Here is a 274,734-nt window from a genome sequence, read left to right on the forward strand (position 1 = left end):
GCGGAGCCAAGGCTCCCAGGACGCCCCCCCCCTCGCCCCCGCCCGCGCGGTGAACCTCAGACCGCCGCCTGGGTTCGGGAGGGGGAGCTCATGCCCGGAAACACCCCCGGTGCCCTCAGGCGATTTTCCCAGGGAGGTGGGGGGAGTCTCGGTGGGGTCACAGGGCCCACGGTGGCGCTGTCTTCCTGCCCCGTCTGCCCGACCCCTCCCGCCACGCTGTGCCCCTGGCCCTGCGTCAGGTAACGGCGCCTGCGCCCCCACTCAGGCCCCTCCACGGACCTCGCCAGTCCCACACCCCGCGTGGGCCTCCTCCCCGATCCCGTCGTCCCTCCTGCTCGCGCGTCCGTTACAGGACCCGGCAGGTCCTTCCCCACCACCCTGCCGCCCCCACGCCGTGCCCCGGCCCCTCCACGTTTCCCTGTCCCGTGTGCTCCCCAACACTCTGCGCCCCTGTCCCCCCGCGTGCTCCCCTGGCGTGAATCCCCTGCGTGTCTCCCGTCCCCCCCACGGCGCGTGTCCCGTGTCGCGCACCCCCCCCCCCCCCCCCCCCCCGCCGCGTGTCCCCCGCCCCGCGCGCCGGCGGAACTGTGGGATCGGCGCGCACAGGAAGTGTCGGGGCGGCGCGGCCGAGGGCGGAGGGCGGCGGGCCGGCGGGGGGATGGGGGCCGGGGGCGGCGGGCGCCGCACTCGCTGAGGCCCGACGCAGGGCCGGGCGCCCAGGGCCGGAGCGCAGGCCGGAGCGGCCCGGAGGCACCGCTGGGGCCACGCGCGCGACGAGCAGGTGAGCCGCGCGGCAGCTGCGGCAGTCGGGTCCCCTTTCGGCCGCCCGAGGTCGGCCCTCAGCCCTGCCGCCTGAGGTCGCCCCCTCCCGCCCCGCGCCCCGCAGCAGTGGGGCCTGCGGGACGACGGGGGCCGAGGGGTCCGCAGCCCTGGTCCCTTGGCCGCCCCAGCACCCGCGTCCTCCCCGGGGCCTTGCCCAGCGGAGGCCCAGGCCACTTTCCCACCTGCCTGCCGGCCGCTGCACCGAGTGCGCGGGGGGCCCCGGGGACGGGGCACCCCAGGAGGGCCTGGCGGCTGGCCAGAAGGCGCGCCACCCCCTCCCCTCTCCCCGGACTTTGAGGGGTGGAGGCTATGCCCCACCGCGGATGCCACGCGTCCCCCGCCCCTTCTCGTGTGGACGAAGCTGGCGACCCGGGACCCGCTGGGTGAACCCCCCCCTCCCCGACCCGGCGCGCGGTGCCCGGGGTTGGTTTCACTCTTAGCGGGAGCGGGCCGGCCGCCGGGAGGGCCGCAGGTGTACTGCCCGGGAGCGGCGCGCTGAGTTTCCGTTTGGACCAAAGGCTGACTGTGAATTTCCAGGGTTGCAGTCAGGTGATGGGTCCATAATCCCAGAGCCCTGGGGAGGAAGCCACCCCCACCCCTTGGGACCCTTTGAGCCCCAGACCCCCAGGACAGGAGGATTATTAGCAGTTGATGCTACCTTGAAAAATTGTGCAGTTTTTTTTAAACTTTGAGAGAAGTTCAGTGACATAGGAAAAATGCTTTTTTAATAAATGGCTTCCCAGTCCTTTTTTTAAAGGCATAATGTTAAGTCTTGTCTAAGAGAATACTTGAGCAGTTAGGTGTCTCGTCATAGGAAATATGACCTATGAGAAGGAAAAATGAGGGCTGTTGGCCTTGAGACAGGTTGGAATGAGAAGCAGCCACCTACATTAAAAGTGAAAATCATCCCAGAGAGGGCCCATATCCATGAGGGGGGGCTGGTGCTGATGGGCAGAGTGGTTCGCTCTAACCCAGAAGGCCAACTGCATGCTCAGCTACAGCCCTGCAGGCTGGCCATGCTCATTTGGGGCTTGCTCATCAATGGTCTTCCTTTAAAAGCTTCCTAAGAGGTCTTGGTCACATCCTGGACATTCTCTAATCTGATCACTTGCTTTCTGTTCCCTGCCCCCTACTTTGTCCCTCCCTTTCTCCCCACACCCCACCCCAAAGTTTCACAGTTAGCCTGTTACAGTTCACTTCTGTATCCATTTCTTGATGACTCTCACAAATTGTCTTGATTACATTGTTTAACAAAGAAGCTACATGCGATTGACATTCAGCATGCACAGGGCCTCTCCTTGGCCTTGGAAGGTATAGGTGCCTTGATGTTTTGAACCAAACTTTATGTACTTGGCTGGAGCCCCTGTTCACCCCACCTGCGGGGGCCCTACCTGGGCATCTCTGCCAAGAAGTCTGCATCTCAGCAGTAGCCTGCAGTGTTTGCGAGAACAGGGCCCAAGTCAGCACTGTGGATGGTGCAGGCAGACTCAGGAGGGGCCCTTGAATTGCAGAGTCCTGGTTCTAGAAGCTGCCTGGGGCAGTGGCGGGGAGGGGTGCTGCTGCTGCCTGGGCTGGCCCACTCACTCACAGGGACCCTCCCTGTGTCCCTGTGTCTGTGCTCCCACTGCCATGCCAGGGCTGCGGAAGTAAACTGGAAGTTGTTTTATTTTGGGAGTTAGAAAAAGAACATCCACCAAAGTGACCATTTTCACTCCTTCCCCATTAACTAGCGGGGGTCCTGATGAGCTGGGTTAGCCCCTGGCGTGGGTTACCTCTGATCAGACTTTGATCTTGTACAGAGTGGTCTGTGAAAACAGTGAGGGTCAGTTACCTGCTGAAGGTCACAGATCAGCGCGGCCAGAATTTAAACTAAGCTGCACGGACGCTCGTGTTCTCCGAGCTATCAGTCTGCTGGAAGTCGGTAACCTTTGTCTCTGCTTATATCAGGGTGGGAGCGAAATGTGGAAATCCTTACAAACAAGGGAAATGAAAAACATGTGTTTGAGAAGAGCCAGATTTACTGGGGTTTTGGCAGGGAGGGTCTCAGTAATTTGTCCAGTCACATTTGACCCCAAAACACACATCTTCCATTGACCTTCAGCCTGACTTAACGGAAGACCCGAGAGGGGGCCGACCCCTGCCGGTAGCAGTTCACCCCTTGTCACTGTCAGAGCGTACGTGTGGCAAAAGCAATGGCTTCTGCTCCCATCCTTGTCTTCGCTCTCTGGCCTCGTCAAAAACTCTTAATATTTTACCTGTTGCAAGTTGTGGCTGATTGATGTTGAGAGAGCAAAGCATTGGGCAGATTGGTTACATTTGTTTTCTTTTTGAACGGTTTCTGTAACTGAGATCTTTACTGCTTAGTCTTCTCATTAAGAAAATTTACAGTGCAGTAAACTTTGTAAGATGGTTGCTAAGAAATTTATGGGTTTACTTTGGTAAATTATTCTTTGGTCAACCAAAGAATGCTTGAAGTTTTAAATGGATTGTTTCCAATTGTAAAGCAGAATGATTGTGACTGACCTGTCGTTCCTAAACCACTTAATGATCATTTTAAAATTAACGCTAAATAACTAATTTTAAAATGCTGCATTTTAGGCAAATGCATTAGTGGTTCATCCTCTGACGGTCTTCTGTCTAGTTACTTAGAAGAATTCGTGGTGTTTGACTGTCTTTATTGAGCAAGGTGCAGGGGACTGAAACACAGATAACCTTGGGGGCCATCGTTTGTCTGTCTGTAGGTGGGAGCGGAGCCGAGGGGAAAGTTGGCTAAATGCTCACCGTGGGGCCGAAGTCTCTGAGTGGCCCTGGGTCCTGCGGTGGCCCTGGCCAGGTGTTTTCCCCAGGAGCCAGAAGGGTTGCAGAGACATGTTAGAGGCTAGTGTCACCAAACTGAAAGAAACACGCGTCCTTGGACATGTGACAGGCAGAGTTCTTCCTGGCCAAGTGCTTTGCATCATAGAAGATTAACAGCTGAAGCTGGGTGCCCCTGCCCGGGCGTCATGGCCGCAGCGGCAGGCCTGTCCCCAGGCGACTCGGTGGCCATGCATCATTCATGTGCGGCGTCTGGATTCCTCCCTGAGAGTGGGGGATGGAACCAGTCACCAAGAACGGCAGTGACGGCTTCCAGCACGAGCGGTAGTGAAAGCTGCTGCCAGGGAGGCCCGTGCCCAGACCTGTGGCTCACAGGGACCTGCTCCCCCGTGGTCGCCAACCAGGCAAGGGGCTGGGCTCCAGAGCGCCAGAGGTGGTGGCTTTCTCTCTACATCACGTGGTTTGCTGACCTGAAAGCTTCCCAGCTATATGCTGCCACGAGGTGTGTCCCCTCCTGCGTAATTTAGGCTTTTGTGTGTCGTGTTCATACAACAGCTACAGTTCTTGCAGCAGTCAGGTGTTTCATGTGCTTGTTTTGTTGTTTAAGTTCAAAACCACCCCCTAAGGACAGTGGTGTCGCCCCATTACACAGATGAGAAGCTGAGGTGGGTGAGCTGGGCCAGGGCTGCTTAGTGAGTAAGCGGTGAACCTAGATTGCAGACGGAGGTCTGATTGGATCCAAATCTCCCCGATGCTCAGAAGACTCCATGTCTTTTAGACTCAGCATTTTAGAAACCGAGACTGAGCAAGTGGCTTCACAGAAGTACTCACGTACGCACTTCTCACTTGCAGAGGGCTGTACGTGGCAGGTGGGGGTCAGGAATGCCCGTCTGAGGTGATAGAAACGGACACGCGCCAGACGTTGCATCGGGAAGAATAGAAGTTCACTTTATGCAGCTTCACTGTGCTCAGCTTTTCATTTAGATAGCAGGGAGGGCGAACATGAAGAACTGTCCACTGACAAAAGAGATCGCTGATGATGAGAGGCGTGAGCCTCTCCATAGACTGACTGATTTCTAACCAGACCATTGTCCTGGTCTCATCGGGGTGCTTTGTGAATGAATGAAGGAGTGCACTTCTCCCATCCAAGTACTAACCAGGCCCGACCCTGCTTAGCTTCCGAGATCAGACAAGATCGGGTGCGTTCAGGGTGGTACGGCCGTAGACAGGAGTGCACTTCTGATGAGGAAGATGCGCGTGATCCTTACTGTCAGAGAGAAATCACTCAGTTGCTAGACCTTGCAAATTACGGTCCAATAGCAGGAATTTGGCTCTTGTGTGAAGGCTGCCTCAGTGTGGGTTCTTCAGGAGGCAGGTGTTGAGGTGAGAAGGGCCGGGAGGTTTGTGGGGAATCCGCTGTGGAGGCTAAAGGGAGAGGGCAGGAGGAGGCAGGGGAGCCCTTGGACCGCCATGCTGCTGTGACCCCTTGAGGGGACCAGGAAGGGTGGGGTCCTGGGGAGGAGCCTCTGCCTGGGGTCTTTAGGCCAGGACCAGGAGCCCCGCATCCCTCAGGCCTGGCCCTGCATGAGTGCCCCCTGTCTGAGCTCCCTGTGGGGGATCCTAGAGGCTGGAGGCTCCCCTCCCACCATATGGCTGGTCCTCTCAGTGGGGTCTGGGTGACAGAGCTCTGTGGCTTCCTCAGAGACAAGGTTTAGTGACTCGGTAATCCACAAAAGCGATGGGCACAGTGGAAATAATCTCAGCTGTTAACAATCGCACGGCATTGGTGATGTGCGGTTTGGTTTTCGAGAACGCCCATGGTTAGGGCAGGTCTCCCTAGGCTGACACTCAGGCCCCTTCCTGCACTGTTTGAGTGTCCTGGCGAAAGAAGCAGGTGCTTCCAGACAGGTGACAGAGGTCGACACGCACATGTCACTATGTAAGTGTCCTTTGCAGTTTTCTAAACCGAGGCCCATGCTACCATAACTGAAGTTCTAGAACGTTTGGGAACAGACGCACCTGTAGCCCGCAGGTCAGTTCTAGCTCTAGACTAGCACGGCGTTGTCCTGGAGCTGCGCCTGCTTCATCCCTTTCCCTTCTTCCCTTCGCATGTTAGAGAGTTACTGGGCATAACGGTTTCTGTTTTTGGTGAATGGCGCTGTATGGGAACGTTGTAAATGCAGATCCCGACGGGCTGGGCAGGAAGGTAAGCCAGTGACATGGCAGACGGCCGTTGGGACGTGCGAGGTGACCGAGCGCCTGTCCTCGGGCCCACTGCCTGACCCCAGCACTAACCCCCAGCCCACAGGACCAGGTGGGTGCAGGACCAGAGCTAACGGACCTTTGGCCTGCTGTGACAAGCCAGAAATCTGGATTTTTATATGCAATTATTTTTAACAGACCATGCAGGCAAATCAAAAATGTTCCTGCTTGAATCCAGCCTGCAGGCCTCTATTGTTACAACCTCTGGTCTAAAATATTTGCTTCATTTTTTGAAACAAAGTAACCATGTTAATTGATGATAAAACTGGCCGTCCCAAATACATGCAAGAGACACTGGAAACAAATGACAGAGACCTACGCCTTTACCTGCAGATGAAAACCACAGAGCTGTCCGCCCGCATCACACTCAGCAGCTGGAAACGGGATGCGGTTCTGTGGTAACAGGTGGAGGAGGGAGAGGCCGGTGCCAAGAGCCTGTTGGTTGGGAAACGGGGACGCCAGGTTTCTAGGAGCTCGCAGGAGGCACTCCTGAGATCCATGTGCAGGTGTTTGCAAAAAGCGTCCACTCATTCAGCGGCAGGCACTCCTGGTCTGGGTCGGTTTCGGCTCCGTCTGTCGGTGCACGAGGAATGTCCTGTGTGGTGGGTCCTCTCCTCTGCTCTGAGCGGAGCACCGGGCAGTAGGGCGGACACACTAGAATTCTCACGGTGGTGCTGGGCTGTTTCCCGGACACCTGTCCCAAGCCGCACAGCCCCCCACGGTGTGTAAGGTGGGCCCTCAGGTTCTTCAGCACCTGCTGTTGTCATTGATTTTCACCAACAGAATGAATGCAAACATTGTGTCTTTGCTTCCTCCTCGATGACGCTGAGCATCTGCTTTTAGTGGCGGGTCACACGTGTTTCCTCCTCTGTGATTCCGTCACCCGCTCTCCCACTGGCTCGTGTCTTTTCCGTATGCGTTCTTTACATGGAGTTCCATTCGACACGCTTCCTCACACAGTTGTGATACTAGTCCTGTGTCGTAATGTGTGCATCACATGCCTTTTCCCACTTGTGTCTAATTTTTTTTTTACTTTATTTTGATGAATAGAAATTCTTAATTTAATGTAGAGTTAAATCTTTCCTTTATGGGTAATGCCTTGTGAGTGTTGCGAAGAAGTTCTTCCCAACCCTGGGGTCTCCTGTATTTTCTTATAGAAGTTTTAAAGTTTACTTTCCACACTGAAGTCCTTACACCCTGGAGTTGACCGTGTGTGGTAGAAGTGGGGAGCTTGGCTCTCTCTTGACCCCACACCAGTCCTCAGCTAGTGGGCCCCTTTCTCCTGCTGGCCCATGGTGTCCAGGCCCCCTCCGCCTGAACGTCTGTCCCACTGGTTGGTGAGTCTGTGTGGGCAGCACCCTGCCGCTCAGCTCTCCACCTGCCCCACTGTCTGGATGCCCTTCCCTGGGTCTCCAGAGCCTGGCTGTTCTTGCTCTTTGCTTTTCTGCATAAGTGTTAAAAGTCGGCTTGTCAAGTGTCATGAAAAATTGTGTCAGCATTTTGATCGAAATGGCATCGACTGGGGGCATTTTCATCCTTGTGCTCTTGAGCCGTCCTGCAGTGAACAGGATGGCATGTGTCTCCATTAATGACGATCTTCTTACGTGACTTGCAGTTAGGCTCTGTAACAGTCCACGTGCCGTCTTAGACTCTGTTGGTATTTTTCCCCCCAGGTACCCTTATCGTTTTTGTTGCTTTTGTAAGTGGTGTTTTCAAGTTTATTTTTATTTATTTATTTATTTTCAGAGAGAAGGAAAGTGAGGAAGAAAGGGAGGGAAACATCAATGTGTGGTTGCCTCTTGTGCGCCCCCCAGTGGGGACCTGGCCTGCAACCCAGGCATGTGCCCTGACTAGGAATTGAACCAGTGACCCTTTGGTTCGCAGGCCGGCACTCAGTGCTCTGAGCCACACCAGCCATAGCTAAAGTTTATTCAATTTATAAAACTTTTCCAACTCCTTGGTGATGTACAGAAAGGCACTCGATTTGGGGTATCGATTTTACAGCCAGTCACCTTACCAGTCTCAGTTTCTTATCATCGATTTGTACATTTCTGGGACTTTCTGCACAGACATCTGTGTTGTCTGGGAATGGTGGTGGCTCTGTCTCGTCCTTGTGCTTCCTTCCCATTTCACTGCCTGGGCCTTTACCACCACGCTGAATGGAAGCGTGATAGGGCGTTCTAGACTTGTTCCCCTTGTTGTGCTGGTGTAAACACAGGTGTTTGGTTCTGAATTGTCCATTGCTCCTCCCTGGATTAGAGGTCTATGGATGGAAAGAAGCATGAAGAGATTAAAGACTTACCTCCATTGGTCACCAGGGACATGCCAAAATACAGCCACAGGGAGGTGCTGACTTGCCCACCAGGGCGGCCAGGAGGTCAGCCTGCCTTGGCCCAGTGCTTCAGAGACCTCACGGGTGGGTCTGCAGAGGAGGCTGTCTTGTGAGCAGGCCTGACCTTGGGTGCACGTCAGGACCCAGGGTGGGACGGCCACCCTGACTCTTTACAGTGGGCGTGTCTTAGAGAAGAACAACGTGGTCCACTAGGTCTGTCCGGAAAAGGTCCGGCCATTGTTAACATAATGAGAATGGTCTGTGAAACATCCATGAAACCTGCAGCCACGGAGAGTGGACTGGAATGCGCATGTGTGAGCAGTGACGACTTCACTGTACTAGTCAGTGGGGGTGGTAGAGGCCGTTGAGAGAGCCTGTGTACTGTGTGGCCGTCACATTAAAAATGACTGAGCGAGTAGAGCAATAAATCTGCTTCAGATTTTGCATTAAGCTTGAATACTCCTCCATGGAAGCTATTTGGATGATTCAGGAGGCCATGGTTATGGGCAACTGGTGATTGGCAGCTACATCACGACAATGCACCCATTCATGCATCACGTCTCATGCAGAGTTTTTGGTGAAACATCAAATCTCCCAGGTGACTCAGCCCCCCACAGCCCAGATTTGGTGCCCTGTGACTTCTGGCATTTCCCAAAACTAAACTGACCTTTGAAAGGGAAGAGATTTTAAACCATTGATGAGATTCAGGAAAATATGACGGGGCAGCTGATGGTGATTGGGAGAACTGTGTGAGGTCCCAAGGTGCCTGCTTTGAAGGGGACTGAGGCGTCACTGTCCTGTGTACAATGTTTCTGGTATCTTCTTCAATAAATGTCTATTTTTCGTAGTACCTGGCTGGACACCTTCTGGACAGACCTCGTATACACACCATGGAGTGTCATTTCAAATAAAACCCATACGATGGGAAGGAGGCCAAGTAGCTGCAACCGCAGGCAGCAGATGTTTGGGATCTTACGGGTGTGCCGAGCGAAGGGCGTGCGGCAGAGGCGTGCGTACGCCCTGATCTGTGGACACGAAGCACAGAAGAAGCATGCGAGACCAGGGTGTGCCGCCCAGGGTCGGGGGGCCCAGGGGGGCACTGGGGACGGGAAGGGAGCACGCCAGGCCTTCTAGGGGCACTGGGAGCGCTGTCCGTCCTGACCCAGGAACTGGTTGCTTGGGTGTGTTTGGTCTGTAGAAGTTTGAGCTGCGTACTTAGGGTGCGTGTACTGTTCTATGTGTGTGTTATACAGAGGCAACGACAGACACAGCAGTCAGGCCCGAGTCCAACGTCTGTGTCAACAACCTTGCGGACCACACGCACGCAATCAGGAAGCCCGAAGAGTGTGGCCGACAGCGACTGAGGCCGCTGCCCCGGGAAGCTGCGCTCAGGCAGGACAGCTGCCTGGCTGCAGACGGCCCCGTGCCACCTGGGACGGTGACCCAGACAGAGAGACCCCTCCTAGCAAGCGTGGGCGGCCGAGAGGTGGTCACCCCTCAGGGAAAGAAAAGCAGGTGGCTGGCGACTCTCCCACAGCATGTCGAATGCCTGTCACACCGGGAAGGGCCTCAGGAAAGAAAGTGGGGGCTGCGGGCTTTGTGTCCGGCCAGCTGGTTCCCCAGTGCCCATCAGAGTTCAGGGAATGGGCTGGTAAGGGTCCTTCTGGGGACCGTCTAAGGGGTGACTGCCAGTCCACCGCGAGACGACAGTGAGTCCGGCCACATGCCGGTGGTGGTGGTGGGCAGCAGGTGCCAGGGAGGTGGCAAAGGGCTGTGAAGGTGGCACGTGCTGTCCAGTGGCATCAGTCTATGTGAGAGGGGAGGGGACAGGAGCGTGGGCGGTTGAAGGGGCCTGGCTGTGTGTCTGGGAACCTGGCCGACAGAGCACGTGGTGGCAGCCGGCACCTTTTGGGGCTTCCTGAAAGAGAAAGTGAAAGTTGCAGTCTTTTAAACCCTCATCTCAGAGGTGAGCTTCGTTCCCCGAGCTCTGCTCTCATGAGAGAGGCCAGTTGGGGACTGCCTGAGGGTGTGGCCCAGGGGCGTCACCTCAGAGCTGCCTCCCACGTTTAAACCGGCCCGCTCCTGCCCAGAACAGTGAGTTCCCCTTTTCATTCCTCACGTGGCTTTTGCCTCCTTGTCCCGGACTCGGCCCAGCAGAGGTTCGTCTGCGTGTTGCCCAGGCAGAGCCCACTGTTAGCGCTCTCGTCTCCGGCCTCTGCAGCGTCAATTGTTGCCTCCGTTGCCTCATTGCTGCCCACGCCCCTGGAGTTCATCCTGTTCTCTTTCTGGGGCATTGAATTGAAAGCTTAGCTTCTTTTTTGTCTTCCCCAAGCATAGTTCCCTAGTTGTCAGACTGTATTTCTACCATAAGCCTTTAAGGCTGTGCCTGTCCCTCTTGGTCCTGCTGAACAGGGGAGCCTGTGCCTGTGGGCGCGGAGCGAAGCGAGTTCGCTGTTGATTCTCGGCGTCTAGAATTTCCTGATGTTATCCTTCTGTGGCCCATGAAGGTGGTAGAAGACATTTTTGTTTTCTAAGTGAGTGGGGGATTTTAGGTTAATTTTTAACTTCAGCTGCCTTGTGGGCGCAGGCCATGGTCTGCGAGGCACGGGCTGTGTTTTCGAGACTGGAATTATGCCACATCACTGTGTCCTGGCTTCGTGCTGCTGCTGTCAGGGAGTCGGCTGTCAGTCCTTCCTGGGCTGGCAGTTTGCTTCCTCTCTGGCTGCTCCGATAGTCTCCTAACCCCCCGTGCTCTTCAGTCTTACTGTGTGTGGCATCTCAGAGTGGATTTCTCTTAATTGTTTTTGTTTGATTTTTTATCCTTAGCTGAGCACAATTAAAATTGCTTTTAGAGAGAGAGGAAGGGAGAGGGAGAAACATCAGTGCGAGAAAGAAGCATTGATTAGTTGTCCCCCCCCACCCCATACATGCACAGCACAGACCGGGAATCGGTGCTCAGGTCGGGGGTCACAGGCACCTGTGCCCGGAACCGTGTGTGCAGCCTGGGCGTGTGTCCTGACTGGGAATTGAACCCTCAACCTTTCAGTTACAGGATAGCGCTCCAACCAACTGAGCCCCACTGGTGCCAGACGGGGTTACTTTTGTTTATTTTGCTTTGGATTCATTATGCTTCCTGAGGACAAACTTTGTGTCTTTTAGCAGTTCTGGAAAACTTTCAGCCACTATTTTGCTACCTTTTGCTCCTACCTTACACTCGACTTATACCACCCTCTAAGCCTCTCAAACTTTTATTCGTGTGGTTTAGTCATTTTCTCGATAATTTCTTTGGCTTTCTTTTCCAGCCCTATTTTCATCTCTGTCTAATCTGGTATTTAACCTGCTCATTCACCTTTTCATGTCAATGATTATATTTTCCATTCTTAAAAGTTCTCTTTGGTTCTTTCCAAATCTACCTTTTCTTTTGCTTCATGTTCTTTGCTTTGCATATATTTCAATTTCTTCTTTTTATCTCTAAATATACTTATTTCATACACTGCAACTGATGATACCAAAATAATAATACCAAATGTAATACCAAACTCTGAATTTCTTGAGGGCTGCATTCCATTGCTTGTTCTGCTGCCCGTCACTCCCTGGGGCTAGTCTCCCACGTGCTCTGTGACTTCGGGTTGCAGACTGTACATCTGGAGGAGCTTTGCATGTGCAGGTTCCCGTGGGGCTCGTGGAGCAAAGTCCCCCCGGACAGGCTGGGCTTCTGTGAGGAGCCCAGGAGTGGGACTGAGCTGGGACCACGTTAGGCTAATTTTCTGGAGTCACAAAGGGGACTTCTAAAGATGCAGCTGACAGAGCAGGAAAGTGACCCCAAAATAAAACTCGAGACTGAAGAAATTGCTAGCGGTTGGGCGAACCTATAGAAATCGTGGCGAATAAAGCAACAGTGAGAGTTGAGGGGTGTCGTAGATCTGGGCCTCAATGGCTAAAGTGACTGACTAACTTGGAGGAAATATCCTGGCCTAAAGCTGCCGGTGTGGAAGACAAACGTGATGCCCAGGCGTTCGAAGCTCGGGAGACCCTCGCGCGCCCGGGACATCAGTACCAACCGCTTTAACCGGTTTGGGACACCTTTGCAAAATGTGTCTCAGATCTCGTCCTCAATGAACTTAACTTTCTGTTGGCTTCTCTCCCATCCACACCGCAGATGATTTCTGCCATCTTAGAACAGGCAGGCTGCGTCACTATTTAAAGAGTTTTCTTCAAATAACTTCTTCTGTAGCTGAAGAACGACTGTATGTATGCAATATGTGGCTTATAGCAGTAATGAAGAGCACAATTCTTTTAAAAGGTGGTTAATAGTAATGAGTTAAAGACTATGATTTTTGGGGGGGAGAGATGATTATGACATCTTAGTATGTCAAATTTCAAAACTGGAAAATAAATGTGAAGGAAATATTGGTTAGGCACCTAAAAGGTGTTATTCTTGGGGCTCCATCTGTCCAAGATTGTCATCTTGCTGGGGGCCTCCCCACCCCCTTGTTATTTGATTTCCTGCAGGGTGGTGGTCCCAACTCTGCCTCCCCACTCGGTTCTGACTCCTCAATCCCAGGCCCGCAGAGTCCACGGCACCTGTTCTCACACCAGGCTCCTAGTTGCAGCAGGCGCTCTCCTGCCCTTCCCACTGGTGTCCCTGAGCCTTCCTGTCTCCTGCAGCGAAGTCACTGTCCACTGGAATCTAAGTCAGACCCCTGGGACCCGCCTGTGACCCCCTTTCCTCTGTCCCCAACTCCCGCCCCCATCCACTCATGGGCTGAACCTCACTGATTCCACGGCCCAAGTCATGTACTTCAACCCCGCCCTCTGGTCCCCACACAGGATGCACTTGGTGACTCCAGTCCCCGCCTAAGGCCTCTGTGCCTCAGTTCCTCTCCCATCAAATGTATCTGCTGCAGTGAATCCGAAGTTGTATTTCAATAGCCCAGGTTTGGTCCCTGCCACCCCGGCTCCATGGGTGACGCCCCCTGGATGCCCTCTTCTTCCTTACGTGCCACGCTCCTGCCACTGCCGGGCTTCAGGCTCCGCCCCTGGGCCATGTCTGCCCTGGACCTTGGCACGCCTTTCTCCGAACACTGTTTCCCCCTTTGCTGGGTGAATTCCTGCTCATCCACCAACTTGGCTGTCGCCTTGCTGGGAGGCGTTTTCCGATCCTGAGTGTGAGTGAGGACGTGCACACACGTACACACGCACACACGCACATGCTGTTTAACACAGAGGTGGACTCACTTTTTGCATGCTCTCCTTGCGGCTCGCTTTCTTCAGTTCACGGTACACAGCTGAGCTTTGACCCTTGCCCTTGCCCCTGGGCGAAGGCCCTGCGGGTTGCACTGGACTCCGTGTCTGGTGGTTGGTGTGTGCAGCCAGCCCTGCCGATGGGTGCTGAAGCTCTCTCCCTCCCTGTTACCAATAGGATGGCCATCCTTGTCGGGTGCGGCCCTGGTCAGCCTCCCGAGGGCGGTTCTGCAGGTGGAGTGCTGAGCAGAGGGTCTGCACGTTTAGAAGACTCTAGGCCCATGTTGCCAACTTACCCTCTGAAAGGCTCACACTGTTACCACTCACCCCAGTAGCACTGGAAAGAATGACACTCTTGTAGGTGCTTAACGCTTTTTTTCATCTCTGTTTACTTTCTCGTTTTTCAATCCAACTTGCTAAGATGTCGTGTTGCTACATCTCACTATGAAACGCGACAGTGGCATAATCGATTCTGTTAAGACCAGCTGTGCAAATAGATGGCAGGTGGCTGATCTCTCCCCTGGGGAGGTGCTGGGGTGTACCATAGGCTTGAGGCAAAGGTCGCGGGTGACAGTGGCTCCAGCAGGTGACTTTCCTCCTCCAGGTCATGGCCTCTGCTCCTCTTCTGGTTTTCCTCCAGAGCCTGTGAGGCTGGGAAAGGTCACGTGGGAAAGTGCTCTGTAAAGAGGTGTGCACACACCATGGCACCTCATGTGTGTCAGAGACGGGATGGAGAAGGGACGTCACACGTGGTGGTGTGTGGTGAGTCCCAGCCAGCCTGCCCCCGGGACAACAGCACTTAGGAAAAACGTGACTGAGATTGGTGAGCGTCGCGGTGAGAAGGGCGCAAGCACAGGAACAAGGACTGAGCTCCGTCCTCACGGGTGGCCGGGAGCCCTTGGGCACCTGACAAGGGTCCCACTTGCCCCTCATACTGGTCTCGGCCCTCCAATTCTCCCCTCGGGTGCAGACGAAGAGGACCATGGTTTTGTCTGGCCCTAACACTGTTTGTTCTGGACGAAGCATGGGGCCTTACCACCGAGCGTCTGGCTGTGCCTGGTGCAGCTCTGGAGCACAGCAGCGGCCAGTGCGTGGCAGTCACCGTGCTACCCACCTGCAGCCTCACTGGGTGTCGGCCCGTCTTCACCGCACGGTGCTGCGTCTCGGTGCCAACTTTGGATTGCCTTGTTGCTGAATCATTTCATGGCTCAGCATATCTGAGAGCAGCGTCTCTTCTTCCCATGAAAGCCAGCAGTCTGAGAGTGGCAGCAGCTACTAGGTATTGGGTCCACTTTGTGGCAGCTGGGTGACTGACTGGTGGGGGCAGGTAAGGCTCCTTGTCCCTCTGGTCTCATGTCCTTTCCTCTGGGTGGAGGGCTGTGTCCAGAAGACACAGGGCTGTTCAGGGCTGTGTCCCTGGAAGAAAGCTACACTCGGGACCGTACAGGGTATGACTTCATGTTCAGGCTCCTGGTGCGGCGAGCCTGTCTTGCTTTCCTGTCCAGGAGGCCGATGGGCTCAGAGTGGGTAATTGTTCCTTCTCAGCCATTTTGTTTATTGCCACCTGCCTGTGGGGGAGGGGGCCGCATACATGTCATGGGCTTTTGAAGATTAGTTTTAAAATTTGCCATCACATTGAGGGTAGGACAGATTTCTTTAACAGCAATGATTTTGCCAGTCATTCTTTTTATTCCCACTCATGCACATCTGCCGAATTGTGACACAGCCCACAGGTGCAGAGGGGCCCCCGGCCACCCCCGAGCGCGGCATGGGGTCAGCAGCGGCCCCCGAGCGTTCCAGATAAGCTTTGTTTCAAGCGTGGTTTAACTCGACACTGTGACAAGTAGTATGTTAACTGTGCACGGCATGGTACCAGGCCAGGGTTTGATGACAGAGATGACGCTTCCTAATGAGGGGAGGGGGCACTCGGGCGTGGGAGAGAGAGAGAGAGAGACAGGCTAGACTGATAGAGAGACAGAGAGAATATAAATGAGAGGCTTCATATAAATAAGAACTTTTTTTAGGAAAAAAAGAAAAATGAAAAGGAAGTGAGAATTACTATTGTTTGTACTCAGCCTTTCATCGGTCATTTATACTTACTTGTAGAAAGGGTTCAATTTCTTCTTCCAAAGTGTAAAGAAGAAATGGAAAACTGGAAATATTTAATAATGTCATCGTTTATTTTGTAACTTGTTATTATGTTGTATTTCCAGGAATGGGTTAGCTTCTCTCTTTTTTAAAAAAATTAGGAAATATGAAAACGTAAATTATTGAATTCCCTACCATCCAGTGGAAGAATTACCACTGTAGCATCACTTGAGGCCAAAGAGGTGGTGAAACTAAAAACTTCTAAAATTCTGAACTTGTAAATGGAGAAGGGAGGGGGAGGAAAATAACGGTCAGAGGGGGTGTCATGCCTGAGCTGCGCTGCCCCACAGTGGGGTGGGGGGGGTCTGGGTTAGAGGCGCTGTCACTGGGACACACACACAAAGTCGGGGAGCATGGAGGGGTGCAAGACATCTCCTGAACGTGCCTTTGTCCTGGTGGTGTTGGAATGACGGTGTTCTGGGTGTGTTGGGTTAATTACACGTGTGATTAAACCATGTTTGCCTATTTCTTTTCACTCATTCACATGGCTGCTGGAAAACTTAAAGGCGCAGCTGCGCCTGCATTTGTGACCCGAGTCATCCTCCCCCCACACTGGGCTGTGGCGATTCCAAGTGGCCTCGCCAGGGAGGCGCTCTGTGACCTTGGGCATGTCCCCCACCTTCTCACCACTTTTATCCAGCACTGTGCTAGAAAAGTAAGACAAGGAAAGGAAGTAAGAGACATACGCAACAGAAAAGAGAAGTGAAGTTGTCTTTATTCACAGGTGTAGAAAACCCTAAGAAATCTGCAACAAGCTACGAGAACTCATAGGCGAGTTTAGCGCCTTTACGGGATACAGGTCAAGATAACAAAATCAGTCTGATTTCTACATACTAGCACCGGACAATTAAAACCTGTAATAAAGCACCCTTTGTGACGGCATAGAAAATAATGAAATTCCTAGGGATAAATACAACCAAAAAGTTGTGCCAAGAGAAATTAAAGGAGACCTATGTAAAGGGGGAGCTTTACTGTGTTACCGAGCCAGAAGACTCGATGTTGCCAGTATGTCAATTCCACCCAAACTGACAGGCAGATTCAGTGCAATCACATCATAATCCTGACACGTTTTTTAAAAAGGAAATTTACATGCTTATTCTAAAATTTGGATGGAAATCTAAAGACCTAGAATAGCCGCAATAATTTTGAAGAGACAGACAAGAGAGGGCCTGGTTTTAAGACCATCTCTATTGCTTCCGTAACCTAGACGTGGTGGAAAAGGTAAGCCTGGATGGGATGATCCCAGACACGAGCCCACAGGTTTACAGTCACTCAGTTTCCAACAGAGGCGCCCGAGTAATTCAGTGAGGAGGGGACACGGCCAGTGCCAGGGTCATTGGACACTGACGTGCAAAACAAGGACTTTGGCCTACTTCCTCCCACTTTGTAAAGGTGATCTCGGAACCGGTCACAGACCTAAACGTGACAGCTAAAACTGTAAGACGTAGAGAAGAACAATGTGGCGTACACATGCAGTGGAGTATGATTCAGCCTTAAAAACAAATGTGCTCCCGACACCCGTGAACCTGGAGGACACCAGGCGGAGGGAAATAAGCAAGTCGCGAAAGGTCAGACTCTGTGTGACCCTCCTTACGGGAGGTGCACGGAGGAGTCAGACTCACAGAGGCGGAAGCAGGGGGTGGGTGCCGGGGGCTGCGTGGGGGGCGGGGAGTGAATGTTTAACGTGGACAGGGTTTCAGTTTGGGAGCGTGGAAAATTCTGGAGACGGACGGTGGTGTTGGCTGCTCAACAGTGTGAATGTGCTTACTGCCACTGAGCTGTGCACTTAGACGTGGTTAAAATGGTGAATTTTATGTATTTTTTACCACAACTTAAAAAAAAACAAAAGCAAAAGCAAGGGCTAAAAGTGGCCAGTGGACTCCGGGTTTTGCTTTGTGGATTGAGAGCTAAGGCCCGGCTGGAGGGAGGGCTGGCTGTCCCAGGAATGCAAATGAGGTCGTGGCGCGCTGTTCTGGGAAGGGCAGAGCCGGGCTTCCAGAGGGTCAGAGGCCTGGGGGCTGTTCTGTTCCTCGCAGTGCATGGCATGGCCAGAGGAGCCCACCTTTAGCTGCTCCCAGAGCCTGCAGGGAGGTTGAAGTTTCTCTGCTGCCCTTCCTGGAGTGTATTCATTTGTGAACCATCTGTGGGGCCTCCTTATCAGGCAGTGGCAAGTAACAGCTCGGCAAGGCCCAGGCTAGGCCACGTCCCTGGTGTTTGCTGAAGGTAGTGGAATGTTCAGTTTATGGGGAGATAGAGGTCATTTGTGATGGTCAGTCTCCCCGCTGTGCAGGGGTGTGGCCACCGTGTGTCTTCCTGCGTAAGTACACGTGTCTGTGCCTTTCCCTTCCAGGCCTCCAAGGTGGGACCCTCTGAGGACGATCGCTTCCGCTGGCTCTGCTGACCCCGGGCCTCGGTGAGTCGGGAGAAGGAGGCGTCTGACCTCGGGAGGCACGTGTGCTTCTGTTTCCCGGAGCAGCCCTGGGGTGGGTCCTGCCCCATGACATGGGCCTGGCTCTTGCTGGCAGGCACAGAAGTCCATCTGCCTTGGGAGCCAGGCTTGCTGAGCTAGCTTTAGTGACACTGAGGAGACCTTGTGGGGCACAGCTGGGCCTTCGTGCATGCTGACTGATTTTCTTAAAGGGGTATATATTTGGAATTTTTCTTACAACCAAAAGATATTTATCGATCAGTTCCCATTAGTCCAAAATCCAAATGAAAAAGTTTAGGTATATGGTCTCCCCTTCTGTTCTTTCCTGGAGGGATATGCTGAGGGGCCAGGCGAAAGATGCTGCTGGGTCCCAGGGTGTCCACAGGGTGTCGCCCCAGCAGAGCTGGATGTGGCTTTTGTTAGCAGACCCTGAAGTCCGAGAGTCTCCTAGAGAAGGACGTAGCTGTCCAGTTTAGATGCTCAGGGTTGACGTGTGACCCGAGGTCTGTGCAAGTCTGCCTGAAGCTGGGCCCAGCCAGCCACGGGGTGGTCAGCTCCTGTAGGGCACTCCCCTGGGAGCCTGGTGATAACCAGAAGCTCTGGTGAAAGCACTGAATCAGGGGTAGGAACGGGGGCACCTAGTTCATCAGACGTGAGGGCTCTGTCCGCAGGCCTGTCTCAGAGTGGCCTCCAGTCACCCCGGCCCACTCTTCTGCCCTCCGTGTCCCGGCTCTGGGCAGTCCGGTCCCTCCTTTTAGGCTCTGTGCTGACCACCTCCCTTCTGTGCCCACACTCATTCTCGGGATCTATTACTATTGGGTGAGTGAGCCTCAGGTCCCTTTATATTAATCACGCCTTGGCCAGATGGCCTCTTGCCACTTGTTCTTTGGGCCTGGCGTCATCTCTCTTTTAAAGTGCCCTCTGTGAAGAGTGGGTCCCAGCCGCCGTGTCTGGAAGTCTGCAACTTTAACTCATAGTGGCCAGTCCTCAGGCGACGTGAGCTCCTGGGTGGTAGGACACACGGTGTGCTCATAGCTACTATTTGGTAAAAACAACAACTTTTGGGGTACGAGTAGGGCTGCTGCACCCTGGGGCCGATGTCACACTTTTTCTATTTATGGTCATGCCTTGTTTATAGCAGCGCTGCTGAAATGCATGGACTGAGCGCTGCAGCACTGCCTTAGTCTTCAAATTAAACTTGCTTCGTTGAGCATTGCTTCAGAATTAAGTATTTTCTCACACATGCCTGAGTGGTAACTGTTAACATAAATGTGATGTACGCGGCAGGTCCCAGTAATCTGGGCTCTCATCGCCAACGTTCTCAATCAGAAGTGTGTTTGCTTTGTTTGCTCATTATTGATTTAATAGACGGCTTATGGTTTGGACTGCTAAATTGTCGCAAGCCGCTACTGTGTGCAAAAGAAAGTCACAGTTACATTGTGTCCTAGGGCTGAGCTCTCAGTGCATTCCTTTCTTTCCCTGTCTTATCACCTGGCAATGGCTGGAGGATGCCTGGGGCTGAGAGGGCGCTCTCTCTCACAGCTGCCAGGGCTGCTGGAGCCCAAGGCACAGCCTACCGTGCCGTAGGGACTGTGGGTGCCGCCTGCACGTAGTCTGTGAGGCACATTGTGTCGTGCTTGTTTCTGTGGGAGAGTGGCCTAGGGTCACTGGTCATTGGCCGGACATCTCCCAGAAAGGTGGAATTGGGGGAGGTTGGAGATGGAAATCAGTCTGGCTTCCCTAGTTTTAGGGGATGGAGCCCTCACTGTTCTGTAACAGTTGAGGGCTGGGAAGAAGGAGGGAAAAAAGCAATGGCAAGTTGGAGACGTTGTGCTTTTTAGGGACAGTAGCAGTCATGGGACGATCTCCAGATCAAATTTATAACCAAGCATCCGGTGAAGTGAGCTCACATTCACACAACGGACCGCCTTCAGTTATACGTATACAGCTTCTTTGCAGAATCAGGAAAGAGACAGCAAAACTGACCAGCAGCCCCCCGCCCCACTCAAGCTAGTAATCATCAATACTGAAATAGAGCCAAACACTCATTTATGGCTTGAACTGGGCCGCTCGAAAGATGTCCAAACGTCTAGTGAGATCTGAACAGGTGTGCAACTTAGTCATCGGATAAACAACAATTAAAAGCCACCAGAGTGGCCACAGTGAAGAGAGCAGACAGTGGGGAACTCACACTGATTGTGGTGGCTGTAACTTGGTCCAATCGCTTTGGAAAACCGTTGTTATTATCAGGATGACGAGGGGGAGGATGCATGTGGCCTCTGGGCGGAGCACTTCCAGTATCCCTCATCGTTCAGTCCTCTTCCCATCTTTGTGGAACAGACCTGATTGTCCGTGTTTTTCAGGTGAGGACGTAGGCTCAGGATAAGCATTTCCCCTGTGCTTACACCACAAGGGGCCACTCTGGGCTTCAGGGCCCCTCCGCTCTGCCCTGTCCCTGCCAGATCCTGGTGCCCTCGTGGACACTGCGCCTGCTGCTGTGTGGTGTGCCAGCCCGCCCACCAGCAGGGAGCAGCTGCTGCCCGGGGGCGGGAGGACCTCAGCCGGGCAGAGCTCGTCTGTGGCCTTGCGGAGGCCCTGGGACCTGTGTGCTCCTGGGACTCCGCTCAGCGTGGCCCCTCGGGCAGCCAGCAAACGTAGTCCCTGTGCTTGTGGCCCCTGCACTGGCAAATGACGGGATGTATCTTGGCTCCTGTGTCACTATTACTGTGATTTCAGCTCACACTTGTTTCCCATTAATTTTTCTTACAAGGTTTAAGATGACTATAAGGTTTTCCTTAGTCTTAGGCACTAACATTGCAAAGGGGCCTGCCCTGCGTGCTTATTTCCCCGGCTCCTCTCCCTTCTCTCTGCCCGGTGTCCGGGAGCCTGGCTTCCCACCTTCCTGGCTGGCTGTGGTCTTTGTTTCCAGAGCTTTCCGGCTGGCCGTGGATCTTGCTCGGTGCAGCTGGAAGGGGCCATGGGGTGGGGAGCAGGGAACCCCTTTCCTCCAGGGAGTGTGAGGGTGGAAAGAGAGTCCCAGGCAGCCCTGGACGCCCGCTGAGGAAGGCGAAGCAAGTGCACGATGCTCTGGTCTCATGATTGAGACAGGCAGCGCCCCCTGTCGCCGGGATCCCACTGTTCAGTGGATTCTAGAGCGAGGGGAAGCCCAGGGACGCAAGGGAGGCAGGGTCTGAGCTCCCAGCCTCTTAAAAGTCTCCGGGGTTTGGGCCAGACGGAGGCCGGGTGGTCTCGCCCCCGCCCCTGTGTGTGCTGTGAGCCCAGGGAGAGTGCAGCCACCACACACGGCTCACACCCAATGTGGCCTCAGCCCCAGAGCCCTCACTGCCAGGGCCTGGGTGGGTGGGGGGGAGGCCGGGGTGTGCCTCCCCTGCATACTCGGCACCCCACGTGGCTGTGTTGGAGCTTCTACTTGCTCTCTAAACCTGGGACAAAGGACTTGGACTTCGGCAGGGCAGCTTGTGTCTAGAGGATGCATATCTGTCAATGTGCGCTTTTTTCCTTAAAAAAAATAAAAACAAACAAAAAAACAATCAATCTGCCCTGGCTGGTGTGGCTCAGTGGTTAAGTGCTGGCCTGTGAACCAAAGGGTCACTGGTTTGGTTCCCAGTCAGGGCACACACCTGGGTTGCAGGCCAGGTCCCCAGTAGTGGGTGTGTGAGAGGCAACCACACATTGATGTTTCTCTCCCTCTTTCTCCCTCCCTTCCCTTCTCTCTAAAAATAAGTAAATACAAATCTTAAAAAAAATGCAACCTTTTCAGTGTTCAGTATAACCGGTTAAGCTGTCATAACCTCTGTCCAGACAGAAGGGGTGGGCTCAGTCAGCAAGCAAGGTGATTTCTTTCTTAACCCTTACATTTTAATTGTGAGTGATAGGTGCTTGCAAGAGTTAAATGCAGAGCCAAATTTAATGAATAATTGAAATTTCGTTCTCGGGTTCATCCCAGATCCCACTCCTTTTCCCGGAGGGAACGCCTGTAAGTGGTTTGTGGTTTATCCCTCCGGAGCCTGTAAAAACACACGCAGGGACAGACACACATACGCAGAGCTTCTGAAAATGCATTCGCGTCATATTGCCCATCTGGGCAACTTGATGCAACGTGTCTGGGAGACGTTTTGCGATTGAACCACCTCATTTTTTGTGCGTGTCCTGAAGAGCATGCATGGCTATACCTGTACGCACACACATGTGCCATGAGACACATCCGGGCCATAGTCTCGGAGCACGGCTCTCTGACGGCCACTTTACGAGGACCGGGTGTGTCTTCAAGCCGGGATGTGTGTGGCTTGGCGAGGTGGTGAGACTGGCACACTCGTCCCCGTACTGAGGGGCTGGCTGACACCTGGCTGACAGTGTCCGTGAAGAGGGTGATGACGGCCCTGGTGGTGCTTCGGGGTCAGTAAGTGCCCCCTGGCCCAGGCACTAGGCCCCCGGATGGCAGACTTTGCCCCCTGCTGCTGTGGAACCCAGTGTCCCTTTCTGTCCCTGGCCAGTGCTGTGGGTTAGTTGGCAGGGGTGCTGGGAGTCTTTTCGGGGACAGTGACCTTGACCAGGTTCCTTTCCCAGGGAGGGGCGTCTGTTTTCTGGAACATTCCACACTGTGTTCTCCTGGAACCCACATAAAGCACTGTGTGCACGCAGGTTCACACGCCTTCTGTTGTCTGGGTCACGAGTGCTCATGGGCAGAGCTGCCCTCGTTGCACATCTAACACGCAGGCGCAGCAGAGGTCCCCATGTCGGGGCGCCGTCCTGTCTCTCAGACACCGCATGCCTGGCAGCTCCTCGTCTCTCGGGGCCTGGAACTGAAAACTGAAGGGCACCTCTGGAGTGGCCGTGCCTGGGAGCACTGGAACCTCATGTGCTGTCGGTTTGGCTCTGCGCCAAGGGGTTCTAGTTGGAACAGGATGGTGGAGAAGGGCACGGGGGCCACGTCACAGGCAGCCCAAGTTGTCTTAGCCGCCCTCTTGACTCGGCTCTTGACATTGTCTGAGCTTTTCTGCCATTTGCTTCCACGTGAATTGAAATGAGGAGATGAGTCCCTGGGCCACCAGGGCCGAGCCAGGAGGGGTGGTCCAGCCCCAGCCATAGAAGGAGGGAGCCAAGCAGCCTGGCACGTGAGTAAATGTCACGCACGTGTGGCCCCTTCTCATTTTTAGTGCCACTTTGCTGTCTCCCCTGTCCCTCCAAAGTGAACATCCGTCTAGGGAGCGTGCTGGCTGCCGGCAGACACGGAGGAGGGCAGGCGGCTGCCGCGGGTGGAGTGATGTCCATGTTCCACCCGCAGCCTCATGTGACTCTCCGCTTTCTGAAACGTGCCTCGAGAACTTGGGTTCCCTGTGTCGACAGTCCTGGCATCTGTCAGTGACCAAAGCCCAGTGATCCTCATTTCTGTCCTGCTTCACTTGGTCCTACCACGGAGGCCACGGTGGCTCTCGGTGGGGGGACAGGAGCCTCGAGGGCGACGTCCTCAGTGACGGACGGGGCTGGACTCTCTCGTCGGCCTTTCCTGAATCTAGTGAAATAGGCTTGTTTTCTTCTTTTTCCTCCCGTTGTCACTAATTAGATTAATTGATTTTGTACAGTAAACTGTTTCTGTGTCCTGGTGTAAACCTACTTTTTGTAACTGCGCGGCTAGGCGGCTGCCCACAGACACATGCTGTGAGGTCCCGCCGGTGTTCATGCCCGCCCTGGCTCCATCTTGGGCGCTTCGTGTAGCTCCCCGCTTCCTGGACTGAATGCCTCCAGCGTCCCTCCTTCAGGAAGTGCTGACTAGGGGCTGGACGTTGTCGCCTCCCGGGGAGTCCACAGTTGGTGTGTCACCTTCAGGGGACGCATATTATGAGCGCATCTAATCTTTTAAATTGCCTCTACTTTACGGAGTGTTTTTTTTTTAAATCAGGAAGGGAGGTTGGATTTTGTTAAATTACCTCACCAGCATTCTTTTTAAAGAAATACAATGAATTTTATTAATGGGTTCCCCCCCCCCCATAAAACCATCCTCGTATTCCTGGAACAGTGTGTTTGTTGTCTTTCGAATGTGCTGTTAGGTTCTGTTTGCTAATCTTTGAGGACCCCAGAGGGCTTTTGGTTTTGTGTTATATCTGTTGTGGTTCTCAGCGGGGAGACATTCAGCAGTGGCAGGAGATGTTTTGGCTGATACAGCTGGTGAGGGGGGGGAGGGGGTTGCTACTGGCCTCCACCGGGGGAAGCCGGGGAGCTGCCGCCCATTCTACAGGGTGCAGGACGCCCCCGCCACAGTGTCCAGTCCAGAGTGTCAGCGGTGCCGTGGTGGAGAGTCCCTGCTGTCGATATGTATACTACTTTAGAAAGTAACCCTGAGAACGTTTAGAAGTATTTAATAACTCACTTAAAATAGCAGCAGCAGCTCTTTCCCATCTTTTCTGGGGTGAGGAGCTGTGAGCAGCAAAGCCCAAGGGCGGCGGCGCCCTGTGCCAGGTGGTGCAGGAAGTCCTGCACAGGAAGCAGTGCGGGCGCAGGATGCGTTGGGAGACGGGGGAGCTACGGATCAGCTTGAAGAACTGAGGCAGGACAGATGCTTTTTAGGCATCATCAGGCTTAAGTCCACTTCCCACCCCGAGTCCTCCGGTGTGTTCTGCAGGACCAGCTGCACTGTCACGAGGCCAAGGCCGTGGACGTCCCCCACATGGACATCGAGGTGCTGAAGAAACTCGGCAAGAATGAGAAGCTGGCCAGGAAGTAGGATGCCTTTCTGGCTTCAGAGCCTCTGATGAAGCAGATGCTCCAAGTGCCGGGCCCAGGCCTGAATGGGGCTGGCAAGGTCCCTTCCATGCTGCCCCACAGTGGGGACTTGGGCGGAAGTTGAAATGAAATCCACACTCCAGTTCCGGATGAAGAAGGTGCTGTGTCTGGCAGTGGCTGCTGGCCCCGTGAGGACGACAGATGATGGGCTTGTGCACAACATTCTCTCAGCTGTCAGCTTCCTGGCGTCACTGCTCCAGAGGGACTGGCAGAGCGTCCAGGCTTTACACGTGAAGAGCCCCAGCACCTGCACAGCGAGTGGCACAGCTGAGCAAGCCATACTGCTACCACTAAAGAAAAAACCCGAAAAATATAAAAAACCGGCAATAAATCCATCACATCTTAACAGAAGTACCATTTTTTTGTAAAGAACACTGCATTTTTTAGAACTGGAAAAAATGCAGTCGGCATTGTTGAATGTTTTTACGTTGATATCAGTCTGTTTAATATCTGACCTAATGGGAGGCAGCCGGGTGATCTGCTTCTGCGTTGGTTGAGGTGGCTGAGAAACTTCTGCTTCACCCAGCACGCGCTTGGGAAGCAGAGGACTCTCAGGTCCCCTGACCGGGTCCTCCCATCATGCCCGAGAACCAGGCATTGGACGAAGCTCCTCTGCATCCACCCTCACATGAATTTAATGTCACACTTGCTTTGTGAAAGGCGTTTGGAAGTTTTCCTTCTTTGCCTATGTTCTGGAAAAGGTTAGTGTGGAGATCATCTGTTCTTGTAGAATTGGTAGAATTCTCTTGTGAAGTCGATTGGGTTTGGTCTCTTTAATTAAATATGACAGAAACTTCTTTAAATTCTATAAAAATAGGTCTTTTCAGACTTTTTATCTTTCCTGTGTTCATTTTTTTTTGTGTGAATTTTTTTCTCCTAGTAAAGTATCCACTTCATCTAGGTTTGCAAGTTTATCCGTGTAGCAATGTGCAATCATTTACATGATTTAAAAGACTGTTTTCTTTTGATGGTTATTCCCTCCTAGGCCTTTTAGTCTCCTTTGTCTTGATTAGTTTATTTATTAATGTAGGTGACTTATCTGTTTTGTTGATTTTTTTAAAGAAACCTTCTTTTACAAATGTATTTATTAATTAGAATGCCTTTTTCTAATTCATTATATTTTGCTTTTCCCCGTATTCCTTCTGTTACTTTTTAATTTTCTTCTAACTTTTTGTATTGGAGGCTTAACTCTCTTATTTTCATGCTTTCGTTCCTAAAGATTTGAAGTACTGAGTGTGGTGAATTTTCCTCTGAGCTCTGCTACAGTTTTCTGGAACTTCTGCAGGTTTGGTTTCTACTTCCCCTGGGGAGGGGCGGGGCATATGTACATTTCGGGGAGGGAACGCTCTTTCTGTTTTCCGATTGGGTTATGGATTTCTAGATTATATTGTTTGTGTTATAATCACTGTTTGGAATTTGTTGGAAATTTCCTTGTTGCTCAATATATAGATGCTGTCTGTGAATGTTTCCATGAGCAACTGGGAGCCCTTATGGTCCTTCCAGTCACGTGCAGGTCGGCTGTGTGTCTTTCGGGCCCACTGCACTGATCTTGCTGCTGCGTCTTCTGCGGGGCCCTTCTCATTCCTGACCCCGTCCTTTCTCAGGTGGAGACGTAGCAACACCTTTTTTGGTCAGCATGCTGTGATTCATTTCTGTGGTGTCCTTGTTGTTTCTGCTTCATGAAATGTGCTGCTGGGTTGTTTAACCTAGATACTGAATCATTATACTTCTTTAAGAATTTTAGTTCTAGCCTTACAAAGGTTCCTGCTTCGTCTCATTTAATGGCACTTGGCCTGATATTTTATTCTCCAATATCAAGAATTTGAACCCTCTCGTTATTTGCATTTCCCCAATATACATCTATTCATTATTTTCAACCCTGCCTACTTGCTGTGGTCAAGGTATTTCTCTGATGTCTAGCTGGCTGGGCTTTGTTCCGTAAAGTAGTTCCCATCTTTAGTGGGCGATCTCCACCAGTGTGAGTCGTTCAGTACCGCCCATGAGTCTGGTTAGTGCTGTTGGCACTTGTGTGTTTGGGGGTCGCAGATAAGATGTGTGTGCGTTCACGAGCGCACTGACGGCGCACGTGGCCTCCGCTCCTTGCCTTTCCGGAGGCTGTGCCCTGTGCTGTGCCGTGTTCTGGTGCGGCTGGCCTGTTGGCTGGGGAAGCGTGTGTTTTTTGGTAGTGGTCACCTGATCCGACCTGACCCGGACGTCTTCCTTTCAGATCCTTCGTCCCCCCCTTTTGGAAAATGTCTGTTGTTCTGTGCTAAGAGTGACAGTAAAGTATCCTGTCCCTTCTGCTCTTGAGGCCTTGCCTTTCTGAGCACCTGCCCCTGCACCTCCCGTGCACCGGAGCTTTCCTTGTCCACCTTGTCAGCTTCTCTGCTGTCAGGTTCCCGCCGGTGCCTGGGAAGTGGCAGTAGCTGCTTGTGTCCCACCTCCGTCCCTGCCCACCCCCTGTGCTGGTTGGTTGTCCGAGCATGGGGCACCCGGGGCACTCTGCTCAGGCTTCTTCCTCCAGGTAAACACACCATAGCCCATCCCCGGCCTCGGCGCCTCAGGTGTCTTGGAGCCTCAGCTCCGTAGCAGGCGGAAGTGTGGACTGCTAACAAGTGGAGCCACTTGCTGCTGTGGCCCAGCCCTGTGCCTCTCCCCAACACCTCTCGCCTGCAAGTCGATTTTACCATTTCATTTTGTTGTCCAGCATTTTTGGTAGGCGTTTGTATGTATTTGCCTTTGTTTAGTTTCCATCTTTCTGTGCCATGCTGTGTTGGTTTTGTTTGTCTCCTGCAAGTCCAGCAGATGGCAGGATTTTCAACTGCTGCTTGTACTTCCTGTGGTTACTGATGCAGTTGCACTTCCAGTTGATCACCATCGTCAGTACCCGGCGTCCTTTTCCTTTGTGCTCCTGTCCTCTCTTGAGTTTCACCTGTTGAATCTGCTCACCTGTTTCCAGCGTTGGGTGTGCCCTTGTACCACGGGGAGGTGTGGTGGACCCAGCTGAAGCGCCGCTGTCTCTGCTTTCCTCCCAAGTGGTGTGAAGGCCTGAGAGCCCAGGCTCTGGTTCCACAGTGTTTCAAACCCACATTTCCTGGGCACATGCAGCACCGCGCCGGCATTTGTGCCTCTGGCCACTCACCCCTTTCTGCCTCTGCCCCGGAGCACACGGCCTGGCGTCCTTAGGAAATTGCTTTTCCATTCCAAGTGCCACACAGCTTTGGTGCAGCACACCTGGTGGGCGCGGGTCCAGTCCACACTGATAATCGCTGTCACGCACATCCCTGAGCACAGGGACCCTTTTCCCGAGGTGGCTTCCTGGACTGGCCGGCTGTGGACGCTCTGGTGTGTGTGTGTGTGTGTGTGTGCGTGCGCGCGCATGCGTGTGTGTGCGCATGTGTGTCCCTGTGTGAGGGTGGGACTCAGGGTGAGCGGGCAGTGAGCTGCTGCTCTTGTCCCAGCTCAGGTGACCCTAAGAACTTGATGAGACACTAGGTTTTGTCAAAGTGATGAACACCTTTGGAACAGTTCAGTTACCAGTTGCCTTTGATAAGTTTCCGGTGAATAATAAAATGAGGGGTCGATGGCTGTCCTTTGTTAATTAGTAATTAGCTCCACACTGCTGACTCTCTGAGCTGACGTGTCCAGGCGAGTGTTCATCATTTTCTTGACGAGACTCTGACCTCTGCGGTCTGGGAGCCAGGTCCGGGCCGGGGCGGGCCAGCGGCAGGTGCGGTGCCAGGCGTCTTTCTGCTGGATCCCTGTGTCTTGGTGCTGTTTCTGTGAAGGGCTAACAAATACTGGATAGATTGTTGGGAGACTCTAGACTTCTTTATTGGGATAAATGCTGTCTGGTGAAGAAGATTTCCTCTTGGAAGTTAAAATTCTTAACCCCGCGTGAAGAGCAGAAACGTGTGGTGAGTGGGGAGGTGGAGAGCGTCGGCACCAGGAGGATGTGCAGGGAGGTGAGACACTCACGTGTGGGTTTGGGTGTGTTTTCGGTGGTGTAGGTACCTAAGGTGCTGAAAAAAACACCGTAACAAGCAACACGTGTCTTTTACAAGTCACATTGCTTATAAAGAAGCGTGCATTTAAGGCTTTGGAGAGTTGGATAGCTGTTAAGTAGAGACAGACAGAGGTAAAGACATTTCCGCGGTTGCTAGAAAGTTCCACTCGTCTTCGGTTTGGCACCTCGGGGTCCATGTGGTTTGTTGGCGAGGATGCGCACTTGCCGAAGCTCCTGCAGGGAGGCCCCCGGGGGGGGCGGAGCCCCAGGCGGTGGGGTGTGCGCTGCCACCTGCATGGCGCTGGGCAGCATAGATCTCACTAGATAATCACTCACTCCAGTCGGAGGCCCACCGTGTCCGGTGCCCCACTTAGCGTTGGGGGCAGAGGTGACTGACCAGTAGACCTCAGTGCCTGTGGAGGGAGGTGACATGAACTAATGTGAAGCGTGTGTGAGGTCCCGCATGAAGTCCTACTTTCGGTCCATTGGTTCTTTGTGGATTTCTAGAGCCCTGGGGGCTACATTTTTGTGGGCAGCAGGGGAAGCAGGGTGATAATAATAAATAAACATATGAGAAGTGCCAGATGACCCTGCTGGGAGGGGTCTAAGACAGTGTGGCAGAGTGATGGGCAGTGTGGGTGCTGATGGAGAGCAGACGACCCCTCCCAGGGGCTGGCAGGGAGCAAGCACTCCCAGAAGGAGCCAGGTTGGCAGGCAGGCAGCCGGCAGGCAGGCGCCGTGAGGCTGGTGGAGGGCCGGGAGTGCAGACAGCAGGCCCAGCAGGCCAAGGCACCCCATTTAGCAGACATGTGGGGATGGCTCTTGTTCCTGGTTCAGTCGGGGCCACCAGGGCAGAGGCCTGGCCATGGTGTGATCCTCGGTGGGCGGAGAGAGCCCTGGCTTTACCATGGATCGCAGGGGACAAGGGTGGAAGTCAGGAGAGGTGGTGGGGCTGGTGGCACAGTGGGCAGAGAGCAGCCAGGCTTGCTGGTAGGTTGAGTGTGCGAGCAGGGGTGGGATGTGTGTGTATATGCCTGTGTTTGCTTGTGTGCACCCGTATGTGTATCTGTGTGTGTGTGCATGCGTGCACTCGTGTGTGCCTGCTGACCTAGCTCAGGCTGACAGAGGCACAACTGCGAGGAACACACTCGTCCCCCGACTGAGCCTGAGTGAACTTCCCCACCCAGGGTCGTCCTTTCAGATTTGGGTCTGTCTTAGACTTTACGCTGCTGCTTGGCGACACCACAGTCACCTTCAGGGACAAAAGGTTAGAGCCCGGGCACTGGCCAGCTGTAGGCTTTTAGCTTCAGTGTGTAGTTGGACATTTAGGGTGTCTCTTTGCCTGGCCTTTAGCCGCGGCCTCAGGCTGGCAGCACTGCTCAGGGTTTGCTGACCTGCCCCCCATGCCTGCAGGGGCAGGAGAGGCCGAGCCAGGTATGACTAGGAAGAGGGGCAGGGTGTGTGCCGTGTGCCTTGGCCCTGATGGCCGGGCAGCCTCACACAGGTGAAAGGTATGTGGCAAGGGCCTCAGAGCCCTCATGGCACTGGCCAGGCTGACGGGACACTGTGTGACCTGTGACCAAAGGCAGGAGGTTGGGCAGGAGGCTCCTGCTGTACAGACAGACTGGTGCATGGGGTGGTCCCAGCTTCTGGGCAACGTGGGGCCAAGGGAATGTCCCAGCTCTGCGACAGGTCCAGGAGGACCTGGACCTCCTGGAGCAGGGTCCCCACACCCAGTTCGTGTATCTGAGATGCTGTTTGTACCCATAGCTCATTCACACGTACACCTGTATACACAGCCCGCACAGGGTTTGGTTCTTCAAAGACACAGCTCCGAACTGAAGCAGTTGGGCAGATGGTTGATCTCGGTGGTAGGTACTGGGCACCCGAGATCCTGCTTTTTGTGTTGGACTTTTTAGTTAAAAATACAGGGTCTGGCACAAATAACACCCGTTTTTATTACAGAATCAGAGGCATGTAATTCTGTAACATAACGATATCACACCCAAGCACACCCTGTGACATTTTAGGTGAGATGTTCAAATTAAAACTATAAATGGTCACAGCCACATTGTTACTCTACCAACTGCACTCAGGCGGGCGTTACTTCTGCGGGATGCTGCACGTGTGAGTGAACCAGAGGGACATTGCAAAGTGCTCCCGCCCCGGGGCGGAGCTCTCCTGAGGAGGCCGTTGGAGTTAGGTGAGAGGACCGGCGGTGTCAGCCAGGCAGCAGGTGAGGACGGGTGCCAGCTGAGCCCCGGTGTTGGCAGACCTTGGTGCGGGGGTTCTCATGTGCCCTGCGGGCAGGCTGTTGCGGCAGAGCCCAGCCCTTGGGTTGGAGCATGGAGGAGGCTGTCCCATGTCACCTTCAGGGGCAAAAGGCTGGAGCCCAGGTCAGTGTGGCGTGGGCCCCGGGGTGCTCTGCACACGGCCGGGCTGGGCCCTGGTTGGTGAGTGCGTCTGTCCCGGGACCTTATCCTTTTGGCTGAGCCTGCATCTGCCTGACAGAACACCCATCCCGTTGGTACAGAAGCAAGGGACAGTGAATTTTGGACTGACAGTGGGGCAGAGGAAGAAACTTTTCTTTGCCTTCAAGATTCTTCCGGGGGGAGTGATAATCAAGTAGACATGAGACAGGTTAGCAACAGACAGTGACCACATTTAATACCCATGTCCACGTGAAACCCCATGCAGGTGAGAGGTGAGAAAGGGACAATGAGGGACCGTCAGAGCTCAGGGGGAGGGAGGTTCTGGAGGGCGCCAGCGGGTCATTGCTGAGTGACAAGAAGGGTAGGAGTTTGTAGTTAGCCCTGCCTGATAGAGAGGTCAGAAAAGGTCACAGGTCACCTCTGATCATCTCTTACTATGGGCCAGGCCCTAACCCAGCCCTTCCAGGTTGGGGGTGGTCGTAGGGGTGGACAGAAGTGTCCCCTGAGCCCACAGGGTCTCGGTTGCCTTTAGTTAAAAAGACCCCACACACCATAGGGACATAACTCTGGGTGTTTGTTCTGAACCCCTCTAGCGGCCGGCCAGTTCCTACTGCTTCCCAGGGTAGTCAGTGTTCCAGAAACCGAGTGCACCCTTGACCTTTGACCTGGATGGGATAGAAGACATTTTACCCGTTTCTTCGGGCTTCCCTCTTCGATCCACTTGGCACACACCGGCTGTTTTAACCTGCATTTCTGTTTTTCATGTGGTGGCTGGGCAGGTCCCAGCTTTCAGCCTCTGTGAAAATAAGAAAAAGGACAGGTCCAAAGCAGACAGTCACTGCTTCAAGCAGGACTCCTGCCTAGTTGCTCCCCTGCCTTGAGTGGTGCCCATCCCTCCGGACGTGGGCTGCCGGCACTCTCCCCTGCACCATGCAGCAGTTGCCCCAGGCCACTCGCGCTCCCGGCTCACTCTCGCTCCTGGCTGCTCCCACCTTCCTGGCAAGCAGAGGCTTTAGGTCAGAGGCTTTTAGAAAAGGAGAGCTCCTGAGGGCTTGTGAGCCCCAGCCTCCCTCCAGATCCCGCCTCCCTGACTGGGAGGGGCTGAGGGCAGGATAAGAGCAGGGCCACCTCCAGTGAGCTAGCCGCCCTGCAGGTCTGGCCCAGGAGGCTCACAGGTAAGACAGGTAAGAGCAGGGCTGTCCTCCAGCAGAACCGCCACCTGCCCGGGACAGACGGAACAAGGCACAGGGTGGTGGTGGGAGAGACAATGGGAGTTTAGGACCCTGCATCTCAGACCCTCATCTCTGGCCACAGAAGAGCGGTGGGGTGAGTTATTTATCCTGGACCCCCCCCCCCCCCCCCCCCGCCTTTGCCTTCCTGGAACGGCATCTGTCCCCCTTTAACGTGCGGAGGTCCCCGGGGCTGTTATCTGTCCTTCCTTGCCCTGAGCTAAACTGTCAATGAAAGAAATGTCTGAACCTGCAGAGAAATCTTTGTAGTGCGAGTTTACTGGAGCCGCCCTGAAGACGTGCGCTCGGGAGCAAGGTCCCAGTGCTCTGAAGGGTGGCAGCTTGTGTGCATTTGAAATCAAGAGCGGTTGCGTGACGGTGGGGGAGAGCAGCGCAGGGGGTGGGTGGCAGGGCTCCCACTGGTGGACCTGCTGGTGACTGAGAGAAGATTACGTGCTCCCTGGAGGGTTAACGCCCCCTTCCAGGGGCATTGCTGTAGGCGTCTCAAAGGCATGTGGACCTAGATGCAGAACAATGGACAGGGCTGGCTCGGAACCCTTCACCAGAGAAGCTGGAGGCCTGGGCCGGACTGCCCACCTTGAGCTGCCCCGCTAGGAAGCTGTGATCAGATCAGGCTGTGCCATTAGTTCTCATGGAACCCCCTTTCTCGCCTGCAAAGCAAAGGCAGGCACTGGGTGACTCAGACGTCTGGTTTGCGTCTGTCACCTCCGGGGCCTGCGCCTCAACACTGCAGTCTGTCAGGCGGTCTCAGCAGAACGATTTCCGAGACTGTGCTGTCTCCCCGGCCAGGGTGGTCAAGAGCTTTCGCCTGCCACAAAAGTCACATAACCACCCAAAACGAGAGAGTCCACGGTCCCGGGTTAATGTCCCTGCCCAGAGTGGCTGTGGAGGCCTTGAACACAGAGAGGCCGAACTGAGAGATGTGGGGGGTTCAGCACAGGGGAACTGACGGGCTCAAAAGGCCAGAGGGCGAGGCGACGCGGAGCATCATGTTAGCTCGTTTTCCACGTTGCTCGTGTGTTGACACGATGCTGTTCTGGCTCTCTCGGGTGAAACACAGCACGGTACGGAAACTCAGTTTGGCTCTTCCACATCTTCAGCGCAGCCCCCAGAGCGTCGAGCTCACATACGTGCTCTTCATTGCTGGTGCCCAGCCTGCTGTGGTGTCACGTGCAAACTTGTGCCTGGGACAGACGCCTGCTTGTGACATGCACTGGCTCTTCTCTCCAGGGGTTGTGAAATCTGGAGGACTCTTAAGTGGCATGTTCATCTAGAAGGAAGGTGGCTGTCACTCCTGCCTGTGGTGGCCGGGCAGGCTGTTTCTCTTGGGATGACCGTCAGGTTAACAGGCCGGCGGCGGAGGAAGTACTTCTAAAGGAGAGCGTATATTCAGGTCTGTGTGGCGGGATCAGAGGTGCGATTTTATTTGGGTGCTCGAGGGTGGGCTCTGGTGTTGGGCTCTGAGAACAGGCCCATGCACAGGGACCACAGGTGCATGACGATGAACTTGAACCAGCAAGTTCCTAAGTGTGGTGGGTTTTAAGCTACAAAATAAGCACCCAGACACTTAAACAGAGGAGTTCCCTGCGGTCCTGCTGGTGGTTTTGTTTCTGTCGATTGGGTGTGGGGGTGTGTTGTGCAGGGTGAGACCCAGGGCCCTGCCCAGCAGTCCTGTGTGACACCAGAGTGGACGGGTGGGTGGCCAGGCCGGGGTCCACATCGCCCGGCACAGGCTCCACCTCGGGCACAGGTGGGAGGAGGTGGGAAGATTTCCTCAGGAGTTCAGTGGCATGCCTGGCTCCCGCCGGTGGGCCTGCTGGCGCCTGAGAGAACGCAGGGCTGCTGCAGAGTGGGGGCTGTTGCTGCCTTGCCCCGTGTCAGGACGGCGAGAGCTGGGATTGGGGCCAAGGCTTGCCCTGGTAATGACTCAGTCTTTGACTCGACAGCCATCCATTTGCTCACTTCAGGGTTAGCTATCTGGTCGCTGTCGCTGCCAGGGCCTGTGGTGGGAAGGGGGTGCAGAGAACCATAGACGGTGGGTCTGCCCTCGTCTGTCAAGGAGCAGGTGTGGCGACGCCTGGCACAGGTCAGCGGCCGCGCCCGAGCTCCTGCGAAAGTGCACCGATGGACACTATCCCGTCAGGGCATTGGGAAAGCTGGGCAGGGGGCGATCTTAGAACCTGTGTCCAATGGCCACGGGCAGCAGAGCTGGCCACCGGGGTGGGGGCGCTGGAGCCAGCTCTGCTGTGGTCAGCACACACCTGTACAGGGACCCCCTTGATGGAGGCAAGAGAGGGGAGTCAGGACAGTCTGGCCCCTGGCCCCCGGGGCTATTGTCACCATCAGTGTCCACCTGCACTGACCACTCTGTTCCGGCTTATTGGAGAGCAGAGAACACTTACAGCTGCCCGGAGCCCGGGAAAGAGTCCTTCCCAGCACCCACTTGTTCTTCTGTTCTGGCAGTTGTCCTTTTCCTCACGTGACTTGACAGCCAGCTCCTCGTATTTACAAACATTTTCAGAGAACTGAACCTGTGTAAACAGGGTGACCACTTCCGCTTCCTCTCTCCGTACTATTGCCAGCCTCTGTATTGTTTCCTTCGGTCATGAAGCTGCAGGAACGGTGGCTGTGTGGTGGGTCTGGGGCCAGGCACTGTGCTTCTGAACTTGGAGCTGTGGGAGCCAGGGTGTGGGCTGCTGGAGGCAGTGGGGGTGTGTTGGCAGCCACAGGGTAACGAGCACACAGCCTCTTGATGTTCAAAATGAGCCAGGTCATCAGCTGGCCTCAGTCTGTGTCGCAATATCCCCCACATGGCAACACGGCAAGAGCCCAGGCGCCGTCTTGTCCCTGGCCTGGACCGAAGGCCTCAGACGGCCGCGGGGAGGGAGGCAGCTGCACACGGCGGGAGAGAAGTTTCAGCAGAACTGCACCACTCTCAAAGTCGTGGTTACTCAAGTCTGACCTGAAGACAACGCGCACTGTCTGTGCCTGAATAGGGTTTTCTCCAGGCAGAACTTGTTCTGTGATGCCTTTGGAAAGACGCTAAAAAACACACCTTGTTTAGCGTGCTCAGAGGGCTGCTTAAATGACCCACATCTCCCGTTTCCCCGCGTCATTCTGTCTGCTGAGGGCCATGTGGGTAAAAGCGGTGGGATTTTACACACAGAGCTGGTCTGCATTCTGCTCCCATCTCCACCAGGAGTGGGCTTGGGCTGTGCTTTCTCCCTTTCCCAGAAAAATGGGAGGTGCAATGGCCACGCCCCCTGGGAAATGAGGGGGCGATGGGCAGCTGCTCCTGTGTGGCACTTCACCTGCACCTGAGTCCCAGGCCTGGGCTGCCAGAGCAGGAGGTTGCTCCAGAGGCACCTGCTGCTCACAGGGAGACAGATGCCCAGCCGGGCCTCAGCTGTCACAGCAGTTGTCTCCTCTGCCTCCATGGGGGAGGGGCCGGAAACCAGCAAAGCTGGTCAGACTGGAAAATTCCCAGATGTGGCATCTGCCACTGGAGGCTTAGGGGCTTTTCTGGTCTCACTCTTTTTTGAAGATTATGGAAATAATGCATCCCCATTTTCCAAGATAAAACCCATCAGGCCTTCTTAACTGGGGGCTTCTGAGCACAGAACCTCAGCTCTCTGAGCTACAGGGTTAGCACAGGGGACACACTCGCTCATGGATGGTCCGGCAACCCTGGGGACACCCCTGGGTTGTTGGGGCTTCCGGTGTACCCACAAGGGACTCAGCGTCACCTTGGTGGCAGAGGCACCGTGGAAACCACAACTGGCTGGCACGAAGTCACCTTCCAGGGTCTGTGGGCATAAATTAGGGGTTGTACTAAGTCTGTAATCATGTCTGTGATTCAAGGGAAGACTTTGCTTCTCTTTCTTTTGTATTTTTTCTTGATCTCTCTTATTGCTTAGGCAGAAATTTTTAAGTTAAAAAAAATTAACTCATGTTACTTTTTAAAACTTTTTATTTTGAAATTTAAAGAATGTTTTTTTCTACCCCACCCTGAAATCTAAAGAAATTTTTATCAGAAAAACCAGATGCAGACTAACTCCCAGGTGTTAAGGCTGACATGGCAGAGAGCCAAGTTGGAAACCAGGCATCTGAGAAGCTTCTCCTGCGTGGAGTCCTTTCAATGGATTGCTGTTTTCTCAATTTGCATTGTAGAAACCATCTCTATTAGAGATTTTTCTACACACTGACTGAGGGAAGGTGGGGAGACCATGTTCTTCAGGTCTCACTTTAAAGTCCCTGGTTTCACACTGCTGTCCCTCAAGGCAGGTAGGTGTAGCGCATGCTGGTATGCCCAGCTGGGAGCCCGTGGGGGAGGGTGGAAGGATCTGGGCCGTGCCCCAGCCCAGCCGGTTTGACGATTTGACTACACTGGCTCAGCTTTCAGCTCCTGAAGGCTGGAGCAGAGCGGGCTGAGCAGCGAGGGGAGCCTGCCCCTAGGCGGAGGTGGCAGTGCAGAGAGAAGGCAGCGGTAGAGGCGGCTGTGAGGAGGAGCCGGGTAGGACCTGCAGAGAGCAGAGCTCTGGGCCTGTGGCCCTCCAGGGAACGCCACTGTGGAGCCTGCAAAGGTGTGGTTTTTGTTGTTGGCTATAGTTTATGTTTCTCTTTACTTTTCACTCTCAGCCTTTTTCTGTAAGGTAAAAAAAAAGTAGATTGCCTCCTCTCAGGAAAAGGTCAGTGTCAGTTGACAAGGTACAGGTCAGTAACATAATACTGGCCACAAAGTGCCCCTCCCACCGCCCCATGCCTCAGGGACAGAGGCCGAATGCTGGCGGCCCAGGCCTCCCAGGCTGATCCCTCGGGACCTCAGGGTGCTCACCTTGGAAACCAGTCAGAAGCTTCTCCTCTTCCCAGAGGGAGCTGCACGGCCTGGGTAGTCCCTCCTGTGGTGTCAGGCACACGCTCACGTCCCCAGGTGCAGGGTGGTGACCCCAGTGTTACAGAGCTGGGGAGAGGCCAGCAGGTAGGCGGGACCTGGGGCTGGGTAGTGGGGCAGCATGGTGGGGCTGGGAACCCCGAGGCCTCTCCTCTGCCAGGCAGTCCCTTGGCAGGCCTGGAGACAAGGGGAGCAGACCCTACCTGAGCGAGAAGGCTACTGAGGTGAGAGCAGAAGTGTATTTAGCTGGTGGGGCCACCGCAGGCCACTCATTCCCCTCCGGGGAGCCTGAGGGGATGGCCCTGAGTCACAGTGTCACACCACAGGCTGGGCACTCAATGATCTGAATGTCCTCGACAGGAGAACAATGACATGCTTTTTAATACACCCCTGCAATGACATACTCTGCAGCCAGTCTGACATGAAGGGAAGCAGTGATGCTGACGGTGACTGCACTGAGCCCTGGGCCAGCCCCTGGCCTGGCGCTCCCTGTAGTGCGCTCATTCAACCCTCTGGACTGGGTGATATGGGAGCCGTGCCCCACTCTCCAGATGGGCCCTGGGGACTCGGAGAGGTTCAGCACCTTTCTCCGGGCAGCACAGCTCAGTGGTGCAGAGGCCAGGATTTGGACCGACGTGGTGTGCTCCTGTTCTCTACTGCCCCTTGCAGACAGGATAGGCCCGTGCTGACCCAGAGTCTTCTTCCTGTCCGGGTGTTAGTCTGTTATAACAGGATGCCATAGGCGGGTGACTTTAAGAAAACAGACATTGATTTCTCACAGTTCCTGCGGCTGGAAATCCGAGATCAGGCCACAGGCACCTGGAGAGGCCTGCTTCCTGGTTCTCAGATGGGGCCTGCTTGCTGAGTCCCCAGCAGAGTGGCGGAGACAGAGGAGCTCTCTGGGGGTCTCTCTTAGAAGGACCCTAATCCATTCATGGGGGCTCCACCCTTGTGGTCTAGTCACCTCCCAGGGGCCCCATTTCTAGTACCACCACGTGGGGCATTTGGTTCCAACATAGGAATTTGGGGGGTGGGACCCAACCATTCAGTCCACAGCACTGAGTGTTGTGTGAAGGAAATCAAGTCAGAGTCGCAGAACATCACCACGCCTCTGAAACCCCCTGCCTCAGGAACAGACACCAGGTCTGTGGCAGCCCTGGGGCTCGGGAGGGTGGTGGTGAAGGCTCCTCTTTTGACTGTGTCCCTCTGCATGGTTTCAGATTTTTACAGCAAGAATGTACTACTTTCTACTAACTCAGAAAACCTCATTATTTCATCTTTTTAAAAACACAGTTGAAAAGTTGGGGAGTGTTTTTGCTAGAAATGTTTCATTCGGGTACAGAACAGGCAGCTGGGCCACCCCAGGCAGTGTCTCAGTCTCCCAGGGGGAACAGCGGGTCTTTGGGGCCCTCCCTCTGCCCCCTCCGTCCATGCAGCCCTGATGTTAGAAGGTAGAGAAAGAAAGCTGCTGCTCCCATCTCCCCCGAACCCCGGTCCCGCACGCCCTTTTCCTCCCTCGCTCACCGCAGCAGGCTCTTCTCTGGCCGCAGGGCTCAAACCTCTGTCTTTCAGCGGAGATGAGAGAATGGTGGCTTCCAGGGCATCTGGGTTGGGTTTGGCTCCCAGGCTGTGTAGGACCCAGTCCTGTTTATGGAAGAAGCTAGAACCCCGGTTCTGCCGCTCACTCGCTCTGTAACTCTGGCCTAGTTGCTTAACTTCTGTGTGCCTCAGTTTCCTCACCTGTACAAAGAAGCTCATAAGTGTGCCCCCTCCTAAAGGTGTGGTGAAGAGTGGATGAGGTGACACACACAGAGCCTTCTGGATGCTCGGTGATGGTGACCAGCGAGCATCACCCTGTACAGCACTGTCAACTCCAGCTACTGTTAGACTGTCCTGCCTGAAATTCTAGAACCTGGTCTCCCTTTCCAGGGAGCTGGGGTAGACAGGCCCATGTCAGGCCTGGTGCGTCCTGCCAGGGGCTGGTTCATCTGCTCTCTGGGTGCTGGGCAGCCAAGTTGGTGGGGCACTGCCTGCTCTGGCAGCGGCAGGAGCCCAGAGCAGCCACTCAGCTGACTGGGGAGAACAGCGCCCTCTGCAGGTGGAGAAGAAGGGTGGTTTGGGTGGCTCGGGCACAGGTGGTGTAAACCCTGGCCCAGGGCCCTCCTGACGATCGATGGTAGCTCCTCACTGGCTTCTGGGTGCATCCCCAGAGCAGGGCCTGCTCTGTGGAAAGAAATGCGGCCTCACCGAGCACACTTGTTCTGAAAACGCAAACGGGAGCTGGTGCACACAATATCAGGCCGCACAAGCGGCGAGCCCAGGACCCCGCGCCCGCCTGGCCGAGCAGCCACTGCCTCGCCCCCTCGTCCTGACAGAGAAACGGCCAATGTTTCTCCCCCTTTTTCCTTCCCTGCCCCTCTCTCTAAAATAAATAAAACCTTAAAAAAGTTTTTTTGAAAAGGAGATTTCAAAGAGCAGAGCGACAGCGCTGGAGGATAGGGCACGCTCCCGCCTGAGAAGAGGGGCCCCAGGCTGCAGTGTCCCGCGCCGATCACTCAGCCTCATGGTGGAGGGACACTTTGACAGTGAAGTCAGTGGAAGCGACGAGGAGCAGAGCAAGCTGGCTCACACAAATTTAAGGGCCATGGCAACGGTTCAAACAGGTCTCTCGCCTGAAACTGGGCTTTGTTTAAAAGCTGCTTTCCAGGCTGGAGGCTTTTTTCTGGGGTGGGTTTCAAGCTTGTGGTGCTGGCTACAGGAGCCGTCGGAGTGTGAGGAGCCCGCAGGGTCCGAGCCACCTACTGATAGTTCATGACGAGCTAAAACCCGTCTTCTGCCGTGCCCCTTTTTCTGTACTGGGATTTTGCAGCTTGAAGGACCACCAGGTAGCTCTCGCAGGTGCTTCAGAGCTTGTGCACCTGTCTTCCTCACTGTCGTCTACCGCTGACCGTGACCGCCATCAGAAGGCTGCCCACCAGTCCTCACATGCAGCCGTGACAAAGAACCAGTGGGTTCACATTGTCTGAACTTGCTGGGGGCCAGAGAGCCTGGTCACATGACCCTGGGGAGCTTTCTAGGCTGACCCCTGAGTTCTAGAGTGAAGCCGTCACCTCTTCATCCACCTGTAACTGGGGGACCCCCAGCCTCCACGCAGCATCATCATCCCAGGACACCTGCTGCCAGTCACACCTGTGCGTGTTCCTCCCAGCTGCCACCGAGTAACTGCCAGCCAAGCAGACAGCATCTGGCATAGAGCCCCTGACTGCACTTCAGAGCTCTTGAGCCTTGGCCTCTGGCCTTCCTGGGCTCACACCTCCACTGTTTACTTGTGTTTGGTTTGCATAGTAACCTGTTCCCCTCGCATGTCCCAGTGTGAATTGGAAGGACATTGTATCAGCTGGTCCCCGTGAGCACCCGCCTCGCTCCTGGAGTTTGCCACTGCGTCTCATTTACCCAGAGTGAGTCAAAGCGAAGATCCTTTCCACGCCGGGAGCTTTATTTTTGTTAGTTACTTAATTATTTGGGTATTTAAGGCTGTGGGAGGGCCGACTGGGTGAGAAGCGGAATATAAAACCTCCTGCCTCCAGGCGTGGGAAGTCACTTCTGCAGGTGCCCCCCTGGAGAGGGGTTGCAGCTGAATGGGACTCAGCCCTTGGTTGTCCCCCTTGGAACAGAGTGGACGTGAGCAGGGCCGGAGAATGCTTTTCTAGGACACACTCGGGCTGTGGACTCAGTCTCTCCTGCTTCTCCCTGGGACCAGAAGAGACAGCTCGAAGGACTCATAACCTCTCCAAAGGCTGCGGGGGGAGCACCAGGAGCTCTGGTCCAAGCGGTCAGTGGGAAGGGCACCCTGGGCATCAGAATGAGGTGTGAGGGGGGAACTGACTGTCAATAGTGAGGGGCCCAGCGAGGCCTCAGGGATGGGGGGGGCAGTTGTTAAGTGAGTGCATTTGGCAACTTTTCGTCTTCTTGAAGGTCCAAAAGCAGTGTGTTGCTGGCATCTGAGGGTTCTCTCCGTTCCTAATGCTGAGCTCAGTTGGGTAAACAGGCTGGTGAGATGGTGTGTTCCCAGTGGGCGGGCAGCATCTCATTAACCTAATAAAAGCAGTAGGGCTGTGTGAGGGGGGGCCTGGGACAGACGTGTTTAGCAAGTGCAGAAAGCCAGGGGCGTAAAGCAGAGCACTAACTTCTGCTTGTCGCTGCCATTTTGTGGGTTAGGCAGGACACATTTTCTTGAGGCCCAGAGGATGGAAATTGACACAGTGCCTTTGGGGAAACTGTGGGAAAGAAGGTGACTGATTGTGAGTTAACAAGAGTCCGAGGGGTAGAGAAGTGGGGACAAGCCCCAGGAAGCCCTGGCTCCTGGGGACTTCCTGGAGTTTGTCCCTACTCGGGAAGAAGCCACGAATCACTCCAAGGGGAGCTAGGTCGAACTGGCTGCACCGAGGGCAGTGAAATACTCTGAGGCCAGCATTGGCCAAACTTGGTTTCTAACCCCAGGCTGGCCAGTTGTTTGCTGACCCTGTGCAGAGTTTATTTGGAGCTGGTAGTGGTGCTGGGAGATCAGGGCTATTGTGATCATTAAATGAATAATTTATGTCTAGTACCTGTCACTTAGCGCGACCTTGGCATGACCTACCTGACATCTCACCTGTGTGTCTGGCGTGGTCTCCCCGATCTGTCACCAGTGCATCTTGTTGGGGCTTTTGTGGCCTTTCTTAGTTTCTATGTTACCTGCCCTTTCAGACCTCAGTGTTAACGTATAGGCCGTCAGTACCCGGTTCTGGGGTGTCCCCAGATGGGGTCCTCCCTGAAGGGCCAGGACATGGAGGTGAGGCTGGCAGAAAGGGGATCACACTTTCTGGGGGGCACCTGCTTACCCCTGGACTGAAGGTGAGCAGAGGGAACCAGCCAGGGAAAGGAGGTAGCCAACAGAAGGGACAGGAGGGGCCCAGGTCAGGGCTGTCCTGTGTCCATACCTGCCCTCTCCCTGGAGGCAGGGAGAAGGGACTGTATGTTTGTCTGGAAGCTGGAGAGACACGCAGCTCGCTGTGGTGGCTTCTGCAGGCACCACCATGGAACCTGTGATCCCTGGTGGCCCCTGCAGGCCCAGTGGGTGGCCCTCAGGGCAGAGCTTTTTCTCTGCCCTGCTCAGGCACCTCCACCTTCCTGCTCTCTCCTGGTCTCGAGCTTCATGGCCCTCTGGTGCTGGCCGGTTCCTGGTTTCGGGGCCGGGCTCGTGGCACTAGACAGATGGTGTAGAAGCAGCACCTGGCCGCCTCCAGACCTGACGGCTGACAAAGGGGTCCTTCTGGGGACAAGGCGTTGTCAGTGTGGTAGGAAAGTGAGTTTCTTTTCAGAGCTGGCACAATAATGCAACTGCATATTTATCATTCACGCGTCCTCATGTCTGATGGCTGCAGTAATTATACTAGTTACACAGGAATATTTAATCACACCTTGAGTTCTCGCAGTTGTGCAAGAAAGAGAATGTGGAAATTTCATGAGAAATGTAATGAGCCTAAAGAAAAGTTTTAAGTTTTTAGAACGTGCCTTTAATGTTGCTGCTTTGAGGAAACCACCAGGAGACTCTGTCTACGTACTCCTGCTGTCCCCGTCTCACAGTCAGTGTGAATCGGCCATCTTTAGGCCCAGGGAAGTCATCTAGGGATAGAATGTTCCTGTGACATTGTCTTGTGTAACACATTCAAAGTAGCTCTGTTCTCTCTAACTTCAATAAGAGACCAGAGAGTGAAACCGAATAGGAATTGAGAGGCAGGCATGACGTCACACATGGGGCTCTCGGGACGAGGGGACCCTCACGGCGACTGGTCCGTGCCCGGACCAGCCAGATGGGCGCACCCAGGCCCCCCAGGGAGCTTCTGCTCAGCAGAAACACAACTGGAGGAGGGTTTGGGCAAAACTTTTATGCTAACCTTTATTTCAAAATAAATAAAACCAAAACTCTAAACCTCTTAGGTTTGCTGAGTTTTATACAAATAATGTAAAGAATATAGTGAAAAGAGAACTATCTCACCATTCTTTATTGGTAATAGAACCAAAAACAGGCCTGTGGTGTAGTTTTGGTTCCGATCCCTTCAATACTTCTTCCGCCTCTGCCAGTCGGTCCCCCGACGGCATAGCTCATGAACCATGATGACGTCATTGTGAGAGCTAACCATTTTTGGCATTTCCCACACCAGGCATCTTTGCAGGTGCTTTGCCTGTGCCAATCCCCTACCTGTCACCACCCCCCAGTGACATGGGTAGAGCGATTATTCCCACTTTAAACTGAGGCTCAGCTCAGAAGTGGGGGCAGGTGCTAGACTGGGGTCCAGTCTGGGCCCAAGGCTGTGCCATGCGCCCTCTCTCCAGGGCAAGCACAGCAGCCTGCTGCAGTGTCACCCGGAGAGAAAGGACTCCTCCTGTGACACATGGAGGCAGGGAGCGACTCAGGCATGACCTGACTGTCCCTCTGTCCTCCAGCACCCCGCCCCCCACCAGGGAGCTCTGTGCATGGACCCCTGTCAGTGCTTCCCAGGGTCCTAGGGTCCTAGGGTCCCAGGGTCCCAGGGTTGGGGGGAGAGCAGAGAAGAGAAACCAGCACGGCAGCAGGTGCCTTGGGCTGGGTGCCGATAACAGGCCTAGAGTAGCCCCTGTGGGTGCCGTCAGGAAGCCAAGGGCTTGGATGGGTCTGTGTGGCCATCTGGGGGGTACAGCAACCCCGCAGGCCACCCACCCACTCGCCCGCTGAGGGGCTGGCCTGGCTTCCACCCTGCAAACTGGCAGGAGGCTGGGGATGGAGGCAGGATGTAGCAAGTATCTCAGAAGCCTATGGTTGGGAAGGTGGCAGCTGGGGGGTGGGCCATGACCCCATTGCCTTTCCAGATGAGTCTGGCTGCCTCGTGGAGGAGAGGGGCTGGCACCCTGACATGCAGGGTGGGGCCTGCAAACAGACAGCCTACCCAGAGGAAGGCAGGGCCACCCGGGTTCCAGAAGGTCCTCACCAACAAGGACCTTCAAAATGAGAACTGGCCTCAGAGCAAAGGTTGAGCCCAGGTGCTGCCATTCAAACAAAGGGCACCTGGCACCCTTCATGGGGACCTGAGAGAGAGAGAGACCCCTGTGTTAAGCGATGGGTTTCACAACCTGGGGGGCCAGCATCCCCAAGGCTCAGATGCATGGAGGGCCACCCTGCCCCCACCCAGGGTTCTTTAGGCTGCGCCTGTTGACTTGGGAGGGGGGTTGTGCAGGCTTGGATCACCAGTCAGCTTTCTGAGGGAGGAGCGCTTCTTTCCACTGTTTGTTAGGAAGGCGGGTGCGGATGCCCCGCAGGGAGACAGCCTAAGACAGCCTGGTTCTCAGGCCCTCAGAGGGGGAGGACTGGCCTCAGGCCCCAGGGGAGCACGCACAGCCATTTAGGAGCTGCTCCTCCCAGGTCAGCAGCTCCTCCAGGCTGCTTTGGGGATTAAGGAGGTGGAAATCCATAGCCAGCAAGATGCTGCTCAGGGCAAATCCCCTTCCCAGTGGACAAAGCGGGGGAGTGATGACCCGCCTTCCATCCTGATGGCTTCTCAGGCCACAGGCCAGAATGTCAGTCACACCTGGATGCCTCTAAAGGGACCTGACTGTCACTGCCCAGAGACCCCGGGCCCCAGGTCACACTGCAGACCGGGGGGGTGGGGGCAGCACAGCAGCAGGACCGGCTTTTCCAGCCCGGGGCCCTGCCGCCCGCAAGACACAGGAGCAGGGGGCTGGAGTGTGCTCGGCCGGCAGGGCGGGAGCTGCGGGCCGTCGCCTATTTGGGAGTGGGTCTTTCGTGTCTTGTGCCAGGGAATATGCACAAAGCACCGACTTCCCTGTCACCCTAGTACAGCACGAGGACCCTGAAGGAAGGTGTGCTGGCCAGAGAAGCCTCGAGGTGCTCTCCCAGTAAATCTCTCTCTTCCTGTTCCTCGTGTGTCTGTTGGGGGCCTTCTGCACAGAGAGCGGGTTTTGAGGGGCGACACTTCTGTCCCTGCATCACTTTATCACGTCTCCGGTCTCTGGTGCAGATTCAGAGTCTCAGGCTGGGGAGACGAGAGAGGCAGCAGACCTCCGCCCGTCCGCTGTTCACTTGTCCAGTCGATTTAGCTCCGCTTTCCAGGGAATAGGAGGCGTGACTCCTCCTAGGGATCACCACAGGGCAGTGACTAGAGCGGTCATCCACGGGGTCTGGTCTTGGAACTGGGTGTTGCCTGTGGCCTCTTGCGGGGTGGTGGGGGGTGCTTGGCAGCTCTGCTCTGGGGGCGGGGAGGGGAACCCGCTGACCTGGGGCATTGCCCCAGAGAGAGAGTGCCCATCACTTGGAGGTCTGTCAGGGGTTTTCCAGTCCGAGGCCAAGCCTGGGGTCCCCCTCACTGGCTCACCCCTCGGGTGCAGTAGGGTTGTTGTGCCCTTGAGGTTTCTGGTGGCTTCTAGGTCCAAGGTCCAGGGTCAGGTGCTGGGGCAGGGCCCTCTGACCTGTGTCCTGTCTGAGCCCCGTGATGCCACCTGTTTACAGTGGCTCCCAGTGAAAGCTGCTTATTGGATTAGTGGGTACCGGGCACCCCGCAGGGGCCGAGGAGAGGCCCTGCTTTATGTGCTACTTTGGTCGGGGCCCTGCTTTCATTTGCGTTGGACTCTGAGACTTGCAGGGTGCTGCTGGGTGGGGGCAGCACCCCAGAAGTGCGTGTTGCCCTCTTTCTGCGGAGCAGATGCTCTCAGCAGCTGAGGCCCATCCTGTGTGGGTGGCGTGGGCCCGGTCGTAATCGCTCTCCTTATCCACCGGCTGAGGTGACACCCACTCACACTGCCCGTCTCCTCCTCACCGACGCGCGGTAGCGCACGGGACCAGGGCTGTGAAGATGCTGGTCAGCTACTCCACCTGCCTCTTCTCGGGGGTCTGCGCCACCCTGGTGGCTGTGGCTTTGGCTTATTACTTGTACTGGTGAGCATGGCTGGCGCCCGGGTCTGGGCCATCCTGGGGGAGGGGTGCCCAGTGCTGTGGTACGTCCCCCTCTGTCCCTGCAGGTCCGCAAACCCTCTCCCCACCGTGAAGCCAGGTACTTCCAGAGCATAGATCACGTGGTTCCCACGTCATGAGGGTCCCTGGGGGCTTATCCTGGCCTTCCGTGAATGTGTTTTGGTTAAGAACGCTCCTGAAGAAGGTCGTTGGGTGCTGGGTGAGTGTCGGAGGGGAGCCCCTGCCCCCAGCACTCCCCGTTGCTGTCACCTCCCAGCCCACGGCTGCCCGGGGTGGGTACAGCTGGGGCTGCTGACCCACCTGGGGTCTGTCAATTGAATGGAAAACGGGTCGCTTCCATCAAAGGGACGTTACCCCGCTGTATCCATAGGAGATAAGATGGTTTATGGGGAGTCACTGGTGACACTTTGCAGCAGTTGTGACCAGACTACATACCCCTCTCATGGTGAACGTGTGGGGGCATTGGCGGGGTGCCATGGGCAACGCTGGCCTGGGGGCTGGAGGCTCAGCTCGGCCAGCCCCTCGCGAGGCTGCGATGGTAAGTGGGGCGTGTGTGCTCTGGGCCCCCAGTTTCTGTCTGTGAAATGGGGTGTCAGCCCTGTCTGTGCATGTGGCAGCTTTTGTTCACCAGCAGATACCGACGGCCCCACAGGGCTGGCACCCACCTGATGGTGGCCATGGGTGGCAGTGGGGAGACCCCAAACCCCAAGGCTTGGGCATCCTTGTTGGCTGGAGCTGGAGAGCAGGAAGTTCCTGTAAAGAGGCAACCACTCTCAGGAGGTCCATCCTGGCTTATTTTTGTTTCCTCCCCCGCACTTGGGTGGGGTGGGAATTCCAGCCTCCGATCTGGAGGCTTTCTCTTCTCTAGATCCGATTAGCATGTCTTCCGTTTGGGGTGACATGGAGGGGTGCTGCAGGCGGCAAGGACACCAGGCAGGCAGGGCTCGCCAGCTAGCTCCAGGCCCCTGCAGCCCCCATGAGTCCCCCGGGCCTCGGCGGCCTTTTCTTGCTGGGGAGCCCCCTTCCTCCTGTACTCTGCAGTCATTTACTTCTTAGGATGGAGTTACTCCCCCAAGGTATTTGCATCTGAGGTCTTACGTTGAAATGATAGACTACACAAAGAATTACACAGATCCAAAAGATAAGTAGGTAAATGTGGGAGTTAGGGGAGGAATCAGTCCAGGTGCTGGGAGAAAGACTTGACCTCTTGGTATTGACCCCTGTGAATGGGGGCAGGGTCATTATTGGGAAGGAAGTCTCCAGGTTCCCATAGGAGGAGAGGACCTTTGTCATAAACTGCAGGGCACTTTTGAGAGTGAAGGATCATCGGCCCAAGTGTGCAGCACCAGGGCCCACAGGGAGCCGCCCTCGCGGGGCTGTCCTTAGGCAGGAGGCAGGCGTGTCTGCAGTGAGGGCTCACTCCCGGACAACCCCTGTCATCCGTGGCCCTCGAGGCATGGAGAGGTGGAACACCTGAAGTGCTGGTATGGCCTGAGGGAGGGTGGTCCCTCCCCCACCCGTGACCAGTGCTGACCTGCAGCTCGTGCACAGCCCACAGGCTCGGCTCCATTCTACGGTCAAGGTCCCAGGAGGACCTCCATTCTGTTGAAGGTGCTGCTGCCACTTTGTGAACTTGTCCGCACTCCCTGGAAAGGTTCGTGGGCCCCACTGGGTGCTCCCATGGGGACAATGTAGAGTCCTCGGGAAGGGCAGCTTCCCTGGTGGGTTCCCAATGACCACAGCTATGGCACTGCCACCTGTGGCCATGTCCTGTTCGTGTCTCCGCAGCAAGGACTCTCCTCCTCCTGCCTCACATTAGCCTATCACCAGTGAGGGGCTGGGGTGCAGAGCAGCTCTCGGAGGGGAAGTCTGACCGAGCTGTGAGGTCACGGGAGGCGCCACACGGAGCCTCTGACCAGTCAGGGAGGCGTGGGGGTTTCAGCCCCGTCTCCGGAGGTCCCTGCAGCTGCCACCTCTGGGCACAGTGGCCAGGGGCAGAGCCATGCTTTCTCAGTGAGCCTTGCATCAGATTCGGTGTAAGATTCCAGGACCACCTATGACATGTAAGGAAATGGGGCTGCAAAGCCCCAGCCATGCAGACAGCATCCCTTGCAGGTCACTTTTCTTTTCAGCGACCTCACCAGCCACCGCTTTCAGATGTGGCACTGGGACAAGACTCATTACGAAATGCACACTAGGCTGTAGTATCACAGCGTGCATCTTTGAATTGTTGAGCAACAGCAAGGTTAGCGTAACCTGTCCACCCACGTGCTGCCTGGCACGACCCCAGAGCCCGGTCCTACCCACTGTAGCTGCCCCGTCCTGCCGCCCAGGGGTGGGGTGGTGCGGTGCAGGGGACGCCATGAATGAGTGTGCATTCTCATCACCTTGGCTCAGTCAGGAGGCCTGTTATTGGAATATATGTTACCATTTGGAAAAATTAGTCTAATGGGAGTGAGGCAGGTATGTGGGAGGGAGGAAAGCCGGGCCTAAAGAGAACCGTGATTTCGGGTGCATTTCCCCCACGGGGGCTGGACGGAGGGCAGGGCGCCTCAGGCAGCGTTACGACTCTCCAACAGCAGTGCCAACGTGAGAGGGAGAGCTTGGGGTTTCCACGCCAATTAGAAGGAATTAAAAATTGAAAGCAATTAACAATTTTTAGTGTTGCAAAAGTATTCCTAAGCCGGTGGCATTTTTCAGATCAGAGCTGCCTTGTGTTTTGGAAAGGTTGGTCTGACAGCTGGACCTGTGTGCTGGCCTCCCAGGCACTGCGGAGCCCGGCTCCGGGAGTGCTTGTATGGGCTAGTTCACTGAACCCATGTCTGGGGCCAGCGAGTCCTCGGTTTCTGGTTTCATTTCATGTAGTAATCCCTAAAACTGGTGCAATAGATAACCCACCTCGTAGTGGAGAGCCAGTGCGCTCACCTTGGTGGCATTCTGGTGCCTTCCAACATCCCCTCTTCTGCCTCCTTCCTCCCCCACTCCCCTGCAAGCAGGCCTTGAGAGCTTTCCCCAGGGGATGGCACTTCTCCAGCCTCATCACATTGCTTGGTGGCAGAATGCTTGCCTAATAGAAAGAGCCATTTTATCAGAAGACACACCTGTAGAGTGAGGAGAGCAGTGGGTGTCAGCGGCCACCCTGTGTCACAAGCCACGCCAGAGCCGCTGGCAGAGGACAAGCCTTGGTGCCACTGCGGCCTGTGGGGGGGCCTGCTGACCTGGGCTCAGAAACAACTCACAGGTGTTGGTGCTGGGGTGGTCTCATCCGTAGCTGCTCTTAGTAAGCCATTTTTAATGTCAAGGGTGTCTTTTTTTAAAAAAAAGAATTTTTCTAATTATGTAAGCAATAATTGTTTCATGCCAAAAACCTTTAATGAAAAGCAGAGAAGTATCCCAAGAAGTCCATATTATTTCATTACCAGCGACTCCCCCCATGGTATTTTGGTCAGTCTGTCCCCGGCGTGTGAGAGTTATCGCGACACGTGTCCCCCTGTCAGCCAGCAGTGCAGCCTGTGCGCTGTCACTGTCGCCAAGTTCTCCGCACGGCTCGGTTCTGAGGGCCAGACCCACCAAGAGGCGGGCTCGCTGCCTTGACCACCTGCCCCTGGTGCCCCTGGTTTTCGGTACCGCCCAAAACTAAGCAAGTGGCCTCAAACTTTCACCTTCCCGCTCGTCCCCCAGTTTCTGTGGGGTTCCTTCACGTTGCACCTCGGGGCCGAAGGACGGGCACCTTTACGGGTTGGTGGGGCACGCTGGGCCAGTTGCCAGGCAGAAGGGCCTCTCCTGGGGGCTGTCACTTTGCTCTGTTTCTCTCGGCTGATGGCAACAGTGAATTCGCCTTTTTGTGCATCTAGATCTTAGGGAGGAAGCGTCACTCAGGGCATTGCAGGGCTCCTGGGACGTCTTCCGAGTCACAAAGGGATTTGAGCTCATAGCACCACCTGGAAACTTCCAGAACCCATTGGCTCGTGCAGTCTCTGCTAATCCAGTTTGACCTGGATTATGTGGGCCATGTGGGTGGGTGGGCAGGTTTTTGGGGACGGAGACGCTGAGGCTCCGGTTGGTTGGTTGGCCCTTGGTTGGCAGATTCTGCGATGGGCAGCCCCAGGGCTGTCAGGGAGGGATGTGAATGTCCGTATCTGCAAGGTGACCTCGGCCGGTTCCTTCACAGAAATGGAAAGGAGTGCTGCGTGAGGTGGTACAGGTGCCACGTGCCCCCGGTAATGCCCACGCTACCGTGTGCAGTCGCTGCGGAGTCCGTGGGGGTCTCACGTTGTGAGTTTGTTGGTATTGAATGGGTATTGGTGGACTGTTCATTCACCGCAGTTTCTCGAAGTGCCAGGCGCCATCCCAGGTAACGGGGACAGGGAGGCCATGAAAATTGTCTCTGAAAGGCTGGCTCACCCTTTACAGTTCCTCCTGGACACGCCCCCTCCCTGGGGTGTCTGTTGGTGCCGGTGCACCACTCTCTATGTATTGGGCTCACGACCAAAGTGCCCTGTGCTCACTTCCCAGTGAAGAGAGAGGATATGTAACTAGTAGCTTCTCGTAGTAATCCTGCTGAGCTGCTCTCGATGGCCCGGAAGGAGGAGAAAAATCCAGGCCAGGAGAGTGGATGCCCAGCTGGTGGTCAGGGACCTTCCTGCCCCACCGGTGGGGCCATGCCTGCAGTGGTCAGCCCTCAGTGTGGCTCCTGTAGTTTCAAGTCCTCTGGGGTGGCCTCCTGTCCCTGAGCCGGCCCAGCCCCCCACAGCCTAGCCTTTTTACCTTCATCTGGGGTGGGCAGCACGGCCTGCAGAAGAGCTGTTTGGAGGGGAAGACAAGGGCAGAGCCATGGCCCCGCCGGCCGGGAGGTTTCGGTGTTTGTGGGGCAGCAGAGCAGCTCATTCGCTGTTCGGTAAAGGCAAGGTCGGAACACAGAGTTCTCTTTGAGACCAAGCACGAGAGCTCAGCAAGGGCGAAGGTTTCTGTGCTGTGGTGTGTGACAGCTGCCACCACCCCCCCCTCCCCCCGCCCCCGAGATCGGCACCCGTGGAGATGGAGCACCTTGTGAGTGGGCCGCGTTAACCGGCTAATCCCAGGGACCCCTGGGGGGCTGGCCAGGCTGCTCAGAGAAGGAGGCCTGCATGGAGTTTGAACCTTGACCTTTCCTGTCTTCCACACACCTCATTCTTCTGTTGACCTCAGTGCCAAGTCTGAAAGTACGCTTGCAGCACAGTCCCTAACATTTCACCCACTTGGCAGACTGCTGTCCCCAGTTCGCTCCTGTGACCAGATGCCCCAGAGCTGTGCTTAGAAACGCAGGCACAGGGAGGCCCCTTGCAGCTCTCCCGCCCACGGGCATTTTTATGGGATATTTTTATGTTCCGGAGGCTCATGAGGAGTGGGCCTGGGCTGTCCCCGCGTCCTGCTGGCTAAGTCCCCTGAGGGAAGGAGGTATGGTGCTGTGGTCTGGCCATCCCCTCTGCTCTCCCTGCAGCGTCGCTAGGGTGAGGGAGAGGCAGGACAGCAGCCAGCGGGGCTGCTGTGGGTTTTCTCTGACTTCCAAGGGAGGCAGTCGTGGGCACAGCTCCTGCGGGAGGGCAGGGTTCTTCCCTGCGCTGGTTCCCTGAAAGGGGCACAGAAAGGTGTGTTCTTTTTGGGGGGCTAGAGCACCTCTCTGATTCCTTCTCTTCTAATGTCTCTGGGCCTCCATGGGGAGATAGCTGGGGCGTGGGACCTGGCACCACGGACCACAGTAGCCTCGTTGGGGATAAAATGGAGAACCAGAGGGGTTTGGTGTAAATGTCTGGGGACTTGGGAAGAACAGGAGGAGAGAGAGCCTGAGAAGGGGATGGATCCAGTCTGTTTATAAATCACGTCTTACCTTCAAGCAGGGCGTGAGGGTGCCGCTCAGGACCCACAGGGGTGGGCTGCTCCCATCTCACCCGATGCCGTGAGTTTCCTAGTTTTCCTGGAGAAACTGACCTCAGAGAGAGGAGCTGTCACCATGGGACCTGGCAACAAGGGGAGCAGAGGTCACTTCTGACCTCAGGCACCTGCTCCCAGACCCAGGCTAGCACAGGCTCGGGCAGGACCAGCCCTCGGGTTGGGGTCAGGGTGTGGTGGTACGCTGTGACCTTGAGCGGCCCCTCAGACATTTCCCATTTTCTAGTCTGGGGAGGTTATTGACAGGAAGTGAGGAAGGGGGCAGGGTCTTGCTCCCAGGTCCCGGGGTCATGCCACTTGACCAACCACTGGGCAGATGGCAGTGTACACGCCTGTTTGCTGCCACTACCCAAATAAAGTAAAGATAGTATTTATTTATTTATAGAGAGAGGGGACAGGAAGGAGAAAGAGAGGGAAGGAAACATCAATGTGTGGTTGCCTCTCACACGCCCCCTACTGGGGACGGGGCCTGCAACCCAGGCATGTGCCCTGACTGGGAATCCGGCCGGCGACCCTTTGGTTTGCAGGCTGGCACTCAGTCCACTGAGCCACGCCAGCCAGGGCACTGATGATGATCTTTATTTCACTTTCTGCTTAACGCTGTGTTTCCTGAATTGGATTAGTATTTTTGGATACTATCCTTTACTTCAAAACATTTGTTTACCTGAGATGTTCTGAGTTGATATTCTGACAACAAGTTCAAATAAGAGACAAACTACTGAGTGACAGGTGACCCCCCCCTTCCGTGACTTGGGGTAAGATGGACCTTTTCCAAACCGCAGCTGGGCCAGGGGCTGTGGTGGGACCATGACGGGACATATGGGGGCTATTCCACAGCCATGAGTGGAGGCCAAGGGCGGGCATTCAAAACCTAGTAAGTTTATTCCATTTTGAATAGCTAACTTTTCAAAAATCTACTTAAAATTTTAAAACATATTGTATTGTATTTATTGATTTGGAGAGGGAGATGATGGGTGGGGAGACAGAGAGAGAGAGAGAGAGAGAGAGAGAGAGAGGGAGAGAGAGATGTCAATGTGTTATTCCACTTATGGACACATTCACTGGTTGCTTCTTGTGTGTGCCCTGACCGGGGTCAGACCCCAGCCTTGGTGTGTCTGGATGATGCTGTAACCGAATGGGCTACCTGGCCAGGGCAAACTCTGTTAAGTGTGCTAATCACAATGCCTCTTTAATGTCAAATGTGACAATTTTAGTTTTGTAAGTGGCTCTGTTCAGTCTTTAAGGCTTGTGTTCTCATTGTAGAAAACACCCTGACACGTTCTCCAGTTTGTGCAGGAGAATCCTCCTAGGACCCTCCCTGGGTGGGGGTGGGGTGGGGGTCACGGAGGAAAAGCCTGCAGGAGGGCAAGACCCCATCTGCAGCTCTGGGACCCCCACTCTCCCAGCCACGCAACCCCCACCTGACCGCAGCTGTTGCAGCAGAACCCCTTTTAGCAGCATCCTGAACCCGTGCCTGGACCCGAGGGCTCGGCCGCTCTCTGCAGGTGCCCGTCCGGCCCCACCTTCCTGTTAGCTGGTTGTCCTGTGACCGCAGGTCCCTGGTGGGACCAAGGAAAGTCATGAACTTGCACCTTGTCTGGTTTTACCCTTGTGGTAAGGTGGGTGTGATGGGCTCTTTATATTGCCAAGAGGAAGCCAGGACTCCCACACAACCTGCTAAATTTAAAATACATTGTACACGCCAAAAAGTGCATCAGCCAGCAATTGACTGATGGTTGTACAGCAGACTCCCATCTGCTTCTCCGAGAGTAAAAGAGTGGGCGATTCATTGTCCCCAAGTTAGGTCTCGGCCAAATTAGCTGTGCCTGTTGTGTGTGTGTGTCTGTGTGTGTGCATAGTGTGCGCACGTGTGAGTGGGTGAACCAGTGTGTGTAGGTGCATGTGTGCCTGTGTTCTGGAACGGGGCCCCCACAATCTGCCCCCTCAGCGAGCTCCCTCTGCTGTGTCCTGAGGCCCAGCGACTCCTCACAGCTCTATTGTGCAGTCATCAGGCCCCAGGAGCTTTGCACACCCCTCCCTCCTCCCCTCCCCCCGCAAACACCACCCCTACTCAAGCCAGTAAAATCATAGGAACAACCTTGAAAAGACAAGATTCTGGGGCTTGGAAAGTTGGGTCAGGTATGGTATGAGGGGTCCCTGGAGGGCACCGTGGCTTCTGTGTCCCCAGGGTTCTGCCCAGGCCCCCACTGTCCAGAGATAGGAGCAGGCCTTGCACCCTCCTACCAAGGGCCCTCCGCAGTTTTCACAGTGGAAACAGAGCCAGTCCTGTCATTGGCCCAAGGAGGCTCCTACATCCCCCTCAGACAGCAGCTAGGGAGTGCCTCGCTTCCTTCCTTAGGTGGCCTGGGGGCCCCGGGAACACTTTGACTCACGCGGCTCCTCCAGCAGGCTGTGGTCAGGATGTCGCTGGCTGTGTGGGCTCCCAGGCACCCAGAGCTGTGTGTCTGCCCTCTGTCACCTGGAGTGCACCCCACATATCTCCAGGGAGAAGGATCGGCAGTTTCCTGCTTACTGGGGCCAATGTCACTTCCTCCTCCTAGCCTTGTTGGGCTCCTGCCCCGCAGACCGCCCTGTGGTGCGTTTGATGGGACTTTGAGGTTCTCGGATGAGTTGGTTGGGTAAAGTGCTCCACGGGCTATCCTGTGACATTGTTCTTTCAGGGAACTTTCACTGAGATGGCTCCTGATGACATGCAAGTGGTACAAGATTAAAGAGTCCTGCTGCCGTTTGTCACAAATGTACGTATAGTAAATATGAGTCTATTCAGCAAACTCTGTTATATGCCAGAGCTGCGGGGACCACAGTAACAGCACTGACCACGTGCCACGGGGGATTTGGGCTACGAGTAACAGAAATGGTGTTGAAAGACCTTGACTCTTGTCCTCTCTGCCTCTTGAAGTGGCAGCTGCTGGCATGGTCTCTGCTCTTAGGAAAGCCGACGCCTTGCTGGAAGCCCCCACAGACTCCTGCGTGACTTCCCACTGCCCGGAACTGGGCCACGTGTTTCTCCCTGGGTAGTCTCTAGAAGAGGCGTTGCCATTCTCATTGTGACTGAGATCAGGAGCTGGGACTCCCCTCTTGGGGTCCATGGATATGCACCCCTACACTTGAAGGATTCTCAAATAGGAGTGGGAGGTGGGGGGAACGCACCGTGACTGCCTGCTGCAGAAGCAGACTTCTCTTATCAACGCCCGGAGGGGCGGCTTTGGTGTGTCATTAAATTGTACCATCATTATTCACTGGCAGGGGAAATGCGATGCTAAAAGATTCCCATAGTCCAGTACTGGTTTTAAGTTCACTTTGTATTCTATTTATTGTAACAGTGCCCAAATACAATAGAAATACAAATTTGCCCAAGTTGAAATGTGTTGTGGGGGGGGATGTGTCATTTCTTAGTTTGTAGCAATGTGTAGCCCATGTGGATTCCAAGCCTCCAACCAAACTGCAGGGCCACGCCTGCTCCCCTGTGGGACTCCCCACAGCCTCACATTTCACTGGTGTGTATGTCTGTTCATAGGCTAGGACCACACTCTTAATTATTGAGGCTCCGTGCTATGCTGGGGGACTGTTCTTTTAATTAGCGTTTAATTACATTTATAAACGTAGAAAGTATGGTTTGTGTATCATTTATGTATTACTGTCTAACAAACTACCTCAAAATGTAGCAATTCAAAGCAACCACTGTTTTAGTGGTTCACAGTCCTGGGCTCAGCAGGGTGGTTCTTCTGCTGGTCTTCTTGCAGTTCCTTGTGTGTCTGAGCCAGCTGGCAGCCAGCCTGGGGCTGTGGGTCCCTTTCTTCTCCATGTGGGCCCATCGTTGGGCAGGCTAGCCCAAGCTCCCTCATTCGGTGGCCCTGGGGTGTTGTGGAAGCTCTGAGGCCTCTGAAGGGCCATGCTCTGGAGTCTAGGATGTCACTGCCACCACATTCCATTCCTGGGGGGAGCCCTGAAGCCAGCCCCGGGCCCAGGGGCTGGAGTGAATCCATGCTGTGCCAGGGCTTTCGTGAGAACAGAGACGGCAGTTGTTGCCACCTGTTGCACAGTATTTTCCTTTTTTTTTTTAGTTCTGCTTTTGTATCTTTCAGGATGTTCTAAAATTTCTCCACATAGGCTTTGCTTAGTTCTTCTGAAGTTTTGGATTAGGTATTTTATAGATTTTATTGCGGATGTACACACTGTCTCCTCCACTATGCCTCCTGTTTTTGTGTGTTCACGTGGCGGTGTGCCCACTGGGTCGCACTCCCGTGGCTGCCTGGTCATGACCGGGCCATGTGTCCTCATATTCCAGGTCACTAAGCGCTTGAACTCCGAGCTTGCATCCGCATGCATTAGAGGAAACCCCTGTCCTGACTTCCGGTTGCCCCCTTTCTGCCTGCTGGAGAGGGACAACGAAGCCACCTGGGAAGCCATGCACTGTAGACAGGGGAGCCTCGGCAGCCTGGAACCCAAGTGACCACGTGTGACAGAGCTCCCAGGCTGCCAGGAGCTCCCTGTCCTCCGTGCACGGTTTTCTGGGTGGCTCCGTTACCCTGGACGACCAGGTAGGCGGCAATGAACTGCCAAGTCAGAAAGAAGCAAGCTCTACTGTCTTCGCTTCTTCTCATTACCTGCCTCAGTTAGAGCTGGTTAGTGAGCGTCATTGGAGTGTTGGTTTCTGCATAGTGTATTTTATCCCTCAATATTACTGTCCTTGCTTCTTGTTTATAGTAGCGTTTTGGCTGCAGTGGGTTCTCTTGGGTCTAAGGATGCAAAACTGCTGTCTGCACATAGTGACGTTTTTATTTCTCCTTTCCGAGTTTTAGACTTCATGGTGATTCCAAACGCTGATGAGGTTGGACTCTTAGCAAAGAAACGTGCAGTATTTTTCAGCCTTGTTGTAAGATAAGGTGGTACCTGTGAGTTTACTCAAGAACTGAAGCTAGCCCCTTTAAACCTCAAAAATTAGGATTCTATTTATCTCATCTAAAATCTTATTATGGTTGAACTCATAAAAATACCTTCCCTGATTTCTAGCCTTCCTAAAAAAACAAACAAACAAACATGGTGAATGTGACACACCCTGTCTCTCAGCACCGGGGTGTGGTCCGGGTGGACCACAGTCGCTGTATTATGTTCTCATCCGTGATGTCACTGAGGGGCCGCCAGGTCTGCAAACCTGCCCCCAGCGCTGGACACCCTTGGAGGTGGAGCTGCCCGAAGCCGCTGTCTCATCTCTGTGCCTCTGCTGTCAGTGGGATGTCTGCCTCCAGCATCCGCCTTCCCCCCCTCTGCGGTCAGGTGCCTCCCATCGGCTGTGGGCCCGGAGACCACCCCGTCTCCCTTGTCCAGGCTGTGTTTACATCAGGAGTAAGGAGGAGCTGGGCAAGGAGCGAGGGTCCCGTGAGTAAAGTGTTTACTTCCCTAGCACCGAGGCTGGCTGTTCTGAAAGCATTGGGGGTTACTCCCGGTTCTTGGCTTGTTCTGAAGAGTAAATATTGACACCTAAATTATTTTAAGGTACTTGTAGAATATCTGAGGCAACGTTATGTCTCTACTGTCCTTTGTTTCCATTAGCCAGTTGTGTCTGTAGACTTTCTCCTCTGGTACCCCGACTTGGAAACAACAGAGCTGTCCACACCCAAATGAAAAACCTAGGGCTCACTTCAGTCTGTGTTCTGCCGGCCGGCACAGCCTTCGGTCCTGCTGCCTTGTAGTGGACCCGGCTTCTCTGCACACTGCAGTTGTGGGCACTCACGTATGGGGTGGGTGGGAGGGTGGCTAGACAGGTGAGTAAGTAGATAGTTAGGTGGGGTGGATGGATGGGTGGTGACTAGTTGGGTGGGTGGATGGGTGCGTGGGTGGTGGATGAGTGGGTAGATGAGTTGGGATGGCAGGTGGGTAGGAAGATGGGTGGATGGGTGGTCCAGAGGAAAGGAGGCAGGAAGGAGGGAAGGTATCAATCATTTTTGGTTCTCCTTCATTATGGACTTTGAATTTGGATGATTGAAATCCACATGCGACCAAAAGTTATTTTCACCCGTAATTCAGACCTTCTTTCTGGAGTATCACAAACCATGAACTTTGCTACATTTCAATGTCTTCCCACCTCACCCACCACGGTCTGCTCAAGGGTGGACTTGCTCTTGGCGAGACCGCTCAGATGGGACAAGGCGAGCCTGCGGGGCTTTGAGCGTGGTTCGGAGTGGGTAACGGGTCCCTCGGGGGTCGCCTCCCCAGTGTTCAGGAACTGGGGCAGCAGGTCACCTAACGTGGCACTGGCCAGCTCCTGCTCCAACACAGAGCAAGACGCGTGGCTCGGGGCCACCCTGATGCTGTTGGTCATAGGTCCCCTCTGCACCCCGGCTGTGTGGTTGGGACACCGTCGGTAGGGCGTGAATGACACCCAGATGGAAGGACTGACATTGGCCTTGTGTGTAAATGAAAGAGCCACCCTTCACATGCAGAGAAAGTCATCAACTTCTCCTCAGAGAGCGAAGATATGGCGATGCCTGGCCACCACTCTGGATAGAGGGGAGGGGGGTGGCATTGTGGCTTCGATTTCCGTTTCTGTGGAAAGGCTTTGTTGAGAAGCTGTGTTTTCCACAAAGATCCTCAGAGGGTATCTGAAGGTCAGACCATCTGCCTGGCTAATTCTTGAGGAGGAGGGACAAAGGGACCAGTGCTGGGCAGAGAGGGCCCTGTGGGCATCTGGTGATGGACTCTGAGGCAGGGGATGGGGTCCGCCCTTGAGCACAGCGAGGCCTGGCCAGGGTTCACTGGCAGCTTCCGGACCACCTGGGCAGCAGGGCCAAGTCCCCCGCGGGATGTGGGAAGGGCGCATGGAGAAGGCCTGCGTATTCATTAGAATTGCATTCATTTCATTTGCTGGGTTGCGTGACAGGGCCACGTGTGGGGGACTCAAGCAGCAGAAATGTGTCCCCTCAGCCTGGAGGCTGGAGTCTTAGATCAGGGTGTCCCGAGGCTTGTTCCTCCGGAGGACTCTGTCCTTGGCTTGTAGATGCCGCCTTCTCCCTGTGTCCTCCTCACATGACCGTCTCTCTGCGTGTCTGTGTCCTAATCTCTTCTTATAAGGACAACTGTCATGTGGGATTAGAGCCCACCCCAGTGACCTCATTTAACTTGATGACCTTTGTAAAGACCATATTTCTGCCTACAGCCACAAGCTGAGGTGCTGGGGTTACGACCGGAGTACATCTTTCCGGAGGGTGCAATTCACCCCCCATGAGGTGCTGGACTCAGGCCTGAGGGTGGCGCGGGCAGAGCCGTGCCAGCAGGTCAGGCCCCCGGCTGACAGTGGTGAGCTGGTCCATGGTGTTCTGGGCTCCCGCTCTCCCAGTTGCTGTTTGGCCTGAGCAGGAGCAGCTGGGTGGCAGGGGCCACAGGCACAGATCTGGCAGAGGCTCCTGCAGGGACAGAGCCTCAGGACTTCCGGGGGCCCCGCTTCTCAGGGGTGCGCGAGCTGGGAGGAGGGACTGGTCAGGGCCATGTTGCTGCTCTGGTAGGCTTACCTGCTGTGGAGCTATTTTTAGCACAGCCTCACTGAGCCACCTGGCTCACTCCCCCTCTCTGAGTAGCCAGCAGCCTGTCCCTGAGGTGTCACCCTGTACCCCTCTTTGGGGAGGGAGAACATGCAGCTTGTCCCCTGCCCTGAGAAGGTGGGTCCTAGCGGCTTGTACAGGGGCCACAAAACCTGGGAAGCAGCCAGCTCTGCCTCGGGACCAGGCTGTGCAGATGCCAGGACCCTGGAACCCTCTAAGCCTATTACCTGCTGCAGAGACTTAGAGACAGGCTCCGGTTTCCTCGCCACCTCAGCAACAGGCCTGAGCGTTGATGAGACAGCACCTTCCAGGTCCTGACCTGGCTCTTCTCCCCAGGTACAAGAAGCCGCAGTGTCTTCCGAGGCCTCGGGTGTGGGGGCTCGCCCAGGTTGTCCTGTGTGCTCACGGTGATGGGGGAGGCGACAAGCTGGGCTCTGGCCCATTTCTCGAGGGAACGCTTGTCTTCACGCATCAGATGCACAAGTCAGGTGCAGCTTGAGGCTGCGGGCCTGTCGCAGCCTCACCTGTCTTGAGCAGCAGGCTTTGACGCCTCACGGGCCTGGTGGGGCCTCAGTTTCCCCATCTGTAGCGCAGGGAGGCTAGCTCATGTTCCTGCAGGGTAGGATGTATGACATCATAGTCATCAGGGAAATCCAAGTTAGCACGCCATATGATGCCACTTTACATGCGGGCGGACTTGAGTCCGGTCTCCAGAGTGTCGCATGCTGCTGGTGGAAGTGGGTGTTGGTGGAGTCTGCATGGGAACAGTTTAGCATCACCTAGAAAAGCCCCCACAGGCACAGACTGTCGCTTGTGACTGTGGTTGAGGTCTGTCCCCACAGCGCACACAGAGTTCCCCAACCGCATGTCCCACACAGCAGGGACCAGAAACAGCCCGCCGTCCCTGTGAGACCCGGGCTCCCCTCGGGCATCCCTACCCTGGGCTCCTCTCCCGCAATGCACAGGAGCCACAGGGCCCATGGCCACGTGGAGGGATTTTAGAAACAAGATTGAACAAACAGCCAATCAGGGAAGAGCAAAGTTCCAAAATTAAGGCATGACACCATCTTGCCTGGGGAATAATGAGCCTTTAAGGAATAATGGCGGCCACCCTTGGGGTGGTGAGGGGAGGGGCGAGGGAAGGACCATGGACGACTGTTTCATTAGGCTTCGTAGCTTGTGTTGGAGGCATTCGGTCTAGGCTAGAACAGGTTGTGTTCTCCAGAAGCTTGCACTGGCCGTCAGGTGAATGGCCACGTGTGTGTTGCTGCAGTTTTGAAGCATCGTGTTTGCGGTGTTGTGTGAAAAATCATTTTAATACAGTAAAAAAAATTTTTAAATAAAGTAAAAGATAAAACAAGTTAAGGACTGAGACATAGTATTAGATGTATCTCTTGTTACACTGGTTACATCTAGTGCAGCCCTCGTTGCTTATACTAAATACATATTTTGGGCCTTTATTGTTTATAATACTAAATAAATATTTTTGGTTGATCCAGCCATTAAAAAAATCATTATAAGGGGTACACAAGCCAGCACTCTTGGGGGCTGCTGAGTCGAGCCGTTCCCAATGCTGTCCTGCACTGCCAGCCTGCGGGCCTTGCAGGGAGGGGGTGCGGGCGTGGGCTGAGTGAACAGGCAGCAGGGCGTCTTTGTACCACCGACCTTCTACAGGGGAAGGAAGGTGGTCCTGCTCTGGTCGCAGGTCCGAGAAATTGGCACATGTGGCACGTTGTCAAGGTGATCTGGCACAGCGGAGCCAGGTGGTGGCCCCAAGAAGGTGACATCCAAGCACATGGCTGGCACTGGGTGATCTTGTGGGGTGGGCAGGTGGGGGAGGGCCTCCTGAACTGAAGCCGGCTGACATGTCTTAGGACGGGGTGGCTCACCGTGAGTGATGCAGTCAAAGACCCCACATCGGGGCATTGACAGCCCAGACAGGTGGTCAGCAGCAGGAAGACGTGTGGAAAGAGGGCTGGCCAGAGCGAGAGCCTGCGGCCAGGCTCACCCCCAGGTGCCAGGGAGCCCAGCGGGCAGCAGGCAGTGGGTAGCGGGCAGGCCTGTCTCATCTTTCTTCTCAACTTGCCTGTTGCCATGTGGAGTATATTTGGTTCATCACAGTGCTGAGTGGTGACATGGGAGCATATGATCCAACAGAAATACACAGCCAAGGGCGCTGAGGTCACGTGTGGATGAAGCTGGGGTCCAGCCCGGTTGCCACTTGCACCTGGTCGGGCAGGTGGTGATTGTGGGTTGCCCGGAAGGCTGACAGTCATTACGGCGCTCCACGCTGGCCCCACACCATACCGTGGGCCCTTAATGAGACTTGAGCTGTGGAGGCCACCGGACCCGAGACTCCCGCATTCGAGGCAGGAGTGGGAAACTACTGCTGCTCACTGTGTGACCCTGAACACGTCACTTAACCTCTCTGTGCTTCTGTTGGCTCACCTGTCAACTAGGCAGGTCGTGTGCAAGACCAGGAGCACAGGAAGTGTTTGCCATGGTCACACACCCAAGAAGTGCCTTTGCTGTCCCTGGTGTGTTTTTTTCCTTTGTGCTCAGATTAGTGTATTGGTCTCACCAATGGTCGGAGTGGGGAATTGGTTTTCTGACGCTGTGTAGCCGATGACCCTATGCATGGTGCTGTAAGACACACTGCACCTTCATCCCCACCGTGTCTTGGCTGGGTGGGTGGGGGTGCTCCCAGGCTGCAGGCCTCTGAAGGCTTGGCTGGGCCTGGAGGGCCAGCTTCCGCTGTGGCTCCCTCTCCTGGCACAGGTCTCAGCTCCCTCCCACATGGGGGTCCTCCCTCGGCAGCTGCTTCCCCCTGAGCCAGTCACACAGGGGACCCCAGTATGACTCAGCCTTGAAAATCCCATGGCCATTCCTGCGCCGTTTGTTCTCCAGGCACAGGAATACCAAGTGGTGGGATGGCCGGTCCCTGGTGTGCTCAGCTCCCAAAGTGCCGCTGCGCCTACCCTGGCGAGCGGGGAGTGGAGGGGCCTGTGCAGCTGTCTCCAGGGCCAGCTCTGCACTCACCCCCGCCCGCAAGGACCAGGGCTGCAGGGCTCAGGGCAGGGTGGCCACTGCACTGCCCCCGCCAGCTCTGAATGCTCCAGGGTTCAATCACAGCTTCCTGAGTTTCTCTCCTGGGGTGGGGGTGGCGGGCAGCTCCCTCCCAAAACAGGTCCAACCATGAAATGTTAGTGCTGCCTGGAACTAAGAAATGCATGTTGAAGGGAAGGGGAGAAAAATCGGTTTAAGTTCTTGGGGGAGTGGCTGCTTTTATGTTAAAAACCAAAACAAAAACCTTTTAGCTTAAAGAAGTGCACAACCACCTGGGAATTAAAAGGCAGTTACAAGTTTTTATAGAGATTACATGTGCAGTTTTAATCTTTTAAATTAGATGCTAAAAAAATAAAAATTATCCATAATGCCTTTACCTAGAGATAATCACTATTAATATTTGGGTGCATTTCTTCTAGTCTTTCTTTCCTTCCTTCCTTACACACATGGGGGGGTGTGTTTGGTTCATGTGTGTGTACGTGATATGGTGTGTGGTGTGTGGTGCATGTGTGTGGTGTGAGCATGTGCGATGCATCTATTAAGTGACGTGTGTCAGGTCCCCTGTGTGCTCTGTATGTCACCTGCAGAAGGAAAGCTCCTGAGTCCACTCATTCTTGGGCGCTGCAGATCCGGGGCTCTTGTGTGGGGACCGTGGGTTTCTGTTCTGCCTGCAGCTCTGGCCCCCGGGTCCTGGCACCTCCTGACCGCTGTCCCTGTCCTTCCAGGACAGCTGTTCTCAGTGAAGGACCTTGCACTCGCTACTGAGTAGCGACCATGGGCCTGCTCGCCTACCTGAAGACCCAGTTCGTGGTGCACCTCCTCATCGGGTTCGTCTTTGTGGTGAGCGGGCTGGTCATCAACTTCGCCCAGCTATGCACCCTCGTCCTCTGGCCTGTGAACAAGCAGCTTTACCGCCGGCTGAACTGCCGCCTCGCCTACTCGCTCTGGAGCCGTGAGTACCGCCCGTGCACAAGGCAGGGGGGGGGGGCTGCTTGCAGGATGGACGGTGCTCAGGAGGGCCAGGGGGTCACTCCCCACAGGGGACGTGCAGAAAGGTGCCCAACCCAAAACTCGCTATTAGGGTGGACCTTGTGATGTTTCGACACCTGAGCACTGGGACCCACGGCGGGGGCCGTTTCATGTGGTTCGGCGCTGGGCTTTGGGATCTGGAAACCACCGTAAACTCAGCCTGCTGTTAGCAGCCTTCGAAGCGGCCAGTACCTGGCCAGGCCTGTTCTGCGGTCCCCTGGTACCCCTCCCCAGAGGGTTGTGACTCCTCCCTCGGGTGGCCTGCCATTTCGCTTGCCTGTCTCTGGAAGGAAAGGACCCTAGCTCTCTTGATCAAATATCTGTGTGTAGATGTGTGTGTCTGTTACCTTATGTACTTGAGCCTGTGTGTTTGTCCATACGAAATCAATCTTCATCTGTTGGGTGGGCAGACTGAAAGCTGTTAAATGACATTAATGTCATGTGCTGTCTCTGAGCACAGGGTGTCCTGCCCCGTTACATTCCCTGGCCCCATCCCCAAGGGCTGGTGCCCCTGGGAAATAGATGGGCTGGGGTCTAGCGCAGAGAGGACGGGGCTGCACTGCGGTGACCCTGAGCCTCAGCACTGTGCTTCCTGGAATGTCAGGTCACCTTTCTTAGGACACTTAGCCATGGTGGGTGTGACAGGGCTGGCAGTGGCTCCTGCACAGCTGCGGCTGCTGCCCACAGGGGCTCCAGGGCTGGCTGTGTGCCCACACCCCCCCATCCTGTGGATGGAATGTGTGATGGTCCCTAAAACCACAGCTCCCGTGGGAATCATAACTGGATTTGAGATAACCATCCAAAATGCTGGTTTTCCTGTTTCTTCTGTCACTTTCCCAGAGTTTCATTTGCCTGCTTCCCTACTTTAGCTTAGAGAAGTTCATTATAACTTAGGAAAGCTTATTTCATTAAATGTAAACCACCAAAGCGCGTTTCTAGCAGAAAAGCCCAGTCTGGATGAAATACTAGAGAAGCCCCGCCCGCGCCCCCTGCCCGGCCCTGGCCTGCGCGCTCACGCCCCTGCCTGTGTGTCCGCAGAGCTGGTCATGCTGCTGGAGTGGTGGTCCTGCACGGAGTGCACTCTGTTCACCGACCGGGCCACAGTGGACCGCTTAGGGAAGGAGCACGTGGTCATCATCCTCAACCACAACTTCGAGATCGACTTCCTCTGCGGGTGGACCATGTGTGAGCGGTTTGGTGTGCTGGGGGTGAGTGATGTGGGGGTCCCGAGGAGCTGTTGCCATGGCTCACCGGGGCCTGGGTTTTCTCCCCTCTGGTTTTAGTCCCCGGCACCCTGAGCTAGGAGTCTGGGCGCATGGCTCACCCAGGGTGCCTCGGATGGTAGGTGGCCCTCAGCTGCCCCAGGGCTCTCCTGGGATTGGCTGTTCCTGCCTTTCCTCTTGTAAGCCTTACATATTGTCCTGTGAGTCCCCAGAGCTTCCTGGGTGAGCCAGGCACCCTGAAGCAGTGTTAACACCCTGAGCCTGGCTGAGGAGCCACACTGCAGACAGCACCTCCGGATGGCATCCTCACCCTCCCTCTGCCAGGCTTGTGCTTCGGACCCTCATCTGTAGGAAGGTGCACCTGCACTCTTGGGTCAAGCAGTGCCACCTCAGTGTCCGGGTGCCCCTGTGGTCACTGAAGTCACCACCCACCAGGCCAGTCCTGGGATGGCCTGGGGGACCTCGTGTCCTACAGCGCACTACCTGTTTCCCTCCTCCCTCCAGAGCTCTAAAGTCCTGGCCAAAAGGGAGCTGCTGTTCGTGCCCCTCATCGGCTGGACGTGGTACTTCCTGGAGATTGTGTTCTGCAAGAGGAAGTGGGAGGAGGACCGGGACACTGTCATCGAAGGGCTGAGGCGCCTGGCCGACTATCCTGAGTACATGTGGGTGAGTCTGTGCGTGCACGTGCGCCCTGGCAGGGGAGGCCACACTGGCCGGGTTCCCCTCAGACACATGAAAGCGAGCTGAGTCACGAGTGGGAAGGCCAGGCCAGCAGGAGGCTCTGAGTCCCGATTCACGGCAGGGCCTGGGGGCTGACTTCCACTGTGTGAGCTGAGAGCCAGAGCCGGGAGTGGGGTGGGGAGGTGGGGCTGTGGCCCTGCTCAGCGAGTGGGGTCCCCTCGGGCAGTGTGTGCCCATCCAGCGCAGTGGCTGAGGAGCTGCCTCCGCAGGGAGAGTTTTCCCTAGAGGTGGTTCCATCAGGAACCCTCCTCCTGACCTGAAGCTCAGGGCAACTTCCTCCTTCCGGATATAGAAGAGTCACAGGGCACTTGACACCTACTTGTCACAGCAGCCCGGGCCTGGGGGGCTTGGGCGGCTTTTCAAGCCCCTCAGGTGAGTTTGATGGACCCCTGCCTGCAATCAGTGGCGTCAGTTGGTTCAAATCTTCTGTCTCTCTTTCTTCTCCTTCTGTCTGGTCTCTGAGAGTCCTTTGAGAGCTGGCTCCTTCCTTAGCGTTTCTACCTCATGTACGTATTTTCCACTCCAACCAGAAGGCTGCTGCCCAGGGACCTTCATGTGTCCTCCTTTCTGGAAAGTTCTCTATTGCATTCTCTGAGAGTAAGCGCAGTGCTGTTAGCTGTGTGGTGAGGGGGTTTGTGTGACCGGTGTGCAGACTGTGGCCCTAAAACTCGCCACGTGCTTGTCAGTGGAGTGGTGCTATCCTTTCTGCGCTCGGGCGGCAAGCATTTCTCGGCCGGCAGGCTAGCCCGTGCACGGGAGGCTAGCCCGTGCACGGGAGGCGTCTGAGCCCGCGTCCCTGTGTCTGTGCCCTAGTTTCTCCTGTACTGTGAGGGCACACGCTTCACAGAGAAGAAGCACCGCGTCAGCATGGAGGTGGCCGCCTCCAAGGGGCTGCCAGCCCTCAAGTACCACCTGCTGCCTCGCACCAAGGGCTTCACCACCGCGGTCCAGTGCCTGCGCGGGACAGGTAAGGGCCTGGGCCACCGAGAGCTGGGGGCGCCGCCAGTCCTCTGGCTCCACGTGAAGCCAGAAACGAAAATAGTCAAAAACTACACGAGTGAATTACATGTAAAATACAGGCCAGAAAAGGGAGAACCAAGTAAGTGGAGTTAGCATGTTAAGATTCTTGTATCATTTTCGAGGTGATAAAATGTTAGTTAATGGAAAATAAGAAAATAATAAAAGGTATATAACTGAAAAACTTAATAAAGGAAAAATATATATTTAAGTAACCCAAAAGGAGGCAAGGTAAAAGAAAGGGGCAGAGTACAGATAGGATGCATAGAGAGCAGCCAGAGAGTGGATTTAAAGCATGTGCATCAGGAAGTAGTTTAGATGCAAATCAGCTGAATGCCCCACTAAAAGGCGAGATCGCCAGAGAGAAAATAACCCCTGCGAGAAGGCTGCCAGGTCCTACGTGGGGAGAGGGACGGATGAGGGGTGAGGGGTGGCGGCCTGGCTCACTCCTGCACCCTGGCCCCCCCACAGTTGCAGCCGTCTACGATGTCACTCTGAACTTCCGGGGGAACAAGAACCCGTCTTTGCTGGGGATCCTCTATGGAAAGAAGTATGAGGCGGACATGTGTGTGAGGTGAGCTTGGTGCCCAGCGGGCACCCCATCCTGCCTGGTGCCCCCTCCCCATGCCATCCCCACCCCAACACGTGACCCTCCACCTCCCAAGCTGCCCCTGGTGGAGGTGGCCAAAGCCCCGCCCTCGAGGGTGGGCAGACATGGGACAGACGGGCACCACTGGCTGTCGTACAAAGTGAGCAAGTGGCTATGGGGTGAAGGCAGAATGTTCCAGATGGTCCAGGGAGGAGTGACCCCCTTCTGCTGGAGGAGCACAGGAGCTGTTTCGGCTGAGCTGAAATTTGCACAGGGACTAGGATTTCCACAGGCAAGACCAGGACAGCGTTCCCAGCCTGAGGGGGACTCCATGGTCCCCTTTTCATGGTTAGGGCTGAGGCTAAGAGGCAGCCCCGGAGAGAAGGGTCAGTGCCACGGCTGACCTCAGTCCCACTGGGACTCCCACTGCGGGCCACCGTGGGGCCGAGCCCCTCAGGTTCCACTGCGCTGGCTGCAAGCCCGTGTTCAGGGTTGTCCTGCCGGAGGAATACGGGAGCTGGTCCTTGCAGAGCTGCTCTGTGGCCTTAGGAAGCCCTAGAATCCAAGAAGAGAAAGTCAGTCTGAGGCAGGGCCCTGTGGAGCCCTTAAAAATCCTCAGATTGTTAGAAACAATTCCTATTAATTGTTCAATGAATACATATTGAGTGCTTACTGTATGCAAAACAAGAGGCTAGAGGCAGGGGTAGGGTGGGCAGGTAGAGGGACCGGAGAACCAAGTGTCTGACAGGCATGCGCTGGTGGAGACACAGGAAATGTGCTCAGTGTGGCAGAGGGCGGGGGTGGCCCCTTTCAGCACACGCTGAAATCCTGCCCCAGGGAGCTGAAAGAGGTGGGGATCTTCTCTGGGCCTCCCTTTAGGCAAGGTGTACCCGAGGGGTCCTCTGGCAGAGCTGAGAAAGGGAAAGTACGAAGGGAGACCCTCATTTTGTTTCAATGTCTGTTTCATTCCTTTTGGGGAGGTTGTCAGGCCAGAATGAGTGGGGCCATCTGCCACCCTCCCTCTCACCTCCTTGGGAACCTGTGTGGTGTGTCCACATCTTTCAGGGTCAGTAGTCCCCTGGGGCCTGCAGCCACGTGGCCTGGTGCACGCAGGGGGCTGACCTGTCCCCCAGGGGTAGGACCAGTTCTGCTCAGAGGGCGGCTGTGCGGGCTCTCCCACAGAACCTTCCAGCTTGAAGCTGCATTTTTGTGACTTTTGTTGGCACTGGCGATTTCAGCCCCGGATTAAAGGGATCTGTGTCTGTAAGAAAAGGAGTCTGGGAGGGGGGTCCGTTTTAGGTTTCATCCTGAGTGGTTTCCGGTGCCAGCGAGACGAGACGGGAGTGAGGTAGCCAGGTGCCCACTGCAGAGCCCCGGGCTGTGTTCTGAGATGCAGGTGTGACCTTCATTTCTGAGGCACAAGATGAAGGTCAGTGACCAGGAGGGTCACATCTAAATGGCTTGTCTCACTGCCACGCTCTTCTCTGCCTCGGGATAATCCACCCAGAAAAATCATTTTAATGTAAAACAGTCTGGGGACTACTCTATTAATAAAATGGTGTTGTGACTTTGACTCCAGCTCAAGACAGAACCCCAGAAGGGTTGTCCTGGTTGAGCTTGCCGGTGTCACTCAGGTGTGCCCAGGGAGGCAGGCCCCTCCCTGGTTGTGTGTAAATCACACGGAACCCTCTGTGGTAGCACCCTAGTCTGCCCCCCGACCACCAGCGACTCGGTGACCATCCCGGTCAGTGTGACTGGTGAGGGCTTGGACAGGCTTCTCCATTGCATTCGGGAGAGCTTGAGCCAGTAAACACTGTTTGTTTGTTTGTTTGTTTGCTTGTTTTTGTTTTTAAATACCACCCAGTTCTGGCCACACTGTAGGAAATTTCCAGGAATAATTTTGTGAACATAAATAATAAGCTGGATGGGTTTTTCCTTCTGAAGTTTGCAGTGGACTGGCTCAAAATAGGTACAGAGTCTCTTATTTCATCCTGGAATGGGGGAGCCCAGGGTCCCCACCCTTAGATCTCTAGAACCCCTGGCAGGGGGCTGACTTAACGTGGACACAAGGGACTGGGTGATCTCTCAGGGCCCTGGATGGTCCTGACCCAGGAAAGCCAGGTCAGCTCTCTGCTGGCTGCAGCCCCGGTCAGGACTGGGATGCGGTCCGGTTAGGACGGGGGCAGCAGTGGTGGGCTTTGTGTCAAGCGTTCGATGGTCTTGGAGGCGGGTCTTGCTCTTGTCCTGGGTAGTAAGGGGTGGACCGTGGTCAGAAAGTCTCAGGTGGCTGGGGATGGAGCTGGCAGGTGGCGGAGCCGGGGGAGGCTACTGGGCCTAGCTCGAGGCTGGTGCCCGTGGCCACCCCCAGGCTGCACCACGCCTCCGAGTGGCCACCGACGCAACTGGAGAGGACTTGGACTTCCATCTGTTCATTTTCCCCTTTGCTGCAGAAACCATGGGTCTGTAATTTACATTAAGAGATACATGTTTAGAACTTCTAAAAGCCTCAACTTAACTGCTTTTGTCACTTACCCTTTGGGTTTTGAGTAGAAGCAGTGTTCTAGGGAGTCTAAAACGCACTTGTCATGCAGTAAGCCCAGGCTCTGGCAGCCCAGGGCGTTTGCCTCATTCTCTGTGCCTGCTGGTAAAGTTCCGGGACTCCTGTAACTGGTCAGGGCCGGGCTTTGGCCATGGTGGCCAGCGGCTGTCCTGCGCTCCTGCTGGCCAGTGTCCTTAAAGTGGCTGAGTCAAGTCCAGGAGATAGATACTCATCTTGTATGTATTTTTGTCTCATCTTAAGTTCTTATTGTATGTATTTCATAGTGCATCTAACAGTCGTACACAGAACCTGTTTGTGGCATGTGTACTGTGGATATAAATCGGGGAGAACAGTAGGCTGAGTTTGAAACCTTTAGGGAGTCACCTTTCTGTAGGTAAACCCCTTCTGAACTTTGCTTCTTACTGGACTGATCGGTACCTGGGGCAAATCCTTTAAGCGCCAGTTCTCAAGGGTGTGGTTTGGGGCCCCTGGAGACCTCCACGACCTTTCATGGTCTACAGGGTTACACTGGATTTGTTTACTACGAGGTTTTATGCAGCCCCTTCCCTTGGGTGTGTGCTGGAGTCTCCCAGAGGCTGCGGTATCTGACGGTGTGTGGGCCTATAAAGTCAAAATTATACCTGGCAAAGATGCAGGTATAAGCCACATAAATCAAAGTTCTCCATTTTTAGAGCACAAAGTTTGAGATATCTTAAAAAAAGGAGACTTATGTCTGGCCATGGACATTTCACCTGGCTCTTCTCTCACTGCGGCCCATCTGAGGTGGGCAGCGGGGCTCCTGTGGGGGCCCACGCCCTGCTGGTCAGTTACACTAGCTCACGTGTGCGCTGGCCGTCTTGAGGTGGGACAGTTGGCGTGGAAGGCGGTTCTTGTCCTGCCAGTCTTACCAGGTAGACGTCTCCACTCGTGGGGATGGTAATCCAGCGGGTGACTGGGTTTATAAGTAAGTTAGTGTCTGCACCGAAGTCAGCTGTTTGTTGAGATTAAATTTCTAAATCTCCACAGCTTTTCATATTTGAAAAGCAGATTTTATTTGTGGTGTACACAATCTCCTTTGCCTAATGAGAGACTGAGTCATGATTATTTCCAAAGAGTGAACCATTAAGAGAGACCGAAACTCCTGCTGAAGTTAATGAATGACCGCCCTTCACAGAGGTGCTGGGGGCGCGATCTGCCCGTTGGCCTGCTCACCGGGTCCCTGTGAACCGCCTCCACTACCCTGCCAGTGCAGACGCCTCCGGGTCCTGTAGAGCCCCAGGCCGCCTCTGGGGGAAAGCCCAAGGAGAAGTTACTTTGATGTTCATGTTTTTGGAAATTCACAGTGAGACTGATGAGTGGAAGCAGGCCAGCAGGGAGCCTGAGGCGCCAGTTTTCCCCACTTTCAGTTCGCTGTCACCTTGTTACTCACTTTGCCTCCGATCTTCTTCATAAAACAGGAGGTTTCCTCTGGAAGAGATCCCGCTGGATGAAAAGGAAGCAGCTCAGTGGCTCCACAAACTGTACCAGGAGAAGGTAAAGGCCTGCAGCTTCCGCGCGCACCCCTCCCCCCCAGCCCCGGGTCTCAGGAAGTGTTCGAAGGGGCGGCTGAGGGGCAGGCTGCTGGCATGCTGACTTCCTGCGGCATCAGGAGTGCTGTGCGGCCCTCAAAGCCTTCTTTCCGATCCTTTCTCTCTCACTTTTCTTGACTTTTGAGAGATGAACACACTAGAGAGAAGTATAAGGGTGATAAAGTGCGTAGGTAACCATGGAGAATAACACTTGATTACATTTGTTTTATTTTTTCATGTAAAAGAAATTATAGATACATAACAGACATATACGTGTGTGTGTGTTTGGTTTACAAGAAGAAACAGAATGTAGATGACACGAGAAGGTTCTCACGGCCACACCCAGCTCCTCGCACCCCCCCACAGCATGCCTTCCCAAGACACTGGGTCCTGGTTTGTTTTATATACACACAACTGTATGTACAGGACAGTAGATTTTTGTTTTCAGCATTGAGGAAGGCTTAGATAATCAGAAAATCCTTTCAGTAGGTCACAAATATTCTTTCAAATGCATTGACCAGCTTGTAAGCCCAAAGTATATGGAGGAGGGGAAGGTTAGGAGATAGACCAGTCTGAGAGGTGCGGCGGGTCAGTGGGTGGCTATTAGAAGGTCCCGAGGGAGAAAGTGGAAGGAATGGTGCAGAGCGGTTGTCCCAGCGGATAACTACAAAACCCCTAGAATTGATGAACATGCATTTCCTCTGGTTCAAGAAATACAAGTCTGAGATAAGATAAATAAAAAGAAATTCACCGTCCTGGGCAGTGAAATTGCAAAACACTGAAGACAAAGATCTGAGAATCACCAGAAAAAAAGACACACTGCCCACAAAGGACTGACCGCGAGGATAATAGTGGACACATCTCTTCCTGTGTATCGGAATCTCTTTGAAAGTCTTACATGTTTTATCCTTTAGTAACTATACACGTGCACATACGTTATACATGCATACACGTGCAGACAGAACAGAGTGAGCCCCCAGTGTAGAACACAGAAAAGAATAAAAATAGCATGAGTTATTTTAACAGAAAGCAAAGTTACGCAAGAGTGAGTCAACTACACCGAAGCTTGTCCTTTGGCACGCTCATAAAATAGGAAGCCTTGGGCAAGGCTGACCGATTGAGAGTGAGTGCTGGCATTAGTAGGGATGAAAAGGTGACCCACCCAAAGAGCAGGGAGTGCAAATTACATGAGAGAAGTACGACCAGCTTTGTGCTCACACCTTTGGAAACTTGGATAAAACATGCAATTTCAAAGAACACTATAACCCTCTGCAGAGGAAGAAGCGTGAATGAAAGGAAACAGCGCGTCAGCCCCAGGCGGGTGGGCAGATAGACCTCAGCAAGCCGGGGCGCAGGGGCGCGCGTCCCAAAATCTCTGCTGGGTTTGCAAGTTTGAAACTCTGTGTGAGCAAAGGGCCAGTATTTGTTCAGCAGGAAATGAGAAATAACCTACAGGTGTATCAGGAAGTAGACACACTCACTTGCTGTGATTCAGTTAAAATAAATGAACTATATATTAGCAACACAACTGGATCTGGAGAAAATTGTGTGAGAAAAGCAGATTGCAGTGTGTATGTGGTGTGACTGTTACAGAAAATTACAAAGCGTGCAGCATTCTGGGCGTTACTGTTGTGGACACGCACCTGTGGGATGTGAGGGTAAAACCGTGTGTGGGGACGGAAATCCCAGGTCAGGAGCGGGGTGACTGCTGCAGGTGAAGGGACTCAGGGCCTCCTCTCTTAGAAGGTTCACTTCCTGAAATAATCTCATGCAAGTGCAGCAAAGGACAAGCTTTGACCTAACCGATGGATCTGAGTATTTTTGTACCATTTGCTATGTTCTATAATATTGAATTATAGAACATGAAATTTTCAGGTTTTTTGCGTGTCACTTACATTTTAATTTACTCCAGGGACACCATGCTGTGGTGTTCTTCTGCGTTGTTCTTTTTGTCGGCCACCGTTGTTTTTTGTATCCGTCAACAATGACATGGATAGGTTGAATTCACCCCTTTTAGATGCTGCATGGTGTCCCACTGAGTGCTGACGCCCCGTTCCTCTCTGTGAAATTAGCGCGTGTCCCCCTTTGCTGGGACCGGTGGGAGCGTGTCTGTCAGAGACGTGAAGACTTAGCGCCCTCACTGGTGGTGGAGGCTCTGTTCCTTGCAAACTTTGTCCAAGTTGTGCTTCCAAGAGCCTGCCCGGGTTGTGTCTCCCAGCTGAGCCCGAGATGCCCCTCTCCCCATCTTGTGAATAGAGGGTCTGGATTACTGGAGGTCCCACTGTCCCCAGCCAGGAAAGATGCAAAGACCCTGCAGTGACCACACTGGGAGCTTCTGAGAGCCATGATGCCTTATGTCTTTGGCGATTACTAATTAGCTACAATCTCCCCATTTCTCAGATGTAGAAACTAAGGTCCTGAGAAGAAAGGGACTGTCCTCTGGGGGCCAGGCTGGAAGTCCCCAGGTCCCTGGGCCTCTGGCCCGAACACTGTCCACCACACCTGCTGCCAAGTTGAGGAGGGACTGGCTCTCTCACAGGTGGCCGGTGTGTGGGGGAAATGGGACCAAGTCCTGGCATCCAGGGTTCTTGCTTCCTGGACACTCACCATCACAGAACTGGGTGGGGCAAGAGTAAGTTTACAGTTGTTCATATACAACAATTAATAATGATACAAGAATAAGCTGTTTTGAGTACTCGCTACTGGAAACCTACTTCTCCCCCACCCTGTGTAGTGTGCACTCTGGCCCTGTGGTGTCACGGCCCGGAGCACCCTCTGCGTGGGGCTGGCTTTGGGGGCGGGGAGAGACGGGCACCGGCAATGGGGAGGGGGGTGGTCTGGAGAAGCCGATGGTTGAATAGTCCCCGTTTCTCTAATGTTCCGGAATAAGCATATTTAACAGAGGTTTGAAAGAGGAAAGAGGAGCTTGTTCAAGTGAGGAGTCGGGATGAGGAGAAAAGACATCATACTTGAGAAGCAGCTCCACAAAATCATTTCTGCAGGTCGGGCGGGCCTGGTACTAGATCGGAAACATGTACAAACGCCCCCTGTTGGTCCTCCTGGAACGCATTGCGTGCGTGGACACTAGATCTCGCCATAAAACACGGTTCCTAGTTCAGAAAGGGCAGGGTGAGGCAGGGAAAGGCCCTGCCTTCTGGTTTGCGGTGTCATCTCAGGCCCTGGTTCACCCGAGCAGCCCCCTACCGTGAACACTCTGAGAGGCAAGAGAGCTGGAGGCAGGACACATCTGCTTAGGGTCGGGCCGTCAGAGTGGAGGTGGCCCAATGGGCCTGAAAATGGCAGGAACATGCTGGGGGCCACGCCGGGCAGGGGCTTGCAGTCTCCCCGAGGTGCATGCATGCGTCTGAAAGTCAAGGGTGCTCCCGACCACCCGAGGCCTCCTGTGGTGGGGGCGGCTGTCTACAAGTTGCACGAGGCTGTGAGACTGGGTGTTTGTCAGGCCCCCGCCCTCGTTTTTATATAACACAAAACAACTGTAGAAAACTGCCAAAAATAAAATGAAAATGAAAACACACGACACTGCACTCTCCGTGGTCCATATAGATATGCAGTCGTGCATATGTTTTTGCTTAAGTGGCATCCCATGGCACCTCAAATATCACGGTGTACCTCCTTTCAACACGTGCTGTTGGTGGCTGCGGAGAAGGCTGTCCCGCTGGGTGTCCCCTTTCTCAGCCAGCCCGTGCTCGGTGTTCACAGCAGGTCCCCGTGCCCCTGCTGACAAAGCCCTGTTGGCGTTGTCTCCTTGTGTCTTCACCAGCTCCCCTTCCTGTCATTAGCCTACAGGAAGGAGAGGTGGAGTGTCTGTGGTGACAGAGCCGGCACGGGGTGATGCCGGGACTGTGCCCCGGCAGGCCGCTGGACACCCATGGCTGGCATCCCTGTCCTGGAGACACAGTGGGAGATGCTGAGGGGCCTGACTCGCACTCCCAGTCATGGGGTCACAGTGCCCATCCTGTGTCAGGCACAGTCTCATTATTTTCCTGGGAAACGTGCCAGGTCGAAGGGTTTGTATTTTTACAAGTTTTGATTCAGGCAGCCGAGATTCCCTACGCAGGCTACACCGACTTCCTCTCCCACCCGCAGCACACGGTTCGCCCCCTCTCTGTGGCCCTTTACAGGTTGGGCCATGTTTCCCTGTCAACACTACTGTCTCTGTTGAGAGGACAGCATGCAAAGACCCCGCTTTTCTTGTGGACTCCCGCAGGACGCCTTGCAGGAGATGTACAACCAGAAGGGCGTGTTTCCAGGGGAGCAGTTCAAACCTGCCCGACGGCCGTGGACGCTCCTGAATTTCCTCTTCTGGGCCACAGTGCTCCTGTCGCCGCTGTTCAGCTTTGTCCTGGGCGTCTTTGCCAGTGGCTCTCCCCTCCTGATCCTGGCGTTCCTGGGCTTTGTTGGGGCAGGTAAGGAATGCGAGTGATCGCACAGCTCGGGCCGGGCCTGCCGTGTGCCTGCTGAGGCGCCCGGGCCTGCAGACAATCATAGCACCCCGGGAGGCGGCAAGGAGCCGGGGTCCACGAGAGGCCTCGTGGGCCTCAGAGAGCGGGCTCTGGCCACTCTGCCGCAGAAGCCGCCTGCTCCACGGGGCCAGGCCAGCTGGGCAAGTGCGGGGCAGAGGGAGAAGTGGGCGTGGGTCTGCCTGCCTGCCACCCATGTGGGTCCCCCAGTAACAATGTTCCCAGTTGGTCTGTCTAACCTGACCTTTCTCCTGTTTTAAAGCTTCCTTTGGAGTCCGCCGACTAATAGGAGTAACTGAAATAGAAAAAGGCTCCAGCTACGGAAACCAAGAATTTAAGAAAAAGGAGTAATTAATGGCTGTGATTGAACACACGTAACCTGATGGTGGTATCCGATTAACTCAATTAAAAACAGAACAACACATACGGAGAGGAAAAAAGACACTTAGAAACTATTTTTCTTATTAACTGGTGACTAATATTAACCAATAAACTTGAGCCAAGAGTAAAGAAATCGGAAGGCCTGCCGGATGGAGATGGCCGCAGCCCACAGCAGGGCCCACCTGTCGCCATGGGAGATGGGGCATGGGGCGGGCAGGGGGTGGCATCCGCTCTGGGGAGGTGGCTCCTGGGGCACCGGGTCTCACCCAGCGCCATCTCTCAAGAACTCTGCCGGCCAGAGAGAGCTTCTAAAGCTTTCTCTTCTTCAAGTTAGGTCCTGTTTTTTGCTTTTATCCGTGATTTTGGGAACTTGCCCTGGCCCCTCAGCTCTTCCCTGGCACCCCCAGCAAATGCTCTTCAGGACCCCCCCAGTGCTCCTGGGAACGCATGTCACAGGGTCTCTGGCCCCCCAAGGCGGCCAACAGCTTCACTTCCAGATGGTGGGGTTGGGGAGCTAGTGTGGATGAGGACGCTGCTGAGAGTTCTCTGGGCAATGAACGCACATGGGGCGGCAGAGGGACTGGGTGCCGGTGCCAGGCAGGCAACAGGCATAGGCTGTGCAGGTTACTACCTAACCCCGCGCGCAGGTGCCCCAGGACTTGCCGAGATGTAGCATTCTTCCTGCGTCCAGAGCTCCTCAGTCCCTTTCTCCCTGCGGCCATCAGACTGAGTACCTCTGCTGGGTGCTGGGGAGGAGGCCACGCTGGGCTGGTGTTCTCTCCCTGCCGTGACCAGGAGCCCAGAGGTGCTGAGTGTGCTGGAGGGAGATCTTTGCCCCATAGCCCCCAGGACCTGTGAGTACTTCTTTAAAAGCAAGGTCGCCATCCAATCTGTCTTCTAAAGGCAGTTGGAGGCTGTTAACACAGAACTCGTTGGCTTTCAGGGATTTTAACAGTTGATCTGTTGGTGGCTCTCAAGGCCCTGATGATAACTGGAGGTAGTGAGCCTGTCTCCCTCCTGTGCCTCCCTCCCTGCCCTGAGTGGGCACAAGTGTCCCTGCAGAGGGTCTGCCTCTGGCCAGGCAGGGCCCACACCCACAGGTGCCCAGCTGAGTGTCTCCCCAGTGTCCCAGCAGCCTGTGCCTGTCCTCTCAGCATCCTTTCTAGGCGTGGCCCTAGAGGGAGGCGGTTGATCCGAAAATGAAGGTTTGATGCACGGTGGCCAGGCTGGGAGCTGCTGGGCAGAGGGAGGAGGGGGGCCGAGGGCCTCCCCGCCTCCCGGAGGGGTTCAGCTCAGTTGTTCCACTCCAACCCGCCTGCACTGGACTTTCTTCTTGCACTTTCAAGCTGGTTTTGTAAAGTGACATTCCCCTCATCTTTTTTAGCAAGGGAAAGAAAATAACGGGTGTTCTCTCTGATACACTGTAACCAGCATTCTGAGGAGAGGCGGGTTGAATTTTCTAGAAAAACAAATGGAGGAAAGAGACATGAAAAACATTAGAAACTATATTGGAAAAATAATGTGTCGGCCCTCAGTAGGTATTTTGGGAAGATTTGTCAGGATGGCATCAATTCTCTATAACAATGACACGCTCCTGAATTTTAGGTTTGGTGGCAGAGGCGTTCTTGCCTCTGTCTTAAAGCACATCCCTCTGCTCCCTCTCGGCCGAGTGGCTACTTTAGAGTTGATTTGTCTTCACACAGCGTGCTGCTCATCTGTCTTTACAGGTGTTCATCGGTGTCATGTGCTGCGTCACTAGTACCTAAAACATTTTAAAGAAGACAGAGAAGGGGGAGGGTACCCCGGGGCAGAGCCATTACAAAAAAAAAAAAAAAAAGCAATTTTAGATCTTTTATCACTTAGCTAGTTACTAGTCCTGGTTTCCCAGATCAGTTCCTCCCCTCGAAATTAATACACAACGTGAGTTCCACAGCGAGTTGATGAGCAGGGCAGACTCCCCTGTACAAGGAGACCAAGACCAGGGTGTAGGTTTCAGATCTCAGTGACCCCTTCTGATTTAACACAGAGCAGCTCGCGCATCGCACACCAAGCCCTTCGGGAGCAATAAAAACTACAGCATGAATGTTCAGGCTTTTTTTTTTTTTTTTGAGAGGGTACAGCTTGCCTTTCATTCACTTCAGAAGAAAAGGGGGAGGAGAGCTCTTAATTTTGTACAAATTAATAAATTGCAGAATAGTGCTTTTCTTTATTCTTTGCCTTTACATCTACTCCTGAGCTCCATCTGTTGCTGATGCTGTCATGTGCAATTCAGCTGAGTGTTGGAACAGGCCGTGCTGCTGGTTGCTGCTGCCCGCAGGTGCTGGGGGCCTCGAGGATGCCCTCTACACTCGCTCTTGGTCAGTCAAGGGCTGGGTGGTGTTTGCTGGCCCTCCCTGCTGGGGCGGGCTCTGGAGCCAGCCACCTGATCCTGCGGGGCTGGGGGGGGGGGGTCACTGGCTGCATTTTTCTCAGCTCAGGGCAAGGCCCCACTCAGGTGCCAGGTTCCGAGTCCTTTGTCATCTTCCACCTACTTATCTTGGACCTGCCCAGTGCGTGGAGTTTGGCTCGTGGGCCTAGCCCATGTGTCTAGCTGGGGAGAAAGCTGCTGTTCTCTGGGCCCGCCTCTGGGGAGTTCCAGGGGCTTCTAAGGTGACTGATATTTCCACGGTGACTTTGTGGCAGCTACCAGCACCTGGGGACTTTCTGGCTCCCCTCTATGGGGTCTTTTTGATGGCATTGTGCGCAGTCTGTGCCCACTGCTTGCAAGCGAGCAGATGCTGGGGAAAGGCTTAGCCGACCAGAGGGCAAGCAGGTCATAGATTTTTCTCTTTATGTACGCCCTCTTTTTCTCCAAACAGTGGAATGTTTGAAATAGCACCCCACTGGTGAGTTCTAACCAGAGAGAGAAGTAGCGCTGGTTGCCCAGTACTCGGTGGCAGCATACTAGACACACGGCCCTATCTGAGGTGCTTTGTCGTCCCTGTCCTCAAGAAGCACAGCATCTGGTTGAAGTGATGAGCTCTGAACATAGAACCACTAAATAATAACAAAGCAACAGTGTACACAGCACATTCCTGTAAAAAAAACCCCCCAAAACATTAATGCAGGTGTGGTCACTGATTAATTCTGAATCTACCTTGTCTGTCCCCATCACCGCCTGTGCACTGAGGCAGGAGAACCTTCCTCACGGTAACTCACTCTCTGCGCATCATGTCGGTGAAGAAAAGCGGCAGGTGCGGTCATGTGCAATTCGAGAGCTGTCTCTAGGCCGTCCACACCCACGTGACTAATGATTATGTCAGCTTTGGGGTGAAGAATGAGTAACTCTCTGCATGTTGCTTTGTCTCTGCCCGAGACACCTATAGGATAAGCCAAATAGGATCTTTTCAGCCCGGCTGACTTTCAGCTGAATTGTTCAACCCCGAGCGTGAACTCATGCTGCTAATTTCTCACCAGTAGTGCATGCTTCCCCCAGCATGCAGCGCTTAGCGTCCAAGGGTGTGAGTTGGCTTCCAACTCTACTGCCCTGTAACCAGGCTCAGAGCTGAAACAGTTGGGCCTGCTGTGCCCGCCTGCCTTCTCTCAAGACAGCACGTTGCTGGCCCATGTGCCTGCCCCTTTGTCTAGTGAGTTAGCTCACAAAGCAAAGGCCAGCCTCTCCGAATGCCTGGGCCTAGGTCCTCCAACCCCACTCCCGGCCATACCACCCACTGGGACTGGGCCAGGCTTTGTCCCACCCAAACCCTGCTTGGGGCTTCCAGGGTGCATGCGGACATCTGGGTTTCACATTCTTGCATATCAGGGCCAGGATGCAAAAATACAGGGACAGCGTTTGGGTAGAAGGTGTCACATCGTGTTCACCTTGATGGAGAGGTGGACACGTGTGAATTAGGTTTTAGCACAAGCGGTTGCCACTAGCTGATTCAGTGAAAATGGCGGCCTTCTCACAAACCACTCGGGAAATTCAAGGACAAGATCATTTCAGGGAACCTGGGAAGTACCAGAGAAGCTGACACCAGTCAGCCCCAGCGGCAGCCACGTGTTCTTTTCCAGGACAATTGGATTGCTTTAAATTTTTAAGCTTTGTAAATGACAAATTCACCTGGAGTTTTCTTTTCTTGTAAACTTTTTCATTTCTTTACTTTTCGTTGCATAAGTATTTGGACAGAAGTCAAACTGTGAATGAGATACTGAAATGCACTAAATTGTATTAAACTGGAGTTACTTGATACAATGAAGAAATGCATCTGATCTGCTTGTATTTATTGTCTCAGAACTGTTACGTCGTGACAATCAAATGTTACTTGCTTAAATGCCAGGAAATTCAACTGGCTTCTTAATCATAAAGACCATCAGCAAGTTGCATACCACCAACTAATCATTAAACACGAAGACTGTCAGCAAGTTCTGTGATGGAAATGGAAACCTCTCCCTGGAAGACCACGCAAACCGTCAATCCCAGTGTGTGCGACAGACGTTGGGGTCTTTTTCTATCGTTGACAATCTGCCATAGCTGACCATTGGCCAGTTTCACAGGGTGACATGTCTACAGGGTGCAAATATGTTTATGAACGTTCCTTTTGTACACTTCATTTTTACAAGTTTGCTACTCACAACCTTTATGTAGTTGAAGACAGAGGTATTTTTGGTCTATAAGAGCCGGGGGCCGGGGGGAGCTAACTTAGATTTTAAAAGCCTGTGTCCCCCAAACCCGACTGTTTGCCATGCTCTGCGAAGAGCACTGTGTACGCGGGTGTGCGCGAGCCTGCCGGAGCGGCGCTGTTTTCCAGATAAAATGCTGCAGGCGTCATACTTATTTATTAAAGTTGCTGCTGTGAAAGAGAGGGATAAAATATCCACAATATAAGAGAATGTGACTGTCTGTCTCCTGTTCCTTTGCTTCTAGTCTGCATAGATTTTTTCCCCAGGGAAGTACATGACCCTGGGAGTTCACTGGCCTACGGGGCTGGCAGCTGCACGGCAGCCCCGCTCTGCGTCCTCCCCAGCTGCCTGCTGGGTGCACTTGCTGAGCCTCCCCTTTTCACATCCGTTGCCTTCGGAGGGGAGTTGGAGAAGGGGCACCACCGTCTGGAGGAAGGCAGTTGGTGCATAAAGTCTATGACGTGTCTGTCTCTGCCTGAAAACAGGTCTTAAAAGCCATCAGGGACAAAAGGGTTTCCAAAGTAGGCATGTACACCTCAAAAGCTATTTTTTGTAAAAATTTATTCTGTGGAGAAAACCAAGGACTCCTTTTTCTTTCTTTTTCTTTTTTTATAAAGAAAAGAACACTTGTTAGAACCAAGAGCTATTGCAGGATTGCATTGGTCTGTCAGGAAAAATAAATTGAGCTAAAAGATTCATGGCTTCACTTCTGCTCTGAGAACCGCCGTGGTGCTGAGCTTCTGCTCCGTGTGGGGCCCACACTCTGCCCCTGAGAACTGGAAGGGCCAGGTGCAGACAGGCCGTCACGTCTAGCTGCGACTCATTTTTAAAATACACCTGAACCCAGAGCCTACATGTACCAGCACACACGTGTTCATGCATGCATGCACACATGCATGTGCACATGAACACATATAGGTGTGAAATTTGGGGTGATGTGATGCAGCCAAAGGGCCCTGGTGCCACGTGGTATGTTGGCATGGGCGGGTGGGGTCACACCCTTGTCCCCTGCGTGCACCATTTTGCTTCACTTGTGCTCTTGTCCTGTTTGAACATTGAGCATCTCTGGGCAGAAACAGGTGGCCGTGGAAGTCACCCTCAGACCCACCGACACCCAGGACGCCCAGGCGATGGGCCACACCCCGCTGCTGCTTTGACCCTGCCGGGGTGGCGTGGCGTGTAGGAGTCCGCCCCTGGCCACCTGCTGTGATGAGACATACGAGGGAGCACGGACACATGTGCCTGTGAACGCGTACACACGCTGGTGTACATGCATGTACCAACACACACGTGCCCGTGAGTGCACACACAAACCCATGTGGGCCGCAGCACACATGTGCACACGCACAGGCACCTGTGCGCCTGAATACACACCCCACCCACACACCCACACATACCAGCACGTGCATGCACCCCAAGAGTAGGGGAAAGCGGGGGCTCACTTAAGAACAACCCCATTAGGAAATGGGGTGAAACCACAAGCCTAAACTCCTGAATCGTCCTCACTTCCACATTTTGTCCCGGCACCATGCCTGAGGACACGGGCGTCTGGGTGATCCACGCGGCAGGGCGGTTTGGGGAGGGGGAGAAGCACTCCCCAAGGCCTAAAGAAATCGGACTGCCCTGTGACTTGTCGGAGGGGTTAGGGGTGCCTCTTGACCCAGCCTCCGGCTCCACCAGGAGCGGGGAGAGCATGCACCCACAGGGATATTATCCCAGGGGGCACGTTTTATGGAAAGTGGGCAGAGCGTATGGAACGCATGGGACCTCTGACATATGGGGGCACTGGCTGTGGTGTCTTCAGCCCGCCCCCTCCCACGGAGAATCCTGCATGTAGCTTGCGGGGGTTCCCCAGCTGTGCGGAGCCGAGCCTGACCCCCTAAGGTCACACCAGTGAGGCCTTCAAATGGCCTTCTATAAGGATGTGTCCTGCAGAACAGCTGTGTAAGCCTGTGGCCAGAGATGACCACTCCATCCAGGAGAAGTAAGAACCCAGTACTGTCTCAGGTCCTCATCTTCTCCTCAGTCCCAGAGTGTGAGGTAAGACCTTAGGAGTCAGAGGAGGGGGTTCCAGGGGCCCCAGAGCACTCCAAACCAGGAGGTGTCTGCAGGAGCCTGGGGGTGTCCTTGAAGACTTTAAACGGGCTGGGATGGATGGGAGGAGGTGACAGCAGCTCCAGCCAGGGGTGTCCAGACTGTGCAAAACGACTGTACAATCTGAGCCCCCCACCAGGACAGCAGCTCGAAGGGGGGCTCTCCCTCTGTCGGCGTCCTGCCATGGAGGGACAGGGCTCAGACCTTATACCAGGGGTTCAGACTTAAAAGGACTTGGGGTGCTTTCCGTCCTGCCAGCCACAGGGCTGGGGTGTAGCTCCACCCCGCTGTCTGTGAAGCTGCTGCACCCCTGCCCGGGCGTTCACCCAGCTTGCCCCAGGTCCTCAGTCTTGGTTCAGGACCAGAAAGCCTCCAGGACCCAGATCCCACCACAGACTACTTCACATTGTCTCACTTCCTGGTAAGAGTTCTGCTGGTATCTCTAATTAGGTGGTCAGTCCCCTGCCCAGGACTGTGTAAGAAATCTGACCCACGGGGCCAGCCCAAGGCCATCGGATGGACCCTCCACCCTTACACAAAATGAGGAGGTGGTGCTGCGTCCGGTGACCCTGCCACGCAGACATGCCGGAGAAACAGTGCATCTCAGGATGTGACCTTCAGTACCCCAAGTACTGTCCTCTGCTCCTGCTCAAACCCTCCCCTGCTGCTTCCAACCAGAAAAGAGCGCCCCCTTGACCAGCGACGGCGTTGGTGTGGAAGGAGAGTGCCCACCTCTCGGGCCACACGTGACTCTCACGTGACTCTCCGGGGTTTGGAGGGTGCCCTGCCCTCAGGGTGTGAGGTTCTGTAGTCCAGAAAGTATGTCTTTGGCTCTCTCGGGCCCACCACCCCTGGACGGATGCAAAGCTCCTGAAACCCTTGTCAATTCCTCAGTGATAAGGATACTAGGAGTTGCTTTTGTTCTAATGAGGTGATGCAGGGTGGGCTCCTGATGGGAGTTGGTCCCCAGAAAGACTAAGCCATGATGGGCAACTTGGAACTTTTAGCCCCCTCCCCCATTCTCCAGAGAGGGGAGAGGAGCTGGAAATGGAGGTAATTAAGCATCAGGCCAGGGCAAGGAAGCCTCCGCGGAATCCCAAAAGCATGGGGTTCAGGAAGCTTCCAGGTTGGTGCACATATCCGCGTCCCAGGACTGTGAGGCAGCCCAGGGCTGAGGCATCCCTTTAGTTCCCACTGGAACCATGCCAGCCCTGCTCTGCCGCTCCTTTGTCACAGTGGTCTGGGGCTCCCAATCCATGCTGCCAGGACCGCTCAGGCTGGCTGACCCCTTGAGGGAGGCCTTTAGATCCCACTGGAGCTGGGATGAGGCCTGCAGGCGCTTGGCCAGGATGGCCACCTGGCCTGCCTCAGAGCTGCGGTCCTCACACATTGTTCCCACCCTCCCTGAAAGGACCCAGGGAGCAACTGGGTTTTCTATTTATAACCATTAAGTTCTCTTAACGCTCCAAATGAAGCATTTATTACAGGTGGTTCTGAGCCAGGCAAGTTTCGAAGCAGCGTATTAAACATTAAACATTGAAATAATACATGAATCATTGATTTTCAGTGACCAGGCCAAGGATGCACCTGCTTTAGGCTGTTGGGCAACTGTGGGTGGCCCCCTTGGGTGGGGGCTGGGCGGTGTGCATGGGCATCAGGACCACAGTGGTCTCTGACTGAGCAAGGACGCAAGGTCGGGAGTGCAGGGGGTTTATTTGCAGGTGGCCCCAGAAAGGGGAGTGAGGGAGTGGGGAGGGTGAGGAGGGGAGGACAGGGGCCACAACAGCGCCGTCATTGCTGGGTGTCTCTGCAGGCTCAGCCCTGCTGGGCCCGCTCAGAAGCTGTGCACGGAGCACTCTGAGCACAGGGGGCTCAGCAAATTCATCTGCCCACTTGGCGGGGAAGGACCTGGTGGTGCCAACTCCCTGGCACTGCTCGGCCTGCTCTGCGTCCTTGCAGAAGATCCCAGGCCTCGGGCAGGAAGGGGGAACTCCTGGAAGTCCCAGAGCGCCTGGGCTGCCCCAAGACATTCAATGGGAGTGAGCTGAGGGCACGTGGCCCCGGGCACCCCACGTGCCTGCTGGAGTCTGTGTGCACCGCACCCCGCAGGTCACTGTGACCGGGAGACCTTACATTGTGCCACTTAGGTGGGAAGGGATGCGTGGAAATCTGGGTTAGCTGACACCACCTTTCCCATCTGTTCCAATGAAGTTTTGGTGCCCTTGAGGGTGGCATTTTGGGCAGCCAAGCCCTTAACTTGGCCTTCCCTTCACCTCTCCTCTCTCTGCTCCTGCCATCCCAATATTAGATGTGCTGGGGCTGGCACAAGAGGCATGGGCCCTACACCCAAAGGCTAAGCCAGGCCACAGCTGGCTTCTACCACCAGGGCAGGGGGTGGCTCCTGGGGCTTGAGAACAGCCTGAAACGGTGGTTGAGGACAGATGAGGATCTCCAGCAACGTGGTCACTCCTGCTCACTGCCTCCCACCCCCACCGAGCAGGGATACCGGGGAGGGATGGGAGCCCTGGGCATGGGCAGACTTCTTGGAGCAGAACCCCAGCTTGAAAGGGGAGAGCAAGAATCCAGGCTGTCATAAAGCCAAGGAAAAGGCAACTGAGCTAAAAATAGGAGCATTGAACAGAATGTCCAGAAAGGCCCTCTACGGTGCCAGGTTTGATTTCTCCATTGCTAATTATTTACGTCACATAATGCAGAATCAAACCTGGGAAGAGGACATTGTTTCCGTGCAAGTAAATGGGGAGAGCGGGCTCTTTATGACATGAACACACAAAGACCTCAGCAGTAAACCATGCTGAGGAGGACTCGTGGGCCCTGGCCCAGGGTGCATTCTCACTGTACCCTTCCCCTCCTGCTGCTTCAAGTTGTCATGAGCAAGGGGTTCACCGTGTCCCCGTGTGGCCGAGCCCCAGGCTCCGCTCTCCCACAGGGGTCTGTGCCTCCACTTCCCCTCTGTGAAACGGAGATAGGAATCTTGTGGGGCTTGGCTGCATGGGATACACATTTTGGAGGGAACGCTCTGTCACAAGCCCTGCTTTCAGATGGGAAAGTTGAGACTCTGGAGAAGGGAGGAGTACTTCAGAATCCACATACCCTGCTCAGAGTCGGCTGCCTAACCACAGTGCATGCCCTTCTGCAGACAGACGGCTCCTTCAGATCAGTGAAGAGTGCAGAGTGGTGGAATGCGGAGGGACAAAGTCCCCTTGAGCCCAAGACAGTCGCTGCCAGCATTTTGATGCATTCCTTCCCATCTCTTCTGAGCTTTTGCTTTTATGTGGTTGTGATCATATCTGTCACCTTTCACCTTCTTTTCCCATGTTTAGTCCTTTTAAAATGCTCAGGAGACTTTGAAGCAGAGGTCTAGAGAGGTCCCGGATTCAGAGGAGATTACAGGCAGGCGCCGGGCGCTGTTTTCTCCGCTGCTGACGCCTACATTTCAACCTGTCCGGTTCTCTGCTGTCGCGATTCTCCTGGCTGGGCAGTGGTGGGCTCCTCTCTCTCTGGCAAACGTCCGCAGGGGTGACCGCCCCAATAATGACAGAAAAACAATGACAGCAGCAATCGTCGTCACTGCCGGGCAGGACATTTTATGATCCAGGGATCGACTTTTCTTAAGTACCATTATAGGTATTCCTTTCTAAACACCGTTTTGATGGTGACGTAACAGTTCATCAGTGGACACGGCATAATTTATGTAACACGGTTATTGATATTTATTTTAGGTTGTTTCCAATTTTTAGCTGATGCTGCAAAGGATGCTGCAAGATGTGTTTTTATCCATAAAGGCTTGGGAGAGACTCCTTAAAGAGTTCCACAAGTCTAGTCTCTGGATCAAAGGACAAAAGGGGGCACTGTCTTTTAAAAAGGTGGCACCTCAGAGAGTCCCCCGAGGTGCCTGCCAGCCCGCTGCTCTGCCTGGGCTACCACATCCTCCCCTTCTTTATTGTGTCTCTTTTCTTTTTCTCCCAAGTTGTTGATAATTGTAGGAAATCAAGTTTACATGGCATTTCCTTGATTACTCATGAGGCAGATTATTTCTGTACATAATTGTTACTTATTCTGTTTCCTCTGTGGATTACTGGCCCACCTGACAGTATTCATTTGGAAGGCTTGGTTAAATGTACACACTAAATGCACTGGAAGACGACTTCTGGCCCAGAGGCCCAGCACCGTGCTGCCCCTGGGGGGAGCGAGGTGCTTAAACAGGGAGGCGAGTGGCACACAGGTTACCTTGTGGAGTCTTTGGAGACTCACATGTTACTTACTGCTTTACAGTCAGCTGGGTTTTTTATTAAACTTTCATTTCGAGATAACGTGGGTTCACGGGCAGTTGGATGAGGGATCGTGGACCCCCCCAGGGGTGACGTCTTGTTCAGCTCCAATCCAGCATCACACCCGGGATGCAGACACTGATACAGTCCCCACAGAGATTCTCCACACAGCCTTTTATAGGCACACCCCTTCCGCCCTACCCTACACCCCCCTTAACCCTTGGAAACCACTAACTTGTCCTCCACTTTTACCATGGGCCACTTCAGGAATGTTCTATAAAGGGAATCACACACTATGAGGCTGTCTGAGTCAGATGTTTTGCATTTGGCATCATTCTCTCAAGACTCAGCCGGGTTGTACATTACGAGTGTGAATAGCTCAGTCCCTTTGATTGTGGCGTGGTGTTCCGTGGTGTGGGGGACCGCAGTTCGTCTAACTAGTCACCCGTCAAAGGGCGTCTGGGTTGCTTCTAGGCTTGGGCCACTCTGAACAAACCTGCTGGGGACGTTCGCTGGCCTGGTGGGAGGGCCTGAGCAGCGGGACAGAGCAGACCCCGCACAGGCTACATCCCGATACATAATTGAACAGGCTCTTTGCAGCCTGGACACCGTGTACTGGGCTACCAGGAAGGGCCATCGGGGCTCAGCTTCCGGCAACCTTTAAAGAACAACAAATGCTGTCTCAGGACAAAAGAATCTGAAAAAAGAATGGACATCGATTAATAGTAATACCACCATCTTCACCATGATTAAAGGAATTGCTAAGGCAGGATTTGTGCTGAATTCAAGCACTTTCTAAATTCCCATGTGAGAAATGAATATGATAGTTCTGCTCGGAGAGCAGACAGCACAGGAGTCTTCTTACTGCCCAGGAGCCTGGGAATCACCGAAAACCAAGTGGGAGAGCTTCACCCTGTCCTTGGCTCCCTCCAGAAAGAAAACGCTTCCTGCCCACCAGAGCTGGCTCCGGGGGGCCAGGACACGGTGTCTGTGCTGTCACCAAGGAACAGTTTTGTGGCTGTTTTCTCAGGGGCTCTGGACGACGTCTCTGTGAGAACGGACCCATGAGCTGGAGACCTGGCTTGGAGGCTACATTCAATGCTGTCAGGTTTTTAAAAACAAACTATGTTAGCTACGTGGTGAGGAGGTGCAGAGATGTCCTCACTGAAATTTGCATTTCCTTGGTATCTACTGGTTGCAGAGCCTTTTTTCATGCAATGACTGGCCATTCGTGTGGTCCACTCTGCTCTTTGTCCACTGTTCCTTTCCTGCCTTCCTTTGGATTAATCAAATGTTTTATATTTTTTCCATTTTACTTCTACTGGCGTCTTAGCCAAACCCTTAAAAATTTTTTTTTTGTAGTTTTCCTCTAGGGATGGATATCTTTATATCAAATTCTATTTCAAGCCGCTATTGTACTACCCCAGTCTTCTCTCCGCATACGTGAGACTTCCCAGCGCCCAGTTCTCACTCCTCACCCATAAGCTCCCACTTCACGAGTACAACAGACTCCAAATGTGTGAGTCCTCTGGGCACCCCATCCTTGGCACCGTCACTGTTACGTCTTATATATACATTGTTAAACCATCACACAAACTTATTAGGGGTATGTGTCTCCTGAGGAAATTAAGGGAAGAAAAAGCGCAACGACTACATTTACCACCTTGCTGATTGCATGCAAGGCTATCTTTTCCTCCCTGTACGTCCAAGTTCCCACCTGGTGCTACTTCCTTCCACCCTGAAGAACATTCTTCAGCATTTCTTGTAGTACCTGCTGGCCACGGATTCTCCCAACTTTATCTGAAAGTATCTCTATCTGCCCTTAGTTTTTAGAGTATTTTTTCTGGACATAGAGTTGTGGGTAAGTTTTTAACATTCAGCACTTCACTGGTTTATACCATTGTGTTCTGGTTTCATTGTGTCTGATGAGGAGACAATGGAAATTCTTATCATAGTTCCTCAAACGTACTGTGTCTTTCTTGGTGGGCCACTTGCAACAGTCTCTTCATGGTTTTCAAGAGTTTGACTGGGATGTGCCTTTGTTTTTCTTTGTATGAATTCTGTTTTTGCTGGGTTTCTTGACCTATAAATCAATCTTTTTCATGAATTTGTGGCTATTGGCCATTATTTTTTCAAATAAAATATCTGCCCTATTTTAAGTCTCTTCTCCTTCTGAGACTCTTATGACATGATATTAGGGCCCTTTATATTGTCCCAGAGATCTCTAAGGCTCTGTTCATTTTTCTTCAATCCTTTTTCTCTTTTTCAGATTGAATAATTTGTATCGATCTGTCTTTAGGACCACCCATTCCTTCTATTTCCAACAGGCTATTAATCCAATGCAGTCAACTTTTCATTTCAGTTGTACTTTTCAGTTCTGGAATCTCCATTCTTTTTTATACTTGCTCTCAGCTTTGCAGTGAGTCCCTTCTCTTTACTGATTAAAACCATGTTTTCATTTAATTCTTTGGAGATATATATATATATATATATATATATATAATATATATTATAGCTGCTTCATAGTCTTTATCTGTAAATACAATGTCTGGACTGTCTGGAGGTGGTTTCTATTGACTAGTTTTTTTTTAAGATCTCATTTATTTATTTTTAGAGAGGGGGAGGGAGGGAGGGAGAGAAACATCCCTGTGTGGTTGCCTCTAATGCGCCCCCTACTGGAGACCTGGCCTGCAACCCAGTCACGTGCCCTGACTGGGAATCGAACCAGCAACACTTTGGTTTGCAGGCCCGCGCTCAATTCACTGAGCTACACCAGCCACGGCCGACTACTTTTTTCCTTGACTGTGGTTTCTACTTCCTGGTTCTTGAATGTATAGTACATGTTTTGGTATATATTGGACATTGGTAAATTCTAAGTTGTAGAGACTCTGGAGCATCTTCCACAGAAGAGTCCTGATGGTGGTGGTAGTGGCAGCTCAATTACTGTCTATCACCTTGACCTTGTATAGGCTTGGCTCCACTCTTTGTTAGGCTGGATCTGAGAAATGTCCTACGTGTCCCCTCCTTGGCAGGATTCAATGCGCACATCTCTCTTGCCGATCGTGTCCAGGCTTCGCTTTACATTTCCTTACAGTAGGTCTAGTGTAGGCCTTATTTTAGGGCAGGGGCTAGAGATGGTTCACAGGCCACTCTTGGCCATGCCTGTTTTTGTATGGCCTTTGAGCTAAGAGTAGTTTATATAAAAATATATTTAATCCTCACCCAGGGATATGTTTTTATTGATTTTTAGAGAGAGAGTAAGGGGTGGGGGAGAGAGGGAGACATCAGTGTGAGAGAAACATCAATTGATTGCCTCCGTATGTGCCTGGCCTGGGGACCGAACCCATAACCTAGATATGTGCCCTGATGGGGAACTGAACTCGAAAACTTTTGGTGTACGGGACACTTCAACCAACTGAGCCAGCTGGCTAGGGCAGTTTTTATATTTTTAAATAATTGTTTTTTAAAAATTTCAAAAAAAAATGTGATAGAAACTGTATATGGCCTTAAAGCCTAAAGTGCTTATCTGGGCCCTCACAGATAAAGTTGGCTGAGCCCTGGGCATGTGGTCCTCGGTGGAGCGCCCCTGTTGAACTGGGTGTTAGTGAGGTATCAGTGAGGTCTTTTCTGCAGCCCTGTGCCACCTCTAGTCTTCCTGCCGTTCTCAACTCTGTGACAGCCTCTTCCTGGTAAGCCGCATGGAGGCTCATCCTACACATTCTGAGTCCAGCAGAAGCCAAGGACTTACGGGCACCCCTGCACAGACGCTGGCCCTCCACCCCTGCCTAGCCCCTTCTTCCCGGTGCTCTGCCTGCCTCACGGGTTCCAGCCACCTCGGCTCTGATATTCGCCTCCCCACCCAGCTACGGTGCACCAGGCTGTACTACTCCCACACACTTGGCAGCTGTGTTCACACTCAGACTATCTCACGTGTACATTTACTTTATTACATTTGCAAAAGTGACCCTAGGTATTTTCCTTACACAAGAAACTTATATGCAGTTAAAAGTAAGGTTCCATTTTGTGGCATTCCCAAAATGTGTACCACTACCTACTCCGTGAAGGCACTGTGCTGCTGGGTTGGGAAGGGTGCGGGCCGGAGACACAAGTATAAGGCACGTCCCTAAAGTCAAAACGTTTACAGTGTCAGGGACGCAGGAATGGAGGGCTAACAGGAGTGGAGTCAACACGCTCTGAAAATGCAGAGCGAGGCAGTTCATTCCAGCGATCTGGAAGGATCTGGGGCACGTTGGCCTTGCAGGTGAGCCCGGAGGGAGCATTGGGGTGCTCTGGGGTTTGTGCCTGTAGCGAGAAGATAGTGATCTTGTTCTACTTTACGGCAATATTACTTCATAAGGCCAGTGTAACAAGAAAACACAGACAGAGTGTTTTGCAAGGGCTAACTGCCATTCAGCCCAGTGGAGGGAATTAGTCCTCCACGGATTCCGCCCGAGGCCTCCGGCGCAGGGTAAAAGTAACAAGGCTAGGCTACCCGCAGGCCCACGCGATGAGAAAGGGCCTGTGTTCACACGCCATTGCCAGTCACTCCAGGTCATGCCTGTGTCCACATGTCATTGCCAGTGACACCCTCCCCTCACCCCCAGCCAGGGTCATCCCCGAGTCCACGCGTCCTTGTCATTGGCCCCCGGGGTCATGTCTCTGCCCACGTGCAGTCAGTGACCCCCACCTCCTGTAGCTGCCGCCTGGGGAATCTGCGTGGTGGGGCTGGGAAGGCTCGGTGGGGGCCTAATCGCGTCACCAGGGACGGGGCGGTGGAGGGGGCCCTCGCGGCCACATGCACCCACCCTGGGCGTCGTACACTCTGGAAGGGACGGTGTCGTGGGAGCCCCGCGGCGTCCCCTTCGCTCCCCGGAGGCCAGGTGCCCGATGCGCCCAAGGGAAACGGCCGTCCCGGGGCGGCTCCCAGCAGCGCAACCACCGCAGCCCCGCACAGAGGCCAGCAGCCGCCACCGCCCACTTTCTTCCGCCACCCGCCTTTTCGCTCAGTACGCCGCTCGGCCCGGCCGCCTTTCTGTCGGAGGACAGCGCTCTTTAGGGCGGGAAGCCCTCCCCTTTAAGACGCGCGTCCCGGAAGCGGTACCGCAGCAGAGCCGGTACCGGAAGTGAGTGCGGCCGGCAGCTGCGGGCGGCCGGCTGGGGAGCTTCCTCCCGCGGCCGGGCAGGCGTCGCTGTTGCGGCGGGGGGTGCCGCTCAGGCTCGGGCTGGCCGGGTGCGGCCTCGGTGCTGCCCATGGGGCGCGGGGGGCCGGGCCGGTGACGCCGGACGCCCATGGACGCCCCTGAGGAGCCGCTGCCGCCGGTGATCTACACCATGGAGAACAAGCCCATCGTCACCTGTGAGTGCCGGTCGGCGCGGGAGGGGGCGGCGGCCGTTGCGGGCACCCCGGCCCGTGTTCGCCGACCCCTTGACCCCTGTTCGGAGGACCTGGCCGCTTCCTGGATGGAGGTGTGGCCGGGGCGGCGGCTGCGGCGGGGTCCCCGCAAACGACCTCCGACCCTGCGGGAGACGTCGTCCCGGGCCGTTTCCTTGCACTTTGACAGCGCCCGGGGCCGGGCGTGCTCCGAAGGGGGGGCGAGCATGGGGGCCCTGCCGCGCCCCCGTCCAGCCCCCGGGCTCGGCCGCTGGCCGAGCGACCCCAGGGGACCGTCCTCCCGGTTGGGGGTCGTGTTGTCCTCGCGGTCACACCGCTGCCCAACCCCGGGGAGGGCCCCGGTGGCCCGCAGACCGGGGAGCGTGGACGAAGTTTGCGTGCGTTTATCTTGTCAGAAGACGCGAGCTGTACTTCAGTAAAGTGTGGAACGGTGAACGGCGCAGGTGGGCGGCGGGCCCGGACGTGCCGCGCGCACCCTTCCCTCCTGTCCGTCACCTGGGCCGCGGGGCCCGCCGCTGCCCTTCTGCCGTCCCAGGGGTGAAGCCCATTTCACAGATGCGGCCGCAGAGGCTAGACGAGCCGCGCTCCGGAATGCGCGCCCCAGACCACCAGGCCGGCGCCGTTACAGCTGGAACTTTGGAGCCGAATACTGTCGGCAGCACGAGTGGGTTGCAGTGCGGGCCGGCCTTTGGGCGACGCACAGAGAGGCACTTCCGACGGCCTTCCGCGCTCGGAAAGGAAGCACTGTCGCCGCACAATCTGGGCGGCCAGGGCCCAGACCGTGTATCTCTCTCTCGTTTTTCCTTTTCTTAATTTCTACATTTTTTTCTGATTAGTGGACACACTCCCTGTATGCTCCCTCTTGTCAGAGCCCTGAGAAATTATATATTTAAAGTTTGTTGGCTGCTGCTGCTTTAGCTGGTAAACTTTCTTACGGAAATGGACGGTTTCACCTAAACGTGGTTCAGCAGTTTCAGTTTTCTTCTCTGCACTGCTCGCCCCCCCAACTTGTAACTGAAAGTCTTACTCAGGGCTGCATCTCGGGGCCCAGGGGACAGGTGTGTGGCGCCGACCTTCGGGCCCTCCAATTCCCAGGCGCTTTCTGAGTCCCCAGGGCACCGGCGCCAGTGTCCCTGAAACTCTGCAGAGGGCGTGCAGGCGGTGGGTGCTGCAGAAACACCGCGCAGGGGCGCCCCCGCATCCAGTGACACCTCGTGGCCCCGAGCTGGCCTTTGAGCAGCAGTGTGTTTCTGCACGTGCCGGTACGTCCGGAGATGGTCCTGAAGCTCTGTCGAGTTCTCCGGGACCAGGGGTCAGTGTCTGAGAGCCGTGCTAATGTTGGGTGCCACGCACGCGTGCAGGACAGGGAGCCGAGGGACTGTTTCCTTTCCCGTTTCCTCCTCACCTCCGTGGAGGTTTTCCCCTGTGTTTTCCCCTGAGCTCTGTCTGCGCTGACGGCGTCCGTGTTCACAGGCAGCTCGGAAAGGAAAGTGGCTTCAGTGAACTCTCGGGAAGTTAGTGAAAAGTGAGGAAGATCCCTCTAAAAGTTAAAGGGTTTTTTTAACTTTTTGAAAGGCTGCCTGTATAGTTCAGCCTTGAAATGACACTCTAGTGTCTCTGGTGCTGCAGCTCTGGTGGCACTTGTCCTGCTTTCCCTTCGTACTTTACCTTGCTCCATTCGTCCAGCTGCCCGCGCTGGGAGGGAGGAGCTAGTCCGGGCAGTGCGAGGATAGTAAGTGGGAAGGTTGCTTTAAGAACTCCATCCGGAGGCTTCACGTTCTTTGATACTGTGTACATAGTTCTCTTAGTATGCAACATTTTTGTTTTCAGAAGTCCGTTTCCGTCTCCTTGAATACTTACCTAGCGGTTGGCCCCTTTGAGACTGTGCTTGTTCATTTTAAAATGAAAGCAGAGTGTATGCTTGCTTTCAGTTTTTTTCAAAGAATTTAGAACATTTTACTTAAGTGAAAATGAAGTGTGCATAGACCTTTCTGAGAAGAATGTAGATGGTAACTGGTTCAGGCAAATTTAGGAACTGCTTATGTGTGGCCATGAGAAGAACGGGAAGTCCCCTGGGATTAGGGGTATATAGGATTCATTACTGCTTGGAAACCTTGCTGAATTATTTTAATACTCTGAAGCTACCTGAAAGTTTTAATGGCCTCAGTCCATAATTAAAAGCTTCAGACCTGCTGCCTACCTGTCCCTGCTGCGGTGACTCTCTCCGCAGGGGATCTGAGTAGACCCACGAATGGTGAGCTTGTGGGTACCGGAGTCTGCCAGGGGTGCTGAGTGTACGGTAGCGGTACTAATAACCTGGGGACACTGGGCAATGGATTACCCGATCATAGCAATTTGAACACCTATAATATAATTTATTAATCATGAAAGATGCATGGTGAAACTGAAACAAATCCAGCAGATCCATTTGATCCAAATTTAAGTTGTAGCTTAGATTTTTTTTTCAACCACTGGGTCAATTTTCTGCTCGAGAATAAAGACTTAGGTTTCTGATCCAAGGTTATATTAAGAAAGGTATGTTCCTTTTCCGGCCATCTCATTCATGGACAGAGTTACCATCATTCCACTGATTTGCGACTTTCTTTGTTCAGCGCCTGTATCAGGACTAGAATAGCACATACTGTTGATATGGGATTGTATAGTACCTGAAAAATGACAACGCTCTGTCCAAAGGGTCTGTTTTCCCCTGTCACATTTTATATTGCCCATCTCATTTTTCTGAATCTCCGTTTTTGGGGTTCCAGATCTGATATAAATTTTGAGAGGGAGGAAAAAAGCAACAAAAATGAGCAGATCTGTAATGCTTTGGACTTGGGTGGAGTTTATGTTTTTTCCTCCTTGTAGGTTAAAGTTTTCAAATTTGCATATCTCAGTTTTCAACCAATCCTGACGGTGTGGTGCTTGTGATTTAACCGCTGTCTCAGTTTCATTACCAGAAAAGTAACTTACAATATCTTTAAAAAAGATCAATGCGCATAAATGCAAGTCCGGCTCCCTGTTGGATTTGTAAGGCCCTAGCAGGCCAGCAGTGAGAAGTGGGAGACGCAGCTCTCCGTAGGAACCTCAGCTGTCCGTGGAGCGGATTTGGAGAGCAGGGACGGAAGGCACTCCCAGATGTGCTTACCGTGCTTTGTACGTCATGTCTACCTGTGTCTGGTTCCAAACACTTAGGTCTCACATGTGTGACCTAGAGAGTTCCATAATCTCATCCTCATCTGTGAACTTGGGACAGTGGCAGTACCAGTCTGATGGGGGGTGTGGACTGAAAGGTGCGAGTACCGTGAAGCACTCAGAGGAGGGGTCAGCGTGCAAAACCCCTTAGCTGCTAAGGAGAAAGCCTAACCTTTCTCTGTTCATGGTGGCTTTAGCGTCTCAGCGATTTGTTCCTGGCACTTCTCGGCCAAAATGAATACCTGATAATTCCATTTATTAGGACCTAAGTAGTTAGGTCCAAATAATTTTATGAAGTATTATGTACTAACGGTAACTATCTGAAAAAATAATACGCATAAATTGGAAGGAGAATGTTTATTTCATTCTTAGATTACCACAGTAACATACCGATGGGACGTTAGTCCCTCTCGGGCACTGTACAACTTCTGTACCCTGGGAGTCACATCGCACACTGCTACCCTGTTTGATTCTTTTTTGTGTGTGTGTGGTACTTTTATCACAGCAACCACCCTGTTTTGTGATGCCGATAACATCACTGAAAGGACTGTGCCATGATCGAATTCTGAAACTGCATACCTGAAGTAGGATTTGAGGCATCTCTAGCATTGCTGTTTCCTCTAATTTAAACCATCTCCTGTGGCGTCGGGGGTGGGGGCTAGCTGGTACCCTGAGCACGCGGGTACACAGTCTGGCACCCATGTCATTAGTATGTAACCCCAACTCGAGGGTGGATTTGAACTGATAATTTAGAAGTGAAAAGATTCCTTGTCTCTTTGAACTTCAGTTCACATACCCGGTTTGCAAGATGTGCTTCTGAAGGGTTTCTAGTAAGGAAGCATTTGGTTTATGCAGATGAAAGTCAGGGGTCTGATTTTTTTTTCTGAGCGGATGACTCTCTGAAGCAGTCCAGCATGGCAGACCCCTCAGCTGGGCCAGTCCTTCCCTGGAAGGAACTGGTATGGTCGTGTGGTCTGCCAGTGAGATGGGAAAGGCTGAGCTGTCATCTTTTATTGGAAATGCAGGTGACTTGCTGAAGAATTTTTTGTCTCAAAAATGTTTTTGCCAGTTGACGGAGTGCCGTTTCACATGAATTGCACAATTCTGTGTGTGTGGTCTCACAGGGGATCGCTTGCAGGTGTTCAGTTCCCTCTGCTCTCCCTGGTGACTTCACATCTCGATGACAGACCAGAGGTGGCGGGAAAGACTGCATGACTAAGTACCCTTGGGGTAGAAGAACTCCTTCTCCACCCTTCTAGGTTCTTGTGGCTGGTCTGAAAATCAATAGACATGAGACAGAATAACTAGAGAAAATAACCAAATTTAATTACATGCATGTGTATGGGAACCCCACATACAGGAGAGAGTCATGGACCCCCACATACATGAGAGGATCAGGGACAGACCTGGGAAATGAAGGCTGTGTGACATTCTGAGCGAAGGACGAGGCGAGGCACCTGGGGCTGCAGAGGGGAAGAGGGCCACTGCGGGGACTGAGAAGAGCAGATGTCCAGGCCTCAGAAGTTTGCCCCACCCTACAAATGGGTCGAAAAAAGTTATTTCTGGTGATGTTTTATTCTGGGCAAGGCCCCTAATTTAATTTAAGGGAGAGATAAAAGTTTCCCTTGAACTCACAGGGTCTCTGTTGCCTTCATGTCAAAATAATCCACACGCCAAGGTGGCACGTATTGGGGAGGCCTGTTCTGAACCCCTTAAATTACAGACACACCTCTTTCTGAATAGTCTCTTACTGTATTAGCCCCAGAGTCTTCGTGGCTTCCTCTGCTTATCTTACCTTCCCATCTGCCTTTTCTTCTTCCCTAATCAAGTCTTTTTTCTGTAACTACTCCTAACGTAAATTTTCAATGTATTCACGGTATTTTAGGCTTAGAGGATATTTGGTTTTTAAATTAAAAATTGATGAGCTTGGAGTCATTCCTGAGTCCTCTCTTTCTCTCACAGCTGACGTTCAGTCTATCAGCAAATACCGTTTTATCTTTGACATTTACTTAGAATTCACCACTTCTCCCCACCTTTACTGCTGCTCCTGCAAACCCAAGCCACTCTTCATCTCTCCCCGGACTACTCCAGTGGCCAACCAGCCAGCCTCCCTGTTTCCGTTTTAGCCCCATGAAGCCAATTCCCTGCGGGGTTAGGGTGATCCCTCTGAAAGAGAAGCCACAGCATGTCATTCCTCTGCTCAGAGCCCTCCAGTGACTAACCACCTTCCCAGCATAGCAGTCACAGGCCTTTCCCTGGGCTACCAAACCCTCCCTGACGTACAACCCCCGCCCCGGCCCCGCACTGGCTTCCTGGCTGCAGCCTACTCCCTCTGCGGTCTTTGTGGCCCCCTCCCAGCAAGACCAAGACCGGCATGGCTCTGCTGGTCCTCAGGGGGTCCCTTTCTTCCTCTAGTGGCTGCTCAGATGCCACCCCTTCACTCCACGTACTGTTCAGCCTCACTTTGACTGTATTCAGTCTTCTTGGCTCAGCACCTCCTGACATAAATATTTGTTTTTTCTTGGTTTATTGTTTTTCTACCTCTAACCCAGGAGGCCTACAAACTGGAATGTGGGGTTCAGAATTGCAGGAACTTCATCTGTTTTGTGCACTGCTGGGTTTCAGCACCGGGAACAGCGCTGCACATAGTAGCTGCTCAATAAATACACGGTGCTGTGTGTCATTTGATGCTTCTGTGAGTTGGAAGCTTTGGGTGGCATGCAGTTATTTAAATACATGCTTTTATTCAGGATAAGACAGCTTTGTAGAAAATGCTTGGCGAGTTTGAATCCTTATCACTCAGGCTTGTTTTTAGGCAAACTGCTATATGCTTAGTTTTGTTTTGTTTTTGATACTGGAACATTTTCTGATTAGAGTTTTTGACCTAAGAAATATATGTTAGTGCAGTAAAAGAAAGAAAGTGAACTAATGTGCGAGGAGACATGTTCTTTGAGACCTCTGGGTTGTGTTCAGGTACACTTTCTCTACTACAGGTCATTGGAAACTTAACTATGACCAAACCACAACATTCCCGGGTGGCTGACTCAGCTCCTGAGGTGGACATTTAGGTTGGGCACCACGGCATTTGGATGAAGCCTTGATGAAAATAGATCTGTAACTTTACAAAACTGAACTCTGGACTTTAACAAATGCATCAGTAAAACGGGAATACATTTTTTTTATGATAAAGAATGGGATCTAGGAGTGCAATTGCTGGGTCAGAAGGTGAGAGCAGTTTAAATTGGAAAACCGCTTCCGAATCACCCTGTGAGAACGCAGTACTCCAAGTTACATTTACTGCACTGGATCGGAGCCATTGAAAAATTTTTTCCAGTCTGAGGGATGGGAAAAAAACTATCAGTTTTTAAAAACAGGTTTATTGAGCTTTAGTCTTTATACTATAAAATTTATCCATTCTAAGTGTACAGCCCTTTGACTATCAGTTTATTTTTAGAGTTGAACAGCCATCCCCACAAGTGAGTTTTAGAACACTTATGTCATCACCCCGAGAAGTTCCCTTGCACGTGTTAGCAGTTAATCCCTGCTCCCACCTCCAGGCACTGGCAGCCACCAGTCGGCTTTCTGTCTCCATTAACTGTGTTTTCTACACATTTTGTAGAAATAAAATCATGTAATATGCACTCGTGTCTGGCTTCTTTCACACAGCACTGTTTTTGAGGTTCATCCATGTTGCATCATTTAATGTTATTCCTTTTTTATTTCTGAATAGTATTTCTTCGCATGGATGAACCACATCTTATTTATCCATTCACCATTTGGTGGACATTCTAATTGTTTCCAGTTTTTGGCTAATGAGTATTTGCCTGCGTGTCTTTCTGTGGACTTGTGTTTTCATTTTTCATGGAAAGATTACTTCCGAGCAGAATTGCTATGTTGTATGATAAGCTAACTTTTTAAGAAACTGTCAAATTGTTTTCCAGAGCGGGCGCACTGCCTAACACTTCCATCGGCAGTGTGCGAGAGTTCCAGTTTGTCCAGATCCTCGCGGGCCTTGTCCGTTTTTTTTACTGTGGTCATCCTAGTGGGCATGAAGAGCTATCTGATTTTGGTTTCTCCCTAAAACCATATGCATTTCCCTGATGATTAGTGATGTTGAACATCTTTGCTCGTTCTTATTAGCCATTTGTATGTCTTCTTTAGTGAAATGTTTATTCAAATTTTTTGTCCATTTTTAAATTAGATTAGTTTATCATTGAGTTAGTTGTAAAGACTTCATTATATTTTCTGGATACAGTTCCTTTATCCAGATAGATGATTTGCAAGTATTTTCTCTTAATCTTTGGTTTTAAAATTTTCTTAATGGTATCTTTAAAACATTTTTAATTTTGATGAAGTCTAATTATCAATTTTTTTCTGTTATGGATTGTGCTTTTGATGTCATACCTAAGAACTTTTTGCAGCTGAAGGTCATTGTAATTGTTTCAATGTGCACTTACTGATTGGTGAGATTCTTTCTGTATTTCCTGGTGATCGGACCTCTTCAGAATTACCTGTCCATCTGTGTTTACTTTGACACTTAAGAGATACAGCCAAAAAACATGTCTAGAAGACGAATTGGAATAGCACTAGGAAAAAAGTGTGCATTCCATTTTTCTATTCTATACCATATGCATACGTTTTTTTGAGGGCTGCTGTAACAAATGATCAGAAACTGGATGGCTTAAAGCAACAGAAAAATATTTTCTCATAGTTCTGGAGACCAGAAGTTGAAAACCAAGGTGTCATCAGGGCCGCGCTCCCTCCCAAGGCCCTAGGGGGGACCCCTTCCTGCTTCTTCCAGTGCCTGGAAATCCTTGGTGTTCGCAGGCTCTCAGCCCTGCTGCTCTGATCTCGGCCGCGTCTCCTCAAGCCTTCTCTTTCTCCGTTTTCCCGTCTGTCTTTTATTAGACATTTAGAGCCCATCCAGATGATCTGCAGTGATCTCATTTGAGATCCTGAACTTGATTACACCTACCAAGGCTCTTTTCCCAAGTCCCGTTCACAGGTTCTGGGCGTCAGGAAGCACACAAATCTTTTGGGGTCCCCTTTCTCCCTAAAGCACAGTGTCTGCACTGACAGCCAGGTGCATGTCAGCCAGCACCCTGTGAGCATCATGGGTTTTTCTGTTTTCCCTTCTTCTGTCTCTGGAGGCTTGTCCTCACTCTCCTTCTGACCAAGGGAGTTCTTCCTTGCCATCTGGAAGTTGGGCTCCAGAAGCTGACACAAGGTAGGATGATCCCTTAGAAAGAGAGGAGACTTTTCTGCAATCTCTCTGTTTTCTCCCTAGGGAAATAAATGCCTGCCTTTGGGTTCTTGCATATTGTTACATGGGATTCCTTTCTCAATATTGTTTTAGGCCCTTGTTTATTTCATCTTTAGAAAAGTAAGGAGAGAAATTACAGAGAAACTGACAGCAGGATTAGACCTTGGCTTTGCCAGCTATATAAATGTGGACATTTTTCTTATTTTTGACAGATCTGTTTAATATTTAGAAGTCATGGCATCAATACCAGAGCTAAAATTTTAGGTAGAACCTTGGAACTAACAATTATCCCATTTTGGGTAGTAATTTTAACTAAATCTAGCTCACCACTTATGGCACTTTTATTTGGGCTGGATGCATTAGAAAGTTTCTAAGCATCGAGCTGAACAACAGGAAGGGCTACCAGAGGTCATTTTGAAGGTGAAGGCTGTGCCTGACCAGCCCCCCCAGTGCTGGGTGGTATAGTGAGTTGCTGCATCAAGGCGACTGACTCCTCTCTGCCACGGCTTCGCCAAGTACTTGCAACGTCAGACACCCTCTGCTCATGTGGAAAGGGCGTTTTCCCTAAAGTCAGCCCTCGTAGAAGGCATTTCCTGTGGAGTTAAGGAAAATAAAAATATCACTTCCTTTAGTTTAGCAACCTAAGCACTAAGTAGCCACACTAGAAACGTTTAGTATGATCCAAAATTAAGTTTTTATTCTGACACCCAGTGCCATCGTTGCTTCTGCTACAGGACATCCCGTCCTTTGGGGGCCCTGGGTTGTCCGATGTGTAATCGGAAGGAGTCAGGCTAGGTTCACCAGTCAGCGGATATGTACTCAGCATCTGGTACCTGCCAGGCACTGTTGGAGGTGCTTGGGTTACATTTGTGAACAAAGACACCAGCCCTCTTAGAGTTTACATTCTAGCAAGAGGAAATAGACAATCCCATGAATGGTAAATTATATAATATGTGTAAGTGCTGTGGAACAAAGAAGGAAACGGGTAAGAGAAATGGGAGAATTGTATCTTTTAAACTTTTTATTATGGAAACTTGCAACTATGCATAAAAATAGTAGTATAAAGAAACCTTACAAACCTATCACCCAACTTCAGCAATGGGGTGAATTTGCCAGTCTTGCTGTTCTATATTCCCCGTTCCCTCTAATCCTTTATTATTTTGAAGAAAATATCAGGCATCACATAATTTGTCCATAAATGTATGTGTTGGGGACCGAATGTTTGTCTGCACCCCTCATGTGTCAATGCCGTAACCCCGATGTGATGACGTGTGAGGTGGATCCTTTTGCAGGTGATCGGAATTAGGTTAGATCAGGAGGGTGGGGCCCTCATGACAGAATCAGTGGCCTGATGCACCTCGTGCGCACCAAGGAAAGGCCAGATGAGCACACAGAGGAGGCAGAGGCTGTCGACAAGCCAGGAAGGGAGACCTCACCAGGAACCAAAGGGCTGGGAGAGAAGATAAGTATGTGCTGCTCGAGCTACGCCATCTGTCATGCACCCTGAGCTAGGACAGTATGTATCTCCAAAAGAGAGGGACTTTAAGAAAACATAACTACAAAACCTTTGTAACACGTAAAAATTTCCTAATTTCAAATATTTCAGTGTTTACGTTTAAAGTGTGTCTTAAATATTTTTTTAGCTCTTTAATTAATTAGTATTCAAATAAAATTTTTAGGTAAGTGTTTTCAGTTTCTCTTAAACTCTTGGTTTCCCCTCCATTTCCCTTTCGTTCCTTGCAGATTGTTCAAGAGCCCAGGTGGTTAATTCTGTGGCCGTGTCCGCCCCCGCTCCTGGACCTTGCCGACTGTGTCTTGTCCTTGAACACCCTCTGCCCTCTGTGTTTCCTGTAAAGTGGGGTTTGGAGCTAGAGGCAGGGTCAGATTCGGGTTGGACCATTTTTGGCAAGACCCTTTCGTGGGTGGTGGTGTGTTCTTCCGTCAGCTGGTGCGTAATGTCTGGTGGTCTCTCCTTTCTGATGTTAGCAGCCACTTCCATCCATGTCATTCATTCCTGAAGGGTTGCAAAAGGGTGACATTCTAATTTTACCATTCCTTTTTCATTAGCTGAAGTATATCTTCTGTACAGGGGTGTATATGCACCCCTGCACACACACACACACACATATATATATATTTATATTATTGGTTTCCCAGTGGTGGAGTGTGTAAGGAAAGTCAGGCTAAGTGCTTGATTCATTTCCTTCATGTAACTGTTTTCAAAATAGGCTGCCTCATTACTTCCTTCAGTGATGATCAATTTGATTTTTTTAAGTATTATTGAGAACTTAAGGATTTAAAAACACCCTTGATTTGTTTCCGTCCATTTCAGTTGTCATCCTTATTGACGAGTGGGTTGTTCTATCCTTAACAACTGGCTTCTGAGATGTAGGAATCTTTGTTGGTTTCTCTGCTGTCTGGATTGACAAGGTGTCCCAGACTCATTTTGTACAGTTCCTGCCCTAGATGTGGAGTCAGCCATTTCTCCAAGTGGCCCTGATTCCCTGTGGTGGGGACTGGTTGCTGCTGGGCCATTCAGGGGACAGAGCTAGTAATTCAGAGTTAAAGCACATCCTTAGCTCACACTGATCAAATTTAGGACTTCAGAGTCATAATGAAGTGTTCTGTCTTCTGAATTTTCTTCCTGTTTTCATGGATACTGGGGATGACAGACTTAGGTGAGGTTCTTGAAGGAGCTGCATCCCAGTCCTCTGAGGGCTTGTTGGAACCTCAGACTGCGCCCGAGCTTCTGATTCAGCAGGTCTGGGTGGGCCTGGGACTCGCCTTTTTAAGAAGTCCCCATGTGATGCCTGCTGCAGGTCCGCCTTACAGTCTCTGCAAAGCAGCTTTTACTTGGCCTCAACAATAGGGCCAGTGAACATAGATTTCAGACTTTTTCAGTAGTTCTTTGTGGCATTTGGGTATGCGCTGCCAGGAAGAAACAAATGATTGTAGGTTTAAAAATGTAAAGTCCCTTGTCATAGTTCCTCTCTCTGCAGTTATACTACCATCTATGTGTGCATTAACTTCCTTTGTTTTATTTTTTCCTGATATTTTTAGGGAAAGATTTTTAAAAATTTCATTTTGTTTGATAATGATATAAAATGTTTACAGTCTTTCAAAGTCAAATCTGTCAAACAAAGTATAGGTAAAAGCAATCCAGCATATCCCCGTCCTTTCTACCTGTTCCATTCCTTACCTAAGTAGTCTCCTTTCATAAAAAAATTCACAAGTACTTGTATTTCTCTTAGATAAGAGATTGCAGGCTGAGCACACTTTTCCCACCTTGCTTTTCTCCGCAGCATTACCTGGAGCACACTGTACCCTAGCTTCTGGAGATCTTTCCCAGGCCTGCCTGTGGCTGGGTGGCACTCGGTCAGTTAAGGAACTGTTCCGTGGTTCCTTCTACGAGACCCCCACGGTAGAATTTGAGTGGTTTCCTCTTTCCCTATTTCAGATAGTCCTGCCTGGAATAATAGGCTTATTGTGTCTGTCTTCCAGTTTTGCTTGCTGTATCTATTGGGGAATGCCGGGGCTGTGGGAAATTCAGTGTAATTTTGCTACATGTTGCCAAATACCCTCCATAATGGTGCACCTTCTGAAAGCTGCAGTTGGCCCCAGTGAGAAAGTGATTTTGAATTAAGTCTTTAAGGAAGAGGGGATCTGGAGAAAGTCCCTTTTATCCAAACCCGTAGTAGGGTGGGGCTGTCTGGAGCCATACGATCTCTTCTTGAACTTGCAAGTGCTGTGATTCGAACTGCTCCAATCATCTTATTTTTTTAAATTTTAAAATACACAAACTGTTGAAGACTGAGTCTTCAGTATTCTTAGGTTTACATGCATGTATCCAATCTTTCTGTCTCTGTTTGGACTCTGGTTTTAAGCTGGCTGGTCTCAGTGCTAAAGGTAGTTGTTGGCCCCCTGGTTACAGGTGTCACCCAGACTTCGTTAGCATTCAGCACGAGTGCTAATTATCTTTCCTGTTGGAAAAGAAAAAGACTTCGGGGCTTTGTGTTTTGTGACTAGTGTCTCGGTATCCGTTGTAGTCCCTTTCTGCAGATTTCCACAGTATAAAACTTGATGAACACTAGCATACTTTGTACTCTTTTTCCCTCTGATTACACTTCTCAGGGGAAGTAACGGTTACATGGACTTAGCACTGGGAAAGTGGGAGAAGCAGAGTGGAAGGGCATGCGTGCATGTGCATGTGTGCGTGTGTGTGTGTGTGTCTGTGTCACAGGAAGGATCGGGGGGAGGGCTAGATGGAATGGGCACACCATGAAAGCCAGTGATGAAATGGCAGCGTATACTGAGCCGTGATTTCAAATCACCCTCGGTTTGGCAAAACAATGTAACAAGTGACAACCAAAGGAAGGTGATTCCCATCATGCCACAGTAGGGATTGCTTTTCTTTCACTTGGCCTCTGGTGTGGGGCTGTGGGAGGGCTCATTGCTTTTTTCTCAAATATGTGCCTTCCAATATAGGGGGGCAGTTTTTTTTAAGATACTATTTTAGCCCTGGCTGGTGTGGCTTATTGGTTGGAGCGTCATCCCGTGACCGAAAGGTTGCTGGTTTGATTCCTGGTCAGGGCGCAAACCTGGGTTGCAGGCTTGATCCCCTGTCTGGGAGGGTATGATCCCTGGTCCAAGTGTGTACAGGAGGCAACCAAATGATGTTTCTCTCACATCAATGTTCTTCTCCTCAGGTGAAGATGAACAGAAATGAAACATAAAAGATATTATTTTAATGTTTACTTATTGATTTGAGAGAGAGAGACATGGATATGGATTTGTTGTTCCGCTTATGTACACACTCATCGGTTATTCTGGTATGTGCGCTGACCAGGGACTGAACCTGTAACCTGGCGTATCGGGATGACACCCTAACTAACTGAGCTCCCCTGCCAGGGCCAGAAGGGCAATGTTTATGTGTAGAGTGGGGGTCAGTTGCCTCATCACTTTACAGGACGGGACTAGCCTGGCTTTCTACTTGTAGCATCTGGTTAGCATCTGGATCTTGTTTTTACCTTATGAAGCTTCACCCTCTGTTCCCACTCCCAGTGTACGAGCTTTCCGTGTGCAGGCACTCTGGGAGGATGCTGGGGAGGTTTCCAGAGTCCATGAGTGTGCATTGGGTAATAGTTTTCCCCATGAGAGAGCTGCGATTTGAAGCATTAATTAATTTTTATTACTGCATTTACATTATACATAAATTTTAGCAAATTGGCTTTACGCATTATTGAGCAGGCTAAAATGACTTCCCAGTTTGTGACCTTGGACATTTTTATTGTCTGTTTGAAAGTCTCTTCTGCCAAAAGCTGTTGAGAAATTCACATTTGGTCCATGGGCAGGCACATGGGTTCTTAGGGTGAAAGACAGGGGTCTCTCAACATGTTTTCAGATGGGAATGAACTGCTGAATCATGAATTTTTGCCCTCTTTTGTTAGCAGCACGCTGCAGGAACGGGTGTTTCTATAAAATTTTCCATAAAGCAAATATGAGAAAGATTATATATTTCCTTCGACTTCTTTGTTCAGAAGTTGAATTATAGAATCTCTTGTGAGGGCCGTGAAATGGGTCATCTCGGCCCCGTGCAGCTGCTGCGCTGCTGTGCAGTCTCTGGAGTCCCAGTGGGAAGTACTCAGATGTGGGACACTTACCCCTCCACAGGCAATTCCTTTATCTTATGCCAGAGCCTGTTTTTGTGTTGAGCTACAATAAAATGAAGAAACAGAAAGCAGCACAGAGCAGTAGAGAACATTGGGTCCAGGGCCAGGTTGCCTGGCTGAGTGAGCCCCAGCTTTGATGCTCGCTGGCAGCTTGAGCTCAGGCCAGTTAGGGAAGTTCTGCACGTCTCGTTTTCCTTCTCTGGAGTGGCACTCTCACCTGGGGCTGGTGTCAGGGTGCAGGGTGGCAGTGTGCTAAGTGCTTAGGGTATGCCAGCCCGCCATGCTGTCTGTACGCCTGTACGGGCAATAACCAGATGGCCCCTCTTGACTTCTGTTAGCCAGCTCTCACCTGGTGCCAAACCCTCTGTAGCCTAGTAAGCCCTCCTCTATCAGCAGGTCAAAGGTATTACATAGATTTTTTTTTTTTTTTTTGGCAAATTAAATGCTTCCCCCCCCCCCCTTTAAGGCTTTTGTATACTTTTTATAGTTGTATTAGTTTCCTATGGCTGCTGGAACAAATTACATAGATTTAGTACCTTTTAAAAAAGTTGTCTTCTTGGGCTGAAATCTAGGTGTCTGCTGGGCTGGTTTTCCATGGAGGTTCTAGAGGAAAGAATCTGTTTCCGGGCCTTTTCCAGCCTTTAGTGGCCCCCACTGTCCTTGATGCTCCCCCCCTCTTCCATCTTCACAGTCAGCAGTGACCAGTGCAGTCTTGGTTCTGGTTTTTCTGCCTCCTTCTTCCCCTTTCTTGGACCCCTGTGAGTCCAGTGGGCCCATCCAGATAATCCAGAATAATCTATTTAAGGTCAGCTGGTTAGCAGCAACCTTCATCCACCTGCACCTTTATTTCCCTTGTCAGGTAATGTAACCTATTTACAGGTTCCGGGACACAGGAGGAGAGTTGTGAATGCCCTTAGCATGCCCGGAAGAGAAACCACAGGAAGTAATGATTTTACAAGCATGAAAACCCTGTGTCTTCCCCAACTGAGAGGTGACTTTTCATGTTCCTCTGAGGCATAATTTATAGCTCTCTCTCGAGGATTCAAACCACTTTTGGTGATTTATGCTACTTTTCCTTATAGATGGTTTGGTGTCAAATTCATTCTTATGAGTCCTGAAATACTTTTGGATTATCGCATAAGCATAGGAACATTAACAAAATGAATCTGTAGCTTTTGATCATAGATACAAACATTTTCTCCTAGGTTAAAGAGAATATGTGCCTTTATTTTAGACAGCCTGTATTCTTGAAATGCAGAGAGTGAACACTGCAATCTCATCCCGAAAGAGTGCCACTTGTTTTGGGGCGGTTGGGTTTGGACGTAGGTTTCAGGATGAAGCCCTGGCTATGTGTCTTGTTTGAGGCGTTTTCACCAAAGCAGGACGTTGTAGAGTCCTCCGCTCATTCAGTGTCAACTTAATATTGATTCTGTTCTGGTTGCAATGGACTGGTAAGAATTCCAAACTTGAATTTTAAAACACTTTAACGTTAAATACTTTGTGACTTTGCAGTTCTAGGGGACCCAAAGTAAAAGGTTCTGTGCATAAAATGATTGTCAATAAACAGTTCCATTGCCCTTTATGTTGACTAAAGGGAAAACAAATAACATACGGCTATGACGACAGCTCGTACCTGGGCCGACCACGGGGCTGGTTAGCAGCAGCATCACTGCCGGGTCTGTCTGGGCCTGTTCCCAGGCCTGGGTTAGACTCATTTCAGTGATAGCATCTTGAGTCTAAAAAGACTGGCCTACAGGATTCTACTTTTAGTTATAATAGACTTCTTTGAAGAGGAGACTTGCTTTAAAATGGCCATTTTTCTCATTGTCTTATTGTTGGTGATCTAGTATCTAAATGCTACATCTATATCTGTAGTGACTTATGTTGTGTAAATTGGACTTGTGTTAGTGTCTTTTTAACTTTAAGATACTAATTACTTATTCTGTAATTTGGACCCCAAGTTCTTCTGTTTTAAAGATTTTAAGAAAATGTTAAGCAGCATTTGTTGAAATACACTTATGCTTAAATCACTGAAATCATCTTTTTGAATTCTTTTCCTCATGTTTGATTAATTCTTATCTGCTCTTAACATAAATTTTTTTTAATTACATAATTCATACAGAAATATATGCTTGTAAAAATCTCAGCATATGTAGAAATAATTCAGGAAATAGTGAAGGTCCGTATCAGTCATCTGACTACATGTAACAGAATATCCAGTTACAACCGGCATAAATAATAAGACAGGTCCACATAGTCAGAAACCCAGCGCTCTGCCTGCCTTTCTTGGGGAGTGTCAGAACTGGGCTTTCCCCAGCTCGTGGGCTCTTCCCCTGCCAGCTGGGGGCAGGTGCCCAGCGGGTCGGGGCAGCACATAGACTGAGAGCTTACGTCGATCCCTTCAGAGCAAGGTGACTGTCCCCTGACATTTCCCTTCACAGTTGAGTGTCTCCTGCGCCTACTCCTCAGTCACCCCCCTGCCAGAGTACTGCCCTGCACTGATAGGACAAGGGGCAGAGGTCAGCCGTGCTGGTGTGTTCATGCCCCTGGAGCAGCAGGGGCTACAGAGTACTCACATCTCCATGTGTCTGGCCCCTGGTTAGTGATGGGACTGGCAGCGTACGTGTGCACACACACACACACGGATTTATGTTCATGGGACTGTGCTTTGAATTACCTGTTAATTATTTTGATGTCTTCCCCCCTCACCAAAAAAAAGAAGCTTAGTTGTTAAGAAATCTGAATTGACTCTTCTAATAGGCCTCTTGAGTCCAAAAAGTGAACACAGCAAGTTTCTGAACAGGGTTCTCTGAACATGGGCACATCCATCTTAAGGTTCATATTTGCTTTTAGTAGCTGTTTTCTAATAACTGAATCCTTGTTTTTTTCTCTCTTGCCTGTGGGATTAAAACAATAACTCAGGCTGGAAGTTGTTGCTCTTACAGCTTAGACCTCTAAGCTGTAATGATGTTCTACTTAGTGGTTGGGCTGTTTCGGGAAGCTGCAATGTATACACTGTTAATTTAATTACCTGTCACACAAGCTGAGATCTCATTCTTTTGCAGTTTTCCACCTAAGCCCTTCCCTGTCCTCCTGTTTCGTGCTCTGGTTCTCTGTAGCTTGTTTTCAAAGGCATCTCTAATTTTCATGATAATATAGATTTAAGAGTATTGTAATTAATAATAGCCATGTATTCAGATGAAATCATGGAGGCTTTTCTTCATTTTTTGTTCAATGTAGGGCTTTGATGGGTTAGAAGGATTTGACCTTCACATTTAAATCAGGGCACTGTGTCAGTTTGCCAGGGCTGTCATAACAAACGGACACCCACTGGGTGGCTTGAACAACAGAAACTTGTTTCTAACAGTTCTGGTGGCTGGAAGTCCAAGCTCAAGGTGTCAGCAGGGTAGGCTTCTGCAGCCTCTTTCCTTGGCTTGTAGGTGCCACTTACTTGCTGTGTCCTCACGCGGTCATTTCACATCCCCATGTCTCCGTGCGTCCACATTTTCTCTTCTTATAAAGACCCAGTCAGATGGGACCAGGGCCCACCCTGTGGCTCTCACTTTAACTTCATCACCTCTTTCAAGACCTTATCTCCAGATAGTTTCAATGTATGAATTTGGGGTTGGGGGGGCACAGTTCATAACAAGCACTGAGATCAAATGGTCCCGTGTTCAGTCTCCAGTTATTGTCAGAGGACATCTTTGCTCTTGACGGGTGTGCTAATTAACCTATAATATTTAAAAATTAAAATTTGGACACAAATTACATTTGTGTTCCACAACAGAATGTAAGAAAAGTTGTTACTTTAATGTGTCCATTTGTACAAGTTTTACTGTATAACAGGGTTTCCTGTGGGAGAAAGCTTTCCTGGGAGAGCGGGAGGCACGTTGTTTTGTTTACTCTGTGTGTTAATTAGGCATTCGCGTGAGACTTCGTAGCAAACCGAATGAGAGGAGAACGCTTTCGTGTAGTCGCCCACACTTGTACATAAGAAAGAATAGTGATGTTTGAACATTAATCTTGGAACCTTTAAAAGAGGCAACAGAAATTGGCAATCAAAGACAAGAGACCTGACTGAAGGTTTTCTTACTTCAGTGATTTCTAGGATGACTACCAAATAAATGAGCATGATTAAAACAAAAATTGTTTTTGTTTTTACAAAAACTGGAACAATAGTAACCCTTGTGAGTGTTTATTGGGTGTCAGGCCTTGTTCAAGGTTATTTATTGGTGTTGACTCACTTGCGTCCCACCTCAGCCCTGGGGGGGGCGGTGTCTTTCTCCTCCGCTCACTGATGGTCCCGGGAGGGGTGGGGTGGGGTGGGTTGATGGTCTCCGCAGGCTGTTCAGCTGGTAGAGGTGAAGCTGAGATGGGACTCAGGGATTCAGGCTGGCGGCACTGTTGTCACCATGCCCCACCGCCCTCGGGTGCTCATGGCTCAGCTGCCCAGAACGTCATTCTTCTCAGCAGGGACTTGACGTTGTTACGTGGTTTGGGGAGGTTTATTTTTGTTTTTGTTTTTGTAGGTTCACGATAGCAAAACAAGCAAATGTGTTAATGGCCCCCATCAATTCCCCAGGACTCCTTTAAGATCAACAGAAAAGCAGTCCGGAAAGTGGTTTTGCTCATTGTCGGAGGACCCTCTGAGTATAAGAATTAGAGTGACCTATAGTGAAAAGGCCTTTTCTAGCTTAAGTGCAACGGTGTGTCACACTGTCGTTCTATGAGAGCTGGATGGGCTTTTCCATTCTGTAAAGCTGCTGTGCGAGAGCTGAGTGAAAAGCCGAGTGTGTGTGCAGCATGAAGTCAGACACACGGGGTGTGGTGAGGAGGCGGGGCTGACCAGTGTCTGCCAGTGTGGCCCGTGCGCTGGGCGCCTCGGCTCTCAGACCTCACTCACTTCCCTTCTCTGAGGTCGGCTCCAGTTTGTCCTTGCCTGCTAGGGTTAGTGCGGGGACTAAGTGAGAGACTGCGCGGCGAGAGTGTTGCATAGGGTGTGTGCAGGGAACGTGTTCTGTGTGTTTTTGCTCCTGACGTCATTTTGATGAATATAGAGTTTATCTTGATGAAGAAGGTCATGTGCACCTCTCTGGGTCTCCTTTTCCAATTGGAATGTTCTGGCTGCTATCCTGAAGTTGATGAAAGCAGTGGCTGTAGAGCAGGCTTGGGAGTGAAACTGGGTGGAGTTGACGGGGCTCCATCTCTCCTGAGCTCGGTGGCTTTGGGCAAGTTACTCAACTTTTCTGACCCTCCTCCTCCTGGAGGGGAAAATCAGGCCCACCTCACAGAGGTGTCCCGAGGGCTAAGTTAGACCATAAGTGTCAGGTGCTAGGTTTTCTAGAGATCGATTATTTGAAGATATGAGACAGTCTTGTTTTGTGATGTCATTTTACTAAATATGAAATAGTCTAAAATTACCAGTTTAATAAATTTTAGAGCCCGTTTTGCCTACATTTACCTAAAAATGTCCTAACTGGATTTCTCTTTGTTCCTGTCGTAGGTGCTGGAGATCAGAATTTATTTACCTCCATTTACCCAACACTTTCCCAGCAGCTGCCGAGAGAACCGATGGAATGGAGAAGGTACGCATGTTTGTTTTCTGGCTACATCTCCCTCTGTACTTTTTAGACATTTATGTGAGCAAGGGAGGTAGTCAGACTTAAAGCCTGAGTCCTAAAGTGAGCTGTGGAGAAACTGAGGGGCATCACAGCCTGCGGGCCTTCTTCCTTGAGGAATATGTTGATTTTCCTAATGAGACATCGGATGGCAGAAAGAAGACGATTATTTTGAGTGATAGGCCCACTTTTACAGGAACGATTTCTGATCCTTTAAGGGTCATCAGAATGTCTCAAAGACACGGGCCTTTGGGAAAGGAGACACGCACTCAGGCTGCACATTAAGCAGAAGATGGGCCTTTATCTGCGCTCTCCTGAGCAGCGCTGTCCACCCTGAGCCCCCTCCCCGTGCTCTCCTTGCGGGTGAGAAAGTGTGCAGAGAGACGTTTTGTAGAAGTTAGAGAGACCACGTCGGCAGCCCCGGCCGCCCTGCTGTGTTTAGTTGTTCATTGAATGATGTGTTCGAAGGGAATGATTGACTTTGAATTATCTTGTTGGAAAACTGATTTCTGGTAAGCTATCATTTTTAGAAGGTGTTTGGATTTTTATTTGTTAATACAAGTAATCTGATTTGAACAAGGTGGATAAATTTTCTGTTGTTGTTCATGTTCACACGGTTCTGATTCTTGCTACATTGTTCCTTTCTGACTACCAATTTGTATCCAGTGTCATGAAGAATTAGTGAGGCTTTCTGGGGATGACTCACCCAGGGTCTCCATTGAATCTAGTCTAATTTCTGTGCCCGATTGTTGTGTTGCAGGGATGTGTTTAATGACTAACATTCAATATAACTAGTGTGCAGAAGGTGGGAGAATTCTCTTTCGAAAAAATGGCTCAACCTCTGAGGAGACCCAGTGCTGTGAATGAGCTCATTCAGCAAATGGAGGAATTTAATGTCTGCAGAAATGGAGTAATCTGAAAAGGATTTTAAGTAAGAATGTATTATATAAACATTTATAATAGAAAAATAAAGAAAAAAGTGTATCCAAGAAACAATAAAGAGACTTCCAGCCAAGATGGAGGCGTAGGTAGACACACTGTGCCTCCTCGCACAACCAAAAGGACAACAACAATTTAAAAACAAAAACCAACCAGAACTGACAGAAAATCGAACTGTGTGGAAGTCCGACAACCAAGGAGATAAAGAAGAAACATTCATCCAGACTGGTAGGAGAGGCGCAGATGGGCACCTGGGCAGAGAGGACTCGTGGCAAGGTGGCAGCTGGCATACCCAGCAAGGTGGTGATTGTGGAGCGGGGTGGGCAAAGCTGCAGCTGGCCGGCGAGGCAGCAGCTGGTGGACCGGGTGACAGACCACCTGACCCAGAGTTCCAGCGTGGGGAAATAAAGCCTCAAACCACTGATTGAAAACACCTGTGGGGGTTGAGGCAGCAGTGGGAGAAACTCCCAGCCTCACAGGAGAGTTTGTTGGAGAGACCCACAGGGTCCTAGAATGTACACAAGCCCACCCACCCAGGAATCAGCACCAGAAGGGCCCAATTTGCTTGTGGGTAGAGGAGGAAGTAACTGAAATCTGGCAGAGAGCAGAGCAAGTGGTACTGTTCCCTCTCGGACCTCTCCCCCCACAGACAGTGTCACAACACAGCGACTAGCGTTACCCCGCCCTGGTGGACACCTAAGGCTCCGCCCCTTTATATAACACAGCACGCCAAGACAAAAAAAATGGCCCAAATGAAAGAACAGATCAAAGCTCCAGAAAAAATACAACTAAGTGACAAAGAGATAGCCAACCTATCAGATGCATAGTTCAAAACACTGGTAATCAGGAAGCTCACAGAATTGGTTGAATTTGGCCACAAATTAGATGAAAAAGTGAAGGCTATGCTAAGAGAAACAAAGGAAAATGTACAGGAAACCAACAGTGATGGGAAGGAAACTGGAACTCAGATCAACAGTGTGGACCAGAAGGAAGAAAGAAACATTCAACCAGAAAAGAATGAAGAAACAAGAATTTGGAAAAATGAGAGGCTTAGGAACCTCCAGGACATCTTTAAATGTTCCACCATCTGAATCATAGGGGTGCCAGAAGGAGAAGAGGAAGAACAAAAAATTGAAAATTTATTTGAACAAATAATGAAAGAGAACTTCCCCAATCTGGCAAAGGAAATAGACTTCTAGGAAGTCCAGGAAGCTCAGAGTCCCAAAGAAGCTGGATCCAAGGAGAAACACACCAAGGCACATCATAATTACATTCCCCAAGATTAAGCAGAAGGAGAGAATCTTAGAAGCAGCAAGAGAAAAGGACACAGTTACTACAAAGGAGTTCCCATAAGACTGTCAGCTGACTTCTCAAAAGAGACCTTCCAGGCAAGAAGGGGCTGGAAAGAAGTTTTTGAAGTCATGAAAGGCAAGGACCTACATCCAAGATTACTGTATCCAGCAAAGCTATCAATTAGAATGAAGGGCAGATAAAGTGCTTCTCAAAGAAGGTCAAGTTAAAGGAGTTCATCATCACCAAACCCTTATTAAATGAAATGTTGAAGGGATTTATCTAAGAAAAAGAAGATAAAAAGTAGGAACAGTAAAAATGACAGCAAACTCACAGTTACTAACAACAACACCTAAAACAAAAACAAAAGCAAACTAAGCAAACAACTAGAACAGGAACAGAACCACAGAAATGGAGATCACATGGAGGATTATCAACAGGGGAGTGAGAGGGGGAGAGAGGGGAGAAAGGTACAGAGAATAAGTAGCATAAATGGTAGGTAGAAAATAGACGGGGGGAGGGTAAGAATAGTGTAGGAAATGTAGAAGCCAAAGAACTTACATGTATGACCTATGGACATGAACTATAGGGGGGGAATGTGGGAGGGAGGGGTTGTGTAGGATGGAGTGGAGTGAAGGGGGGGAAATGGGACAACTGTAATAGCATAATCAATAAAATATATTTAAAAAAGGGAAAAAAAACAAAGTAGAGAAACTACATAGATTTAATATATGTATTCATCTTCACCTTCCTGAAACTTCACTAAATGAGAAAAAGGACTAAAAAGGCATAAATGCACAAGGACAGAGAAAGGGGGTGGAGATGATAGCAGCAAAGAGGTCTGGACACCTTTTCGGTAGAAGGAAGAGAGGTGGAGGAATTAGGAGAGATAGCTGAGCCCCATGTGTCTGCAGAGGTGGCTCCCTGAAGAGCAGGCAAGTCCCTGACAGGTGACAGGGCCCACCCAGGACTTTGGTAGGCGAGGGCAAGACCAGGCTGGACAGGGAGCTGGCAGAAGGCACAGTTAGATGCAGGGCTCCCGCCGTGTGCCTGCAGGCGTGCGTGGCATGTGCACGCACTGAAACAGCCACAGTGGTCCGCCCGCCAGACCCTGGGGGGCGGGGTTGTCTCTCTGTGGGCAGAGAAGCTCCAGTCCCTTGGGTGTGAGGCACTGCAGAAGGTGGGAGAAGGGCCGTTCTGGAACCAGCGGGTGTAAGTCTGAGCAGGGCACAGCTGAGGCCCAAGAACTCTGCCACATCCCTGCTCCCCAGGCAAGACAGTGAGAACTTGTCTCAGGAGACACTGGCTGGCACCAGGGGCAAGACCTGCCACACTCCCTGCCTTGGAAAACTTTGGGAGAAGGGACTTCACCCAGTTTGGGACCTGGATGTGCTCCTGATCGGAGGTTGGTGTGAGCTCCAGGTGATGTCACCAGGGAAAGGAACTGGTAGGTGACCTGACGTCTGACTGAGTGGGCTGCGCTCAAAGAGCTGTCAGTTCTGTCGTTTTCAAAATGGTGACACTGGGAGCTAAGAATTGAAAAAAGTGCTAAGAAGAAAAGTTAGGTTCTAAAGCTACTGTAAGAATAGGTGCTATTTGGCCTATTAGTGAACAGAGTTTCTGCATTTAATAATATGGGCGACACTTGTGATAGAGCCATTGGGAATGGGGAGGGGGAGGAGGAGGGGGTGCGACAGACTGCTGAATCTGCATCCCCCGTCACCCACGGTGGAAGATCGGGTCTACAAATAAAGTGCCTGGGGAGATGCAGTGGGTGGAATTGTGGTCCCCAGAGGCTGAGTCTGTCTGGGACCAGTGGATGTGGACCTTACTTGGAGTAGGAGTCTTTGCACATACAGTCCAGTTGAGGATCTCACTATGAGCTCATCCTGGACTTGGTTGGGCCTCAAAGCCAATGACAAATGTCCTTAGAAGACACAGAAAAGGAAAAGACACGTGAAGATGGAGGCAGAGGTTGGAGCGATGCATCTACAAGCCAAAGGACGCCAAGGCTGGACAGAAAGCAGGGGAGAGGCAAGGAAGGAATTTTCCCTCTGAGCTCCCAGGGGGCACCAGTCCCACCAACACCTTGATTTCGAATCCTTGGCCTCCTGAAATGTGAGAAAATGAGTGCCGTTTTAGACCCTTAGGTTTGTGGTGCATTTTTAATGGCAGCTCTAGGAGAATAATACGTAGGTTACGTACAGAAGACGAGGTAGGCACCTGCGCTTGTGTGTGTGTGTGTGTGTGTGTGTGTGTGTGTGAGAGAGAGAGAGAGAGAGAGAGAGAGAGAGAGAGAAGCTGACTCATCATATTTGACGTTAGAGTGTGTCTATATTACTTTGATAAAAATTCAAAACTAACTGATTAGATTTTGGAGATAAAAAAGCTTGAAGCACAAACTTTGCTGGATTCACTGAACAGCCGTACAGCTGAAGGGCAAGCTAGTGAGTTGAAAGACCAAGCTTAGAAATGCTAGGTTTAATGCTCGGAGCTGGAGACGGAAAGCATGGAAGAAAAACCGAGACGTGGAGGGTCAATCCGGAGGTTTCAGTGTCCTTCCAGTAGGTGTTTCAGAGGAGAGAGCAGAGGATGGATATTTGAAGAACTAACAGCAGGGTTTTCCCAGAAGTGATCAGAGATTTCAGGAGCCTGCAGAAAGTCAAGCGGAAAGAAAGCAAACAGAAAGCCATGCCAAGAAAACAGAGAAAAGGGAAACCGAATTTGCATCTCTCTCAACATGTAAAATACAGCATAAAATAGAACATTTAAGGACAATTTTCTCCAAGTATTGAGGGAAAATACCTCTGAGCCGAGAACTCGTGCAAGAGGGAAAGCTGCATCAGCGCCTGCCTCCGTGGGCCCTGGAGGAGACAGGGTGCTGAGAGACTTCAGCCTCGGGGGGCTGGCTGGGGCCCAGGGTGGCCCGGGGCCCTGCTCCGCCACACCGTGCTGCACACACAGCCACCTGTGTCACTCCAGAGATGGTCGGGAAGCAGTGCAGTGAATGATGACATTTTTAGACGTGTATGATCAGAAACCCTGACACCCTGTCTGAAATACTGAAAGGATGCATCTCAACCAGAGGAAAAATGAACTCAGAATTCACAAGGTGAAAGAAGTAGCTGCCAACAAACAAGTCATAAAATATTTCGCTGAAGTTAAGGTATCAATCCTTTTAAAAATGAAAAAATCTAAAATTCCAGATGTGTGGAAGAAAGCAGAGAGAAGGTATACTGTCTTTCTTGTTTCATTCAAGGAGGATACATTTTTTTCCTTCAAGATTTTATGTTCAGAGAGAGGGAAAGGGAGGGAGAAAGAGAGGGAGAGAAACAGCAATGTGCGGTTGTCTATCGTGTGCCCCCCACTGGGGATCTGGTCCGAAACCCAGGCATGTGTCCTGACTGGGAATCGAACCAATGACCCTTTGGTTCACAGGCTGGCACTCAATCCACTGAGCCACGCCAGCTAGGGCTACGGCTACATGTTTACTTTAATCTTCAAAAGAAAATGTACATTTATGTATATTGAAATAAAAATGTAACCAACAGCAGAATAGGGATAGATGATTAAGATGGAAAAAGGAAATTTGATTAATCTCACAAAGCACAGAAAAAAAAATAGCCTGCAAATAGGATATTGACAAGTTCATGTGTGATACTGGTCACATTCAACATGGCTGGTGTCAGCTTGTTAAACACAGATGCTCCTGAGCTTGGAGACAGAGCCTCTAGAGGTGGAAAATAAGTCTTGGAAAAAGACACAGGTGACAGAATTTATTTTTAGAAGTATAACTACATAGCACCCATATCTTCTGATAGCCTTAGGTTAGATGTTTGTAGCTGGTGGGTTTCTGTGTTCTTGCCTCTTGGGGTGGGAAAAGGGAGGAGGGTGGTCACCACGGTTTTATTTGTGTTCTGCAGACAAAACCTGTTCTCTTTCACCAGATGATTCTCTCTTCTGGATAATACAGGAGACAAAAGTCCTGGTGCAGTTTAAAGCTTTCATAGTTTCAAATTGCACTTTTGACATTTGGGAAACTTTTCTTCTTTTCCAGTGACTTAAAGATGAAGTTAAACTCCAAGTAAGGTCCATTTTCCCCGGAAGTCTGTGTTGTTGGGAATAGCCTGGTTAGATAGCATGTTCCTCTGCATGCGTGCGTCACTGAGTAAACGAAAGATGCTATGGATAGATAGCTTTGATGTGTAGTAGTCTACATGTGCTTCTGAACTCATGGAAATGATTATGTTCTTGTTGCATTTTTTCTTTCCACTGAACGTTCGTCAGTTGCTTTTCTCATTGGCTGTTAAAATTGTTTGCAGGTCCTACGGCCGGGCTCCCAAGATGATTCACCTAGAATCCAACTTCGTGCAGTTCAAGGAGGAGCTGCTGCCCAAAGAAGGAAACAAGGCCCTGCTCACCTTCCCCTTCCTTCATATCTACTGGACGGAGTGCTGTGTAAGTGTCACTAGGGGCATGTCTTGGAATCGGGTTAAGACTCACGGGTCTAGGTTTTTCTAAGACAACTACAGTTTTTTGTATGTTCTCGCTGGCGCCCCCTTTCCTCTGGTGTTCTCTCATCTCCATCCCTCAGCCGCGTGTGTGGCTTTTTGCGTCTTTCCGCTCCGGTGCAGTGCGTTGCCCTCGTGGCAGTCGGCCAGCGCAGTCTCACTTCCCGTGTTCGGGTTCTGTGAGCCATCTCTGTGCCCCAGCGACCACTAGGTATTTTCACTGTTTACTCTCAGCCTTGTTTTCTCAACCTCCTGTGTTCCCCGTCACGGCAGATAGTCCTTGTGTGTCTGTTGCCGGTTGGTAGACTTTCTGTGGGCCAGGGCACTGTGTCCTTCCCCACGATCCGTGCCTGTCACGGGAGGCCCTCCCTCACTGCCCATCCAAGGAGTGCGTGCTGCTGCTGATGGCCTTTGCTTGTACTTGGCTGTGGTGTGTTCGTGAGTCCAGGAAGAACTTTATGTTCTTGACAGGATTCTTCTGTTTTGAATTAATAGAAAGTTTTGTGGGTCATTTCTTCCTGTCTTTTTTGACTGTACTAAAGCAAACATTTAGCAATATACAAAATACCTAAATCATTGCATGGCATTTTAACCTGAATCTGAGAAGGCAGGGGCAGTTTTTGTAATTTTGATGAGAATGAACTCAAAGCTCATGCCGGTTTCCCTGGACTTTACCCCATACATCTTTTGCTTTTGCTCAGTGACACGTGTGAGAAGTTGTCTATCAGGGGAATGCATCATAGACTCAACCCCCAGGGCTCTTATCGGGGCTGGTCACGTGGCACCCCTGCCCAGCACGTCCCAAAACTCCAGACTCCCAGAGGGAGACCAGGTGTCAGCACGGCCATCGTGTCTGCACAGACGGTTTATGCCCAGTGAGGCACTCGCATCACATGTGCTGATGAGAGCCTCCCGAAGTCCACGTTCCCAGGTGCCGGCCCAGGCCAGCCTTGCGAGCAGGCCTAGAGACAGCCGCCCCAGGCCTGGTACCTCTTCCCTCTCCAGCCCTCGGTGGTAAAGTCAGATTCGATTCGTGGTCAGGGGATGGTCTGGTTTCCCCTTGTTACGAGTAAGCCACCTCTGGGAGCCACTTCAGGACAGTGTTCACACCGAGTGTTCGAACGACAGTGTTCTTCTCCTCATCTAGTGTTTGCACCGAGATTTCGCCCCCGGGTGATTCTTCCTGAGCGGTCTTTACCAAGGGCTGCAAATGCCACTCTCCCGAATTTACCAGCCTGTGCTCTACTCTAGGAAAGAGCCTGCGTGGGTTTTTGTTTAATTTAGTGCTTTACAGTCAATTAGCCTTACTTACTTGATGTTCAAATTTCTCAGATGTGGCCAGTGAAGGTCACTTCAAACTGGCTCCTGTGTCCCCTTGAGCATTTTCTAACTTTCTGGGACAGTAAAGATGTTCTAGGTTCCTATAGTTTGCTATCTTTGTCCTGGAATCAGCCACGTCTTCACAGAGCACTGTGTCCTTTGCCACCGTGGAGCGCCCCTGCTTCCTGCCTTCCTGTTTGTGGACAGAGCTAATGCAGGATATCTCTAGAGATCAGAGTGGATACTGATGCCGCGGAGTCTAGCCTGGCCCCACAGGGCTCTTTCTGGCCTTGTCCACTTGGTGTTTGCACTCACCTCACTCTCGACACCATCCACACATCTGCTGCGGCCTGGTCCTACTGTGAGCATAACAGTTTCACAGTTGCTGCACCTGCGCTACAGCTGGAAGCAGACCTTCTAAGAAGAGTTCAGCAGCAGTTTGCAGTTTGCACTCTCCTAGCCGGACGGGGACGCTCGTTCCTGTCTGCTTGGGCTAGCCCTCCCCGGCCTTTGTCCTTTTAGCTTTCCCTAGCTTCTCTTGCCCGTGTGTTTTCACATGGGGTTGCTCTCCATGATATGTTCTAGTTGGCTATTTTTGGTGTATATGAAGGCTCTTGATTTTTTCATGTTAACCTTGCTGAATTCTTCTATTGTTTGAGTTAGTGTTATCATTGATTCTCCAGGCCCCAGTAGGGTTTTCCAGATACCATGTCATCTGCAAATGGAGATAGTCTGACCTCTTCTTTTTCAGTTCTATGCTTCAAACTGTTTTCTCTGTTCTAAGACATTGTTAAGTGGCAGTGGAGATAGCGGGCACCTTGCCTTGTTCCTGGCCTTGGTGGGAATGCTTGCCATGCTTCCCTGTTCAGTAAGATGTGGGCTGTAGGGACAGAGGTAAGTTTATATGAGCATGTAAAGGAAGTTCCATCCATTCCTGCTTTTTCAGGGTTTTATTAGAAATACATCATTGAATTTTGTTAAAGGCTTTTTTAGACACAGTGGAGATAGTCATATGATTTTTCCCACTTAGATCTATTAAAATGTTGAATTACATTAATGGCTTTCTTATTATTGAGCCATGCTTACATTCCTGGTAGAAATCCCTCTTGGTCAAAGTATTATTTTCTTAATGTGATTTAGGTGTTTGTTCGCTTCATGTAGGATTTTTGCAGCTGTATCCACAAGTGATTGGTCTCCACCTTTTTTGTGCTCTTTTTCTCAGGTTGCAGTACCAATGTTATACTTGATTCATAAAAAGAATTTTGAAGTTTTTTTCCCTTCTGTTTCTGAAAAAACTTATATGACACTGGGACTCTGTGGTCTCTACGGTTTGGTGACATTTTCCTGTGAACCCATCTGGGCCGGCACTCTTTGTGGGGTAGTTCCTAGACCACTTCCTGAATCTCCTCCTTGGAATTTGGTCTGTTTTAGCCATTTGTCAATTTTGATAAGCTGTTTTTTTCTTAGAAATTATATATTTAGTTAAGTTCTAAAGTTTACTTTTATTGAGGTCTGTGGTCTTTTTTGACTTGTAAAATATGCTGCGTCCAAAATATGCTGCATCCATAGCTGGTCCCACCATGGCTCCTTACCCTGTGTGTATGCTTTCTCCTGCTTTTCCCCGATGACGTCAGCGAGCGGCTGGCTCTTCCTCCCGGAGAACCGGGGTTTCTTTATCAATCTGCTATACTCTTCGTCTGCTTTCTACTTTATTAACTTTTTCTTTCATTTTTCTTGTTTTCTTTCTTTTGTTATGTTTTACTTTGTTCTTGTTCTGTTCTGTTTTTTTTTTTTAAGCTGGGATTGCATTTATTTTTACTCTTAAATTTTTATTGCTATGGGTATATAAAGATAAGAACTTAAATATACTCCAGTGTTCTATCATTATTTTTTGGTGTTCTCTATTTTCTGTTTGTGTTGCCTCTTTCAGCCAGTAATTTAACAGAAAGCTTTTAAATTTCCAGTAAGAAAGTTTAAAATTTTTAAAAATTTCTAATTTTATTGCATTATGATCAGAGCATTGGGTTTATATCTGCTTTATGAAACCTGTTTTTTCTCTATGACCTAATAAATGATCAGTCTTTGTGGATGGTCCATGCTCGTTTGAGAATGTGTTTTCTCTATTTTCAGGCATTTGTATTAAATATGTGTTCATAGAAATCTCTTGCTGCTTCTGTTGTTTATATCATTTACATTTTAATGTTTTGTCTGCTTGACCTGTCTTTAGCTGACAGTGGTATGTTAAAGCTTCTCTACCGAAATGTTTCTAATTCTCTTGCATCTTCTGCAGTTGCTCATTTATAAAGGAGGTTGATGTATTATTTAGTGCATAGGTATTTGTAACCAGTATAATTTTTATGGAATGAAATATGTCATTTAAAAAATGGTTTCTGAGTAGTATATCTTGTTTAGAAAGGCCTTGTCTATCTGGAGATTACTGATTTTCTCCTGTATTTTCTTTTAATTTGTGCTATAATTTCATCTGTGTAACTTCAGGTGATTTTTGTGTATGTTAGGAGCTATAAGGATTTGAGGCCTAATATTACAGTGTAAATATGTAGCAAATTGACCTAGCTCATTTTATATTTGTTTGTCTTTTTCCCACTAATTGAAAAATATCTCCGTCATTTTAAACCAAAATCCTACATGCATAATATTCTGGACACTTCAGTTTTATTGATCATTGTCTAATCTGTGCCAGGATTGGACTTCTAATTATTACATTTTTATAATGTGTATTGATATCTGTTATTTTAAAATAAATCCCTTCATTAGTGTACATTTTCTCTTCCATATAAACTTTAAGTCAGATTGTTAGGTGTACAAATTTTATTTTCCAAAAATGCCTGTACCAGTACATCCCATCCACACCTCTTCTGTCCATGGCAGGGACGGCTCTCCATGGAGAGGCCAGGTCTGTGCTTCCTCTTGTGGAGTCCATGGGCCTCTGACTGGCAGAAGGGACACTGTGACTTTTGAGACTAAGTCATAAAAGGTAACTTATCTTCTACCGGGTCCTCTAAGGATGCTTGCTGTCAGTGGTAGAGCCCAGCTGCCATTCTGTGAGGAAGTCAAGTTCAGCCACGGGAAGGCCATCTGGGGGTGCAGCCCCAGCCCCAGTGGGTCCTGGCCCCCCAAGCTAACATCCACCAGCAGACAGGTGATGCCTTCCTGCTCCACCTTCAAACCCCACAGCTGACACCAGGGGGCACTGACGAGCTGTCCCGCAAGTCTAGGTTGTGGGTTGGTGAGCAGAGTAAATGTTCTGGACCATTACAGATTGTATGCTGTTCCAAAGCCGCAGGTAACTGGAACAGCAGTCCAAAAGAAAAAGGGAAAGACTGGAGGGCTTTTGATTGTGACTGCCTTGAATAAGTTGTAGATTAATGTGAGAGGAATTGGTGATCACGCATCTTCTTGTCTGCAGACATGGTTTGTTTCTGCCTTCTTTCTACCTTTTTTATGTCCTTTAATAATGTGTCGCAATGTTTTTCACAGAAGTCTTGTATTTTTATTATTGGAATTTTTGTGGGCATTATGAATGAGGTGGGTTTTTTTCCTTAAATTGCATCTTCTAATAGGGAGCCTGTATTTTTTGTTGTTGTTTTAGGGTTTTTGCTCATTTTGTTTTATTATCTATTAGGAAGAGTTTCCTGGAGCAAATAGATAATATTGAGGATTTTAAATTTAAAAGTAAACTCTTTGTTGTGTCATTTCAGTACAGTAAGCTCTCACTCACGTCATCAGTGGGTTCTGGGAACTGCAGGAGAGCGGTGTGTAAGGAAACCAGGCTGACCATAGGTGACGCACACAGGAGTTACGTTGCTATTGCGCCCTGCCAAACAGCGCTGAAGAAAACGGAGGGTGTTGCGTTCCCGGAGGACTCGCTGTGGTTGCTATAGTGTTCGTGCACATCTGTGACTCAGCCTCCTTCCTTCTAGTCGCACCCGACACGCAGCGTGAGGACCGCCTGGTGGAGCGTCTTCTGTTTCCCCCCTGCCGCCAGGTTGTTGTGTCATGGACCCCGCAGCACGCAGTCCCGTGTTATGCTCTAACAGTCAGTCCTGTCTTTACCCTTGTCGGTGGGCTCCCCTTTCCACTGCTTCCCTTCCTTCGCGTCTGCCCAGTTGGCAGGTGGTGTCCGTTCCCTCTGCTGCAAGGACTCCTGTCGGTCATGGGTCACTTCAGCTTTCATGTCTCCGAGAAAGTAGTTTGCCTTTATTTTCGGAAAATGTTTCACTGGTGATAGATTTCTAATTTGAAAGTTCTTTTTTTTCTTTTAATGCTTAAAAGACCTTGCTCTATTGTCTTTTGTTTTCCAAGTGTCTTTTTTCTTTTGGTGGTTTAAGACTTTTTTCTTTATCCATGGTTTTAGGCAGTTTGAGTGTGGTATGTGTTGGTGTAGTTTCCAGGTTTCTGTGCTTGGGGTTTTTGGGCTTTTGGGATTACAATTTTGGTCAAATTTGGAACATTTTTGCTCATTTTTTCTTCACATATTTTTTCCGTATCTCCTTTTTTCTCCTCCCCTTTGGGGACCCCAGTTGCTTATATGTTAGGCCACTTGAAGTCTCCCAGGTTGTTAATGTGGTGTTGACGCTTTATGAGTGTTTTCCTCTCTGTGTTTCATTGGATAATTTTTGTTTCTGTGTCTTCAGGTTGTCTGATCTGCTCTTAATACTCCCCAGCGTGTTTTCCAGTCAGCGTTGTGGTTTCGTCTTCAGAAGTTCCATGGAGGTGTCTCCCTCCTCCTTTTAAAAATATGTTTCATGGCTCTGCTTCACATCTTGAACGTATGCAGTGTGGTTACCAAAACTATTTTAACGGCTTTGTCTACTAATTTTATTATCTGCATCATTACTGAATTTACTTCTACTGATGGATTTTTCTACATATTATGGACCATATGTTCTTACCTGGCAATTTTTTATTGGATGCCAGACATTATGGATTTATTTTGTTCAGTCCTGGTCTTTTTGTAAGCCTAGAATTTTCCCCGAGCTTTAACTAAGTTAAATTTGATCCTTTTAGGAATGGCTTTTATGTGTTGGTGGGGCTGGAGCAGTGAGCAGTTTAGGACTAATTTTTCCTTACTTTCTGAGTTCTCCACCTGCTGCCCTGTGAATGAGGAGGTGTTTCGCTCGGGCCTGTGAGAATAGGCACTGTTCCCGGCCCCCTGTGGGCATCTTATCCTGTCTGATGGGTCTCTCCACGGCTCTGGGTGCTGCCTACGTGCATGTGCTCACCAGTGCCCTGCTGAGTACCCGAGGGCGCTGTGCAGGCCCCCAGAGTTCCTCACGCTGCTCTGTCCTCTAGTGCTCCGGCTCCTGTGAAGCAGCTGCCTTCATCCCTGAGGGCTCTTCAGCCCCGCGCCCCCCCCCCCCGCCCCCCCCCCCCCCCCCCCCGCCTGTGGTCAGGCCTCCCCAGGCCTCAGCTGTGCTGCTGTCAGGGTGCGCCCCACCATGGCCCTCTCTCGGGAGTGGTCCTTCACTGCCTGACGCCCAGGCTTTCGGAAGGCCTCGATTCATGCTTTCTTGGGGGGAGGGCAGGGAGGTTGTCTCATGTGGTTGTGTCAGTCTGGTCCCTGTCACTTCATCTTGTCTGGAAGTGACGGTCCCATTCATTGATTGGTGTCATACACTCTCGTTGATTTCTAGTGTCTGGAATGTAATTCCTCAGTATCATTTATTTTAATGCTCAGGCTGCCCCAGATTCGGCCTCTGCGACCTTTGGAAATGCCTTCACTGTCCGAGTGCTCCCTCACACAGGGCTCCGGGGTCCTTCCCCTGTTCTTTCCCTGCCTGAGCCCTGGGTCAGCTGTTCTCCAGGGACCCTGGTTTCTAAGTGGAAAATTGTACTTGGAAACCAAGATCTAGAGCCAGATGTGCTGTTTGCCATCGATCCATCTCAGTGACATAGTTGGAGAAGGCATGCATGCCACCTGCATATCCACCTACACCTGTATTTCCGCGTGTAGCTCTGTGCGCGCACAGACACATGCGTGTGCACGCACAATCCACTTCCAGTCCTGCCCCACAGGGTTGCTGCAGTTCCTTCCTTTCCACATGTGTCGCTCCCTTCTCTGAGACCAGAAGCCAGGCACTCGTTGTCCTCCAGATGTCTGCTCATTCGAGTGCTTGCTCTCGTGGGCACCCTCCCTGCCACTGTGTCCAGCTCCCCCACAACATGGTGTCCTCTGCTCTGGAGCAGACGCTCGATGCTGGATCGTGCCCTTCTTGCTTCCCCTGACCCACAGCACCCCCAGGAAGGCCCTCGTCCTGCTCGGCCTCGGACACCTCGTGCCAGCGCCCCAGTCCTTCGTCTTGGGGTCCCGCACCTCGTGCTGTGACGCCCTCATTCTGCTGGGCTCTGAGGCTTGGGCGGCTGCTGCTCACTTAGGCCCCCTTCTTGCCCCCCACCGTGGATACCTTTCCCTTCCTCCCTGCTAAGGGTTCTTCTGCCATTAGCCTTGTTTTCCTGAGGGACCCTTAACCTCACAGGCTCACCTGTGCTCCTCTTCTGGAGAGACGCTTGAGTCTTCTTAGCGCCGCTCCCTGTGTGCTCACTGTCGCGAGTGACAGGCTGGACCGTACACTCCTGATTTCCCCAGGGCTTTGGGGGACTCTGCCCCGCCTGCCGTTTAGTGAGGTCCCTTCCCGAGTCCCTGCACACCACCTGCCCTGCAGAGTGTCTCGGGGTGTGCAGGTATCCACTCTGGGGGCGGCAGTGCCTGCTGGGGTAGAGAGCTGGGGTGAGGGTGGGGCTGGGGGGGTTCAGGGCACCTGGAACCAGGCCCTGTGGTTCTCAGTTCTTTGCTGCTCCTTGGCCCATGGGGCCTTGTGATTTGTGTTCACTCTTTGCTTGGAAGCGCTGGGGTCTGTGGCATTTTGGTTTCACCCTCCAGGTGGGATGGTGCATTTGGGCTCCTAGAGTTCCCATGGAACACCAGCAGTCTAAAATCTGATTTCAAGTCCTAAAAACTGCCATTCTATGGAGAATACATAGTGTATGAGTATGAGGACAGTGATTCACAGAAAATTGATTTAGGCAAGATGGAATTTTGCTTAAATTTTAAGTTAAATGTTTTTACAGATTACATTTGCTTCTAATTTAAACCAAGGACATAGTTTTTAAAATTAGGCTAAAAATTGTAAATACTGCCTTTTGGAACTTCTCACTTATTGATTAAACCAAAAGTAGGACTGGATACAGAATTTGAAATTGAACTCATTCATAAATCAGTCAGTCAATCAGTATAGATCTGCAGGGGTCGTTATTCAAGAAAGACTAGAAGATTAGTGACCGTATGGGCAGGATAATGAGGACTCTTCCATTAAAAGAGGGGAAAGTAGCTACTAAGTATAGTTTTTCAAGGTTTTTAAATGCCTAATTTTGAAATGAATTAGGTATCTTGGTTTTTAGATTTTCATGCTGGATCTTCTAAGTGCATCTATAGAGCTTGCAGGCAATTATAAGTAGAGATACAAATAGCAAGGGCAATTTCTGTGTCCCTGCTTCTGTCTGGAAGAGACTGAGGCTGGACTCGCTGGCTTTGGTGCGGGCTGGACATGCTCTTTGGCAGGCGGATGTGTAGAACTCGGAGTTGGAAGCAGCATTGACTTTCAGGACCAGGACAGCGGTCCTGTCAATTCTTGCGAATCAGAATAGCTTTTAAGAAGCTTCAGATAGTCCTCTTTCATTGGGTTCCCATCTGAGGCTGCCTTGCCCCACGTGTGGCCTGCGAGTGACATGGAGTTTGAAGTGGTTCTAGGGGTTGGCAGAGAGCTGAGGGGCTGTGGAGGGACCTGCTGGGAAGCTGGCCCTGGCCCTGCTGTGGCAGGCAGCCCACCGTGGTGACAGGCAGCCTGCAACGGAGGATCTGCTCGCCTCCCCCATCCAGGCGGAGCCCACGACAGTGCTTGGGCACAGGGCCTGTGGCTGTGCTGACCTGGGTTTTAAAGTCCCAGCTTGCCTAGCTGACTGTGTCACAGTGGGCAACTTCCTGAGCTGTCTGACTCTCAGTCTCTTCCTCTGTGACATGGGAAGGTCTTCCCTCAGTGTCCCAAGTATTTGGGGATAACATAGAGGCCGTGCCCAGAGACCTGCAGGGTGGCTCCGCGCTGGGTGGCTCCACGCTGGGTGTCTCCTGGAGTGTCCCCAGCCTGGAACTATAAAGTGCTGTGGCTGCTGTGTTCTCTATTACTAGACACATTTTGCCATATAAATGAAAGGGATTGATTAACTTGCTTTCACAGTGACTTATTTATTTTTAGGATACTGAAGTGTATAAAGCTACAGTAAAAGACGACCTTACCAAGTGGCAGAATGTTCTGAAAGCCCATAGCTCTGTGGACTGGTTAATAGTGGTAGTTGAAAATGATGCCAAGAAAAAAAACAAAACCAACATCCTTCCCCGAACTTCTATTGTGGACAAAATAAGAAATGATTTTTGTAATAAACAGAGTGACAGGTAAGTGATCTTTAATTTCACCTCATTGGGCTGATTCCTGCATAATACAGATTACTGGCTTGGGGTACTGATACGTGTGTATCCTGAACGACTGTGGTGTGCCTGACTCTGGAGTGTGTGACGGGGGTGCTGAAGGGAGGACGGAGTCCCTCTTGGGCTGGAGTTCCTGGTCTGGTAGCTGAAGCCTGCACACAGACGCCCCCGTGGAGAGGCCACACACACAGTGGGGCCCCTTTCTGAAGCGTGGTAATAACGGGTGTCAGCGTAACGAGGGCTTGGAGGAGTCTTGCCGTTCTTGCATGCAGCAGGACTCCTTAGAAACAGGCATTACACAGTGCTGGCCCCCCTCCTTCGGAATCTGTCAGTGGGCCGCCAAAGCCTTGGTGGAAACTGTTGCGCGGACTGACTCCCCTCTTACTCGCCCCCTCCCGCGCAGATTCTGTTCTCTCTCCTGGGGGTGGTGCACTTCTTTCTTTTCATTGTGGCCATTCCAGGCTGTGCTGGCCAGCATGTGTCTCAACGCTGTAAATTTGGGTCTGTGTTGCGTAGTTTGGTACTTCAGTTCACCCAGGTCCTGCGGGTGAGTGGGAAGCGCGGTCCCTGCTCCTTTACACTGTGGTGTAGTGGCAGAGACGGGCATCGCCTCACACCAAGCTCACCACAGCTGCAGCCACCACTGTCGCAAATGCTAGACCAAGGGTTCTGGGGTGTGGCAAGAGCCCGGGAGAGGCGCCGGCCTGCTCTGGGTCTGGGAGTGGGGGGTGCTGCCCCGGAGATGCAGCGGTGGCGGGGCTCAGGAGTGAAGGACACGAAGGAAGAGTTCCTGAGAGTTGGCTGGGAGTACCAGCCGGACTGCCACGTGGCTAATGTATTCTGTGTCTGCGTCCTGTGTCAGGGTCACCCAGTGAATTGACAGTTCTTTAGGGGAAGGAGCCATATGTGGGCTTCCTTTTCCGTAATGTTCAAACTTGCTTTATTTATAGTTTGGATAAAATGTTAGATCGTTGAGCTTATGGTTTATCTTTGAGAAATTTCATGTAATTTGGACTTGGGGGAGTTTTTCCTTAGGGTTGTCTATTCACAAATTAGTTGTCCCAAAGGAGTCAGTTTAAGAGCTTAGCAAGATGCTCCATAACTGAGTGGCCTGTCCCTCTCTGTGACTCAGGGACACTACTGTTTTTGTTCTCAAAGTAGGAAGAGCAGGGAGCTGGAAGCCTGGAGGGCAGAGGGGAAGCGTAGCCGCTATGGAATAAGGAAAATCCCGTGCAGTGGCCTTGGAGTGGTTTAATAAAGCAAAAGAAATGTTTGTGTGGGATTTTGTTAGGTAAATAAGTTGGTGTTAATAGAGTGTATTAGTCTAAACTTGTGAAACATTCAAATTCGTAGGATAACTTTTTTGAAGTGCCTGTTGATTACTTTTAATACAATTGTTATCTAATTGCCAAAAGTATGTTTCTGCTGAGCCCATTTAAAACTAACTTGCATTTAATGACTATCCTTTATACGTAAAATTTAACTTACCAAAATTTTTAGCATTTTATCTCCAATATTTAAACGTGTCTTCTAACACTTTGATTTTCATTAATTTGCAAAGCTATCTCTGACAAATCTGTATTTTTTCATGTAAAAACTGAGTCAGATTTTCATAAATTTGAATTTAGTAACATCGTTATTGACAATTATTTTATTAGACAGTATAATTTCTGCCTTTGGAAATATTAGAACATCTGGTCCTGAAGTGGCTTACAATTTTTTAAATTTCTAGTTACAGATATTTATAGGTTTGTTGTAGAATTGCTAGAAAAAGGCAGAGAGCAGAAAGAAAATAGATATTAACTCTTAGTACTCGGTATGTGTCTTTCAGATGTTTTCTCTTTATATGTGTGCACGTGTGCATGTGATGTGCTACGGATGCATGGTTTGTACTTGCCTTTTTCACTAAATTCCTACATTGTGATAGTTTTTTCTTTGACAGTAAATGTATTTCTACACCTTTATGGTTAGTGAGTTTATGATATTCTGTACTATTAATGTACTGTAAGTTACCTGCACTGTCCTCTGCTGGGCTTATAAGTTATTGGTTATTTATTATAAACAACAATATTAAATACTGTTCTAGCTCCAATGTTGTGTAGATCCTTATTATTTCCCTAGAATAAATCCCTGAAAGGAGAATTACTTGGAAAGGGTTTATGCTTTTTCGGTCACTCGGTAAGTATTGCTTGTGGACTGTCCGTGCCACCGGCTGTCCCAGGGCCTGGCAGAGGCCCCGGCCTGGAGCTCCTTGTTGCCCTGTGCCTCTGAGCAACTGCCTAAGACAGCTCGGGACTCTGGGGATGTGGCTCTTCTCCAGCTGGCCCCCACCTCCCCTGACTTGAACTGTTTTGGATTCTCCCTTTCTGAGTTAAGCGTCTAGGCTTAATGTGAATTTCTTCAGCGTAGTGCTTTTTTATTATAAAAAGATCTAGTAACACGGAAAGTTGAAAGGCATTATCACCGGTAGAGAAAGTAACGAATGCATTGCCTGGTAAGCACCAGGCCAGAGACATATTGCTTTGGTGGTGGCATCTGTGTCAGTTTTCTTTTCCATCTACCCCTGTAGGTGTAGGGTCTCTCTGTGTCTCATGCTGGGTCCGATCAGGAATAATGCTGATGGTTACAATCCTTGAGAGGCCCTTAAGTGTAAACTGCTGAACTGGTAGATTCTAGCAGCTCATATGGTGAATAAACACATTAGTCTTCTGGGTGGGGAGGGCTTTGGGGTGAGCTGGCTGGACTTCTCTGTCTTTTGGTGAAGAAACCTTGTCCAGGACAGGGCGGGAGGGTGGGTGGAGTGGCTGGAATTAAAGCCAGCTACCCACTTCTCAGTTTCCTTTTTGGTGCTGACTGTTCACCACGGACTCCCTCCCGGCTCTTGTCCAGGGGCTGAGAATTCCATAGAGTTAGCCCTTCCTCCAAAGGGTGTGGAGCGTGCAGAGAAGTGAAACTTAGAATTGGTTCATTTCGCTACTTGTTGGTGATTCAGGTAAAATATTTACTGAGGAGAGATGTTGAAACTCATAACATAGTATTTTAAAATTATTTCTGAATTCAGACTTGTTCATCTTTTTTCTAAATTGTTATCAAGCAAAAATAAAGAAAGTGACCTTTTCTAAGCTGTTGGATGGATATGTAGCCATTTCCAAGTCCACTGGACACTTTTGGGATGCTATGCCTTTGATATTTGTACAAGAATACAAAGTCTTTGCATAGTGAAACTGTATCATACCTACATGTTAAGCCACTGTTCCACTAAGCTTTTGTTTATTATTTGTTTATTCACCTTGCTCTTGAGGAGCTCACGGTCTGGTAGGAGATGGACCTACAAAGGGAGACAGTGTTCACAGCAGGGTACTCAGTGCAGGAGGGGCCAAGAGGGCACAGTGGGCACAGCAGCTGGGGGGTAGTGGGGAGGGAGGTGCAGTGAGGATATGTCAGCTGAGCTGGGTCTTGAAGGGGGAATAGGAGGAGTGTCCTTGATAAAAAGAGGGAAGGTCAGTGGGCTCCAGCTGGAAATGGTAAGAAGTAAAGCTAGACACCTCGCTGATCCAGTTGTGATAGTCCTCTCATGCTGTATTAAGTACTTTAAATTTTAGCTTGTCGATTATAAGGAACCAAAAGAGGTTTTTGAAGGAAGCAGGGAGATGAGGTTTGGGAACTGAGTGTGACACGGTCCCTTTATTCTACAGAGAACCTGGAGGTGGAGTCTAAGACTCAGGGCTCATCTTAAACTCTTGTCCTCCTTTCCTGGCTCTTCTGCAGTGGTCCTCCTTGAAACAGCACTCACTGCTTATGTGGCATTACACCTTTCCCTAGCCTGATCTCTCACCACTTGCCTAATGTTCTCACCAGCTGAAGAAGGAAGAAAGGACGGAGGGAGGAAGGAAATCATCAGGAGGAAAAACGGGGCATGATGCTATGCTTGGAGAGTATTTTCCAGATAGTCTGCTTATGTCTCTGCAGGTGTGTTGTGCTCACCGACCCCCTGAAGGACTCTTCTCGAACTCAGGAATCCTGGAATACCTTCCTGACCAAACTCAGGACATTGCTTCTTATGTCTTTTACCAAAAACCTAGGCAAGTTTGAGGATGACATGAGAACCTTGAGGGAGAAGAGGACTGAGCCAGGCTGGAGCTTTTGTGAATATTTCATGGTTCAGGTACTTGGCCAATGATAGAACTGGGCAGTTTCTTCCCTCCCTCCCTCCCTCCCTCCCTCTTTCTTTCTAAATAAGGCCGCTCTCTTTTAGTAAGTCTTATTAGCATAGTTTTTCAAACCAAGACACTGTATAGTAGCTAACAGACTTTCTGTCTCTTGGCTTATCAAACAGGATACCAGAGATTACCATTCCTGAGTAAGTGTATCATCAGCTCCCTGGAGCTTCAGCACTTGGCATTTAGCCTTTTATGTAATGGCCTTGCCCTCAGACTAACACCAGCGTGCTGGCCCTCTGGGGTGCCTGCCTTGGGCATGCCTGCAGATGCCGTGACAGAGGAGCCCCAGTGGTGGTGAGGGTCGCGGTGGGGAAGATGCCCACCACCCGCCCAGCACTGTGACTGCGCTGTGACTTCGTAGGCACAGTTCTCTCTAGTTTTGTTCTGTAATCAGTCTAGGGCTCCAGTAAAAGATGGCCTTAGGCTAGTTTCTTTACGACAGTTTTTAAAAAGTTTAGATGTTAAAAACTGTAGTCCAGAACAGCTCTTTCTCTGTTTCAGGAGAAAAGTCTCAGTGAACAGAGGGATGGTAATGGCGTAGTGTGGGGGGAGGGGCACCTTCCCCACACTGCAGAGGGGCAGAATGTTGCTCTTAGGGTTCCTTGTTTGTGTTCACCATATTTTGAAAAAGCTTGTTTTTTACATTTAAATATCACTTGTGTATCACCTACTGAAGAACTTACACACTTTGAACAAATACGTGGCAATTCTGATTAGAAATTTTGGTGTTTATCTCTTATTCCGATGGGTGGGTGCACAGAGGGGAATTTGAATGTTCATAATTTCCTGTATGGGGGGCCTGCTGCAGGCCTTTGAGATTGCCCTGTCTCTTCACTCTTCGAGTGTGTTGAACTTAGCTCCTAAGAGTTACAGACAAGGAAAGGGGGCTCTAAATGAGCCCAGTGGTGTTGGGTTGCAATCTGAGGTATCAGTGTGAACCCACAGTGGGTGGGCGGGTAGGTGGGTGGATGGATGGATGAGTTGATTTGGCAATAGAGGGATGTGTGTGTGTGTGTGTGTGTTAGTACACATGCATGCACACTCTGTCTTCTGACAGGGCCTAGGAAGAATGACACCTCAGTAGCAGTGAGCACACTTAGTGCCAGAGCTTGGTTTCTAAACTCCATGTTCCACTAGGAGGTGCTGGACCTCCTTGCAGAAGTGGTTGATTCAGGGTTGAGGCAGGGAAAATACAAGATGGACCTGGAATATCTGTGGACCCAGCAAGTGAGGAAGTGCACAAGGAAGGTAGAGGTCTGCCAGAAGAACATAAGCACCACCAGCAGGAGCCTCCCCATGGCCAAAGCTGAACCATGTATGCACCAAATAAATGATGACGGAGTTGGATTTTAACCCATGAATGAAGTTAATACTCACTAAGCCTGAATGGATATAAACATAGAACTGGTTCAGTGAGTAAAAGGAGGATAACATCCAGCTCTCCTACGTGGAAGAACCCAGTTAAAAACATGTATCTGGGTTGGCAAGGGAAATGCCCAGGACAAGAGGTGACTGTGGTGTCCTGTGCTGCTGCTGAGTCACGGAGGGTCAGAACTCATCTTGGCCCTCCCCTGTTTCAGTCCAGTCCCCTCTCTGTGCCTGCGCGAGCGTTGGCATGTCATCAGACTGGTGTTGTGTGTACTTAGCATAGTACAGATATTGTTTATAATGCTGCCTGCTTCTCTCTGTTAGTCTTTAATAGCTATATAACATTTCAAAATACTGATTTATGTTTCTGCTTTTTTAAAACTTTGTTTGGGTGAACAGGAGGAACTTGCCTTTGTGTTTGAGATGCTGCAGCAGTTCGAAGATGCCCTGGTGCAGTACGACGAGCTGGACGCCCTGTTTTCCCAGTACGTGGTCAACTTCGGCGCTGGCGGTGAGTGGGGACGCTTCAGCCGCACGTCTCTGCACAGCTTCCCCGCTTTCAAATAGTCTGGAAGCTGCCGTTTCTTCACAAAACAGCTAAACCGTCCTGTGTTATTGTTTTCAAATAAATTGTATGGTTCCAGTAGGAATGAAATGAGAATTAAGATTTAGTCACTTTCACTTTTAGAAGAATCCTAAGTATTAAAAAGCATTTAAAAAGTTGTTTTTCCAGTACAGAGTGTCATATTTGCAACTTACAGCTGACTAGCAAAGCTTCCGGTTCTGTGCCTCCCAGCTAGCATGGGGGTGGGAATCTTTACATTGGTTGAGAGGTCGTCTTTGTGATATTTGAGAGCCCCTTGCAGTGAGTTTATAGGACCCCATCGTAATGGGTGTTCATCTTTTAAACTTTCAGAGAATGTCTGAAATTCTTTTAAAAGTATATAGTTAGCACAGTGAAACCGTATGCAAGGTTTATAATTGTCCTCACTGTGTTTTGGTTGATAATTTCTTTTTACAGAAATGACATTAAATATATATATCTATTTGTCTGTAGCTTGTTCTTGTTAACAGCCCATCGCTGGCATCTCTCCAGGTTAACAGCTGAAGTTCTGAGTCATTTTTGCTTGTAGCCGCGTAGTGCTTCTCAGGGCGGGTTCATTGGTTTACTCAGCCATCTCCTGGTGTTGGACCTTTGGGTTGTTTCCACTCCTGCCACCACAAGCAGGGCTGTAATGCACGGCTTTGTTGGGTTTTTTTGTTTTTTTGAGAGAACCCTTGTCACGGTGTTCAGAGAAAAGAGTGATTTTAGGGAACCATCGTGTCTGCTAGAAAACCCTTGGGAAGAGAGTCCCGGGAGAGTCCACTTGGGCCACGGCGCCGCTCTTGCTCTGCAAATGCCGATGAAACGCTACTGGTGGTCCCCACTCTAAGCCAGTTGTTACCAAGTTCAGGTTTGGATCTCTCTTTGCCAAGACACAAATTTAAACATACAACCAAAGCAAAGTATTTACTAATTAAATAAAAGTAATTTAGAAGAGGTAAAATTACATTTCTTATGTTTTACATGTATTCTGCATATATATCTTTTAAATCTCTTACATATATCTTACATTATATTTCATGTGATTTCTTTGTTCTCTGAGTTTTAAAATGAATCTGGGACAATTTGAAATCCAAAACTAAGCCTGGTCCAGGTTTTACAGCTGACTGATAAGATTGTTCCGTTTTGTTCCTTCATGTTATAGATACTTGCTGGGCACCCACGACGCACCAGGCACTGTTCTTAGTGCAGTGGGGGCTGGACCGAAATCAGGCACGGAAAGATACATATATACTTAGAGTCGGGTAGTCATAAGTGCAGGCTGCAGAAAGAACACAGGGAGGGGATAGCGTGGCGGTAAGTGCCGTTCAGTTTTAGATAGGACAGTCGGGGAAGGCTCTCTGAGCAGGTGGCATTAGCACAGAGGCCTGAAGGGGAGGTGGGCGTGAGCCAGGAGAATCCTGGGAGTGGGGGGACTGGCAGAGGGACCTGCTGGTGTCGGGACTCTGAGGGTCTGGCAGGGCACTGCAAATAGTGTGCTCTCTGGCAGCTCTGAGTGCAGGCTAGAGTCAGTAAGTGATGCCGTGGGCTGTGGTTGGCATTTCAGATACTCAGTAATTAGCGTCAGGTGCATCATCCAGCCACTTCCTGACATGAACGTACCATGAAATTGTCATAACACCTCTGTTTTGCAGTAAGCAAAAATAGATTAAGATTTTTTTCCCATAAAGATTGAATGACTTGTTATTGTAGATTCTTATGTTTATTTTAAAATCCTATTTGAGTCTTGGGGTTATAAGTTTAAATTGAGATCATTGTTGGAAATTTATGATAGGCAAGAATTTCCCCCTCTGCTTCCTGCTGTCCAGCCTTCCTTTGCCTACCGTACTTTTCTCTGGGGGCAGGACTGAGGTAGTCGGCATGGTGGAGTTAGAGACAGTTGGGTAAGGAAAAGAGTGGAGACAAAAAGACCCGCCTAACAGGCTGCCCTCCAGCCCCAAAAGACCCCCAGCCCAGGCCTCATGCCTTCCCTCGGAGCTGATGACTACAGAGCCCTGGGCTCCCTGGCTCCTCAGCCCACCAGTCTCTGGCTGCTTCCCCACCTGTTCACCACCTTGTGGCATTACCCTGTGCTCATTACGTTACCCTGTGCTCATTGTCAAGTGACAAGTCCGGAGTGAGGTGCTTGTGGTAATGACCCCATTTCCGCCTCCCAAGACTGGTTCCACGCCAACCCGAAGGGGGCGGGCCGGTGCCTAGGGAGGAGTACCTGGGTGGTGAGCTGCCCGTCGGTACCTGAGTCCCACAGCCCCTCGAGAGTCTCAGTGAGGTGAAGGGATCTGTAGTCAGCCTTTCATGATGTGTGTTTGTTTAGATGGTGCCAACTGGCTGGCTTTTTTCTGCCAGCCGGTGAAGAGCTGGAATGGATTGATCCTCCGAAAGCCCATAGATATGGAGAAGCGTGAATTGATACAGAGGCAAGAAGCTACCCTGTTAGATCTGCGCAGTTACCTGTTCGCTCGCCAGTGCACCCTGCTCCTCTTCCTGCAGAGGCCGTGGGAGGTGGCTCAGCGCGCCCTAGAGCTGCTGCACAGCTGTGTGCAGGAGCTGAAGCTCTTGGAAGTGAGTCGTCTGTTTTCCCCATTTACCCTTTTCTCCACTGTTCCAACAGAAACCCCAGGCATTGAACTGTTTGTGCTTAGGAAAGAGTTCTCTTCTTCTGAATGTCCTTAATTTTTTGTATGTAATTTGTATAGTTATTCTTTACATGATTAATTGCTGGAACATGTAATTTCTGCTCTTAACATGATGGAGTTCCTCTTGGGCCAAAGCAAGCCTCTTAGATCAGTTTCTGCAGGTGCCTTTAGCGTGAGCTCTGGAAGCGGGTCTGCGCTGATACAGGTTACTACCCTGATGGCCGCGGGATGTGCAGAGTCGGGTTTGCAGGTAGATACTTGCTTTATTTCAGAACTGTCTTTGTTTTGCCCACGAACATGCAGATAACATTGCGACATCAGCCAGCTGCGCCATGCTAATTAGTAGCACAGAGATGAATGGAAGGTATGTTCCGAATATGTGTGTGCATACGTGTGTGAAAGAAACCACCTAGGGAGGCTGAATGTTGTTGATCTGCAGTGAAATATTGCCTTCAAAAATGAATTTACAGGGCCCTGAACTCTTCTTCTGCCTGTAGACTTAGACCATTGTAGTGAGGAAACCCAGTTAGGGGGGTCCTGCCATTTAATTCAGCGGCCTCTTTACCCAGAAAGATGCACATGTGCACTTACAGATGTGATACATCATTTCAGAGGCTTTCTAGACACCCTAACCCCCTTCCTCAGTGAAGAACTGAGTGAGTGGGTCTGGCGGCGGTTAGATGACTTACCCAGGAACATCGCTGGCCAACACTCAGATCGTCCAAGCCAGCCAGGTTGGCCCTTCCGTTGTAGTCCGCACCGGCACTGTGAACGGACACAGTTACAGAAGGCCTTGGCGTGTGATGTTCCGTGTTAGCTGGGCTGTGAGGGGTAGTCTCTCCTAATACAGAGACTTTCTTTGTGTGCGCCCTGGAATGCTAAATACAGGCTCAACACTTAGAAACAGTCTCAGAAGATCTAAACTTGTTTGTATCTCAATGAAGATAAATTATTTTAGTTAATTTCTAAAGAGAAATGCCTAGCCCAGTTGCCATAAACTCAAGAATTGAAGAATTTTATCAAAATGTTTTTTTTCCTGGACATGTAATCAAGCAAATGAGGAAAAATAACATTTTCCACCTTGAAATGATGTTCTTTGGCTTCCTCTAACCAAGTCGACTTAGATTGCCTGCTCTGCCTGTTCCGATCTTGCTGTTCAGACCTGGGGGTGCCATGAGGTACCCCCCATTAACAAGACAGGCCGTCTGTCCTCATGTGGGCCCAGAGAGTTTAACTGGCTTAGTGACTTTGTCCTGTTAGTTTTGGGGGTGGGGGTGGTGAGGGGAGGAGGCGTGTATTGGAGTCTAGGTGGGTCGCACTTGGCACTTCAAATTGGGACAGCCCGGGGGGGTCGATGAGGCAGTGCCGTGCGGCATGGGGCAGGCCTGGGAAAGCACAGCAGTGGTGCAGAGCTGGCAGCATTAGTGCTGTGCCCAGCCTGTCACACACTCAGGGATTTAAGACTCTTTCTTAAATTCTTTTTCTTGCCTTAGAAAGTTGACAGTCAGAGCTGCAGTATGGCTGCCAGCCTGTAGTGAGGAGAGGAAGCACCGCCAGAGCCTGTAGGGCAGGCGGCCCCGAGGCCTGGGCCCCCTGGTGGGGGCCGCCGCCCGGGGGAAGGAGCCGGCCCTGCAGCCAGTGCCATCTCCTTCTGCCTTCCCATCTCCTTCTGCCTTCCTGTCTCCTTCAGGCATTCTGGAAGCTGGAAGGCAAGGGAGCCCGTGGATGTATTACACGCAACAGTAGCGGGGACAGTGTGGCCGGGGACATCTGGTACAGTGTTGCACGCCAGTGTCTTTGTCCCACCATGGATCCCTTATTGTTGCAGCGTGTCCAGACATGTAGGCAGGCTCTGGGGGGACATGTGGTGTCCCCTCATCCACTGCACCGCAGCACCCTCACCTCTTGTCAGCTTGCCCAGCGCATAGCAGGTCCTGCTCACCTCGCTCACCTGAGTCTGTGGCGCCTCTGGCCATAGTGGAAGTGAATGGCCACAGCCTAGTTGTTACTCTTTGCCTGAAGAAAGAAACGCGCAGGTCGTGGGTGGCGTGGGCTCCCGAGTCCCCAGCAGTGCTGTTGTGGGCAGTACGCCTGCAGACATAACCGGGATCTCCCAGCTCTTCTCTGCTGTGCAGGTGCCCTGGGGCCTTTCCGAATGCCTTGGGTTGTTTCTGCCTGTCACTTTCACATGGTCTTTTATCCCTGGCTGTTTTCTGGGTGAGAAAATGGTCATTGTCATCCTGACCTTTCTCCGAGTGGAGGCTGACCCCACTTTTAATCATCCATATTGCATTCCTTTGCACTCTTCCGGTTCTGCAATGTGCCTCTTACGGAGCGGGCCAAAGCTGAGTGCCGAACGCGAGGTGAGGCCACACCACAGGCTGTCTGCTCTCTCAGTCTCTCTCCTTCCTAATGCGCCAACTCCCTGTTCCCTGCTCTCACGCCACACACAGCCAGATGCCATTGTATGATGGTGCTGTCACTTGGTGTCCCCATTACCTCAGTGTGTGCATGAGGTCCCCAGGCCTGTTAAGTACACTGTGCCTATGAAACTTCTTGGGACTCAGCCCAGCCCAGGGGTGTCCTACACTGTCCTCAGCGGGGGCTTGATCCCCTGTGTGTACACACAGGCACGGATGCCGTCCCCCTGCAGAGCGTCACGGGGAGCTGCTCTTCCACTTCAGAAGTGTCTCCTGTCTTGTACCAGCAGCTGGACTGCAGCGTGGTCAGGTATCCCTTGTGAGGGCTTTAGGGATACAGGAGGGTGGGCTCTGAGCCAGACTGTCTGCATCTGGATCCCACCGCACCCCTTCCCCCTGGACCCTCACTCATTTACTACCCCCTGGAGCTCCGCATTTCCAGCCTTGGGAGGGAGGTGGCTGGTAGCTGCCATTGGGTTGTGAGGACTCACGAGGTGACACGTGTACAGGGAGCGCAGCACGGGGCTGGCCCATCGCCAGCCTTTCATCCAGGTCAGGTCTTGGCATGACCTTCCTTATCAGTGTCTTCTTGAATGTTCTTTGAGACAGTGGAGTGGTCTGTGTACACTTACGTGTTGGCATTCTCACAAGGCTGTAGCGGTTTTGCGACACTTCAAGGACGAAATTATTTTCTCAACTTTCTCATCTCAGATTCTTTCTACAGGGTGGGAGGATTGTTGTAGTTCATATATTTTGCAGTTGGCTAACTTGAAAAGTTTATTCTTAGAGTTTCTTTTAAAATCTTCCAGAAACATTCAAAAGTCGAAAGACTCAAAATTGTTTACTTACTGTGTGCACTTGCCTCTACCCGCCAGGCCAGACTTGTTTCCCTGCATCTGGACCGGCTCAGCGGCCTGTTTTTCACATTCGCGTCAGTGGCCAGAGGCCGGTGTTGAGCTCTGGCTCTGCTACATGGGCTGCGGGCGCTCAGAATGCTGCCGTTGCTGGCGGTGGGCGAGGCTGTGGGGCCAGATGCCTGGGAAGCAGCCAGCTTGCCTGGAAAGCAGCCAGCTTGCAGGGTTGGCTGATGCTTGTTAATCCTTTTACAGCCCAAAGCCGGAACAATGCAACTGTTGGGCGTTGCTGATTGTGACAGCTCTGTAGCAGGAAATACTATATGTTTTTGCTTCTGTGGTCTGTAAGGCAGTAGGGTAGATTTTAAATAAATGAAAATCAACTTCCTGTTGAGTTCTCAGTTGATTTAAAGTATCTTCTTTGAGAAAGGAGCAGTGTGGTGGCCATTTGCCATGGGAACAAGTCCCATCTCTGTATTGGGCCTAGAGTCCCACCCAGGGGTGCTGATTTAGAGCCTTGGGCCAGCTCCCCTGATTGAAAATGTGGAAAAATGAAAATTATACTTACTCCGTACAGCTTTAGGGATCAAGGAATAACATCCATAAAGTTACACCAGTTCTATGTGGGTTTACATGACTTTACAGAGTATTTCTTTTTTTCTACATTTAAAAAATTGTCCCCCCATTTACCAAAAATTGACTGTATTCTCTGTGTACGTTTGGAAGACACAGACAAACATACAGAAGAGATGTCATGCTGATTCCGACAGCAGGAGTTCCCTTTTGGCCTTGGCCTTTCTGTCCATAGAGGAGCTGCCGTCCATTCAGTCAGCCTGTTCGAGCAGGGCCATTTGGGATTCTCCGCAGAGTGTGTGGCCTCGCACACAGCATCCCGATGACACATAGTCATCCAAGTTGAAACACCAGTTCAGGGACACACTTTCTTAAAGCATTTAGTATAAACTGTCAGACTGCCTTCTGGAAAGATCTCCCCACTTTCAGTTACGCTTATAATGCCTGTTTTTTAATCTTTACCAAACTGGTAAGTGAGAATAATATAAGGAAGGTATTTTCTAGAAGGCCGTTATGTGTTTGTTACAGCGACTGTCCGAATGATTTTTTTCTCAATGTGTTTGCCTTGGCACTGGCTGTCTTTTGTCAACTTGGGTTGTGATTGTTATATTCGCAGTGTACACCAGGAAGGGTCAGGACCCCTCAGTGTCCCAGAAGAGCCGCCCACTCTAGAGACTGGCCAGAGCTGTGTGTGAGAAGCCATCACAGCCTGTTGGCCAGATTGTGAGCAGGGGCTGCGTGTGGTAGACGCTTCCAGGTTAAACTGGAGAAAACAGATAAGGTGGGCCACTCAGCTGGCCGGCTGGGATTGGTGTCCTGAGGTTGGGTCCAGCAGAGGAAGAAGCAGAGGTGTGGCTGAAGACTGGGACTTGGGGTCGCGGAGGACTTGCTGTGTATTAGGCGCCCTGCTGGGCTCCTCCATGGATACATGGAGGCTGTTGCGACCTTGAGCCTTGAGGAGCTGGGCTGGAAGAGTAGTGGGGTGGACAGGAGGAGGAGTCAGTGCGAAGGGCGGGTGTTGCTGAGGGGGAACCAGTAAGAGTTGATGGCTTCGGGAAAGGAGAAAAAGGCTGCCAAGCACCCTTCGAGAAATGGGTGATTGTCTGCCCGACTCTGGTGCACACGGGGTGAGGGGTAAGGGGCCCGCAGGAGGAAGAAACCTGCAGAGAGCACACCGAGCAGCCATGCGCAGGCTGTCAGAGCGCAGGGTCGGAGCCAGGTGGCGAGAGGAGCACGTTCAGGTGCAGGGGGGTCAGGGCGGAGGGGTGGCTCTGCGCGGTGCTGCAGTTTAGCCTGGTAAGTGTTTATGCAGTGCCTGACGTGTACTGGGGGAGGTTCCCAGAGGTGGTCTTGTGTGAGCTGGGTTTTAGAAGATTCATTCAGTCAACAAATACTCATTGAGCACCTGTGTGGTACCAAGCAAGCATTTATTCTAGGCACCGTGCTTTCAGCAGAGAGCAAGACAGACCAAACCCACCCTGTGGAGCTGTTGTTTAACAGGACGAGTAGGCTAAGGATTGACCAGGGAGACCTAGCTTGTGGTGGCAAGTGCAAGAGAGCATTTCAGGCAGAGAAGGTGGTTTATTTAAGGAGCTACATGGGATCTTAATCTTGTTAGAAGGTAAGGGGTGAGGCAGGGCTTGGAGGTGAAGGCGACAGAGGTGCTGGGAGCAGACTTGGAAGGGAGGTTGGGAAAGTGCTGGTGTGCCCTTTGGAAGGTGGGGTTCATTCCAGCGCTGGGAGGGAGCCGCTGTTGGGGCTGAGGTGGGGCTGCCAGGAAAGGCGTTGGGACCTGGTGGGGTGGAGGGCAGGGGGCGAAGAATTAGAAGGAGGCAGGGAGAAGACTCAGAGACTTCTGCCATAATCTAAGGAAGAAAGGATGACGTTCTGAACTGAGGCAGTGGGGTCAGTTTCAAATAAGTGGATTCAAGTAAAATTTGTTCCATGAATAAGTGGTTTGGAGTCATCTGAATACGTGTAAAAATAAGTTTGATCTCATACTACACACAGATAATTCCAGGTGGAGATTTGACCTCACCATGAAAGGTAAACAAGAAACTGGAAAATAACCAGTTGAGAATGTCTTCTTGAAGTTAGCAAATATTTTTAAAATAGGATTAAAGGAGCTAACTGTAAAGGAAGGGAGTGATAAACTGGACTCCATGGAGATCAAAACTTCTCTTCGTCAGTAGGGACCACCTGAGTGCGTGAAAGGCACGCACAGAGTAGGGGAGTGTCTGCAGAGTGTGTGATTAGGGAGGACTCTTACCCAGAATACACGAAGAACTCCCTCGAAACACGTATAAAACACTGACAAATGAGTAGGAAAATAGGCAAAAGAAGGTATCCAAGTGGTCAGTGAGCGCATGAATTGGTTAATCGTAGTGAAATGCAAACAAAAGGCACAGTGAGGCCCCCTCCTCCACTCCAGGACAGCTGGGAAGGGCCTGACAGGCACCGCAAGAGGGCGGAGACACTGGACCATACTGGCTGAAGAGGAGCGGGATTGGTGCCAACACTTTGAAAAATTGTCACCGTCTGATGGAGCTAAACGCACACGTACCCTGGTGTAGATAGAAACACATTGTGTACGTACCCAAAGGCACGTGCAGAGTGCTCGTGGCAGCATTATTCGTAACTGCTGGCAACTAGAAATAACCCCAGTGTTCATCTCTGCAAGGGATACAGCTGCTGAGGTCTGTTCAGGCCAGGGAAGGCAGCCAGCAGAGCAAACGGACAAACTTGCAGTGAGCGAGTGCCACCAACTTAAAGTGGAGCTCAGGAAGTCAGACACAAGAATACGTACTTAATTCCTTGTATGCGAAGTTCAAGATGAAGCGAAAACTGTCTGTCATGAGGGTCTGGCCAGTGAGGGTGTGTGAAGGGGATGCTGACTGGCAGAGAGCCCGACTGGGGGCTGCTGCAGCTGGGATTCTCTGGGGCAGGGGCGCCAGGGGCATGTTGGGGTTCCCACAGGACTCTGTCTTTCAGTATGTGGATTGTATGTGTACACACACACACACACACAGGTTTAACAGAACAGAGAGAAGAACGCATTTAATTTTAGGCTTTGAAAGTGGTGCAATAGCCCTTGCAGTGTTGGGAAGGAGGGAGCTTTACGCAAACTGGAGAACACAGAGTAAGAAATTAGTTTAACAAGTCTGTTTTTCACAGAAGAGGTTATCCAAATGGCCCCCAAGTCTGGAAGAGGGCTCAGCATCCTTCTTGTTAGGGAATGTGAATTGTCAAAAGTCGCTGAGCCCGCCCCCCGTTTCAACCAAGGCAGCAGAGCCCACGCTCTGCTGGGTGGGCCCCATTGCAGGTGTTTGATCAGTAGTCGCCCCACCCTGGAAACAACCCAAACGCCCGTCAGCAGGGGATGGACGAAGAAACCGGGGTGTGTCGGAGAAGGCCTGATGCCCCACGGTAAAGCTCAGCAAGCCGCTGGCACACTTGGCCAGACTGAGCCGTGCGGATGTCGAGTTGCTGAAAGATGCCACTTGTGGAGGAGCTCATGCCAAGTGACTTGGCCTTGTGCGAAGGTCAGCAGTCCGGCAGAAGGCATTGCTGGTGACAGAGTCACAGGAGGGGGTGACTGTTGACTGGGAAGGGGGCTCGAGGGACCCTTCTAGGGTAATGGAAGTCGTCTCCTTCTTGATTTGCGTGGTAGTGACAGAAGTGTCTCCACTGAGCTCTAAACTTAGGGTTTGTGCCCTTTGTGTACCTTGCTGTATGTATTTTTTAAAGTAATGGAAAAAGTATCACTGCAATCATTTTAAGTAGGTAAGTTTCCCTAAAATTTCCAAAAGTCCCATGTGACCATAACTGCCATAGGACCCATCTGTGCTAGGGCTTTGAAATGAATGGAGAAGAAACAGGATTACTGGCCCCTTTGGGGTCTTAGCTGGGGTCTGGCTGTGAGCCCAGAGGGACACATACAAGTGAGTGGCAATGTAAGAGGTAAATGGCACCCAGAAGCAACAGATCATGGGTGTGGTGTCATAAGATGCCACGTGACATACCAGTTCATGTGCCTTTGTCTTCCAGTGAAAACTTAAACTTAAGCTGGTGTGTGATAGGAAATGAGGGAAGCCATGAAAGTTGTGAAAACGAGGGCAATTAGAGCACTGCAGTTACTGAGCAGACCTGGCGGCAGGAGCCAGCACGTGCCCAGGATGCAGGGACCACAGGGTGTGGTGCGTGTGACTTCCACCGGGCAGGGCTGGCAGGAGGCGTCAGGTTTCAGTTAGTAAAGCCAACCCCGCGTCTGGACAGCTGGACCGAGCACCTCAGTGAGTGCGTTTGTGTCAGCGTGGCGGCTGCTGGCCTTGGCCTCCTCCAGGTTGCAAGTTGAAGCTTCGGCTGTGGACACTAGGTTTGTTTGTTACCCCTAGAAACACTGACTGCTGCTGACTGATGGTACTGTTTTCCACGTGCCATTCTTCACACTTACCGAGTGGTTACTTGCCCTTTGCAGAAAACAAAGTGACCTACTGTTCCCATCATGGCATGTGACTCTCCATTCTTCCCACGCACGCAGATGTGTGCACCACGGGCCCATCTCTCGCTCTCTCTGCTGCTTTCACTCCCGCAGGCTTTGGAGGCCCACCCAGGGCTCGGGGTGGGGGCACCCTGGTCCCTGAAGCCGGCCAGGGGGAAGTGGCCAGCCTGCCCCTGGCTGCTGGTACCTGCCGGGACTGGTGCTCCCCTCTGAGAGTGCCCCGCTGCGACCCCTGGGTTTCCTCAGGGTCCTCTGAGCCACAAGTCTCAACCGAATGTGCTGTGCCGAGCCCAGCTCAGTCCCATCTTTTATCCTCCCTGGTGAATAACCAGTCTGTGCCTGAGGACCAGTGGCCTCTGCAACAGATTGGTACCCGTGTGGTGGTATCTTGTTAGGCGAAAGTACCCAGATTGCCTGGCACCTTGGAACCAGGAGGCCCTGTGAGGTGAGGCCAACCCAGTCAGACCCCACCCTGGTTTGATGGGGAGAGAGACGGGCGCTCTGTCCAGGGTCCCAGAGATGCGTCTGGCAACCTGCTCATCTGTGCATCCCTTTGGGTGTGGTTCATTGTCTGGGCAAGAAAGTTGTGCCATTTTATGAAGGTAGCTTCTGATCATGTGATTGTTTTCCATGCTGATTTTTCTTTCCAAAGGCTCTAAGTAGTCGATTTCATTTTTCAGAGACTAGACAATTTAGCTTTTCTAGGAACGCTTAATGGGCCTCTCTGGTTCTTTCTAGTTGGCTCCAAGTCCTTTTATTTGTGCTCAGGGTGTGCTGAGGGAGTCCCTCCAACACAAGTCAGTTTTGTCAGCGTTGCGCAGCCCGTCACTTGTCAGCTGACAGAGAACCCCCTCGCACATCCCCATTTTAAGTGGTACCGATGACCGTCTCACCTGAGCTGGGTGCCAGTTGTGAGACACCCCCTAACGTTAGTGCCACCAGGAAAGCAGTCGACATTGCCCCCTGTGAGTGTTGCGATGCTGTTGATTGAGACACATTCTGATCTCAGAGATGTATAGCTGTGAAAACAGTACCTTGTATATAATAATTGATCATGTACAGTAGATGTTCTTGCATAATATCACTTTTGTTTTATTATTTAGTGGAACAGCTCAAAGAGATGCAAAAGTAGAGAGGATAATAAATTGGACTTCTAGGTACCCATCACCAGCTACGGGAGTCCGCAGCCAGCACGTGGCCAATCTCCTATGCCATCTGTGTTCCTGGCCGCTTCCCCCTCGATTGCTTTTTAGGCAAACCCTAGATAACACATTTGTGTGTAAATGTTTCAGTGTGTATCTCTAAGCAACAGGAGCTCATCTTTAAGACATAATCACACCTACAAACATTAACAGTAATTTCTAAGTATTATCTAATATCAATTTTATATTTAGATTTCTAGTATTGAATATAATCTTTCTGAAATGTGACCCAGCCATCATCTGAGGCCTTAGCTTCCTTTCTTGGTAATAATACAAGCTCTTCACACTGAGATGTGACCGGGTCGCAAACGTAGTAAGTGATGGTCATTGGCCTTCTCATAGGCTTCTTTTCTTTATAAGCTTTTAAAAAAATCTCTTATTCAAAGTTACATTCCTGTCAAGTCACTCACATCATCCAAATCACGTATTTGGGCATAGATCACTCCTTCCTCTTTGGACATGAACCGGTGTGATTATTGTCATTGTCCCCTTTTTCTTTTCCATGGTTTGGGAGGTGACAGCATTGTTAGGCTGGGTATTTGCTTGAAGGGGCAGGCGAGGACATGTGGGTGTGGGTGCTTTCCCTGAGCGCCCCCCTCACGCGCCCACTCTTGTGCCCCCAGGTCTCCGTCCCGCCTGGCGCCCTGGACTGCTGGGTGTTTCTGAGCTGCCTGGAGGTGTTGCAGAGGATAGAAGGCTGCTGTGACCGGGCACAGATAGACTCGAACATCGCCCACACTGTGGGCTTATGGAGCTACGCCACAGAGAAGGTAACTGCCCCTGAATGCACGCGTGGGCATGGTTGTGGGCTGTGCCTCTCAGCGCTGGGCACAGGAAGCTGTTTGGATGAGTGGTGTTCACTTAGGGACCACATGGGCAGCTCTTGTTGCTTTCGGCCACGTCAGATAACAGCCGAGCACTGAGTGGCTCCTGCTCGTATCCTTCATTCAGCGCAGATGAGGCACTTGTTATGCTTGTGCTGACAGTGGTTGCCGCCAGCTGTTTGGGGGGTGGCTGGTCTACGAAGACGGATGGAGTGTGAAGTGGGTGGAAAGGCAGTGTGGTCCCCTGTGGGCAGCTGATGGGCCGCAGATTGAGCTGCAGAGCTCGAAAGCGTGGGAGCGCGTAGGCAGGTGAATGGTGTAAGCCCAGAATTGCCAGCCTCAGAGCTGCTCTGAGAATTACTGTGTGGAAGGTAGGAGTTTGAAGTGGTCCCAGGAAGACACATTTTTATATCCAGATAAGAGTCATTTAGATGGGAAAACTAAACTTCTTCTAAAATTTAGTTGGGTTTTAATTTTTGTATTTAAATTTATAAATCTCAGCTGACTCTTAGGGCAAACTCATTGAAATTGTGCATTTATCCCAACAGCTAAAGTCCCTGGGCTACCTGTGTGGACTGGTGTCAGAAAAAGGACCTGACTCAGAAGACCTCAACAGGACAGTTGATCTTTTGGCAGGTTTGGGGGCCGAGCGACCTGAAACAGGTACTTGCTGAGGTGTCCCTGTGCGGGTGGTCCGGTGGGAGGTCATGACGTGCTGGTGTAACTTGGCTCGTGTAACACAAGTTCTAACAGTGTAATAGCTCCCTGTTTGGGGATGGCAGTTTCTGTTAGGTGGCTAGATTCACACGTGGGACATTATACCTTTTAGTGACAGAGAAATGTTAGAACTCATTTAAGAAATTGTTGGAAGATTCCTTAAAACCATGCCTGAGTTCCTCACAGGCTCACACAAGCTGATTATGACTTTTTACAGCCCACATGGCCTTTGAAGGCACCGGTCTCCCTGTGAATTGATAGGTGGCCTAGTGTTCTAAACAATGTGGCCAGATAAGTCCTTCCCCTCAGTAAGTTATTCCTAGGTAACAAAGCACTTTGAAAGGGACATCGCTAGTTTCTTTGGGTACGAGAAGCGTGATGCACATGACTTAGCAGAACCATTGCTAAAGTCAGGCGTACCTGAGGAACTGAAGGGATGCCCACTAACTTAAGTGCATTTGAGAGGGAGGATGTGTGGCGTTTGTGCCGCATTGTTGCGCTCAAAGACCACCAGAGATCACTCAGGCAGGAAATTGATTCTTTGGAGGATTTGTAACGCATTCTTTTAACAATTTTATCTCAGTCAAAGATAAAGTAAATCATGAAGGGTCTAGACTATTTCATGCATTTATTAATTGGACAAGAATATAGGTAATTATGCAGTTTCAGTCTGCGTGGCTATGTTTGTGGTCTCCATGAGCGTCAGGGGCAGCCATGTGCCTGCCGTGGGTGAGGGGCAGTGTAAACGTATACGTCTGGAAACGACGAGGATGAATAAGGACTCTCACTTCTTTTTGGTTAAGCCAACACAGCTCAGAGTCCTTACAAGAAACTCAAAGAAGCATTGTCATCAGTAGAAGCTTTTGAAAAACACTACTTAGTAAGTATTTTATGTGTTGTTTCCTGTCTATCCGTAGCAGAAAACCCAACTCCAGAAGACTTCTTCTGCTGTGTGACCTTTTGAAATGGGAATGAGCTGGGATTTGGGACCATCTTTTTTTTTTTTTTTTAATTTTATTTATTTATTTTAGAGAGAGGGGAAAGGAGGGAGAAAGAGGGAAACATGTGCGAGAGAAATAGATCGGTTGCTTCTCTCATGCCCTAAACCCGGCCTACAACCCAGGCATGTGTCCTGACCGGGAATCCAACTAGCAACCTTTCAGTCTGCAGGCCAGCACTCAATCCACTGAGCCACACCAGCCAGGGATGGGACCTCATTCTTGATGCCTTTTCTGTTTCTTTGGTATCCTAGGGAGTTGTGGGTAAAACCTGGAGTAGTTGTTGTTTGTTCGTACTCATGGGGCCATACTTAGGCATAAACTCATCTTCACATGCTTATAGTTTTGTTCAAAATAGCATTGCTCATTCAATAGAATAGACGTTGTAACAGAGCACAGGTTTTCCGTGGACAAAAGAATAATTTGGACTTGAGCAGAGTTATTGTGCTCGATTTTAGCTCCAGTGGCTAAAGAATTTAAATCTGGGACTTTAGAAAGCACTATGGGTAGAAACTCGTGAGTCAACTGCATACTTGAGCCATGGCTAACTCAGAGCACTAGGTGGTAGCCTCTAGCAGTTTGTCTCTGTTATCCAAAAATTAAGAAAAGTACTAGAAATGTTGCCTGCATGCAGAAGGTACTTTGACAAGTTAAAAGTTATGCTTGCTGAGTTCATATTTTTTAAATTATGCTTCGTAATTTTATGTGCAAGTTAGTGACTTTGTATAGATTATTGTACATAAAAACTCAACACAAAAGTAGATGCAAAGTAAAAAAGATAATGTTGATGTTATATTAATAAGTCTTTTGCTTCAGCATTGATACATGAATGTCAGAGTTGTGTAGCATTAAAAGTAAAGTATAATTATGTGTGGTTTGTTTTTTTTTTTTTTTTTACCTTTCCACAGGATCTGTCCCACGCCACCATTGAAATGTATACAAGTATTGGGAGGATTCGATCTGCCAAGTTTGTTGGAAAGGATCTGGCAGAGTTTTACATGTAATTGATTTTGGACTTTTCTTTGAATTTCAAACATTTCATATGTGTAGTAAGGGAAAATTTGTTATGTATGGAGAAGTGTACATAAATTTATAGAATGAAAAATATAGGATCTGTGAACCAGTTGTCATCATTTTTAAAAATTTCTTCTGAAAACCAAATGGAGAGATTTTCAACTTGTTACTCTTAATAGCTATTACTGATCTTTGCATTTTATTTAATTTAATTAACATAATGGACTTATAAGTAATATGTAGTATTATAATTACATTTATTTCAAGAATGATGAGGAAATATTTAAGAGGGGGCGACCAGGACTGAGGGGTGGTGTGTGCGAATGCGCGAACATTCCCTGTCTTGCTCCAGCTTTGCAGTCGGGTTCCACAGCAAGGACTTAAGACAGCCTATTTCTCATAAGTTTGATAAAATGAGCCTGCCAAAGTGGAGAACCCCTGGTCGGCAGTGTCCTGCTATTTGAAAGCATTGGAGAGAAATATACATTATAAATTAAAAGATATTTAAGATTTTCCGAAAGAAATGTGTATTTGACATGATAAAATCTGTGGTAGTTTTAGTAGCTGAAACAAGGAGGAATAATTTATTTTAACTGAGTGAAGTGACTGCAAAGGGGATTCAGAGACATCCAAGTAGACTTCTGGTTTGCCAGCTGTGCTTCCAGCAGCTACCCAGTCGCACGCCTGACTGACAGCAGTCAGGGCTGCAGTCGGCTCTCTTGAGCCTCCATCGAGTGTATCTCAGCAGTAAGTTCTTTGTGGAGCAAACAAAGGAGCTGTATCTGCACGTGCTGTGAGTGGTGCCCTCCCAGCCAGGGGCTACAGTGGCTAATCAGAGAGTTGGTCCTTGTTTCAGCTTGGCCGCAAGCTAGCTGGGCGCCCTCTGGCCTCCATCTCCAGGGGCTGGGTGACGAATGGTCTGTTGGCGCCCTTCCAGCTCTAGAACATAAGAAATGTAAGAATCTTTGGCTAGAGACAGTAACTGAAGAAAGAAGGTTTGGGCCTCTTTAAAAAGGGTCGAGGTGGGAGAGGACCATAAAAGTATAGAAAAACAAACATATAATTTGATAAGTTTAAAATTTATTTGATTTGTGATTTTGAGAAATGTCATTGCTTCCAGAGTAGGGTAGTAAAAACAATGTCTTCCGAGGACAACTGTGTAGCGTTAGCCTTGTCCCCGAGTTTGGGGAGGACCAGGGGGCCCATGTTGTCAGGGAGGCTCGGGCGAGCTCTTGTTAATTGTGCTTTCAGTTGTGCTTTGTTTTATTCTGAACATCTTGAAGGTGTAAATCGGGAAGGTCTTCTCTCGGGCGATAAGTGTTGCTGTTTAAATTCTTCATAACGCTCTGAAAGTCTTGGGAACCTGCTCAGGGCTGTTTGCGCAAGCTGCCCTCTTGGTTGGGCCGTGTAGACTGCTTCTGTGTTTCCCTACCTGCGGTGGGTAGGTGGCACCGAGCCCTGATGTTGTAGCTTCTTCCCTAACTAGCTGTGCGCCTGTGGATAAATCCTCTCCCTTTTCTTACCCCCGGCATTCTTATATGTCAGGTTGAATCAGTGAGCGGCGCGCTCACTTTCTTCTCGTGAGATTCAGCTGTGAAAGTTCTTTGACGAGTGCGTGACGCTGGGCAAGCTGTGCAGGGTTGTGGCCCTGAGCCCATTTCTCAGGTCCAGTGAGGCAGGTCTGCTCTGGTGCCCGCTCGCAGACCGCAGTGCTCAGGAAGGGCTGTCTGTGATGGTACACAGTCATGGTGGGGGTGGTGCAGGGGGGCGGAGGGTGGGCGTGGAGATTGTGACTGAGTTTGTGGATCACTGTGATCCATAATGAAAGCTTTTGTTTGTTGATTTGCAAGGAGGAAGAAGTCGCCACAAAAGGCAGAGAGCTACCTCCAAGGGGCGCTGAAGAATTACCTGGCGGAGGGCTGGGCGCTCCCTATCACGCACACACGGAAGCAGCTGGCCGAATGCCAGAAGCACCTTGGGCAGATTGAGAAGTATCCTTTAAGGGCAGCATTTTCGTAAGGAAGAAAATTGTTTTGTGTTTAAACAGCAGCAATGCCCACAATTGAATGTTTAATAAACAGCTAATAATTAGGAGAGAAAAAGTCAACCTGTGCATAGGTACCATGTTGAATGTAAGTTAAATGCCTTGTCCACATATTTGGTCTCTTTTTGAGTTCCTAATAATTACAAAAATAAAAAATAAAAAGCCTGCCTGTTGGACCACACTTAGAGAGCTCTGGGGCCCTGAGTAGCCGTTGGTGTGCAGCCCCTGCTGGGGTAAGGCCCTCTCTGCAGGCCCCTTGACTCCCCCTCCAGCTACCTTCAGACCAGTAGCCTTTTAGCTGGCGACCACCACTTAAGCAAAGAGGAGCGGACGTACTTCTGCCAAGAGATACTCAACTTCACCAGCCGACAGATGGATAGCCCAGGTGAGACTAAGTGTTAAAACTTTATTATGACAATTTTCAAATATTATCGGAAAGTAAAAGGAATGTATAATGAATACTAACCCCCTAGAGTCAACAACTAGCAACCTTTTGCTGTGCAGCAAACATGTGTCTATACCTTTGTTTTTACTGTTGTCTTTTTGCCGAACTTCAGAGCAACTCCAGACCACGTGTAACGCTTCACCCAGAACCGCTGTAGCACGCGTCTTGGAGAACAAGGGCAGTCCCCTAACCAGGCCCAAATCGGCAAGCTTCTAACTTTCTGGTACTCGGCAGTGCAAATGCAGATCTCCTTAGTTTTCGTGGAGTCTAGTCAGGGGTCATGTATCTGATTGCTGTGTCTCAATTTTAACCTAGAACAGTGTTTCCCATCTCTTTTTCTTTTTGTGAAGACACCAGAGTTCTTTAACGTAACAGCTGTATTGGGAGAGAATTCCCATACGATGTAACGCACTGATTGGCAGAGTACAATTCACCAGGTTTTCGTGCAGTCACAGACGTGTGCCGCCGCCACCACAGTCCACGTTCTGTCTCTGCAGAGGCCTGCTCTGGCTGGTTCACAGGAATGGACCACACAATATTTGCGGTGTTTTACTGTAACTGGCTCATTTCGTTCAGCATAATGTTTTCAAGATTCACGCATGTCGTCACGTGTGTTTCATTCTTTTTCTGGCCGAGTGACATCTCGTTGTATGACGGGCCACATTGTGTGTATTCCTTCATTGGCAGTGTGACACTGGGCTGTAAGACACTGACTTGTTACAGACGTCAAGCCAGTTGTTTCATGGGCTGCCCCACCTTCTGGAATTTGTTCAATGTCTCCTCACTGGAGCGCGCAACAGGAAGACTGATCCGAAAGGCTTAGATTCCAGCTAAACATTTTGGCGAATATGTTTTATAGATAACGCTGTGTGTAAGATTACTGTAACATTTAGCTCCTTGGGTTTAGTTTGTCCAGAAGAGCACTTACTTAAAATAGTTCTTGGTCAGCTCTGGCAGCCATAACAAAATGCTACAGACTGGACGGACGTTTAAACGACAGATGTTTATTGTCGCACCGCTCTGCAGGCTGGACGTCTGAGACCGAGATGCCAGCAGGGTTGCTTCTCATGAGGCCTGTCCTCCTGGCTTGTCCTTACATGGCAAGGTGGTGGGGGTGGGGGGAGCTTGAGGCTTTAACTTAGGAATCCGGGGGAACACAGTTTAGTCCATAGCAGTTACTAACTACTGGGAAGCTGGTGTTGCACAGGCTTTGGCTTCAGGGCGATGCGGTCCTTGACCGCTGGCATGTGTTCACTCGCATGGAGCCATTTGGGTGGGTGGCTCAGGGCAGCATGGCATCGATTTGTCGGTTGGCTTAGATTCTTCAATGTGCCCGACTGGTCACTGGTGACGCCGTGTGCCATGTCTGCTGTGTGTGACATGTATGTGAGACTATGCAGTTACGCTTTTCCTGCCAACGTTCTTTGATATCTCTGTGTGAACAAGATATTCTGTGATCGTCTGCATTTTTTTTGTGATTTTATAGTACCTATGTCAGCATGTCCTTTAGTTGATTCGTGTTTAATAAATACTATTGCTCAGTTCAGCAGCCCTGGGTATTGTCCAGACAAGCTCAGTGCTTGTAGAAAGAAGATCAGAGGGGGCGGTGGGTTCTTCTTCTTTAGTGACTGCGGGGCCTGGGCCTCACGGGTCCCCCAGCCCCGGGCTCAGGAGGCAGGCGCCCTGTGCCACGGGCTGACAGCATGGGCTGGCAAACAGCTGGGCTTGTTTCCAGATACTCAGGGGTGGTTGAGGGTGAGTGGGTACCTTCATCTGGGGATTTTGTGATGTAGGTGGAATTCCTTGAAGCAGCTCTAGGAATTGTACTATTTAAAAACGATGGCTGGAAATTGAGGAGTTGACCCGTAATCTTCAGTGTGTCCAAACAAGACTTAGAAACCTTAATTTCTTCAGGTTTTATGGTTTCCAGGAGTTATCTAGGTGTGTGTTCATGTTCTGCTTTTGACAAAGTAACTCTGTGGAGTGTGAAGATGGTATGGGGCTCGGTGGTCTTAAACTTCTCATGTGAACTTCACTGCTTCTTGCTTCTCATGTTGAGCGTACTCCAGCTGGCCCAATGGTAGCCACGGTCCTGCTGCCTCTGCACCTTCTAGAAGTATGACTTGGGAAGGAAAACATGGTGATGTGTATTTGCAGGTCGCAAAGTCGTACTCCCTATGCATTCTTTCGCACACCTGAGGGATCTCCGTTTTACCCCCTCCAACGCCGTGGTCCATGTGGGCGGCGTTTTGTCTGTGGAGATAACCGTGTGCAGTCAGATGCCCATCCCTGTCCACGTGGAGCAGATCACCATCAGTGTCCACTTCAGCATTGAGAAGAACAGCTACCGGAAGACTGCTGAGTGGCTTACCAAGCACAAGACGTCCAATGGGATTATTAACTTTCCGGTGGAGACCTTGCCTTTTCCCGCGTCCCAGAACAGTTTCCCAGCGCTGGAGTTGTATGAGATGTTTGAGAGAAGCCCTTCCGACAACTCCTTGAACACCACGGGCATTATATGCAAAAATGTTCACATGCTCCTGCGGAGGCAGGAAAGCGGCGCTGCTCTGGACTCGCCCTCGGGGGTGGCTCTGGAGGACGGGGCCCACGTGCTGAAGTGTGGCGGCGTGACTCTCGAACCAGGGGCCAATGCGATCACGTTTAGGACGCAGGTATGTGTTGAGGTGGGGAATTGATTCGAAGGTGGTCAGCAAGGGGCGCTGGCTTGCAAGAATCGTCTGAAGTATGATGAGGGTCAGGTGGAGGCCTCTGCTCTTGTACCCCTGGTTTTGTTTGTATTCTTAAAGAACATTTTTTTATACTTACACAGTTACAGTTTAAAGACAGTTGATAAATTTCGAATGAAGTTCTTAACATAATTATTTGTGTTCTCACTGGATTTAGGTTTTTTTGCCTTTACACAATATTAAAATGCACCCTCATTTGTTAAAGCAACATGTCAAAGAAGGTGTCACCGTTTCATATTAAACTTCATTTTCCTTTTGCAGTTGCATGGATGTCAAAACAGCTTCTCTGATGCACTCGGACACAAGTCTTTCTTCAATGCACTGTGCCCTATGGGTCCACTAACCGGGCGCGTGTCTGGTGGAAAGAACAGTCATTTGTCACATGTTTTAGTCTAGTGTGAGGACAGGTCTTAAATCTCATGCTGAATGGCTCCATTCAGAAAAGAATGCCACAGATAAAACTTATTGAACTGAAAATACATTATTAGAAGCATAGAGTCAAGTTTAAACCTCAGTTACTCAGACAGGCCTCTATCGAGATGCTTAGGGCCCTTTGCACAGCCCGCGTGCAGACGTGCGAGCACAGAGCAGAGGGATGAGGGGTAAGAAAGACGATCATTTCAGAGATTAGGCGCAGCCCGCCCTTAGGGTGCTCACCCTTATGAGAGCAGGTGATGACTTTCTGAACGCTTGATTTGACCCTAGGCCAAGGAGCCTGGAACGTACACGCTGCGGCAGCTGTGTGCCTCAGCGGGCCCGGTGTGCTTTGTCCTTCCACACCTCTACCCACTGGCACAGTACAACGTGTACTCCCAGGAGCCGCAGCTGCGCGTGGAGCCGCTGGCTGGTGAGTGGGCCGCACAAAGCTGGGGTCGCGGTTTTTCCGGGTTGCACTTTACTCCTTTATGAAGGAGTCCCACGAAGAAGGGCTTTCCACACCCTCAGACTTCCAGTACGTTGTACACAGAGACGCTTTGGGGTAGCATCATGGAAGTTTTGTCTGGGAACCAGCTGATTGTTCTGTTCATCAAATAATTTGCTTTTCTGTAATTGATAACTTTCATGTTTAATAAAACATGCATATCTGAACATAAGAAAAATAAGAGAAAAATTAGCTGTCAGTTAATGTCTACTGCAGAGAACTTAATAAGTAAATATAACTTCCTACTTAGAGTTTTATTTCAAAGGCTAAATGCTAGATTTAGTTACATTCTATACTCCGATCAAAAGTCTTTTTCTTCTAAAGCATTGATTAAATTTGATCCCTTGGCATGACATTTTAGAAATTCAAAGCTGCTAGTTTGTTAAGTTCTAAAATTAGAAGAAATTGGTGTGAACAAATGATTTAAAACCACACGTCACTTAATTGATAATGAGTGGATGTCTTAGTGGTTTAGGCCAAAACACTATATTTATTGACGTATTTCTTCCATTTGGAAAAAAATATCAAGGAGAGCATTTTTTTCTATTTAATCTCCCCATACTCTCTATTTTTCTGCTTTTGAACTTCTCCTATGGCCCCAGGAGAGGCCTTCATATGCCAAAGACAACCACAGTCTCTCAAGTGATTCGACAGCCAGAGAACCTTTTGTGGGAAAGGCTGAGCTTTGTTGCTGTCAGGGCTTGGGAAAGGCCCCGTGAGGCCAGCTTCCGTGCTCACGCCTCCGCCCTGCAGCCCTCACTCCCTCTCTTGCTCCCAAGCCATCCCATCCCTCTGTCCATCTATTTCTCCTTTTAGTTTCTTATCTCTTGCCTTCTTCCTTCTACCTTCCCTGGAGTGGGATTCTCAGAAACCTCAGCTTATTTCCATGTTGGAGAAACCAGAAGCTATACCTTTCACTGAGCTGTTTCTAAACCAAAGATCTTGAAGGCCTAACTTGAGACAACCAGAGAAAATGCTGAGTAGCAGCAGCACATGTGGTTTCGCCAGTCTGTTCTCTAGAGCCGTTATCCGAGTCTGTCTTACTAACTCACTGGCAGGTTAGATTTGAGCCCGGCACAGACATGGTTGCCACAGCGATCCCTGACTCTCTAAACCGAGGTGCTGAGAAGACCCTCCATGCTTACAGATTCTCTCGTTTCCAGCGAGGGCCTTCAGCCCTGCAGTCCATGTAATTGTGGTGAAAAGTGAGGGTGGCGGGAAAGAAATGGGGAATTTGAGGAGTATCTAAAGTGAACAGATCTTTTCTAGTGGAAGAGACAATGCTGTTTAGACTCATAGTATGTTCTCCATTGGTATTTGGTTGCAAGGGATGCTAATTGCAGTCTTTTTCCCTTTAGATAGTCTTTTGGCTGGTATTCCTCAGAAGGTCAAGTTCACTGTCACTACTGGCCACTATACAGTAAAAAACGGGGATAGCCTCCAGCTCAGCAATGTGGACGCCATGCTCATCCTGTGTCACGCAGAGAACAGAGCAGTGATCTATTCCAACACGAGAGGTATGGCGGCGGCCACCTGGCAAAGGTGGACTCTTGGCATTGCCATGCAGCATGAGGGGGTACAGAGCTGTCAGCCCCTTCATCCTCAGTCAGTAACTTAGACCTGCTTCTACCGATGACTGCTTCATGGCAACAGCCCGCCTGTGGGTGGACGGGGCCCCTGCCCCTGGGTGGAGCCTTACCTATGGGGAAGACAAACTGAGAGCCGTGCATGTGCTCGGTGGCCAGGCAGTGCCTTGCTAGGACTTCTGGTGCGGCATGGGCTCATGCTGGACCGTGACGCCCTATAGGCCTTCAGCCCGCCCCACTCCCTCATCGAAGAGCAAAAGTAAATCAGCTTTTTTAGGCACCAATCAGAAGAACATCCTCTCCCTTGCCCGGCCCATGTGGACCAGTTGTCGGCGCATCGCCCCATAACTGAAGGGTTGTGGGTCTGACTCCCGGTCAGGGCACATACGTGGGTTGCGGGTGTGCTCCCTGGTCTGAGTGGGTACAGTCCCCAGTCTGGATGCAGCCAGTCGGTGCTTCACTCTCACATCGAAGTTTCTTCCTCTCTCTCTGAAAGCAATGGAAAAATGTCCTGGGTGAGGATTTAAAACACAGTCCCATATCCCCTGACCCCCAAGCATGAGGTGTGGAGGGAAGGATGCTGCTGCCCTCCTGGGAGGGGGTTGGTCTGGCAGTGTGACAGGGCGGGAGCACGCTGTGCAGGGACACACACAGTACTTGGGTGGGCCATGTAGGAAGTGTCCCTTTTCTGTATCCAGACTAAGCACAATGATAGTTCTCAGGCGTGTGGCCGGCCAGCTTTCATGCAGTGTTACTCTGTCTTAGGAGGTTAGTTCCTGGTTTTCCTGCCTCTTCAGTCCCACCTTAATCTACATGCTTTCATGTGCGCAGGAGCAGCAGGAATCGGGCTGGGACTTCACTGCTGGGCCCGTTACCTGCCTGAAGGAAAAGGAGCAGGGAAACAGGAGGAAGGTGTTAGAAGTGACTTCTTCTATCTTTCCTAGAAAAGGCTTCTGAGGCGTCAGTCCGGGTTCAGTCGTCTGACAAGGTCACGAGCATCAGTCTGCCTGCTGCACCTGCGTACCATGTGATTGAATTTGAACTGGAAGTCCTGTCTTTACCTTCGGCTCCAGCAACTGGAGGGGAGAGCGACATGCTGGGGGTGACAGAGGCCCAGAGGAAGCATAAGGACACACAGAAAGCTGGCCACTGCATGGCTACCACAGACCACAAAGTAAGGAGGGGCTGGAGGGCTCAGCCTGTGGCGGCAGCCTCCGCCTGTCCTGCGCGTTCTGAAAGACAGCTTGAGAGACGCACTCTGTTGCAGTGGCAGATTTCCACCCTGACGCCATGAGCTCTTGCTGGGTTTAGCACTTTTACCTGTGAATCATACCTTCTTATGTAAGGGGCACCTCTTGGAGGACAAAGACAAACAAACAGGCTCTCAGTTTTCCATCCCAACTCAAGAGGGAAGGACTGTTTATTATGAGAGATAGAGTGTTTGCTTAGCAGAGGTAACTTTGGGTCCGTAGTTCATTTGTCCTGGTCACTAGACTAGAGGGAGTTCTGTGTCTGGTGTGCTTCAGTTTCTGTCCGCTGAAATGTCACATCAAACTCAGCAAGGAACAAGCGCTACTCCGGCGCTGGTGTTTATTGACAGTGGCTTGAGAGAACTGTGGCTTTGGTCCCAGGTCCGCAGGCCATGAGCTCACAGAGTATATCACTAGCATTGTGCCCGTTTCACCTGTGTCTGTGTCTTGTAATACAGAGAGCGGTTCTGAGGGCTTCCAACCAGCCCAGGTACAGAAGTTTGTTCTTGTGGTTCCACAGGACTGTATGTGTTTGCATGCTTTTGAGAGATGCTGCCCGGGGGTCTGTCTTCTAGTCAGCCTGAATCAAGGTAGTGAGAACCTTCTCTTTGGGACAGTGACAGTGACCGGAGCCATCAAAAATCGGGTAGGCCAAGAGACCCATCTCAGGACAAAAGACTTACACAGACTGAAAGTGAAGGGCTGGAAACAAATTTTCCAAGCAAACGGACAGGAAAAAAAAGCAGGGGTAGCAATACTCATATCAGACAAAATAGACTTCCAAAGAAGGGCCATAAAGAGAGACCCAGAAGGTCACTTCATAATACTCAAAGGAAGAATCCACCAAGAAGACATAAACATTGTAAATATATATGCACCCAACATAGGAGCACCCAAATACATAAAGAAAATCTTGGAGGATTTCAAGAAAGATATTGACAGCAACACAATTATAGTAGGGGACTTTAACACCCCACTATCAAAATTGGACAGGTCTTCCAAACAAAATATCAACAAAGATATTGTGTCACTTAACAATACCCTAGAGGAAATGGACTTAACTGATATATATAGAGCTTTTCATCCCAAAGAAGCAAAATACACATTCTTTTCAAGTGTCCATGGAACTTTTTCAAAGATAGACCACATGATACGACACAAAGCAAGCCTCAACAAATTCAAGAAAATTGAAATCATATCAAGCATTTTCTCTGACCGCAAGGGACTGAAACTAGAAACCAACCCCAAAGGAAAAAACCCAAAACACTCAAAATCATGGAGACTGAATAGCATGCTATTAAACAATGAATGGGTCAAGAATGAGATTAGGGAAGAAATCAAAAACTTCCTGGAAACAAATGAAAATGAACTCACAACAACCCAAAACCTATGGAACACAGCAAAGGCAGTCCTGAGAGGGAAGTTCATAGCAATACAGGCCTACCTTAAGAATATAGAAACATTTCAAACAAACAACCTAACCCTACGCCTACAAGAACTGGAGGAACAACAACAAAGACAGCCCAGAGCAAGCAGAAGGAAGGAAATAACCAAGATCAGAGCAGAGTTAAATGACATAGAGACTAAAAGCACAATTCTAAGGATCAATGAATCTAGGAGCTGGTTCTTTGAAAAGATAAACAAAATCGATGAGCCTTTAAGTAGGCTCATCAAGAAGAAAAGAGAGAGGATCCAAATAAACAGAATTAGAAATGAAAGAGGAGAGATTACAACTGATACCACAGAAATACAAAGGATTGTAAGAAATTACTATGAAGAACTGTATGCTAAGAAATTTGAAAACCTAGATGAAATGGACACATTTCTAGAAAAATATAATCTTCCAAAACTGAATGAAGAAGAAGCAGAAAACCTGAACAGACCAATAACAGCAGAGGAAATTGAAGCAGTCATCAAAAAACTCCCATCACACAAAAGCCCTGGACCAGATGGTTTCACAGGCGAATTCTACAAAGCATTTAAGGAAGAGCTAACCCCTATCCTTCACAGACTATTTGAAAAAATCCAAATTGATGGAAGACTCCCAAACTCTTTTTATGAAGCCAGCATCATCCTAATCCCCAAACCAGATAAAGACACAACAAAGAAAGAAAACTTCAGGCCAATATCGCTGATGAACATAGACGCTAAAATTCTCAACAAAATATTAGCAAACCGCATCCAGCAATACATTAAAAAGATCATCCACCATGACCAAGTGTGATTCATCCCAGGGATGCAAGGATGGTACAATATTCGCAAATCAATAAACATAATACATCACATCAATAACTGCAAAGACAAAAATCACATGATCATATCAATAGATGTGGAAAAAGCATTTGATAAGATACAGCACCCATTTCTGATAAAAACACTCAGCAAAGTGGGAATAAAGGGAGCATTCCTCAACATAATAAAGGCCATATATGAGAGACCTACAGCCAACATCACACTCAATAGACAAAAACTTAGAGCTTTCCCACCAAGATCAGGAACAAGACAAGGATGCCCTCTCTCACCACTCCTATTCAACATAGTATTGGAAGTCCTAGCCACAGCAATCAGACAAGAAAAAGCAATAAAAGGCATCCAAATTGGAAAGGAGGAAATGAAACTGTCACTGTTTGCAGACGACATGATAGTGTACATGGAAAACCCTATAGACTCCACCAAAAAACTACTCGACCTAATAAATGAATTTGGCAAAACAGCTGGATACAAAGTCAATACTCAGAAATCAAAGGCATTCCTGTACACCAACAACGAAACTGCAGAAACAGAAATCAGGAAAAAAATCCCATTTGATATACCAACAAGAAAAATCAAGTACCTAGGAATAAACCTAACCAAGGAGGTAAAAGACCTATACTCAGAAAACTATACAACACTGAAGAAAGAAATTAAGGAAGACACAAACAAATGGAAGCATGTACCATGCTCATGGATTGGAAGAATTAACATCATCAAAATGGCCATACTACCCAAAGCAATTTATAGATTCAATGCAATCCCTATTAGAGTACCCATGACATATTTCACAGATATAGAACAAACATTTCAGAAATTCATATGGAACCATAAACGACCCCGAATAGCTGCAGCAATTTTGAGAAAGAAGAACAAAGCAGGAGGGATCACAATACCTGATATCAAACTATTACAAGGCCACGGTAATCAAAACAGCCTGGTACTGGCATAAAAACAGGCACATAGACCAATGGAACAGAACAGAGAGCCCAGAAATAAACTCAAGCCTTTACGGTCAATTAATATTTGACAAAGGAGGCAGGAGCATAAAATGGAGCAAAAACAGCCTCTTCAACAGATGGTGTTGGGAGATCTGGACAGCTACGTGCAAAAAAATGAAACTCGATCACCAATTTACGCCATACACGAAAATAAACTCAAGATGGATAAAAGACTTAAATATAAGTTGTAACACCATAAAAGTCCTTGAGGAAAACATTGGCAGGAAAATCTCAGATGTTCCATGCAGCAACATCCTCACAGACATGTCCCCTAAAGCAAGGGACATAAAGGAAAGAATAAACAAATGGGACCTCATCAAAATAAAAAGCTTCTGCATAGCTAAAGAAAACAGCACCAAATTACAAAGAGAACCAATAGTATGGGAAAACATATTTGCTAATGATACCTCAGACAAGGGCCTGATCTCCAAAATATATAAAGAACTCACATGACTCCACTCCAGGAAGACAAACAAACCAATTAAAAAATGGGCAAAGGACTTGAACAGACACTTCTCCAAGGAAGACATACAGAGGGCCCAGAGACATGAAAAGATGCTCAGCATCACTAGCCATCAGAGAGATGCAAATTAAAACCACAATGAGGTACCATCTCACACCAGTCAGAGTGGCCAGCATAAACAAATCCACAAACAAATGTTGGAGAGGATGCGGAGAAAAGGGAACCCTAGTGCACTGTTGGTGGGAATGCAGACTGGTGAGGCCACTGTGGAAAACAGTATGGACTTTCCTCAGAAAACTAAAAATGGAACTGCCCTTTGACCCAGCAATTCTGCTGCTGAGATTATACCCTAAGAACCCTGAAACACCAATCCAAAAGAACCTGTGCACTCCAATGTTCATAGCAGCACAATTTACAATAGCCAAGTACTGGAAGCAACCTAAGTGCCCATCAGCAAACGAGTGGATCCCAAAACTATGGTATATTTACACAATGGAATTCTACGCAGCAGAGAGAAAGAAGGAGCTTATACCCTTTGCAACAGCATGGATGGAACTGGAGAGCATTATGCTAAGTGAAATAAGCCAGGCGGTGAGGGACAAATACCATATGATCTCACCTTTAACTGGAACATAAGCAATAGAAGAAAAAAGCAAACAAAATATAACCAGAGACATTGAAGTTAAGAACAATCTAACAATAGCCAGGGGGGAGTGGGGTGGGGACAGTGGGAAGAGGAGATTACAGGAACTACTATAAAGGACACATGGACAAAATCAAGGGGGAGGGTGGAAGTGGGGGAGGGAGGTGGGTTCAGCTGGGGTGGGGTGGAGGGATGGGGAGAAAAGGCATACAACTGTAATTGAATAACAATAAAAGTTAAAAAAAAAAATCGGGTAGGCCGCTGCACACGCACAGACCTCCGAGAGACAACCAGGAGCTGAGACAGAGTCGAACAACAAGCTTCACTTCCTCCTACACAAGGCCACTCGTTCAAGATGGGAGAGGTGGTTGTAGAAACCACCGTTTCTATATCTGCCGTGTAGAAGCCAACAGAGAGTCAAGCATGATGAAGGAGCAATAGGGATACAATCCAAGTGAGAGAACAAGAGAAAACCTCAGGGAAAACCACCTCAGTCAAAGAAAGGCAAGTAATTTACCTGCCAGACAGTTAAAAGTGATGTTTAGAAAGACACTCACTGCAGTGGACAGAACAAACGAAATGAACACAGTTAAGACCTTCAACAAAGAGAAGGGAAATATAAGACAATACCAAGTGGCATTAACAGAGCTGAAGGTTACAGTAACTGAACTGAAAAGTCCTCTAGAGAGGTTCAGCAGCAGACTAGGTGAAGCGGGAGAGAGGGTCCCAACAGCTTCGAGACCAGGTAGTGGAACTCATCCACTTGGAGCAGCAAAAAGAATGAAAGAAACTGAAGATAGCTTAAGGGACTTAAGGACCAACATCGAACAGACTAACATTTGCATTATAGGGCCCCAAGAAGGAGGAGAGAAAGAAAGGGGTGGAAATCTCATTTGCAGAAATATTGGCTGAAAAGTTCCCTAGCCAGAAAAACAGACATCCAGATCCAGGAAGTCCAAAGAGTTCCATTAAGGCAATTATAATTAAAATGTCAGAAGTTAAAGACAAGGGGAGAGTGTTAAAAGCAGCAAGAGAAAATCAACCTGTTGTGTACAGGAAACCCCCATCAGACTGTCAGGTTTTTTTCATCAGAAACTTTGCAGGCCAGAGGGAGTGTCTCAGTGCATTTGAAGGGCTGAAAGAAATCAAATGTCCAATTAAGAACACTTTGCCCGACAAGCTTATCTATTATTCAGACTTGAAAGAGAGACAAAAGAGTTTTACAAGCAAAAGCTGGAAGTTTTTTACCACTAAACCTGCCTTGCAAGATACATTAAATTCAATGGACTTAGGATGAGAAGAGTGGGTGCTAATTACTAACAACACATGAAAGAAGAAATCTCACTGGAAAGGTGGGTATACAGAAAAGGTAGTGGAATAATCAGTTATGAAGCTACTCTGAAAGTTAAAGGACAAAAGTAGTAAAAATGACAATGATTCCAGTAATGAAGGGAATACACAGGATAAAAAAAATGTAAAATTTCACATAAAAATATAAAATGTGGAGTAGAAAGTAAAAATGTTGAGCTTTAGAATGTAATCAAACTTAATTAGCAACTTAAAATAGGCTGTTATATATAAATACAAAGCAAAAACTTATAGTAAATATGCAAAAGGTAAAGAGAAAGGAACCTAAGGACACCAGTAAAGAAAGTCATCAAACCACAAAGGAAGGGAGCAAAAGAAAAAGAAAGGCAAAGAAAGGAACCGAAAAAACAAAAACAAAATAGCTTGAAAGCTACAAAATAGAACATACCTATCAGGAATTATTTAAATGCAAATTGACTACATTCTCTAAGCAAAAGACAGAGCAGCTGCATAGATAAAACCAAGACCATCTATATGCTGCCTACAATGGACTCACTTTGGTTTTTCAAAAAATTTTTTAAAAACATTATTGATTATGCTGTCCCAGTTGTCCCAGTTTTTCCCCCTTTACCCCCTTCCCACAGCACCCCCGCTCCCTCAGGCAATCCCCACACCACCGTTCATCTCAGTGGGTCATGCGTATAAGTTCTTTGGCTGCTCCATCTCCTGTGCTGTACTTTACTTCCCCGTGGCCATTCACAGACTCACGTTAGGTGTAAGGACACGCACAGACCGAAAGTGAAGGGTGGGAGGATAGTGCCACGCAAATGGAAGCGAGGAGAAAGCTGGAGTGGTTCTACGTATTTCAGACAAATGGACTCTAAAACAAAGATTGTAATAGGAATCAAAGATGGGCATTACATAATGTTAAAAGGGATATATACAACAAGAAGATACAACATTTGTAAACATTTATGCACCCAACATAGGAATAACTAAATATATAAAGCAAATATTAACAGACCTAAAGGGAGAAATAGACAGCCATACAATTATACCAGGGAACTTTAACACCCCACTTACATCAATAGACAGACCATTCAGATAGAAAGCCAATAAGGAAACACTGCTGTTAAACGTGGTATAGCAGATCAGCTTAGCACACGTGTCCAGACTATTCCATCCAAAAGCAAAGGAATACAAGTTCTTGTCAAGTGCACACAGAATATTTCCAAGATAGATCACGTTAGGCTACAAGTCTTAATAAATATCTGAGTATTAAAATCATATCAGGCATCTTTTTTTAGACACAGCGGTATGAAACTAGAAATTAAGTGCATGAAAAAAACTGGAAAATTCACAAATATGTGCAGATTAAACAACATGCTAATGAACAACCAATGGGTTAAAAAAGAAATCAAAAGAGAAACCAAAAAATACCTTGAGACAAATGAAAATAGAAATGGAACATAGCAAAACTTATGGGCTGTAGCACAAGCAGTTCCAAGAGGGAAGATCATAGTGGTAATTGCCTACCTTAAGGAACAAGGGAAGTCTGAAGTAGACAACCTACCTTTACACCTCATGGAACTGGAAAAAGAACAAACAAAGCCCAAAGTTAGTGGAAGGAAGGAAATAACAAAGATTCAAGCAGAAATAAGTGAGAAAGACTACAAAGCAGTAGCAAAAATGAATGAAATTGAGAGTGAGTTGGTTCTTGAAAAGATAAAGTTAATAAATCTTTAGCCAGATTCACCAAGAAAAAAAGAGAAGACTCGATAAAACCAGAAATGAAAGGGGATGTTAACGACTGATACCGCAGAAATACAAAGGATCGTAGAGACTAACGGTGAATAATTACATGCCAACAAGTTTGACAACCTAGAAGAAATGGATAAATTCCTAGAAATATACAACCTTCCAAGACTGAATCATATGCAATAGAAAATCTGAACAGATTGATTGCTGGTAAGGAGATTGACTCTATAATAAAAAACCTCCCAACAAAAGCTCAGGACCAGATGGCATCACTGGTGAATTCTACCACACATTCAAAGAAGAACTAATGCCAGTCCTTCCCAAACTATTTCAAAAAATAGAAGAGGAGGAAATACTTCCAAACGCATTTTAGGAGGCCAGCATTACCCTGATAGATACCAAAACCAGAAAAAGGATGCCATAGGAAAAAAAGTTACAGGCTAACATTCCTGCTGAACATAGGTGCAGAACTCCTCAACAGACTGTTAGCAAACCAGATTCAACAGTCATACGCCATGGTCAAGAGGGATTTATTCCAGGGATGCGAAGTCGGTTCAGATCTGCAAATCAGTCAGTGTGACTCACAACATTATCAAAACGAATGACCAGAGTATATCTCAATAGATGCAGAAAAAGCATTTGACAAAATTTAGCATCCATTTATGATAAGAACGCTCAACAACATGGGTATAGAAGGAGAGAACCTCAGCATAATAAAGATCATATATACCAACCCCACAGCTAACAATCATACTCAGCAGTGAAAAGCCGAAGGCTTCTTTAAGATCAGGAAAAAGACAAGGATGCCCACTTTCACCACTCTTTTTGAACATAGTATTGGATATTTTAGCTAGAGCAATTTGTGGGGAACTGTTCCAAGCATGGGAAATGTGGCTCAGCCCCCACTCGGAAAAGCCAGTGGGGAGCGAGGCTGGCGGGCAGGACCCACATCCACGGATAGGTTCTCCAGTGGGAAATCAGGCCTGCATTGTATCTTGACTGCTATGAGACTTGCTCTTGCTAAAACTCCCTCACCCGGAGGCAAGCAAATGTTTACTGAGTATCTTTATCTTCCCCAAATCTGGGCTAGACCTTCCAGGTATGGAAAACAGCCTTTTCCACCACTTCTCCCTTTACATTGCAAATATCCTCCTTTGATGTATTCAGCGACACCCTCTCCTTTGTCTGCAAAAGATAACCACCCAAAACAAATCTTTGCGTAGTAAAGGAGGACCTTCTTTGATGTAAGGGGCCTAGAAGAACAATAAAAGCCTGTCAAGACAAGGGTCGGGGAGCTCTCCTGTTGAGGGAGTGGCTGTGCAGTCCCTTTTCCTCCACAGGATTTCTGTAGTCCGTGTGTATTTGAATATTGCAACCACAACGGATCCTGCTGGCCGGGATCTGTGTCAGCAATTAATCAAGAAAAACTAAATGCATATAAATTCAAAAGGGGGAAAGGAGACTATAACTATTTGCAGATGACATGATCTTATACATAGAAAGCCCTAAAGACTCCATCAGAGAACTGTTGGAGCTAATAAATGAATTCAGTAAAGTTGCAGGATACAAGTTCAATACACAGAACGGTTGCATTTCTATGTACTAATAATGAACTGTGAGAACGAGAAATTAATAAAACAATTCAATTTACATTTGCATCCAGAAGAATAACGAGGTGAAAGACCTTTATATTGAAGACTAGAAGAAATAATAAGAGAAAATGAAGAAGACACAAATAAATGGAAGATAGTCCATACTCATGGAATAGAAGATTGAATGTTGTGGAAATGCCCATGTTACCTAAAGCAATATACAGATTCAGTGTAATCCCTATCAAATTCCAATAGCATTTTTTACAGAAAAAGAACAATCCTAAAATTTGTGTGGAAACACAAGAGACCCTGAATAACCAAAGCAAATTTGAGAAGGAACAAGGCTGGAGGCATCGTGCTGCCCGATTTCCGAGTACGTTACAAACCGATAGCCATTAGAACAGCATAGTATTGGCATAAACACAGATACATAGGTCGTTGGGAAAGAATAGAAAGCCCAGAAGTAAATCCAGACTTACGTGGTCAATGAATTTATGACAGAGCATCCAAGAATATACAATGGGAAAGGAATCTCTTGAATAAATGGTGTTGGGAAAACTTGGACATGTTGTATCCCGAACGCGAGCAGAAAATCAAATGGAGACGTGTGGAGTGCACTTAGATGGTACTTTATTTTTACCTGCGCAGGGGCGAACTCCCAGGGTGCCCGTTAAGGCTGCAAAGGGGAGTCGCGCCGAACGCTCACAGGCTAGCTCTTTTATACGGTGAGAAGCAAGCAAGTTACAAAAGTGGGAGTTGCGGTTATCTCTGCATAGCTCTGGGGTCAGGAGGAACTATCTGTCTGTCTCCTGTTGATAAGAACCATCTGTCTGTCCCACTTAATTTGTACCCTCAGTTTAAAGATAAGGGTCCAGACCCGAGATGAGTCTGGCACCCAAAGTTTTATGGCCCTCTAATTGGCTGTAACTCAGAATAAGCCCTCTGCAAATCACGTATTGTTTACCTTTACCCTTACTTTGGCCGACAATGTTGTTTCTCTCCCCTATCTATTCTGGTGACCTTCAAGAGGTTTTCTGCTTAGCAATGCTTAAAATTGGCTAGCCCTCTTTCCTAGCTCTCAACAGGACAGTCACACGCAAAGAAAGGAAACTGGACCACCACCTTACAACTTACACAAAAAATAACTCAAAATGGATTAAAGATTTGAATGTAAGACCTGAAACTGTAAAACTCTTAGGAGAAAACATAGGCAGTAAACTCCTTGACATAGGCCTTGGTGATGATGTTTTGAATCTGACACCATAAGCAAAAGCAACAAAACAAAAAAACAAGTAGGATTGCATCAAACAAAAAAACTTCTGTGCAGCAATGGGAACCATCAGCAAAATGAAAAGGCAGCCCTTTGAGTAAGGAAGATATTTACAAATGGAATATCTGATAAGAGGCTAAAATGCAAAATATATCATGAACTCAGAGAACTTAATGGCAAAAACAAAACAAAACAAAAAAACCCCAAACAATCCAATTAAAGAAGAGGCAGAAGATCTGAACAGATATTTTTCCAAAGAAGACATACAGATGGCTAGCTGACACATAAAAAGATGCTCAACATCACTAATCACCAGGAAAATGCAATCAAAACCACAGTGAGGTACCATCTAACACCTGTCAGAGTGGCTGTTACCAAAAGTCAAAAAAAAAAAAGCAAGTGTTGACGAGGATTGGAGAACAGGGAACACTTGAGCACCGTGGGTGGGATTGTAAGTTGGCCGCAGCCACTATGAAAAACAGTATGGAGGTTTCTCAGGGAATTAAAACTAGAACTGTATGATCTAACAATCCCACTTGTGGACATTTATCTAAAGAAAACAGAAACACTGATTTAAGAGATGTATGCACCCCCATGTTCACTGCAGCATTATTTACAATAGCTGGGATGTGGAAGTAACGTAAGTGCCGCCTGAGGATGGGTGGATAGAGGAGCGATGTGCAGTCACACACATGCGTGCACAGTGGAATGCTGTTCAGCCCTAGAAATGGGATGAAACCCTGCTATTTGCAACAACATGGGGACCTCGGTGGTATCACACTAAGTGAAATGAGTCAGAGAGAGAAAGGCAAATGCCGTGTCATCTCTTAAATGTGGAATCAAAAACAAAACAAGACCAACCTCAGGTACAGAGAAGGTTGGTGGTTGCTGGTGGGATAAATGGGTGAACTGTTTTTTGCTTTTTATTTTAGTTTAAATGACCAATTTTTTTAAAATGTATGTCCAAAAGGCTAAGAAATGTAGTCATTTCAGAGATTACGGCATAGACCGTCAGACAAGTCAGTGCCTGAAGCATAATGTTTTTATTTTTCAGTCCTTGAAATTTTCCCCTCACTTGATTTGGAGTTCAGGCGACAAAGATGATCCTTGTGTCAATAGGCTCATAGAGTCATGTGGAATGATAGTTTCCCACACTCAGTATATCTTTGTATAAATTGAAGCTTGAGGCCTGGTTTCTGCCCTGGACAAGAGTTAATAACTTGGTCCCCACTGTGCCCCCAAATTGCCTGGTTTTCAGTTAGTCATTCAGCATCCCGTGGGTTAAGTGTTTGGGTAATTCACTAATTTTGTGTAGGTAATGACTGCCTAGTGTCATCTGGACATAGTGACTAAAAGCACTTTGTCAAAACCTCCCGTGCTGTAAAAACTACATTTGGCCTGGTGGGCACGTGTGCGAGGGTGGTGAAGTGGGCTTTCTGCTGCTTGCTGCGGCCTCTGCTCCACAGCCATCGAGACCATTCTGGTGACTTCTGGACATGCTGCCAGCTCCACGTCCATTTTTCTCAGCTGTGTGTGCAGCTCTGTGTCTCTCCTGTGTTTGTGCGCGTGTTTAATGGGGTTTCTTCTGCATACGGAATTGGAAAGCCATCAGGTGTGCAGGACACTGGCAGCCACCGCAGACTCAGACGGGTGGTGGTGGTGGCGGCAGCTGGGCCGTCGGCGAGTAGTCTGAATGGCATCCCTTTGTTCCTCCCCAGGTGTCCATCGAGTGCCCGTGGTCCATCTACTCCACCGTCATCGCGCTGACGTTCAGCATGCCCTTCAGGACCACACATGCTCTGCTGTCGTCGGGGACACGGTAAGGGAGGCCCTGCTCCTGTCCCAGGCTCTTTGACACAGCGCCCCTTGCCATTCAGAGCTTGACCTTGGTGACCTTGAGCATGATTTCTACATGACCATGACACCACTGTCCCTGCAGCACCCAGTCTATGCTCAGGTCTCCCCAGCTGTCGCAGCAGTGACTCTGCACAGTTGGTTTGTGGGATGTGGGCCCCAAGCAAGCCCCATGTGCTTATCCCATGTGATTATCGGATGCTTTCTTCTCCCCCTTCCCTTGTTCTTCAAGCCTGTGGCCCATTGACAAACGTGGGTCAGCTGTCCTTGAGGAGGCCCGCCGTTCTGTGTGTGCCTCGTCCTTCCTCTCGGGATTGTTAAACTAGTTCACCCGTGAACCACTGGTTACCTCTGGAGCCAGCCTTTCCAACCTCAGCACTGCTGATGCTGTGGGCAGATGACTGTCTGCTGTGGGCGCTGTCTTGCACTGCAGGGTGTTAGCAGCTCACCCACTTCACGCCAGTGGCATTTCCCATCCTCCTGTGGGGGGGGCAGAGGGGGGATTGCTGCCAGTGGAGAACCACTGCTCTGGAGGCTTGATGAGATTTGGAGCCAGCCTGTGGAAAGGCTGGAGCCCGGGAGGTGCGGCCCAGTGCTTCATGTGTTGCTGCAACAGGATCCAGGTGCCTGGAAGTGACGATGCTCACATGGACCACTGAGCTTGGGCGAGCCTGGCCTCTCACTGTAGCATCCCCTTCTGCTTCAGCCACTGGTTATGGTTATTCAGAACCATATTTAGAGTGGATCATTATTCTAACAGCATTTTCCCTTTAAACTACAGTGAGGGAACTGTAGATATTAATGGTTAAAAACATCGATAAGTAATAAACAGAGCCTGAGTTGCTTTAAGATCTGCTTTTCACAGCTCCTCACGTGTAACAGAAACTAAAGCGAGCCCTGTACTTGGTTTCCCAGTGAGAAATCATTCCTGTGGCCATAGCTCGTTCCTATGTAATGGCCCACGGTCTATTGTTACATGATTAGAGGATGCAGTTACAATTGTGTGTCAGAACACTGGTTCAGAATCGGAATACTCTTTGTCCTGTTTTTCCTCAGAACTGGCTTGCTCAGAAAGATTGGTGTTGTCAGACTCTGTTACATGTGAAATAAAAAATAGGAATATGTGTAACAGCTGGTTCTTAGTTGTTTACCATGTGACTTTTTTGATGCCCCAGAGAGGTTCTTCTTAACAAAGCCAAAATATATTTCATAATGTTCTCAAGTGTCAAAGTCATATATATATATATATATATATTTTTTTTTTTTTTTTGCTTTAGGAAATACATTCAAGTTTGTATCCAGAATTTGTCGGAACTTGACTTCCACCTGTCAGGTAGTGACCTGCTAGACATCGGAGGGAGTACTGACCTGCAGCTGCTGCCGCTGAACCTGGAATCCCAGCAGGTAACCATCTTCTAGAATCGCGCATAAACTCATATGTTCTGCATAAACTCGGCAGAACACAGGAGGGCGAGTGTATAATGGCTGAGCCACCCGTAACGTTGCTCCTGGGCTTTAGATAATGTGCACGTGATCGTGTGCTTTAGATCACGCCTTTCCAGAGGGAGAATGGTGTGCTGGTGGTCCGTAAATAGCGCGTGTGCGTGAGGCCGCTTGGAAGCACAGCTCTGGGCTGCGGCGTGCGTGTGCGCCTCCCACTCTGCGGGCCGATCAGTGCAGGGAGAGATTGGGAAATGGGTTGATGCTGTGTCAGCAGAAGAATGAATTCTTACACTTGTCCTACCCTACACTCAGATTGTGGTCATATGTGACTACAAGCTTATTCTTAGTCTCCCGTGGACAGGGAGTGGTGGCCGTGCCGTCCTGCCTGTCATTAAGTGCCTGCCCGTGCCCTGGAAGGAGTCAGAGGTGGCGGTGGAAAGGGGTCATACTCCTGTTCACAGCAACTGGTGGCCTCCTGACCTTGCTTTTCCTGTTTATACGTCACATGTGTTTTCAGACAGTAAACGCTGAGTGTTTAAAAGAGCAAGAGTTTTCTTAAGGGATGTCTGGTCTTTAGCATTTTCAAAGGATTTTCCCAAATGACATTTGGCACGTTTCAAATCCCGCCCCAGTCTGCGGGGGTGAACGCGGCCCTCGCTCTGGCTGCAGTTCCTCGTGTAACTCAGTGTTAAAGACGAAGTAATTGGCATGGATGTGCACGTCCTTCCTAATGGATTGATGCATTTCCCATTTTGGAAACGTATGGGATACTCTACACTTGTAAATGGCCTTTAAGGTTTTTAATCTCCTATGCTGTGAAGCACACGGAATCTTAAAAAGGTAAAGCTTCTTTTACCAACCTTGTGCAGACTGCTCCAGGGGCAAGGGCAGGCAGGGGGGCGGGGCAGCGGTAGGTGCAGGGCTTAGGGCAGCGCACCTGGACTGCCAGGTCCGGGGCCCTGTGGGGTTGCTGCTGCTTCACCTCCCCCGCTTCCACCCACTTCCCTTCGGAGGAAGTGCACCTTTGATGGAGTGTGGCTTGTCCCTGTGCAGTGACAGCTGGCTCTCTTGCAGCACGTCTGCAGCCAGCAGTCGGTGTTCTTTGTCTGGGAGCTGACGTGGACACGAGAGCCCCCCCCTTCGCTGCACGCTCAGTTCTCCGTGGGATTCCGCCCCGCCTCTCAAGAACGGCTGACTGTCTCCTTAAAGCCCTACACTTACGAATTCCAAGTGGAAAACTTCTTTGTATGTATTGTATTGTTTTGGGGGTGGGGAGTGCAGGGTGGGAAAGTGAGAGGTGATACTGTGTTCTTTATAATCTAAAAAATCAGACAAAATCTTTCAAAATAATGAAGCAACAGATCAAGGAAAATAGTTAACAGTTGGAGTAGGTAAATCACTGACTGACGGTGTTTGAACCCAGGTCCTTTTCAGGTGACATGTCTTAACCCATGCGCTATTTCTGGCAGCTCGAAGATAGTGTTTATAACCATTAAAGACCAAAGACTTCTTGCCCTCGCCAGGTGGCTTAGTTGGTTGGAGCATCGTCCTCTACACCAAAGGAATGCGGGTTTGATTCCTAGTCTGGGCACACACCTGGGTTGTGGGTTCGATCCCTGGTCGGAGCATGTATGGAGGGCAGCTGATCGATGTTTCTTTCTCACACTGATCTCTCTCTCTCTGTCTCTCTCTGTCTCTCTCCCCAACCCCCTCTCTTTCTCTGAAATTGGTAAACATATTCTCAGGTGAGGATTACAAAAATTTTTTTTTAAAACAAAAAGACCAAAGACCTCTTACTGCATCTCCCTTCTCTTCCTTAGCTGACATAGTAATGGTCTGGAACTGCTTCTTAGAGTCCTTTCAGCTTGATCATTAGCTATTACATGAGGTGGGGGGTGGGCTGAGTCATAAAGATATGTGTCCAGTTTTCTAAAAGAAAAAAATATTATAGAAGTTCACTTAATATTGGGAAGGTTTCCTTATAATCTGTGCGTGGAGCCAAAAGAAGCCTTGAGCTAGGTGAGTAGGTAGATGTTTTCTGTTTCTTCAGTGAGATTGTTGGGTTTTGTGTTAGGTAGGTGACGTGGAAATACAGTTGACCCTGAACAACTTGGGGGGGGGTAGGGGCACCCACTCCCATGCAGTCAAAAATGCATATACAACTTTTGATTCCCCAAAACTTAACTATCAATAGCCCACTGTTGACTACCTTTCTGATGACATATACAGACTATTAACACAAATTTTGTGTGTTGTGTGGGTGTTTTATAATATACTGTATTCTTCCGATAAAGTAAGCTAGAGAAAAGTTATTAAGAAAATCATAAAGAAGAGAAAATACATTTACAGTATTTATGGGGAAAAAATCCATGTATAATGGATCTGCATAGTTCAAACCTATGTTTTTTAAGACTCAGCTATCCACAATTTTGTGGTGTTTCCTTTTCTCCTCTGCACTGAAATTGTCAAACAATGCTTTGTTTGAGAGGTGTTTGTGTTGACCAATCTTTTCAATACCTCTCTTCAACCAAAAGACTGTTCGTTTCGACCCTGCTGTTTTATTTCACTGTCTGTATTAGTTTAGTGTTAAACGTGACCGTGAGTGTAATTATCTTTTTGCAGTGTTGTACAAACAGGTACCTTTTTGATGCGTTAATAGCAACCGAACACCCGATGCTCACATGGTAATCTCTGCAGAAATTTCATCTCTTTGCTTGCTACAGATGATATTGACTAGTTAGCTGTTTTCACTGGTACTTTTCTCTTTTTTGCTCCCTCTTCTAATGCAGAGTATAGAAAAATTTTCCTTTAGAGCTGTACAAGCTGAGTAAAAGGCCAGAGAAAAGTGTCTGGTGGGTTGTTCTTTCGAAAACAGATATTCTGAGGACCAAATATATGGATACCACTTTTTTGAAAAGCCTTATTGGGACATTATTGATATACTGTGAAGTTCACTGATTGGAAGGGTACAGTTTGATTATGGTAGTATGTTGACCGTGGTGCAGCCATTACCATAACCTTACTCTGAACACTGTGATCATCCCAGAAAGAAACTGTGTGTCCCATTAGCAGTCACTCCCCATTCTGTCCTCTTCTCAGCCGCAGGCAGGCACCGCCTTGAGGCAGCTCTGCCTGGGCTTGCCCGTTCCGAGCAGCTCATACACACAGGGTCGTATTACGTGTGATCTTTTTGTGCCTGACTTTCTTCACCTGGAGTACTGTTTCCCACATTGACTCGCTTTGGAGCAGGGTCAGAACTTCATTCCTTTCAATGGCGGAATGACACTCCACTGTGCAGATAGGTAGGCTGCATTTTGATTTTCATTTACCAGGGGCCGATAGCTGGCTTGTGTCCACTTTGGGGATACTATGAGTGACAATGCCGTGAAACCCTTGTGCAAGTTTTTCTGCACTGACGTGTTCAGTTTTCTTGGGTAAATACCTAGGTGGAGTTGCTGGGTCATCTGGTAACTGTTCCTTTTTTTTTTTTTTTGGAGGAGCTGCTAAGCTGTTCCTGAGAGACATCACTTTCCATTGCCCCCAGTGACATCTGAGGGTTCCACTGTCCACCTCCTCACCAGCGCTGGTTTTGTTGTCGTTTTTATGATAACCCTCCCAGTGGGCGTGCAGCGCCATCTTGTGCTTTTGATTTGCAGTTCGCTGCTGGCTGATGATGTCGAGCATCTTTCCTATGCTTTTTGGCTGTTTGTATATGTTCTTTGGAGAAATGTCTATTCAGGTCCGTTGCCCACTTTTTATAAGGTGGTCTTTTTATTACTGAGTTGTAAGAGCCCTTTACATATTCTAGATACCAGTCCCTTGTTAGAGATAGGATTTGCAAATATTTTCTTCCATCCTGTGGGTCGTATTTCCACTTTCTTGATGGTCCCTGAAACACAAAGTTTTAATTTTGCTCAAGTCCAACTAACTAAGCTCTCTTATTTCTTGTGCTTTTGGCGTAGGATCTAAGAAATCATTGCTTATCCCAAGGTCAAAATGATTTCCTTTGAGTTGTCTTCTGAGAGTTTATAGCTTTAGCTCTCACATGGAGGTCTGTGATCCATCTTGAGTTAACTTTTGTGTATGGTGACAGACGGGGGTCCAAATTCATTCTGTCCGTGTGGTTATTCAGGTGCCCTATACCATTTGTTGAGAACACTGTTCTTTCCCCATTGGATGGCCTTGGCACCCTGATAATCAGTTGGCCATAAATGTTAGAAATAAACTCTATTTATTTAGAAATAAGCTCTAACACTGTCCCTAAAGCCTCAGCAGCCGCTGTCAGGTGTGGGAGGCACCTCACTGCTAACGGAGGGTCTTGTGCTTCCCCTCGGCTGCTGTCCTCCATCCACGTGCAGCCAGAAAAGTGGTGAGCAGGCGCTCCCAAACGCACTTGGGAGCACACTCACCTGTATCACCCTATAACTGCGCTTCCTTCCAAGCTCTGGGCAAAATTCGCTGAGCTCAGGAACAGTCCAGACTGTGTGCTCCACCTGGGCGTTTCCTGGGAGCAGGAGACTCCTGGGGCAGCTCTGAAGGGAGGCCGTTCTGCGCAGCTCTCCTCCGCCTGCCCGTGGGCCCCAGCTGCGCCCCCTGCTGCGCCCCCGGGACACAGGCACTCATCTCGTTGCCTGCCCGAGGGCTTGTGTCCCTTTGCACCTGTACGAGCAGGCACCTTTTGTGTCCTGTGGGAGCGCCCGGTAAACCCTGGCCCGGCGCCCTGCAGTCAGTAGAAGCCTGCCCTGTCCCCAGATGGTCGTGACTGGGTGTTCGACAGGCAGGTCACCCGTCAGGGATTGCTGTTTAGCCTCGCTAGCTCCCAGGAAAGTGTGGCACCTCGGCAGCAGGCTTTCTAAGTTCTGAAGGCTTCTTTCTTTGAACATATTATAATACCAACAGAACACTTGAAATCAAATTATACTGTAATTACTTTGTGTGCTTGTTACGTACATTAACAGTAAGTGGAGCGCAGGTCACTGGGTGGTGAGCTGCGGTTCCACAATAGACCACAGGGGGATGGCAAAGAGAAGTTTATTAGGGCCTGGAGGAGGTGCTCTGCATGCCTTTCTATGGGTCTGTGGGTGGGGTGCTTGGAGGTTCCTGGGCTGGGGCTGGATCGGTCAGTTCCAACCGGAAGAGTGTAATTAGTTTGTGTGTGCTATGAGACGAAAAAGCTTGACAATCTCTGATGTAGGGCAGGAGGAGCAGTGTCAGTGTAGGGTCTCTGCCGGCCACTGGTCCAGGCAAAATGGAAGGTGAGGCAGCAGCACCACGGAGCAGCTGAGCTACATCTCGACAGTGTCGTAAAGGAAGGAGGCTGACCTTCACGATTGGCGCTGGCAGCATGCAGCAGGTGGACGTTAGCCCCTGTGCAGGCTCTGGGTCTTCGCCCAGGGTGGCAGGCAATTGCTGGGCGGGTGTTGGGCGGGAAAGAATATCAGGTAAACATGTCATGGAGAAGGAAGCACTGAAGAGAAAGCTGAGTATGACTTGATGTGGGATGATACCAGAGAACTAATACTAATTTGGCAGTTGTGATAATGGCATTACGTTTTGGTGAGAAAACACCCATGTTTTTAGTCATACGTACTGAAGTACACACGGGGGAAATGACAGGTTGTCAGGAATTTGCCTAAAAACACTCTAGGCGAATACATCAGTGTAGATGGATAGACGAGGAAGCAAATGAACACCCTGGTGGTAATCTGGAATTTGGGGGACCGGCACATAGAGAATGCTGTGGTGCTGTTGTGCCCGAGAACGTCCAGTGTTCACTGAAGCAGGACCGTGCCCAAACGCTGCATCATGCAGAGGAAGCGCACGGCTGCTCTGCTGGCGACGGGCACAGCGCCTGGGCAGACGTCTCCTCCGTTCACTTCCCAGTCTGTGGGCAGCCCCTCGTCTGCCGCAGAGCCTGTGCTTTCAGATTCGTCTTCAGTGTGATACATCTCCTCTGTCCTCTTCTCCCCCTTTCCTGCCCAGACCTTATATGAGGTGAAAGCCGAGATCCTGCCCCCTGCGGGGATGGAGCTCTGTAGGACAGGCTCGCTGTGCGCCCTGGAGGTGGCCATCACGCGCCTCTCGGACCTCCTGGAGGTGGACAGGGACGAAGCGCTGACAGAATCCGATGACTTTTTTTCCACCAAGCTCATGTATGAAGGTGGGTTTGAGTCCTCTTTCCCCCTCACTGTTGCGCTAATCCAGTGCTCCAAGTGACTGTTCCCGCTCTCACAAAGTACAGTGTTCTCTGTCCAAAGCGAGAACGTTCTAGAATTAAAAGGTCTCATCGAATGTTTCATTCTGTAATGTTGTCCTAGGCTCACAGGAAGTTGAGCTTGGTTGTTACAGAGTCGTTCTAACAGTTTTTATCGAGTAGTTGTGGGGTTCAGGGCTGAGCACAGGCGACACGTGGAGCTGCCCTTCCCTTTCTACTGCGATTCAGGGTCTACCAGTCACCCTGAAGCAAAGTTCCAACTCCGCTCAGGTGTCCTCTAATCATGGCGCCTGCCCCTTTCCCTTCAGTCTCCTTTCATCCCCTTTCATACTTCCCCATCCCCGCTGTGACCCCCACAGTGACCCCCATGCGCCCCCTCGTCGCTGATCACTCAGACACCCCTGGACAGCCCTCCTTCCCCAGGGCCTGGCTCCTTCAGTAAGTAGCAGGTCTCAGTTTGGGGGTCAAGACCCTTTACTCAAAAGAACGATTGAGGCAGGGGGAAAGGTAGAGGAGCCAAACATTTGTTTACTTACTTAAAAATAACAGAACTGTTTTCCAAAACAACAACAACAACAACAGAAAAAAGTAGTGAGGAGAGTGACATTAACTCGAGTTTCCCTGCCTGCTGCATTCAGTCTGCAGTGATGTAGTATCGGTCACCTGCATGAAGAGACTCCAGTCTCCTGCACCTAAGTAGTTGGACATGGGAGGAATATTTTAACAGCCTTCATTTAACTAGATGGTCTTCTTTGGTGCTACACCAAAGCTTGACAAGTGGCAGTTTTTACAAGCTGGACCCTGTGCAGAACCAGAGCTCGTGTGAATGGCCCTTCTGTACTGGGTTTCATGCAACCCTTTCGTCTGCCTTGCATTCGGAAAGGCTTTACCCTTCCGTGCGTTCCTCCGGCGGGCGGGCAGCTGAGTTACGCAGATCCTCTCGGTGTTGGTGTCTTTCATCACACACTGTCACAGACTCATGTTGCTTCAACCTCACAATGAATTCACCAGCGTGGTCTGATTGTAGATAGGGACAAAGCTGAGTTCACAATGGCAAGTGCAAATTTCCCAAAATTCTAATTTTTGATGAGAGTTTCAGATTGTGTCATTGGCCACTTCTTTGAAATCACAGGCTCGTTTTTCAAGCAAATGTCTGCAAAAACCTAAGAATGAGTAGCCACAGCTGGCAAGCCCAGCAGCCCGGCGCCCTGCGCTGTGCAGGCGCCCGTGCCCTGCGTCACTGGAGATGGCAAGGCTGGGGAGGCGGCTGATGGGTGCACGGGCTTCTCTCTGCCGTTTGCGACTTCTTATGAGCCTGTAATTACTTCCCAAAGCTAGAAGAAGATGTGGACTTAAACCGGAGCGTGAAAACGATTTTGGTCTACTCTGAGGACCCCACTGTGGGAACTGCTGCTCCAGCGTGTCCCTCCCCGACGCTGTGTGTCCCTTGCACACCCCTTGCACACCTTCACCACTCCTCCTGAGGGGTTTGCCGCCTGCAGGAAACCCACCTCTGCAACCCCTTCTTTGCTGCTTGTGGAACTTGTGGTCACATGCTCTTGGGCTCTTGCCTTGTGTCCCAATGCCCCGGTTTCTGTGACCTCTTTGCAAGGTCTTCTGCTTCTCGACAACAAGGATGCTCTCCTATGTACTTTGGAGTGACCGATCATTAGGTGTTTGAATTGCACTGGATTACACACAGTTGTGTTACACTAATTTAGTGTTACTAATAACACTTACTGTGTATTTAGACTCTGAGTGGCAGTTGGGTTTCAGACCTTCTTCTCTGATGTCACCGCTTAGAAGATGCCACCACTTAGAAGATGCCCCCTCTGGTCCCGCTCCCATTCCTCCTGTAGCAGCCAGGCAGCCATTCTCTGGAAGAATCACACCCATAGGTTGCAAAGTGACTTCATTCAGAATTGAATCCTTGATCGTTTATTGACGAGAAGAGTGATTTCCCCGGGCATCGCCCTGTGTCTTGGCTACTCCCCTATTGTGCCTTACTGGAATGTCCCGTCACAGGACGTGGAGACAGACCTGTGCCCCAGTTTGGGATTTTATACCCAATGTGAGACTGTTGATGGTTTGTTTGGTCTGAATGTGCGTGCCCTTTTCTGGGGTAACAGTGTTTCCCTCTTTGTTTCAGTGGTTGACAACAGTAGCAATTGGGCAGTGTGTGGGAAAAGTTCTGGAGTCATCTCCATGCCTGTGGTCGCTCAGGCCACGCACAGAGTCCACATGGAGGTGATGCCCCTGTTTGCGGGTTACCTGCCCCTTCCCGACGTCAGGCTGTTTAAGTACCTCCCGCATCACTCTGCACACTCCTCACAACTGGATGCTGGTAAGGACTCCATGGTGCGGGGAGCAGGCCTGCTGGTCACAGCATGTTCCCCGAGTCAGGGATGCAAGCCGTAGGCATCTGCTCTGGAGCTCAGCCCTTTGAGGGCCTGTGTGCCAGCTTCCCTGTGAGCGGCTGCCTCAGTCCACCTGCTGCTCCCCAGGGTCGGTCAAGGGTCCGTGGCTCGGTGGCCTGTATCTCACCTCCTGTGTGTTTTGCAGATAGCTGGATAGAAAACGACAGCCTTTCAGTGGACAAGCATGTGGATGACCAGCTGGACAGCAGCAGCGTCAAGAGCAGGGGCAGTGTGCACTCGGCCGCCAGCAGCGAGCACAAAGGCTTGCCTATGCCCCGGCTGCAGGCGCTGCCGCCCGGCCAGGTCTTCAACTCCAGCACTGGCATGCAGATCCTGGTCATCCCCAGCAAAGATGACCATGTTCTCGAAGTCAGCGTCACATGACCATGCCTCGGTTAACATACCCAGACCCGGTGTGAATGCACTCGAAGGGATCCTGACTTGATTGTTCTCCATTGTAACATTCTAGCTCTAACCACACCTGGGGACTCTGCCTGGCCATCGAAGCATCAGAGAGTCTCCATGTACAGTTGCCAGCAGAGTCCAACGTTTAGTTTGTGTCATCAGTGGTGTAAGCTTACTTACTACTTTCTCATCTCCCACTCCCTGTGCCGGTGTCCTCCAGTGCTGGCCCAGAGCCCACTTCCTTCTCCCTCACTCCCCGCTCACGAAAGCTCTTCAGAAGGGTCCCCCACCTGGGCAGCCTGCAGTCTGCCGCTTCTTCGTGGAGGTCCGCACGTGTCTTCTAGGGAGACTCTCAGCAGGCCTTGCAGTCTTAGCAGTGACATGTGTGTGCCTTTCTGGTCACACGGCTGCCTGATTTCTGGACCAGGTGGATGTGTCAGTCTCCTGAGGGGTAACACAGTCCTTTACCTCAGCTCATCTAATTGTGCTTTTCTAGAAAACCCCCCTTTTGGGGCAGGTAGGTGGGGCTAAGGGGTGGGGTGGGGAGGGAACAACCCCTTCTGTGCCTTGGGATGTCAAACTGGGCGGACCTGGAGCACCCATTAGCTGGAGCCGTTTTACAGGTACTTTAAGAAGACTAGAGCAGGGCCTAAGGAACAGATAGCTCGGTATTGAAACAGTTTAGGGATAAATGTTTCTGGGACCCTTTTTCCCTCATAATGTTGATTGAATATCATATGCACTTGAAGTTAAATATATATTTATTTTAATTATATATGTGAGGGTAAATATGTTGTGTTTTCTCTCACCTTTAAACTTAGAGTCTTTACATGTAACTGTATAATCAATATTTTTCTTTGGCACCTTAAATCTTAGAAATTAAGAGTTTCCATTTAAGTGATGACTGGAGGGGTCCTCTTGGCGTATTTCTAGTCGGGTGTAGGAGGGACGGCAGTCCTGGAGAATTCTCTGCTGGTCCTCTAAATTGCAGTCATACTGTACCGACAGATTAATTTGCTTTTGGTTGTAAATGTAATTGTACATATGGTTGATTTATTATTTTTAAAAGTACAAACTAACTGATGTAATGTTTGTGTATAAGTTGCACCAAAAATCAAGGACAGAATAAATATGTGTTTGTTTTTATTGGTGTGAAAGTCACAGCTTGTAAATAAGTGTTGTATGTATTAAACCTTTTCCAGCTTTCCAAAGCGATGTATTTTTGTACATATGAAAAAGAGAACTCTTAATTCACCGAGAAAAGTGTGGTTGGGGTTGAACTTGACCAGATTAGTGCAAGAAAGGATGGGGCCTCATGTGAATAACCTCAGATGTGTAAGCCTTACAGAAGAAGGAGCATCCTGCAGCTGCTGCCAGCCGGGGGCTGTCGCCTGCTGGGGACAGGCTGGTGGGGTGGAGGTACAGAGGTCAGGTTGGTACATACGCGGCAGAGCAGTTGCCATCGCTTTTCTGTAGGTTGTCTGTCGCCCCAAATACAGGTGGTATGATTTCCCCCTCATGTCTTTTTCATTTATAGAAATCGGAGAAGTGTGTGAAGAAGATAAATATTTGTGCATTTCATTAAACTTTCCAGAAATTGATCTTCCTTATGAGCAGCTTAAAACTAATAACCTTGGTCAACTAGGTAGGCAAATTAGAACTTCAGCATCTAATGATGGTTTAGGGTTTCTAAAATAAGTTTGTTTTATTATAAAAATTGATGATTGCCCTCCATATCTACCAAGCCCTGTGAATGAAGAGATCTTTGAGATTCGATTCGGTCAGAAAAAGCTCTAATCCTCGCACCTCAGAGCTGAAGGGACTGACCCTTCCTCCCTGTGTGATGTAGCTTTTCTTCTTCCCTCTGGAAGGGACAGTGTGGTTTAATGGTATCCTTATTTCTGTTTGATTTTTGTGTCTGGTCTCTAATCCCAGGATGAAATTCTCTTAAAAGTATAGGTTTAAAGGGGAAAAAAATGAATGGGAAATCCAAAATTTTTATGGTGGTTCTTACCGTCTGGAAATTTAATGAAATCGAATTTATCACAGGTTTTTTTTTTTTACCCTAACTACCCAAAAGATTTTTTGCAATATAAGTTACATGACTGCCTCTTAAAATCTTTTTTGTTTTTTACACAAAAGAAGGATGTCACCTAAAATGACATTTTCTTTTTAACTTAAAGGCTATGATTGGATTTTTGTTGTGTTTAAAATAAAATAAGTCTTATGGGTTTGAGACAAGCTGGTTTTGTTGATAAAGATGTAGCAGCTGTCTAATTACAAAGCCAGATATAGAATGTACATCTAAAAAACCCAGAATATGCAGCTACTTTGCAAATGTGTGGAAATGTAAATATTAGCCAAAGGAAAAGAAAGTTATAATTTTGGTGAATTTCATGGGGTCTCCTATGATTGGAAAAATTATAACTCTGCTGATTCTAATGTGAAAATTGTTGTACTTAATCTGAAAATGACTTCTACCTACAGTTTCATTGTCAGCACTGGCTGTAGTGGGCTGGATTCCTAAATTAGCAAGTTGATAAGGATAGATACCCCATAAAGAGCCAGTAGAGAAAATATACACAGGCTTCTGTGCCATTTTTCTTTAGTGTTTAAAATAAGGTTGTTACGAAATTAAACACTCCAGGTGTGTCTATAAAGTGAAAAGTAAAGTACTTTTTATAAAACAAACTAGGCTGATATAAATGTTTCACTGTCAACTGTGATCTTTAAATCCTACATGATTTTAAAATTTGATTTTTCATGAAAATGCCCCTTACTCTAAATTTATTCATCGTATACACCAGGCTATAAGACCAGAAAGCATTGTTATATTTGCTAGGATTCTGTGACTGGAAAAGGTGACAAGTTGGTGACTTTGACACTGCAGGTATTAATTCCATTTTCATGGTTTACTATGAAAGTCATTTTTCACATTACTCTGTAATATATTGTTAGACTAAAACCATTGTATTAAGACTGTTTAAAATGTAAGCATTATAATTCTGAAAATACACATTTTAAGAAGAAACTTTGCTGATTGGAACTTCATTCTTTTATTGAGTTAAAAAAATTAAATTTAATTTCTTTAGTTTTAGAAAGGGGAAGGGAGAGAGAAAGAAAGGAGAGAAACATCAATGTGTGGTTGCTTTTCACCCTGCCCGCTAGCGGGGAGCTGGCCCACAACCCAGGCACGTGCCCTGGCTGGGAATCAAACGGGGGAACCTCTGGTTCGCAGGCTGGTGCTCAATCCACCGAGCTGCACCAGCCAGGGCTAGAGTTTTCTTGTTTTCTCTCCCTGAACTTTTTTTCTGACTCTAAGTGTAGATTATTCATTTTGGGGGAGCATTAGGGGCTTCATAATTTTTTACCCTCTCACAAGAACTAAGACATTTGCTTCAGAGGTTTTTTTTTGTAGACATTTGCAAACCGAACGTTTGACAAGGTAATTAATTGCCTCTGTGTTTGGTAGCATCGATAATACAATTTCTTAGGGAGAGTGTGGTTTCCAACTTATTCTGAGTCTCATTCTGTTTTGACTCTCCTTTCATAATCTGAAGCTATTAAGTAAGCGCGGGGATCTGATCACCTCCTTCTCCTTAGTTCGAGAATGGCTGTTCTGGGTGGCGGCGGGTGGAGCCTAGTCGTGCTCAAGTGCGCGGCTCTGGAAACGCGGATGCGGGGGTGGGGGGGGTGGTTCCCGCGGGCTCCGGCTCCACCTCGGGGCGGGGGGTGGGCGGGGCTTAGAGACTCAGGCTTTATCTTGGGGCGTGGCGTAGTCGGAGCCGTGGGCTCGGCCTCCGCCTTGGGGCAGGGTGTGGGCGGGGCCTGGAACTTTTTCTGGCTTGGGCGGAGCTGGAGGCCCAGGCTCCGCCTTGGGGTGGGGCGTGGGCGTGCTCGGGGGGCTGGGTCTCCGGTTCTGGCGGCGCCTCACCTCCCGGCCGGTGGGGGCGCTGTGGTGTACGGTTGCGGCCGGCCCGGAAGTTCCAGCTGCAGGTAGGCGAGCGGGGCACCGAGGCTGTGTGGCAGCACACGTGCGGCGGCCGCAATGAAGTTCGCCTACCGGGTGAGCGTGGACGCGAGTTGGCACACGGGGTCTCTCGGTGGCCGGGGTCCGGGTGGGGCCGGGGGGCGCGGAAGCAGGGGTGTAGGTGCTAGAGACCTGGTCTTTGGGGGCCAACGAACCGTGCCTGGTTGGGCTCGGCGTCCGGCAGCACTGTCCTTACCACGTAAAGTGAGGTAGTCTGGGCGGCGAGGGCTGCAGGCGGCAGCAGCGTCCTGTATCGGGAGGGAAGGCGGGCCGAACCGTAGGCGGCGGCGTGGGGCGAATAGGCCTGCCCGGAGCTGACCTCCCGGTTACCAGAGGCCGTGGTGACGGGAAGGGTGCAGACGCAGATGGGCGGAGACGTGTCGCTGAGCCCACCCGACGTCACTGTGCCCTCGTCCAGCTCCGCGGCTCAGGATCGAGACTCAGCGGCTGACCTGCTGGTCCCATTCCTCCCGCAAGGGCGGGTCATTCCCCCTTGTCGGTCTCTGCTCGGTGCAGGCCCCCACTGGCTGCATCCCCCACCTGCGCTGCTCCAAACAATCTCGTACCCCCTACCCCACCACCCCCGCCTCCTCAACACGTTGGGTTCGTGGCTTGGAGTGTCTGCGCCAAAGGAACATAAGTCTTGTTGGAAGAAGTTGTTTTTACTTGTGACAAGTAGAGGAGGCAGGGGAGTGGTTTCCAAAGCTGTTGCTTATGTACACTGACTGTGTACATTACTTGTTAATGTACTTGTAAGGTTAATTACTTGTCAATAGGTTCTTTGCAGTTGTCTAAACTTACCCCGTTGTGGTTCCAGTAAAGCTTATTTGCAAAATACTTTGCTACATTTTAGCATTTAGTAAGAACTGCCCAGACTTTGAGACCCTTGTCTTACCTAACACTCCCTTATGACCCAGACCTGGAGGGGGCTTCATCACTGCCCTTGTTCCTCCCATATCCAGCTCCTGGCAGGGCCTGCACCTCATCTGCTCTCTCCATTCCTGGGGTCACCTCTGGTTGGACACCCTCACCTTCCATGTGGAATAGCACAGAAGCCTAAATGGCTTCTCTGCTTCCCTTCTTGCCTCCATGGTCATTGGAGTCGCCTTCAAAAAGTGGGAATTGGAGTATGGCAGGCCTCTGTTTAAAACCTCAGATGACCAAGTCCTCCCCCCACTCCAACCCCCCACCTCCCTGAGGTTCTCGGGGGTTCTGTTGGCCTGCAGCTCCCAATGCGGGCCTGGCTGGCTCCTCATTCAGGTTCCAGCCCAGGTGGCCCCTCCAAGGGTCCTCCCTGACCACCCTCTGAAATGCCTCTGCCCCTCCCACTGCTGGGATGTGGCTGGCAGGCTCCTCTGTTCAGGAAGGCTTGAACCCAAGATGCACTTGGGGTGCTGTTTCATTGCTACCGTTCTCTCCTCCGTCTGGCAAATATCTTCTGTCTGTGGAGGCTTCTCCGATGCTCACAGTACCCATCGGCCACCTTGGAGGGAGCTCGGGGCTCCTGGGGATTGATTGGGCTCACTTCTGCTTCCTCTCTCTTGCTCAGGGCTGGGCCTCATAAGCAACCAGTAAGTGTCCCAGGGGATGACTGGAGGGACCCCAGGAATGACCAGGGACCCTGCAGAGGCTCTGCGCCATGTCCTCGACTAGATGCATCACTTACCCCTCTTCCGGGTTGAGACTCTGCATTTTCTGTGTACTGAGAGAGCTTTGTTTTCTTTCCAGTTTTCAAATTTGCTGGGGACAGTCTATCGGCGTGGAAACTTAAATTTTACATGTGACGGAAATTCGGTGATTAGTCCTGTGGGGAATAGAGTCACTGTATTTGACCTTAAAAAGTAAGTACGCTAGGTTGATATTGACGGTAGCAGTCATTATGGTTTGCTTGTAAAAATCGACGGTGTTTTCCCCAGTCCTCTTCATAGTACACCTGTTAGTTATTAAGGCAGCCTGAGCTGGGGGCTACAGGATTACACAGAATCGCTGGGTCAGTTGTGGAACTGGCCATAGGAATCCCAGTTTCTTCATTCTAGTTCTTCAGCTAAACCCTGGGTATCTAGGTCGTTGTTACCTTGAAGGTACAATCGTGTCTCTCAGCCAAATTGTGTGGGAAGGCGGCGTGGAAGGCGCCCCGGACTCCTGCCCAGGCAGCACAGCGCTCGCTGCACACCAGTTCTGCGTGCTCGGGTGTGTGCTCTTTGTCCTGAACCACAGCGTGGCTGCTGTGTTCCTTTCTGAAGGGAAGGACTCCTGCATGGGCCATCACTGCCCCTGGTTTGTGTAAGCGACCCGTGACAGGGGCTCTCTAGGGTCATTAGCACATGTTCACTGAAGAAACATTGGAAAATAAAACACAGGACAAAATTAGCATCTAACCTAATGTTACCATTACTCGTTTTTCCATTTTGCATTTTCTGTAAAAACAGTTTTACATGATGTGCTGCCCCTTGTGGCTACCCCCTCCTGTTGGACTGTTAGCTTGTTTCCCGTTTTCTGACTTTGCACATGTGCTAAATCTCGGGACGCGGTCCTAGAAGCAAAATTGATGTGTCCGAAGCCCGTTTTTAATATGCCGTGCCAAATTTTCTCCAGGGATTTGTTTTCCTGTCCCTTCAGCAGGGAGCGAGGATTAGCAACGAGCTCTGGCCCAGGGGACAGGAGGGGCGTATCTTGGGGGCAGGTGGCCTGGTGGTCCTGGCCTCTCTTTCTGATGACACGTGACCAGCTGCACGGCTCTGTTCTCTATCCCTCAGCAACAAGTCCAACACTCTGCCCCTGGCCACTCGGTACAACGTCAAGTGTGTGGGGCTGTCCCCAGACGGCCGTCTCGCCATCATCGTCGATGAAGGTAACCACCAGTGACCACAAGAGATAAGAGACGGTGTGCAGGGCGGTGACTGATGGCACCAGTTGGGGGGCTGATGTGGGGCATCAGGGTGACACGGAGCCGGCTCCGGGGCCTGCTGGGGGTGTAGGCCCACTTAGTTCCCTCCCTCAGTGGCTTTCACAGCTGGGCCCTGGTGAGGGTGTGTGTGCCCAGTGTGGATGTGCCTGGACATCCTCCCTGGCCATGTGCCCTTGGCAACAAGGCGGGGCTGGCCTCCTGTGCGGGCACATGCTTCTGGAGCCCTGGAGCCGACCGTGGAAACACACAGAACTCCCTGCATTTCAGCCGCATGTCAGGTGGACCCAGTGGCCGCTCTCTTTCTCCAGGAGGGAACGCGCTGCTGGTCAGCCTGGTCTGCAGGTCTGTGCTCCACCACTTCCACTTCAAGGGCTCTGTGCACAGCGTCTCCTTCTCCCCTGATGGCAGGTGAGGGCCTGTCCCCGGCTCAGGACCGGGTGTTGTCGAGGGCTGGAGCCGGCTGGTGCTGACCCGGAGGGCTCTTCCCACGCAGGACGACCCCGTGGGGGCCTGTGCTGCTGCCTCATGTTGGCAGCCCAGACGGTGCCTGAGCTGAGTGCCCCCATGGGGTCTGGGCTCCTGCAGGGCTGCCTGGGCATGGCCCCTCTTCTCCCCCTGCTCCAGGGCAGGAGCGTCTCCAGGGCAGGCGGGGCCCTCAGAGGGTCTGACGGCCTCCAGACAGCCAGGCTTTGAAGTAGCCACCGGCTTTGAGGCCATAGTGAGGAGGATGTTGTGGGGGGACAGGTTTAAGGCCTCAGAGGGAGGGTTTGTTCCTGAGCTGACCTGGATGTGCCGTGGGGGTGTCGGGGGGCTTCAGGTTTCAGCTGTGCCCCCACCCCACGTTCACACTCAGAAACCCCTTAGAGCGGCATCCGAGGTGGTGGCCACTCCTTGGTGCAGGGCTGGTATCTTCATTTTGGTTCCACCCAGGGCTGTCTGAGCTTGTCCTGGCTTTGGGAACAGGTGGCCTGGAGGGAGCGCCTGAGGGAACTGTGCCTGGGTCTGGGGTGTGGGTGGGGCCCACAGGACGTGTCTGCCTCTTTCCTGACTCTGCTCACCCGCCCTTCAGGGGCCAGAGAGAGGCAGGTTCTCCAGGTTTGCCTCTCGTAAGAGACTCAGAGCAGGTGAGCTGTCTTCTCAGAGGCCCTGAGCTGGCCTCGGGACTCTCGCTAGTGTCAAATATTGATGGCTACTGTTTCTGCCACAGGAAATTTGTTGTCACAAAAGGCAACATTGCTCAGATGTACCACGCCCCTGGGAGGAAGCGGGAGTTCAACGCCTTTGTCCTGGACAAAACCTACTTTGGGCCATATGATGAGACCACACACATTGACTGGACAGATGACTCCAAGTGAGTCTTGGGAGGGGTGGCCGGGGAGCCTGGGAGGGACCCCTTGTTAGAGAGGGAACACCAAGTGTCCATTGTCACGTCCTGATGTTTCATTTTGAAATGGCCTCTCCTGAGCCTTGTGTGGGGCTGGATGCAGGGAGGGCTCCTGGCTGAGTTAGGGCCACACTTCCTGGTGTTGGTCACTGAAATCAGAGAGCAGGATGGGGACCCTGACGAGGAAAGCTGTAACCCAGTGCATTGTGGCTGAGTTCATGCCATCGAATGTCTCAAGAGCCACGGTCAGTGGACGAGTTGGCAGGCGCCCCCCAGCATGGGCGCTGCGGGTTGCCCAGGCCCGACCTTTCACAGCTGCCATCGCCACCCATCCCCAAAGGCACCTGAGTGTTGCTGGCTTTTTCTCTGCTGCCCTTGCTCTGCATGCAGGGAGAGGTGGGGCCGGCAGTGGCTAATGCTTTGTATGTCGGACCAGCGGGTCTCATATGTCCTGCGCTACGATGGGGAGACAACCCCCAGGCACTGTGTCAGTGGGAGACGACAGTCTCCCGTTTCTGGGGGATGGGGAAAGGGCGGGTGCCCCGGCACTAACCCTTCTCTTACAAGGTGCCTGGGTCTGGCTCTTATTGCCATAAGCAGTTTGCTGCAGTTGGGGCCTTGGGGGGTGGTCAGGGAGGCTCGAGGAGCAGGTTACCCAAGTAACACTGAATGGGCTCTGCCATCAGTTCTTGGGGCTCCCCTGGATGCCCCTGCGGGGGACTACTTTTTGAGGAAGGACAGTGATACGTGTCCACTGAGGCTCCTGGTCCCGGTAGATGCACAGAGGGATGTAGCCAGCGCCCCTGACCTGTCCCCCACTCACCACCCTGGGGTGTCCCCCCTGTGTTTGGGGCAGTGCCTGGCTGGCAGCCCTGAGGACGAGCTGTGTTTCCTCTGTCCAGGTGCTTTGCGGTTGGGAGCAAAGACATGTCCACGTGGGTGTTTGGGGCCGAGCGCTGGGACAACCTCATCTACTATGCCCTGGGGGGGCACAAGGATGCCATCGTGGCCTGCTTCTTTGAATCCAACAGCCTAGACGTATGTCCCTGCCCCCAGAACCCCAGCCCCACAGTGTCCCACCTCACGGCCATGAGTGGGGTCCTGGGCCCCTCCCTGTAGATGGAGGTGCCCCTTCCATGGAGGTCTTCCTGGGTCATCTGGGGTCATTGGTGGCCGTTGGCTTCCCACTGGGAGTCATCTGTCAGTGCTTGGGGGCAGCTTCGCCAGAACGCGTAAACAGGGTTCCTGTCACAGCTGCCTATGGGTGGTGTGGGCTTTGGGATCTGGGTGATGAGCGCCCACCCGTATGCTTCCAACTGCAGCTCTACACCCTCAGCCAGGACGGAGCCCTGTGTGTGTGGCAGTGTGACACCGCCCCTGAGGGCCTGAGGCTGAAGGCCCCCACGGGCTGGAAGGCAGACCTGCTGCAGAGGGAGGAGGAGGAGGAGGAGGAAGAGGGGGAGCAGGAGACCACCATCCGAGGGAAAGCCACGCCGGCCTCGGAGGAGCAGAAGGGCAAAGTGAAGTACTCTCGGCTGGCCAAGTAGGTCTCCGGTCCGCAGAGGGTGGAGGGCCTCGACCTTCTCAGGCTGAAATGTGACGTGGATGGGACATCCTTGGGGCAGGGATCCAGAGCACAGGGAACAGGCCGTTTCTCCTCAGGCCCACCCTGGGGAGGCGTGGCTCCAGGGCACCAGCTGAGAGCCTGCCGTGGGTCTTGAGTGTGGGGTCAGGGAGGCTTAGGGAGTGGAGAGCTGCGGGTGTGGAAATAGGGGAGTCGAGGCCGTGTAATTGGGGCTGGCGCCCGCGTGCCCAGCGTGTAGCGAGGGGTGTGACCTCCGGGTCCCTGCCAGGGCCGTGAGACCAGCCTGGCGCTCTGGTCCTCCTTCTACAACTCTGCCATCCCCCATCTATTTAGGTATTTTTTCAATAAAGAAGGAGATTTTAATAATCTGACAGCTGCAGCCTATCACAAGAAGATCCACCTCTTGGTCACTGGTTTTGCTTCTGGAATCTTCCACCTTCACGAGCTCCCAGAGTTCAACCTCATCCACTCCCTGAGGTTGGTGCCTCTGCTCTCTGTGGTGGGTGTGGTTTATGGAAGTCCGAGGGGCAGGTGGCAGGGGACAGGTGGAGGCTATGCTGTGCCTGCCCTGACCTCAGGCCGGGAGTGGCCAGGAGGCCATAGTGGCTGCACTGGGGCTTCCCAGGACACCTGCCCTCATCTTTGTCCTGGCCAGGTGCGTGGAGGCCTGGGGGACTTGGATGTTGCTACTCTACCACGTCTCAGATGTTGTGGTCCCCTCTCCTGGGCTTTGGGCCCGTGTGTGGGTCACGTCATTTTTTTTCTCATGTTTGTTTTTTACCTTCTGTTTGGCATCACTGTTACATAGAAAAAGTTAAGATATAGATTTCACAAAATCATGCAGCTTTAAGGCTTTGAAGGCAGTGCAGCACTCTGGGTTTTCGAAGCTTTGAATGGGTGGAATTGTTTACTCTAGAAAGTGGGTGGGGAGAAAGTGCGTGGCCAGAGGCGAGTCCTGTCCTCGTCACTAGCCATCCAGAGGGTGGGGACAGGGGCTCTTGTGCTCACTGAGTCCTGCTTTCTGCGCAGCATCTCAGATCAGAGGATCGAGTCTGTCGCCATCAATAGCTCTGGGGACTGGATCGCCTTGGGCTGCTCAGGTTCGTCTTCCTGCCAGATTATCTGAGCACAAGAAGCAGCTTCTGCTCTGGGACACCTGCTGGTGGTCCCGCCTCGGCCTGGGACCTGGACCCTCCAGGCCCGGGGAGACACCTTCCAGGTGCCTGCTGTGTGTCAGTGGTGGCTCGTGTAAAGGAGCTGTCAGTGAAACTTCCAGAACAAGGTTGCTCTGGTGGGCTGCAGCGAGTGCCTGCATTGTGGGCCACTCTGCACGCTGGTGACCAGGCGGCCGGCATGTCTGTGCTGGGGCCCCACACTCAGGAGAAGGGTGGTGGCAGCGTCTGCCATGGGGCAGGGTGGGCAGTCACCGTGCCAGCTTGAGTCTGGGCCATGTGACCCACGCAGAATCTCACGGGCGGTTGGTGCCTCCGTCTCCCATGGGGCAGGGTGTCAGGAGCGGGTCCCCACCCCCACCCCCCGTGTGCCCCTCAGGCCTGGGCCAGCTGCTGGTGTGGGAGTGGCAGAGCGAGTCCTACGTGCTCAAGCAGCAGGGGCACTTCAACAGCATGGTGTCCCTGGCCTACTCCCCTGACGGGCAGTACATTGTGACCGGCGGCGACGATGGCAAGGTGGGCTGTGTTGCCTCGGACGTGGGCTGGTCAGCAGTGAGGGAGTGTGGCCTGGGAGGAGCTATGGGGTCCTGTCCCTGTCCTGTGGGCCGGGGAACTGGGGCCAGCCCTCAGCTGTGGGGATCGGCCCGGAGCTTGCGGGCTCACGTTGCCTCATCCGGGCTCGTGAGAAAGCACATCCAGACTTACTGGATCGGAGTTGGGGGGGTCCGGGTGTCTCCCTGACTCGGGCTCCCACATGTAGCCATTCGGCTGAGGGCCCTGTGGGGCTCACGGTACCCTCTGATGCAGGCGAGTGCTTGCTGTATCTCCCAGGTGACGCAGGACCTCCCACAGTCCCCCAGCCCTCCCTCACATGGGGGCAGTGGGAGGAGGCAAGGGGCAGGCAGGTGGTCTCCCTGGGCCTCCGTGCCCACCTGGGGTTCCTGTGTGTGTGTGTGTGTGTGTGTGTGAGAGAGAGAGAGAGAGAGAGAGAGAGAGAGAGACAGAGAGACAGAGAGACAGAGAGACAGAGAGAGGGAGCAAGCCTAAGCCGGGGCCCACCTGTTCCTCACTCCCCACTGCAGGTCAAGGTGTGGAACACCCTCAGTGGCTTCTGCTTCATCACTTTCACGGAGCATTCGAGTGGGGTCACTGGCGTGACCTTCACTGCCACTGGCTACGTCATTGTGACCTCTTCCATGGACGGGACTGTGCGGGCCTTTGACCTTCACAGGTGACCTCTCTGCTCAGGCTCTGGCTCAGCAGGTTGTCCTCTGCATTGGGCTGTGGACAGGGGCTCGGGGAGAAGCTGCAGCCTTCAGGCCCCGGGAACAATGCCGACCTGGGTCTCCTCTCTTCCCGGCAGGTACCGGAACTTCCGCACCTTCACGTCCCCGAGGCCCACCCAGTTCTCCTGCGTGGCGGTGGACTCAAGTGGGGAGATTGTTTCTGCCGGGGCCCAGGACTCCTTTGAGATCTTCATCTGGTCCATGCAGACGGGCAGGCTGCTTGAGGTAAGGCCCGCTTGTCCTGGGAGCTGCGCTCCAGAAGGGTTGGCGGATAGGGGACATGCCACGTGCAGGAAGGGCAGCCCCTGAGGGAGTGGGTGGGACAGAGGCCACAATTGACTCCAGTTTTCTGGCTTGGCCTCCCCGCTTCCCTTCTCATCTCACAGCCTTGAGTGCTGAGAGTGTTTGCGTTTCAGCAGCCACGGCATCTGCGTGCCCCCGGGTCCAGCACAAGGCTGCCTGTGGATGCTCTCAGCTCTCAGACCTCCTCTGTGACCTGCCGTAGGTCTTGTCCGGCCATGAGGGGCCCATCAGTGGTTTGTGTTTTAACCCGATGAGGTCGGTCCTGGCCAGCGCCTCCTGGGACAGGACGGTGCGTCTGTGGGACATGGTGGACAGCTGGAAGACCACAGAGACGCTGACTCTGACCTCCGACGGTAAGCTGCGTTGCGGGCTTAGTGGGCAGAAGTCATGGCCCAGGATAGGAAGGCTGGGTCTCGGTGTTGGTCCTGCCCACCTTGGCTGTATGTTTGGATGTAAACCCAGGACTCCCAAGGGCCCCACAGCTGTCGGGGTTGGCAATCCAGTCGTGTTAGTTTGGGCTGGCCCTCCCCTAGGACAGCGAGCGGGGGCCCAGGCTGCAGCTCCCTGACACTTCCTGCACTGGCTGGTGGGAAGCAGCAGGTGCAGCGGGCCCCACAGGCAGGCTGACAGGGCCTGCCGCCCGGAGTCCCACCACCTGTGTGTGTAGGAAGGTGTCTCTGTGCACAGCCAGTGGGGTGTGCACGTCTCGCCTGTGACCGCTCTCCACTGCAGTAGCAGAGTTGACTGGACTCAGCAAAGGCTGGACTGGTTGCTGTCTGGCCCTGCACAGAATGCATTTGCTGGCCATGGGACTCCGGGGTTCTGCGGGGTTCTCTGCTTCCTGCTGCCCACCTGGCTCTGGTTCAGTATCTTAGCAGCCGGCGTCCTGTGCCTTTGTGGGGCCTCCACACTGACCTCCACCTCCAGTTAGTCTGTTTCCAGTCTGGCTGAGGTTTTACCAGAACCACCTTTGCTTATCTGTGCCCGGCCTTGCCTTGCACCCTGCGCCCTCCCACCTGGCTGGCCCTTGCTCAGCCCTTCATGAATGGTTTTGTGGCCAAGCCTGGACACCCCTGTCCCGAGGCAGTTGGGGCCTTGTCTGCATGTGTAGCGGGCGTGGCCTTCCTCCTGCAGTGGGGCATCTCGGAGAGCTTGTGTGCCCCCTTCACCATCCTGCTCGGACAGACCGCCCCCTCAGGGAGCTGGTGATGAGGACGGCCAGTGTGTGGCTCGTCCACTGGAGCCCAGGGCCTTGCTCAGACCCTGATTCTTTGCATCTCCTTTCAGCTCTGGCTGTGACCTTCCGCCCTGATGGTGCAGAGCTGGCGGTGGCCACACTGAACTCACAGATCACCTTCTGGGACCCTGAGAATGCTGTGCAGACGGGCTCCATCGAGGGCAGGCACGACCTCAAGGCTGGCCGGAAAGAGCTGGACAAGATCACCGCCAAGCACTCGGCCAAGGGGAAGTGAGTGCCTTGGCGAGGAGCGAGGTGTCTTGGTGGGTGGGAGGTGGGGAGATCTTTCATGGAGGTGTGGCAGGGAGTGCTCCCTGGGGCTCTTCCACTGCAGAGGGAACACTGAGCCGTGCTGGGGTTTTGTGGGGGTCAGTGGCCGCAGTGTCCTCGCACTTAGGCTGCATGAGCAGCACTGCTCTGTGCTTTGCAGGACAGGCTTGTGTGGACGCCTGTGTTTGGTTCTCGTGAGTCTGTCCCTAGGCGTGGCGTTGCTTGGTGACTTAGGGTGACCCTTTTTGAGGACCTGCGGACAGTTTCCCTAGCCCCTATCAGTGCAGGAGGGTTCCAGCCCCCCACATCCTCACCACCACACTACTGTCTGTCGTTCTGAGTTGTGGCCACCCTGCTGGGTGCGAGGTGGGGTCTCGTGGATGTGGTTCGTGTTTCTCTGAGGAAGGATAGTCGAGCATCTTTTCACGGGCGGTTGGCCATTTGATTGTCATCTTTGGAGAAACGTGTCTCCAGATCTCCAGAGCATCGGGCCGTTTTAGCGGGGTGTCTGCCCTTCTCACTGAGTTGTGAGAGTGCACGTGTTCAAGATGCAAGAGCCTCACCGGGTCCCGGGGTCTGCAGACGTTTTCTCCCATCTGCGGGCCGGCTTCACTTTCCGGACGGTGTCCTTTGGAGCACAAAGGGTTGCAGTTTCAAAGACATCCAGTTCCAAGGGTGGCCTCCTTTATATTCTGACTTCAACAGGACATGCCCTCACTTGAGCCACGTGGCCCTTTTGTGCCAAGGTCGTGCCCCCCAGGAGGCTGAAGGCCACGCCCCACCGGGGGGCACTGCTGCTTCAGAAGGAGCAAGACTGATGTTGTGGACTGCAGGTGTAGGTCCCGCCGGTGTCTAAGCCCTGAGCCGTGGAGGCTGCTGGGGAACATGGTAGGAGGACCATGTGTCGGAGGCCCCTGGGTGGTGACTAAGTCCGAGTCCCCTGTGCTGCAGGGCCTTCACCACCCTGTGCTACTCTGCGGACGGCCAGAGCGTCCTGGCGGGGGGCATGTCCAAGTTCGTGTGCATCTACCACGTCAAGGAGCAGATTCTCAGGAAGAAGTTTGAGATCTCCTGCAACCTGTCTCTGGACGCCATGGAGGTGAGCGAGCAGTGGGAGCTCCGAGGCACAACTCTGTGGGCTACTCAGGACCTGGTGCGGGGCCCGGCTGGGCTGTGATGTGAGCGCATGAGGTGGCCAGCCCACCCTCTCCAAAGTGTTTCTGGGGAGAAGTGTCCTTGGCATTCCTGAGGACGTGCAGCCAGAGCGGCCAGTCTGAGGGAGCAGCCTCACACCCCTCCCAGAGGCCCCTGGGAGCCCTTCGAGGGCTGAGTGAGAGACCCTGACCCCCGTGGTGGTGGCCCTGGCTCTTACCCAGCAGTGCCAGGCTCTGAGGGAGGTTCTGCCACAAAACTGCTTGTCACTGTCTCTTCTCAGGCCCCTTGTGTCCTGTGTGCGTTCCAGGCAGGGCTTCAGTGTTTACATATGTGAGCGAAGGTGGGGAGATCTATATCCCCCCGTCTCCCACCTCTAGCAGCGACATGTCTGAGGTTTTGCTCTTCTAGGAATTTTTGAACCGAAGGAAAATGACGGAGTTTGGCAACCTGGCGCTAATTGATCAAGACGCCGGGGAGGAGAATGGAGTTGTGATACCGCTGCCAGGTGTAAAGAAAGGTGAGCAGGGTCCCGCGTGTCCCCTGTGGACTTGGCCACAGTGCTCTTGGGCCACCCTGCTCTTGGTTCTTTGAGTCACTGAGTTTCATTCCATGGGGAAGTACTATCCATTACAAAAAGGATTTGCAAATAAAGTGCCAGAGAGGATTTGCGTGGCACTTCCCGGGAGGACGAGCCTGCACTGCACTCCAGAGCTGCTGGCACAGTCACGCAGCATGTGCGTTGCACCAGGTGCCTGGCTGAACGGGCAGGTGGAGATGGGACCCCCCGCCTCACAGCCCTGGCTGGGGTGGCAGTCTCCTCCCGGAACAACTGAGCCGTTTGCTGGCCAGGCCGCATGTCCAGGGGAGTGTCCGCTCCGACGGCCCTTTGTTCAGGTCAGAGGTTCCCATGGGACTGCATCTGGGACATGGGCACAGGGCTCTCCTGCTGCACTTACAGACAGGGCTGCAGGGCCCGGGGCTGGGCTGCTGCTCCTGGTGGGCCCATAGCCACCCCGGCCAGCGAGGTGACTCTGGGGGCCCTCTCTTGGCAGGTGAAGTGACTCTGGGGGCCCTCTCTCGGCAGGTGAATGGCAGGGGTTGTGCTGCCCTGTAACTGAGTGGTTCCTTTGATTTCCAGGTGACATGAGCTCTCGCCACTTCAAACCTGAAATCAGGGTGACTTCACTCCGCTTCTCTCCCACTGGTGAGCCAGAGCGGCGGTGGGGGGGTTGTTGGTAGTGGAAGGGATGGGGTCGGGCGTGGGGGCCCACACTGTGCGGGACTGGCTCCCAGGGTCCATGTCGGTCTAGTGTTTGGCTGGCTCTGGGCTGCACTGTCTGCCATGCTTAAGACACAGTCACCTCTGTCCTCTGGAGGACGGCTATGAAAGCTGTGACTTCAGACAGGCTGGGCTTGGAAACGGTGAGGCAGGCACCTGCTCTGAGCACTCTTCACGGGTGCTGTGGGGGCTGCCTCATCTGCCGTCAGGTACCTTGCTGCCCACCCGGCCCTGCCGTCCAGAGTGCCCAGCAGATCGTCTCTGACGGCTTGGGAGTGGGGCAGCACGACCAGGGCCTGGGGCCTACCGACCAGAGCACAGCAGGGCTGCAGAGGGCCTGCCTTTAGTACTTAACAGCTGACACTCTCCAGCATGGACTGAATGACGAGAGCAGTAAGGTGTGGGGCAGCATGTGGCATTGTCACCGCTGTGTGAACTGGGGGTGCAGACCGCAGCCGAGGGACTGATCTGGTGACCACCTGGTTTCGTAAGTAAAAATTTACACACCAGCCACGCCGGTTCACTTGTGCCTTCTGTCCCGGCCCTGTGGTGGTATTGAGACGTTGCAGCAGAGACCACATGGCCTGCAGAGGTGAAAGTACGTGCCCTTAACCCGAAAGGCTGCCAGGCCTGCTGGTGTAAATAAGGCAGGAGGGCCCATGCGTGGCTGCTCCCACGTGCACGCAGTGCTCAGGAGGGCAGCTTGCACCAGGACCCAGGTGCTCCTTCCAGAGAGGCCCTCGCTTCTGCCTGGCGGCTGGGGCAGGAGTGAGAGAAAGACATCCTGTGCTCCTTTCTGTGCTGCTGTGTTGGGGCCCACGGGAATATGGTCAATACCTGTTCCTGCAAATAAATGAGGGAAAGTAAGAGTAACTGTTGAGGAGCCATGTGACTTCTTCATTTTGCAGGGCGCTGCTGGGCTGCCACCACCACCGAGGGGCTCCTCATCTACTCCTTGGACACCCAGATGCTCTTTGACCCGTTTGAGCTGGACACCAGCGTCACCCCTGGGCGCATCCGGGCGGCACTGCGCCAGCGGGACTTCACCAGGGCCATCCTTATGGCCCTCCGGCTCAATGAGAAGAAGCTGGTGCAGGAGGCCCTAGAGTCGGTGCCCTGGGCTGAGAGTGAGCACCGGACCTGGCTGGGGCGGGCGGGCAGGTGCAGAAAGGCTTTTCTCCTGATTGGAGTTCTTTGCAGAGTGATCGTGGACTTGCTCTTTTCTTACAGTCGATGTGATCAGCTCCTCCCTCCCTGAGTTGTATGTGGAGAAAGTGCTTGAATTTTTGGCTTCGTCTTTTGAAGTGTCTCGCCATCTAGAATTCTACCTTATATGGACTCAGAAATTGCTCATGGCCCACGGGCAGAAGCTGAAGTCCAGGTAAGATGTGCTTGCCTGCTCGTTCATGTGGGACTCCTGTCACTCGGTCAGCTAGCCTTTGTAGGTATAAAGGGAAACTACGTGCAAACCCGCCATGAATTGAGGCTTGTACGTGCACACACAGCATGAAGTGGAGCCTCCGCGTGCACGTGTGGCGTGACGTGAGGCCTTTACAGACATACAGCATGGAGGGAGGCCTTTATACATGGGCACAGCGTGCGACGCGAGGCCAGTGTGGCACCCCGTAACTGCCAAGCACTAAGAGAAGTCTCCTTTCCAGAGCAGGGATGCTGCTGCCGGCTGTCCAGTTCCTTCAGAAGAGCATCCAGCGACACTTGGACGACATCTCCAAACTGTACGTTTTGCTGGTAGTGGTGGTGGGCAGGGCGGGGCTTGTACCATCACCAGCTGGCCCATACCGGGGTCTGCTCCCTGTGACACCTCATTTGGGGACAGAAGGTACCAGGGCTGGAGGTGCTTGTTCCCTCACTGCTTGCTGGTGAACTAAACCTGCTGGGTCTGCCCCTCATAGTGGTACTCGAGGTAGGCCAGCTTCACATGAGGCTTGGAGTTGACAACGAAGAAACTGCTCAGTGAAACAAGGAGTGCCTGCTGTGGTTAGGCGAGTGGAGGAGGGCATGCTGTGGTGGGGTCAGAAGCCTTCATCCTTCTGCCATCAGGTGGTTCCTTTACGGTTCGGGCACTGTCCGACTGCTCCCCTGAGGCTGAGTGGAGCCATGGCGGCCTCACAGGTTGGCCTCTGGCAGTGGGGGGCTGGGGTGTCTTCCCTTCCGGCCGTTGACTGGGCAAGTGGAGACAGGTAGGTTCTGAGGTGCTGTGGTCAGGATCAGGGGCCAGGCATCCCAGCCCCATTCCTGAATGTCTGTCTGTCTCTGCCCCATGTCTGGACCCAGGGGACCCAAAGTCCTGTCTTGTGGTTCCTCAGTCTTTCTGAGTCTAGAACAAGCCCTTCCCCCGGGAACACTGAGGCAGAGAGGGGCTGAGTGGGCTCCGCCACCTCCGGGGCGAGCCTTCTTCTTGTGGACAGTTCTGTGACCCCACAGAGCTCCGTCCGGGAGTCCAGCTGCCTCCCGTGAGATCGACTCCTGGCTGTTTGGGGTGGATGTGAAGGGATTCTTCCTTGGACTTCAGTGTCTGTCTGTCGCTGGTGTGGGGGTACAACCGGCTGTTGTGTATGGGTCTGGGGGAGGCTCCCTCGGTGCTGCCAGATTGCGAGTCTGTTTTAGAGTTCACAGAGCTTCACTTTTTCTCTCTCATCCTTTCCCCTTTTCGTCCGCACTGGTGGTTTCCTACATTGAAATGATCTGTATTCTCTTAACGTGGGGAATTAGGGTCCCTGTCTGGTCTCTAAGCCAGTACTTCCTCAGATGTCGGGTGGGACTGACTGGTGAAGTTATGCTGGTTGGATCCAAGGAAGGGCGGGGGCAGTGAGGACAGACCAGAAGGCCCGGGTCTTGCAGTCGGGTCCTTGGAGGCCACTGCCCCAGGGCTGAAAGGGGTAGACACCCGGGGGCCAGGGCAGAGATGAGAGAAGGAAACATGTGGGGCCAGCCAGGCTTCATGCAACCCATGGCTGGTTTTCTCAGTGTTACCGAGAGGGTGGTGGGGTGCCCGGTGAGCCAGGGTTTACGGTGGGATCGAAGTCACTGCCGCTTGCACTAATGGGACCTGTGCACCTTCACAGCTGTGACTGGAACCGCTATAACATTCAGTACGCTCTGGCAGTTTCCAAGCAGCGGGGCATGAAGCGCCCCTCAGACCCGCTGGGAAGTGAGGAGGAAGCAGATGGGTCCGATGATGACGACAGTCTGCACTTGCTCAGTGGAGGACACGGGGAGGGGGATGACAAGGACAGACTGTTGGCGTAGAGCCGGCTGTGTCACAACCTGGCTCACTTCAGTTAAGACCCTGGAAGAGAGAGAACCATGGCCGCTGGGGCCCAGGAAGTGAGTGGAAGGCAGTCTCGGGAGCTGTGGAACCGTCACCGAGGACTCGCTCTTCATGTAAGGACCACGCATCTGAGAACGAGCCACCTGGTCCCTGGTCAGCACCTGCTTGGCACACAGGGCCCAGGGCCCGGCAGTGTGGACCAAAATTAAAATGCTGAGCTTTTGCTAATGAAGATGACTTTCAGAGAGGCCAGTGGGTTCATATTAATAGACTCGTGAACTTTGTATGAAAGTTATTTATATATTTTCATAATAAAGTTTTGATGATAAATTTAGGGATAAAAAAAGATGGGGTTCCCTACAATGTTAACTATGGATGAGGTCTAAACTCTGAATCACGATGTTCATAAAGCATCCTGAGTGGAATTGTCATGCGGCCCAGCCTAGGCCACCTGCTCCATAATCTCTACATCGGGTTGGGGCAGGGGGCACCTGCCTGACTGTGACCTGGGAGAAGGCCCAGACCGGCCTCCTGGGGAGCTCACTCAGACCTGCTGTGCCAGCTCTGCCCTGTGGTGGCCCTTGGGAGGGGTCACTGAAGAGAGGCTTGGACCAGCTTTGCCACAGCCAGGTGCCTGGTTCCCCTGGCTCCGTAGCAAGAGCAGTGCTTTCTGGAGAGTGTGCGGGGATGGTGACCATGGGCCCCATCCCATTGCTTGTCAGAGGCGCGGCCCACAAGTCACTGGACAGCCTGGCTCTCCCGTGCTCCTCAAAGTGGACACATGCCCGTCTCTCTCGGCTTATGGGAGGCCTCAGGCCAGGTGGGGGTAGTGCATGTGACACCTGGTGCACCAGTATCCGCTGCCACCACCACCACCCGGCAGGAAAGCCCTCCACTGCTGGCCTGTGTCTGCTCCTGGGCTCTGTAACCCTCTGTTCACCCACAGTGGGTGTGCACCCGTGGCAGAGCTCATCCCGTGCCACTGGGTGTTGGTTCCTACTCATCATCCCCACCTGTAATGTGGGCTGGATAAAGAGGCAGTCCCTCCTCCTCCTCCTCCTCCTCAGCTAAGCTTTCTCAGTAAGCTTCACGTGTGCACGGTGAAGTGCAGCTGAGCAGCCCTGGCAGCGACAGGAATGCAAGGTGAAGCTCAGCAGGTGGGTCCAGCAATAGCAGCCCTGGGTTGTGTCTGCATCCCAGCCAGTTGTTGGCGCACGGCCTCCAACTGTGGCCATTGAAACTATTTTTTAAAAACTTGTGTTTGAAAATTGGTAAATCAAGGGGGAGGATAAAGGGTCTCTTCAGTTGTTTGTGAACCGACTCCTGGCTCCTGGTGTTTTTTTTTTTTTTTTTTTTTTAATGTTAAAGTTCCAGCTGGTACCTGAACGAATGAGAATGTCCCCATTTTGCAATGATTAGTACAAGGGCGCACACTGAGCGTCAAGGGCAGCAAGAGAACCGCCTTCATAGGCTCCTGATGAAAGGTCCCCCCCGGCCCCCCGCCGCTCCGAGCGGAGTGGAGCCCCTGTGGGGCAGGGGGCGGGCCTGCAGTTTACAGGCGACACGCACAGGGAAAGAGCCACGCGGACTAAATCCGTACTAAATCCGGATCCCAACGCAAACACAGTACGGACACCTGGGGGCCTCGGACGCCCGAACGTTGGCTCTTCGCTGCTCGGAGATGGCTTTTATGGATGACAGAGGACACTGAGGCTAGTTCAGCGCGGTGGCCGGGCCCCTGCGCGGTCCCAGGGACACACTGTGGGCGCGACCCTGAACCCGCCGGAGTTGGAAGCATGCGGCCGGTCACCGGACGGCGTGCGGGGCGGGACTGGGGGAGACCGGCGGGGGCCGAGGGTCTGGCAGCCCAGCCAGCCGCACAGACTGAGGGAAAGAGCCACCGGTTGACGCGGGCTGAGTCGCAGCACCGTCCAGCGACTGCGCAGGCGTGGCCCCTCCCACCAGCGCTCTCGCAGCGTGGACAGGACGACTGCGCAGGTGCGGCCGGGTGGTTCCGCGCGGGGCCCCTCCATCCTGTGACCCTGCGACCCCGCTGTCCCCCTGTTGCCATGGCGGCTGTCAGGGCTCTGGTGGCTCCCCGGCTGGCGGCGGCCTCTACGTTTGCGCCGCTCCCCGGCTTCCGGCCGCTGTGGTCCAGCGGCCCAGCACCCTCCCCGCGCGCGACCTTCCACAGCTCCGCGCCGCGGCCTGGGGCCAGGGTCGCGCTGGTGAGTGCACCACCGCGGGGCCGTGGGGCGGGGTCACCGGAGGTCGGGCACCGCAACCCGAGATCGGCTACCCCCCACCACGTGGACTTCCCGTGACCCACGCTCCTCCCGCAGGTGCTGTCCGGGTGTGGAGTCTACGACGGGACGGAGCTCCACGAGGCCTCCGCGTAAGCACGGCCGCCCTGGGAAGGGAGTTGCTTCCTCCTGAACCGTCTGGAGAAACCTTTCTCCGGTTAGAAAGGCAGAAGTGACAGACGAGACACGGAGAGGCACAGGGAAGTTTTAAAATTACATCCGTACAATACAAGGAGACACAAAATAAGCTTCTTAAGTATCACCTGTAATGCCCTCACTGGAGTAAGCACTTCTCCCTACTGCGGTTTTGAACGGCCAGGTGTTTACAGACATTGGGATCAGGTGCCTGAGTTTTGGCGGGGTTTTTTCCTCCTGCATCAGCCCAATTTCCATCCATGCGGCGCCCTTGCAGCACCCTTGCCTGTAGACTGCCACTGATGGAACCTGTCAGTTGTTGGCTCTCTCCACTAGACATGGAGTGGCCTTTAGAGTCTGTGGAGCTGGTGGGTGGCAGAGGGCCAGGAGTGCCCTGATGGGGGTGGGGGAACGACAGAGTGGAGAAAGCAAGGAGGACCCACAGACAGCTTGAAACATCCCAGTAGGTCAAGAAGTTGTACGTGGAGTGCCTAGGAGGTCAGGAGGGGAGCAGAGCCCCCAAGTGAGTGAGTACCAGGGCAGTTCAGGCGCTTTTGGGCCTGAAATACAAGGTGCATCTCCATTTCCTCCAAAAGGGGGCAGCAACAGCACGGAGTCTGGGAGTGAGTGCAAGCCTGGCACAGAGACTCGCTCTGTAAATGCTGTTATAGTCAGCAGCCCTCCAGGAGGTCTGCATGTCTCCTGCCTCCCACCTCCATGACAGCAAAGTTGGGGACACCAGGAATTGAACTTCCTACCTTGACCCAAAGCCCTCCTCAAACCTCTGAGCACCCCCATCAATTGGCCCGTGGGAGGAAGACACCCCACAGCAGCCTGGGAATCCTTGCCCCACCCCCTGCACCCCAGTTTATAAAGGGAGCGTGGGGACTCGCCGGTCTCTGCAGGGTAGTTCAGTGGCAGCGAATTCAAATTGTGGGCATCTGCGTCTTTAGCAAGCCAACCACATTTTTTTGTAAAGCAAGTGGGTTATTAACTATACAAGGAGTTTATACTTGGCATTCAGCTAAAATCCTGTTTTTAAAAACACGTTGACAGGTGAAGCTGGGGTGGGCCTGTCTCCAGCCTGGTCTGATTTCCTCCCTTGCAGGGTGCTGGTGCACCTGAGCCGTAGTGGGGCTGAGGTCCAGATCTTCGCTCCTGACGTCCCTCAGATGCACGTGATCGACCACACCAAGGGACAGCCTTCTGAGAGCGAAACCAGGTGTGGGTTCTACCCCTCTTGTCCTTGACTGTGAACGGCTGGGTTGAAGCTCCCTGAGAACCTGCATGCACAGCTGTTTCATCCCAGCCAGGGCCAAATCCGTTCAAATGAACCTCCGTCCTTCAGCGCACTTGTCCCTGGGCGGGTCTGAGGCGAGCCTCAGAGCGTTACCGTCCATTCTGTACCAAAACACACCCCTGCTGAGCAAGCGCCATACTTCATTCTGACCGAAGGCATGCACCTCCTTTTGGCTGCCCCCGCATGCCTCTGAGTAGCCGTGAGCAGTGTTTCTGTTCCTGAGACCCTGCAGATCCACCTGTCCCCTCCTGTCCCCTCCTGTCCTGAGGGGACCAGAGGGCAATGGCCCCTGGAGGCTGTGGTTCCCAGACACCTTCCAGCTGGGTTCAGACAGTTCGAGATGGGCAAGGGGAAGAAACCGCAGCTCTGTCTGTGGGGGGGGGGGGGAGTGCCATCTTGGTCGGCACCCCTGTGGTTTCTTTTCTGCCTGGGAGCCTGGCCTTGGTGGCAATGGCTCCCACTGTGGGGGCTTCACTCACTCGGCACAGGAGCTCCCTGACTTCCCCACCACTGTCCTGCCCGTTAGTTCCCCACATGGATGCTGTCTGCCTCAGACACCTGGGTCTGTCTGCCTGGCGGCCCTGACTGGCGCAGGAGGCTCCAGATGATTCGGGTGGGTTCCGAAGTGCCGAGCTGAAGGGCTCCGGGAGACGTCTCGTGTGAAGGCCTATGTCCCTGTAGTTCTGTTACTGCCTTTTCTAGGTATTGACGTGGAATTCATGTGTGAACGCTGCTCCCTGGGGCTGAGAAAACACGGCCTCTTGTCTTGTGGGAGCCTTCCCACCTGATCTCCTGTCTGCACCGAACCTTTTCTTGGCCTCTTGCTCTGTTTTTTCCCAGGAATGTTCTGACTGAGTCAGCAAGAATAGCCCGTGGTAAGATCACCAACCTGGCCCAGCTAAGTGCCGCCAACCATGATGCTGCCATCTTCCCCGGGGGCTTTGGAGCCGCCAAAAACCTGTGAGTGTTGGGGCTCGGGGCCTTGTGCTTTTTACCTGGAGTAGTCGATGGGAACCAGGCAGTGACATGAGCCTCTGCCGGGGTCTCGAAGTCCAAATGATGAAGTAGCTGCTCTGACAGAGAACCACTGTAGTGCAGGACTTAGGTCACATTTGGGCAAGACTCGGATTTTTCTCACCTGCTCCTTTCTGAGCCCCCAGCATCTGGCCGAAGTCTTGGGTGTGACTCCCTCTGACCTGCCCACGGCATAGGTGGGTCTCCTCATTGCAAAACTAGTGTCTGTGTGTGTGTGTCCCTGTGCGCTGTGGGGCCCGGAAAACTGGTTTCCGGTCACCTGACCATCCTGTCTGGAGGAAGGAGCCCTTTCTTGCTTTGCCCCTTGGGTCATTGCCACAGCAACTGGATGGCCTGGGAGGCCGTCACTGTGACGTCCTTTGGGTTTCAGGTCCTCTTTCTCTTCTCTCATTCCTTGTCTCTTCCTGTGCATTTCGCAGAAACCCTCTGCACGGCCTCCCTGTCCCAGCACCTCAGTGGCAGCTGGCACCGGCCGCTACAGGGACGGGGACTCATGGCACGACATGTATTCAGTGGGGACACAGGAGGTTAACAAGTCGGGTCTGGGATCAGGCATTTTCCTGGGTTACTTTTAGGAACATTCCTGGCCCAGGCTCAGGGGTCTGTGGTGACGAAACCCTTGACTGTGACTGCAGGCAGCCAGGCCCCGGGGCTTGTCTTCCCACTGACAGGCCATTCCTAGGGCTCTGCAGCTTCCTTCCTCCAACCCCCTGCTGACGGCGCCCACCAGCTCTGGGCAGCACTCCAGGAACTGCCACTTCCTCCTCTCTCTCTCTCTCTCTCTCTCTCTCTCTCTCTCTCTCTCTCTCTCTTTCTCTCTCTTTCTCTCTCTTTCTCTCTCTCTCTCTCTCTCTCTGCTCTTTCCTCTTGTTCTCAGGTTGAGTGGGCACAGCTCTTCCACCACCCGTGTGGGCCACACATCCTCCAGGTCCTCACCTCGCAGTTCATACCTCCTTTTGCAGGTGTCTGGCACCTACATCACCTAGACGTGGTGTCTCGGAGTGCTGCCGGGTCTGCCCACTGGGCCCGGTTCTTCCCAGCTGCTCCTCTGTGGAGTCTCCACTGCCCTCCGGCTCCCCCTTTCCGTTCTCCCTGGAATTTCATCCTCGTGTTGCCTCAGCTGGCACCATGTCTGGACCACAGGTCCCCTCCTGACCCACATTTCCAGCTGCCCACCCCAGAGGCCTGCTGAAACCTCCTGTTGACGTTTAGAGCCAAGTCCCTCACCTGCACTCACCTGTCATCAGAATTAGCCTGTCCTCTGGGGAGGGGGTAGATGGGGCGGGCAAGGCTTCCAGCCTCGGCCAGGGTCCTTGTGCTCGCTGTCTCCCGTTCACCCTGTTGACGCAGTTGACCACTCGGTTGTTGCTGTCCCCCCTGCAGTGGCACGTTGACTACCCTGGCTGGCTCTGTTTGGGCGTCCTGTATCCAGAAGTAACAGGCAGAGGTTATTACGTTCCCTAAAATCTGACTCTGCTCAGAACACTTCTGTATCCAGAGGCCTTGGGGCTCCCCTTTACCTGCATTCTCCAGATCTCCCTGTTTTTCCCCCAGTCCCTAGAAGGCTTCTTTCCCAGCCAGGAGCCTTGGCCCCCCTCACACCCACTCCCTGTCCCAAAAACCAGCCTTTGAAGTGATTTCCACATGTTGCATCTTTATGAGCCTCCTGGTAGGAGGTGGCAGAGAACTGTCTGGATCAGCTGTGCTTCACTTTGGACCTTTGGAAGGATGAGCCTGCTTTGTAAACCGCTGGCTTACCTCTGACTGTGAGTACCCCGTGGGGTGTGTCCCCAGCAAGGCTGACGCTGTACCTGGTTGACTGAGGAGCTCAGACAGGGGGGGCACTAGGTTCCTGGTGCGTCTGTGTCCTGGTGTTAAAGGGCATGGGGCACCCTGGGCCACTAGGCACATCTGTGGCTCATAGCGCCCTGTGGGAAGCTGCGACTCCCTGTCACCGGCCTCATTCTTTCCGACCTTCCCAGAAGAAAGGTCAGCTTCCGCATCGGTCTCTCCTACGCAGTAGCCGCTGTGGTCTTTGGGGTGCAGCACACAGCAGCAGCGAGTCCAGTGGTGACAGAAGTTATTCAGTTCCTCCTGCGTGGGACCTCGCTCCCCTCCCCGGCACTGTTACTAGCTTCTGTGTGCATTTCCTGAGTTACTCACATGCATGGTCATGTTAAAAATCTAGCCAGATTATGGCCTCTGAAGTTCCCTGTTCTGCACTTGGCACTTTTCACTTAATAGGGCAGCTTGTTGGTCCATTAATTGCCCTAACAGCTGCGCACAGTCCCACTGGGTGAATGACCCAGCTCTGGTAGGCGCTCGTGATGTCCAGTCCTTTTTTCTCTTTATAGCTTTTTGGAGGTATAGTTGGCATGCATGTGTTTAAAGTGTAAAATGATAATTTTGACGTGTTTACACACTGTGAGAAGCCATCACATGTCAGGAGAGGGACCACCTGTCAGTCCTTCGTGCCAGCGCCGTGCAGGTGTCCCAGGATGGAGGGGTGGGACCCACAGGCACTACAGGGAAGCCCAGAGGGCGGGTCTTGGAAAAGAGGGTGGACTCTGAAACCTGGCAGGTCTCACTCAGTTGCCTTCCACAGAGATGGTGCAGGCAGGCGCATGCCCTCCAACTGGGGGAGGAAACTATTCGGACTCCTCAGCTGCTCTTGCTCTGGTGGAAGGGGCGGCGCCTTGTTTAGTTTGCCTTTCTTTTCCTTGTTAGTCAACTTGGAGCACCTGCCTCTGGTTTTAGGCCAATGGCATGTACTGCGCTCGGTTTCCAAGCAGACCGCTGAGGACCACGTGGCGTGGCTTGCAGTCTGAGCCTGCAGCTTCGGTTTGCTCTGGTGTCTGCCTTCCCACCTCACCTTTGCTGCCCAAACCCCCTCCTTCCACTTTCCATGCCTCCTCCTCTTTAAAAAGAAAACGGAAAAGTATATAATTATATGAGCAGCCACGTTGGAACCACACATCAGATCTCAGGGGCTGCAAATAGACAGGAACCCTGAGATGTAAGGAAGCCTCTGATTGTAGGAGCACGTTCGCCGTGGACGGGAAGGACTGCAAAGTCAACAAAGACGTGGAGCGCGTCCTGAAGGACTTCCACAAGGCCGGGAAGCCCATTGGGTAGGTTCTGCCGGCTGCAGGAGTGGGCCTGGCAGGGAAGCGGGGCCTGCGGTGACCAGCGGTGGTGGGGGAAGGCGGTGGGCTGGAGCCTGAGGCCCGTGGCTTGTAACTCACAGGTGGCAGCTGCCTCTCTGCGCTGTATTGTCTTGAAAACTCTTGGCCCCTTGTCCTCGTTTTAATTGAGGGGGTTTCACAGGTGACTTCCAGCTCTGAAAATTCTGTAGTAATGTGGTTTTATGTTGATGTTTCCTGAAGACTTAACAGGAAGGAGAGGGGATGGTTGTCCTCTTCTAGACTTCCCCAGTCAGTCCTTCCCTAACTCCCATCCTTTCCCAGCACCACCTCCCTGCCTCCATCCCCCCTCCCGTCCTCGCTCAGCTAGTTATGCCTCGTCTTCCACTCACTGCTGCTGTGAGCTCCATTTCTGCCGCTGCTGCTCTCAGCTGCGCTCCCTCAGTGGGCGAGGCCGGCCGTACCTGCAAGCAGGAGGGGCTCAGGAACGTGAGATGGGTCCCCTGTGGTCAGACCTGATTTCATCAGATTCCCGTGTCCACGAGTGTCTCAGTGTTTGCCTCTCAGTCCTACTTTAACTGAGTGCGTGCTTTGTCCATGCCAGTGAGCCAGGGTGCGTGCACCGCTCGTCCTGGGAGTCGGTCCCGTGGGAGAAGGCCTGGCAGGAGCACGGCATTGCACACACTCCAGGGAAAAATTCACGGGGTGCGGACTTGAGGTGCCCCAGCTCCTGTGGGTGCTGCTTCATGCTGTTTTCCTGGCAAGGCGAAAAAGACCACCTTACGTTATACCCCTTCATCCAAGTGGGAGGCAGAGGCTGCGGAGGACAGTCCCCACCTTCGCTCAGCATCTATCTCACAGGCTTCCAGTCACTTACTGGAGGCGGGCCCAGTCGCCCTCCCGGGAACCCCTCAGCACCACCAGCCCTGGCCTGGAGTCTGAGCCTGGGAGCTGTGTGCACAGCGCCCCTGCCGGCAACCTCCCAGACTGGGGCCTGTGCGGAGAGGGCCGGTACCCCTCCCTGCTTCAGTCTCTCCCCTGGGAGCTGCGGCAGCTCTGCCTCCCTGCACCTCTGGCCTGGCATCCACCTGCACGGGCCTGAGCTGACCCTGTTATCCTTTGCCTTTCAGCTTGTGCTGCATCGCTCCTGTCCTTGCGGCCAAAGTGCTCCACGGTGTCGAGGTCACCGTGGGCCACGAGCAGGAAGAAGGTGGCAAGTGGCCGTACGCTGGGACCTCGGAAGCTATTAAAGCCCTAGGCGCCAAGCACTGTGTGAAGGGAGTGACTATATCCTTCTGGCAGCCGGGGGCGGCATGTGGGTGGGGTCCCCCTCTTCTGTGGCTGGGCAGGCAGCATCTCCAGCCAGGACCTGCACAGGGCACCGTACGTGTAGAGAGCCTCAGGCATAGGCAGACCACGTCCCGCGGTGTGCCTGGACCCAGAGGATCTTCGCGTGGGTCGGCGTCAGAGGAACAGTATGTCCCAGTGTCCCTTCAGGTGTCTGTGCTGAAAGTGGCTCTGTCACCCTGGAGTGTCTCATATACAGTTGTGTCAGGTGTTCGTGTGCCCTCTCCTGGTGCAGAGCAGCCTGCAGACCTGCTATCAGCCAGTGGGCACTGGGCTGGCCAGGGGTTTGGCGTAGGTCCAGGGCAGGTGAGGGCAAGGCCAGTTCTGTCACCTCCCAGGGTCTGTGTGAGCTGGGGCAGAAGCTGGGGTGGCGAGGTGGGTCCCTGGTGGAGCTGCCGGTGGAACTGCTCTGCTGTCGCAGTGGCATGCAGATGAGCTCTCTTAGTTTTCTTGATCTGAGAAGCAGAGGTGCTGTCCCTGCCTTCAGGGTTGTGGTGGGTCCCGGGCCAGCACCACATACCTGTGAAGGCCACGGGCACTGTGGGTCCTGTGTGGGTCCCACGTGCACGCCGCCGTACGGCTCCATGAAGCCGACGCTGTTCTCCGAGGTGTGAGCTGCTTGCTTTCTCTCGGGAATGTGCTGGTCATGTTCTTGTTTGGTTCTGTCGTGCAGAAGGTGGGGCAGTGCCAGCAGCTTCCACTGGGAAGAATGTGTGTGTGCCTCACCCCCCCAGTCACATTGGGAAGGACGGTGGCACTTATTCTGAGGGCCGCTGGGAGCAGTGGCTGGTGCGCACTTTATGCCTAAATCTCCTCGTCCTTGCTGGGTGGCGATTTTCCCTAACTGCTGTGCACGAGGCGCACGTGGACCAGAAGAACAAGGTGGTCACGACCCCGGCTTTCATGTGCGAGACGGCACTCCACCACATTTACGACGGCATCGGGGCCATGGTGACGAAGGTGCTGGAACTCGCCAAGAAGTGATGCCGCCAGGGCCGTGCGCTCCGCCTCACCCACCAGGCGCAGCTGGCCGCCTGTCCTCCTGTGCAGCTGGGAGTGTGGCGGGAATCCACGTTTCTGCTTGTAGGACACACCTGGGGTCGGGGTAAATTGGTGCAAGAGTGTTGCCCTCAGCCTTCCTCCCAGGAGAGGGGGGAGGCGGAGCCCACGCTCTGGAGGGCGGCTGGCGGTCCTGCGCCTTTAGGATGAAGTAGCAGCGTGACTCCTTGTGCCTCCTGAGAGTTTCAGCCGAATCTCAGCCAGAGTCGGCTTCTTCAGGAAGCAGACCAGGTTAGCGGTATTATTCCACGGTCTCAGGTTTGGCTTGCTTCAGAATAGTGTTTGGAAGGGAAAGTAATTTTTAAGTTTGTAAATCTGATAATCAGCAAACCCAAACCATGGTTATTGACAATTAAAGATTCTCTAGCCCCGACTAAATATGTACTGATTAAAATGTCATGGGAGTTTCATAGCAGGCAGCTGTATGTCAGGTCTTCTGAAATTGGCAGGAAGAATGTAAATGAGGTTTCTTAAATGAGTCTCAGTTCTCTTAACGTTTCAGGAAGAAAGGGAAGTGCAGGCATTCAGCCTGGGTGGTGGGCCTGCTGGGTGGTGGGAGCTGTCAGGTTGGTCCCAGGCCGCCAGCAGCCACTGACACGAGACGCACACGGAAGAAGCAGTAAAGTGTGTTGTGTCCCTCTTGTGTGTGCGGCTTCTCTTCTGGGGAGAGGGCTTCTGGGGTGGATGCCTGGGTACGGAGCACCTTTGCCCTGCCAGTCTGGAGGCACGGACACCACAGTGCTCGTGCTTCGCTTTTGAGAAAGCTGTTGGGTGGAAGCAGCTGGATTGTTTCGCTGGGTGCTGGTGCTAGCCTGGGAACAGATGCAGAGGCAGGTCCTGCCACTCTGCCCCTCTGCCACCTCACTGCTGTATAGGGGGAAGTGACGGACGCCCCTCTGCCAGTTTCTCAGGGTGTAATGCCTGGCACTGCGCTTGCCCAGGCCCTCCGATTCACCTGTCTCAGCCCTGGACGCACCAGCCCTCCTCCACGGAACCCCACTGCTGGGCAGCCAGTTTTCTTCCCACCAAAGCTGGGCCCACAGGCAAGAGCCCTTTGGCAGCTGCACGGGCAGCAGCCACAAGGGCCGAAGGGCTGGGCCTGCCTTTGCCTGTGCAGCTAAAGGGGGCCTCGCAGGGCCTGTTGGAGGGCAGACAGCTGAGCTTAGTCTCCTGCCTCAGACTTGTGCATGGAGGCACTCCTGTGTGTGCATGTGTGCTTGCGTGCGTGCCTGTGAATATGGCAGAGTGCACAGCTGTCAAGCGTGTGCCTCGGTGAGTTCTCACAAAGCGAATGCACTGTGGACCCAGAGAGGGCAGTCTCCAGACCTGAGCCCACAGGCGAGAGTGTGTCTCAGCTCTCACCCAGGGGAGCCCCAGCTGTGTGGCTTCCCTTCAAGGGAGACTCTCCAGATGGGTTTCTCCACTGGGGTGTTGTCCACATTCTGCACTCTCCCTCCACGAACGTCTCGTAGTGCTCACGGCACTCCCATGGGTGTGTGTCTGCGTGGAGCTGCTGGGCTGCAGGGATGATGCGCAGCTTTAGTGAGGATGTCAGCGGTGCTCCTGCGTACCCTGCTGTGTGCCACCAGCACGGGTGTCAGCTTCGTGCTGGCCTGCTGGGCGCCGTCGGGCCATCTCTGTCTCATCCCTGAAGCCCGGTGGGGGGTGGTGCTCACATGGTTTTCTCTGCCATCTCCTGGGTGTCCACTGAGGCCGGCTACCTCGTATGTTGACCTATAGACGACCCTCCTGTGAAGGACCTGTTCTACCCAGGGATTTCCCTGTCTGGTTGTCTGCCTGTCTGGTCGTCGGAGTCCTGTTTGTCAGTTGAGTGGGTCACCAGTATTTCCTCCCCTGTCTTCTTCTCCAGGGTGTCCTGATGAGTAGAGGGTCCTACTGGTTACGCGGCCCCTTCCCCACCCTTCGAAGTTGCCTACCCTGCCCGAGTTGTGCGGCACTTTCCTGTGTCATCACCGTTGTCTGCTGTCTCACCGTCACGTTCAGGGCATCCTTCGTCTAGAATCAAAGTCTGTGACTCCCTTCTGCTCTGCGGCTTGTGTTGTCTCTCCTGGAAATGCCAGCGGATGCACCCTTGGAACCGAGCCCTGGGTTGGGGTAGCACCAGCACCCCCACCTCCATCTACCTGGGGCTTACCCCCCAGGGCTTGGCAGTCGCAGGTGCTGTGGGCAGACATGCCCCAGGAATGGGGCCCGGGCTCAGGGAGCAGCAGGCTGGCTGGGTTTCACCCCCTCTCACTTCCTCACCTCTGCGGTGGCCTGGCCAGAGGGCAGGTGATCAGAGAGGGAAGGGAGAACTTACCAAGAAATCCCAGAAAGTGTTTGCATGTCACTCAGTGCTTGGGTACTTGTCTTGTGCACTTGGGTGTTGTCCACTCCGTTGCTTCTGTGAGGTGCCCGACGGCCTGGGTCAAATGCCACTGCAGTGCCCTTTCCTCCTGAAACCCCACTGTGCTGGGGCAGTAGGGTCACCACCCACACACGTGGCTTCCACTCGACCTAGCTCAGCGCACTGGCCTCTGCCTGTGTAGCCCTTGCAGCAGCCCTGGGAGGTAGGTTCCTGACTGTCCCCTGTCACAAGGCTGAGCTGGGACTCCGGTCAGGCAGAAAGACCGATGCTTGAATCCGAAATGTTGGAGAGTCTAGAGAGGCCCCTGAAGCCTGAGCCCGAGTTCAGTTCTTATTTGACATCAGCGGAGCACTGCGTGTCCAGAGCCAGGGGAACCAGGCTGACATTGCCCCAGCATTCATGGAGCCCGGGCTGCGGGGGTGACTGGACATGAGCTGAGGGGCAGTGGAGGCCAGTGACACTGGGAAAGAGGGCCGGTGAGGCTGGTGGTCCAGGAAGGGGCAAGGCACCATTTCATCTGAGTGAGGATGAGGTGGGGTGAACAGGTGGCTATGTGTGAAGAACATTGCAGACAGAGGAGTAGCCAGTGCAGAGGCCCAGTGGGCAAGGCCATGAAGTTCTAGAATAGCACGGGCATAGGGCGGCAGGGCCATGAGTGATGTGCTCAGCGTGGTGGGTCCCTTGAGGCTCCTTGACCAGAGGTCAGGCCATGGAGCATGCCTGCGGTTCAGGGTCTGCCACCAGGGGTGCCACAGAGCTGTCCTCCGGTCTGGCTGCAGGCTCCCAGCTTCACCCAGCCTGGATGGGTGGCCTCCCTGAGCTTCCCCTGGTCCCTCTACTAGGGGTAGGAGCCCTTCTGGACTCCACATTCCTGGCACCATCCCCACCATCTGTCTGAACCCTTTGCTGGCACCTCTTCACCACCCCTCCTGCCCCTTCCAGCTGGAAAGCCCAGCCCCCATCTCTATTACCAGCCCCCCTCACCCCTCAGTTCCTTGCTTCCGCATCACTCTGTAGGAGACTTCCTGTGCTCCCTGGCTGAGGAAGTGAACCCCCCCCCCCCCCCCGCCCCTGCTCTTGTGAGCTCACAGTCTGTAACTACACATGGGTGAGTGTGTCCCTCTGTTTGCACATGTCACCGGCTTGTCATCTGTTGCCCACATAGACTGAGAGCCCCAGGAGAGAAGGTGCCAACCTCCTTAGAGAACCTCAGTGTCCCCAGGGCCAGGTAGCAGCCCGAGGGTGGGGGCTCCATGTGAACCTGCCCAGCAGGAAGCCCTGAGGCCCGCTGGCAGGGCCCGGCTGACTCCAGGCCCCTCGCCCACCCCCACCACTGGGTAGGACCAGCCCTTTCTCGACTTTCTTCCCCTGCAGCGCTTGAATTCCCTTCCTATCACTTTTTTTTGGGGGGGGGTTGTTTTATAGACTTTATTTTTTAGTGTAGTCTTAGGTTCACAACAAAATTGACTGGAAAGTGTACAGTTCCCATACTACCCCCCTGCCCCCCAACATCCACAGCCTCCCCACTGTCATCATCCCTGCCTCCAGAGGGCACATTGGTTAAAGTGGATGAACTTCCACGACATCATCACCCAGAGTCCACAGTCTGCTCTCAGGCTGCACGTTCTGTGTTTCGGGCAAACGTGCAGTGACAGGTGTTCATCATCCTAGCAGCGGAATCTAAACACAGGGATTCTCCCCTCCCGCCCCACCCCCAGGCCCTGGCAAGCAAGCTCTTCTTACTGTCTCTAGTTGTGTCTTTTCCAGAATGTCATAGAGTTGGAGTCACACAGTGTGCAGCCTTCTCAGGTTGGAACTTAAGGTTCCTCCCTGGCTTCGGAGCTCATTTCTTTTCATCACTGAATGATACTCCATTGTTGGGATGGGCTGTGGTTTGTCTGTTCGCCCAGTGAAAGGCATCTGAGTGTGAGTGCCTTGCATTTCACAAATAGGATGGTAGCTGTAGGGTTTTTGTAGATTTTGCTGAGTTGAAGAAGTTGTCCGCTATTTCTAAGTTCCTGAGAGGTGGTGCTTTTGTCTTTTTTTTTTTAACCCATAAACTGGTGTTAGATTTTGTCAAGTGCTTTTTCTGTTTATTAATTAGGAACAAGTGTTTTGATTTTTCTTGTTTAGTCTGTTGCTTTTGAAGTGTTGAACCAGACTTGCATACCTGGAATAAATCCTACTTGGTTGTAGTATTTAACTATTTTTAAACATTGTGGGTATGATTCGCTAACATTTTGTTGAGACTTTTTGCATGTTTGTTCGTGAGAGATAATTGGTGTGCACTTTTCTCGTAACGCCTTTGATTGGGGTATCAGGGTGATGCCGGCCTCGTGGAATGAGGGAAGAAGTATTCTCGCTGCTTCTGTCCTCTGGCAGAGATTATCGAGAATGGGGATGATTTCTTCCTTAAATACTTGGTAGAATTCACCACTGAACCCATTGGAGTCTGGTGCCTTCACATTTGGGAGGTTATTTAATTGCTGTTTCAGTTTCTCTTGATAGGTTTGGCCCAGTTCAGATCGTCTGTCTTGTTGTGTTTGAGCAAATGGCGTCTTTCAAGGAATTAATTGGTTCATTTCATCTAGGTTAATCTGTGGGCGTAGAGTTTTGGTCAGAGTGTTTTTTTTTTTCTTCAATCTTTCTAATGTCTGTGGGATCTGGAGTGATGTTTCTTCTTTCATTTCTGATATTAGTCATTCGTGTCTTCTTTCTTTTCCCTCAGCCTGGCCAGAGGCTTTTCAATGTTGTCTTTTCAAAGAAGAACCCCCTGTCTGTCTCATGGATTTTCTCTATTTCCTGTTTTTAGTTTCATTGATTTCTGCTCTAATTCTTATTCTTTCCTTCTGCTGGCTGAGGACTTACAATGTGCTCTCCTTCAAGTTTTCTAAAGTGCAGGCTTAGATAACTGATGTTAGGTCTTTTTTCTTTTCTAATGTATGCATTTAATGCTGTAATGCTGTACATTTTCTTCTAAGCCCCCTTTTGTTGCGTCTCACAAATTTTGATTGCTGTACTTGCATTTTTATTTCAAAATATTTTAAAATTTCTTGTGAGATATTTAACACACAAGTTCATTAGAAGTGTGTTGTTTAATCCACAAGTGCTTAGGGATTTTCCAGTTAACTTTCCGTTATGATTTCTAGTTTAATTCTATCGTGGTAGAGGGCAGACGTTGTATGATTTCCATTCTTTTAAATGTGTTCAGGTGTGTCCTTGACCCAGAATGTGGCCTCTCTCGGTGACTGTCTCGTGTGAGCTTGAGAAGAACGTGTGTCCTGCCGTCGTTGGATGAAGTGGTCAGTAGATGTCAGTTAAAGCCAGCTGACTGACAGCGTGCGGGGTCGGCTCTGTTCTCACTGCTTCTGAGATGGGGTCAAAGTCTCCAACTCTGACAGCGGCTTTCTCCGTGCAGTTCTAGCACTTTTGGCCCCATGTAGTTTGACTTTGTTTTTAGGCACATGTGTGTTGAGACTTGTTATGTCTTCTTGGACACATGGACCAAAAAGGGGCCACGTACTACACCCGACAAGCTCAGGGCAGGCCTGCACGGTGGACTTAGAGAAACTCAGACCGAAAGTAGCCTCACAGGACGTCCTGAAAGTAAAACTTCCCGACTGAAAGTGAGTCATAGTGGGCAGTCACCTGCTAGGCCATTATCTCCCTAGACAAAGGTCAGTCTTTACCTTAACCGAGACTGTCGCACTGTCTCTGTGCATGGAAGATGACATACCTTCGGGATGTCAGAGTGATCCCCTTGTTCTGGATCCTTCAGGGCGCAGTCTCCCACCAGCACAGGAGAGCACAGCACCGCTCCTTGTCACTGTGCCCCCCACAGACCGTCTCGCCGCGCTGTGAACCTTCCTTGTTCGCTCTCCTGTACCCGCCAGGGCGATGTCTTCATCTGTGATAACTTTCTTTGTTTTACAGTCGCGGTGTCTGGAACTAACATAGCTGTTCCCACTTTCTTTTGATCAGTGTTAACATGGTGTGTCCTTTGCTGCCCGTTTGCTTGTAATCTAAATGTGTCTTTGTACAGGGCGGGGCGAAAGTAGGTTTACAGTTGTGAGTACACGAAACAGTTTACTGTTGCATTGTTATTTGTTAATTATTGTATCATTGTCCACTGGAATAACCGTGAACCTACTTTGGCCCCACCCTGTGTTTGAAGTGGGTTTCTTGTAGACAATGTGTACTTGGGCCTGACCGTCTCTGTCTTGTAACGGGTGCACTTAGACCATTGACATTCAGCGTGGTCATCGACAGAGCTGGATCAGCGTCTACTGTGCTGGTGCTGTTTTCTACTCCCTGCCCCGGGTCTTTATCCTATTCGCTGTCTTCCTCTCTTGCTGCCTTTTGTGGTTTGAATGAGCATTTTATATGACTCCATTTTCTCTCCTCCCACAGCATATCAGTTATTCTCTTTTTAATTTTTTTTTTACTTTTTTTTAATGATTGCTTTAGAGTTTGCAATACATTTACAGCTCATCCAAGTCCACTTTCAAACGCAGTATTGTAGCATTCTGATTACAAAGTGTTCCGGCCCCTCCCTCTCTGAGTCAGTGCTGTCCATTGTGTTGGGTTGGCGAAAAAGTTCTTTTGGTTTTTTCTGTACGATGGCTCTAGTGGCATTTAGTGGTCTTTAACTTCATTTGAAACGATTTTGTTAGATTGTATTGTGACAGCTGTCATATCAGTGTGCATTTTAAAAAAACTTATCAAAAGTGAATTTTTGTGTAGCCATTTTAATATTGAGCTCATATTGAGATGAAAGAAGATATACAACATTTTTGGTGTATTATGCTTTATTTCAAGAAAGGTAAAAACGCAACTGAAATGCAGAGAGATTTGTGCAGCATAGGGAGAAGGTGCTATGACTGATTGATGTGTCAAAAGTGGTTTGCGAAGTTTCATGCTGGAGATTTCTCACTGGACGATGCTCCACGGTCAGGTAGACCAGGTGAAGCTGTTAGCGATCAAATCGATGTTGACTGAGAACAATCAACATTATACCTCGAGGGAGATGGCTGACATACTCAAAAATATCCAAATGAAGAAAGTTACTGAAATCAGTAAAGAAATTGAAAAATGTGTCTTTTATGTTACAGAAAAAACATACGGACTTTTTGCCAACCCGATGTTCACATGTCAACCATAGTCACCCACTACATTGTCACTACCGTTGTTTTGAACAAGCTGATGTCTGCTAGGTCTGTTAGGAATAAGAGAAACATTTTGCTTTTCCTTCTGTTATTCCTTCTCCAGTCCTCCCCATTACGCGGTCTGAGTGTCTCACCTCCATCATTCCCCTTCTCTCTGCGGAACTTCTGGTAACACATCTTTCAAGGCAGGCCTGCTGGCAACAGACTGCTCAGCTTTCATCTGTGTGAGAAGGTCTTTCCCTTTCACTTTTGAAGGGTCATGTTTCAGGGTATAAACTTCTGTGGTGGTGGGTGTTTTCGTCAACACTTTAAATACTTCACTGGCCTCTCTTGGTTTCAGAGGAGCCTCCAGGTGAAATTCTTTTCTTTGCTCCTCTGTGGATCAGTGGTTTAATTCTGTGGCTTCTTTCAACATTTTGTCTTTTTTTTTTTTTTTTTTTCTTTTGCAGTTTGACTATGACCAGCCTAGTTCTAGTTTTTGACGGGACATCACCCTGAGACTGCCCCACATTGAGGGCAAGATTCAGCCCCTGGGCCCTGCACGCAGTAGGGCAGATGGCTGGGTCCTGGGGCCCTGGCCTTCGCCCGGGGGCACTGCGTGACTGCTCCCGCCGCACTTTCACAGGAAGGGGATGTGGCTTTGGAAGCTCCCTCCTTGTGTCTGCTGCTCTCCTGAAGCCAGCAGGCCTCAGGAGAAAGGAGTGGGTGGCACCAGCAAGGGGGCCACGCTGGCTGTGTCGGTGGGTGGGTTGGGGATGGGTGCTGTCTGTGCTGTGCCCTTCAGCCCTGAGCCCAGAGCCAGGTGCCGCCTTAGACTCAGGGGCAGGACTCCCAGCGGAGCTGCTCTATGCGGCAGGCCTGGTGTGGCACACGCTTCCCCGACTGCGGGCCAGAGGCCACGCTGATGGCAAAGTGGCTGCAGGTGTGTGAGGGCGGGGAAAGCAGATCAATTGCTAATTGGGGACTGTGAGCAAGTGAAGCAGTGGTGGGTGGTTTGAACCCATTTAGTTTTGGGGCGGATTGTTACGCAGCAGGAGGTAACTGATACACCCAACCACTCAGGCCGGGCCAGGGGCCTGCCCAGTGGGCTGCCCTGGATCACAGGGACTGTGCATCTGCTGACCTCGCACCGGGGGCTCTCTAGGAAGCCAGGGGGATGCTTCTTGCTCATATCCAGCCCAAGCCCCTAGCTTGGGGCCTGGGGGGAAGGACACACTGACTAGTGTTTGGAGCGAACAGGTGACTTGAACACCCCAGATGAACCTTCCTGCCAGTCTGTTCACACAGCGGTCAGGGCCACCCTAGTGGACACTTGTCCTCACAAACCTTGGGAACACTCGCCTTCTGTTGAGTTGTATCCTGTTGAGAGTCTCCCAGAACCCCCCGGCAGCCCCTCGATGGTGTGGGCCCAGTCTCATGCCTTTGCCACCAAGAATAAAGGGTTGTTAGGCCAAGAGGTGTGTATGGTGAGGTGCCCATGTGCCCGGCTGTCAGGGACCTGCGGCTCCACAGTCATGGCCGACTGTGTCCTGCACGGAGATGCCAACCCCTCCAGCCTCCAGCCCCTCCTCGCTGCTCTGTGCTGCGCTCCCACCCTGTGAGTCCCCAGGGTGGCCTTTGTTCTGGGCTCCAAAAGAGAAGGCTGGCCCTGTGGGGGTGGAGGGCATGGGGGGCACCAAAGGCCCCTTGGAAAGAGTTCATGGAATTGTCTTCAAGTAGCATAATCCGCCAGCATTTTCAATGTTCTCTTTACTATTTCCTGTCTCATTTTCATGCTTCCTTGCACTTCCCTGTTTGGGCTAAGGTCAAATAGCAGAAGTACTGAAAAATTTCTCATTCGTGTCTCATGGTGCTTCTAATCCAGCCCAAAACAGGAAGTTCTGTGAGTTGTGTCACCGGAAATCTCTGCTTCCATCACGGGCTCTGAGCACACGACATGCTTCCCGAGCCCCCACCCTGGGGTTGTGTAGGGACCCTTGGGACTCTCAGCCCGAGGGGTCTGTTCCCTGTCCGGGGAGGACATCATTTGCTCGCTGGGGTCAAAGGGTGGTTTGGGGAAAACTAAGAACCCAGCTGTGTAGATATCCTAGGGGGACCCGACAGCACGACAGACCCTCGGCTTGAACAAGGGATTTGCTTTCTCACAGTCCTGGAGGCTGGAGTCTGCGACCAGGTGCGGGCCAGGCTGCTCTCTCCTGAGGCCTCTCCTTGGTCTGCAAGTAGCCGTCTTCTCCGCGTCTTCCCACTGTGTGTGTGTGTCCTGCTCTCTTCTCGGAGGACAATGGCCAAACTGGGTCAGGTCCCACCTCAGTTTACCTCAGTCACCTCTGTAAAAATCCCGTCTCCAAACGCAGTCACGCTGTGAAGTCTTGGGAGTTAGGGCTGCAACGTGTGGATCTGGGGAGCCACACAGTTCAGCCCGTAAAACCGTCTTTCGTTTTCTTTAAGTCAATACAGAGGCTGCTGCTGGAGCAGCTGAGCATGTGGGGTTGAAGGGCAGCTGCACCTTTGACAGCGCGGAGCTCGTGCTGGGTGGTCTGGGTGGGGCTCTGAATGTAGCCGTGCCCAGGACCCCCTGACTGCCTCATGGGACCCTCACTCGCAGCTGGCCCGGCACAGCCCAGGAGGTGCTGCCGTGAAGACTTCTCCCCAAGTATAGAGGTTTTCAGGGGCACACGGACTGTGGTTAATTGCAGTAAAATGCACGTAACTTAAGAGTCGCCACTTTGGCCGTTTTAGGGTGTGTCCCTCAGTGGCAGCAGGGCAATCACTATGCTTTGCGGCCCCCAGCACAGGCCAGGACCCCTTGTCACCCCAGTTGCTACCACCAAGCAGCCCCCTGCCTGCCCCTAAAGCTCATCCACTCTGGGTGCGTATGGGTTGTGGGTCCTGGAAACCCTGAGCTGGTCCTCAGAGGAAAACTTCAAATCGAGGCTGCCTGGACCTCAGTTCCCTGCGCGTGTGGGGCCTGGGCCTGCCCTGAAGCGCGTTCCCCCTGAGTGCCCATCTGTCCACGAGCACACAGTGGTGGCTCATGGGGGCTGAGGAGAGTCCCGGGCATGCCATTGATGGCCACGCTCTCCCCAGAGCCCTCCCAGACCTTCCTCACGTGGCCGTCCTGCCAGGCCTGGGACATGAAACCATCATGCCCATAAGCATCCAGCTTCCAAGTCCTGGCTCCCAGCTAGCTTTCCTGGCCTGGTTTTCCAGAAGCCACTGGAGACGGGTCAGGACGTATGGAGGAGGGACACACAGGTGAGGAAGACAGGTGGGAGATGGAAGCGGGTAGGCAGGTAAGCAGGGCGTGTTTCTGGATCACAGGGCTCTGAGGGTGACCCAGCCTCAGGATTCCCTATGGGCAGCTGGGTGGGGCTCCTTACCCCTCCCTGTCCTGGGATGCAGACACGTCCTTGGGCGCCTCCAGGCCCAGACTAGACCCACAGTGCCCAGAGAGCCCAGCAGCAGCAGCGTGGGGCATGAAGGGACGAAAGGGCTGGGGGTGGGGTGGGTGGGGGTCTGGGAGGGGGTCGAATGTTGCCCTCCTGCAGCCTTTGATGGGACCTGCCCTGCCAGTCCTCTCACCTGCCCAGCTGTTCCTGCAGGTGACAACGGGAGTCACAGCCCTCATTCTCTCTGGCAGAGGAAGTCGTTCTCTGGAGGCCTGTAGGGGGTTCTCAGGGGGATTTCCAGCTACAGACCAGCTTTTATTGATGGTGCTAAATGGCTCTGAAAGGTCAGTCATTTGCCAAATGAGTCACCTTAGAGACTCTGCCGCAGAGTCTCGGTCCCGTGCCCAGGAGTGTGAGAGGGCGGGGGTACTGGTCCCGTAGAGTGGACTAATACTACTCTGTTAGTCCAGCCCCTCATTTCCTGCTGGCGCCCCTGCTTTCATGGTTGTTTTCTGAGTCTGTGTGACTGCCCCTTCCAGGGTGCAGGGCAGGCATTCGGGTGTGCAAGGTGTTTCCTGATGAGATAAGCACCATTAGGCGATTCTCCGCCCTCTTTCTTGGCAATCCCAGCAAAGCCAGAGGGCAGGGGACCCAACACCAAGCCTGGGACACGTGGAGCCCCAGACATGTCTCTGTGGGTCTGTGAGGAGATTTGAAATGGGGTTCCCCGACCTGTCTTTGGCAGGCTGCTCACTGGCCAAGTCTGAGGATGTCAGGACTCGGGGCTGCTGTCACAAGGGGCCTGGCCTGGTGCCCCACCTCTATGTGAGGCTGCGCAGGCCCCTTGGGGTCTTGCAAGAGGCTGAGCTGGAGGATGGGGATCTGTGGGCTGTGAGGGTGAGGAGTGCACCCCCTCACCGGGGCGGGAGCCCCAGTAGACACTGAGACAGCCCTTCTCCACGGAAAAGCCCCAAGACTGTTCTCCCCATCGGGGCAGGGAGGGCAGCCCGGTGATGACACCAGTGGGGAGTGGAAGGCGGGAATGTCCAGGGGGCTGCCCTAGAGCCAGGTGGCTCGTGGTTTTGATGTTTAATTATGCTATTATTGTGGAAATTGCATAGCCAAAATAATGGAAATTGAGAAAAGAAAAATTCAGCCCCACCTCAAACCCTACAGCCTAGAGCTACCCACCGTGTGCGTCCTGTATTCCAGGTGCTTTAGTGTGTGTGAGTGACTTAACGCACTCGCTGTGTGCGCCCGCGTGGGCATGGCCGCAAAGGCGCTGCGCCCTCTTGGCCCTCTGACAGCTGCGGGGCTGTGACTCCCGCGTGGCCGGGGCCCTGTGCTCTTTTCCCAGGGCTTTTACATGAAACCTGCCCCCTCACTCCCACTGACACTCCCACTGTTGGCAATTTGTCCTGATTAAAATAATGTTGGGAAGAACATTCTGTCCTTGGAGTCCTTTTCTTTGGGCTATTTTCTCAGAAGTGAGGCTACAGAATTGGGGTTGGGAACATTTTTTGCAGCTGCATTGCTGTGTGGAAAGGTTCTCAGAGTGTGAACTGTTCATGGGTGTTTCCTCTGTGATGAACCAGGACCGGCAATGGGCCCGTGTCCCTAGGGCCTGACTGCAGGACCCTCCCACTTGTCCTAACCCCTGCTGGCAGGGTCAGGGGGGTGCTGAGGGTCTTCCCAGGAGACTTTTGCTGAGAGACGCCCTTCTCCCGGAAACCCTGCTCTCAGGCTTCTCTGGCGGTGGCCGTGGCTGGTGGCTTATGATGGGAATCCCCACAGCATGTGTCCTCGAATTCCCATGGCTGGGTGGGTGGCACACTGGGGGTCTGCTCCTTTATAGGTGGAGCCCCCTCTCCCTTTCTTAGTAATAATCTAAAAGAAGCCAGTTCTGGGCACATTGACTTGACGACTTCTTGACAGACAGACAGCCTACCAATAAGTGAAGGCGGCTGCTTCTGGAAAGGTGGGCTTACCTGCCCCTCAGATCCAGCCAGAGGCAGCTGCAGCTCGGGCAGGAGCAGCGGCCTGGGCTGGGCTCTGCTGTAACAGGTGGCATGTGTACAGACAAGGGTGCACCCTGGGCCTTCTGACCCACTGCCGCAGCATGGGTCCCAGCCGCCCTCACTGCTGAGTTGAGAACATTCACAGTCCTTGGGGTTTTTGAGATCTCAGAGCTTTGAGGCTCCCTGTGGCCTCTCTGGGGGTCCAGGTGGCTGCCCCAGGGCTAAGCCCTCGGTGTCACCTCCTCCTGTGGGACTTTATCCTGCAAGCTTCTGTGAATTGTGGTTCCTGACCGTGGAAGGGCAGCTCGGCTCCACCCACCCCACTGTACCCGGCACTCGCAGTCCTGGGGATGCGCCCTGCCCTTGGCACGCCCCACATCGCCTCTGTATTCCAGCCTCGCGTCTGCTCACTGTATCCATCCTTTGAAGCGGGCAGAATCCACGTGTTCCTTCCTCTTTACATCATGACTGGGTGACGGGCTGCGCAAAGGTTCCCCCTTGTACTCACCTTAGCCGGCCTCCTCCTCGACCTCTGCCACGGGGCCTCGCCCTGGGGCTCCTGGGGCTGGCCCTGTGGGTCCAGTTGCAGCCAAGTCCTGCTGAGTCAGTTTGGAGAGAACGTACCTCTGTATGTCATCACCCTCGATGGCCAATCAAACTGCATGTCCCCTGTGACCCTGGGGGTGTCTGGTCACCCTGTCTGCCTTCAGTAAGACTCCTGTAGGTTCGGGAGCCAGAGCCCCACGTGTGTGGTCCCCTCTCAATCACCTTCCACTGCCTCTCCCCCAGGCCTGGCCGCACCCCCACCCCAGCCTGCTGTCCTGGGAGCTGAGCTGGCCTCTCTCTGGCTGCGTTGTCGTGAATAAAGTCTTCTTCGACTCACCACTTTAACAAGTGTTAGAGTAAGTTTTCTAGCTGGCTCCCTCCAGACTGGTCATGGTAGTCTTGGCTCCAGCCCTGCTGTCTGAGGTGGCCCCCAGTTCTTTTCTAAGTGCCTGTCCCAAGCCCAGCCATCGGTGGTGGTTCTGAGGTGCTGCCACCAGTCCTGTCCCCCTTCTCACACCCGGGCGCTTCTTGGTGCCCCAGGAATGAGGATGGAGGGAGAGCCAGCAGGTCAGGGCTCTGAGGGAGTTGTCCCTGCTGTCCTGCGGCCGGAGGGCCTGGGGGGCAGGTGCTGTGTCAGCCCAGAAAAACCCACTCGGAGGCTCCACCTCCTTTGGAGCACAGGGCTGGCCCACATCCCAGACAGGTGCCCTTCCTGGGCAGGTGTCAGCAGGTGTGCTTGGGACTGCCAGGTTAAACGGAGCAAAACATGTGTCTTTAAGGTCATGGGCTCGACGAGAACCTCCCAGACACGGCTGCTTCTCTGTGGGAGGAATGTGTCCACCCCAGAGCCTGGAGCAGGATGAGTTCTGGCCCCAAAAGGTACATCCTCTGAAACTATTGGATGGTCCACTCTGGAAGTGGGGTCTTTGTAGAGCGGACCAAGTCAAGGGCCTGAAGATAAGGCCCTGCTGGGGTACCGGGGTTGGCCCTGGACCCAGGGACAAGTGTTCTTGAAGAAACAGGCCGGAGAGGGCATGTGTTGACAGCAGGCTGGGCCCCACCCCAGAGCCCTGATGCGGAGGGTGAGGGTGCCCACCTGCACCTCACAGGCTGGCTTCAGGGTGCAGTGTCCCTAGAGAAGCAGTGTGGACTCACGAGAATGGAGGGGCGCTTCCAGAACATTCTAGAACCAGGCAAAGGAACCTGAGTCTGAGAAAAAAGCACAGCCATCATCAAGAAAGACCAGCCATGCCTCAGGTCAGATAGAGGAGGCAGGTGCCACAGACGGCAGGTCAGACGTGCAGCTCCCCGAGACAGTGCAGTTTCCCGCCTGGGGGCCCGGGGCCTGGAGAGGCCTGAGGGCGGGCAGCCAGGCCCGGAGCTCTCAGCAGCTCTGCTGCGGTGCTCATGTCCCCTCTCGTCCAGGCCCCGGGGGTGAGGGGGTCCCACACTGCAGTCCCAAACGGTTCCTCACTGGTGATGTTAGCACGAGCCCCCTCATTTTTCCCTGGGTGTCGAACGCAGACAGCAGGCTGACCTTCTCTGTTGGGGAATAAAGACCTTTACTGCTGCCTGAATGTGCGCACAGAAGCCCCCCACAGTCCAGTCGCTGCAGAGAGCGGGGCTCTAGCAGGAGTGACCTGGAAGGCAGTGCTCCCACCGTGACCCCTGACCCTCAGTGGGGTTCAGGAACTTCTGAGATCCAGCCCCATGTCACCAACGGAGGGGACGCACAATGTCCAGACTGGCCACATCAGCCTTGCCCAGTTCCTCTGTGCTCAAAGGCGGCGGCCCCTGTGGCATGGCCTCAGCTTCCCACTTCCCACAGTGGCCCGAGGGAGGCCAGAGGCAGATGCAAAGGGAGTGCCTCTCCTCCTGACTAACTGTGGTGTGACTGAGGGGGGCCTGTCCCCACAACCGTGTGGTGACTCTCTAGGAAGTCGGTGACCAGATGGCCATGCATCACAGGGCCTGGGGCTGCCCCCTTCTGGGACCCCTGCCTGTCCTGCAGCAGGGTCCTATGCTGGGGCCACCTGGCTCAGAGCGCCCCACAAGCCTGGGGAAGCTGAGGGGATGCAGTGTCAGATCCACCACTTCTCAGAATTCACCACTGTGTTGCCCCTTCCAGCAGCTTCACTGTCCCTGGGTCCCTGTGCATCTGGTCACCCCTGACCCCCATCCCCTTGTCTCCAGCCAGCTGCCTGCCCAGCCACACCTGATTCCTCTCTGTCCCACCTCCACCTCCAGAAACAAGTTGCTGGTCACCTCCAGTCTGGAGAAGGGAGCACTTGTGCCCCCCAGAATGGGGATGAAGTCTGGGGCAAGTGAGTAGGGGGTGGGAGCTCTTCAAGCCGCTCCACAAAACCCTCCCTAGCCTGAGGTGGGATGCCCAAGAGAGACCCTGCTTCCCAGAGGAGGTCGTGCTAGAGGGAGTGCTAAGGGCGGAGAGGCCGGGAGGGAGGTGTGAGAGGGCACTGCTGGGACCCCCTGCGCCAGCGGGGCATGGGAACCCAAATGCTACGGGGCGGGCGCTGGCACCCGGAAGAGTGTTGCCCTGCTGACTGCACTCCCCTCGCCTGCTGCCCCAGTGCTGGCTGCAGACTCAAGCCAGGTTGCCCAGGTCCCACACGGCCCTCTGCCAGGCCCCACAAGCCCCTCCAGGTTTGGGATGAGCTAAGGAACAAAGTCAAGTCCACACACCATGGGCCACATGATGGATGAGGAGGCTGCCCCTGGAGAGGGGTGGAAAGAACTCCCTGGAACGGGGGCAGCTGGCTCTACGTGTCCCAGGACAGCGTTGGTCTGTCTCAGAGTTGGAAGTCTGAGGCCATGGTCTCAGGAAATATTCAGGACGTGCTGGGAGGCTGGGGGGCAGTGGAGTCAGGATTTTGGGATGACTGCGCTGGCGGCTTGCAGCCTCAGGAGAGCAAAGCAGAAGTTTGTCCCCCCTCCCCACCCCTCCTCCCTGGTAGCTCAGTGACAGTAGCCACCAGGGTGTCAGTTCCCCTTTACCCGACCCCCCTCCCCACCTCCCAGTCTCAGGCCAGGCGGCTTCTGTGGCCACATAGCCAGGGAGTGAGGTGACTGGGGTTTTTCTCCAGAAAGGACCCTGGGACCCAAAAGAAAAATTGCTTGAATACTAGAAGCTGTGGCTCAGACACTGGCAGTTTTCCCAAAGTTTTGTTGTGAAAATGTTTTTGAAATATTTTATCAGAAATTTATTTCAATATTGTCAGAGTTTATAGAAAGTTATTAGCAGTTCCAATAACAGTTGCAGCCTGTCAGAAAGACCTTTCTAAAGATTAAAAATTGTCAAAAATTATTTGCAATCTGGTATTTTCCAAGACTGACAGATATTACTTTCAATTATATCCATTCAAAATGAAGTTGCCAGAAATATAAAATTTAACAGCCTAAGAAACCAATCTGCCGGGAAGTGAGCTAGAAAAATCATGTGACAAGCAAGATGTCATGTTGATGAAGTATTACAGTATTTTATAAAATCACCCCCAAAGTGAAAACTTCTTTTGAACCAGTGTTACCTTTTGGAAAACTGGTAAAATATACAGATAACATAAAATTTACCATCTAAACCATTTTCAGGTACACGGTTCAGTGTCGTTAAGCACAATCATATTGTTGTGCAGCCATAACTACCGTCCATCTCTAGAACTTTCCATCTCCCAAACTGAAACCCTGTCCCCGTTAAACACTGCTTCCCCGTCCCCTTCCCCCAGCCCCTGGCACCCACCTTCCTACTTTCCCTGTCTCTGTGACTCTGACGGCCCCGGCGACCTCACAGAAGTGCAGTCGCACGGTATTTGTCTTTCTGTGTCTGGCTGGCTTCCCTCGGCGGCGTGTCCTGAGGTTCATCCGTGTCTAGCGGGTGTCAGGCGCCCCTCCTTTTCAAGGCCGAGTACTACTCCGCGGTGTGGATGGGCTGCATTTGCTTGCCCATCATTCATGGATGGGCCCTTAGGTTGGTCCTGCCTTTGGCTGCTGTGGACGTGGGTGTGCAAATGTCTCCTCAGGATGCTGCTTTCACTTCTTGTGAGTGTGCAGTCAAAAGTGGAATGGCCGGTTCATATAATAACTCTATTTTTAATTTTTTGAGGAACCACCATACTGTTTTCCACCGCCAGCTGTGCCATTTTACATTCCCACCCACAGTGCGTGAGGGTTTTAATTTCTCCCCTTCTCACCAGCGCTTGTTTCTGGTTTTGTTTTTGTTTTGATGTAATAACCACCCTAATGGGGGTGTGTTGTGAAAACTGCAAAGGACTGAAAATGTTTAAAGAACAGGAGAGTGAACGCCCACACCCTGTACCCCCTCCCCCCGGAAAACAGCACGTTCACTCGACCTCTCCCCGTGGTGACCGCGCACCCTTTCCACCATGCCATGCGGAAGGCGGGTGGCAGGCGTCTGCAGCTGAGCGCTAGCACATGTGCCGGGGCGGGGACAGCGAGGGCACGAGGACGTCGCTGTCCTCGGAACATTCCACCGTAGTGTCTGCTCTCCAGGCCCCATCTGCCGGTCCCCACTTGTCCCAACGCCTGCCAGGTGCCGTGCTTGGTCCACACCCAGCCTCTCCATCTTTCTAGACTCTTCTTGATGCCTTCGCTGTGGACAGTGCCACGCACTCCGGGTCTGTCTCACTGCCCCTCCCGTCATCTGTGACTTGTCTGCTGTCACCTCCCCGGCCTCCTGGAACCTGGAGGTTGGGTCGAGAATGGCCATCCTTAACCTTAACTTTTCCCCCTAGGAGATGTTTGCTGACATCCGGGGCGTGCGTGGCTGTCGCACTGGCTGGGCACTGTTCCTCGCCCTACGACGTGTAGGACAGCCTCAGCCCTGCAGGGAGCCCTGCCCCAAACATCTTAGCCGGGAGGCTGTGACGAGCAGACCCTGAGCTCCGGGCAGATGTCTGTTGCCAGACCCTTGGCGGTGCTCCAGGAGTTTGCTCTTGAGCAGCCAAGAGCCAGCGTCACGCCACTTTGGTCTCTTGGCAAAGGGTGCATGTGACTGTCCCCTGTGCAGGCATATCCCCACCTTGGCAACTACCAAGTCACACAGGGTGCCTCACTTTGGCCCCCATTGGGTACCCTGCTCCCCAGGACCCCTTTACCTGGTAGCTTCTGCCACCACTGCCAGTCCTGGGATCATTGGTGATCACAGGGTGGCTGCAGGTGACTCTCTAACTCATTATTCAAGTGCCTCTGCAACTATGGGCTGACTTGCTTCCTTAAAGAAAGCCCCCCCTTCTTCCCCTTCTCCCCAATCTCTTTTGCCTTTTTGTTAGGTTTTCATTTTAGACTTTTAAACAATATTTCTCTGGATTTGTGGATTTAATTCATTCAATGAATTACAGTCAGTATTAAGTTTGAAGTTCAAATTGTCCAAAACTTAACTCCTTCTGGTCGTCCCGGGCGGGGGCAGCCCCTCCCGTGCCCTCAAAGCCTGGGCTTCGCCGCTTCTCCTGCTCCTCTCAGCGGGCAGTGGAGCTGCAGGACCCGGACCCAGGCAGGAGGGGAGGCCGCCAGCGCACGGCGTGGAGGCTGATCCATTGGACTGGACTATGTAGTAAGTAGATACAGACGTGCAAAACTACATATGGACATCCAATGTCAGGTGAGCGTTAGGAGGACTTTGAACCTCGTTTGTCACATGTCCACGTCACCTGCCACTTATTCTGAAACTCTCGGTTTCCAAGAACATCACCTTATTACTCAGCTGCGTCCGCAGTCTCAGCCTGAGTCTCGGCCCTTCGAGGCGAAGATTTCCCTGACTCCTCTGGCTGCCGGGGGTTGGGGGCGGGCAGCCAGACACTGCCTTCCGTGCTCATTCTCTTCTTAGAGTGGCTGTGTTATTGGCTTCGAGAACATTGGAAATGTAACCATCTTCTCGAAATACCAAGCGTGATGCTTTTTACATAGAAACTTTTCTTTCAAGTCTTGGAAATACTTTGAAATGTGCCACACCTGGCCCCCACCCCAGGTGAGGGGAGGGGCTCCCATGTGTCCCCAGGCCTAGCCTGTCCTCCCTCCCAGCACCTGTGTGCCCGTGATGCTCCGATGCAGGGTCACACACTGACAGTGACCCCGCTGCCACCAGAGTCTCCGCCTGCCGTCCAGGTGCCTGCAGCATGGGGGTGTTCAGTGGCCCCCTCGGTCCTTGCAGGGCTGGCCCACGGGGTGCGTCAGGCTTGGACGGCGCCCTGGGCTTTCTCATGTTCTCCTGCCCACGTGGGGCTGGTGTTCCACGGCAGTGCGTGTCCTGAAGGGATTCCAGCGGCCCATCCAGCGCCAGCCGCCTGTGTCTGGGGAGCCCGACCTTCTGGTTTTGTGTCAGCAGGAACCCACAGGGGCTCGGGCCTTCTGTTCCCAAGCTGCATGCTTCCCTTCGGAGACGTCCCCACTGGTTAGGTGGTCCGGCCTGAAGGACAGAGTACGGGCTGAAGTGGGGCAGGGGGCGGCCGGGGCTCTTCTACAAGCGCCATCCTCGGTGCTGTGTGGCCTGAAGCAACCTGCCCACCTCTCTGGGCCTCAACCTCCTCACCTGTGAAATGGGCAGAAAGAGAAGCTTCTTGCTGGATGCATGGGCCAATGCGGGTGGGCAGGTGAGTGCCACAGGCAAGGGCCGTGGCGGTGTCGGGCTGTGGGCTCTGGCACGAGAGTACAGAACCGTCTGTCAGGGAGTGGACTCTGCAGAATGGGACGGAGTGTGCTCCTGCATGAATGGCGGGTGTCTGTGGCCCGGGCACCAGGGATGAGGCTGCGATGGGGCAGGAGCTCAGGAAGGCCGTGGGGCTTTGAAAGGGGAAGCTCTGGTGGGCAGAGCGGGGCTGGGCAGCAGCACTCAGGGCGTCAGTAAAAAGGTGTGGGGAAGGTTATGTCCTGTATGTATATGGCATGTGTCCCTGCGTCTGGCATTGCCCCAAGGACTCCAGGGAGCATGGTTGGCTAGGGTCCTGGTCAGGCACAGGATGGGAATGCATGTCCCAGAGCCTCCCACTTGCCTCCCATTGCCCTGTTCTCATCGTTATGAAACAGGCCTGCCTGGGTGGAGGCCACAGGAGTGAAGGGAGCTCGGGGTCTGAGAGGAGAAAGGGAGGAGGAGGCACCGAGAGCACAGAGGGCACAGGGCAGCTGACTTCTTTGTAGAGGACCAAGGGGGCCAGTGAGGGCAGGGAGCTCTGGGGCGGGAGCAAGGTGCCCTGGTGGGGGCGGCGCTGGGGGCACCTCACTGCCACCCCTGGGAAGGGTGCTGTCAGAGAGGCTTAGTTAACATCATGCAGGCTGCCCTGGAGGCGGGCCCACTGTCACCCAGTCCATCCCTGTCTCTGCGGAGAGTGGGTCACTCTGAGCTTCTCACTGGCTTGGTCTACCCACAGGACGGCACCCCACTTCCTGTGCGTCTCTCTGCGGACACGGCAGTCCACCGGTGAGGCAGAGTCTGCCCTCCCCCAGCCTCCCGGGACGGTGGGCTGCAGCCGCCTCCCTGAGTGTCGCTGCATGGTTGAGGGCCAGGCAGCACAGAGGCAGGGACGAGCATGAGGCAGAGGTGTGGCCCTGCTGTCCGGGCACAGGAGGACCTTATGGATGGCTCGTAGATCTGCAGGCCCTGGGCAGGATCACAGAGGTCTCTGAGCCTGGCAGTCGGGCCTCCGGGGGCTCCCGGAGCCTCTGCAGGGCAGGGGGTGGGTAGGGGGGCTGGCCTTGTTGGGCCTGGCCGGGGACAAAGGTCAACTTGTTGTCTGTGATCTGGGACTTTCCTGGTCAGGCTCCTTGCCACAGGACAGTTCCTGGGGAAACCCCATGTGAAAGTGGAGTCACTCAGGTCTGCCAGTGGCAAGGGAGAGCGCAGGCCGGACGAGCTCCCTCCCGAGGTGTCAGAGGTGCTGGGAGGGCTCTCTCTCGCCCAGATTTTACTCTCCCAGCCACACCCTCCAAGTGCCTGCCTGGCCAGGCCACACTCACCCTACCTTGACCCTTGACCCCGCTGAGGTCAGCTGCTCTGCCCTGTCTAAGCGCCTCTGCCTGCAGGGCTTGTGCCCTGGTGGTTCCCTGGCCCTCGCGGGCCTGGCCCAGAGCAGATACCCACTGCTGGCTTGTTGGGTGAGGGTGGTGGGTGTTCTCTCCATGCACAGACTTGTGTGTTTGGAGAGAGAGATCAGAGACCAAAGGGAAAGGTCCGGATGAGAGAGACGGGAGACCGTGGGTCTGGGACAGCTGGAAGTAGGAAATGGGACCAGGGGACATCCCCCAGGGAAGCTGAGGCCCTGGAGATACCATGAGGACAGGGCCAGCTCCTCCAGGGTCCTCTGGGGCCCCCACACTGGCCAAGGCCCAGGACACCCTTGTCTTCTGTTCTGTCACCTCCTTCTCATCCCACATGTCACTGCTTCTAGTCCCCTTTCCCCAGCAGTCCCTAGTTCCTGGGAAGGGGGCTCCGGCCTTGTTCGGTGTGGCCTTGCTGCCACTCTGCCCAAGTCACGGCAGACTCCGACGTGCAGACACCTCCACCCCAGGAAAGGCCTAGAAAAGCATGATGCAAGTGGGAGTGTTTTAATAGCCCCCGGTCGTGGGCTATGGCAGGCACTGGCCCCCTCACCTCCTCTAGGTGCAAGGAACGTACCCCCTCCCCAGAGGATGTAGGACAAGCTGGTGACAGCCAGCATTAGGGCTGGACTAGGGCATGTGACTGGCAGGTGATGTCTATCAGACTCGGGCAAGAGAAATCCCCTTTCCTCCTCAGGCCGAAGGGAGCCTGCGGGCTGTCTGGAGGCAGTGGTACTTTGCAGGGGCTTTCCTGGGAAGCAGCCTGGGACTTGCCCTACTTTCATTTCTCCACTTGGAAGCCTGACCCTGCAGTGGGCCTGGCTGGGAGGAAGTGAGCTGTTCTTACAGAAACTTCCGGCTGGCACCCAGCTGGGTGGAGGGAGGTGTCCCTGCCAAGCCGAGCACCCTGCACAGGGAGCAGGCACACCTGAGGAGGGCTGCCCTGCAGCAGCCTCCCTGTGGGCGTCCTCAGCTCCTGGCCTCCAAGAGCAGAATTTGCTAGATGTGTCCGGGCCAGCGTGGGGTCCACCCCTTGAACTGCTGGTCACTGAGGTTGGAAGGTGGCTTGTCACTGGGCTGAAGTGCCCAGAATCTGGGCCTGGCACCCTGAGCTTCCCCCTCCTGGCCTGGGGACACGGCTCCTCCACCTGGCCAGGTCTCGGTTTCCCCAGGGGAGCCTGCAGCTTCTGCTCGTTTTGACGGGGATGGGTTCAGGTGAACAGCAGGTCTGCGGTGTTCCGTCCACAAAGGCCACTCTGGCTCCTGCCCCTGGGCCCCCCGGCTCTTTCCCCCTGTAGACTGTACCTGCTGCTGCCCTGCTTAGCCCGGCAGCAGGGTGTCCGAGGTGCACGTGGAGTCCTGGCACCTGGGACAAGGTGGAGGGTAAATTAGCGGACAAGCTGAGTGTTCTGGTCTTGTGGGTAAGCAGGTGTCAGGGTCCTGGCAGAGGGCAGCCGGGCAGCCAGCACCATACAGCATGGGCCTCGGGTCTCAGACAGGGATGGCACCCCCTGCTCCTGCCAGTCCCGAGCCCTGTGGGCCAGCCAGCCTCCTCCTGGGCAGCCTTCCTGCTGAGCCAGGAAGGGACCATGTCTGGACTAGGGTAACATCGGCTTGGTTTCTATAAAATAACCAACACGGGGAAGAACCTGGGCAGACGACGTTCCTGTAAACCTGGGACAGTCTGGGAGACCCCCGTGCGCTCAGAGGGTGGCTGAGAGGGCCTGCGCAAGGTCAGGTTCTCACCTGCCCAGCCCTGGTCCCCCACAGCGCCACAGGCTGTTAGCACCCTGCTCTTCTGTCCTGGGACATATGCACACAGCCCTATCTACTGACGCACAGCCTGACTGAAACAGTAGTCACGTATTTTCACCGAGATGCTCCATGGAAAGCACTGATTCAGGACAGGAGGTGTCAGGGGTAACTTCGACTCACCCATCGACGGAACGTGGGAACCTGGTCCAGCAGGTCGTCTTCTCCTGGAAGTGCTTGCTATGCGCTCTTGCCGTCCCTGGTGAGCGACCCAGTGCCAGGCGTGACTCTCACGGGCCTGCCTCTCTCTGTGTGAAGACTCCTCCACCCCCGCACACGCTCACCTCCAGAGAGCTGCACCCCCGAGCCACCCGAGCCATCGCCCGTTTCCCTTAGAGACGGAGCTCGAACATTATCACCGAGTTGGGTCACCTCTCTTTTTAATTTTTAAATTTTATTAAAAACATTTAAATTTATATTCCAGTTATGGTTGACACAGAATATTACTTTAGTTTCAGGTTTACAACATAGTGACTAGACGTTACATAACGTATGAGGTGATCCCCCGTGAGTCCCGCACCCACCTGGCAGCGTACACAGCTACCCAGTATTATCGACTGTGTTCCCGATGCTTTGCATCCCCACGACCGTGTTGTGACTACCAACTGGGGCTTCTTAATCCCTCAGCTTTTCCACCCAGCCTCCCAACCCCTAGCCTTCTGGCAACCCTCAGTTTGCTCTCTGCATTTATGGGTCTGTTTCTGTTGTGTTTGTTCATTTGTTTTGTTTTTTTAGATTTCACATGGAAGTGAAATGATCTTTCTTTGTCTCACTTATTTCACTTAGCATAATACAGTCCTAGTCCACCCGTATTGCCAAGGGTGGGATTTCACTCCTCTCTGGCCGAGTACCAACCCGTCACACGCACACACCACTGCTTCCTCATCCACTCATCTGTTGAGGGTTGCTTCCCTGTCTTCAGCCAGGTAACTTCTTAAGTGTTAATTTCAGAATCGAATCCAGCTCGTGAGGACAGGGTGCGCTCGTGTTTGTGGCCGAAACGTGAAGCTAGATACCCTTCTACACATTAGTCTAGGTCCGGTTACCAAATCAAATGTGTTGTACTGCATTTAAGATGTGATTACTTACAGAAACACATTTTCCTACATGATGAAGGACGGGTTTCTTTGATACGTGGAGTTGGACTTCAGTCCTGTTCATATTGAGCATAAATGTTTGTAATATGATGCAGATAGAGTTTCGACCTTTTTTAAAACCTGAACTCCTGTTTGTATTGTGTGCTGTTTAAAAATGGCGGAATGGTGAAGGGGTTTGTGAGCCTGAAGAGCTGGATATGGGGGTCTGGGACTGCAGGTGGGGCCGGGGGCGTGTGCGGAGGGGGCTGCCCTGGGGCAGGTGCAGTCCTGGGGGACAGGCTGATAGATGCGCGGTGCCCATGCCGGGGAGGCTGAGGATTCTGACTCGGGGAGCACGTCTCTGTCCCTGCATGTGCCTGGGGCTGGGTGGGGGAAGGGTCCTTCTGCTCTTGCTGCAGGGGTAGTAAGGGCAGGGACATGACCGTGGGGACTGGTGAGACATCCTTGCTGATGGACCCACCTGCTGGTCCTGAAGGTCCATCCTGGAGTCAGAAGCTGCTCCCTGGGCAGCAGGACCCCGACATGAGGAGGGAGAGGACCGGGACTTCCGTTGGGAACTGCCCTATAAACCAGGCAACTGAACCCCCAGCTTATCCCCAGCCTCTACTAGGGACACAGTCACAGGCAGGGCCAAGGACATGTCAGCCACTAGCCACACATCTGTCCCCAGCCCTCGGGATCCTCATCCTGCCCTGCTCCTTAGTCAGGGACCCCCAGCTGCACCTGTTCTGTCCCCAGCCTGTGCCGCTGAGGGTGGGTCCCCAGGGGCTGGTTCCCGTTACTGTGTTTCATAGAATCGGCACGCATTAAAGGTCATTTATTATGGTCACTTCTGTTTTAACCCACCCATCTTTTAAAAACTGGGAAGGAATGCGAACACACTGGCAGTTGCTGGCCACAGAATGGGTGATTTTTAGATTATTCTCTGTGTTCTTCTGTACTTTCCAAATTCCCCACGAAGTGCACAGGCTGAGATGTGACCAGGGAGAATAAACACTTTCCTGTAGCGCCGTGCTTCCTGCGCACCAAGGCCACACATCTGTGTTCCTGCTGCGGTGTCACTGTCACAGCCGTTTCCTAGCAGGGACACTGCGTCCTGTGGGAGCACACATGTCCTTTCCCCAGCGCCACCTCGCCGGGACACGCGGGTCCCCTCTGGCAGGGGTGAGGATGGCAGGGGAGGTTTCCTGAGCCCCACAGAAGGGCCAGGCGTTGGCTCCTGGGATCCTCTTTAACCTCACTCAGCAAGCGCCGTCTCACCCCATGTTACAAATTAAAGGGACGTCCAGACAGATGAGGGGATCAGAGCCACAGTGCCAGCTCGCAAAGCCAAGAGCCAGCACTGAGCCAAGCCCATGACCCTCATGCATTACTGACCTTCACTTGGATTTTCTGCAAAAGGGGAAAATATTTTAAATAAGAAAGCTGGGGCTGGCAGGTGTGAGGGGGTAGGGAGAGGTTTGACTTGGTTAATTGCATTTCCACTTATTTGATGGGCAGAAAGAAGATTCTAGGACAAGAGTCTAGGTGTGGTCAAAGAGGACCCCAAGTGCCCCCACCACACCCCCACCCCTTGTCCCATCTGGTTCTGGGATGGGGGGGACAGGCAGGTGGCCACTGTGGCGTGGTGGGCCACACTCGTCTGCAGATGGCTGGGACGAGTATGAGAATATCTGTGCACTTGCACTCAGATGGGTGGGCGGGTTCCTGTGTGATCAGAGAGAGGCGTTCTGTGGGAGCTCCTCTCCAGGATGGAGGCACCCACATCAGGGGCCTGTCGTGGGTCCCAGCATATCAGAAATACCCGAGGTGACAGGTGATGGGAAAGGTCTGGGGACTGCAGCCGTCCTGCAGTTTTCTGGCGATGAACCCCCAGTGCTTGCCCAGATGCTAATCCTAGGGGTCCTTTAAGACCCTTTCACCCCCGCCCCCAGCTCCAAAGACTGGCCAAGCATTAACCAGCTCCCTCCCGCTGCCTGGAGCCCAGCCCCTCCCCTGGAGAAGTTCACAGGCACAGGTGGCAGCAGGATGTCAGAAAAGCCCAGGGCAGGTGCCCTGCTCACTCTGGATGCTCCAAGTCAAGAGCAGGGCCGACGCCTTCCTCTTTGCCCGCCAGGTAGCAGGGGCCTGCTTGGGGATCTTTGGGACAGGAGAAAGGTCACGTTCACTTCCTTGCTGTCTGAGGTCTGCCCTGGGCAGAATGTCCTCCTGAAAGCTCATCTCCCACGCTGGGTGTGGGTTTCCCCGGGCACAGGCGAGGAGAAAGTGAACGAGGGGGGGTTTGGCTGGAGGAAGCAGACCACCTGTGGTGGCCTGGGCATTGGAGAATGTCCCACAGGGACTTCCCGAGGCTTCCATGGCCTTTGGCGGAGACCCACAGCCACTTTCTCCAGTTGCATCCTCAAAGATCTAAATTTGGGGCTTCACTCAGTGATGGGTGGGTGGAAGGTTCTGGAACTGCATAGAGGTGATAGTTGCCAGTCCTGTGAAAACTTACTGCCACTGAACTGTGCAGTAATTAGAAATGGTAAGTTGCATGTTATGTATACTCTACCACAGTAAAAACAAACAAGGGAATTGGGAGAACCCGCCTCCGTTTGTCAGCTTTGCCTCTGGGTCCCCAGCAGCACGGCTGGGGCCCCTGCTGGAGGCTCACCAGGCTGAAACCAAGGTGCTGCCAGCTGCATCCTCCCTGGCCCTCTTTTCCTGCTGCTTGTTGGGCAGGGTCTGCCCCGGCTCCTGGAATCTGCCCTTGGTCCTTGCCCAGGGGCCCCTCCACCTCCAAGCCAGCCCTGCCATCCAGGTCTGACTAGCATTCTGTACTAGCCCGAGGGGGCGCCCTCCGAGAACCTGCGTGATGAGGCCAGGCCGCCGGCCGCCGGCTGATCTCCCTGATGGCAGGTTGGCTGGTTAGTGACTTAGCCGTACCTTCAGGGTCCCTGGTCCTGGGGTAGCGTGGGAAGTCTGCCCCCAAGTCTCCTTGCTGACCAAGTTGCCGAGGTTAGCCTGTTGTCCCTTCAGAGGCCTGCCCACTCCTGGGCTTCCCTGAGGTGATGCGCAGCGGTCCCCAGGGGTCCTGTGAAAGCAGATGCTGGCTCAGGGGTCTGGGGCATCGTGCCCACAGCTCACGCCCCATGCCACCCCCCCGCGATAGGCACTCGCCCACCTCCCCCCCTGACCTGGGGGCCATAGGTCCCCCTTTCCCCTCTGAGGCTGTGCTTCATGCCAACCCTGTAGAAATAGAGCCCCCACCACTGCTGTGCTCAGATGTCACGTGTGTGTGCATGCGTGTGTGCGGTAGTCCATGCAGTCTCTCGTGGAGGCCCGGACGGTGGCCTGGTGGGGAGGCCCCCACTGGCGCTGCCCTCCCTGGGCTCTCCCACAGCAGTGCCCACACCGTCCTGCTTCTGGGTCGCTGGCTCTAGACCCAGAGTCGCTCACAGGAATGTCCAACTGCCAAACCCAGGCCTTTTCAGTGACCCCCCCGAAGCCTGTGTTTGCAGAATTCCAACAGTGTAGTTCAGGGCAGCAATGTGCCTGGCCACACAACTACACACCCAGTTACACACTGTGGTTAGGGGGGGTGCATGACCCATGGGAGGTGGACAGAAAGACCTGGGGTCCTGGGGCCCTGCTGGCATCATGGGGCTGTGTGCCAGCATGGGTCCCTGCCCAAGGAAAAGGCAGACCGCTGGTGTAAGGCCCTGGTTCTCAGAGCTGGGCACAGTCTCACCTGCAGTGTCCGTGGGGAGACCTGCAGTATGCGCGTCTGTCTTCACGGGCTTGTTCAGCCTGCAGAGGATCCAGGCCCCAGCCCCTCAGAGTCACACCTGCTGAAGTCCCACCAAGGAGGGACAAGCCGGCCCAGCGAAGCCAAATCACAACTATTGAGCTGATATTGTGATAGTTACTGTTTTAGCCACCAAGTTTTGGGAAGTTTGCTTCAAAACAATAGGTAAGCAGAACACAGCCAAAATCAAACGTGGGAAGATAGATGGAAGGTCAAGTTCCAGGGGCTGTGCCTGCATCTCTGGCACTGGTCTCTGCCTTTATCCTCACAGGTCTCCTGGGGCCCTGGGCCTGCGGATGCTGGTGGGACCTGCCCATGCCCCACCCTGCACGAGCTGCAGCCTGCAGAGGCCAGAGAGACCCGGTGTGCTTGGCTCGTGAGGGCCCAAGGTGGGCAACCCTCCCAACCCACGGTCAGCGGTGCTGCCCTGCTGGCAGCTTGACATCAGCCACCTGAGTGTACTTACGCCACGGAAATGGGCAAACACCACGAACCAGGACTTTCCCCCAGGACAGCCCAATCGGTCTCTGTGGTGACTGGGTGGCAGAGCCTGGTGCCGCTCTCTGGCCGTCAAGGTGGACAGGCGTGGCCTGGCTCTGTTCACCCTGCCCCTCAGCCCGCGTGGGCGAGGACGAGCTGTGCTGGCCAAGGGCGCTGCCTCACCTCGAGCCAAGCCTGGGTGGAGCTGCTGGCTCATGACCTGGAGGACGTTTATGAGGTGACAGGAAGACTATGCCTTGGGAAAAGCGAGAGAAGGGAAAGCCACTCTGAGAAACGTGGCGTGTCCTGACGGCAGGGTGCCTGGCAGCCCGGCGCTGTCCTTCACGTCCCTGCTTTGTTCCCATCTGTCCCACAGGAAGAGGCCCCTTTCTCGAAACACGATTCAGTGAGAGGACCTGCAGCTGGACCACGCTGCGAGTTGGACGACAGGGCGGCCCCGGGTGTGGTGTGGGGCCTGGGAGGGGGTGGAGGGCAGTGCTGGGGGTGCTGCGGGGTGGGGGCGGCCCCCGTGGACAGAAGGAGCTTCCGTGCCCTGCCTTACCAGGCCGTCACCCTGCTCACGGTGAGGGAACAGGCCTGGTGGCAGCAGGCCCGCAGGAGATTTGGCGGCCAGCTTGGGAGGCCACAGTGATGACACTGACGTCAGAGGTGACAGCAGGGCCCCACCAGCATCCACATGCACCCGCCCAGCTGCGCAGAGCTGCCCCCGGGTTTCTTGACCAGCAGCTGTACGCTGCCTCTCGGGGCGTGCGCAGGCCAGGCCAGCCCGGGCTGTGGGGGGTTCAGAGGGACAGTGACAACCCAGAGGCTTTGGAGCGGGGGCCCTGGGCGGCGAGAGTGGGACCCCAGACAAGGGGGTCATCCGAGGGGAGCCGAGGCGGGAAATGACGCCTCTGGGCCTCTGGGCTGCGTGGGAAGTTTCCTTGGCATTGACTTGGGTCCAGTGATGGAATGAAGTCCCCTGCTGGTGTCCTCTGGGGCCAAGGCCAGGCCAACTTCTTTCGAGAGTGCCTGGGAAGTGGAGAGTTTGCGAGGGTTGCCAGCATGTGCTGCTGCAGATTATGTAAGTTCTCCTTCGGAAAAGATTTGTTTCCCCTTAAGTCATCCAGCCAATTTCAATGTACTAATTTGAAATCACAGGCAGAAGCTCGACCCTGGAGTTGGTCTTGGCCCCACTTCAGGGTGACAAGTGACTTCATGTTTCTTACTGGGGCACAGCGCTGTGAACTGACAGCTGCAAGGCGCTCTTGCCAAAATTCTAACAAGCCTTTAGATCTAAGCTCCAGCTGCAGGAATAACGGGATCAAAAAGCCAGCAGCCAGCCCCAGCCGGGTGGCTCAGCTGGTTGGAGCGTCATCCAAAGTATGAAAGGTTGCAGGTCGATCTCAATGCAGGGAGGGTATGGACGCAGACAAGGGATGTTTCTCTCGCATCAGTGCCTCTCTCTCTCTCTCTCTCTCTCTCTCTCTCTGCCCCCCACCCCTCTCCTTTCCTCTCAGTCTGAAATCGGCAAACATATCCTCAGGTGAGGATTTAAAAAAATCAAAAACCAGCCACCAGGCAAACCCAGACAGCGGCTGTCCTACAGGACAGCTGGCCTGTCCCCAGCTTGTCAGTGTCACAGGTAAAGCATGTGCTCTGGGGACCTGACACCCCAGGGGCGTTACTTACATCCATGAGTGAGGCCCGGGAGGAATCCTCTTTGGGAGAAGCCAGCTGTAGAAGATATTCTTAGCAGTCTGGAACAATTAGGCATTGTGAAAGAGTTCATCTTGGTTTTGTTAAATGTGTGAGTGCTCTTTGGCTGTGGAAGAAACGTGTGACTATTTTCAAGATGCATGCAGAAATATTTCTGGGAGGCATGCTGTGATGTCTGTGATTTGATGTCAAGTTTCTCAGCATTGAAAAAGTAAGTAGGAAGAAGATACACCAATACTGAGGGGGAGATTAATACCCTTAAGTGGTCCTGCCCCCTCCCCTGACTGGGTAATGCAAAATGAAACTTTGTACTTGTAAAATGTAATAATAAGTATCCACATAAATGGTAGAACTAGCCCATGCTGTATGAGGGAAGATTAGGTGGCTCACTCTTTAGAAAGGAGAATATTTGTCCTTACAGCTTCTTGAAAACTTAAGTTTTAAAGGATTGACAAGGCGTGATGGTTAGTTTTATCTCTCAGCTTGGCCGACCATATTACTTCACTCAGATATTCCGTCAAACACACCTGGATGCTACCTTGAAGATATTTTTTAGACGAGATTAACAGGAAGTCAGTAGCGTTTGAGTAAAGCAGACTGTCCTCCGTGGTGTGGACAGGCCTCCCAGATCAGCCGAGGCCCCAAGAGAAAACAGTGTGGTCGCTTGTGGAGGAAGGGATCCTCCTTCCAGACCAGAGCTGCGTCATCCACCCTTCCCTGGGTCTCTGGCCTGCCCTGCTGAATTTGGTCTTGCCAGGCACCAGAACCACATGAGCTGAGTCCTTAAAATAAATATCCCTCTAGATATAATTAGAGAGAGAGAAAGAGAGAGAGAGAGAGAGAGAGAGAGGGGTCCCTTCCTGACTCTGTTTCTCTGGAGAACCCTGTTACTACACACGTGACGTTAAGTAGAATTATGTCAGGAAGCTGCAAAGCATGAGAAGGTGTGGAGGGCCCAGCAGGAGGTAGCTGGCGGAGCTAAGGGTGCAGGTTGTGGGGTAGGGTGGGGATCAGTGTGCGTTCTTATATGAGGCATGTAGGGAGGGCCCTGGGGTGGGCAGGGGACACCGAGACGGTGCTGCCGGCTGTGGACAGGATGGCGTCCCTGCCTCTCCCAGGTCCTACCCGCCGTGTGCGTCTTTGTCTCCTTGGCAGTGAGACCCCAAAGAGCCCTTGTCTCTAACGAGGTGGAGAAGGTTTTAGCTGTACTGACAGTTCTTTTGTAATTTTCAGGTTTTATTCACAAAATCTGCTTGGACTTAATTCTAGCTTCAGTCACTTCTCTTCCCCCGTCCACATTCCCTGTTTGTAGGTCTTTACTTTGAGCCACCGCTGTTTGCCTGGGTAATTTCATGAGTGAGTTTTCCAGGGAGGAAACGTTCTCAGTATAGTTTCTGATCCCCCACGTAGCTGACAGGCAGCAGGGGCCCCTGCAATGGCCTGGCCGGCGCCAGCAGCCCGGGCTCGCAGCCACGACCCTGTGGCCATCCTCATTGTCCCCTGGTGTTCTCACAGGACTCTCTCAGGCCGCTCTGCCTTTCTGTTACTTTCCTGATATTTTATATCCGATACAAAACGTTCATTAATTCTGCTCGAAACCTGCTGACTTCTTTTGTTAAAGAGATTGAGGTCTATCGCCAGCTCAAGGAAGTTTCTTCTATTATATCTTTGATTATTATCTCTGTTCCATTCATTCACGTTTCTTCACCTGGGAAATCAGTTATCCACCTGGCGAGTCCCCAGTTTTTGTCTGTGAACGTCCCTTAAAGTCATCGCCACGTCTTTGTTCCACATTACTTCCTTACTTCCACTGTTTCCATCTGCTCTCATTTCCGTCTGCCAATGCTCCCACTCAAATCCAGTCCATCTCATCTGCACCTCAGCCCTTATTTCCTACGGGTAAGGATTTCTGAAGTTTTACTGAGTGAAACTAGTAGCCTGAGTGAATTATTTTTCCTTCAAAAATTTTTTTACAAGTAGGTGCTGTGTTTTCCTGGGTTTACAAAAAAGAACATAATGACTCCTGCTGGTTTTATTTTTCTTTTCCTTTTTACTCCTTCCTGGTCATCGGAGTTTTATAGAGGCTGGTATTTCCCCTGCAGAGAGAGTGGTTCTTCCCAACCTCCCTCCTTTTTTTCACTTGGTGCTTCTGTTCCCACTGGTCCTTCCATGGATGGTGTTTGCTGCTTGAATTTCAGCTGCTCGGGGGTTAGGGTGGAAGGGGGGCCCCGGGGAATTCCATCTGGGGAAGTTCATGTCCTCATGGCCTTTTCACTTGTGGAGTGAAGCCCAGTGTGGACCACGCCTGCAGCTACTCCTCCTCCCCTTAGCCCCCTTCCACCTGTATCTACCTGCTCCCTGGGCAGCCCTTGCTGCTCACAGACTTACCCAGCTGCTCCAGAGCTTTGCCGCTCAGAAGAGGCCTCCACCCATCCATGAGCCTCCTGCTCAGCCCTCAGGCCCCCATGCCACCTGTGCCCAAGCTGTTGCGGTCCCCTGTCTGGACTCTGCCCTCAGAGCTCTGCCCTCAGCCTTTGCACCAGGGGCTCTGAGGTCCCTGGGCTCCACTCCCCTCTTTGGTGCTTTCACCTTCCTTCCAACAACGCCCCACACACCAGCACCCAGGAGCCTCTGGGTGAGGCTCTTCTCTCCCAGGCCCACCATGCCTGGGTTTCAGTCAGCGATGTGCTTGGGGACACTTTGGCTCAGGGGCCCGTGCAGTGTGTCTGCATTTTGGCAGGCATTCGGAGGAAGAGTTCTAGCAAACAGGCAAGTTTGGGTGGAACCAGAACTGTCAGGGACCCTCGCATAGCTGGCACCAGTTTGCCTCCTGGCCCAGGCCCTTGTCCCAGCATTTTAGACCTGAAGACCTGGGGAGGGCTGGTGGTCTGAAGACACAAGACCCTTGCCCACCCAGCTCTAGCATTCAACACTCCTGCTCCTCCTCCCGCTTCGAGCCCACTGTACAGATGCCCACAGATGAAAGTAGCGGCAAGAGAGGCAGGGCCCAGGCAGGGGAGCCTCTCCCAAACACATGGCACCGTCCCAGGTAAGCAGGCACGTGAGGAGTCAGGAGCCCAAACCAGAGCTTGCGTACCTGGGTGGCTAGTTGTCTTGACTGTGTGCAAGATCTGCCTCAGTTTCCCCCTCTGTAAAATGGAGGCCGTCACAGCACTCCCTCGGTCAGGTGGGCGGGAGGATTAAAATCACTGTGAACACCCACACCCCTCAGAGCTATTTTGTTAACTTTCACCGTTACTGTCGCCCCCAAATAAGACGTAAAACTTCCCAGCTCCTTTGAGGTCCCAGCATAACCTGGCTGATGTGACCTTAGCCCAGTGTGACTGGGTGCCATTTGCCACCTCCTGTGAGGGGCCAGGAGAGGATGAGAGGATGGGGAGGGGTGAAGTGAACTGCTGAACTGCTGCCCCGGGACAGTCTGGCCCTGACCTGTGGCCAGGGCGGATGCAGGGCCCATGCAGGCCCTTCAGGCCTTTCTTGGGAGCGTGGATCTGTGGCGGCAGCCACTTGCCCGTGACAACTGGACAGAAGGACGAGATGTCAGATTTCGAAGGCCTGTGTCCCTGCCCCGTGGACTAAAACAGTGGGGAACAGGGACACAGGAGGGTGGCATCCAGCACCCAAGAGGAGCAGAGAGGAGGGCTGAGACCGGAGTCTGGTGACAGATTCCCTGAGACTAGCTGTGCCTGGCCTGGGCTTGGGGCTCCCACAGTGACCCTTCTCGTAAATTCCCTGTCCGCATCTGCCAGTTTGAGTTGGGTGTCTGTGGTCTGCAGTCACACTGGCATAACCAAGAGCAAGCCCTTCCCCACCTCTCGGTCCCTTCACCAACACAATGTTCTCTGTCACCCAGGAGTTTTCCCGTCCAGTGCAGGACGGACCTGACACCTCACCAAGCCTTCACCATGCTCCTGGCACTCACCCCGCTGTTCCCCCTGGCTCAGCCCTGTACCGTCTCTGGACTCCCTCAGGTCTCCCCAGCACAGACTGAGTAAGGGGAGCTCTGACCACTGAGCCTGGACTCTCTGCATCTTCCTTCCCGCACTAGTTTTTCTTCGTAATGCTGACCGATGCCCTGCTCTTAAACCATCCTTGCACTGCGAGGCAGACCCTGCTTGGTGGTAGAGTAGATGACTGGATACATCAGCACGTGTTTGATACATTGGGAGTCATTTCGCTGCTATTTTATCCAGAATGTTTGCATCTATAGGCTTCCTCAAAGTAGCATGGTTTTCATATGCTGGTTGATGAAGTTATGTTTTCATAAATTAAAGGATGCTTTCCACCTTTTCCTGTTGTCTAAAAAGATTGAAATATCTATTTAAAAAGTAAATAAAATTCAAATGGACTGAATTTTTCCAATGTTAGATATTTAATCACCTGTCCAATTTCTGATATGGAAGTTGGACTGTTCAAATGTTCCAGTTCTTCCAAGGATTGATTTCAGTAACTTCTGTGTTTCCAGAAGAGCAGCCATTTCCTCCATATTTTCACGGGGATGGGCCCGACCCTCTTCATCACCATCCCAAAAGCCCTGGAGCAGGCCTTGCTGCCCAGCCAGGGCTCCCTGCCTGCCCTTCAGGCACACCTCCGGGCAGGGCCAGCACGCCTCCCTCCGGCCCACATCCAGATAGTCGTGTGGCTGTGCTTCCTGACAATAAGGCACATTTTGGGGAGACTCAGCAGGGTGGCCTCTTGCTCAGCACATGCTGCTATTACCTCACTGCCCCCGGGGTGTTCCTCACCAGATAGGCTGGTGTTTGAAAACCAGTCTAGCTGGTTAATCAAGTCCGGATGGGCAAGCCTGGAGACCCATAGCCTTACCCAGGTGACTTGGCCTTCTTTACTTCAATTGTTGTTGATCAGCTTGGTTTTTTTATGTCTCCTCTCTACTTTGTTTCTTCTAATGTATATTTTATTGATTATGCCATTACAATTGTCCCAATTTTTCCCCCTTTGCCCCCCCTCTGCCTGGTTCCTCCCTTCCCTCCAGCAGTCCCCGCCTTAGTTCATGTCCATGGGTTGTGCGTGTAAGTTCTTTGGCTTCTCCACTTCCTATACTGTTCTTCACATCCCCCTGTCTATTCTGTACCTGACAATTATGCTTCTAAATCCCTATACGTTTTCCCCCATTGTCCCCCTTCCCCTCCCTGCCGATAACCCTCCATGTGATCATCTCCATACCTATGATTCTGTTCCTGTTAAAGTAGTTTGCTTAGATTGTTTTTGTTTTTTAGATTCAGTTGTTGATAGTGAGTTTGTTATTTTAATGTTTATAGTTTTGGTCTTCTTTTTCCTAAAGAAGCCCCTTTAACATTTTGTATAATAAGGGCTTGGTGATGATGAACTCCTTTAACTTGACCTTACCTGGGAAGCACTTTATCTGCCCTTCCATTCTGAATGAAAGCTTTGCTGGATAGAGTCATCTTGGATGGAGGTCCTTGCCTTTCATGACTTGGAATACTTCTTTCCAGCCCCTTCTTGCCTGCAAGGTTTCTTTTGAGAAAGCAGCTGACAGTCTTACGGGAACTCCTTTGTAGGTAACTGTCCTTTTCTCTTGCTGCTTCTAAGATTCTCTCTTTCTGCCGTGACTCACGGGTTCCATTCCTGTGCCAGCAGCTCCAGTGACACATGACTGAACGCCTGGCCGGTGGCTCTCAATTTCAGATCTTGGAGACAAGCACCTGGGGGGAAAAAAAAAGATTCTCTCTTTATCTTTAATCTTTGACATTTTAATCATGATGAGTCTTGGTGTTGCCTCTTTGGGTCCAACTTGTTTGGGACTCTGAGCTTCCTGGACTTGTCTGTCTGTTTCCTTTCCCAAATAGGGAGGTTTTATTTCATTATTTTTTAAAGTAAGTTTTCAATTTCTTGTTCTTCCTCTTCTCCTTCTGGCACCTCTACGATTTGGATGTCGGCACGTTTGGAGATGTCCCAGGGTCTTCTCAAATTCTCCTTGTTTTTTTGAATTCTTGTTTCTTCATTTTGTTCTGGTCGAATGTCTATTTCTTCCTTATGTTCCAGATCAATGATTTGAATCTCAGCTTCCTTCCCTTCACTGTTGGTTTCCTGTGGGTTTTTCTTTATTTCCTTTACTAGAGCCTTCGTTTCTTCCCTTACGCTGTTGCCGTACTCAGTGAGGTCTTTGAGCATTCTGACCACAAGTGTCTTGAACTCTGCATCTGATAGGCTGGCTATTTCCCCATTGCTTAGTTCTTTTTCTGGGGTTCTGTTCTGTTCCTTCATTTGGGCCATATTTCTTTGTCTCCTAATTTTAGCAGCCTCCTTCTGTGTACTAGGTAGAGCCACTTTGATTCTGTTTTAGCACACCTGTGAAGTCACATGGGGCGGAGACTTGGGTATTTGCCAGGGCGGGGCAACCGAAGCTCCATGTGTGGGGGAGGAGTTAAAAAGAGGAGAATGCTGCTGCTGGCTGACTTCTGGGGTCTTGCCTGGCCCTCACCCCATTTCCAGTCACTTCACCCACTTCCCGTATGCGACTGGTGCCCCTTCAGCTGCTGCCCTGGTTATAGTTCCCAGGGTGGGTAACTTTGCATACGTTCTGGCAGTTTCTTCTGCGCCCCCCCCCCCACACTGGGTTTACAGACAGAAGTGATGAGGCTTTATTTTTCTCAGTGTGGGAGCCCTGGGCTGCGTGGTCTGGCCTGGGGCTGGGCTCACTTGCTCACAAGGTGTCTCCCTGATTTTTATCCACCACATGTGAATGTGGGTCTGCCCATTGTGCCATCTCGCTGCCTCCCTGCACCACACCGAGTCCTCTCTGCGCTGACTCCCCATCTCCTCCAACACATCTGGGTGAATATGACTTCTTTAAATCCTTGGTTGTCGGACTTCCATACAGTTCTGCGTGTTTTTCTTTTATAAGGTAGTTGTGTTCCTTCTTACAGCTGTGCTATGAGGTGAGGCGTGTCTACCTACGCATCCATCTTTTCGGGAAGCAGTTGATCTGCTTTTAATGAAAGGTAAGTTCCTGTAATGTTTTAAGTTCAATTACACTGTAATGTATTCGTCTTTCTTTTTCAGCATTTCAAGTACTGGGCAAGGCGTTTACAACACAAACCAAATGTCTCAAACGCTTAAATTACTCTTGTTTATCTGACAAGTTAAGTTTGTAACAGATCAAGTCCACTTACACATTCTAATACTCTTCTTCAAACTTAAGTTATTTAATATCTCTCAGCTTAAAGTCACAGCTCTAACAGAAATACACGTTGAGGCTATTCCTGACCTTCCCTTTGAAGATGACTAATACAGAGAGGCTGACTAGTGCGTTATTTCCACTACTTTTTGTTTCAGTGCAGCGGAGTTCAATGCTAACCTGGATATGACTATAAAGAATTTAACGAGCTATAAAGCTTAACATTTTATTATGAAAATATATATGTAGTTATGTATAGGTACTTAATTTTTTAAAAATTATTTTATTGTTGTTCAATTACAGTTGTCTGCATTGACCCCCACAACTCCCCCTAGGTCCTCAATTTTTAGAATCGTGGTAAAATACGTATAACACGTAATTCACCATTTTAACCACGTCTAAGTGCACGGCTCGGTGGCAGTAAGTGCATTCACACTGTTGAGCAGCCGTCACCATCGTCCGTCTCCAGAACTTTCCATCCTCCCAAACTGAAACTCCACCCATCAAATAACTTCCCTTCCCCTCAGCCCCTGGCAACCACCATTCCACTTTCCGTCTCTATAATGTCACCTCCTCTGAGTGGAATCCTATGGCATTTGTCTTTTTATGTTTGGCTAATTTCATTCAGCATCACATCCCCAAGGTTCACCTACGTTGTGGCAGAATGTGCTTCCAGAACGTTCTTCCACTTTAAGGTGGAATGATGTCTCATTGTATGGGTGGACCACGTTTTATTTATCCATCATCTTTTGATGGATATTTGGGTTGTTTCTTTCCACTCTTGGCTACTGTGATAATGCCGCTATGAACATGGGTGTACAAATAGCCAAGTCCCTGCTTGCACCTCTTTGGGGCGTAGACCCAGAATTGTGATTGCTAGGTCACGTGGCAGGTCTGTGATGAAGGTTTTGAAGAACCATTATGCCGTTTCCCACCAAGGCCGCACCATTTCACATGCCGGCCCGCGAGGGTTCCAGTTCCTGCGTATCCTTGCCAACACTCTCTGGTTTTGTTTTATTTGCTTCTTGTTGTTTCAGTATTAGCTGTCCTAGTGGGTGTGATGTTACATCTCATCACGGCTTTGATTCACATTTCCCCAGTGATTAGTGATGTTGAGCATCTTTTCATGTGCTTATTGCCACTTTTTATATCTTCTTTGCAGATTTTCTATTGAAGTTCTTTGCCCATTTTTATTTATGTTTAGAGAGAAGGGAAGGGAAGACGAAAGAGAGGAAGAGAAACATTAATCGGTTGCCTCTTGCACGCACCCCAGCTGGGGACCAGGCTCACAATGCAGGCATGTGCCCTGACCTGGAATCAAATCAGTGATTTTTTGCTTTGTGGGACGAAGCTCAGCCAACGGAGCCACAACAGTTAGGGCTTCTTGCCCGTCTTTAAATCAGGATTGTTTGGTGGGAGGTTGGGGAGGGGGGCGTTGTTGTTTTTGTTGAATTTTAGGAGTTCATTATGTATTCTGCATATTAGTCCTTTATCAGGTGTATGCCTTGCAAATATTCTCTCTCATTCTGTGGGCTGCCTCTTCCCGCTGATGACTGTATCCTTTGGTGCAGAAGAGTTTTCAGTTTTGACACGATCTAATTTATTTGTTGTTTTCTTTTGTTGCTTGTGCTTTTGGTGTCAAATCCAAGAAATCATTGCCCAATCCAAGGTCACGAAGCTTTTCCCCTATGTTTTTGTTTGAGAGCTTTGCAGTCTTAGCTCTTACTCAGGACTTGGGGGTAGCTCGAGTTAGCGTTTGGATGTGGTGTGAGGTGAGGTTCCAGCTTCACTCTCCCACATGCAGACACGCTGGGGGCTTTCTCAGGAAGAGTTCACCATGCTGTTTTGCTGGAGATTTCCCTGCACTCTGGTTGTGCTTGACGTCTGACTGAGCTTCTGCAGGCTGTGGAGCTGGGCAGAGTGAATGTTAATCAAGGCCATTTGTTTAAACTTGGCTTGGATTTGTGAGGAATATACTTAAAGACAGACCGAGTCAATCGAAATGGATCTCAGCTAAAAACAATGAAAGTTCACACGGACAGAAACCCAACTGTGTGAACGTTCTCTGGGGGCCACTCCCGCCCAGGTCCTAGTGTCAGAGGCCACGTGAGAGTGGATGATGTGGCAGTTCTGGTCTCATTGTCATTGCGGAGTCACCGATCTCGATCTCGGCAGTCCTGAGGCTGCCCTGTTGCTGCTCCCACCCACCTCCTCCTGCCTGTCTCCGGGGTCCTGTCCCCTCACCATCCCAGAGAGAGGACTTGGTGGCCTTGGCACCTGGCTTGTGTGCCCCCCACCAAGGTGGCCTGTGATTCCCCCTCTGTGCATTGACCCAGGCCATGCTTATCCCTGGTACTCACATGCATGAAGGTGTCTGTGGCTGCATGTTCCCATGCGTGCCCACGTGTGCCCTTGTGTGTGGACTTGGTGAGCAGCCAACTCTCAGCGCTCTCCAATCCGGCAGCTCCTCAGCTCCGTCAGGTGCCAGGCCCTCCTTTCCCCTGCTGGGCTGGGTGCTCCTTGAGGATAAGGGCTCCACCTGCCATCATCTTGTCCCTGTCAGAGGCTGGTGACACCCAGCACACACAGGCCCCTAGAGTGGGGGCGAGAGTAGGCTATGCATTTGCGTTCATCTCTTCCCAGTGAGCTTCTCCTAACACATTTTTATGTGTGATGGTCTTTTCTTGAACTCCTTACTTTTCGGCAGCTAAATATGCAAATCAATGGAGAACGAAGGTCGCTTTTTTTGACCGTGACTCCAAGGCTTTAGGTGCTAAAATCTTTTTCTGGGTTGTGAGCATCATAATAATTATCATGCTTTCGATGGAGAGGACCCACTCGTGATTGCTTGGGTAAGTGATCACCACGCGTAAGAGCCAGGTCTTCCCGGGAAAAGTGACTCCCTGTGCGAGCCGAGGCCCATTCTCTTACCACGAGGTCGTGCTTGCAGAGACAAGCTTTCAACAGCCCAGAGCTCAGCAGCAATTCTGTTTCCTCCCTCATTTCTACAGGGGGAAGCGTTTTGTGGCAGCAAAAGTTAAAAAATGTCAAATTAAGCCCATGAATGCGTTCCTAGGTCAGTGCCTGAAGTCCCGGGACAAACGGGCTGCGAGGTCCTGCCAGGTGCCAGCTCAGTGAGCCCCCCCCCCCCCCCCCCACTGCCTGCACCGGGGATTTCCTCAGTTGCAGCAGCTTTGGGAGCCGTGTACCTAAGTGTCTAACTTCTGGGCAGCCACCTGAGGCTCTGCTCAGATACAGGAGGTGGCTTTGGTTCCTAGTTAATCTTACATTTCAGAGAGGCTCCCAGTTTAACCCTGCCTAGTCATAAAAGGGCGGGAGAATATTGTTAAAGTTTGGTGCATTTCTCTGCTCAGTATTTTTGCCTTTTATGTGCCTCGAATATATTTTTGTCAAAACCCCAGAGCTGCAGACTTTGTGCCCCGTGAGTGGAAAACATCTGCCTGTCATTCTCCTCTTGTCCCACCAAGTGACAAATGGAATTTTCTGTCTGAGAAACAGCCGGGTTTCATTTGTCGATTCATGGACACGGGTTAACATGAACTTCAGAGAAGATTCCAGAAGCCACTGGGATGTAAGTCATGGAGAACGTGCTGCCCAAACACAGCAGCGGCCGGGACGGGAGTGGTGTACACCCCACGTAACTCATGCACTCAGGAGAAACCTCAACACGAGCCAAGTCGGCGCTTCATCCCAATCACATCACCTTAGCGATGCAGCGGGATGCATGGATGCAAGGACGAGCCATTTGCTACAGAGGGGAGCGATGCAGGCTGGAGTGCCTGGCGAACTGTGTGTGCAACAGTGCATGTGTGCCCATGCGAGTGCACGCACGTGTGTGTGCAAGGGCACTAGAGGGAACGCAGCTCTGGCGTCCAGCTTTGGGGAAGAATTGCATGAGACTCAAGTGTAAAGCAGGTGAACACAGCTGATTCTGTCAAGCACACGGTCGAACTACCCGTGCGCTGAGTGAACTACAGAGGCCAATGCAGCTCATACCTGCTGCTCCGGAGCCCGGGGTGGGAGGGCACCTTCACTTTGTGGGCAGAGTGTGTAGAGTGTGTAGACTGTGGCCGCGCGGGAAATCAGTCTACCCACCCTGGTGGGCACCAGAGCCACTGGCCCGAACCCTTTGGCTATCCCAGCTGGGTCATACCTTCAGGAGGAGTGCAGAGAGCCGTGGACAAGGTCGGGCTCTGTGTCTGCGGAGGTGGTATTTGTGCCTTGCTGTCTGTGCTGTGACTCAGGGTCCTCCCCCCAACACCCAGGTCTGGATCTCTGACCACAGAGCCCAGAACAAGCCCAAGAGCAGGGACCAGGGGCCCCTCCGAAAGTCTCCTCCAGAGAGGAGCATATGGAAGTGGAAGTTCTGCCATCTGGCCCCCTACCTGTGCCTCTAAAAAGTGTTTGGTACTTCTGTGCCCCCAGCTTGAAGGCCACAGCCTGTCCCGGCCCCTGAGCCCCCGGTTGCTTGGCCCTCGGTTCAACTCATCCACTGCGCCGGCACCTGCGTTACATGCACTAAATACAGGTGGGCCTCTGCCCGCAGCCAGCGCTCTTTTTTTTTAATCCAGGAAATGTGATTAAAGAATAGCTACACTTAGCTTAAACAAAAAGAAAAAAAACCCTGGCCGGGTGGGTCAGATGGTTGGGGTATGGTCTTGTACACCAAAAAGTTACAGGTTCGATTCCTGGTCAGGGCACATACGGGAGGCAACCAATTGACAATTGTTTCTCTCTCACATCAGTGTTTCTCTCTCTCTCCCTTCCTCTTTCTCTAAAATCAATAGACATATCCTCAGGTGGGGATTTTAAACAAAGAGAAAAAGAAGAAAAAGAAAAGAACATTGAAGTCCAAAGAGCTTGTTAAAAAAAGCTATCTGTGTCTCCACACCCAGAGATGACAACTCCTGACTCCTCTGAGAGTCACTGCCGCTGTTCTTCATATTTTTCACCTTCAGATCCTTTCCTGTGTAGCTGAAAACCTTTGCTACTACGTCTGGTTGTCCTGGGCTGAGTGATCTGCTCCTGGAACCCGTGGGGATGCGGCCTTACAGGGCAAAAGGGACTCTGCAGACGGGATTAGCTTAGGGATCTTGAGATGGGCGGTGAGCCGGAGAGAAGGAGACAGGAAGGGCAGAGAGAGAAGATGCAAGGATGAAAGCAGAGGCCAGAGAGGGAGAAAATGTCACCCTGATGGCTTTGAAGACTGAGGGAGAGGCCAGCAGCCAAGGAGTGCAGGCTCCTCTGGAACCTGGAAAAGGCAAGACATAGATACCCCTTCTCCCTACCCTTCGGAAGGAACCAGCCTGCTGACAGCTTCGTCCCAGCCCACGGAGCCTGTCTGTGCACTTCTGACCCGCAGAACCCCACGATAATAAATTTGAGTTGTTTTAAGCCACCAAATTGGGGTGATTTATTCTAGCAGCTACAGGAAATGAATACACACACTATTATGAAAGTTCCATAAAATATGCCTTAGTAGTTACAAAAACTCACATAAAAAGACCACATTTAAGAAGAGCCAAATAAAACAAGAACTAATTATTATTTGTCATATCCTAGGAAACTAAAAGAGCTGCCAATACATCTTAACGAGTGGAGTGGACTTGATCTTGGCATTTATCTGGCCGCCTACGACGACTTTTGTTTGCGTTGCACCCTTAAGGGTGTCGCAACACTGTGCTCTTACTGGCAGCCGCACCGTCTGAGCCCAGCTGCTGGGTTCCCAGTGTCTAAGAATCCCAGGCTCCAGCCAGCTCCGCATGTGGTGGGGTGACCGGGGAAGAGACCAAGACCTCGGGACTGTGCCAGGAAGGCATTTATTTGCACGAGCTGGGGCAGGGAGGACGAAGGAGGAAGCTCCCCATTCCTTCCCATCTGTCTGCACATCGCTGGGGTTCCTGCAGTCCCCAGAAAATGTAACCACCACGATGCAGGGTACTTTGCTACGAGGAGCTGTTGGGGGGCCCTTGACACCTTGAGGAAGCTCCCCAACTTCAAAGGTGCTCAGCTCAAAGCGGCCAGTTCCCATTGCAAAGCTGAGTGACTTAATCAGCACAAGAGCTGAGATTGCAGAGGTGGGTGCAGGTGGTGAAGAGAAGTTTTCCTCCCTCCCCACCCCCCGCAGAATGTGAAATTCCCCAGGAATGCTGGTTTTCGTGGTGACATGGGGTATAACTGTTAGCATTCCTGCTGCTTCTTACAAGAAAAACACAATTTGGCCGCCATGGCCTGTAAAGCAAATAGGAAAGTCTCACACAGGCTGTTGAGAAAGAAAACACTCACCGCCCAGGTCTGATATTTTGTGTGGTGTCCTTCAGGGCCCTGCGGGGACTGCCCGGTCTCCTGACAGGACGGGGAGCAATCTCTGAGCTACTGCGGTGAGGTGGGAGGCTCTCTCCTCCCCCTAGAACCAAGGGCCTGAGCTTGGCCGTGGGGCTTCTCTCGATCTGTCTGTGCTGGGTTTGCTGTGCCAGCGTCCTCGCACCAGCTTTTCCTCCCCGTGAGGCGTCTCCGCCAGGAGCGCCCAGACCCTGGCTTCTGGGCAGGGAGTCTCACTTGGCCCAACAGAAATCAGTCCTCACGGTGTGTCCCCGGCCGTCACGCCACAGAGGCAGCTTCAGCACCTTCTTTTGGTCTGAGGTATTCAAGGTCATTTTTCTCATATTGTGGCTTTTTAATTTTCCCCCAGATGTATTGGGTCAATGGACACATAACACTGTGTGAGTTCACGGTGTCTACAAGGTATTGATTCGATACACTTGTGTGTTGCAGAATGATAGCCGCCACGTCCCGTCACATACGAGGTCTGTCTGGAAGGTACCCAGCCATGCACTATGGAACACAGAGACATTTATTGAAGAAGATGCAAAATACAAGAAACATTGTACACAGGACAAGGACACCTTAGTCCCCTTCAAAGCAGGCACCTTGGGACCTCACACAGTTCCCCCAATCGCCATCAGCTGCCCTGTTGTATTTTCCTGAATCTCATCGATGGTCTGAAATCTCTTCCCTTTCAAAGGTGATTTTTGTTTTGGGAAAAGCCAGAAGTCACAGGGCACCAAATCTGGGCTGCAGGGGGGCTGAGTCACCTGGGTGATTTGGTGTTTCACCAAAAAGCTCTGCACGAGACATGATGCACGTTTGTGCCCTGACCAACCCCTCCCCCCGCCCCCCACAGCTCCTGATAACCAGCATTTTACTCCTAATGCCAGTTCACAAAAGATTGGAGTTTTCCCTCAAAGAACCAAAAGAGAAAACTTTCTAAAAATAAATGCAAGAAAGATCCAACTTCTGGGATAAAATTTAAGAACCAGCCCCTTCATTAACACGAGGAGACTCTTCTGTAGAAACACGCCAAGCCCACGTGCCTCCCATGCAGACCGGAGCTTGGGTTACGTAAAGCGTGATGGACAGGAAAGGTGTCCAGCTTCCCCGGGGTCTGCGTGCTGACTAAGCAGGCCTCTCCTGTGCGTTAGCAACGAGCACGTAATCACTGCCGTGGAACCTCGGTTCTCAAACTGCATTCATCCCAGAAGACTGTTCGAGAAGCGGTTTGTGCGAAAGCTGACTCATACGCACGCGTCCTCTCCTTGGTCTGTCTCCTGAGAGACCCACCGCCCATCACACAGGTGTCAGCACGAAAGGGTTGTGGGACCAAGAACCAAAGTTTTGTCCAGCAGCCAAGACATTTTCCCCAAGAACAGCTTGGGAGAGAGCCGCATCGTTGGAGGTGGGAGATGTTCGAGAACAGAGGTTTGACCACGCCGTACAGTTCTGCCAGCTTCCGTCATTTGTTCCGGGTTTCGAGCCAGTTGCTTACACAGAGAAAATGCCTCGTCTTTTACATTTGACATTGACAGGTTAGTGAATATTGGCTCTAAAATGGTGGTTTTCCACCAGGTGACTTTGCCCCCAGGCCAGGGGACACTTGGCAAGGCCTGGAGACATACTTGGTTGTGGCAGCCAGGGTGAGGGGGGCCGCTGGCACCCAGTGGGTCGGGGCCAGGGATGCTACGGGACACCATCCTGGGTGCTGGATGGCCCCACCAGAGGACATTGGTAGTGCTGAGGGTAAGACTGTGTCCTCAGGGGAGGTGACTGGGGGTGGGAGCTCCCTCCCATCCCTCAACTTTGCTATTTCCTTCAGGGTCCTTATTTTCTTCTTTATCTTGGTCTCTCTGCTTGACGTCACAGGTGACCCTAGGTTGTCTGACCTCTTCAAGGAGGAGATGACAGGATCCAGCTGGGACTTACTGACCCTGTGCAGGGCCCCCGAGTTCCGGATGAAGACACACTTGGCTGAATGTGCCCTGTTCGCTCCTGAGACAGTCACCCGCCCCCAGGCCAGGGCTGTCGCCCGCACAGCCTGTGTCGCACCTGGCAGAGCAGGGAGGTGGGACTACCCAAAGTGTCTCCTGTCCCTCGTCCACTGGGTCCCCTTCCCACCTTTAGCCAAGCAGGACAAAACTTGTCCCCACAGCACAGGAGGCCCAAACAAGTTGGGGTGTTTTAAATTTAGGAAATACCAAGGAAGAAGAAAGAGCAAACACTTTCAGAATATACCCGAAGCTCAGACACACCCCCGCTGCCCTTCTCCCCCAACAGAGCCAGGCCAGCTTCACACAAATACGTGTTTCTGGCAGTCTGTTGAGAATGGGTCGCCATCTCGGTGCCGCCTCGCATCTGCCCTGCCCTGTGCTGACCTTTGCTGACTGCTCCCTCCCCCGCTCCAAGTGTGAGGGTGCAGGTGGGGCCCTCCCCTACCTGCTCTACCTGTATAGTGGCCTGGCGCCTCGAGCTGTGAGTACAGGCTGCCGAGCTCCCTGACCTCCACTGTCGAAACAGCAGGCCCCTGCATGTTACCTCCAGCAAGCGGGTGCTCACCAGAGGGCTCTTCCCTGCTGATTTGGGGCCCCTGCTTTCTTTCAGAGACCCTGCAATGTGAGGGACTCCCCTGAGGGCGAGCGGGCTAGAGGCCACACGAGGACGGGGGCTGCGCCTTGGTCCGGAGCCAGCATGGAGTAGGCACTAGGTGCTCGGTGCGGCCTTGCAGAGGGCAGGCCAGAGACCAGCCAGGCAAGTGTTGGAAGCAGGGCTTCCGTGATGGCTAGTGGACCCTGCCCTGTGGCCTGGCTTCTGTTTGCTCTGCCGGGAGCCATGGCCGTGGGGACTTGACCCTATCACTCACGGTCAGAGCACAAACTTGGAATGTGCGTCATGAAACATAAATTCAGTGGCCCCAGTCTTGGGGGCTTTCTGAGTTCTCTGCGTGAGTTTGGGGAAGAGAAATGTTCGTTGGCCTGAAAAACCCCTGGCATTTCCTCCGCAAGCCCAGTCCACTTCTGTCCACGGTCCTGGGGAGACTGCTGAGCATGGAGGCGCTGACGGGGCTTCTGTGGGAGCCCTCCACCCTCCCTGACCACAGAGGAGGTTCTGGAAGCAGCTTTCATAGCAGGCAGGCAGCACAGGCGGGGCGAAGTGGCCTCCAGGGAGAGGCTGGGACCCAGGGCGCTGCCCTCTGTGCCCCCAGCTGTCGGCCTCGGGCTACGTGTGCTCTCTGCTGTTAGCATAGGAGAGGCCTGGTGTCCCGCTTTAGGGCCTGGCACATGCCTGAGGCCGCAGAGTAGCGTGTGTAACAGGTGGGACTCTGGCTCCTGAGCCCCTCCAGGGCGGAGGTGCCCAGGAGCAGGGTGCGCGAGCCCTGTGCACTTGCTACGTCACAGCCATCCCTGCAGGTCACGGCATCCCCAACCCACTGCTCTCTCTTGGGGTCCCTTCCCAAGGCTCTGCTCTACCCCACCTGGCACCTCCCTCCCAGCCCTGTTCCCTTGCTCCCTGTAAATGTGCTTTTTCCCCATACCCTGCTGGCTGTGTTCCCAGGCTGAAGGGACCCAGACATCCTTGGCCCCAGGGCCAACCCAGAAAGGGAGTGAGGCCAGTAGGTCTGCACTTTAGATGGACGTACGATGGGGGGACAAGGAGGGAGCCCCTTCTGCCTGGGCAGGAGGAGCGAGGGCTCCTCCCCCATCCATCGGCGGTTGTTCTTTGCTGAGCACTGATGGTGTGGACGGAGGTGGCTGTAGGCAGACGCGGTTCTGGCGCTGGAGACCCAGGGAGGAGGGTCCTGTGTGGAGCTTGAGGCCTCTCTGAGCAGAGACCAACTAGAGGATGGAGGCTGTGCCCCCAGGTACCCAGGGAGGGGTGTTGGGAGAGGACAGGCGAGGGCAGGGCCCCGTGGCCAGCAGACCCTCTGCAGGTGAAGGCCCTGTGGGAGGAGCAGAGGACAGGGCAGAAGATTTGGGTTTCCTGGTGGTGGTTCAGACTTTCCAGGTGGGAGTGATGCCTGTGGTCTTAGGTGTTGAGGGGCAGATGCAGGCCATGGGAGAAGGGTGAATGCCGGGGGGACAGGGAATAACCATGGGGACAGGCCAGGGCTCTCAGGATGGCTCCTTCCCGAGGTCTCATCCCCATCCCCCTACCCCTCCATACACACAGCAGGGCTGCCCACATCCCGGCCTCCCGGGCCTGTGGGTGCTGTGGACACCTCCTTGGGGTCCCACAGATGCTCAGACCCCCGTCCACTGCACAGCATCCCAGGTCCCCTGTCCCAGGCCTGCAGTCCCTGGTGGCCTGTGATGGACACAGCTGTTGTCTGGAGCCTGGAAGTGATTCTGAGACCCTGAGTGCCAGGAAATTTGGAATCAGCAGCAAGGGTCTGATGACGACAGGGTGTGTCTCGTGGGAGCGGGGGCGCCTCCTGGGGTTTCTGGTTCCAGCCTTTGAAGACACTCACACTCCGTGGGGTACAGGTGGCTGACAGCAGGGCAGACAGCCCTTGTTTGTAGACAGCTGGCTGGAGAGAGGCCCCCAAGGAGACATGCCCACGCCTTCACCCCTCCTGCCGACGGATGTGACCTCATTTGGAAGCTGTCTCTGCAGATGTCCGTAATTTAAGGGTCTTGGCCTGACATCACCCTGGATTTAGGGCGGGCCTGAAATCCAGTTACTTCTGTGCTTAGAAGAGAAAGTAAAGGAGGGTTGAGCCACGTGATGGGTGGCTCCTGGGTGCCTCCAGGGAGCGTCCTCTTATTTAAAGCCGTCCTGTCCCTCTGTGGTGCTTCGTTACAGCAGGAAAGGACTAGAACCTGCAGATAAGCCCTGCCCGGCGGGGGGCTCTCATCCCCACCCCAGGAAGCCAGCTCCCCCCGTTTGTGAATCCGAGTCCTCACCCCCTTTACTGGTGTGACTCTGCTTTCTTCGCTGCTCCTTTGAACTGGCTGGGACACCTCACTGTCCCCTCACTGAAAAAGAGTTAAATGACACTGGTCACGTGGGCTCATTTTTCTGCCTGTGCGAGAGTCCCGATTTTCTTCCATGTGAAGATTATCTTCTAACATGAGTAGTTCAGGGATTGCGAAATGGAAACATCTGATGTAGAGTCGGTCTCCTGGTGGTTGATCAGGGCGCGTCTGTTATTTACTCATGATTTAATAAATAAGTCAAAGTGCTTGTGGGGATGTGGATGAACCCCGAGAGACACTCCGGCCTGAAACCAGAGGGAAGTGACCCCCCGAGAGCAAGTCGGTTCAGGTCTGGTGAGGCCCCGGATGTGGGCCCTGAGGAGGAAACACACACGGGAGCCTCAGGAAACGGCAGGGGACCAGTTCGTCCGGGGTGCCAGTGGCAGGAGACCGGGCGCTTTCCTGATACGGCAGCCCACCCAGTGAGGTCACAGGGCAGGAGCCCCTCAGGCCCACTCCAGGACCTCCATAGCAGGGTGATGCAGCCCGACGGTCTGTGTCCCCTGCTGGAACACGGTGGGGCAGTTCCTTGCACCCCTGGGCAGCCCATCGGTGGCAGTGCAGGGAAATCAAAGCTGGAGCCCTGGGCTGTGGGCCCGATGGCTGTGGCCGCTGCATCTGTCCAGCCCCTCGCCAGGCAGCTGGAGGTTCGAGCAGCCTACAGCTGGGCCCCAACAGGGCCACCAGCCCCGCCTCGCCTTCCTGCCTCTCATCTGGCTCTTTCCCTCTCCCCACACTCAGCTGCCAGCTCCCCAGCCCCAGGCTGTTGAAATCGGTAATGGTGCTGACAACAATACGAAAGGCAATAATAGTAATTCTAGAGGGTGTGGGTGGGAGGCTGAGCTTGGAATCACACTGTGGGCCTCCTGGTAGTAACTTGTGCCTTCTGCTGAGCTTCATCCTGTCCTGTCCTTCCCCACTCACCTCCCAGCTGCAGACCTAGTTGTCCCCGTCCACTACACAGATTCCACCTGAAGCCAGGGGCAAAGTCATTTACACTGCCTGAGCCGCCCAGGAGACACCGAGGCCCAGCAGGGTGCACAGGGTCACAGAGGGACCAGCGGCACTGACTTGGCCCCCATTTGTGCAGAGAGGGTCCTGTTTCACAGCTGTCTGCAGGTGGCTGCCCGAGCATTAATGTGGCACCACTGTTTCTATTTCCTCCCCTCAAACTGCACACCTGCTCTTTTTCTAGACTTTTTTGAAGGGGTTTTCCAAAGTTAGATGGTGAGTTTGGCCCCAGGGCTCAGACGGGCATCTGTGGTGAAGACCAGCAAACACACCTGGAGAGCATCCACTCGCTCCCTCGATCATTTGTCCCTGGGCGGGTCGGTTTATTCATCCTTTCGTTCATTCGTTCATTCATTCATTCATTCATTCATTCATTCATTCAGTGCTGTGTTTGTCCCTAACGCTGTCTCGGGCAGGCATCAGGAAGGCAGAACCACTACCAGCGGCCTGGCCAGCTGACTTACACCCTTCAGGGCAGGCAGCTTGGACACAGTTGCTACCTGGGGATGCAGCTTGGTCTGCACCAGGGCTCTCACCGGGGTGATTTTGACCCACGCCATCTGGGCTGTCACTTCGGGGCAGGTGCTGCTGGCCCATAGAGAGTGGAGGCCAGCGTGTGGCTCAGCCCCAGGACAGAAGGACGCAGCCCACGGGCCATGGCGTGAGGGAGAAGCCCTGCCCCAGACAACGCGGGGCTGAGGACCTGAGATTGCGTTTGGCTTGCCAACGTCACTGGTGTCGCCACCCTGTCTGTGCAGTGACCCCCAACCCCAACCGTCTGTGACCCACCCACCCAGCAGTTCCCCCGAGAGCCCACTTCCTCCCCTTTTAGCCCCGGCATAGTGCGCTGTCCACCCATGCCTGCGACCCCCGGAGCAGCTGCGTCCATCCCCACCCTGTCTCACTGGCCACCCTGCTGGGCTTTCTGTCCTCTTTCCCAGGACGCGTGACACATCAAAATGAGCCTCAGAGGGTGAGGGTGGTACTGGTGCAGGCCAGCTAGGAGGTTCCTCATCTGCTCCGGTCACCACCCACAGTCCGGGAAGGGACACGGACGCCAGGCCTGGGTGGCCCACTGGGCCCAAATTGTCACTCTGCCTGCTGTGGAGGTGATGGGATCTTGTCCTATCAGTCACCACTGGAGTCATGGGGAAGGCTTTGTTGGGGGGATGGGGCTTCTGGGGTCTTGAAGCACCGGGGAGCTGGGCTGACACAGGAGGCAGAGGCAGGGCAGGTGAGGGGACACTTGCTGGGAAGTCGTGGTGGGTGAGAAGAGGTCTCTCAGAGGGCCAGGGAGGGCCCGAGCCTGTGGAGTGGGGTGGAGGGAGCTGTGATCTGGCAGGCCACGTGGGCCTCCCAGGTCAGTCTTGTCCTGCAGGGGGCACAGATCCCTGCAAGTCTGGTGGGACCGTGACACCCCGTGGGGCTAGAAGGTTCATGAGGCTGGACCAGGGAGGCAAGGGAGGCCCAGACTTGGGAGGCCAACATGGAGGGTGTCCCCGCATGGGTCCATCTGCAGGGCCCCCCGGGGCCTCCTTCTGCTCACATGGGCCAATCCCCCTGGGCCCACAGGAAGTGTGGCTCTTAAGGGGTCATCCTGGGCATGTTATTCTAAGTCTTGCTTTTTCAAATGTGTCCAGGTCAGGTGATCAATGTCTAGCTCTTGCATCACCACAGAGCAGGGCCCTGTGGGTCAGGACTGGCCTTTCTGTGGCTGGGGCACAGGGGCAGTTGTCACATTAGATGATGTCAGGAGTCATCTAGGCGCAGAGTCTGGAGCAAGTTCCTCAAACTCCTGTCCAGCCTGAGAAAGAGGCTCAGGCCTCCCGCCTCCCTTCACCCAGCGGGGGAAATCAAGTGGTTGACTCGGAGCCTGGCTCCCCACCTCCCCACTGGCACGGCCAACCCCTGCCCTCCTGGCAGGCAGGCCCTTCCAATGCTGAGAACCTGAGATGCTGGACCTTTCCAACAGCTTGTAGTCGGGGCACCAGGAGAGGGTGGGCACCTCCCACCCTGTTCCCCCGGGCAGCACCCTTCCTGGCAGGCCCACCAGCCCTGGGCCCCACCCCAGTGCCAGGATACCGAGGGACCTGGCGCCTGTGCAGACAGGTCATGCTTCAGGCAGCGAACCCCACAGGGGACCGTTAGGCACCCTCCATACACCCAGCCCAGGACCCCGTGGCGGGAGGAGCCTCCTTGGATGGTAGGCTGAGGATCTGGGCAAAGTGTCACATGACGGGAAGTGGGAACGAGGAGAGGGAAAGCAAGGAACGTTTGCTGTGTCAGCGAGTGAACGTCCGTACCGACTCAGGACACGTTCTAACTTTTCAAAGAAACCCACCACCCTCAAGACCAGCCCAGCCGTCCTCCATCCTGGGGAACAGGTCAGGGGGCCTTGGGTCCTGCTCCCCACCAGGCAAGACCAGCCCGAGAGAGGGCCCCTCTACCTCACCAAAACCCCTCCGTCGCAGCCACCACTGGAAAAGCATCTGGTCTCGCGGTCAGCCCAGTTGCTGGCCGGGTCCACCCCTTGGGACACAAGTGATAAACGAACCTGTGTCACCTCCTCAGCAGTCACTGCTCTTTAGCGGGAGGTGTGAATGTCGGGGTGCCCAGAATGAATGAAGGAATGAATGAATGAATGAGTGAGTGAGTGAAAGAATTAACAAATGATACAGGGGAATCAGTTTGGACACAGGTCACCTCAGAAACCTCTATAGAAAGAAAAGTTCTGCCCCATCACCTCTTTCGCCCTCTTGCAGAACCCTGGCCTCTCCGCCATCATCTCGCTTCCCTGCCTGCTGTGAAGCTCACTGACGTCCCGGGGCCTAGGACAGTCCCTGCCCTAGGCCCCGGCACCCAACACTCGGGGAACACCCCGGCCCACGGGGGGCACGTTTTGGAAGAAGGGGTGAACGATGAGTGAACGCTGGAGGAACGAGCGGCTGGTAGGTGAAGGCTGGATGAATGAGTGAATGATCGATTCACCAGGAGGCCACTCTGCGCACCGCACCCAGGGGGCTGCAACAGAACCGTTTTGTGAGAAGGGACATTTCTTGGATCTTGGACCTCACAAAGACACGCTGGGGGCCTCAGTGGTGAGTGTTAAAAATAGAAGCCGTTAAAAAAATTTTTTAAACAAACTGATGGAAATTCCCTTTATCAAAAGGAGCTGCTGTAGATCAAGCCACAAAAGGGATGTGTCCAGGGGCTGAGGACAGTTTCCTGAGCTAAAAATGCACTGTCTGGGGACTTCCCTGGGGACAGCCTGTGAGCGAGCCCCCCCAGGCTGGCCTGGGGGTCCGCGTGCAGCTGGTGCACTCTTGGAAGTTGTCATTCAATAGTTGTCAAGAAAAAAAAAAGACACTGACAATTCCTTCCTCGATTTTGCAGGTACACATTGAGCCCCATAACCCCAGCTGGTGTGGCTCCGTTGGAGCGTCGTGCCAAGAGGTTTTGGCTTGGTCCTTGGTTGGGTCCCCTGCGGTCCCCAGTCAGGACATGTACGGGAGGCAACCGATCAATGTTTCTCTCTCACACTGATGTCTCTCTCCCTTCTTCCCTCTCTAAGAGCAACGGAAATAAAAGTCCTCAGCTGAGGCTAAAAAATGCCTCTGGCCAATTTGTTCTGAGGAGTTTTGGATAGAACAGCACTTTAGCAGGAAGAACATTTGGACAGGAAAGGCAAAGGTCCGGGTAAATAATTTGGGGAGCATCCTGGGCTAAGAGGTGGGTGTCAGAGGCCAGGGAGGAGTGTGGCTGGCACTGTGGCCCTCCGGGACGGGACCGAGCCAGCACCCCAGAGGGAGGGAGTGCGTGCCAGACAATCTCGGTTGGGCGGGTGCTCCTCACTCCCACCGTGGCCCGAGCGAGCCACCAGCTCCTTCACGACTGCCTGCAAGTTTCCTGAATTTTTTAACCACTGAGTTTTAATTATAGTAGACATCCACCATCAGATTAGTTTCAGGTGTACAACATAGTGGTCAGACATTTATATGCCTTACACAGCGATCCCCCCGATAAGTCCAGCACCCACCTGGCACCACACGTAGTTATTACAATATTATTGGCTATGTTCCCTGTGCTGTTACTTTATATCCTCATGCCTGGTTTAACTGGCAATTTGTACTTCTTAATCCCTTCCCCATTTTCACCCATCCCCCCAACCCCTCCTGTCTGACGACCATCAACTGTTCTCTGTATCTGTGAGTGTGCTTCTGTTTTGTTTATTCGCTTAATTTGTTTTCTAGAGTCCTTGTGTAAGTAAGATCATACAGTATTTGTCTTTCTCTTACTTCACATAACACAATATTAATACATTTCTCCAAAGAGAACGCACAGATGACCAACAGACACCTGAAAAGATGCGCGACATCACTAATCATCAGGGAGATGCAAATCCAAACCACAGTGAGATCTCTCCGCACACCTGTTAGAAGGACCAGCATCAAACAGTCAATGAATGGTGAGCATCAGCAAGGACATGGAGAGCAGGGAGCCCTGGGCGCTGCAGGGGGGGATGTAAATCGGTGTAGCTATTCTGGAAAACAGCATGAAGGTTCCTCAAAAAATTAAAAATAGAACTGTCAGATGACTCAGCAAGTCCACTTCTGTGTATTTATCCAAGAAAAAAAAAACACATTTGAAAAGATAGCATTACTTACAACAACCAAAATATAGCAACAACCTCACTGTCCCTTGATATATGAATGGATAAAGATGTGGTATATATACACAATGAACTATTACTCAGCCATAAAAAAGAATAAAATCTTGCCATTTGCAACATGGATGAACCTAGAGGGTATTATGCAAAATTCCTGAGTGTTTATTCACAGTCTCTCTCTGCCTTGGTCAGCCAGGGCCAGAAGGAAGATGAAGCCAGTGTGGAGCCCAGGGTGCTGCTGACCAAGGAGGGCCCTGGCAGGTTCACCGCAGGCTCGGCCCCTGGGGGTCAGCACTGTTTTAGACTTTGCTCCCTTGGGTGGCTTTTTTGTCTTGGCTGGGTCCAGCCCTGGTGTTGGACCAACTCAGGTACAGCCTTGGGTCACAAATCCTTGGAGCCCTCTCTTCTTTCAGTAAGTCAGGCGCTGGGACCTCATCCTGCACCGTGAGGAGCTGCCCTCCCTGGTCTCCAGAGCCCAGCTTGGTGCCAGTCCCTGCCTGGAGCAGGCAGGGCTCCACCTGCGGAGCTTTGAGTGTCTGACGCCTGGGGCCCACCCAGACCTTCCGACGTCCTGGGCCTGGCTGGAACTTCACCGAAGGTTCCCAGGCTGTCCTAACCTGCCCCTGGAGCATGCGCTAGCAGTTTAGCCCACTGTGTTGGGGGGGGGGGCGGTGGGGGCGGGCCTGCCCAGGAGGTGTAGCGGGGAAGTCTGGCTCAGTGGAAAGAAGCCCATGTATGAAATCAGGAAACTGCCGTTAGCAGTGGGTGGGCCAGTTGATTCCGCTCAGCTTCCTGGCCACTGGGAAGAGACAACCATGCCCGTTCTACCTGCACGACAATGTTATTATGAAAGTCCAATGAGCCGTGACTTCTGCTGTGCCATGCAAATGCTCCCCGTTCGTGGTGTGGCTTTAGGAAGACACACCGGGCTAAATGCAGAGCTTGTTTTCAAGGTCGGGGGTGGCGGCGCCCACAAGTGACAGAGCGTGACAGGTTCAGCCCAGTCAGTGAGCACCTGCAGAACAGCCACCGTGTCGATGAAGACCTTCACCAGGACACAGCCTGGCCGCTCGGGAGGGAGCTGGGGGAGAGCCCGTCCCTTTCCTCCGCCCCATCCTCCTGGCTGGCACCAAGAGCGATGGGAAGGGCTGGCGCAGTCCCGTGACAGAGGCCCTGGGTGTGGGCACCGACTCTAAGCTGCTCTTGTCTCTGTAAAGAAGCTCAATCTCTACTCTAAGGAATGTGACCAGGAGGTTGGCCTGAGAGTCTAGAGGAGCGAGTCTGGCTGCTCTGGAGTTTCTCCAGAAAAAAATATTGCAGGCTTTATGGAGTGCGACACCAACAATTTAAAAGGAGCTTGTGTATTTATCTAATCATGCTCTTTGGTAGGTTAAGGTGTACATGGATTCCCCTGTACACCTTAACCTACACAGCCGCTTCATCCCTGCGTGCACCTCCCTCGTCCACCTGCTGTTGTGCAGTAAACCTCACCTGCTGACTTGTGCGGAGCTCGGGCCACCCCTATGGCCTGACAGGGATGGCCCCTGGAGCGTGGCTGCATGTTGTGACCTGCTGGAGGCCTGGATAGGCTACTCCTTGGGTCACGTACAGTGGGCGGTCTAGACACACTTCTCCCAGGGCCACCACGGGGGCCCAGGAGGGACCTGGTGCTGCTTCCCTGACCTCAGTGGCTTCACCTTCACATCGGACACCTCCCACTCCCTCTGGAAGCCCCAGGAGCTCGGTGGGGAGGAGCCCGATGCCTTAGGACAGCACCATCGCTTATCTCTGGGCATGTAAATCCCATGTTTCACTCGAGCCACCTGCATGGAGTTGATTCAAGTGGCATAAGGCCCAGTCCCCCCACTCCAAAGAGAGGCTTCTACCTCCCAGGTCCTTCCCTCACCGGCCCCCTGCCCCAGGGTGGGGGTTGTCTCAGCCAGCCCAAGGACAACCGGAGACTTGGGCCGGACAGAGTCCCGCCCGCCCGCCCCCAACAAACACATTTCAGTATCTGACAATTCTGCACCCCCCATCCCCATGCCACAGGTGGCAGGCCCCCACGCCCTGCAGAGGAAGCTCTTGGTCGGGGAGCAGGAGGGTATCGGTGATGACGCACACCTGACGTCCTCTAGCGCCCGTCATTTTCGAACATGCTGCATGCCCTTTCTCATCTTGTCCTCGCAAAGACCCCCTACCCGCTCCTCCCCCCAACCCCAGCTGGCTGGGGCACCGGCGCTGCCTGCATTTTGCACAGAGGGGCTGAGTCACCTGGCCAAGCACACAGCAAGGTGGAGGGACCTGTCTGGCACCCCGGTCTTAGGCCCTGGCCCCAAGCTGTGGCCGCCTCTGTTGTGGAAGGAGTGCCCGGAGCTTTGGGACACCTACATTCTTAAGAGGGTCTTTTCTGACTTGGCTCCTGGGGCTATGAGAGTGTCACTTCCTCTTTTAGGCCCTAAAGGCAGACAGGAAATTTGAGGGGGTAATTTTAACTAAAAGTCTGTTGCTTTCTCCTCCAACTGGTTGGGTTTTATTGCAATTCTCCCCATGGCTAATAGCCCACGCTCTTGTCAAGCGTGGCCACGCAACACAAACTGGTCGTGATGGTTAGAGCCTGCTGTGGAGCAGCCCCTCCAACCCCCACATCTGTCCTGGGGCTCGGACGGTGGTCCCCAAAGCCCAGAACCCTCCAGGAAAGCCCAGCACTCCCCAAGGACGAAGGAAGCCACTTCCAGGCCAGAACCCAGCTAGCGGTGACCTCAAGAAATCCCGAAGCAGAACACGTAGGTGCCCAGTTCACTCATTCTGATTTGGGTCCTGATTGTTCGGGGCGGAAAAAATCCACAATGGTCCCTTCCTTGATGCATGATGGGAGGCCCTCTGACCGTGGGCCTCCCGCTGTGTGGCCCCCTCTGATTGTGCGGTGTCCCCTCTTATTTGGGGGTCTCCCTCTGACTGCAGAACCCCCCGTTTTTGGGTCTCTTGTCTATAGCTAAAACCTGCCCCAGACCTGGGCCCTGGCATTCACAATTCTTTCACTGGGTCCCTGATTGTGGCCCATTATGACTAGTTTTTACGTGATGTCTTATTTATTGTAGAGGGTAAGTGATTCCTGGGGGTGTCCCACCAATGTTTACGAACAACCCCTCCCACGTGGTGAGATTTCACTGTCCTTCAAAGCACAAAGTGCAGGTTTTCCCGCCCGGCCTGAGCCCGGCCCCTGACCCTGTGGGCTTGGAGGCTTCCCCTCCTTGACTCTCCCACCCCTGTCTGGCCCCACGGAGGACACATTGAATTTAGATCAGGTGTGAATTCCCTTCCTTCCCAAATGGGTCTGCTTCGCCTCACAGGAAGTGTCTTTCTTTTTCAAACTTGCAGGTTTAATTGAGCAGAGAACCCAGTCAATCACGAAAACAAAAGTCAAGCACTCCAGGGTTCCGATAAACGGAGCGTTTCTGGCAGTTGGCGATGCTGGACAACTTCGTGCATGAGGCCCTGCCTGTTCCGCCCAGAGGGCAGAGTGGAAAGTCCCAGACAGGCTCAGGTGCCAGGTTCCTGGGCAGCAGCGAGCAGAATCGGAGAACCCACAAGCCCCTGCATGATGGCAGTGTGCCCTCTGGCCTGTGCCTCTCCTACAGGACAGACGCCTCAAGCCTTTTACAGTGGTTGCCCTGTCCTGAAGTCCCCTACACAGGTCATGCCACCTCTAGGCAGGAGTCACTGTACCGTTGAAGTGTGGACACGCCAGACCTCAAATGCACTCTTCATGGCCAGGCCTGTCCCCTGAGACACGGGACGTGGCTGCCCGACATCCCCTCCCCGCCCCGTTGCTGTGCATCACTCACAGCTCAATGAAAGGAATTGGTCAAGTTCAAGGCTCTACAATTTATCGACACTCCTCCCCAGTTCTTTCTGAGGAAAGGACTTTTCAGAATCTTCATAATTTTTTACTTTTCAGTTGCAGTGGATGTACAATATTACATTAGTTTCCTGTGGGCAGCTTAGTGATCAGACACTCACATACCTCACAGAGGGGTCACATGATAACTCTAGTACGAACCGGACACCAGACGCACTGTGTCTTCTGGACTATAAGACGCACTGGACCATAAGACGTACCTCGGTTTTAGAGGAAAATAGGGAAAACCCCCCAGCTCCACCGCCACTCCTACCCCCACCCCCAGAGAGCCAGGTGAGCTACATTCGGACTATAAGACACACCCCCTTTTCCTCCCAAGTTTGGCGGGGGGGTGCATCTTATAGTCCGAAAAATGCAGTAGTTATTTCCATATTACTGACTACGCTATTCCCTATGCTGTACTTGTCACCCTGGGACGATTCCGACACCACAGATTTGTACTACTTAATCCCTTCACACTTTCCACCCACCCTTCAACCTCCCTCCCGTCTGGCAACCATCAAAATATTCTCTGTATCTATGAGTCTGTTTCTGGTCTGCTTGTTTATGTTGTTGTTTAGGAAAAACAGCTTAAACCATGCCTGACCTCAGTGAAATCACCTGGCGTCTGCCTTTCTCTGTGTGACTTCTCTCACTCAGCACAGTGCCCCCAGCCCCGTCCCCATTGGTGCGGGGCCGGATTTCATGATTGCTCACGGCCGCGTCACATTCCACTGTGTACACGCACCACCGCTTCTCCATTCATTCCTCCGTGACGGCACTCAGGGGGCTTCCAGCTCTCGGCTGTTGTGCGTAACGCTGCAGTGAGCATGCGGATGCATCTGTCTTTCCCGTGTAGTGGTTTGGGTTTCTTTGGATAAATCCCCAGAAAGGATCACTGGATCCTTCCTTGTCTCTCGTTACATCCCTTGTTTGAAAGTCTCTTTTGTCGGCTATAAATACTGCTACCCTGGCTTTGTTTTCGTTTTCACGAAATGTCTCTCTCCATCCCTCTACTTTCAGTGTGCATGTGTCTTTTGATCTGAAGTGAGTCTCTCGTAGACGGAATGTGGGTCTTGTTGTGTTATCCACGTGGCCACAGCATGTCCTCTGATTGGAGCATTTAATCCGTTTGCACTTGTTCATACATATGTACTTACTGCCTTTTGTTATGCACAGTTTTTATCTTTTTTTTTTTTTACTTCTTATTCTTAAAGAAGACCCTTTAACGTCTCTTGTGACACTGGTTTGGTGGTGATGAACTCCTTTAACTTTTTCTTGTGTGGCAGCTCATTATCTGTCCTTCCATTCTAAATGACAGCTTTGCTGAGTAAAGTAATCTTGGCTTTAGGTCCTTGCTTTTCATCACTGTGAATACTTCTTGCTAGGACCTTCCAGTCTGCAAAGTTTCTGTTGAGAACTCAGCTGACAGTCTTATGGGAACTCCTTTGTGGATAACTAACTGCTTTTCTTTGGTTGCTTTAAAGAGTCTCTCTTTATCTTTAACCTTTGGCATTTTAATTATGATGTGAATTGGTGTGGCCCTCTTTGGGTTCACCTTGTTTGGGATTCTCTGTGAGGAAGTGATTTTTTTTTAAGTGACTTTTTTTCCCCTCTAAACACTGAAGTGTGGCTCTAAAGCCTCTTGATTTGGGGTCTGGAGGAAATTCTAATCAGACGTTTCTGTCTGAGCCAAGGTCGCCACTGGTCTCCTTCAGCCATGGCTCTCATGGCCCCTCGCTGGCAGCCTCGGCCACATGCCACATGGCGCTCTTCCCACCTCCAGCATTGGCCGCATCCCTCCTGAAGGCCTCCCCTCATCCGGCCTGGTCCACTCACGGCTCCCTGCAGCCTCAGCCTGCCTGTGCCCAGCCTCCCCAGGGCAGGCCTCCCCAGCACCTGTCCTTGGTGGGGCTGCCCACGTGTCTGCAGGGACCTGACCCAGCGGGGAGGGGGCATGGGCCCCAAGGAAGGCCCTACGAGTGGGGGCAGGTATGGAGTGGCCTGGGGCTGCCCCTTCCCGGGCTGCTGTGCCAACTTGAGGGAAGAAAGCCAGCCTCCTCCCAGGTCCCCCGTGGGCTCAGATGCTGACCGCAGCACAACCCAAGACCCAGATGCTAAGAGACTGGCTCAGAGCGGGTCACACGGACATGGCGTGGGGTGCCAGGGCCCTGTGCAGTCAGAACTGTGGTCTCCTGTCTCGGGGGCGGGGCGCAGCTCCCTGCCGTGGGACATAAGGAGAATGGTACCTGTGTGTGGCCATCACATGAGGCAAAGAACCCAAAGGTTGGCACAGTGCCCGGCAGCGTGTCCCAAATTTGTGCCTGGACATCAGCTGGGCTGCAGGCCTGCATCCCGGCTCCTACCCTCGCTCCTGTCCCCGTCTCCCCTCCCTCCTGACCCTCTCCCAAGTCTCCCCATTTCTCCATCCTCTCCTCCTCCTCCTGAGAGCTATAGTGGGTGGAATAGTCTCTCCTCAAACTCATGTCCAGGAGACTCCAAGTGCGGCCGTACTTCGACACAGGGTCTCTGCAGGTGTGATCAGTTAGGATGAGGTCACCCAGGGTTAGGGTGAGCCCTAAATACAATGAGTGGGTCCTTGGAAGAGGAGAGGAGAACACCAGAGACTTCGGGTGTCACCTGCAGCCTGGGCCACTGGAGGAGACACAGAGGGCTCCCTCCTCAGAGCCCAGGGGGCCAGCCCCGCTCACACCTCCATCTGGTTCAGACCCAGAAAGAACAGGACCCTCTGGGGGCTCAGACGGCAGCAGCATGGATGAATCCCGGCCCCTCTGCCCAGCCCGGTACTGAGTGGGTCCGCACACTCCCCTCCACCCCACGGTCCTGGGCCCGGCAGTCCTCTCAGGTGGCATTTTTCCTAATCATGGTGTTTGCTCCTGTCACCTCCCAGTTAAGTCCTGGGGTCAGGGAGACAGTGAGGGAGAGGGACTTGCTCTGGCATCCTCACTGTCCCCCGCCCAGGGGTCAGCTCATCCGGGACATTTGAAGCGTGCGCGGCAGCTGTGCTCCGAGAACTGGCCCTTTCACTCAGATCAGCTGCCTCCCAGCACGAAGAACCACCCCCTCCCCCGCCCCCACCCGTGCCTTTGTGGGGCCCCTCCCCCCCAGCCAGGCCCAGCCCTGGGGCCC

At 52.1% G+C, this 274,734-nt stretch overlaps 4 protein-coding genes and 2 long non-coding RNA genes across 26 annotated transcripts; 5 read left to right on the forward strand and 1 right to left on the reverse strand.

Annotated features, from left to right (window-relative positions):
* Positions 1-652: 652 nt before the first annotated feature.
* Positions 653-81,437, forward strand: AGPAT3 (1-acylglycerol-3-phosphate O-acyltransferase 3). 16 transcript variants are annotated; one of them, XM_053917535.2, is made up of 11 exons: positions 653-781; positions 17,973-18,035; positions 55,044-55,121; positions 63,713-63,939; positions 65,055-65,224; positions 65,744-65,905; positions 66,794-66,947; positions 67,469-67,571; positions 71,583-71,658; positions 75,922-76,120; positions 76,437-81,437. In XM_053917535.2, exons 4-11 carry the CDS (start codon positions 63,762-63,764, stop codon positions 76,523-76,525), a joined length of 1,131 nt encoding a protein of 376 aa, XP_053773510.1. In that variant the 5' UTR covers positions 653-781; positions 17,973-18,035; positions 55,044-55,121; positions 63,713-63,761; the 3' UTR covers positions 76,526-81,437. The 16 variants fall into 16 exon arrangements, with proteins under 16 accessions (XP_053773510.1, XP_053773503.1, XP_053773546.1 ...); XM_045196271.3 differs by lacking the exon at positions 653-781 and adding an exon at positions 17,077-17,190; XM_045196267.3 differs by lacking the exon at positions 653-781 and adding an exon at positions 17,688-17,845.
* An 11,287-nt stretch (positions 81,438-92,724) lies between these two features.
* TRAPPC10 (trafficking protein particle complex subunit 10) lies at positions 92,725-185,862 on the forward strand. Of its 5 annotated transcripts, XM_045196315.3 has the most exons (24): positions 92,725-92,956; positions 112,620-112,701; positions 119,021-119,047; positions 119,286-119,421; positions 129,065-129,261; positions 133,264-133,459; positions 135,282-135,393; positions 137,801-138,048; positions 148,296-148,442; positions 149,045-149,159; positions 150,017-150,093; positions 151,120-151,211; positions 153,076-153,216; positions 153,542-153,654; positions 155,872-156,386; positions 157,167-157,308; positions 158,742-158,900; positions 159,914-160,143; positions 172,223-172,323; positions 173,636-173,762; positions 174,876-175,046; positions 179,784-179,961; positions 182,165-182,359; positions 182,578-185,862. In XM_045196315.3, exons 1-24 carry the CDS (start codon positions 92,890-92,892, stop codon positions 182,814-182,816), a joined length of 3,807 nt encoding a protein of 1,268 aa, XP_045052250.2. In that variant the 5' UTR covers positions 92,725-92,889; the 3' UTR covers positions 182,817-185,862. The 5 variants fall into 5 exon arrangements, with proteins under 5 accessions (XP_045052250.2, XP_024417855.2, XP_071076643.1 ...); XM_024562087.4 differs by lacking the exon at positions 119,021-119,047; XM_071220542.1 differs by lacking the exons at positions 119,021-119,047; positions 137,801-138,048.
* An 891-nt stretch (positions 185,863-186,753) lies between these two features.
* Positions 186,754-203,169, forward strand: PWP2 (PWP2 small subunit processome component). Its single transcript, XM_024562120.4, has 21 exons — positions 186,754-186,903; positions 188,596-188,708; positions 189,624-189,718; positions 190,084-190,183; positions 190,983-191,126; positions 192,062-192,197; positions 192,482-192,702; positions 193,078-193,221; positions 193,774-193,844; positions 194,296-194,432; positions 194,999-195,147; positions 195,280-195,427; positions 195,708-195,858; positions 196,793-196,973; positions 197,964-198,111; positions 198,576-198,684; positions 199,306-199,371; positions 200,355-200,573; positions 200,677-200,827; positions 201,108-201,182; positions 202,533-203,169. Exons 1-21 carry the CDS (start codon positions 186,886-186,888, stop codon positions 202,714-202,716), a joined length of 2,760 nt encoding a protein of 919 aa, XP_024417888.2. The 5' UTR covers positions 186,754-186,885; the 3' UTR covers positions 202,717-203,169.
* A 1,531-nt stretch (positions 203,170-204,700) lies between these two features.
* Positions 204,701-213,705, forward strand: GATD3 (glutamine amidotransferase class 1 domain containing 3). Its single transcript, XM_053917597.2, has 7 exons — positions 204,701-204,966; positions 205,081-205,133; positions 206,285-206,398; positions 207,317-207,436; positions 210,550-210,642; positions 211,785-211,941; positions 212,857-213,705. Exons 1-7 carry the CDS (start codon positions 204,808-204,810, stop codon positions 212,983-212,985), a joined length of 825 nt encoding a protein of 274 aa, XP_053773572.1. The 5' UTR covers positions 204,701-204,807; the 3' UTR covers positions 212,986-213,705.
* Positions 213,706-239,824: 26,119 nt separating this feature from the next.
* On the reverse strand, positions 239,825-241,857 carry LOC128779834 (uncharacterized). Its single transcript, XR_008425908.1, has 3 exons — positions 241,770-241,857; positions 240,442-240,589; positions 239,825-240,020 (listed from the first exon to the last, which is right to left on the reverse strand). It is a non-coding gene; the product is annotated as an uncharacterized lncRNA (long non-coding RNA).
* A 7,518-nt stretch (positions 241,858-249,375) lies between these two features.
* LOC123479651 (uncharacterized) lies at positions 249,376-262,182 on the forward strand. Of its 2 annotated transcripts, XR_006655336.3 has the most exons (4): positions 249,376-250,506; positions 256,266-256,780; positions 257,478-258,568; positions 258,903-262,182. It is a non-coding gene; the product is annotated as an uncharacterized lncRNA (long non-coding RNA). The 2 variants fall into 2 exon arrangements; XR_008426020.2 differs by lacking the exon at positions 256,266-256,780.
* Positions 262,183-274,734: the final 12,552 nt, after the last annotated feature.

The sequence above is a fragment of the Desmodus rotundus genome, chromosome 2 (genome assembly GCF_022682495.2).
Source record: "Desmodus rotundus isolate HL8 chromosome 2, HLdesRot8A.1, whole genome shotgun sequence".
In the NCBI taxonomy this organism is placed as follows: Eukaryota; Metazoa; Chordata; class Mammalia; order Chiroptera; family Phyllostomidae; genus Desmodus; species Desmodus rotundus.

What these genes read in the sequence shown, in the direction of transcription:
- AGPAT3 (XM_053917535.2), top strand. Translation starts at nt 63,762, where the DNA reads ATGGGCCTGCTCGCCTACCTGAAGACCCAGTTCGTGGTGCACCTCCTC. An exon ending in CGCCTACTCGCTCTGGAGCC is followed by an intron (nt 63,940 to 65,054) that starts GTGAGTACCGCC and finishes GTGTGTCCGCAG; the next exon opens with AGCTGGTCATGCTGCTGGAG. An exon ending in CCAGTGCCTGCGCGGGACAG is followed by an intron (nt 66,948 to 67,468) that starts GTAAGGGCCTGG and finishes GCCCCCCCACAG; the next exon opens with TTGCAGCCGTCTACGATGTC.
- TRAPPC10 (XM_045196315.3), top strand. Translation starts at nt 92,890, where the DNA reads ATGGACGCCCCTGAGGAGCCGCTGCCGCCGGTGATCTACACCATGGAG. An exon ending in GATCTATTCCAACACGAGAG is followed by an intron (nt 158,901 to 159,913) that starts GTATGGCGGCGG and finishes TATCTTTCCTAG; the next exon opens with AAAAGGCTTCTGAGGCGTCA. An exon ending in CACCAAGCTCATGTATGAAG is followed by an intron (nt 179,962 to 182,164) that starts GTGGGTTTGAGT and finishes TCTTTGTTTCAG; the next exon opens with TGGTTGACAACAGTAGCAAT.
- PWP2 (XM_024562120.4), top strand. An exon ending in TGTCTCTGGACGCCATGGAG is followed by an intron (nt 198,112 to 198,575) that starts GTGAGCGAGCAG and finishes TTGCTCTTCTAG; the next exon opens with GAATTTTTGAACCGAAGGAA. An exon ending in ACTCCGCTTCTCTCCCACTG is followed by an intron (nt 199,372 to 200,354) that starts GTGAGCCAGAGC and finishes TTCATTTTGCAG; the next exon opens with GGCGCTGCTGGGCTGCCACC.
- GATD3 (XM_053917597.2), top strand. Translation starts at nt 204,808, where the DNA reads ATGGCGGCTGTCAGGGCTCTGGTGGCTCCCCGGCTGGCGGCGGCCTCT. An exon ending in GAGCTCCACGAGGCCTCCGC is followed by an intron (nt 205,134 to 206,284) that starts GTAAGCACGGCC and finishes CCTCCCTTGCAG; the next exon opens with GGTGCTGGTGCACCTGAGCC. An exon ending in AAGGCCGGGAAGCCCATTGG is followed by an intron (nt 210,643 to 211,784) that starts GTAGGTTCTGCC and finishes TTTGCCTTTCAG; the next exon opens with CTTGTGCTGCATCGCTCCTG.